This window comes from Lagopus muta, chromosome 11 (genome assembly GCF_023343835.1).
Source record: "Lagopus muta isolate bLagMut1 chromosome 11, bLagMut1 primary, whole genome shotgun sequence".
NCBI classification, from domain to species: domain Eukaryota; kingdom Metazoa; phylum Chordata; class Aves; order Galliformes; family Phasianidae; genus Lagopus; species Lagopus muta.
In genome coordinates, this window is record NC_064443.1 from 10,498,457 (window position 1) to 10,742,249 (window position 243,793).

The 243,793-nt window shown below is 42.6% G+C and overlaps 9 protein-coding genes and 1 long non-coding RNA gene across 16 annotated transcripts; 4 read left to right on the forward strand and 6 right to left on the reverse strand.

Annotated features, from left to right (window-relative positions):
* Positions 1-65,636: 65,636 nt before the first annotated feature.
* Positions 65,637-79,180, reverse strand: KLF15 (KLF transcription factor 15). 3 transcript variants are annotated; one of them, XM_048956946.1, is made up of 4 exons: positions 78,948-79,180; positions 77,531-77,543; positions 71,568-72,675; positions 65,637-66,521 (listed from the first exon to the last, which is right to left on the reverse strand). In XM_048956946.1, the coding sequence occupies exons 1-4, from the start codon at positions 79,092-79,094 to the stop codon at positions 66,353-66,355; spliced, it is 1,437 nt and encodes a 478-aa protein (XP_048812903.1). In that variant the 5' UTR covers positions 79,095-79,180; the 3' UTR covers positions 65,637-66,352. The 3 variants fall into 3 exon arrangements, with proteins under 3 accessions (XP_048812903.1, XP_048812902.1, XP_048812901.1); XM_048956945.1 differs by lacking the exons at positions 77,531-77,543; positions 78,948-79,180 and adding an exon at positions 76,285-76,324; XM_048956944.1 differs by lacking the exons at positions 77,531-77,543; positions 78,948-79,180 and adding an exon at positions 73,706-75,760.
* Positions 79,181-92,366: 13,186 nt separating this feature from the next.
* LOC125698533 (uncharacterized) lies at positions 92,367-104,762 on the reverse strand. The gene is made up of 4 exons (XR_007379218.1): positions 104,025-104,762; positions 97,939-98,060; positions 93,413-93,888; positions 92,367-93,318 (listed from the first exon to the last, which is right to left on the reverse strand). It is a non-coding gene; the product is annotated as an uncharacterized LOC125698533 (long non-coding RNA).
* On the forward strand, positions 97,149-108,837 carry CFAP100 (cilia and flagella associated protein 100). 2 transcript variants are annotated; one of them, XM_048956941.1, is made up of 15 exons: positions 97,149-97,669; positions 97,865-97,948; positions 98,727-98,833; positions 99,839-100,031; positions 100,661-100,728; positions 101,328-101,491; positions 102,124-102,204; positions 102,403-102,563; positions 102,640-102,784; positions 103,458-103,506; positions 104,654-104,805; positions 105,623-105,755; positions 105,977-106,179; positions 107,242-107,335; positions 107,548-108,837. In XM_048956941.1, the coding sequence occupies exons 1-15, from the start codon at positions 97,594-97,596 to the stop codon at positions 107,659-107,661; spliced, it is 1,824 nt and encodes a 607-aa protein (XP_048812898.1). In that variant the 5' UTR covers positions 97,149-97,593; the 3' UTR covers positions 107,662-108,837. The 2 variants fall into 2 exon arrangements, with proteins under 2 accessions (XP_048812898.1, XP_048812900.1); XM_048956943.1 differs by having other exon boundaries at positions 102,706-102,784.
* Positions 108,212-119,517, reverse strand: ZXDC (ZXD family zinc finger C). Its single transcript, XM_048956937.1, has 10 exons — positions 118,416-119,517; positions 117,658-117,810; positions 116,863-116,941; positions 116,611-116,741; positions 115,889-116,059; positions 114,889-115,574; positions 114,010-114,094; positions 112,129-112,301; positions 110,982-111,083; positions 108,212-110,376 (listed from the first exon to the last, which is right to left on the reverse strand). The coding sequence occupies exons 1-10, from the start codon at positions 119,515-119,517 to the stop codon at positions 110,290-110,292; spliced, it is 2,769 nt and encodes a 922-aa protein (XP_048812894.1). The 3' UTR covers positions 108,212-110,289.
* Positions 119,518-120,374: 857 nt separating this feature from the next.
* Positions 120,375-156,014, reverse strand: UROC1 (urocanate hydratase 1). Of its 3 annotated transcripts, none has more exons than XM_048956938.1 (21): positions 155,948-156,014; positions 155,717-155,847; positions 150,391-150,521; positions 147,425-147,518; positions 146,948-147,007; positions 144,859-144,987; positions 144,453-144,514; positions 143,340-143,406; positions 142,684-142,827; positions 139,949-140,037; positions 139,424-139,486; positions 138,562-138,741; positions 138,137-138,234; positions 137,905-137,977; positions 136,845-136,966; positions 132,881-132,951; positions 131,867-131,965; positions 130,187-130,286; positions 127,833-127,914; positions 123,247-123,346; positions 120,375-122,223 (listed from the first exon to the last, which is right to left on the reverse strand). In XM_048956938.1, exons 2-21 carry the CDS (start codon positions 155,840-155,842, stop codon positions 122,083-122,085), a joined length of 2,031 nt encoding a protein of 676 aa, XP_048812895.1. In that variant the 5' UTR covers positions 155,843-155,847; positions 155,948-156,014; the 3' UTR covers positions 120,375-122,082. The 3 variants fall into 3 exon arrangements, with proteins under 3 accessions (XP_048812895.1, XP_048812896.1, XP_048812897.1); XM_048956939.1 differs by having other exon boundaries at positions 155,717-155,844; positions 155,948-156,006; XM_048956940.1 differs by having other exon boundaries at positions 122,106-123,132; positions 155,717-156,005.
* Positions 156,015-158,399: 2,385 nt separating this feature from the next.
* On the forward strand, positions 158,400-211,834 carry LOC125698660 (netrin-4-like). The gene is made up of 10 exons (XM_048957316.1): positions 158,400-159,541; positions 165,358-165,899; positions 177,200-177,463; positions 189,268-189,394; positions 189,757-189,945; positions 197,208-197,421; positions 198,225-198,361; positions 199,385-199,453; positions 200,533-200,703; positions 202,227-211,834. The coding sequence occupies exons 1-10, from the start codon at positions 159,475-159,477 to the stop codon at positions 202,361-202,363; spliced, it is 1,917 nt and encodes a 638-aa protein (XP_048813273.1). The 5' UTR covers positions 158,400-159,474; the 3' UTR covers positions 202,364-211,834.
* On the reverse strand, positions 211,409-218,079 carry CHCHD4 (coiled-coil-helix-coiled-coil-helix domain containing 4). Its single transcript, XM_048957319.1, has 3 exons — positions 217,939-218,079; positions 215,951-216,049; positions 211,409-212,538 (listed from the first exon to the last, which is right to left on the reverse strand). Exons 1-3 carry the CDS (start codon positions 217,958-217,960, stop codon positions 212,246-212,248), a joined length of 414 nt encoding a protein of 137 aa, XP_048813276.1. The 5' UTR covers positions 217,961-218,079; the 3' UTR covers positions 211,409-212,245.
* A 48-nt stretch (positions 218,080-218,127) lies between these two features.
* TMEM43 (transmembrane protein 43) lies at positions 218,128-229,251 on the forward strand. Of its 2 annotated transcripts, none has more exons than XM_048957318.1 (13): positions 218,128-218,325; positions 219,063-219,212; positions 219,824-219,958; positions 220,081-220,175; positions 220,294-220,343; positions 222,015-222,084; positions 223,701-223,771; positions 223,930-224,051; positions 224,647-224,721; positions 224,801-224,902; positions 226,378-226,495; positions 227,418-227,627; positions 227,955-229,251. In XM_048957318.1, the coding sequence occupies exons 2-12, from the start codon at positions 219,156-219,158 to the stop codon at positions 227,618-227,620; spliced, it is 1,098 nt and encodes a 365-aa protein (XP_048813275.1). In that variant the 5' UTR covers positions 218,128-218,325; positions 219,063-219,155; the 3' UTR covers positions 227,621-227,627; positions 227,955-229,251. The 2 variants fall into 2 exon arrangements, with proteins under 2 accessions (XP_048813275.1, XP_048813274.1); XM_048957317.1 differs by having other exon boundaries at positions 218,286-218,418.
* A 1,082-nt stretch (positions 229,252-230,333) lies between these two features.
* Positions 230,334-240,999, reverse strand: XPC (XPC complex subunit, DNA damage recognition and repair factor). The gene is made up of 16 exons (XM_048957604.1): positions 240,842-240,999; positions 240,454-240,640; positions 239,626-239,750; positions 239,214-239,337; positions 239,029-239,113; positions 238,377-238,534; positions 238,053-238,173; positions 236,799-236,888; positions 235,426-236,361; positions 234,793-234,953; positions 234,464-234,545; positions 233,930-234,064; positions 233,294-233,463; positions 232,873-232,966; positions 232,260-232,349; positions 230,334-231,640 (listed from the first exon to the last, which is right to left on the reverse strand). The coding sequence occupies exons 1-16, from the start codon at positions 240,954-240,956 to the stop codon at positions 231,434-231,436; spliced, it is 2,880 nt and encodes a 959-aa protein (XP_048813561.1). The 5' UTR covers positions 240,957-240,999; the 3' UTR covers positions 230,334-231,433.
* LSM3 (LSM3 homolog, U6 small nuclear RNA and mRNA degradation associated) lies at positions 240,959-243,159 on the forward strand. Its single transcript, XM_048957605.1, has 4 exons — positions 240,959-241,061; positions 241,320-241,430; positions 242,355-242,450; positions 242,774-243,159. Exons 1-4 carry the CDS (start codon positions 241,041-241,043, stop codon positions 242,852-242,854), a joined length of 309 nt encoding a protein of 102 aa, XP_048813562.1. The 5' UTR covers positions 240,959-241,040; the 3' UTR covers positions 242,855-243,159.
* Positions 243,160-243,793: the final 634 nt, after the last annotated feature.

The window sequence follows — 243,793 nt, forward strand, 5'->3', positions numbered from 1 at the left end:
ATGCAGAGCCAAGAGGCCACACTGGGTGGAGTGCTAAGTATACAAACCCAACCTGTAGCTGAATGCCTTGCCTGACCTGCAGGATGCTCCCAGACCCATCTCCAGGTCTGTGCAGAAGGGCCTCCATCAACGGTTGAGCAAGGAGTGAAGCAGCGTGCTTGGCAGTGCTGGGCTGCCTGGGCAGGCACCAACCTCTGCATGCAGCAATGAAATGAGAGCTGCTTTCAACCAGCAGCGTGGTTACCTCAGCATACTTGGCGTGAGAAGGAAATGAAGCTGAAGGCATTTGGTGGTTTTGGAGAAACATATAAAGCCTTATTTCATCAAATATCATCCTTTTTTTTTTCTTTTTTTTTTTTTCTTTTTCCTTTTTAGGATGTTATGACTGGAATGTACGGATTCCATGAGCTTGTTTTCTTTCTGCTCTCTGTTCCCTTGGACTTTCTCCCTCAGCTGCCTTTTCCATCAGAGGACTTTGCAGTACATCTTTCTTTGTGCACTCTGTTTTCTAGGTGAGTAAACATATCCTCTAGCATCCTGCTTAGCAGAGATGTATGCTGCCTCCAACATTCACTGTTATACATATTTTAAACAGTTCAACGTACTTATCTTCTAAATTCATGCTGCGCTCACTTCCTGCTCAGTGCACTGACATGCTTGCAGAGATCAGCTTATCTTAGAGTCATAGAATCATTATTTTGTGAAATGCATCCTGGAGTCATAGAATCATTGAGGTTGGAAAAGACCCCAGTCACCCAGTCCAACCATCCACCCTCCACCAATATTGCCTGCTGACCACATCCCTCAGTGCCACATCTACACGGTTCTTAACACCTTTGGGGACAAACTCCAGCACTCCCTGTGCAGCCTTTGCCAATGCCTGACCACTCTTTTGGAGAAGAAATTTATCCTAATCTCCCCTGGCTCAACTCAAGGCCATTCTCTTTTGTCCTATTGCTGTTACCTGAGAGAAGAGGCCAACAACACCTCACCATAACCTCCTTTCAGGTAACCGTATGGACATGAAAAAAATGAAGTTTAAGTTCAGTGAAGATAAGGCACTTGGCCAGAGTCAGAGGTTCTATCCCTTCCACTTCATTTCAGCACAGAAAGCAGAAATAAGAGGAACACTAATAAATAAACTGGACACCCTAGCTGCTTTGCTACGTGTGTTCCCTGCTCATTTGCTTTATACTGCTTTGGCTCACTGCTCTGTCATGTGAGCAGTATTGAAGAAAGCCAGATCCTTTTTACTTGAAAACTGATGATGCATGTACCCGAGTGTTGATCCAACTGTCTTTATGGCTCAAGAGTAAAATATTTATCTTTTATCTCCCCTCAAGCTTCTTGATATTAATAGGATAGGTCTACACAAAACCATGGCATTTATAAATGCTTCACTCCAGCTTCCTTTTCTGAAGCTGCCATGCAGCTTGAATACAATTCCAATTCCAGGCCAAGTGTTTCCACATCCAAGCATCCCACCCTCTTCTTACATTTATACCACTTGCCCTGCTTATTCTAAGTTTCTTCTGGCTAGTTTCCCAGAATATCCTTTGCCTCTGGCAAGATAATTGCACAAGACTAATATTTTGTCACCACAGACCTTAGCTACAGTATATGCTGCTGTCAATACACCTGGGGGACAGAAGTGCTGTTTCCTGAAGAGCCAATTCTCTTTCATATTCCAGAAACCACGTGGTTTTAAACAATTGCACCAAGTTTGGGGTTTGAGTTTGTTTGGTGGAGGTTTCTTTTGTGTGTGTGTGTGTGTTTATTTTTCGGTTGTTCTTGCTGCTGTTTTAAACCTCATTCAAGTTTCATTTACCACATGAATAATCTTTTAGGAGATTTGGATACTTTCCCACTTTTCACTTTATTTAGTTCAACACCTAGCTTTCTGCTGAAGAGAAGGACAAACGGAAAATTTTACACTGGTGTCTTAAAGTATTTGATCCACTGACACTATGCTAGCAGAGAATAAGTATTACCAGCCAAAATGCCAGCTGACAACACAGCAGAGACTGAAATTTCAGGTCAATGACCATTCAGGGTGCTAGGAAAAACTTCTTCCTAAAACCATAGGGGATGCTGACAGACAACATCTGAGAGCAAAGAATTCCAGCCCTTCTTGGAAGCAATACATTGCCATCAGCTACCACCTCTCTGCAAGCAGCTTTTGAGTCCCACCAGGATATTATCTTTTACTTTTTGTTAAGGGCAGACTCTTTTTTATTGCCTTTATTTGTTCAGGGTGGTTCTCACAGCCAGCAAGAATCCAAGAGGGGTTGTAGTGTGATCTTAGGAGAGGAAATGTAGGTGTAATTGCAAGGACAACAAACAAGCACAGTAAAACCTCCCTGTCCCAAGCACTACTCTATGGAATAGTCCTAGAAATCCAGTGAGTGGAGAGGCATTGGCACAGGCTGCCCAGGGAGCTGATTGAGTCACCGTCCCTGGAGGTGTTCAAGAACTGTGGAGATGTGGCACTGGAGGATGTGGTTCAGTGGGCAATATTGGTGGTTGGTGGATAGTTGGACTAGATGATCTTAGAGGTCATTTCCAACCTTATAGATTCTAAGATTCTATTCAGGCTTTACCTGAGTTGATACTCAAGACTATGCATTTCACCTGGATTCCTCTGTTGCCAGTGGGAGCTGAGGGCCAATGTGTAACAGCAAGAGAACAAACCCACAGAGATTAACACAACAGTGCTCCATACGTAATCAGCTTAGGACCAGTATCAAAGATGGGAAACTAGAGACTTCTACTTTGCCTTCTGCCCTTCTAAACATGCACGACCTCAGGAATCACACTGGGTAAGGGGATCTCATGCTCCACTATGAAGTTTAGCAATAGTAATCTTGCAGGCTTTAACTCAGCCTTCTATCCTGAGCATCATTCTATACTAGTGTTATATCCTACCTTCAGCCTTATAAAACCTTCCTCCACCAGGCTAAAACCTGAAAGTTCACCTTCCACAGAAGACAGGCTGTTGGTGTAGTGTTCCTAGTTCTCACCAGAGCCAGGTCACTAACTGCTCTCTACGTCCCTCATCCTGTTATCACAGAAAACAGACCAAGTTAATTCTCTGCCACACACAGGTGCACGCACTGGCATTTAAAAGGAAGCACTTCACATTAACAGCAGAGTTAATTGCAGTGGAAAAAAGTGCTTCGGTTCAGCAGAAATCCTGAATTTTGAAAAAGCAAAGAGGAACTTATTATCCAACCAAAAGATTAAACAAAGCACAGTGATTGCCACACTGCTCAGCAGCTGATCAAACGTGATTGAACTCTGTCCAGGAGGATATTGATTATAACCACTTGTTATTCACTTTGATGAAATTAAAGAGGTTGAATTCTCAATCAAAATTGTCCTGCTGTCACAGAACTGGGCTGCACACATCCTGAGCCGGTGGTTCTTTTTGCCCCCCATATTAGCTCTTCTCACATAGTTCATGGCTGAATCTCCGCTGCTAAGCTTTAACAAGAGCTGAATGAAAAAGGCAGTTCTTCAAATACACATTCAGGAAAATGTTAAGAAACCAATAAAATATCCAGTAAGTCAGAAGCATGAGTTTTGTGGTGTGTCAGAACAGTGCATTATATTTGGAGCTTGGGAAGGGAAAATCTAAAGCAATTCCACCGATTGGTAGAATCCCAAAGTTTTGTGCTCATACCCAAATCCAGAACAGCAAATTACACTACAGAGTCCAGAGAGGGAAAAAAATCGAGTCAAAACAGCTCTCACACAAAACCCAACAACCCTTATTCCTGTTTTACTCATCCGCATGTGCAAAAGAGCTGAGGAGACTATTTCAACAATCTGTGTAATTTTATCTTTCCTGTGTTCTTCTACTTCGGATAGTATGTGTCATCTCTGTTTGCACAACAGCCAAGTGCCTGATCCTGCTTTCTCTGCCAGCCCTACAGATCGTAAATCAGGCAGTGCAGTTCATAAATCATGTGCCACTGAACCAAACTGAAACACCCAGGCAGATGGCACTCGGTAAGAGCTGAAGGACTTCCATGGGGCTGAGGCATGATGTGCAGGGATAGGCACAGGTTTCTGCAACAGCATCCCCTGGTAGGGTTTCTGCAAACACTGGCTGAGACCCAGCCCACTCCTTTTGGACCATTTCAAGCCCGTATGTATTCCCATGTCATATATATCAGCAATAAAAATGACTTTTCCACTGTATCCCTGTAATCTACTTTGTAATCACTATGAGTGAGGGGAAATGTTCAGATTTCTGTAGAATATTCAGTAATCTGTAACTAACAGCTTTATGTTTTCAGTGACATGAAGGTCTCTTTCAGTTTTCTTCCAAGCCCATATTTGCATGAAGGCAACTAGTTAGCAGGCTGCCTGGTTCTACTCAGCAAGGCACTGCAGATACCTTCTCCCAAAGCTGTAAGCCCTCAGTGTACCACTGCTGCTCCTAGCAACCAGCCCGCAGGGCTGCTCATAAGCACTTCTCAATCCAGGCAAAAACGAGCCGAATCAACCTAAGCAACAGGTCTTTACAACCCCTTCCCTTTCCCTCTGCCATTTTTGCAATGCACTTGGGAGCACCTGCACAGACGTGCCTCAGCTGAGAGGAACCGTGCAATGTGCAGCCACAAAACCCACAAACAGGGCTATCAGAAATGGGACCCAGCTCCCAGCCCTTGTCCCAGCGCTTTGCAGCAATACATCTCTGGATGTGGGTGGGGTGGGGAACATGCTTTGGGGAAGAGCAAGCTTAGAGTGACTCAGTGTTGTTTTTGGCTGTCTGTTTTTAGAGACACGGGGAGGAGAAGCTTATAAACATCCCCAGTAAGCTGAGAAAATTTTCATCGTAGGTCTTTCTCAGAGTTTGACTTCTATTGTCCTGTGTAGCGCTGAAATACACGGAAGAAGGTCTTGCAGACAAGGTCATAAACTATGCTGGGTAGTAGGAGAATGATAAAAAGTTGGAGATATGGGCACAAAGCCATGTGGAATGATGGGCTTTACCAACGGGCTGCACCATTTCCATCTATGTTCAGTGCTGTTCATGTACATGTCCCCTTCTACCCGTGCACCCATACAATGATCTCAAGAGAGTCATGCAATTATTGTGACATATCATTGTAGTAACTACCACCAGCACAGCCACTTTGCCTCCTCCAGATCCTGACACAAGCTACACACTGAGATTGTGCAGTAAGGGAAGATGCAAGTCCTGAGCTGTGCTCAGATGTGCATGCTCTCACCATGCTGCCAGGAACAGAGCCCATGTGCCCCAAAACTTCTAATGCCCTGCTCAAACTGCTATCAGCATCAGGAAGAAAGCTTAAAACTACACACTATAAGGTAGAACATGCCAAATTCCCAGCTGGTGGACTCCCGCTGAAACCTGGGGAGTTAAGCAATAGCACACCAGGCCCACAACTGAATATAAATGATAGTTCTGTAAATAAAGGCATAATTTTGTTCCCAGTAATCCTTAGTATTAGCAGTGAGTCAGAAAATTATATTTACTTGTGATTCCTTCCAGCCCTTTCCGTCCCCCCCCCCCAAGCTCAGAAGAGTTTGGATCCGTGGGCTTGGTTCAGTTCTGCATTTAGATTAGAAAAGTGTTAATGTTATCTCAAAGGCTGCCAACAGAGGTAATGCTGCAGTGCATACATGGTCTTGAAAAGGTTAATCTCCAGTGGAAAGGGAATTAGGCTGAGGCAAAGGAATGACTCTACTAGGAAAAGAAGTTCTGCTTCAGCTGTCATACAGGGTTATATATATGAGCATGCTTGCAGTTAATCAGTATTTTATTTTGGGTTTGAAATGTTTGGGCCTCTGCAGATTTTATTTATTGATTGCTTTTTAAGGTTTATTATTTCTTTCAAAGGCTGAATCAAGCTCCCCTGTGCCCCCATCTGTAAGTCACACAGGGGACTCATTAGGAACTACGATGGTTTCCATTACTGGCAACGCAGACCTCCCCTCTGCTGAGACAGCTTCACAACACGGAGCTGGTTGCCTTGGGATGTATGGGCACGGTGTGCTTCATCAAGGAGATTTCAGAACCTACACTCAGAGGACTGAAGCCCTCCTGGACACTCAAGGGTGAGAATAAGCCCCAAGAACTACTTCTGATTTAACCCCATAACTAAAAAGCCAGGCAACTGGAATCTATCTGGAACTCAGCTGGTCCTATATGTACCTCAAGGTGACCAGCTGTGAAGGAAATCCTCAGCACATTCCCACTATAGCATAATGAGCAGCTGCCATCCTCCAGCCTTTGTGGCAGCTCCAGGAAACCCCACACAACCTGAAGATCTCTCTGAGCTCCCTCAGAGCACAGTACTCTGCTACATGATGTCTGACAGACACGAAAGGAGGTTGTGGTGAGGTAGGGGTTGGCATTTTTTCCCAGGTAGTCAGGGACAGAACGAGAGGTGATGGCTTTAAGTTGCACCAGAGAAGGTTCAGGTTGGGTATTAGGAAAAATGCCTTCTCAGAAAGAGCGGTGAGGCACTGGCACAGGCTGCACAGGAAGTGGTGGGGTCACTGTTTCTGGAGGTGCTCAAGAAAAGGGCAGATGTGACAGCTGGAAGGTGAAGCAGGCGTTCCCTGATGTTTTGATGGGTTTGCCCCAGGCACTACAAGACCTGATGTCCAGCTCAGAGTCTAGCTCTGAGCCCATGATCCTCCTTCAACTTTGGTGGGAATTTTAGAAGCCAGAAGAAACCGTTGTTTTTTCCTTTCCCAAACCCCAGCGTGTTGGATACAGTGATCTGCAGACATCTGTGACAAGCTGCTGAACAATTACACAATATCGGGGCTTTCCCCACCTTACATACAGGGACAACATCGATACCACATGAAGCCACTGAACCGAGGTCATTCATTTCCCAGCAGCAAATTGAACTCAGCTGAGGATGATCTTCTTGTGGACTCAGAATAAATAAAAAGCAGAGTGGAAAGTAAAGCAGAGCCTACAGGTTATAGTTTCTAAAGCACAGTTAGGACCCTTCTAATTCTACAAACCATCTTAAAATACCGCTTTTCTATTTTCTTATCTCCCTATGAGCAGTATCAGGTACCATCATATTTTCATGTATGTAACAAAACAACAAAAAAAGCCAGATCAACTGTTTTCTAGATGCCTATATATCAGGATAATCCCCACAATATAAAGGATAGAGAGAAGGATGGATTGGAAGAACTTGCTTCGTGGATCAGATCAGTGTGGGCTACAGCAGTAGAACATGGTTGTTAATGGAAGGGAGTGGAAAAATGGGTGTAAACTCCACCTGTGATCCACTATTGCACTCAGGTGCAAGTTTTGCTTCAAAGTAATGAGTAATACAGAATGAAACGTGCAGTGCATACAGTTATTTTGGGTAGGTACCATATGACCAGTTGCCTCCAGTATGGTGTAAACACTTCTGGATGTACATAAAATATAGGTTTTTTTTCCTCTTTGCCTTGTTTTTCTGAATTTTTATTATCTGCTTGCTAGTAAAAAGAACACTATGTAGTAGCAACTGTACAGTGCTTTCCCACAACAGTACTCTGAAAATGACACACTTGTAAACAGCTCCATCAAGTAGGGAACAGTAATGCAATCTGGCAGAAAGAATCACAGAAGCCAAGTTACACAGAGAAATTATTGTTAAAATTACATTAATCAAAACCAGTTAGGAAAAGATGAGAGGAAGACTCTGGCAGAACATGTCTGGGATGTTACCAATTAAACTTGTTGTTCTTCCTAAAAGGCAATAGCATTCTTTTTAATTAGCCTCTGTCATTTTAATTCTAACAATAACCCACGGCATGATTAGTATTTGAGCTACTTGAAAACTGAAAGCCTGCACCCCATTTCTTTTAAAGATTACTCAGTGAACAACTGGTGTGGGTGGCTAGAGACAAGTGAACAGTCTATCTGGCCACTTCTAAAGCTGAGCTATAGCACAAGATCTATTCATTTAAAAACAACAATAAAACACCACACAAAATTCACATATTGAATAGTCATCCCAGGGATAGACTAAAGCTGAAGCTGTCTGTAGCATAAATCACCTAGCTAGGAATCAGAAATTAGCAGAAAGATGTTTCTTCCTAAGCTGACGTTTATTTGTGAAGCAAGACATTGGCAGAGAGCTCTGCACAAAGTGTGGCATTACAGGGGCTCACACTGGGAAGGTGCACACAGATGCAGCTCTTATTCCTGGTGATGCCATTGGCACTGAAGAAGTTAACGCCTGCAGGCTGCAATGCTAATCCTTTGGCATTACTACACTTTGCAACAGGAACACTTGGCTGAAATGAGATTAAACATCTTAATGGTGTTAATGAAAATCTGACCTATAAAAACTGCTTAAGAACAGAAACACTGCATTTTTCAAGTTCTCTGGGCTGAAACACTCAGAGTCTCCCCTTTGCTTGAGCAATGCAGGCTCCAAATGGGAAGTACATGACTTCAGACCTTTCAAAAAACCTGTGATTCTAACAGAGAAGGTTCATAAAGTTCCACTTTGTCTCACTCAGCGTGTACCAGATTCCCGTCTCAGCATCCTCATCCATCAAGGAGGTATCACTCTGTTTGTACTCTGTGATGTGAGCATTGGAAGAGAACTGGGAAAGATGACAGTTTGATAAGAGTTGCACTATAAGTCATGTGAAATCCCCATTCATATCTGCTCAGACCTGCTCTAGAAACACACTAAAACAATTATACATTAAGTTTGTGAAATATGCTTGTTCTTGTTGATAATTCCTTTTATACCCTCACTCTGGCCTACATTCTATGCCAAGATATCTTAGCAGGAAAAAAAAAAATCCTGCAGTGTTTTTGAATTTCTTCTTTACTATGGAAATAAGTCATTACTGAAAAGCTCCCTGGCCTTTTCAGTTCTTTTCCTGTTCTTTCTCTTAGAAAATGTGGTTCTCTTAAACCCATGAAAAGCAGCTGCACAATGCAAACCTTCATGGTGGTAGCTTTCTGCCCAAATAAATGAATTAGCCCTTCCCACCTGGCCACTCTTAATTCCCTTCTGCTGTTACAGAACAGCAAGACACAAAACAAGAACACAAGTAAGGAAGCAGAGACCACTTTTTCCTGGACAAAATACATCCCCTCCCTCCTTCTGGAAAGATGCCTCCTCCCTGCACTCCCAACACAATGTACAAGATAGAAGTAAACAAGCACTGTGAGGTATAATGAAGCACATCAGAGGATTGCTGATGATTGCTGATCAGAGAGAAGGATTTAACAGTTCTACAGATGATCAGAAAACATCCGCAGTGACACTAAGCAGGATATGAGAGAATTCAGGTTCCAGGATGAAAGCCAAACGTTAACCACCAGGAATTCAGAAGGAAATTTCTCTAGGTAACAACACTATGTAATTGTTTAATAGGATTTAGCATCTTGCTCTGAAGCATCTGGTAAAGTTTAGCGCTGGATGGAGTACCTGGCTGACCAGTTTGTTTTATAAAGGTGGGAATATACTCTTTAGCCCTACAAAGTAGCAGCAAGTTACAAGGAGCTCAGCCTACACCAACCACACTTTACAGTGCTGCATATTCTAGTGCCGTGCTGTTTCCATTACACTTCAATAGGTATTTTAAAAGTGTCCCAGCTCTTCTACAGAATACAGTTTTAAAATAGCCCAGCACAAGACCTGTGGTATGCTGGCAAGCACTACGTGTTGGCAGCCAGTCTAAGATCAGGGCTGGCAAAAATAGGGCACCTGTTGTCAGTGTTCTACCAAACACGATCCCTTTAATATCAGGAATGTTTGGAATGGTTTCATAAAACATCAAATTAGCATCCCAGACCACCAGCAACTCGATTAAATTTTCAAAGTGTCACCAATTGGCTAACTTTGAGCACACATGAGAAATCGAGATCGTCTTGATAGGCACTCTTGTTTCACCCGTAACTTGAAATATTTACTTGCAAAAAAAGGTATGTGCCAAATAGAGTATTTGCAAGATACCCACACAATGCAAACAAGTATTTCTAGTGAAAGCCCCAGTGAATGAAAGGTAATCACTAGAAATATATGCTGAAGAAGTTCAGAAGAACGCTAAAAAAAAGGCACATCAGAGATTGAAGACAGAGCCCCAAAGCTCCTGTTACTAATCTGGGCACTCGTGAGCAAACAACAGGAGTGGAATAGCCAGAATTCCATCAGCTAGCATTGCCCTTTCGTGCTCTCCTAGAGTGTTGGGTTTTTTTTGGAAAGAAGCACTGTGGCTGTCTGTACGAGTCAGCATGGTGGTAGCTCAACAACAATTTCCAGATAAAGCCGTAGAAAATGCATCCGTGAGATGCTCTGGAGAACAGACGCACTTGGCAGAACCACTTTGCATCAGCTACTGAAGCAAGAGAGCATTTAAAGAAACAGCCAGAGCAGGAATACCCTGGGTACCACACTTTCCATTCCAAGGATTGCCACAGGCAGCAGTTTGCTATTTATGAGGATATATAGGGATGCCATCCGATGCCAGCATCCAAAGATCTTGCCTCTTCCTGTATGCATATTGCCACAAATCCACCTAAGGCACTGCTTCTAGAAAGATCCTAGAAGAACAAAACAGCTGTGATTCAACTAAACACATCACTGTTGATGTCTATGCTCTGCCAATTAGGTACATTGCCCAAGATTGCCAACAATTCTTTCTACCATTAGTTAGGATATGAGTTTTCTCCATAGAACTCTGGTTCCTACAGGAGCTCACTCCAAGGCTCAGCTCAGACTGAAGAAGCACCGAGGTACTCCTGAAAATTAAACTCATTAATAAGGAATCTCTCTCATAATGCAAGCGGGGTTGTTTTTTTTTTTTTGCTTGTTTGCTTGTTTGTTTTTTGTTGTTGTTTGAAAATGCATAGAAAAAGTAACAGCAGAAAGAACAGTCCTCAAGGATGGTCACATTACGTGATAGAATCAGCTCTGATCCCTCTGTCTCTGGATGTGGCTGGTAAAACGTAATGCCATCAGCCTGAGCTGGAACCCAGTCATGACTTCACTCATCTCCACGTTTGTGTTGGCACAGTCAAAGCTAAAATCAGTGCTTTGGAAAGTGCTCAAGAGGAAACACTGTGCAGGAGGGTAAGGCACATCCGTAACAACAACAGAAACAGACAGGCATCCAGCACAAAATGAAAACAAAAGGAAATTACTTTCTCATGCTTTTCTTTTTTCTCCTTTGTAGTTATTATTTTAGTAGCACCTTAGCTCTGACACAGATTAAGGTTTCGTTTTGTTTAGCACAGTAGAGACATGAGGGTAAAAATCCAGGCTATAGCATCAAATTAAATACAATTTCGTTACTCACACAATAGGATTTCTCCCAGAGCAAGAGGCCATCCCTGCCCATTTTTAATCTAAGTAAGCAAGACAAGTAAAAGGCTGAATAGAAGAGACAGCAGTAGGGGATGAAGTTCAAAAGTCATGGAGAGGCAGAACTCCAAGTATTGCTTCATGTGTTACAGTCCATCATGACAACAGCAAATTCTGCTAGGCTACATGATATCAGCTGTAGGTAACACAGAAAAAAAAATAAAATCTTTCCCTTCTTAAGCTAGTACTTTATTTCCAAGAAAAATGGCAGAAACAATGTTATCAATCCAGGAATAAAATTATTACAACCCATCTAAGATGGTGATAGTAGTACTGAAGGATGGAAGACATCAGCACTTTGGGAACTTGCCAGCTCCCTAGATGAAATCTGAGGTCCAAGCAATTCTAGGAGCAGCTACCAGAAAAACTTACAGTATTCCAGCTCTGCCCTTGGAAAGCTGCCTGTAAGAGCCAGATCAACCTCTACCAAGCTGCAGGAATTAGTATTTGACAATGATGGTGAGCAGCCTCCAGTATTACAGTGCTGTCTCATCACAAATCAACAGTTTCCTATAAAGTAAACCAGACCATTTCACCTGCATTTCACCTGCATGCTTTTACTCATACCCTTGCAAGCACAGATACTGGCTGGACCATAAAGTTTTGAGACAGGGAAGAGCTCTCTGTATGTGCACTCCATCATACACTAGTAAGAAGAAAATCTTAACACTGCACAAATTTTTTAAGTCAAGGTCCATCAAGCACATGTACAGTCTCAGCTGCTGGTGCTAAAACATACATTACAACTATAATCAAATTGACATACACAACAAATTTAAATCAATTAGAAATCAATTACTCTTGTTTTGTTTTGCTTTGTTTTTAGTTTGGCTTTAATTAGGTTCAGTGTTATTTGTCTGTGAGGCATTTGTTTTGTTGGAAGCTTCCACTGATTCCTAATAAATATGCTTTAACCATTTCCATGTCCAATCAGCAGCAGCTCTGCATGGAAAACTCACTGATTAAACACAGCCCATAGCCTGAGCTATGTACTGCACCTTCTCTCTTCTCTTCCAGATGGTGGGACCTTTTTTGACTTAAATGGCTGAGATAGAGTAACAACTGCCCCACCAGAACAGGTCCATTCCAGGGCAACTGCAGTCAGAGCTTGTTACCAGTCCTGCAGGTTATGTAAATACCCAAAATAAATAATAGGTCTGCAGCAAACAGACAAACAATGTCTCTGTCCTCTGACACCATAGATGAAGCTCGAGCACAACTGAAGCAGGAGTGACATAGAATGATGGCTAACATGAAACGAACACAAACTACATGTGTCCTGATACCCTCAAGTCAATGTAGAATAGGCTCAATTCCAGCATATTCCCATATACAGCACTAGCTATCTACATCTCTATTAATATCTGTAGTGGGAACCCTCACTGCAGCCACCTGCCCCTAGAAGGCTATGGCAGGATTCTCCAACCCACAGTGCTGCACAGACAGAAAGAAACAGTTATGTGCCAATATCAGGGACAAATGCTCAAGCAAGAGTAACTCAGACTTTCAGCCCCAAGTCCCCAGACTGCTTGGGAAGATGAAAAGCCCTGCAGATATATCTCATTTTCTAACTTTCCTTACAGCTCATTATTCCAACAAAGCCAACTGTAGGGCTTGCCATTTAGAAGAAAACATCATATGAAAGTAAATAGATTACAATAAGGAAACTGAGGACTCGGCTGAGGATAAACTCTTGAGCTTATCAAATAACTGTGGAATTTATGTGTAAAAAGGTTGGGGACACCTCTTTCACCGCTTTTATGCTAACTCAAGAGCAAATTCTTGGGGCCCTGGTTTCTCCAATTTCTCTGGATTCAAGATAAATCTGATGAGATGCACAGTTGATTTATCCTGAAATGAATCCTGTTCTGGGTTGCATTTCTTTCTTTGTAGTGTTCTTAAGAGTTTCCAGTAAAGCATATGCTCCATTTCATAACAATTACAGCATGATAGTAACATACATGTAACAGCAAATGAAAATTCTGAAGATGACCTCTAGGATGCTAAGATACACTCTAAGAAAGATGCTTGCTAAAAGGCTCAGACAGCAAATCTTTGATGCCCATAAACTAGAAAGCACATGGTAAATGTAGCAAGTAAATGGTAAATGATGGTCCATGACACTTATCTTCATCTTCTGGCAATCTTCACATAGGCCTGGAGAACAGAATACTTCTAGAAACCCACTTGGTTTCAAACCAAAAATTGTACATAAAGTCTTTCTTCCACTGCTTTTGTTTCCCATGCCCTCACACTTCTGCTGCCACGTTTCCCACACAGTGCAGACCCAGATGACCCAACTCCTAACCATCTCCTTCAGTCAAACCTACTGCCTCATTCTACCAAAGCTGACCACACTGCCATTTGCTTTGCAGTCCAACTTCAGAATATCCAAGTCTTCCTTCCTACATATTAACTGCTGCATCTTAATGTCATTTCTCTTCTATGATTTTGGAAGTTCAGTCTTGCCCTTTTTCCATCATGAAGAAGTGTTAACTAGATCAGCTCAACTATTTAATCTCCTTTCCTCCATCAGCCACATCTGTTACCCTTCTGTTGGATTAATGCCATTTTTTCAATTGACTCTGCCTGCATCTCCTCCTCTCCCCCTTGGCTGAATCCTTTCATTAGCATCTCAGCCTCCAGTCCATACTTTTCAAGTCTTCAACTCTGCCCTCCAATTTTTGTATCCCTTTCATCTCTAAGTTTATGGTGTATAGAAAAAGGAAATGGTTTACAATATGCATACAGGATGTGCAACGTTTCCTTCCTCTGAGCAAAGTTCGCTGGTATTCTTATATTGTAAGCTCTTTAGGAAAAGAGGCAGATACCTCTGCATTTGCTGTGGTCAGTAACAGCTCATTTTCATCATCTTCTTTGACTGACAAAGTAGTGCATCAACATTATTATCCCTTCCATGAAAAGGATATGTCACCAGGGTAATCTCTCTAAAATCCTAGATTTACTTTTGCAAAGCCCAATCTCTTTTTGCTGAGTATCTTGAATAAGGAATTCAAGGACACTCGATACCTCTCACAAGAAGTATCATGGCTGTTGTTGGGTTTTTTTGCTTATTTTTTTTTAATCCCACACTGGTTTTACACTTAATCATGCGCACCTATGTTAGTGGTATTTGCTAGTATAAACAGCGGTAAAGAATATTAGAAGTATAAGGTCCAACTTTCTTCTCACATAGGGGACTGTTCTTTAGTAATAAGAACCGTGGGCAGAAGAGCCTCCTGCAGTCATACCATCAACTCACTCAGTTTTTACTTTTTTTTGATAGGTCACACCTACCCAGAGTGCTGATCAAACTGAGGAATTGTTTGGGAGAGTGCTAGGTGACCAACAGCATGCTAGGAACAATACCAGTAACGCCATGGTGCAGGTGACTGAGCTTCCATCTCTGAGAACATTTCTAAGATGCTTTAGCATTGGTGCGGGCTTAAAGATGTAAAGGATTTTTCTCCTGCTACCTTCATTAAGTACAGTACTCATGCAAAATAACAGAGATAACACACATTCTGGACTGACAGCTTGGCACCGCTCTTATGAATGTGCACGCGTGTATAATAAAACCTATATACAGGACATTATAAATTCTGTACCTTATAAAGTGTGCGCTTGCAGCCTGGAAGGCCAACAGTATTTTGGGCTGCATCAGAAGAGGGATGGTCAGCAGGGAGAGAGAGGGGATTGTCCCTTTCTACTCTGCCCTTGTGAGGCCCTATCTGGAGTATTGCATCCAGGCCTGGGACCCCCAAAACAGGAAAGATGTGGAGATTTTGGAGAGGGTCCAGAGAAGGGCCATGAAGATGATCAGAGGTCTGGAGCACCTCTCATATGAAGACAGGCTGAGGGAGCTGGGTTTGTTCAGTCTGGAGAAGAAAAGGCTGAGGGGAGATCTCATTATGGCCTTCCAATATTTAAAGGGAGATTATAAACAGGAGGGAAATCAACTTTTTATGTGGGTAGATAGTGACAGGAAAAAAGGTAATAATTTTGAGCTAAAGGAGGGTAGGTGTCAGAGGGAAGTTTTTCACTGAGAGGGTGGAGAGGTGATGGAATGGATTGCCCAGAGAAGCTATGGGTGCTCCATCCCTGGAGCTATTCAAGGCCAGGTTGGATGGGGCCCTGGGCAGCCTGGTCCAGTGACTGACTGAGTGGTTGGCAACCCTTCCTGCAGCAGTAGGGTTGGAACTGGATGATCCTTGAGGTCCCTTCCAACCCAAGCCATTCCATTATTCTAAAATCACATTAAGAACTGCAGACTCATTCACTGCATTTGATGAGTTTTCAGGTAAGTACTGCACTTGGATGACAACAGTTCTAAAGAGGAGAACTAAAAGCTGTACATGTCCAGGAAGATTAAAGCTATTATACATTCAGAAGCATACACTGCCCAGTGATGTGTTAATCCATGGTCTATAATAAGGCAGCTACTGGCAGTTCAGGAAAGGCTTTAACAGCTTGCATGGGTCTCAGCTGATAGGAACACATTGATGTTAGAGCCAGCTTTTTGCAGTTCTCACTAAAGATAATATCTATTCAGATACAGAGTGTGTAGAGAGCCTTGGAACGCCTCACCTGCTACACCAGGCAGGCAGTAGCTGAACACACATACTTTTAAAATACTCTCAAACTATGCATTTATGATTTAGGACAGGACTCCAGCAAACCTTTGCACTTAACTTATTCGCCTCACCACCATCCCCGAACCATTAATACCAACAGGGAGATACCAAAGGACAGAAGTACACAGTTTGCCTTCAGTCAGGCTGGTGCAAATCTGGAGCAACTCAGCTGAGGCCAGCGTAACTGACATAAGAATTTGGCCCAGACTCAACAGATGGAGCCAAATTACCACACTTTCCCTACATGCCTGCATATTAAAAAAGCATGTTTTTGGTTTTGTTGTTTTGATGGTTTTTTAATTCTTGAGTGCACATTTCAGCCAGTCTGAAAGTACATTCTGTAATTGTGACAAAAATGCCAACTGACGTAAAGAAGTTCCACAGATTTAATAATATTTTGCTTGGAAAGGGGTGCAGAAACGCATGCATTTTCAGTGAGCTTCGACTCTGAGCTGTAGGAAACACCTTTCTGAGAAAGAAGGGAACTTTTCTCCTGCGTAGAAAGCTTCCAAAAGATCTCAGCAATAAAAACTACTTTTTTAAACTTGGACACATCCAGTAGTGCCCAGATGAAGACAATTAAACCAAGATGGACAAATGGAAAGCACACAGAAAAGACGTGAAGATTTTGGGGACATTATATATAGCGAAAACTTCTCTTCCTGCCATTTCTTTTTCAATTGTTAACCAATAAATACTTTGCTATGTCCTGCCTCTTGATTGTGAAAGCTCTGGCTGAAATGAAGTTATCTTTCTGCCTCTTTGATCTTCTTTCAAGAGCAAAATTGAAGAACTTGCCAACTTCTGCCCCTACATGCACTCTGCTAATCAGAGTGTCTATTAATGAATATGTGCTATAACAAACCTGGGCACAGCTCTGGATCCACATGAAGAAAGAGGAAGAAGCCACACTCACACAGCTGTGGGCGTACGGAATGGAGTCCAAAACACAGCTGTGGAAGGGGAAGGATGATAATCCTCATAAAACAGCATTGCTCACTGTGGTACAGCATCACACTCAGATTTTGACTGTACTTTCAAGTGCCATGACAGATCTATAACAGACAGACATTCTAGACTCATACAGCAGTAACAAGAATCAGAATCCAGCTCTCAGAGCCAGCACACAATTCCTCAGCAGCAACAGCATCATTCCATTTTCCTCTCCAAGAACCAGAGGTCATCTATTTCATTTTCTCACGTGGCATAGCAAGTTCTGCAGAGGGTGACTGGGTCCTACAGGAATGTCAGCTGAGGAAGCATTCTGGGAAACGCTCATAAGAACCACATTTAAAGCCAGTCTCTCTCTCCTGCTTTACTCCTTGCATTTTTCCTATTACCTCAAGGTTTCAATCTCCTTAAGTGTATGGGATTTACTCTCCAGAAAACAATCATCTCCCCTCTATGCCTCTGTTCCTGCAGAAGGCATGAACTGCTCTTCCACTCCTCTTCACCTTCTTCTATCCATTTAAAGAGCTGTGGCTGCAACATCAGCACTGTCAGCTTCTACATTCACTTTAAGGCTGCTCCTCACTGCCAGATGTTGCCAAAGTGGCTGTAGAATTAATGAAGTCTGGGCGTAATGAAGCCTATTTACGCTGTCTCATTTAGCACAGCTCATGTTTGGGGGAATTTATTAGGCACTTAACTGCATGGAAGAGGAAAATATTTGTTGTAGTTTCAATGGCTCTGTATGGTTCTCTGACTCAGTGGCCTCTGAAAGCACACAAATATTTTCCAATAAACAAAGAACTGGATTCAAACTATTGCCCATTGAAAGCGAAAGACTGAACACAGATTCCATTTTTTTCAAGAACTAGAAAGCGTTCAACTTTTTTTTTTCCTGTGATGTGACTTTGTCTTCAATTTCAAGGCGTACAGAGGGCAACTAGATCGTTAGCAGTCAGCCTAATGCTATGAGCTCAGAAGTACAACAGCACACAGTCATCATTTTGCTATCACACCCATTTCAGAGAGGACTGAACCAGAGATTTCTTGTATATCAGCATCTTCCAACCTGAATGCAGGCACAGATTTATTGCCACGCAATTATCCTTTGTAGGTCAAATTTATACAAACATGCTAGCACATGAACAGGACCCAATGAGCTCTCAGTAGCATGGAACAAGTGGATATCATAAAACCAAGCAGGAACAGAATTGAGTCATTGTGCCAGATTAGTGAATACACAAAATTCAGTGGAGTCAAAGCAATTGAGAACAACCTCTCTCACAGTGATTAAAGCTCCTCGTCTCTTCAGTAATGACCACAGAAGTTTACTCATCAATTGCTATCACATTCAGATTTCAAGCTGATCAAAAGCTTTTTAGCTCTTTGTCAGCTGGACTAATTTCTATTTTATAAGTAACTTCCTACTTTCCTTGCTTTGGAAGTTATTCACATTTCCTTCTAACTATGGAACGGCCACACCACAAGCCAACAATGTCAAACCTACTTACAGGCTGGCATGCTGAACTGCATGAAGAATACTCCAAAAGTAACGCCTCATAGCTTATTGCACTGGTCATGATGTCAGAGGTGGATGTTGGTGGTATGGCAGCAGAGGCTGAAACCTGCCAACATTCCAGTACATTTTGTTGCCATGAGACAGATGGCAGCAGAGGGGCAGTTCAACAAAGTGATAACTGACATGGAAGTGCAGATGAAGCAAAGGGCTGGAAATGAATTTCTCCATGCAGAAAAAATGGCACCCACTGACATTCATTGACACTTGCTGAACATTTATGGAGACCAAACAGTGGGTGTGAGCACAGTGAGGCAGTGAGTGGTATGTTTCAGCAGTGATAACAGTGACAGTGGTCACCTCCACTGGTGCAGATTGTTACAAACGTGTCACGCAGGCTCTTGTTCATCGCTGGTGAAAATGCATGGGTAATGGCACTGACTGTATTGAAATAGTGTTTTGTTCAATCAAATAGTGTTACTGTGCTTTTTGTATCTGTTGGAGTAATAATGGAAATAAATAGGATGAGTTACTTTCAGAACAACCTACATCAATGTTTTCTCAACAGATAAACAAAATTCTTGGATTCGAACTGGTATACACAGGTACTCATGCTGGGATGTACCCTCTCCTACACCTCCTGCATTTTATATGTGTATCCCTCTCCGTATGCCTTAGCATTTTCATTCAGTACCACTGAAAAGACACAGGTCTGACTCAGAGTCAGACTCCACTGACATATTCAGTAGAATTACTCAGACCTCAAAGTGGGGGTCTGTTTAACAACCGTTTACTTATTTTGGGAAGTATTTCAATAAGAATCACATGCTGATACGCAAACAGAGTAAGAAGTCAGAAGCATTAATGCTCTCAACCAAACGGACAGTCTGTATTTCCAGTAGATCACAGTATGAAGAGATCACAGTCTGATACACAGAACTCTGGAAAATGGATACACTAGAAAATGATTTGACCTCGGGCAAAGATAGGAAAATTTATTTAAAAAGGAAAACCCATCAGAATACTCTTCCTTTCAATAGCTACAGTCATGCAATATTGCTCTCTAACCAGTATTTATTTTATTATGGCTTACACAATATTTAGCAAGCCATATATAAACACAGGCACTGGTGTCTGTTGGACAGACACCGATGTCTCCTAGGAATGGATTTCTATATTTGTGTGCTCTTAATACCACGTGGCATCTGTCCAAACTGGGAAGTGGGAAGGGTGTGCACATTTCTGCATCCCTAAGAATGGTGAAAAATCTTCTATATGTTAAAAGTTTCCTTCCTAAACTATTTAAAACACTTGGTTCCATTTGTATTTTTTCTGGTTTGTTTTGGTTGCGTTTCTGAAAAAATAGTTCCAGTATCTCATTGCAACCTTTTTTATCCCATAATTAAGGCAAGCTGCCTCTTTTTCTATTCCCAAATGCCTCCGATGAGAAACAGGGTCTCTGAATCAACTTGTGTGAAAGTGTTGCTCACTGTGAACGACAAAGAAAATTCAACACAAACCAAGCTTCTAAATCCAGAAAAAAAAAAAAAAAAAAAGTCTTCTTTTTTAAATTATTATTATTTTTTAATAGAAGAACTTTTCCTCCCCTCCACTGGAAAATTTCAAAACTTATTGCAGCAATATCATAACTGTGATTGGAGAGAGATCCTATTTCTCTGGAAATACTTTTCTTGAGGGAGAGAATGTTTAGAATCAAATCAGAAATTATATTTAGAATGAAAACAATGAAATTTTACAGCACAACTTCCAACTCACTTCCATTTAAAATAGAAAAGGCAACTTCCCTTTGTATAGTAGTATTTTCTATTTTAAATATTGCTTAAGAAAACAAAATCAGCTTCCCACTAAGTGAAAATACAGAAAAACACAACAAATCTGCCCTGTCTGATGAGGGATACAGTTGCCCCTGCTCAGATCTTCTCTAAGCTCATTTTCTCCCCAACGCTGCCCATTTATCAGGCAGCACCTATACCAGGGAATAGCCCCATGGTGCTGTATGGATACACACCTCAGTACAGTAGTCTTATTTCCATCTGCTTCAAACCTACATCCATCCAAAGAGCACCGTCTGCTGTTCACACCATTTTCTCCAAGGGATGCTACTGCCAGTGATACTTAAAGCTGTCCTTGGGCTGCTGTATTATTCTTAAGCCTGTCCCTGAACTTTACAGTTTGTAAAGCATATAACTAATTTATTACACAAAGTTTGTCAATATAAGAGTTTTCACATCGTCCTCAGCAGTGTATCAGCATTAAGCATTGCACACAAGCATGACAGAAGACTGGTGTGTGAAGCTTGCTGGCAAAACCCAATTGTTTTGCATATTGCTTTCTGATTTTAGAGGACTGACACCATAAGTAGGATTCACTCATTTCTTCTTTCTTCCTGTCCAGACACTACAACAAATTGGGATCTTTACATCACAGACTATGAATCACATAAAGCTGTGCTGCATTCTGGAACGTCCTTGATCTCATATGGGCGCAGATGAAACACTTGAATCATACTGTAAAATGGAAAAAATCTGCCTTTGCAGTATTGCAAATCTCATGATTTCATCTTAGAGCCTGTGATCAGTTCTCAGCCTCGTGATTACCAGAAAGTTCCAGCTTCCACTTTGAAGAGTCAGAATCTTGTTTCCATAGTGAACATAATCCTATCGTACCCTCAAATCCCCAGTGGTTCAAAAGCTGAGCCTCAGGATGCAACATTTAAACATTTTATGGGAAAAAGACTTCTTTTTAATGTACCTTAAAATTGAATTCCTTTTTTACTGTCTTCCCTCCTCTATGGAAAGTATATCTCCCCCAGAAAACACTGATCTGAGAAAACATATTTTGAAATACTGAAAGCACTTCTGTTTTCCAAAAGCAAATTCAGATTCTTTTCTTTTTCCTCCACAGTTCTTCATTCGTCAGCATTCTGGCAATCACAGACAGCGATATTTAGAAACTGCTTAAAATACTTACACATCTTAACCACTGTTCTCTACAGGAGAAGAAGAAAAAGCTGTAGTGATTGTAGCAAAACTGAAAATGTAACTCATTGTCACAAAAATTACATTTTGAAGGAAGCCTGAGTATGAATATCATAGTACCTAGAAGCTGTAGCTTTTAGAAAAGAAGTTCTTCCTTTATTTAAAAAGCAGTCTGCAGATTAAAAAGACAAACTGGCACATCAAGCAGCATTTCCTTCAAACTCAAATCTTCATTGCAAACTATGCCTACTGTTGTCAGAATGGACTTAGTTTGGTTCAAGCACATTTATCCCTGTGCACTTTACTGGCAAGGAATGGTAGGAGCAGTCTTGAATCACACAATGGCTTTGGGTTGGAAGGGACCTCAAAGATCATGTAGTTCCAACCCAATGACAAATTCCTTTGTTTCTGCTGCTTTTAGAGCATCAGACGGACTTGGAAATTTTCATTTATGCCTGTGGTTTTGAAGTTCCAGTGTTCTCCCACTGTCTGCTATCTGTGGTTTTGAAGTTCCAGCATTCTCCCAGACATTCATAAAGAATAAAAAAACAACCCATTTGGAGCCATTGCAGGAGATCCATCCCTCTATTTACCCTGACACCATCCTTTCTCCCAGAGTTCAGCAAGAGATCAGAGCCTCAGAGTTATCTGGTATTTCAAACTGTTACTGTTTGAAGCTTAAGTGGCAGAAAGAATAACATTCATTCTTCTTTCCCTTCTAAGAAAGGACACTGACAGGATTGAAAAACTTCCATCAGCTGCTTCCAGTCTTAAGTCCATCCCATAAAGTAATTAAGATTCAGTTTAGTAAATGAAGCTGTACACAGAGATACTAATGGTTTTCTTGAACCCTAGTAAGAATGAACTCATTTTTAACTGTATTGTACTAAATTAGATGGAGAGGGAAGAACAAAAAAAAGAAGCAAAAAAAAAAAAAAGGAAAAATAATGAGTTCTGAACAGGCCCAGATAAAGCTGGAATTCCAAGCCTGATGAAAATACATACACAAAGCAAATCAGATATTAGACATTGGCAACAAGTAGCTTCCAAGCTCTCTCTGTGGATGACTCAGGCAAATGTTGTACAAAACTGTCAGATTTATAGTGCACAGATCAGTTGAAAGGCTTTATGCTTACAATAATAGCCTGCATGCGTGTATGCCATGACATTCTTTCTAAAGTGCTTTTGCAAGCCTCCCCCATGCAGAGTGTCTTCTTCTACCTTTAAAGCAATAAAGAGCAGACCATTAACACAGAACAGAAATTCTACATGGCAAATTTTACAAGAGAGCAAAGAACACTCCAACCAGCTGAGAACATGGAGGGGAATGAAAATGGCTGTACACAAATTACAGTCTGGCCAGGACTCTGGGATTAGAGACAAGGAGAGATCTTCAGTCCTTTGACTCCTTATATGCTGATCTCATCACTGCAATTCCTCCCATGATGGCCTCAAGATATTATACTAAAGAAAAAGCAATAATGAATTCATAGCCAAAATGCATGCTTATTTCAAAACTCTTAATATTGCCTTTACATAAACAGTTCCTGTAGAGATAACTGGAAATTCCAGTGTTACAACCAGGAAGGAAATGCCCTTATTGGACTCTCCAACCCAGCACCATTTGACATCCTCAAAAAGTTTTCCTCACCTTTTGCTCAGGGAATAACTATTTTTTATGACATCCTATAATGAGTGGAAAGTCAAGCAAACAACAATTTTGATGTGGTCAAAATAAGTCATTTCAACTCCTTGAACACAAGCACACAAGTCAACAAAGTCTGCTTTAGCAGTGACCTACAGGTGGCAAGCAGGCCCCTTGGACATGAGGAAGAGGAGAAAAGTAAAGGAGCATTCAGAAGAGCCTTATCATCATCTTAAAATTAGCCCAGGCTCTCTGACGATATGCAGATGTTGTGAAAGGTGAGGAGGCAAACAGCTTCCATACTCCAAACAATTATATGGTCATTTTCTTATTTTCTCTTGCTCAGGAAGAAATGCAGCTGTCTGGAATCCTAATGGTTTTGTTTGCTTTTGCATCACATAATTAAACTCTTAAGTTTCTGTCTCTCTTTGTGTTGGATGCAATGACTGGGGCAGCAAGCAAGGCTGGTGGGACTAAAACTCATCCATCTCCATCTTTAGAACTACTATGAGGTGCAACGCAGGAGCAGAGACTACTCCAGTTTTACAGGCTATGCTGAACAACCACAAGTCACCCACTGTCTGGGCCTTTCTCCTATCATCAGCAAGCCTTCCTCCAGCTTCAGTATTGCTGGACCTCAAAGTGGAAGCTTTCAACCTTCAGAAGAATTAATAGAGAGAAGAGATTCTCGTTTCACACATCTCCAAAGCTCTCATCTTCCAAAAGAACTGAACCTGTTGTGTTCCTGGAAAGAGGGGAGGGGTGAGCTGAGAAACCCAAAGAGGTAGTGAAATTCTGATAATTCCCTCCTTGAAACAGCCACACCAGGCACTCAAAATCTACAAGACAACAGATGTGTAGGACCCCACATCCTATATCAAGGGTTATTTATCAGAAAACAACTGCCAAACCTTTGCTACTGCCACTCCCCTGTTTTTTATTCCCCTTTACCAACCTCTGCACCCATTGATCATTCCATCTCTTCCCTTCAAGCTGGAGCCAAGTGTACCATCTGCCAGCCTGAGCATGCACGTGGCAAAAGCAGACGATGCAGCAGTTACTCTATTTTTCCATTTCAAACATGTTCTGCTGCTGTTATTAAACTATACCCAAGCTTCCCCCTCTTGGGGCTCTGCACATGCCAGATATTTTTTTTGTTGTCGTTGGTTAGGTTTTTTTCCTTAGGATGGGGGAAAATAAAATCTTGCTCAGACTGCAATTTAACTACTACAAAGGTTATGGACAATTTGTCAATACCAAAGCAAATGAGGTCTGTCTTTCTAAACCTCTTACTTAGCATTAGTTTCCTCATAGTCTGACTATTGGTGGATCAAGACAGAAATAAAGAGTTTAACTTCTTAATTTTAAAGGGGCAAGAAGTATTTCTTATCACTCTGCACTTTCCTCTCTCTCCTTTCCCCTTCTTTTTTAGCCTAGCCTGAATCATCCTTCCTTTCTCTGTCCCCATTCCCTCTTATAGCTACTCACGTGTAAAGCAGATTTCTCCCAAATACTTTCTGTTAATCCAACGGCTCAGCAAGGACTAACCCCATCACTTCCTGCCTAACGATAAATAACTGCCATGGTATAAAAATTGGGCAGGGAAGAAAGGGATGCTCGAGGTCAGTAACATCTACCATTGTGGTACCAAGTTGGTAGGGAAGCACGCCTAAATAAACATCTTTACCACCAAAATGATAGATCTGACATTTGTACCCCCTGAAGAACACCAAAACAGCTCCATGTGGTGTGTAGTTCATAAGTGCAGTGTGGATCTTCACTATTTAGCTCTTACAACATTTTCTTTAATTAACCATTATTGTTCTATTTTCCACTCTCGCTAAGGCATCCAACCAGCTACCGTTGCCTAACCAATGATGATATTTAAAGTTGACAAAGGATAAGCTGATGATTTTGCTATGTCAGACTAGACGTGGCCATTTGAAGATCTTGGACTCAAATTCTCTCCTATCCCCCTAGTTCTCCAAATACACCACAAAATACTACAAAATGCAGCAGCTTCCCAGAGAAATCAGGTGACTTCTGTCTATGTGAAAAGGTTGTGAGCCTTCACTGCTCATGAAAGGGGGCAAGTAAGTCTCAAGCCCATGGCAACACTATTTTAACATTCATTACCACCCTACACCTTTGAGATCTCTCATTTTAGAGCTACCTCAAGCATAGGAAGCGAGAGAGAAGGCAAAAGTTCAGTGGGACAGCTTCCTTCCTCTGCCTCTCAGCCTCCTGCATCCAAAAACACAGCACTGGGAACACAGTGTTGGAAGAGGGGGAAAAAAAAAAGGGGGGGGTCAAACCACGTCCAGTTTTAAAACAGAAAGATTTTAGAAAATGTCCAAGACTTTGAGACTTTGGAAAAGTTCATTCTTAGATCCCAGCTTTGTAATCTGGTCTTAGATATGCATCTAATTTAATCAGTCCATCTCACCTGTTGGGAAATTCTAACAACCTCAAGGAGTTAACTGCCAGGAACCTCTTTTTCTTGATATATGTGCTTCACTTTCCATTGCTCAATTTACTTCTCTAATTCCTCCAAGTTACAGCCTTGTTCTTGGCTGCTCCTTGAGCAATCCTCTTCTTCTATGTGGATACTAATGCCTTCCAGAGAGTCTGTAAACAGCTATTAAACATTTCACCATCTCCCTGATCAGATTAAAGCAGGTTTCTAGCATTGTTTGTTTTTCACCTGCTAAGGAGAAAGGTGGGACAGAAGGCATCAAGGCTCTATGGGAAAAGAGAAGTACAAATTTATTCAAGACATGGGAATAGGGAGTAATGAACGTGGCAGGAAGACTGGATTTATGGCAGTGATACTCCTTGTGAGCAACTCTGCCTCAGTGGTTTCTTGAATTAGAAGCAAGAAAGGTTATTTGTTATCTTTATCAAACTATAGGCCAAAAATCAAAGAAAGAACATGAGATGGGCACCAAACGTTACAGTACACAAGCTATTGCTACAAGAAATTACAGAGGATTTTGCATCTGTGAAGTACTTTGCATACAGCAGTTGAGTAAAGCAAGCCCTACTTCTCAGCAGCTACAAAGGCTCCACACACCACAAGAAGCTGAGCTTCATTGGCCATAATACAGATTCATGAATGGAGCAGCCTTTTGACCCAGCTGAGCACTTTTCCCCTTCTCTTCTTTGAACTGTGCTAGGCAAGGTAACCTCAGGAAGTTGCATATGCAACGTAAAATCATCTGCTTCCTCCCTTAATATGCTCCCACATCAGTTTTGTCTTCAGTTTCCCTTCTCACATACTGACACATACTCCTCACTTTGATTACCAAGAAATTCAAAGGAGCACAGCAACAAGCCCTCATGACAGCTGCAAACGGATCACAATTACCAGGCAGGAACAAGGAGCTAAACAGTTTGACCTTAACAGTATTTGACTCAGAAGAGAGACAAAACTCTGAGGCAGGCTCCCAAAGCAGCAGGTTAAGCAAACACCGGGTGTGATTTCTCAGCTGTTTGTTACATGGCATTGATTGAATTCATTTGCCTGACAAAAGCCACTTTATATACAATAGTAATCAAGCAAGGTCACAGTGACATCTGGTTGCTCCTGCAGCCACTCTGCTCACAGTGCTATGCACAGCAGCTTTGGGCTCAGGCACGCTGATAATCAGCTGAGCTATTCTAAGCCACAGGGCTTCACAAAGAAGTAGAATCTGGCTTCAGACTTAAAATACACCTGCAGCTGACCAAACACAAGGCTCAGAGGCAAGGAGCACTGCTGGAGCCTGCTTATTAATGGGAACTGGGGCACGCAGACACAAGGGACATTAGGGTTAAGGTAGCTGACACCTCAGCCAAAGCATGCATAACTAGCCCCTTCCTGCTCAGGTATGCAATTTCATTCTGCTGCTGGTGATTGCTGCATTAAAAACTTAAGAACAGGGCTTTATGCAGATGAACAAATGTTTTAATTACTTCTAAGCTCATCTGTACTATACTTTCTCCTGTCAGACTTTACCACCTTCTGGTTGCTTATTAACATCTCCATTTAATTCTAAAGATTTAAAGTTTTGACCTTTGTGTCATAAGCAGAGGCACTTTCCTACTGTGTTGACATAAAGCTGTTCTTTCAGCATGTTTTCCCATAGCTGCCCATCTCAGAAGTGGCAGAACCTCAACAGAAGGCTCTGGGCGTACCAACAGCCAACAGGAGATCAACAGGAGAATTGTGAGATCCTGCTTGGAAAAGCGATGTTTATGTAGGAGAATGGCAGCTGCTAATCACAGCCATTAGCACTGAAAACTATCAGCACAAGTCCATGTGCAGTGGAACAACATGTTCAAGTACAACGCATCCTACAATAGCAATCAAGGCCCAATCTGACCCAGTTCCCAGAAGTTGTACCTTCTTAAGCCCTATGAACTTCAGTGCAATTACTTACACAGACATGTGTATCCACAGGCAAGTCCTGATTCAGTAACCTCTATAATAAGACTGAAGTTATGGTATGCATATAGTCAGCAACATTCAGGATGACTCAGGTTGCTCTAAATATATGGTACCATTTTGTCTTAGAGCTTGACAAGTTTTTAAACAACACAGATACAAAGCAGCACATGATGAGGTTGTTCCTATTGCTCTGCTAGGTATTGCTAAACGGGAGTGTTAAGTAATCTACTGTGTAGCACATATAGCACACTACTCCATAGTACACAGTGTTCCACCCTTATTCCAACAATTGCTTGGTATGTAGTTTCTGATACAGTGCACAGGCAGTGACTGTATCTTGCACATTTCACGTTTTAAGTCAATGCATAATCAATGACAGATGCTACTAAGTAAGTTACCAGCCCACGATCTATCTCAAGCAATACCAATTTTGAAATGGTCAAAGAAGCTTCTGGTGTTCAACACTCAAATGGCCACTACAGAAACATCCCTCTGTCATTTGACTTCTTTATATATGGGCAGATCTGACACAACAGAGATACAGAGGGGAGATGCAAGGAAAGCTGTGCCATGGCCACTCAGTTGAGTTGTGCTAATTTATACCAGCAATGATTCGGTCATATAATTGGGCACATGAAGCATTGTTCAGGTTTTAACTCTTCCCAGATTACAAATTCCATTTCACTGCTAAAGTCTTTTTGCCATCAAGGAGATTGCAGTTTCAACTTTAAGAAGCAGAGAGGAAGGGACAGGGAGAGGATGGATGGGCCATAACTCTATTTCAGCTGCCATTTCCCATCTTTGAAAACATATCATATCTCATTCTGACTGATTTCTCGTAGAAAAGATAAATCAGCATTCCTGTACTTCAGACACACCAAAGCTTTACTATTGTGACCATTTCACATTCATTAGAGTCTGAAGCATCCTTCTCTACCCAAAGACAGTGAGTGCAACAACTAAAGAGAGCTCAGATGGATTTATATGAAAACAGACCATCTGAGAGAATTATACTTCCTGATGCAAGTTCAACATAAACTGGTCTGCTTGCCCAAGGTATGCAATATAGGATACTTTACACTTGCCACCAAAGTACTACTTTCTGGAACTGCCTTTGTTGCTGAGGACAGCCTCACTCTTTGAGCCTGATTCTTTTCACCCCCACCCTTCCTAAGGGCTTTCCTAGCCTAGTTCACATCAGTAATCAGATTTACACAGAGGCCCTATAAAGCACCCCTTTAGCACAACCCAGAAAGAATAAGCTGTGGGAGAGGAGCAGGCATTCCTTAGACTAGCTTTGTTGATCAAAAACACATTCCTTCAAAACTTCTCAGGTGAGTCCAACAGCAATAGCCTAGCAAGCTCAGAAGTCCTAGCTCCCACCCAGAACAATGCAATTCTTCCAATTTCCAAGCTGTATGTGGTCAGTTTATCTCTCAAAGTAGCTGAACAACATACCCTCGACACACACCTTCATGTGAAAATTGCTCCTACATTGAACCCATCTCACAGGCTTCATTACTGAAAACGTGCCTGGACATTGAAGCATTGCAGAGCAAGTAGCAATAAAAGGGTTGCACCTAACAGATTCAGGTCCAATTCAGTTAGCAAATCTCTGTGGACACACTGGAAATAGCATAGATAACAGCCAAGGTAACAATGTTTTGGGAAGGTCTTGCTGTACTTTGCAACAGTAGCGGGAAATTTCCCCATTTTATTTGGGAGGTACTGTTCTGGGAGATACTCCTCCACCTGTAGATCTGCACACAAAAATTCAGGTGACAGATACACCATCTCCACTGGTGCACACTGCAGCACGCTGCTATCACCTTTCTGATCTGAGATAAGCTTTCTTGGACTATCCTTGCCACGATATTGCTGTCTCATGCTGTACACAGTCCAAGTAAATTAATACAGCTATCTGATGAGTCTTACCAGTGCCATGTCCAGGAGAAATCAGGAAAAAAATCTCATCTCAGGTTGTACAAGGGGGACAGAAGAAGGACAGCTCTCTCCTTTCCTTAAAGAGATCACTACCACACTTAATCATCTGCTGTCTATGGGCAACAGCCCTTAGAGATACGCAGACAAAGGGCAGGGGCATTATTTCCTCTCAACAACTGAATAACAGAAAAATGAATTATCAGAAGGGAGGACTACAAATATTTGTCCAGGCACAAACTGCTTTGTTTGCCTGAGAGGGAAGGTGTTCATGTGAAGAACAGCCTCTCCTGTACAGGCATCCTGAGACACAACATACTCACAAGGGCATCCGAGTCCATGTGGAGTGTGAGCACAGGCAGCTCTGCCTCCAGTGAGATGAGCTGAACGCTTCTCAGTGCTCCTTTCTGCTCAGAAGTTGGCATTCTCAGGCTTGCAGTAAATGACCCACTGCCAGCCAGTTGTCTTGCCATTGTCCCCATTAAATTAAGCATGCTTTATTTCTCACTCAATTTACCTCATATTTACATGTCACTAGGAAACAGAAGTGGGCTGTTTAGAATTACTCCTCTATCATTTGAAGGCTTGTGGTTGGACATAACATCCTCCAAGGAAAACAGATCCAAAGGTGATGCCTCCTACAAGAACTCACTTCAATTTAGCAACACTGGCTGGGCTTCACATTGGCATCTTTTGCAGTTCTGCACAGGGTTCCCTGGCCCCCTCCTACAACAGCTCCCAGCTGAAGAACAACACCATACGCTTTCATTGCCAAAATCTTGCACAATGTACTTGCAAGTCTTGAAGGCAGACTCCACTGCTTGTTCTGGGCTGCTGGAGAGGAAGGGAAAGTGAATGTGCCCATTTTAGTTTCAGACTATTTAAAACGTATGATGACAGACGCTCTGCAGTGGGAAGGGCTCTCTGGCAGCTTCCATGGCAGAAGTACACACAGACACACACGCACACAGTGCAAGAGATGGAGAATAGAGCTCAGACCCTGCCAAATCCCAAATAATGGCAACACCACAGTGGGCTGGGAATTAGCAGTCTCCTACCTTCCTCTGAAATCCAAGATGACACCATTTGTCCAGTATTAACAGAAACAAGCAACAAACAAAGCCAGTCATACAGCAAACAGTTATGTCATACCCTATCAAACAAGTGTCACACTCCAGCATGCCACTGCATTAAAAAGGATTTCTCACAGCTTGGGGATACTGTGTGTTTAAGCCTATAATCACCTCCCTACCCATTAGTCAGCACAGAGAGTTCAGCTATCAGTCTGCACAGTGCAAGGTTGAAGATCAGATCAAGCACCACTGGAAACAAGCATTTCTGGAATAGGCTTAAACCTCCACCTTAGCACAGGCTGGATCTGTCTGCAGATGCACAGCTGGCCCTTAGCAATGGCTCTGGGAAGAGTTGATGAGCAACAGTCACAATGCCCATAGTTAACAAAGGTGATAATTGTCACACTTAGAATTGTGGTATTGAAATATTCAGCCATTTGTAAATTGGAAAGAATCAAAAGGAAAGAATTGTAAGACATAAGAGAGATAATGATCTTGTCATATCAGAAACAGATCCCATCTCTTGCCAAGAGTGACCAACAAAACCAGTAAAACACTTCTATTCTCCTTCCTTTTCTTCCTTGAAAATGATTCCCAAATGGATACAGCAAAATGAGTGAATTTAAAGAACAAAGAGTTAAATGTGATGGTACCTTAGCTTCTGTTCTCCCAGACCTCAATTTCACATACACATATGCCTATGCTTAATTTTAGCACAGAAACATGCCGGGTTTTGTAGCTCAACTTATGGAATCTAGGGTAAAGACACTCCCACCTGCAGAATGGGACCACACTGCAGCATGGGCTGGGCAGTATTTCACTCTGCAAAATGGAAGTTGGTGGGAAAATGTCACACAGTTTGAGTGAAAACTGCAGGGGAAATCCTGTTAGTGAAGGGCAGCTGCCACAGTGGATGGATGTGCAAGACCAGGGGCCAAATTTTGATTACTTCATACTCTATTCATTGTTGAAAGTCATCAGGATGCAAACAAATATTCAGCAGGGGTCAAGGATCTAATGTTTCCTTCACATGAATCACTACAATGGGGGACTCACCACATGCAAGCGAGTCTCAGTAAAGATGTTTTGGTGAGAAGGACCTTTAAAAAGCATGGGTAAGTCAGATGACTGCAATGTCATAGTCTACACAGCCTTTTGAAATGCATCAGCCTCATCAGATGCAGTGCCTCCTGTTGCAATATGTCAAGCTTCATTAGTAGGCTGGCTGGGGGAGTCACTGAATTGGTATTTTGTCTGATTGCTGCCGTCCCAGACAGCACAATTTACACAGCTGGATTTGTTGCAGATTCATCACAACTTGAGTTTCATATCACAGACCACTATCTATGAAACATTCTAGACAGCGTCACAATTTGAGTTGTACTTCTGGTCTTCTGAAGACCTGCCATAACATGTCAACAGATGGTCAATTCGTCATTTAGAGAGCCTTGTTTTTTTCCCATTGGTCAGATTTAGGAAATTGGCCCATCCCAGGTACTTGCTTATTTCACTCGCTATCCCATACAGAAGAGAGCAAAAAGACATCTCACGCTTTTTACTCCACTTTGAAATTAATTTTTAGACACGTGACAAGATCTTTCCATCTCAAACAAATGAGCACATGGAGCAGTATAAAAAGTGATAGTCTTTGAGATCTAAGACTTTCCATGAAACTCCCAGAGAAAGGACTGAATAGAACAGGAGCAGGCCTAGATCTGAAGTACTGGGTCACTTTTAAAAGAGTGGGTCAGTATGTCTTCTTGTGTCTTCTGCTTTCACTCCTTTAAAAAACAAAAACAACAACAACAAAAAAAAAAAACGTCCAGACATTGAAAAGAAAATGAAGGAATTAAATCTGTATTTTTCGTGTGTTGTTCCTGCCTTTTTTTTTTTTTTTACTATATCAATTTTTTGCTCAGAAAGTCAAACGCAGAAGTGTTCGAGTTTCAATCTTCCTTCTTGAGTTACAATTTTACTATTATTATTTCTACATACACACACACTCCCCATAACTCAGTAGTTCCTTGCATTCCCAAAAAAGCCCTGCTCCTGAGGATAAGAGTAAGATTATGCAGACAGCATTAAAATATAACCTGGTCAAAGTGTGAAACTGCAAGGCCAGGAAAACAAGACTCATGTACTGCCTATAGACAAGGCTACACATATGCCTACACATTCTAGGTCTTAACATCTCACACACCATTTTCACATCAGCTGTTGCTGTGGACATGAGATCTAAAAAACTGCAGAGGCCATTAGATGCCTAATTACCCATGATTAATTCAAATGGAGCCTTCCCATTCACAGGAGCACTCCCTGCTTCTGAGCTGCAATGTTCTCAATTGTGTCTCAACATGCTCAATGAAGTATGATGAAAGAAGACAAGAAACTTATCCTGGAGGAAGACAACAGGCTACTAGTGTTTTAATAAACATAAACTTAGTTCTGCGTGAATACAGCCTCCCATTACCTGTGCCAAACCAAAAGCGTTCACTACATGCCTTCAGGACATTCATTTAGTGCTCTTAGACCCTACATCAATGCACCAAACATTTAACTTTTTAACTTTTATTTGCCCCTCTCACAGACCCATCTGCTGTTCTTAGAGTGAGACCCCAGCTTCAACAAAATTCACACTAAGTAAGATCTGTTCTGGCAGGTTTGCAGCTACATCTGCTGTTCCTTGCATAAGCCTTTCATGTTTTAGCAGTGGTAAGTCCTGCACTTGGCCCATTCTCATCTGTGCACTGCGGCAGACAAAAGTTAAGTAGGTTTCCCTACATAGACTCTACCTTCAGATCACATACAGATGGAACTATTTGTCATACCTACTCTTTTTTCTTCTAGGGGGAGAACATGGATGCAGGCTAAAGATTCTTCAAAACCAAATGTTATTCCAGACAATTCACTTCTACGGTATCCAAAATTGTGCACTTACAGTGCCTTACATCTTTTAGATGGAAATGAACATACAGATGAGAAGCCTGGAGCGGGGGAAAACACACACACACACACCAGTCTCCATTAAAGTTCTCAAACTGAGACATCCCAAATCATCAGTTCCAACCAGAAGTCATGCCCAGAATCCTTGATGACACCTCAAGCCTTTCAGTGACTTCATGTGTGGTCTTAGCTACTCCCCGCCTCAGTCTCCCCAATTGCATAATCAATGCTTCAAATTTCCAGATAAGTAGTGACAAATAGGAAACTAAGATGGGTAAAGCAAATGCTGACAAAACAAAGCAACCAGACATTACAGAAATGCATGCCAGGAGCTCCACATACAGAGGGCCCAGTCAGTTCTCTAGACAGTGAAGCACTTGCTCCTCCTCATACACCATGACCAGTTTTTCATCACTATGCAGATCAGTAACAAGAGGCCAGGAGAGCCCCAGCTGCTTCTCCAACTCTCCCTTGTATTCCTGGACTATGAGTGCAAAGGAAACCTTTTTAAAAAAAAAACAGGAATGAAGCTGAATAAATGCACAGTATAAGCCTGTTTTGTGAGCCAAACCAAAGAAGTTGTATTTTCAGGACTGTGAGTTTTCCTGACACACCACAACTGTCATCCAGTTTCTTGAAAAGGACCACATAATTGATAGAAGATTTTGACCTACTTGATTTCCCAGGAAGAATCTTTGGTATTCGTCTTCTTGGTATTCATAATTAAGACTAAGAGTTAATTTCTCTCACGCATCACTTCTTTACAGTACCAAATCACTGCCCTATGGTGATACAGTTTATTCCATTACCTCCACTGTTCCCAGATTCTCCTCAAAGCTGATGAAGTCACTTGTCTTGTAACTTGATAGTTAAGACTCACTGATACCATGTGCACAGGCTCCCAACTGGTTGCCAGATGGCAAGCAAACCACATGATTTCTATTAACTTTATTGAATGGAACCTGGGAGTTGCAGAGCCCCATATCTCACAGCCAGTCCTCAGCCAAGTCCATTCCTTTCTATGAAGATCCAGATTTCATTCAGACAACGAGACACTCTTCTAGCCAAATAGCACCTTAGCCCTCACTTAAAGTAAATCCAAGTATCTGTATGAATGATGAGACAAACTAAACTACATGAAGCTCTGAACTACAGCAACTAAGCAGGCACTTGGAGATGAACTCGCCTATGACAAATTCAAGACACCTGCACTGAAATCATATTTATACATCAGTACTGTCTTCCATGAAAAGCACTTTGAAGACTGTAATGATTTTAGTTTCACAGTTACAGCTGTGGAACTTGTGTGAGCTATAATTGCTCACACAACTTTGCAGATTAAGAGCCCTGAGGCACAGGTTTGTTAAGCAACCCAAATCTATCGTAAAGCTTGGAACAAAAACAACTCTCTGCTTTATAATGTTAAGCTGCAACTATAATAACAATTTTCCTTTATATTAACACCTCCTCTGCCCAGTGTCATCAAGACTAATGCAATAAAAATTGCACTAACATAACTGGAATGGAAATTAATTGGTAGTTTTTGATAGGATTGTTTTCTTTGCAAGGTGATACTGCTTTGTTAGTGTCCCGCTGACGCGTGCAGAACTGGCAATAGCCTCGTGCCCTTGCACTGAGACTGAAAGACCCTCTTTTCCAGCTGAACTTTGAATGAAATGCATTGATTTTCTGACCAGGAGCGACCTTCATGACCAGGGACCTTAAGCAGTTGGCATAAGGGTTCACCCTAGAATTGGCGATTTTGACAGGAAAGCTCTGTTAGATGTTACACCATAACTTTGTTTGAAGGGTGTGGAGAAAATGCTGTCCAACCTGTTAACTGAGTAAAAGGTTCTTTGAACTGTAGTTACCTGCCAGCACAGAGTTCAGTTGGGCAATCTTAATTGTTTGCATTTGATTATACATATAAAGAAAACGTGAAGCTGCGTCACTTCGAACGAAGGTATTTTCAAAAAGACATGGACAAAGAGCTCAGGAACACAGTGTAAGAACACCTCAAAATCTCTGCCAGGAGAAAACAGGTAAGAGAGACCACAGGAAAACCCTTTATATTCACTGAGCTGGTTGTTCACCCATTCATACTGTTACCATCATCTTCTACAGTGCACAAAGAAGGAAAGTCTTGAATGGGCAAAATACAAAATCTGTATCCTCATGCTATCATTCATCCTCACAGCATCTTTTGAGAGACCAAATGTTCACATTACATTTGGACCAGATCTGGACCCATATATGTATGTGCAAAGACACACAGCAATGTACAGTTACTAGCTATTTCTGTGGGACTGGTAGTAGCATAAAACACACAAAAGAACACAAAGCATTCTAGTTATGCAACATACGTGCATTCCGTGCTCTCTATAGCCAGGTATTTATTATGTGGGGGTCTTAGTAACAGAAAGACTACCAGAGCTACAGGAAAGCAGATAGTTTGGTTCAAAGATAAAACACTGATTGCAAAAAACATTGTGATGACTAAGGAAGGGAAGACAGAAAGAGAAGAAGATATTCAGTGTCAAGGAGCCCAATCCATATCCTGATTCTTGGCATCAGACCTTTTGACACTACCCACATTTACATGGAACAGTTCCGGGGTGGTGGGAGAGAAAACAAATGTTGTTCTGCAGGCTATATGCCAGAGTATTCATTGAGCTGCAGATGATTTATAGTGTACCAAAGACACTGAGATCAGTGCTTGGATCACAGAGGCTATTTTTCAATGGCAAGACATAGATCCATACAGCACAGAGGAATGAGGGGCTATCCTCCATCAGAGGCACTCATGGGACATCAGGTTTCTGATGCCAGGGAAAAAGCTTCCTGTTTGCTGCCTCCTGGCTCTGCCCCAGGAGCTGCAGTGAGTTGTGTGCATCATTAGTGTTTCAGCATCTTTGTTTGCTTACAAAGCAGATGTTTGACAGGCACAGAGATAATTCCTTCAAGAACTCCAGCAGTTGTGGCCAGCATTCAGATAAGAGGCCCTATATTTCTACAGCCACCAAGCCAAGGCCTTATGCAACTTGGTTAAATTGCCCTTTGAGACTCTGCCTTGCCAGCTCGAGTAAGTGGCAGACGCTTCTCTATGGGAGAAGAAAATCACTCCTTTGTTAGATGCTAATTTACTTTTCCTTTGGGCTTAAATTTTGAAACACTCAGTTTTTCCTGTTGCATTGTTTTTGGGAGGTTTTCATAATGTGGAGTCTTCACGCATCTCAGCGTGGGCTGCTTCTGCCCCTGCCAGCCTTCCACGTTTTGGCATGGAGGCGGGCTGACTCTGACTCTGTGGGAGCACTGAGCTTTCGAGGCCCTTGGTGTTGAGAGGCCATTTTCACAACCCTGTTCCTCCTCCTCTCTGCATGACAGATTTTGCTCTGTCAGGGCACAGCCTACAGCTGACATGTGGAATTTAAAGGATTCCTTTTCTGGAACTAAAGTATCACTATATGACCATTCATTATGGAAGAGAGAAGAGAAACCAGGCTGAACTCAGCAGAGTCCTTGAATATCCTTCAACAAGAAGATGAACAATCCCAAGATATTTTTGCAAACATAAGAGGAAATGTGAGAAGATACAGAATCATAGACTGGCTTGGCAGGGACCTTAAAGATCACCTAGTTCCAACCCTCCAGCTGTGGGCAGGGTTGCCAACCACTAAAACAAGCATTTGGTCAGGCTGTTCAGACCTCCATTCAACCTGGCCTTGAACATCTCCAGGAATAGGTGGGCGTCCCCAATTTCTCTGGGCAGTAACATAATACAAAGGTACTCACACTGTGTAGATGTAAGCCATTTACAGCAGTCTAACATTGGCCTGGTATTGTCACTTACTCACTTAAAAAGAAGATCCAGCATCAAGCATTAGTACTTTGATCCCACCATCACTGGGTGCTGTTGATTGGGCTACTGCTGGCTGAGGTATTTTTATGCTATATCTATATATCTATGGTGTCATCACAGCCTCCTGGTTCACTGATATCCAGACTCGGTACACCCAGTTCAGAATTTAAACACACACCCTGTTTACTCCTGCTCGCTGCAGTCAACAGAAAGTTTACCTGGCATATTTACATGTGCTTTTGGTTTTCAGATCCTAGATCACATGCAGAGGACATGGCACAGTTGACAGCAAAGACAGAACTCATTTAGTAATCTTTAAACTAGGGAAAAAAAAACACAGGTGGAAGAAAGCCTTCCCATATTCCAAGTCTGAGAACAAAACTTAGCTCCATCAGTCCAGACAGGAATTTCCTCAGGGTTGATTACTGAGTGAGTGCTCATCACAAAGGCAGATCTGGGAAACAGAACAAACGCGGGGTGAAGTTCAGAACAAATCACACAGTTGTGCTTTTCAAAGCAGGAGTCATAAAAAGCCAAAGTAACTACTAACATTTCACCCTCCTGTTGGAACTCCCTTGAAGACGCTTCACTGAAGACACGTGCAAGGTTCTGATGCCTTTATTCATGCACCTTGCTATGTGTGACCTCTTTTAATTTTATGGTTTAATGCAGCGTGCTGAGTACAAAGGGATCAGACTTTTGCCCAAAGCAATGCCTTGTCAGTCATTTTAAAATTGTTTTTTATTCATGAAAATGTTGAGCCAGAAATTACTACTACTTTCTCTTGTCATTAGTCTTCATATTCAGAGTGCATTGTATTATTTATATTACATTATTTTGTGCACTAGAAGACATGAAGGACTTTGACATGCTCTCACACCTGCTCTTTCAGATTCTGTTGCAGGATTTCCTTAGCTCCTCAGCCCTTGCTGCACGAGGTTGCAATCCCACCCACAATGACAATTCCACAGTGAGTAAAATGTAATGACTATCATAATGTGGCATTTTCCTATTGTTTTTTATGGTAAAAACACTCACAAGGATCCTCCTAGCTGTAGCTGTCAATAAGAAGGATTGCAACCTCGTGCAGTTCAGTTAAACGATGATTCCACTCAGGAACAGTGTCCCTGCATCAGTAGTATGCGTGTCATGATTCTGCAGAAGCTCTACATTTAAAAGAATTGAAACTGTCTCAGATGTTTTTATGGCGATTTCAAAGTAATGGAAAATGAAATTAGATCAGATGGGATTGGATTAGATTAGATTTTGTTGTTGCTGTTGTTCTAGACTATATTCCAGGGGATTTCTGAGTGCTTGAAATCCCACCATGAATCCATGTTGTCAAGTGAAAAACACTGGAGTAGAATTTCCAAGAGTTTTTCTGCTGTTTTCCTCAAATCCCTGGTTCATGTTGATTGTTCCCCTTCAGTCCCTTCCTCCGAATTAGCTTAAAGGACTTGGGAAGGTCCTGCTGAGCTCATTGAGGTAGGGACTGCCTGTACTTTACAAAGACCTTGGCTTCTCAGATCTGCCATAAATCAACCATCATCATTGAAAAATCAATATATTCTCCTGACGCTAACTCATGGCCAGCTGTTGAAACATGCAGTAATTACAAGAGATGCTTCAGTAGTTTGCGGTGGGAATCAGAACTAATTAAACATTGCACTTTCATGTTTCAGTTGCTAGCTCACAGCTGATGGATTAGCTGAAGAGGGGATTTCAGAGAGCAGGTAAAATGCTGGGCAAGGGGAACTGAATCCTTTCATTTATATATGGCACAGAGCAGGCAAAACCATAGCTTTCCAAGAAGGTGAGGAGGAATGCATTGAAACACCAGTAGATCTGGGAGCTGACTGCCAAATTTCTTTGCTCCAGTGTTGGTCATTAATCAAGTATTTCCATTCCAGGTGGATCTCACTCCATGGTTTCTAGTTTACAGATGTTCTGATGTTCTTCAAAATGGTTCATTTCTTCCCTTCCTCCTCTTTTTTCTTTGCTCAGCCTGGTCATAATTTTGAGACAAACTGTATTAGTGAAGGGCAGAACTTGGACTGCAATGCCAGAATTTTGCATTTGCAATATTTCTGCAAGCAGATTTCTTTGTTTCAGCCCTCACATCAGACATCTAGCTGATATATATAGAAATGACTTTCCATGGACCCAACTAAAATGAAGCTGAGGGTCCAGTGAGAGAATTATTGCTTGCAAATGAATGCAATATTCAGAGTTGCAACATAGGAGAGAGTGGATTTTTGCTTTTTTTTTTTCTCCTTGTCGCCTTTGGAAATTTCACAACCTTCATTTAGCCAGACTGAGTCTGAGCTGAGGATCTTGCAACATTGGTTTATCAGTGCCACTGAAAAACAAATCCATATCACGTCATGACTTTCATTGATCCAGCAGGTTGGTTCCAAGCTGATAGCAGCACAGACGAGATCTCAGGGAAAAAAAAGAATCAAGCCTTGTTGATTCAAACCAACCCAGAATTGCAGCCTGGCAGCCTCCTGGTCAGCAAACAGACTGCATGGCCGAAGACTTGATTCAGTGCAAACTACATAGTACAATGAAGGAGGCATCTTCTGTGATAGGGCTTCTCAGAACTTTGTTTCAGCCTCTACTCAGAGCAACCAGGAGTCCAGGGTGAGAAAACTGCAGGTTGGGAAGAACTAGAAAAATGCTACATACTACAGAATGCTACTACATACATTTAAAACAAACACACATATATCTCACAGTGAACCTCACAGTCCTATGACCACGACTGGTTGCTGCAGAACATAATGGAGGCCAAAGGCATGTATTCAAACAGCGGATCAGTCTACGGCTGATGTATGGAAGTAACCTAACAATCCCAAGGAATGTGAGGCTTAGAAGGCCCCTGTTTTGCTCCTGACTTTAGCTGGAAGAACAGGCTGTATCTGCAATACACCACTACTGGCCACAATCAGCAAAAAGAGCTAAGGAACATTTGTTGATGCTTTTCTCCCCTGCAACTCTGCCAGTGACCCTTGCAATACTGATGCAGACAGAATAATGGTACTTAGTGCGGGTGGCCTGTGTAGATGTGTGAGCTGGTTACACAACTAGAGGACGCCTGGGGAATGGTTTAAACCCCTGACCTGCTGCAACTCTCCAGATTTGTGCAGTAATTGTTATTGGGTTGGTCCTGCCTGGGGCTGAGAGTTTGAGTTTGGATCTAACAAAGAGCTTAACCAAGTAATGCTCTTTGCAGAATTCTTGCTAAAACTGCAGTGTGCTAGTACATTCTCTTGGAATTACATCTTCTACACTTACTTCCATCATATCCATCATCATCCATGGTGAACAAGGCATGTCAGTATTGGATTTCAGCTTTCTAATCCAGCACCAGCAGCACTGTGTGCCAACAGCCATGACTACAGCATCTGAGAAAGTAGGGGTCATGAGGTCAAGGTGACCCCATCACAAGGAGAGATGCCAGGCTCCTGGGACCTGGGGTGCTGCTGACCTGCTGTATCTTTGGAAGCTGTAGCATAGAGTCAAGGACACAGACCCTTCCCAACCAGATAACCACACACAGTCAAGGTACACCAGTTCCGCTCTTGCACGAGAACTTTAGAAACACTCTCATTGATGCTGTTGGCATATGACATCCGGGAGCTGTTGTTTTTGTAGGGAACAACTGACATCCCAGGAGGTGGAATCCTGCTTTTGTGTGAAATGCCCCCTGTGAATAAACCATTTGAGAAGGGGAAAATGTAAGGACTAAAACTTTGCTATCAAGCATTAGATTTTCCTTTAAAGCTGGGCTTAACAGGAAGATGAAGGGTTAGGGTATTCACATCAGCTTTATCTCCTCCATCCTATCTTCTTGACAGCCCTAGTGAGACCATGAGGACTGACTTTTCCTAGAACCTCTTCCGCTTTTCCTGGAAACAAGTCTTCAGTCACATGATTGTGTTTTGCTTCTCTTCAGGAATTCCAGATCCTGAATAAGGCAGACTGTAAACAAGGAAACCTGATACCTCAAGGACAGAAAGAGGGAGAGAACAAGATGTCCATAGACATACTGGAGTGTGTTCAAGCATTGCAAATGTGCTCTGTGGTTTGTTTATAAATGTGTGTGTGTAAACCTAGAGACATGCACATATATACGCTCTTACAGAGTACATACTGTGATTTTTTATCCTGCATCACCAAACACTGCTTAGAGAGAGCCAGTGCAAATGAGACTTTCCAGGACAGGCTCTGCTCTTTCAGCCCAGTTCTGACCACAGCTCTCTCTTTGTGTCTGCAGCCCTGTGTTTTCAAACACAGTTTTTCCCTGGAACAGGGCAGGGATTGCAAGGGGTGCAAGCAGGTACGTGTGGACCCACAAGCTGCCATGCAACACCAGCCTCTCTTGGCTGATTGGTTATTAGAACCCTGTCTGGCTTTTAAGGAACGCAGCCAGTATTGTGGCTGGGATGGATGCTGAAGAGCAAAGGGAGGGTTTTTGGTACAAATGAGCAGTATGGTTAGTAGAAAAAATAGGACAGATTCCTCAAAAGGCAGAAATTTCGGAAATCAAGGGTAGCAACTGGATTGGTACACCACACCTCTGAGACCCTTCCCAAAAAGGGAGGAAAATAACCATGGGGGAGCCTGAACCTTTGCACCACAGCATGCTTTCTCCTCTGAATCAGATGCAGTTTGGATTTCTACATCAAATATTCACATACTCCCCAAAGAACTCCTTCATCCTAAGGCATTCTGAGGCTCAATGTTAAACATTTACCTCTTATCACAAAACTAGCCTCAAACCTAATAGAGCTGGAACCCAACCATAAGGGGGTCAACAATAACCTTTTTTCCCTCCACTTATTGCAGAATACTTCTAGACAGTTGGAGACAAACCTCGCTATCAAATCCTCCCCAAGTGAGTAAATTTGTTGCTGTATGCAAACTGCTGATCAGGGAGCCCTGTTTGCTTGATTTTTTATTTTATTTTTTTTTTACAGGCACAACCCTCAGTGGTACTGGAGGAGGAACATGCAAAATCATAGCAAGCAAGCCATTAATTACGGACTTATAAAAACTCTATTGAAGTTACTGGAAGGATTCCCATTGATACATTACATTTTGGGTAAGACTTAAAATACAGCAACTAAACTAAAAAGAGCATTAAAAACCTCTTCTCTCTCTTGCAGGATTTTTGCCGATAATGGTATTTTTCCCCGTGTGTCCAATACCAGAGGAATCAATGACCAAAACCTCTGTGTGGTCACTGCAGCATTGGTGATTGGTTTGGGCTGCTGAGTATTGTCTCACTGTCTTCCTCCTGACTCTGTGGTGTCCCCAGAGCCTTTAGATACCAACACAGCTGTGATTTTTACAACATGGTACAGTGACTTATGTGTGGTACAATCCCACAGAGTAATGAAAGTGTTTAACTGCAGATTCTGCCATATCCCACCAAACTGAGTTGAGCTTTACCAGTCAACATGAACAACAGCCTCATAGCTGAACAATTTCTCATAACAAAATTGTTTTTTTGCACCATATGCAGCCACTGCCCAGAGCCACTCACAGAACCATTCTTTGGTCCTCTCTTGTTACACACTGGTTTAGCCCAGAAAGCACCAAGACCACATAGTGGAGCAGCTGAAGCATTGAAGCTGTTGGACAGAAAAAAAAAACGATGGATCTCCAGGACTATGGCATTGTAGCTTCTCGGTTAGAGAGCTGCTGATGACTCATTTTGTTCCAGCCCTGAGCTAAACACCTGCCAAGTCATTTCTCTGTGTCAGTGTTTCTGTAAAGCAGAACCAATTATTGTTAGATGTCACTGATACTATTGGTACCTAGCCCAAGACATCTAATAAAGTACTGGAAAATTCATGAGCAAATACACATGGAATTGCAACATGATGTTAATATTCATCTCATAACTAAGCATTCAGCTCCCCTGCTAAATCAGTGGGGCTATGACGTTTCTGCTATCCCCTCCTGCTTGAGTACAGCTACACAAACAGATAATAGCAAGTTTCCATCTCATAACCATATGCCTGTGTGCAGCTCCCATCCTTCAATAAATGTCAGTGGCTTCCTTGGCCATGAAAACAGGGGAAGCTGCTTTCCAGCCTTTGTGGTTCCAAGGTGGGCAGCTGGGCTCAGTCCAACTTGTTCAGGCAGCCATTGCCTGGAGCTGCTACAAGACTCTTCTGAGCCCACATCTTCATCTTTCAATCCTCGGGAGATAGTTCTAATGAGCTGAAACATCTCTGAGGAAGATTAGAAAAACAGCCAGTGGTGGTATCATGTGCCAACCAGCAAAAATTTTCCTGACAGTCCACCAGTGTGTGGATGCCTGATGGCTTTATATCCCTTCTGATATTTCCTCTTCTATCACATAACTGTGATTTCTCGTTAGTCATACTGTAGCACTTCCAGCACCTTATTTAATATTTCTTCATGAAAACACCATTTAAACAAAGATTAGCCTATTTAAAAATTGCTTCCCTCTGTGCCATATTTATTTACTGCTCTATTCTTTCTTTGGGGTAGTCATGCCAGGTAGCTTTTGTTGAGGAATATACTGCTTGCATATTCCTATTATGGTTCAACAAAGCCCCAAAGAGACCAGCAAAAATGAAAATAAAGCTCATTATATGACACTGAAATAAGCTTTTCTGCAGGAAAAAAGCATTGTCCGACAGCACAGCATGCCATATGCTGTCAGACAGCACTTTTCCATATCATAATCTTCGCGCCTCTTTAGAAAACATCCTGCTTGCTCGCACGAAAAATAAAGCACAAATTCCCTAGGTCACACAAGAAGGAAGCATAATGTCTCAGTAAGAATCACTTCATGAATCATTAAAAAGAAAAAAAAAAATGCAGGTATAAAGCAATTGGGAGGGGTAGAATATTCCTGCTGCATCTACAGCTGCTGTACAGAGGCAAATTGTTCCCACTCAGGTTGGTGCGTGTGCCCATTTCTTGGCTAAACAGTCGTGCATACACCAGGGATGTTTGCAAGCATAAGCTAACTTCTGTTACTGTTGCAAACATATTTGCAAGTAAAAGTATGCAGTTTCAGAAATCTGACCTGATGTCTTTCTCTGTAGAAGTGGCCAACAGAATGGGCTGTACGTGCAGCACAGATATCATTTGGATCACTGCTCAATGCCCACAGGGCCAGGGTTAGTAAAGCAAAAGGGAACAGAGCACCAAAACACTGTGATAACTCTGCGTGCATCAGAGACCATTTTATTGGCTTCTGTGAAAGACCTTTCTATCATCTCATTGCTCAATATTCAAAGCAACACTTGATACTGCTTACTCAGAGATCTACAGTTCAAACCAGAAAAAAATATATAGACTGACAGAAAAGGCAGTGTTAGGAAAGTCACAGCAAGAGCTGCAACAAGAAAGCATCTAGCCAAGGAAAAATGTCAGTGATGCTACCAGATAAAGGTTGGTCTGGAGTCCGTAATAAATTCAGGCTTTGCATGGCAAGTGTGTAAGTCTGGGAGGAATTAATTTGAAATGGGCTACTTGTTATTCTCATCACACAGGTAGGAATGAGGGCTAATGGCTTGCCCAAGGCCATGTGGCAGAGGAGTAACCAAATGTGGAGCCTTGACTTTCCTCTATATGATACCTTTTCATGCCAAACCTGATTCCATCTATCTACTGACTCAAAGAGGGTCTCAGCTACCCACCCTATGGATATATACATTCAAATGCAGAAGAAGCCGTGGCCTACCTGGTAGCCTGTATATCTTCTCTAAAGAACAGAGAGAGAAAAGTAATAATTAAAGACATTGAATAAAGAAACACAGATTGTAGAGGCTTAACCCTGCTCATGTTGTCACTGGCAGCCAAAGTCCCATTGGCCCCAGTGGGGCGGTAAGCCTGGCTGTGCCTTGGCACTTGGTGATCTGTGCCTAAAAGAGTAGCAAACTCTTCTGGCAAGATATAGCTGCCATCTCTTCAAAATAACAGCAGGGAGATGCCCAGAGATGCTCATATTCTCCCCTGGATGCAGGATAAGAAACTCCAACAAAGCCAATGAACGACAGTTGAGCTGGTAGCTCCCCAGGACACATACTCGCTCCAAAACCAGACTGAGTTGTACCAGAGTATGAATGGAGTTTGCCATAGAAAAAGCTTTTCTCCTAGCAGCTTCCCAGGGCTGTCCAACAGGAATACCTGAAGCATAGGCTGCTAAAGATCCCCTCGCCTCTCACAGGCTCATGATCAAGTTGTAATTGCTCAGCTATTGCATCTGTTTGCGTAATTAATACCAGCTGTTGCTGTGTTAGCTTCCATCCAAGTGCAAATACATATTTTTTTTTTTTACTGTTAAAGTAAAGAACAGTTTTGTGGCCTCTGCCCTAACTGGACCCTGAGAAGTAGCATTTCTGTTTTAATTCCTTCCAAGTTCACACAAAAATGTAACCCTCAAGAAAAGTCAGTTCCTATCCATCCCTATTATCCAGTATATGAGCCGAGGAGTTTCCCACTTGCATGGATTTATTGCCTAGTAATTATAGTTCATGAAACCCATTCACTGGAAAGCGTGTCTTGGATACTCCGACTCTTCCTGGCAAACCAAATGCTTAACATCATGAGGGGTATAAAAATACCAGCAAGCATGTTTGAGTCACTTTTAACATAACAGATTAGTTTGCAGGGTCTAGCAGTGCTTCTAACATAAATCACACTTTAGAGATGGGAAAATACTCTAAATTATCTAGTTCAACTGTGTTTTGCAAGAATCTATTCTCTGCTGCCTTCATCTAAACCTAATTTGAGAAATATCTCTATGCATGAGATTTCCACCACTCTCCTTTGGGATTATACAACAGCTTGACAGAAATCACTGTTAGGAAATACATCTTGACATTTAAGTCTTCAGTTTCCATCACTCAGTTTAAGCCTTTTACTCCTAATTCTCAAACCTGAGTTATATAAATTGAGTGTCCCATTCCCTCTCCTTCTTCAGTGTTCACCACTTCTCCAGATATTTGCAGAGGGCTCAAATGTCATTGTTCCCCATTCCTCCCAGCCAGATCCCTGGCTGATACAGAGGACACCTTCTCAGCTCCAGCTCACTCTGTGTCAGAGATTACCCTATAGTCCTTAGACACAGGTTTCATAGCAGCGTAGAATCACCAAGGTTGGAAAAGACCTAAAAGATCATCCAGTCCAACCGAGGAAAGAAGGGTGAGGACTGCTAAGGACAGGTCATTGGCCAAGGCAAACAGGCCCTATTGCACAAGGGAGCCATTTCCAGTATGTCAAAGTATTTCATGTTCAATAGGTGCTTTCCTTGCTCTGATAGTGCTTCAGTCACCTCTCCCTTAGCTGAATAAATCCTTGGACCAAAAAACTGGAGCAGCCAAGTGAGACGTTCAGAGTTAAAGGCTCTCGCTATTTACTACTTATTTTTCCTTCTCACAGAAGCACTTGGTACATTGCGGCCTTGTTGCTGAGTGAGTAGAGGCAGGGTGTATGGGGCATGTAAAGTACATATTACCCGTTCTGGTCAGGACTTGGCAGGAGGCTCTTAGCAACAGCAGCTTAACGCACAGTTGGGCACCCTGACTTCCTCCTCCCAACACCATGCTTCATCTGGGACTTGAGACACATGAGCTCTTGGTCCTTACAAGGACACCAAAGGTGGAGCAGTGACCCTGGCTGAAGTAGTGGCAAAATTTCCACAGACTCCTCTGAGGCCAAGATTTCACTTTAAATGACTGTTCCTCAAAGGCACTGAAGGATTAAAACCGTGCCACATGAGTGCACTGGTTAAAATGAAAGACTTGCTAAGCAGATACAGGGTCCAAAAAGAGTTACAGAAGGTCAAGTTTCCAGTTCAGTGAACCCTGTCAGCTGTCCCAGGGCAGCGCTTTGCTCAGGAGGAATGGACCTGTTGTCAGCACACACTCGTGAGAATTAAAGGCTGAGATTTCCAACACTCGTGGTCTTGAAGGCATAAAACCTATTTGCTTTTCTGCTGGTTGAGAATTGGAAAGGGAAAATCATTCGTCTCCTGTTGAGCCTCTCTGAATGTTAGGAATTAGGTACTTGCACACTCGCACCAAACTAGAACATAATGTCTGATTTGACTACTGTGCCTACTTTCACTGTGCAGAAATGTCACCAAAGGGATGAAAATGGATATTATGAAAAAGTTCTCGAGGAGAGCATTTGGGCACTGGCACAGGCTGCCCAGGGAGGTGGTGAAGTTGGGCTACATGATCTTATAGATCTTTTGTAATCTTGATGACTCCATGAAATTCTGGGTTGAAGCATAGCCAGAGGAGTACTTCAGTCCTCCCTACAGACTTCTGTTCCTGAACTGGTTACCTTCTTAGCCCCCAAGACACACCTCTCCAAGGAGATAAAGAGCCAGCTTCCCAACCCTAGAGCTTACAAAAGAGCCCAGGTGAGGTCCTACATAAATTTCCTTGCTGACAACACACTGCAGAGCTGGCCCCACCAAACAACATGGGCACGTGTCAAACACCTCCCATTCTGAACAAAAGGACCAAGGAGCATTTCCTTGTTCAAAATACCACACATCATCACATTGTGCTTACCCACAACACCATAGGTCAAAGATTTGCAAGCTTTCTGACAAATCCTGGCCCCAGCAACACGCGGCCCTGCTGAGAGAGCTGCGTGAAGATTTACACTCCATCCTGTCATTTCTGCAAGATATTTCATCAGTCACCAGGCTGTTCTGCAACATACTGAATTGTGTAAACTCAAAGAAAGTGAAGGCAAAGAGCAACTTTGGCAATCCTGCAGGACAGCGAAGGTGGCGAAGGCTGGGAATGGTCCTGCCGCTCGGTCATGTTACAGGTGGTGATTAGATATTTGCAGAAAGTTTTGCAGGTGTTTGCAATCCTGAGACAAGGGCTCTGAAAGGAGATATGCGTGAGCTCTTTTATTGCAGTAAGCTGGTTGACCAAATGCAGTAAGTGGAGTAAGGTTTCATAACTGTGTTTTCACCCTTTGCTGGAGCTGATACCGTGAGATAAAACTGCAGTTTATAACATCTTTATCAAAAAAGCGGTAATCAGCACTAATGGTAATCAACGTTCCTCTGCAAAACAACAGCCAAAGTAGGGAGCTGAACCTAAGGGAATGGATTTAATCAGCTTCATTGACATTTGGCCTGATTGCTATAACTGGAACTTGGTCTCCTATCTTGTTTAAAGTCTAGGCAACTCACTGCCAGTAATCCCTCAAACTGACAATGGGAGCTAGTCTTCACTTCAGGTCAGAGAGGAGAAACAACCCCACATCACATATTCTTGTGTTTCTATACAGCTTTCTCCTGCTCCAAATCATGCTGCAAGAGCCCATCTTCCTCAGGCAGTCAAAAAGAGGTTTATGATCTTGGGACACATCTGACTTGTTTCCACATTAAATGAAGATAGCTCCAATTAAAGGTGCTGAAGTAGCGGAGACTGAAGTCCTGTATTGATCTCCCAAACAGTCAACTGCAACACAATGTGCCCCAACCCTGACCCATATGGCCAGTTGCTCTCCTGAGCCCTGGGCCTCTCCATTGAGAGAGTCAGCCCAGAGAACAGGTAATATCACTGGCCAGACAGGGAACATTTGTCTACTGGGTATGTGCATTTACTCCATCATGAGATAGCCATGTTTAACGCTATTAAACATCTCTGAAGTTTTTTTTAAGGCCCAAAACCTGACATTACATCCTCCAGCAAAAATCAGCATGGTAGGTGCTTCCTTATGGAAGGGTAGCAATACTGGGGTCTGTCTACGGCAGTTAGCATAGCAGCATCTTGCCCACGCCAGGGATGCTGGAGAGCACAACACCAGTTTGCTGACAACATGCAATAATGCAATTGGTCCACAGAAAAACTTACTCTCAATAAAGATTAGACCAAGTAAAAGCTGACTCAAAAGGTCTGTGGTAGGATACAAAGTCTTTCTTCCCCTTAGATAACTGTTGCTAATTACATAGGGTGTTTGTTTGTTTGGTGAGGGTTTTTTGATGTTGTTGCAGAGGCACAGTCATTCAGATGTTTCTCAGGTAAAATGAGCTCCGCTCTTGCCACTCAAGGCTCCAGGCTATGAAATCCCAACAGCAGGCCTCCTACTTGACATCTCAGCTTCAGGGACAAAGCCTGGGATGAAGACCTGCTTTCTAAGGTGATTCTTCCCTGCTGAGATGCAACCCATCTTTCTGTTATCTTCCCAACATCAAAGTGGTAAAAGGTATTTTAAGGCAGTCTCGTAGATAAGATGCTTGTGATGAGGGCTTGCAGTCAAAGGCAGATAAATAAAAAACATAAGAAAAGGAAAGGAGAAGAAATATGAAAGCAACTGGAAAGCACTGACTGGGACCCTTCAGGCTGCTCCAGCAGAGCTGTGCTGGAGACCAACAGATAATTCCAAGGCTTTGGCTCTGGCAGCTTTTGCCAACAGCATCCTATAACATAATAATCACACACCTCTGGAAGGGCTGCTAGAGACATTTGGATTCCCTGGTGGCTAATTATAGATTTTAAAGCTGTGGAGGGAGCGGGTGTTTCCCCTATTGGAAAAAAAAAGGTATATTTATACAACTCCACACCCGTTTGCTTTCTAATGCAACGCACATAGGGAATCTCATACATCAACTACAAAGTGCCTATTGTTCTATGTCAGCAGATAAATAAGTCACCCTCTGAAGACTTGGAAGCTTTGCTCTCGGTTCAGGATTATTGTTCCATTTGATGCATGAAGTTGGCAGTTCTTCTTTCCTCTTCTTCCCAAGCGAATTGGATCACTCCAAAACTTGAGTAACATCCAGGCTAATAGCTCACCAGAAGTGTGTGTGTGTGTGTGTGTGTGTGTGTGTGTGTGTGTGTGTGTGTACACAAGCCTGTGGAAGAAGTTAGGCTGAGAGGTGATTTCATCTGTCTTTTATTGTCATTTGTTTTTAATTATATACTTAAGCGATGATGTTGCAACTGTTGCCTCTTGAACTTCTTCCAGACGTATTTAAAACCTATGATGCTCTATCAGCCAAAAGTTTCAAGGCAGGAAGAAAGGTCTGTATTTCTGGTTTATAATTTGGTTTGCTTTTGTTGTTGTTTTTAAAATCAGAGTGGCTTGGTATCAACACGTCTGACCACAACACTATTATGCAGTCAGTGCTGTCCTTCACAGCAGACTGTTGTTGCTTGACTGTCACAGAAAGGAAAGGAAGATGTGCTACAATTTAGGTTCAGAAAGCTCATTTCATCAAAGCAGAAGTCCAAATCCTTTCCAATAGCCTCATTCCTACTTTTCCTTAGTGCAGGAAAAAAAAAAAAAGGTCAATACAGACCTCTGTCAAGAGAGCAAATTCCTAATGTGATTATGCTTTTTTCCTGGTATTGTTAATAGTAATTAAAATTCTCTCAAAGAGGAATGTTTTTCATTGACTTCAGCAGGCTTTGGATGAGAAACAGTCTGGAGGTTGCTGAAAAAAATGCTATTTTTGACAGAAAATGCAGAAACAGAAAATCACTGCAACAGAGCCTGGGAATAGCTTTCACACCAACAGCTCAGTTCCATCAGGTCCAGGGCGTACTTTTCAGAACCAAAGCAGGGAGCAAAAGCATAAAGTAGCAAAGAACAGATGGCCAGGTCACCCACCCCAAAACAGCAGGCTGATTCAGGCAGCCTTGGGTCAGACTGTTGGTTGAAGCACGAGGAAGAGAGACTTTTTACACAGCCTGAAAGTGATAGGGGAAGGGTTTTGACTAAAAGAAGGGAGATTGAGGTTAGATGTTAGGGAGAAACTGTGGTGAGGCACTGGCACAAAGAAGATGTGGGTGCCCCATCCCTGGAGACATTCAAGACCAGGTTGGATGGATTCCGGCAGCCTCATTTGGTGGGTGCTCACCCCCACCTGCCCACAGCAGGGAGTTGGAGCTCAGTGATCTTAAACAACACCTCCAGCCAAAGACATTCAATGATAGAGAGAGGTCTCAGCTTCCCCAGAAGAATGCACGTCACTGAAGATTTAGCTAGGTGCAGAAGGCTGCTTCTGCTCTCCAGTTTAAGAGCTTATCTTCACACAGAGCAGGACTTTTTTTTAAGGCTTCAAATGTTCTTTGGGATAGGAAAAAAAGCATTTCCTGCCAGCTGTATTGTAATCAGATTGTAAAGACTTATGTTTAAAAACAATTGTGAAATAACTCAAACAAGATGCCCTCAAGGCTCTCTACTAAAGACAACAACAGCTTTGCCATCAGTTTTGACGAGCACTCAGCTATGCATCTGTAGCCCTACATTTAATTAAATGTCTACAATCTTTCTAAGAGAAAGCACCCTTCCTACAAAAAAAGAAAAAGAGGTGTGCTGCTCTTGCTCCCATCCTGGAACTTTGCATATATCAGACATGGAGATTCAATTGCCCAGACATAGCAGTATGAAAGAATAATTGTTCTTGAAAATTAGGAGAGGAACTCAAACCACAGTGAGAAGATTAACATTCAGAGAAAGCAAGAGGTTGCTGCTGCTGCAAAAACAGCCAGCCAAAAATTCATCTGGCATTAACTGGCACAGCTGCAGTGCATTCAACAAGGCAATATTGATTTACACCAGCTGAAAAGCCATCCCAGAACTTGTTTGTAAAATAGGACTAGCATTTAGGGTAAATTTCAAATGCTTTAAATGTGGAAGTGGTACAAGAAGAAAAGACCTTCTAGCCAGAAGTTGTATTTGAAAGGCACAGAAAAGCAGCAGCTGAGATTTGCCATGGTGCTGCATGCAAGCACATGCTGAAAGGAGGGCACAGATGAATGTTGCCCTTCCAAAAGTCAGCTTACGTCGTACCTCAGACAGCCGCTGCACACAGCAGATTGACAAGGGCATGAACATTCACGTGCCAGAATTACACTGTGTACAGTGATAACTCCACAAGGAGAACAAACGAGTCTGTTTGCTTTCTTAAAACAACATCCCTGAATGCCTTATAGTGCATGTCAGAGAAGGGCACAAAATTTAAGGGCCTTTTTTTCCTGAACAGTGCATAAAAGCTGGTGAATTGGGAGGGGGTTGCGCAAGGATTGCATTAAACCCTACAGTACATTTCCAAGCCTTGTTTGTCTGAACAATTGACTCTGAGCACAGACACTTATCAATAGAAGCCTAAACAAATTTCAGAACAAGCTTTATTTTATTTTTCGCTGACTTGAACATCAAGGTGTTCCAGGATTGCAGTTGCTGTAGCAACAGGAAGGAGCTCATTAAATGATCAACCTGAAGGCCAAAGCTATCAGAGTTGAAATGGACGAAGGTTAATATTTAACCTAAATCTTCTTATTTGTTTAAAAACATGCAGCTCACTTTCAATTAGCAGTTGCCTTGTGGAGCTACTTCAGAAACAGCTATGGAGCTGTGAGGCCATAGAAATTTTCATACATATCCCAAATAACATCCAGTCCTGAGCTGTGCAGGCTTTGATGGCTGTAACCTACCAGAAATCATACAACATATGTAGGCAGAGAGCTATTTCTACTGATCTGCTATGTCTGACAATCATTTGATATGCATGCCGTCATTCTTAAAGATTGCCACAAACTAACAGCACCACACATTATTTTAAGGGCTCATGAGAATGTGTGATCCCTTTTCAGCCTCCTTAGATTCTGTCCTTCAGACAACCGTTCTGGGATGAGTTACACTTTGCCTTGGGCCCAGCAAGCAGAACCAAATGGAAATAGATTGCTGCGGCAAAATGAAGTGACCCATCCCCTGCTATTGCTTAACCACGTCTAGCCTCCCTCAGTGAAGTTTCACATGTCTGGCAGGCTACTCTTTCCACAGCTTTCAATATTAACTACTATTTTTCATCAATGAAATGGCATCTGCTAACAGCCAGGAGGGACCTCATAGCTTTATGCTTGCCTTCCAGTTGAACAAGGACACTTCAGGGAAGGCTGCATCTGAGAAACATTGCTTGGTCAGCTTCTGCTTTAGGAACAAAGCAACACATCTCCTTCAGTATGCAACTGCTAAAGGACTTCAGCAGACCATTACTTTCAGCAATTTCCTGTAGCTCAGATCTGCCCAGACTATACCTACCCCAGCTGAATCTAGCTTTCAGTGAAAATGCTAAGGAACAAAGCCTCTCCCTACTTTTGTCTCCAAAACTTGTCTCAAAAAAGGGTCCTGCCTGTTTTGAAGATACTTCCATGGCTGCAGTTTCATTCGGGGACATCTCATTGCAGATGGTAGCCACTAACAAAACATTTGGATGCAACAAGAAACTGCACAGATAGTCATTTGCCAACTCTGCCCTGTCAAAGACAAAGGCAAGAAATTTCTGTAGGAGCAACTGGGGATGGCAATTTCATTTTGCAGGGTGTCTCCAGACCATTTAAGGTCTTTCAAATAATCATTAAGTTTGGAAAGATCATCTAGTCCACCTGTCCACCCATCACCAATACTGCCCACTAAACTATGTCTTTAAGTACCACATCTATACATCTTGAACACCTCCAGGGACAGTGACTCCACCATTTCCCTAGGCAGCCTGTTCCAATGCTTTACCTCCCTTTTGGAAAATAAATGTCTCCTTACATCCAACCTGAACCTCCCCTGCACAACTTGAGGCCATTCCCTCTCATCCTACTCTTAAAAACATGGGGAAAAAAAAGTGACAGCTCACTGTTATTTGTAATCTGATCAAACATCATTTTGTGATTCTGATTGGGCATCAGCAGAACCTAGATAGCTGGAGTGACCTGTGTGTTCCATCAGCCATGCACTTCACCAAACCATTTCCCTTTCTAATACTTCTCCTTCCTATGAATATGAAACCCAGAGGCAAAACCACACCAGTAATTTAAACATTCGGGTTATTGGTCAGGAAAATTGCCCTGTAAAATAAAGCTGTGAATCATGATTATGTTGTCCAATAGTTTCATAAAAACAATTTTTGAGATTGCTGATGGCATGGGGGAGCACAAAGTTCTAAAAAGACATTACAGGAGCCAGGCCCAAGTTACAGTTCTGCCAGTAAATGACTAGAAAGAGTTCACGTGGGTTACCTCAACACTGATGCTGAAAAAGGACCACTCAGCAAAGCAGAACAGAGGTGTCTGCAAGGGTGAGGATCAGAACTCAGACTGAACCATCTGAGGAGGAACCTTCCAAGTGGTAAACCCCAGAAACAAGCAAACAGTAAAATAACCACAAACAAAGAAACTGCCCAAGATCAGCTTTGCTATTGCACTGTCTCCTGGATTCTTTCTGAAGCCAATCTCCAAGTGGGAAGAGCACTTGGACTTCACACAGACAGTGTTGAGAAAGGCTGGGAAGGATGCCTGCAGGTCTCTTACCCCCCAGATGCCCTCCCCCCTGTAATCTAGCTGTGCTCTGCAGACCTGCAGCTGTCAGAGCTGACTCTCCCAGTGCTCAGTAATCTGAGGCTCTGCAGGCAAGTGCTCGTTGCCTTCCTAAAGCAACACTTGCTCAGCAAACACAAATATGTTTACTGTGGAAACTTTGTACTTGCCTTACTGCCCACGCTCTTTGCCAGGTGTTTTTATACCCACAGGAGACAGAGCCATGTTCTAATATAGAAATATAGATTTGCACATGTTTATTAATAAACAGGTGGGCAAATCTATTTGCTCACTGCCTTATTTGAGTGATTTATTCAGTTATTTTTAGACCTCTTCGATCAAAGCAGCAGCATCAGGCACTGGCTATTGTAATATAACGAGGCTACAGCCACAAGTTATCTTTTATTCTCTGGAACAAAACAAGTAGATATAAGGGCGCCAGTCAAGCCCATATTTCTCTCACCACTTTTAAACCAGTGTCTTCCATGATATTGCCCTGAACTGCTAAAGATAAAACAACAGGAAAATGGTGGCCTCTCTACTAAGGGCTGCAGTATGGAATCATGTATTCACACTCCAGTAGCACAAAATACGCAACTCTAAACAATGTATATATATTTTTTCTACAGATTATATACATTTCCACACACAAATATACATGTACTAAAATAAGATAAAGGACACAGCCCCCAGTATTGCTCCCTTCTCCACATATAGGAAGCGTGCAGGCATTAGACACCAGTACAAATCAGCCCTGCTTTGCTGAGATCAGTATTAAGAAGGGTTCTCTACAAAAATCACCTTAACACCCACTTAGATTGTTCACAAGGGAAAAAAAGCAATAAAGATCAAGAGCAAAACATCCTCTCAAGGGTGCAGTACTACCCAAGATCACGAGGACATCACAGCAGGGGACCTGAAGAAGCGTTATCAGACAAGATGGGACACAAAAAGCTCCTCAACTCTCACGGGTCAAGGCCTCCCAAAGAAATTTCACTTATCAAGCCATTTTTGCACTCCTTTTGCCTGCTGCACAAGGCCTCCCCAAGTTGGCTACTCTGGGTTTTGTACCCCCTCGGGGTGCAAGCCCAGCTGAACAGGCATTTTCACTGTTCCTAGCATCCTCCTGCTACCCCCTGTTGCAATAAGCAGAGTTAATTGTCTGCCTCAGCCAAACAAGCAAGCATAAGTGCCAGTAAAACAAAACATTGCATACATCCCTCATCTGGAAGTTATTTTTGTTTGTATTTATGTTCCCAAATGTTGCCAGGGTGATGCCTGGGCTCAGGCCCACATGTGGAAAAATCTGGACTATGCCCTGTACTAGGAAGCTCTGCAGCTCAGAGGCTGAATTGTGCTTGCTCTTCCTCACCTCCCCAAAAAACAGCTTATGTACTTAGCCTTACACCTCAGAGCACAGCCTCTTTTATCCTGAGAAGAGGAAAATAAAAATAAACAGTTGAGCTTTATTTTCCCAGTGCAACAGGAGGAGCAGGAAGAAGCCCTTCCTTCTGTGCCAGGAGAGGAGATGGGAGCACGTGCCCATCACGCTTTTGCACAGCATGGACCTGGCCACCTGAACCCATCTCACATCCCCCTGAGCAAGGCCAAACTCAGCCAGGGCCCTGACACCTCAGTTTAGGGGGCTTCCTCCTAGCAAAGCACAGTTCAAAACCACATTGGCTCAAACACAAGTAAACCACATCCACCAGCCAGCCTCAAGCCCCTTCCACCACAATAGGATCCCTCTTTCCCCCCATATGAGCTGAAAACCTCAAGATCTTACCTGCTGAAGGCTCATTTCCCAAAGCATCTCTGTCCACACCAGCATCTCTCCCACTGCCACCTTCTTCTCTTGAGTGCTCCTTAGAAGGGTCTATGCTAAACCATGTCCTTTTGCACAGCCCCAAGCCATGCACGTTTCCCCCACATTTCAAACCTCCTCCCCTCATTTGGGCTTGGAAACACCCTCAGCTGAGCTCTCTAATTAGCCCCAGCCCCTGCAGACAATCCTAGTTCCCACCTGCGCCCAGCTCAAGGTTTTCAGCCCCGCATGGGAAGGCTGCCTGAGGGCAAACCAGGGTTGAAGCCATGGCTTTAAACAATTCAGTTTTTGGTCATCGTTAGCAGAGCTGGGACTTCACTTTTCTGCATTTTGCTCTGCATTTTGGCTCAGGTGCACTCAGAGCCTGATTGGGACAAGCTCCAAATCCATGTGCCATTTATCAGCCTGGCAGACACAGGCTCTCAGATTGAACACAAGGCAGGACATGAGATCTGCAAATCATGTTTCCACCTCTGTCATAAAATCATAGAATGTCTTGGGACCATAAACATCTTCTAGCTCCGACCCACTGCCCTCAAGCCCATTCAAAAAATTAGGAGAGAAAGAGCCACTGCATTGTCTAAACAGGACTTCTGGACTAGAGAAAGCAAACTACACTAGGGGTTATAATTTAGAAATGACTGAGAATATGAGATAGGAAATTGAAACACCTTTTCTCTGAAGACTTTCTCCTTTCCCTCATGATGGTGGCTGTCACTTAGCCACGCTGATCAGAAATATCATGATGTTGATGGCTCCACTTGGAGGCCCTGAAGGCTTCAGTTGAGTCTTTGCATCTCTTCAGTTTTGCATTTATCTTGGAGTAAAAAAAAATGGCATTGTCATAAAAACAGTATTTATGAGGTTGCTGAAAAGTGAAGGAAAAGTCAATTAAAGGATAACAAAGCCAGACAGTTCTCATGTAAATTCCCATTTGATATTTTTTTTAATATTATAAAGAAATGACAAAATCTGATCCTCATTTGACAGAAGAGTTTTGACTGGTGACAGACCTTGACCAGGCAGGAGGAAGGAGGCATGGACAACAGAGAAAGTGGCTTATGGAACCCACCACTGCCTGTTCCAACCTTTGTGCCCAGGGCTTCTCCATTAACGTGGGCACAGATATGCCTCCCCATAAGGGATCCTCAAGGACGAAGTCTGACAGAAGTGCAAATACACTGCTATGACGCAGAGACCCTATTTGTGAGAGTCTCTGGGGGTTACAGATACCAATGTACTCACTGTGAACAAGGCAAGTAGAAACCTCTTTCTCAACACATCCCTCTAGCTTGTGACTAGATATTTGTTGATCTAATTAACTGCCTTGAAAGTATTAATTAGAATTCATCACAACAAATAGTGGAGTTTATTTATTCCAACACAAACTATCTTGCAGAAGTTGAAGAAAAGATGAGAATAAACAGCAGAGATTAAATTGGACTAGATCTTCTGTATCAACCTTCAAAACGAGCACTCTTATGCAATCTGAAATGTTTGTGTTAATAGATAACAGCTAGAGAGATAGCTCACATATGGTGCACCAGCAATCAGTCGTTTTCTTTAAAACAGATGTGTTTAAGAAGATTCCTGATAAGCAGAAAATATCAAAGTCAAGGAAGGAAAGGCTGCAGGCAGATGAATAGAAAGATCCAGCAAGGTGCAAGTTAGATTTTAGCACAAGGAAACCCCTGAGGGTGCTAATCAGCTTCCTTTTGATCACACCATAAGGGTAAAGTCTTAAACAGTGTCAAAGTGCTTTATGGAGTGACAAAATCAGTAATAAAAAGAAATCAAACTGAATTTCTCCTTGCCAATTACTGTTGAGACAAATGGCCCCCACAGAAAAACACAAACCCGTCTGCAGAGGCCACTGAGGGCCATTGGAAGGACTCAAAAAGCCACAGGCAGATAGAGCCAAGCTGTCCCCTCCTGCTCCCCGGGGTCCTGCAGAAGCTGCAACCACAGCCCGCCTGCTCAGCACCACTCCTGCTAGAGCAGCAAAATGAATGCGTTTGTCATCCCTTGTGCTTGACCTCATGGTTTTCCACAGTGCAGATATTAGACTTACACATCTCAAAATCACATCACATGATTAAGCTGTGACTGAAGCCTAGGTCTGTAGAATGAACTGGTTGCTGTACATTTCTGCTGCAAGATCCCTGAGAAATATTAGCCAAATCATTTAAAATCCATTTTCTGCCTTTGCACAATGAAGGTGACAACTGCTCTTCAGGGGCCTTGAAAGTCTGAATTCCTCACTGGGAAGCATGTTCTCCTCCTCAGCTGGAAAATGCTAGTGAAGTGCCAAATATTGTTATTAATTTAGCACAGCTAATTTGTTCCACGGAGATCAGCGTGCAACTGCTGGAGCAAAGTGAAGGAAGTGGTTCCAGCTCTCTGCATTGACCGTCCTCCAGCTACACCAGGGATCTGTGGCATGGTATCAGGTAACTTGCATGAAGTCATCAGCACCAATTCTAATTTGCAAACCATTCCCTGAGGCATGACACAGATTGATTCACATTAAACTTTCATGGATGCCTCTGATCTCATGCACAAGGCTGGATTATCTACAAGGCTCTGCCAGCAATGCTGACCGTGGGGCAAGCGCTCAGGCAGCTGTGCAGTGCTTGAGATGGGCTGTTGTGAGCTTTGGTGCCAAAGAAAACCCATGCTCCCTTGAAGAGAAATGTGTTACCAATGTGTGTTTATTTATCAGATCTCAGAATACACTGTGAGGAGATTAAAGGTCCCCATGGCAGGTAAATGAACACCCTCCAGTTGTGCCATTAATTTCTAGAGAGTGAGAGGAAGAGTATGCCAGCAAACTTGTTGGCTGTAAATCACTAACTGGCTTTTCTGGAGAAGACAGATCTCTTCTTGCCCCACATTCCCCTTCTAGCCAAAAGTGGTCCTCCTCAGCAGCCCCTGCCCCTTCTAGAAGAGGTGAGGATCTGCCTTTCCCTTATCAGAGGCTGTTCCCCCATCCCTCAGGCTGCGAGGTCCCACTGACAGCAATGGACTCACTGCATCAGCCCTATCCTGGGATGCTCACATCCCCTCTCAGCCCCATGGTGTCACGCTCATACCCCGGCTCTTCTCTCCGAGTCCACGTGCGGACACGCTGCTGCCCTCAACACATTACAGCCCGGGTGTTTTTCCAGCCGCTCTGACATAACAAAATTTCCAAGCCCTTTGCCCTCCCCAATGCATTATCTGCCACCAGGGACAGTTGGTCTGAATGAAGCAAGCCCCAGCCAGCTCTCTAAGGTCCAGGACGTGCTGTCCATGGAAAAACAACACAGCAGAGAAACAAAAAGTGAGAGACTACCTGGCTGCTGTTTATAGGCTTCTCAGAAAAAGTCAGCAGTCAACAGCCAAACTTGAACATGCACGTCACTCCTTCGCTTATGGAAGGCGAGCGTGCTGAATGCCTGGCCTCCTTTCAGCCCAGCAGCCCCATCTCTGCATTTGAAACTGTAACACGGGAATAAGGAGCAGAGCTCAAGTTGGTGCCTGCTGGAGTCAATTGGAGATGCAGGTGCCAGAGGCTTTTTTAGATACAGAACAGTGATTCTTTGTACCTTTTTTTTAGTGTGGGTTGTTGGACTCCACCCTCACTCACACAAAACAATTTCTGGATGGGTATTTCTACTAAGGATCTGAGAGTGCCTCCTAATTAGCGAGTTTTCCAGTACTCGCGTCATATGGATAAATAACTTTTCTGCCTCAGGAAGTGCTAAGACTCACTCAAGGCCTCTCCAGTAATCAGCTACAGAGTCAGGAAAGGTGACGTTGTAGCAGGAAGGATGCAGAGGACCAGCAATGAGTTATCCCAGCCCTATTTCTCCATCTGTCTGTTGCAACCCTATAATGTGCTTTAGTTTCTGTTTCCATTCCTCCCTCCACTCCTTTCCAGGAAACTATAGGCCACTTTCCCCTTGATTTTCTCTGTCTGTCAGCTCATGAGCACAAGAAGAGTCACACGACATGCAGTGGTGCAAGCAGGGTGAGAGCTGGCTTCCCCAGCAGTTCCTTGTCTCTCCTGTGTTTCACTCCTATTTTACCTAACAATTTGGCTCACAGAGATGTGAACGCTGCCCTCCGCCCCTGCTGGCCAGAGCCCTGCTGGATGTTGTTCTGCGCTGCAGGATGCTTGGATAGCAAGCTGGGGCTCAGCGAGACGCTGGCTAAGGCATGCACACTCCATAGCGCAGGACAGGGGAGCTGATGAAAGCTCTCTGCAGCAGAGTCTCCAAGGGCGAAGGGTTTCATCCAGCCTTAGCTATGCAGGAGACAGAGCACTATCAACGCTTTGAGTCAGTCTGACCCCAAACCATCGAAAAAGTGGTGCTTGGGTAGAGAATGTGGTGAGAGCTGGAAAGGTGCTCCAGCTGTGGCTGGAGGAAGACCTGCAGAGTTGGCAGAGTGATCAAAGCTCAGCCCTGTGAAATGCTGTGCAACTGGGTAGCTACAAACCCAGCAGTATAGGAATATCAGACCAGAAAAGCCACCAAGTACCATCTCTGTAGCTGCATGAAAACACACGCAGTGTAAGCCAGAATATTCTTCACAACATCTATTTAGATTGGATTGGATTTAGATCTAGAGATTTAGAAATCTGGTGATTTAGATTGAATATAAGGAAGAAGTTTGTTTTTTTTTTTTTAAAGGACAGTGAGGCACTGGCACAGGCTGCCCAGAGAGGTGGTGGTGCCCCGTCCCTGCAGGCAGCCAAGGTCAGGCTGGACGGGCTCTGAGCTCCTGATGGAGCTGTGGCTGCCCCTGTTCATTGCAGGGGGGTTGGAGCAGATGGCCTTTAACGTCCCTTCCAACTCAAACAATTTTGATTCTATTTCTATTTTTCACACATTGCACAGCAGAGCAAGCTGGAATAAAACTAAGACCTATGGGATAAGGGACTGAGAGCCACAAAAGCACTGATGTCCCAGAAGGAACAAGCAAGGGAAGCCAAGGAACTGCTGGGATTGCAGTCTCTGCCGTAGCTGGAAATTCTTCCTTGAGTAAGCCATGCCAGTCACTGCCCTTGGTTTGCACTGAAATCAGTGGGAGCTGAGCATAGCTCATTCTTTAAAAGCAATGTCTCTGAATGACAAGAAAGCACAGCGTGGCAATTGCTGAACTGAATGAATAATGGGTTCCATAGGTGCTGTCAGAAGGGGAGAAGGAAGATCCCAGCTGTCTCCAAACAACTTTCTCTACACACTGGCAGATCCTTGGTATTTCTCCCAGATGGGGAGTGCAGGTCCAAGCCAAGTGCCCATGGTACAGCATACCCAGGCTTACATAATCCTAGGGGCCCAGGGTAATAATTAACACTGGCTCATTGCCATTGACTTTACGCTTGAGTCACCTGGCTGTTTGGATCAAACGTACAGGAGCCATTTAGACAACGAGAAGGCTCCCAGTAAGAGGATTTAGGTAAAAACAACCCCACGGGAGGTTTTGGAGCAGGGGCTGTTGCAGACATTTCATGTTACCAGAGGAGAGGGACACTTTTTAGGCAGATTTGCCTGGGTCAGTCCCAAGCGCAGCACACTGGCGAGCAAGCTCTCACTCTTGCTACTTCCCTCTCCTTGGCACCTTTTCTAAAAGTGGACATTATCAATGCAGCCTGATTTTATCTCATGCCCCGTCTTTACCTTTCTTTGCTTATCTGATGTCTCACTTACGTGTCCTATCACTCTTAGCCTTCTGTAACCTGCTGTGTGCTACTGATATTTGGTCTGTGCCACTGTCTGGGGCAAAGGAGATTTGGGATGTCTTGGTTCTGTTCCCATTTCCCTCTGCTTTGCTTCATGGTCTCAGACATATCACTTCACTGCCCTCCGTTTAGCCAAAGGCCAAAGAAATCAGGTCACCTTACAGAAAGGCCACTTTACTCTCATTCCTTACACTTCTTACCTTCAGTGTGACCTTCTCAGACGATGGCTGCTCATAACACCGTTCCTCCACTGCTAGCTCTGAGTCTATAAACAGCCAAAAATTGCCAGTAAAAGCATTCAGAATTACACAGAGCACCCACAAGTGTTAGGAACTGCCCTTCAGTCACTGCATAAAAGCTATAACTCTGCACGTGCCCATTCATGCCTCCAGTTACAGATGCCTTAAGTCAGTGAGACTTAGCCATATGCATAATGGTGCCATGCTGTGCTTTACCATTCGGAGTTGCAAAAGCAAAGACATAACAAACCTTTCTATAGTTGTGGCACCAATGCACTCTAAATATTTATTTATCTTCAGGTGTGTAGGCAGTAATCAAGCTTAAAGCAATGCCATTTTTTTCATGAGTCAGCAAAACCCACAGCTAGGCCCAGGCAGGCCAGTAACTCCAAGTAAACTTCGTCTTTTTTGAAATTTTAGTATTTTTTTTGTGACAAACCTCTGAAAACATCATTAACTTTCATGCAGAACTAACTCTCACAGAAAAAACACCCTTCTCTTCTGAGCAAAATGTTGAAAATTTTGCTTAAATTTTCCTACAGGTAAGCCTTTAAAACTAGGGAAAGAAAATCAACAAACCACCACAAACTATACTCAGAAATTGTACTTACAACAGAAGAGGGAAAAAAAAAAAAGAAGAAAGAAAGAAAAAGGAAGTGTTTCATGGACAGTATTCCAGGCTAAAACATAGCTTAGATCTTAAGATTTCTACACTGCTGTGCTCCAGCAGTGGGCATTTTGCGCTACTCCACTTATGCTCTAAGCATTGCCTCTTGCAGAGAACAACTTCTGCCCCAAAGGCCTTGCAGGGTGAGTTGCCCAACATTACAGCAATATCAGAACTCCAGAGGAGATGGGGAGGAGACTGGTTAAAAGAAAGCAACTGTTTTAATGCATTCTGTTGGTAGGGTGAGAACAGAAGGGAATTGGTGATCCTCTTGGCACAGGTTTGCTAATTAAAGCAAGTAAGCAGTTAGAACACTTAAAACAGCTCTCCTTAGAAGTCTCGTCTTCAGGCTACATCTCAGGAGGTAAAAACACAATAGAGTGACCAGAGCTTGCTTTGCCACATCCCTCAGTCCTCTTGCTGGGCTCCTAGGGGTGCTCCAGGAGAAATAATCAAGATCTGGAGATCCCTGGCAGATCAGCTGGCGTCTTGGAGGCTGTACTTCAGGGAGACACTTTCATCCTCAAATGCCCGTCAGTCTAAGAGTAAGCCTTGCTGGGAGATCTGGACCTGCTGCACTATTGCTCCCATGGATACTCAGATAACTTTACTGATTTCTTCTTCAAGTGAAGACTGAACACAGTACAAAGATGTCCCAGCTTGCAAACCACAAGAATCTCAATGTTGTGCCCATGTTGTTCTGCACAGGAAGCAATGGTTGTTGCAGGACAGGGCATCTTCTCCTCAGTCTGAGGCATGCTCCATACTGCAGGTCCCAACACCACTCTTCCAGACGTAGGATTCGCAGCAAAGCCAACCAAAGCGCCCTGGCACCTTTGCTGTGCCGAGCTGCTCTTTCACAATCCAATCCTGTGACTGCTGGTCTTACTGCATGCTCCTTCCATCTAAGGATTATTCATAAATCAAGTCTCACAGTGTCACCGTGATGCATTCAGTGTCACCATTTTACAAGAAAGGGAACTGAGGCACATGGCAATAGAGGCCTTTGCCCTGGGTCACACAGTGAGTCACCATCCCAGCCTCAAACAGACTGAAGCCCTCCTCCTTGACGCTAGCCACTAGAGCTTGAATTTCCTCAAAACCTCAAAACCTGCTTGCTCTAATTTATTAACCGCAGTCTGGCTGCAGCTGCAGACCTGCTCCACAGCCAGCAGAAACCATAGACGGCATTTGGGTCCCAGCGCTGCCAGGCGAGGTGTGAGGGCTCCAGCGAGACAGCTTGTGCCTCCCAGGAACTTCGGGATGAGAAAAACTGAAGGCAACTCGAGGTGCGCTCCACCACCTCTCTGTTACCAGCACCTGAAAGGCTACATCCAGGTGAATCAAAATTTCCAGCACTAACATCTTGATTACGGAGCTGGTGACAAAGGAAATGCATGAATAATCATTTCAAAAAGGGATTTAAAATTTCCATTTTCATTTTATTGTCAAAGTATTTTTTATGAAGAACAAAAGAAAATATACAGAATTGTAACTTATGTACACTGGCTTTATAGGTATTTTTGTTTCCAATTTACACAAATTTTGATATGTTATTAAAAGATATTTTATATAGATATGCATCTATGTACAGTTTTATTTACATACATTCATAGGATGTGATATAAACCAGTCAATAGATGATAGTTCATTTATATTAATTTCTAGAGGACAAAAGGAATGCATTCGCCTTTGCTAGACCTGCTGTTCCTGCAGTGCGGGCTCCCGCTCTGCCTGGCGCTAGGATCGCAGCTTTCTATTTCCCATTTTGCCAACAAAAAGACAAACAGATGCCGTCTGCGAATGGAAAGGAAATGCAACATCCATTAAAAAATTGCTCCTAATTACTGAATTCTATTTTCTTCTATAGCTTCTTACAATTGCCAGAGTTCAAAAGGAAAAATGAAACAAGAAGAAACACAATCAGTTGCCTGCTACAATCTGATCATTTGCTTAAATTCCCTTCTTAGCCAACTACCATACAAACTGATTTCTTTTGGCTGTTCTCACCCATTCACCCACCCCAGCTGTGTGGAGCTCTGACATGGCTGTTGGTAAGGAAAAGTTCAGCGCTGAAGCTCACCCTGGGACAGAAGATCTCCTTGTGTTTGCTCACCTGGTTGGCACCCAGTTCGGGTACTGGGGAAATGGAGCCTCAGCCCCAGCCAGTGAGGCATCAGGCTGAGTGGGCAGTGAGTTCTCAATGCTCGGCAGGTGCAGAGCACAGTCGTTTGCAAGCAGCCTCCTGCTGCCTTACATATTAGACAACAGCTCTTCTGCTAAAGGCAGTGGATGCTTCAAGGCGAAGGAAAGCAGTTTCCTTCGATTTGTGGGCATCCTTTCACCCTCAATGGTAGCACAGGACAGGAAAAACATGAGCATGGGATGCAGTGAGTCACACCAAAAGGCCTCTGCGCCAAACCATTTCATCCAGCCTGAGCTTTGGGTTTGTTTGGGGTACATCATAGCTTAAATATATATATATATATATATGTATGTATGTATGTATATACATAAATATTTATATATAGCCCTAACCAAGGAAAAGGTAAATGCAAGCTGGAGAAATGAGAGCGGTGCAGAGGCACGTTCCAGTACTCGCATGTCTCGCCTCCCCCTCTCCCTGACTCCCACTGTTCCTCCTCCTATGGCCGGCCCCTACAAATCCTTGGCTTGGGCGACCCAAAAACAAAGGAGTTGTTTTCATTTCAAAAGGAATTTGCTGTTTCCAAACTGGACAAATAGAGCAGCTTAATAAAAACTCACAATGAATGGCCTGTACATGAGCAAAGCCCTCAGGAATGCCAGGGCTATAATTAACTAGCAGCAAGCAACTCTTACATTTTCCTGTGCAGCAGAAAACAGCTAAAAATAAAACACTGTAATTTCCAAAAGAAGCAGCAGCAAAGGAGGGAAAGATAGAGAGAAAGGAAAAAAAGCATCCTTAAAAAAAAAAAAAAAAAAAAAAAGGAGACAAAAAAAAAAAGGAAGAAACATCCCCCTCCCCTGACCCCAAAATATCTTCATTCTCAAATCATCTTTACAGGACACGGGATACTCGGACACGGTGGTATCAAGTAACAGCATTGACTGTTCTGTGAAGACAAATAAATTATCACTAGAAATGTAGTGAGCAAAGTGCTGTCATCGGCTGCTGTGGGACGGCTGCGGGAGGGGAGGTGGGAGCAGTCAGTTCACGGAGCGCACGGAGCGGCTGCTTCGCGGGAACCGATGCACCTTGACGTGTTTGGACAAGTGGTCGCTTCGAGCAAATTTCTTCTCGCAGACGGGACACTGGTAGGGTTTCACCCCTGAGTGAGAGCGCCGATGCCGAGACAGCTCATCTGACCTGGAGAACCTGCAAGAGAGGAGAAGGCTTTTGAGACAAGTGAAGAAATTCTCTTATGGCTTCAAAACATCCCCTGGGGTCACTGGGAGATTCTTCTTGTGGAAAAGCCGAAATAAGCAAATTGAAAGGGACAGGACACACAACAGAACCACTCTGGTCCCAACCAGTGGCCAGCAGCAGCGATGGAAACACACAATTAACCCACATAAACTCTGAACTTGGTGCAATGCATGGAGGCAATATTTGTTTGTAGAACACTTGCACAAAGCCCAGTAATAAGGGTAAATAATATGGGTACAGCTCAACTGAGACAGCTCTGCTCCTTATCCCCCTGCGAGTCCCCTTCAAAGACAGTCCCTCAGTCTCTCTCTTGGAAATCCAAGCACAGATCCTTCTCAGGCGGTGGGAAGAACCAGCATCTCTCAGGAGAGCTCTGCTCCAAACTCCATCACCAGCATCACAGCAGATGCATGCTGAGATGGGCCCCAGATAATAGCCACAGTTACACAGAAGCTATGCAGTTTATCAGATCCAGCCAAAAATTGGCCTTTGTACATGCTCCTGCTGGCTAAACAAAGAAGACTTAGTATGTCAGTACCAGAGATGGTCAGTGTTATTGCAGTTGAAATCCAGGTGGGCCCCAATGACCGTTAGCATCGATACTTCAGGAGCAAACTGAAGTCAAGATGGAGACTCTAATTCCCAAATTTACCTCCCAGAGTCATTTTAATTTTAGATGTTTCCCAATTTTCATCTGAACAGAAACATCCCCAATCAGCCATTGTGAATCCCACATTAGGCATTAATGAACTCAACTCAGCCAATCCTTTGGTCTCAGCAGCTGGCTCTTCGTCCAGTCTGGACATGACTGGGAACCATAGGGTTAATTAACAATGTCACACTAAAACAGCCTTGTCCAAATGGGTACAAAAAATTTGCTGCTTGACAAAGGGCAATTAAGTGTTTTGTTGCCAGAACAGTAACAAAGAGCAGTACAGAAAGCGAGCTTGCAAGAAATGGTATCAGCTGTCTATTTACAATAAATAAATGAAGTCATGGGCACTAATGGAATAAATGGGGGAAAGAACATGTAGAAAAAATGTGCCCTTCTGAAGCAAAATATCACATCATCAAGCGGGTGGGTACACTGTTTTTATGAAAGGGGAAAAACATGACTGCTGGGCTCCTATGAATAAGTCCTTCATGCAAAGAAAATAAGTTTCCACATAAAGGTTTTAATTAGCAGAGATCTCCTGCCATGAGCTGCAGAATGAGGTGCGGGCACTGGGAAAGGTTCCTTCCATTCCCACAGCACTTCAGACTAGCGCTGCTGCTCAGAGAGAGCCATGTGAATGAAGATATTCCCCTAAGTGAGGCATAGAAAGGATGCATCCATCCAGGGGTTTTTCTGTGGGAAAATCCTTCACCTATTCTCTTGCTTTCTTTGCCTTGCCCTTGCTTTGATGTCCTCAAAGAGTCACAGGCGCCAAGAAGAGCAGCAGGCAGATGCTCTAATGGAGCCACCAATTCATTTCTTGCTGTCTCTGTGGGACTCGGCTAGGCAAGGAAGGGACCAGTTGCCCATGGTGGCAAGCACATCCAGGAAAAGAGGGAGCAGAGGGAGGAAATCTCCTTTGCATAGAGCTGTCCTCTTATATACCAACTTATCACCCTGAGGAGGAGTGAAACCAGATGTGACTGTGCTGCCTTGTCCCATGTCCTTGGCTGTTAAGGTCACCATCTGCAACACACACAGCTAATCCTGACAAAAGCTTCACAAGCACATTTCAGTGGGAAATGCATGGATAGTGAGGGCGAAATAGGTGCACAGAGGGAACAAGCGGCTCTGCTCCAACCCAGGGAGCTCAGATGAGTTCATCCGATAAAAATACTCGCTGCTTCATAACGATGTCCTTAGCTGAAAAGGCAGGAATGTTGCAATACTGTTCTCCAGCAGTCATGGAAAGATCAACTTACGGAGCCCACAGAAATAAACGTCAAGCTGTCAGTGCGTTGACGAAAAAACAACGCAAAGGTTAGGACAAGGAAGCCGGGAGATCTGGTGGCCTGGCTCCACAGCGACACGATATTTGCAGTACATTCTGGCACTGAAACCATCCCCAAAGATGCTGCACACAATCCCTGATGGAAAGCCAAATTCAAATGAAAACAAGGCACCCCCAAGGAAGACCTCAACTAGCCCAGCTTACTGCTTTTTGCAGGATTCCTCCTTTGAAAGAAAGGTAGAGGGAACTGGGCAATCCCACAGAAACTGGAAGTCTCCTTCATCCCTCTCTCTGCTGGTTACCTGTAACCACATCTCCCTTGGAGACCAATCTTGGAGCTCTGCTATGCATGGGACTTCCAGCCATGCAAGGACCCATGGCACACAGGACATCAAGGTCAGTAGATTCAGTGGGAACTCCATGGTCCCAGCCATGGCCACCAGCCCCAGGGCTGCCACTGGTTGTGCCTCTGCCCTCTGGTGCAGAGTAGGCCCTGGATGCATCCTGAGCTGCTCCCAGCCCCTAAATCCTCACAAACAGGATGTCTCATGCAGAGTGGGTTGTGGGAAATGCTTCCAGATGAAGGATGTGCAGGACATTTGAACAGTATTGCCTAATCCCACAGCTTTTCATGCTGCAGCCTAGGGGAAGGACAGCAAGAGCTCTCCAGCTCCTGACATGGCAGAGCTGCTGGGCCATCCCGGCATGCTGATGGAGCCACCTCAGGAACAGAGAACCAGAGGCTGCCAAAGGCACAGGACATGGATCAGCACATGAGTACAGAGGAGTATGGAGCACGGTGGGTCACCTCACCACCTCCTCCACTCGGCCAAGCACACCCAGTGCCAAGATTCAGCCTCCTCGTTGGCTTTCCCACTGTCTCAGGGGCTGAGGAAGGGTCTGCAGTGCACACAGCCCTACCCTGGTGTACGCAGCTTCCTCACAGCAGCATCGCCCAGCGAGCAGGGTGAGATTCAGTCCCCCCCATGTAGCAACACTTTGTTGCATTTTTGAAATGACCATCTTCAGTGAGCTCACATCTCAAGTGTCTTCAGTGAAGAATAAATACACAAGCACAAGAATGTGGGGAAAGGGGGAGGAAGCAGAGCCCAGCAGTGCTTTAGTGTTTAAATTCATTCAAGATGATCTAAAACCGGGGGAGGACAGAGGATTTGGATGCTTTGACGTAAGTCATGTGGGACACTGACTGCACTTCTGGAAAAGGCAACAATTCTGTTCTGATGGAAGGGGCTGAGTAATTCAGCACTCAGCAGGGTCTGACATGGGAGCAGGGTGCACGGAGCCCTTCTGGGCTGCTCACCTGGAAGTATGCAAGTACGGCCACTGGCCTCAGGGTCCCTAACAACACATCCCATGCCTTTAACCCCTGCAGCAGCCGGCTGCAGTGCTCAGCCTCCACCCATCCTTGCCCTACATGCTTCCCCGCAGCTCTGCAGCCTGGAAAATGCCTTCTCTATAGAAAAACAGAGCAGGTCACTCAGAGGCAACACTTCACACTCCTGATCCTGAGCCACAGAAGTCACAGGAAGCACTGCTGTAAATCTCAGCATGGACCAGATCCAAACCTCACGTGCTACATGCATTTGCCATAGAAATGGGATTTTTGTACAGGGAAAGCCAACACAAGACCCAGGGGCAGGATGAGTATCGCTGTCTGCAGTATGCACACTCACAACAAAATAAATGCGTGACAGGCCAGGGGCAAAGTGCCTGTGCCTGGTGGGACCAGTGGGCTGAACAACACGATGTTGCTTTCAGCACATCCTGAGCAGCCGCTGAGCCCTCCGCTGTGCCACACCACTCACATGCACGGAAAGAAAATCCCCACCCATCTGCAGAGCCACACAAATTGAAATATGTATATAATAAACAAAGAAATGAATTTAATCGAATCATCTAGGAGGCAAACTTCAAATTTGGGCCAGTTTGGGAACAGAGGATTCTGCCACATTCTGACCTTTTCCCTCCATCCAATTCTGCCATCTCTAACTGCTGCCTTGTCTCACAAAATTGCATTTTTACTCACTGTTTCTCCTGTTACTTTTTACCTTGTCTGTTGCCCACAGTCACCACCTATTTCTTCACTAGCCATTGCTCACTGGAGCTCTGAAGGATATTCTTTGGAAGAAATCTGGTTTAAGTTAATACAAGGGAGTTAAGGCTATGTTTTGCTCCCATCATCAGTCGGGGTGCTTTTAATTAACACTTGCCAGCAGGCAGACTGTTAGCACAGCTAATTGGAAGGAGAGACAGAGGCCTCCATCAAAGTCTCTGGTAAGAAATTCAACTTTTCTTCTTTAATTTTTTCAACTAGCATTAAAAAAAAATAAAAAATTAGAGATTGCCTCTACAAAACACTTTGCTCAATCAAACCTGCAATCTTCCATTCAATTCCATCTTAGCCTTCTGGGGATGCTGTTACATCTGACAGTTTTTTGCAACTTTGAGCAGCACCCACGCGTTTTTCTCAATCAGTGCAGAGAATAAAACCCAGAGAGCCTGGAGTGCCACTGCCAGCACTTGCAGAAGGCGTGGGATGGAGCATGTTTTCTACAAAACTGCACAGAATGCTGCTTTTCTTAACCATACTCACTTAGTACAGCTCTTCACCAACCATGTTTAGCCCTGTGCAGCCCTGATTCACACCATGATTCTGCCCTAAAGCACCCTGCTCATTTGGTACCAGCTGAGCATCTGCAGCTGCCGTGTTGCAACCAGGCTATCATGAGTGCAAGGTACTGCCTGCAGTTACAAGCTTAATCTGACCATTTTAGTACAAAATACAGTTATAATAGGCTTTTTCTTTTCTTTTTTTAAAAAAGACGCTCATCCAACTGGTGGCAGCAGGTGATGTTCTGCCATTTAATATATCAAGTCCATTGGATTACCCAACAGGAAGAAAAGATCTTAATTCTCAAGCAAACAGAGCCAGCTTTGGGAACAGAAATTGTTCATAAATGAGAGTGCAAACCTATTTGTTCAGCAAGTTAGAGGGGGGGATGAGACACTGCTGTGCCCTGATACTAACCTCCATCCGCAACCTGGCCACGTGCAAGCAAAAGGCTTTTCTCCCGTATGCCTCCTCAGGTGGGCTTTCAAATGGCTGCTTTTCGTGTACATCTTGGTACAACCAGGGAAAGAACATTTGTGCATTTTAATGAGTTCTGCTGCAGGGTTCTTTTGAAATTTCTGACCCATGATGATTCCCGTCTGACCCTGGATCATGCCTCCTGGCCCAATTGGCTTGGCAGCGATGGGGACGGGAGCAATGCGGACAAATTTAGAGGGCAAGTTCAAATTGGACGACTGAACTATCTGGGGCACAAGGGCAAACGTCTGTCCTTGGATGTTGACTAGGAGCTGTGCAATTTTAATGTTCTCCTGTGCTGGTCCTTGGGAGCTAGGGCTCGTGGTGGACTCCTGTTTGATCTGTACAGGCTGAATTTGGAGCATAACCGGTATGCCATTCTCCAGGGACACTCCTCCATTTGAAGCTTGGCCACCTTCCGTCGAGCTGTTCAACTGTTCATTTTTACTCTCTTTTAAAGTAGCACTGGGTAACATATGGTCTTTTTGCTGTAGCGAAGCAACAGAAACTTGGCTGCAAGCTCTCAAGTCCTTGGTCTCACTTTTAGGTCTTTCTTTGAGCTCCAGCTCCATGTTTTCTTCCAGAAATTCCTCAATTTCCTCAAGCGTGGGCTGAAATGGTCCAGAGTCTTCCATATCCACAGCGAATTCAGGCAACCTAAAATACTCCTCTTTCACTATGGGCTGAAGTCTCCTTTTGTCCCACCATGACACAGCGGTGTTCCCCAAAGATGCCTGGGACAGCAAGTAGTCTAAGATGCTGTCCTGACTCTCCGCACTGGATGTGCTTCCATAGCTGGAGCTGAGAACCTGGGATTCCGGGCTGGAACAAGAACAAAAGCTGGACGAGTCGCTGTCATCTTCTGACAGAGGAGAGGGCAGCATTTGGTAGGACCTCACCCCTGCTGTCATGTCCCTAAAGTATCCCAGAGAAGACCTTGTAGATGAAAAGGATTCATCAGTAGGCACCAGGTGATCCACCATTCCTGGGCGAGCTCTTACAGGTATCCCAGCAGCATATACCACGCAGCGAAGGTTCAGGTGAGAGCCTGGGTGCAAGGAAACAAACCACCAGCAGTCAGAAGTCAGTTTAATTATTCACCTCCATGAACTAAACCTCACAAAGCCCTCCAGCTTGCAGGAAAGTCCAAAGCACGCAGCCTCACCATGCACATGCTGCTGCACGCTTTGCTACGTCTGTGCCACCCCTAAAGGACTGCCAGGGCTGAACCGTTCTGCAGGATTGCACCACGTATTTACAAAAGAATTCTTTCAGAAATCATTTCACAACTGCATGTGCTTCAGATTTACAGCTCCCTTCCAGAATATTACTGCCAAAAGGAAATAAATTATGGGCTCTCACCTAGCAGTGAAGCCAAGAGCCAAAGAAGGGAAGGGGAGAAGAAAAGAAAAAAAAAATTATTGAAATTTTTACCACCCCAAAAAAACAGAAAAACAAACAAACAAAAAAAGAATTTTATTGCTGGGGTCCATAAAATGCAAATCCTTCCCTCATCTTGTAGCTTTCCATCAACGTTATTTTTAACTTCCTCCTTTCCACAAATACAGGCTAATCAGCGTAATGCAGGGATCAATCTGTCAGGAGCCAAAAATATTTACTGTGCTTCAGCATTCACTAGGCGGATTTTCCCCTCCAGATGTAATGAATCAGTGTGCCAACGTCATCATCACCTGCACTGCCCTTAACAAGGTTGGCACAGCGCTGAGCTAATTACCGTGGCCAGCTGCCGGCTACCCGCACCCCATCCTTCACATCCCATCCCTTCGGGTACGGAGATCCTGGTAACCCAACCCTTGTGCTGGGTGCTGAACTGGGACGGCTGGAGTGGTCCCAGTTCCCCCTGCAGAAGTGGGATCCTATGGGACTGCACTGAGCCCCAACCCCGTGGCACCCACACAGGCAGCACCGCAGCGTGCCGACAGATGGGCACGTCCCACAGTCTCCCAGTCAAGCTAAACAAAAGGTTATTGGGAAGCAGGGAAGGCAGAAGGGGTATCTGTGGGTCTGTTGTCTTTTTTTCTTTCCTGCTTCCCAGGGAAAAGAAAGAAGTTTCTTACGGGCTGGAGCCTGTGCCCCTCGCAGTGACCGCGTCCCCCCGCACGGAGCGCACAGTGGCCCTCAGTCATCGGCTGAAGGTGACTGATTGAAAGCAGAGCCCTACGTGTGCATAATAAAACAACTCTTTCTGGGGAAGGCATGCGGCAGGCAGAGATAGAAGTCATTTGATCAGCCTATGAGGGCTGCATGTGTGAATTAGGAGGCATGTGACCAGCGTGAAGGAAATGCCACTCAGGCTTGTTACACGCTGTCATTTTCCACAGGCTCTGCCGCTGCATTTTGGACGCTTTGCCATGAATAGTCAATAGCTCCGTGCAGGGACAAGAGCCTTCCTGCTGCTACTGAAGCCCCAGCTCCAAGATTTGCCCATCTTTGCCTCCTCTGGGGAAAAATGAAAAGCCGTATGTGTGCTCGGCAGCGAACGTGGCACACAGCACCCTCAGAGACCTCCATCCCACTGACAGCATCTATTCATATTTTGCAGGAAATAGGGGGGAAAAAAAGCCTCATTTCTTAAAGACACAGCTTCCTCCTCCATCCACACAGGGAGGCTGAAAGAGCTTAGAAGCGAGACCGCGTGTTCCCCTGGTTTGTGCAGCTCCAAACGCTCACATGTGCTGAGCGCGAGGAAGTTCACACAGAGGTTAGCGGCTCAGCCTATAACCATATCCTATAGTAAAAGTGAAGAGCCAGAAGAGCTGAAATTTGACACATGGCTCAAAGAACCAACAACAAACTGAACACTGCTGGAGGAACTCTCCGCCCGGACTGCAGCAGAGCGGTGCTGAGAGCACACTGTGTTTTTTCTAAGAAACGCTGGCGCGCTCTGAGCAGCTGGCAAGGTTTCCTTTTGCAAAAGGAAAAAGCTCAGGTTTTCTTTAAATGCCTGCAAGAGGCAGGAAGCCACGTATCAGCACAGCCCTAAACACGGGGAATAGAACTAAACCCTGGTGTGAATGAGGGCTGAAAAGAAGGAATGCCAACGGGAGCAATGAGCAGCAGAGCTGGCAGGGGACAGTCTGTGTGCGCAGTGCCACCTGCGTCTCATGAGGACGGGGACTGTCAGGATGAACACATCATGCACAGCACACACCGGGGCTGCGTTCCACTCTCCCAAAGCTCATGCAGCAGCCAAGCGGATTTTGGGGAATGCCTGGAATGCAGGATCGAGCCCAAGCTATATTTTATCCTAAAGGCCAAGCCAACAACCGAAGGCTTTCATCCCTGCTTCGTCCGAAGGCTCAGCCAAAATCAGGAGCTTCAAAAACAAAAACAAAACGCCAGGGCTACGCGAGCGATGAGAACGAATGATGGTGTTTACATAAAGCACCTCCATCCCTGACAGCAATGTGAGCACAGGCAGCTCAGCACGGGGCAGCAGCTGCTCAACTATGCAGCACCACAGCCGCCTTCGGAGAGGTCCAAAGTGATAGGATGGCCCCCGTGCCAAAAACATGCTGTTCTGCTGAGATGTGTCCATCTAACCACCGGCTTAAAGAGCAAAATAATAATAAAGGGAGTGAGAGGGTACATTCTGTCTCACAATGACACCAAATGTTAAGCCCTGGGAATTTGCTGAGAGCTGGGGACTGTTTCCCAGTTTGTCACTTCTGGACTGTCAGCCCAGCACTGCCGATAACACAGCGCTACGTGGGCTCAGATACACTGACACTCATCTGCTATGTGTGTTGCTGCAGCTCTTTCAAGTTTAGGACTGATCCCTGCAGGATTTACCCTTGCTCCATAGGTTATAAATCAGTGCAGGCTGCCTCCTGCCACAAAGTGAGCAGTGAATTTCTAAGATATTAAAATGGAAGTCAAAGGAAAATAATAATAATAATAAAAATTATATATATATATATATATATATGGAAGTGAATAAAATAATAATCAAAATGAGAAGCCAAGAGCCAGAGAGCCCATCTGCTGCCAGCCCTGCTGCAAGGTGGCTGCACAGCTCATCGGACACTAGGGCACAACAGCACTATTTAGGGGCCTCCCTGCCTTTTTCCAACCCCACTGCTTTTGGGAAACCTCAAAACCCTCCCCAAGTCCCTATTTTCTTTCGAACACCCCTTTCACATCCAAACTTTGGCTTCCACACAAGGCAGCTGGCAGTGCCCCCCCCCCCCCCCCCCCACACACACATACCAAGTCCCCAAAACAACACATGCTAACATGGGGGGGCCAGGGGGGCACAACTCACACTCCAACACCAGCACATCCACATCTCCACCACTGCAAAGCATGTGGTTCATTGTTTTTTTAGTGGGTTATTGGTTATGCTTGTGTCTGGGTGTTTTTTTCTTTCTTTTTTTTCTTTTTTTTTGGGGGGGGGGGGGGGGTGGGTGGGAAGAGCGGGGGAAGAGGAGAGGGGTTGTTCAGTTGTTTATTTATTAGTTTTCCCTATTTTTAATATATTATTTTTCCTCTCTCCCCCTCCTCAAGCTGTTTTTTCCCACCGCTGGAAAATGTGACCTTCCCGGACAGGCAGCCCCTCGCAGCCCCCCCCCCCCCCCGCCCCACGGCGGTACCGGGGGTTCCTCTGCCGGACCGCGCACCCCTCGCACGCCCTTACCTGAACTTCTCCGCCAGCCGGCCTTCGGGGATTGCGGGGGGGGGGGATGGGGGGAAGATGGGGGGGCGGGGGGGAGAGAGGAGAGACGGGAGAAAACGCCGAGAATTCAAAACCAGCGTTGAAAACGCCAAACGCGATACCACAACGATTAACGAACAAACAAATAAATAAATAAATAGATTTCAAACCCGGAGAATCGAAAAACGGCCAAAAAATAAAATAAAATAAAATAAAATAATAAAAAAAAATAATAAAAAAAAAAAAATCAACCACCTAACCGCCAAACTGGTGGGAAAAAAAAATAAAAAATAAAAACCAAAAAACAAAAAAAAACAAAAAAAACCCGCACAACTAAACCGAGGAACGAAGAAGACAGAAGACCCCCCCCTCCGGTCCCAACAGCGCGGCGGGACGCGGAGCGGAGCGGGCGCAGCTCCCCCGGGAGGCGGCGCGCGGTGCGGCGCGGCCCCGCGGCGTAGTACTATAAACCCTCCGGCACGGCGCCGGCGGCCGCGGGGGGGCCGGGGAGAGGCTCGACCGCGTCCGCAGCCCCCATTGGCCCCGCAGCTCCGGGGGCCGGCCCATGTTCAGCCTCAATGGGAGCCGCGCATCGCACGGCCCGGCCCCCGGGGCAGGCGGTTCGCGGCCACGTGCGGATCACCGCGGGTGTGCGAGTCCCGAGCTTTCAAGGCTCGGGGGTGTGCAGGACCCCGGTTCTTCTCCTGCCCGTGGGAAATCGCTGCTGGCTTCTCCCCTGGCATTATTATGGTCGGTTTAATGTACGCATATAAAGAACTAGTTTTATATGTGCACAGTATTGTTTGTGTATCTGTATACACATATATATGCACAAAGATATATATACAACACATATGTATATATATACACACATATGTGCAAACATATGTATATATACACACACATATATGCAAACATATCGTCATACATATGTATATACAATATGTATGTATATATATACATATATATACACACAATACTGCGTATGTGCATTGTCTACACACATGTATGTATATACACTAGTTATATATATATATATGTGCGTGGATATAAAATCATAGAACGGCATAAAGATCATCCAATTCACACAGCATCACACAGAATCATAGAATCACCAAGGATAGAAAAGATCTCCAAGATCATCCGGTCCAACCATCCATCACCAGTGTCACCCACTAAACCACATCCCTCAGTACAACATCTAAATGTTTCTTTACACCTCCACCACCTCCCTGTGCAGCCTGTACCAGCACCTGACCACTTTTTCAGAGGAGGAAATTTTCCTAATATCCAACCTGAACCTCCCCAGGAGCAGCTTAAGGCCATTACCTTGTTTTATCACTATTATCAGGGAGCAGAGGCCGACTCCTGCCTTGCTACAACCTCCTTTCAGTAAAGAGCAATGAGATTTCCCCTGAGCCTCCTCCACACTGAACCATCCCAGCTCCCTCAGCCGCTCCCCATCAGACTTGTGCTCCAGACCCCTCACTGCCCCGTTGCCCTTCCCTGAATACATTCCAGGACCTCGATGTCCTTCTTGTACTGAGTGAACCCCTCAGTAGTCAACTGAACATAGTACTCAATCCCAATCCCTCTGCAATGGACACACTATTTATATATGTTATATACACATTTCTAAGTTACATGTCGTACATATGTGGGCTCAAACACGCCACCATTCATTCACTGTGTCTGTTGCTGCAGCTCTTGCTTGTTTAGGACCAATCTCTTCAGGGTTTTCTCCTGTTCAGTGGAAGATTTTAAATCAGTTCATCGGTGGTTTTTCAAGTTCCGTTTACATGTTTCCACCCCTGGAAAGGCCCAGGCCACGCTACCAGAAGACAGCCTCATGGCAGCAAACCTGTACAACTTTCTGAGATCCCCATTAGGAAAAAATAGGATATTAGGAACAATTTCTTCTCTGAAGGAGTTGAGATGCACTGGCAGAGGCTGCCCAGGGAGGTGGTGGAGTCACTGTCCCTGTAGGTGTTGAAGAAATGTGGAGATGTGGCACTGAGGGATGTGGTTATGGGCATGGTGGGGGCGGGTTGGGGTTGGACTTGGACATCTTAGAGGTCTTTTCCAGCCTTAACAGTTCTATGATTCTGCTGCTCCAGGACTATGGGCTTCGGAGATGGCTCGGCAGTGCCCAGGCAGCCCCCATGGCTGCAAACCTGGGGAGCAACAGAAGCTGGGCTGGGTGGGGGAAGGAAGCCCTGGGGGGTCACAGAAATGGTTTGTAAGGGGTACTGAGGGATGGGAGGGCTTTGTGCCTTCTCTTCCCCCCAGGGAAGTGAAGTTTAGCTTGATGCAATGCAAAGGCATTAGATTGAGAAATTCTGATACAGCTAAAATCCCAGACCCTTAAGATTGAGCTTATTGGAATGAGAACTGCTTGCTTGTTCAGACAGGGAATTACCTTAGAATGTTTAGTACCATGGAAACAAACAAAATTTACAACCTTCATTTTACTATTATGACCTAAATATGCATTGGGACACATTAGAGGTCTAAATTTTGGACAACTTCTTTAGATTTAAGTTCCAGTAAATTCCAGCTTTCTACTTCAGAAGAGAGAGGAAAATCACATATTTACTCACGTGCAAGTAAAACAGTGCACGCCCCAGTTCTGCTTTTCAAGCTGCTTTCACTTCACGAGGCCAAATCCTTTCCGTTTCCCCACCAGCACCACCATGCAGGGCTGGCTGCATTCTGTTGTTACACAAAAGCTGAAGTGTGCAGAGGGCTCTGGCAGACCCAGATGCGTGCAGCTGCTGAGATGAGATGTCCATCTGCCTTTCCTTGTGCCAGTGTACAGCTGCACGCAGAGGCAGTGGAGGGACCCGTGGCTTTACCTGCTATGGACGAGTCACTTTGAGGGATGGGTTGAAACCTGTTAAACCAGGTAACAAACTGGTGAGGCTGAGCCCAACTGTGCTGGTTCATAGGATGAGTAACTTCAGCCACAGTGCAGAGCCCTGCAGAGCACTGTATCCATTTAATACTAGGCAATAGCAATCACTAGGAAGCAAAATGCAATGGAAATGAGCACACATGTAATTAGGGGTTCTGTAGTTCTCCAAGATTTTCCTGGGGAAAAAAAAATATGCAAGTAGGCAACACACAGAGAAAATGAGTCCCCAGCATCCGGGATGAGCCTCTGACTTGAGCTTGCTTGTGCACTGTGTGACACGTTCTGGATGCATCAACATTCTTACACGTGTGCAGGTGCCCTCTGCCACACGCATGGGATTTGCTGTGCTGGGAAACTCCAGGAAAGTCCTTGCGCATCTGTGTGGTGCCTATGGGACCTCTGGGTGTTCAGCAGTCTTGCAGATGTTCCTGCTCTGACCAGGCTACTGGGCAGCAGGACATCCTGGACAAACATCCAAAGTCCGCTTTTTCTGCCCAGGCATAAATTCTAGACAGACAAAGGACACGCTGAAACCAAACAAATACAATATACGACAGCATGAGTTCTGAGGTTTAATTTCAGCATAAAGAATTTCACTCCTGTGCAAACTCACTACAGTGCAACAGAAAATATTGAGAAAAAATGCTCAAGTTGGTGTTGCTTGGAGCCCAGCTCTGAGGTCATCCTTTGTGGAGGATGTCCACAGCTTCATCCTCTACAGCACCTTTTCTGAGCTGAGATTTTATCTGAGGAGTTTTCTTTCCCAGGATGATCACACTGAGGTTGTCGTGTGGCCTCAACCCACAGCCATGGTTCTGGGGTCCATAGATGCACTTTTGGGTGTAAACCAAAGTTGAGATTTACATGTGACAATGGCAATGCCATGCACCTCTCAAGCTGTGAACTGATCTTCTGATCAATTCCTTGAAGCCCCATGACAGTGAAAGCAATTGGCACATAGCTGAGCTTTGCTCTTGGTGTCGGAATCCCTGTGAGGTTTTGCTTAACAGCAGAAGAAATGCACATATCTCCATCAATACAATGACTTCTGGTCACTTCTGACTGCCAACTCCTGGTGCAATGACTGCTGGCCTGGGGCAGGCTGTCAGGTCAGGGTTAGAGAGATCCATGCTGCTGTCACCAATGGCTTTGGATCAGCTTTCTTCTGCTCAATGGCTTCATTTGGTACTGCAGCAAAACTGAGCCCTGCTCCACGCTGTAAGATGCATTTGTCCTCTCGCCATCTCACACCTTTTGTGCATTAAGACACTTCCTTCCCTGTTCATCTCTTCACCAAGAGTCCTTTTAAAATCTGTTTACCTCTGTCCTTTGATCCTGCCTGGGGATTTTCCATTTTCTCTTTGCCACCTTTCAGGAGGGAATTTCGGTCAAACTGGTTCTCCTGCTCAGACAGCCTCTGTGGCATTCCTCTGCCCAACAAATGCAGGGCCGAGGTGAGGTTAAGGGACTTTTCATTGTCCTTTGTCTCATAGCTGTGTACTAAAGATCCACTCGGGAAAGGCAAACACAGCTCAGCATTGGAGCCTTTTAACATTTTCCTGGAGACAATAATAGCACAGCATTATCAAGTCAAAAAGAAACTGCAGGCTGATGTTGATCCCAAGCTGTTATGCACAAAACTGATAAAGGTGGGAGAAGGAATGTCTGCCCACACATTGCCTTCCCATCTGTGGCTGTCCCAAGGCTCATTTTTCCTGCCTCAAGTTTTCCCATCTTCTGTAAGTTGCTCAGTATTGTGTTACAAATGACTTCCCGTTTCTGAGTAGGGTGGAAGGAAAGGAAGATTTGAAGATGGGCAAAAGGAGAGATTGTGCCGCACAGGTAAGCACTGTGCTGCCTTAGAGGTCACCTGCTGTAGTTCTGCACCAGCAAACCGTTAGTAATGAGGCAAGCACACTTGGCAGAACAAGGGTTAGTCGGGCTGCATTGATTGCTTGCACACTTCTATGTACAGATTGACGTTGCTCTTTTCCAATGAGAGAAACAAAAATAATCAGGAGAAAAAAAATTGAGGACTTCAATCCGTCAACAGATGGATCTCACTTAATGCCACAACACAGTGCCTGAACCCCACTGTCCTGCATCTTTCAGCCTCATTGCAGGGAGCAAGGGGAGCACCCAAGCCTGTCAAAGTGCAGTAGCACTGTGAGCACTTTAACACAGCAGTCCTTGACATTCACAGATAAGGACTGCAAGTTCTTTTGGTACTACAGAAATATTGACACAAAGAATATGTTTATCCCTGACTGTGGTTCTGCAGGACAAGGTGGAAACGGCAACAGCAATCTCAGGGCTTAATTTCTTTGGCCTTGCAAGGGCATCTCTGCTGCAGAGACAGCAATTCATTGATTCCTCTTTTCCTTTAACTAGTTTGGAAATTATGTTTTCTTTTTAAGTCAGAATTATAGGTCTAGAGGGAGATAAGATAGAAGAAACTCATTCTAGGCTTTTTTTTTTTTTTTTAATGTTAATGCTCTTTGGAATATTAAAGACAGTGGGGAGCTGAGCAGAGTTTCTGATTTTCTCTCAAACTTTCTGTTCATTAAGATACTGAGAGAGAACATTAGCTGACTTCTGGCTGTTATTTTCCCAGGCTATGTTTAACTAGGTCCACTTCCAAACTTGGCTTTCTATGCAGACCTGCATTTCAATATATGGTCAAACACACCTAAGAGATGTGCTACACCCACTGATATGCTGAATGGACCAGGTAATCAGACCACCTCCTGCAGCTCCTAGAGGTTCCAGAGCAAGCAGAACAGCCCAGTTCAAGCTGTCCCTCCTGAAGATGGCTCAAGAACAGGCAGGTCTGTCAATGTGACAAAATCCACTGATTCACTTTGAGATTCAGCACCTACCTCTACTGCGTTTAAAAAACCAAAATAGACTGGAGGACATACAGGAAGATCTGGGCCATGAGTAATCCTGGCTGTGGTTCAGGAGCAGATCTGCAATAAGCTGTATTCCCCTGCCCTCTCCTGGAAGGAATACGCAGAGCTGGGTGTGTTTGTGCAGGATCCTTGTGCTAGAGACTCTGGGCAGCAGATTGAGGTGGTGAGAGAAGATGGTCATTTTGAAGACGGTGTTTAGAAAAATGAAAAACGATGGCTGTGTTGTATCCATCATGTGTTGCCAACACCGAGTCTGCCAGAAATTGGCACATCTCTCAAAAGAATGTGAATGTTCTCAAGGAAGAGCTGCCCTGCCTGTCTGTTTGCATTGAATTGGGAAACCAAGAAGATGACCCAACCAGCAGAATCCAGAGCCTCTCCCTCACCTTAAATAGTAAACACAAAGCCTGCACAAAAACACTGGTAACCTTCGCTCAGGTCACAGCAGTGACAGGTCAGAAATGCGACACTGACAGGGGACAAGCGCAAAAAGGCACATGAGAGCCCATCACTCGGCCAAGAACATGGTGAGAGCCCAGCAAGGAGATTCTTCTTTGTCCCAAACACCAAACATCCAAAGCAACACTAGTCTTGTTTTAGGAAGAGGACTGGTTAGGAAATTGCTGCTGTTAAGATAATAAGGGGAGCAGTGAACCACAAAAGACGAGTGTGGTCAGCCTGTAAGTAAGACTATAGTTCAATAGTTGCAGTGTAGGATTATGAAACAGGAGCTCTGGAAGGACAGAACCAACCTCGTGTGCACTATTTAACCTCAAAAATTTTCTCACACTTTGAGTTTTCTTTGTCCTTATGCTTCACCATGTCCTTGTAAGCCCAGCAACATGGCAGGCAAAACTCCTCCACCGTGTCATGGAATCATGCACACACTGGAAAAGACCAGTAAGATTACTATGCCCAAATGTCAACCCATCCCCACCATACAACTAGCCACATTCCTCAGTGCCACATCTTTAAGTTGCTTGAACACCTCCAGGGACAGCGACTCCACCACTTCCCTGGGCAGCCTGTTACCATGCTTTCTGCAAGAAAGTTTTCCTAATTCCCAAACTGAACCTCCCCTTGGTGCAACTTAAGCCCATCATCAAGAGCTGAGTCCCCTCCATGTTGCTGAGGTGCTGCTCAACACAGGAGAAAGTGACACCATGCTCTGCAGAGAGACCATGAGTGAGTAATTGTGGGTAGGGGGGGCTTCATCTTTCAAACCTTGGCAGTTCTCTCTTTTTTTTCATGTTGGGGAATCACTGAAGACCATGTCAGACATCACATAGTGCCCCAATAAGCTCCACAAGTGGGTTCTTTTCCCACAAAGCCTGTTTGCTGGGTTTGCAGTATGTTCAGGACATTTATCTGCCCTCCCCCCCCCCACCATCTTATCAAAGAGATGAAATCAACGAAGCAGTTCCAGCTGCCTTGAGAGACATCTCCTATTTCCTGCTTCAGCACAGGGGTTAAGAACAACGTTTCTGTTCATCACAGAAATAAACATTAAATGAATGTTGAGTTATATCCCTCTTGTGACTAATGTTCTAGCTTGTTTTCTAACATTAATTCTTCATATACTTTTTTTTTTCCCTCTTACATTTGTCCAGACTCCTGTGTTCCTGGGGGAATAATTACCCACTCAGCAGTTACTCTGAAGTCCAATTGTAATAGTTGGCAAACCTCCATTCTTCCATGCAAGCTTTCAAAATAATACTTTAGCTTATTTCAAATAGCACCACTCTCTGGAACTTCTTCCCAATTTACTTTGCCTTGGATTGATATTCATTTCACTGCTTGTTGAGAGCTGACCGCTTTGCTTGTCACAAGGCAGATATTCTCAGCAGAACAATTACAAACAAACAAAAAACAGAACAGAGGGAAGGCGTGTTTAAAAATGATCCATTGTGATGTAATGGTCTATTTCCTCATCTAATGAATCCTTACTAGGAATGTAAGCAATGAAGAAAACACTGATTCAAACCTGGATTATAATTCACCAAAATACAGATGTGATCATAGGAAGTATTTTCATTCACACCAACCTTGGAGTTGTCAGAAAGTTTGGGTAAATTTGGTCATGTGTTCTGTGACCTAAAAATGTGCATTTTCTTATTCTGTAGGGACTTGGGGACAAAACATTCACTGTACTGGCATAATAAGAAATAACTGAGAGCTGAATTCAGATCACTGGTATATACTTTTTCCTATAAACACTGCTTGGGAGGAAACCGCGTCCTTTCCCAACTGTGCTACTATTTAATTTATGTCTACATGACCAGAAGCAACCCACCTCATCTCCTTTCTCTTCGTTTTTTCCATCTGTTCCCTGAGGATAATAGTCTTGGCACCGTATGATACTGAACAAACTGATGTTCAAAAACTGCATTTAGGTTGTCTGGTGAAGGAAATATAGCAAAAAGTTGATGACAAAGCCTTGTCTTCAGGACACTTGAGCTGTTCCAATGTCATGGGGAGTGTGGCAGATCCTGGAAGGAGAACCTGGAATCAATGAATGGGAGAGAAGAGCACATCATATTTAACTATTTCACTCTTCCTTAACTCTACTTAATGACATGCTAACTCAGTTTTTTCCTAAAATAAAGAGAGATCGCTCTAAACCTTTGAACATCACCCAGTGTTTGACCAAGTGTCTGGATTTTATTTTTCTTTTGGCCTAAGCCTGTATTTAATTGTGAGCATTTCATGAACCAGTGGATGCAGTAGGGCTCGTCTGGATAGCACGACAGCTCCTCTCACTCAACAAGCATCACCTCCATTTTTACAGTTCAGCATTGATCATGGTAACTTGTCAGGCTTAGCTAAACTTCACTACTGTAATTCCCTTTTGCAAGCAAATTCCTATCTTGATATCACAGCCTAAGGTAAATATAGACAAGTTTCTGCTCTGCAAAGTATCACGGTGCCAGCCTACTCACAACTTTGCTAGGGTGACCAGTCAAGAACACTGACTTCGCTTTTACTCCAGAAATAAGAGAGTTATCACTGATCTGAGAGGATGGAAAAAAGGCTGGTTCTAAGACATCATTTTTCTCTTTTAGCGTGCAAAGTCAATTATAATCACAAGTGTATGTTGTTTGCAACAACCAGCACTAACCAGGAATTTCACTGCTTGGCACAGAAGAGGATGAAGAAATCAATTGCAAACTCTGTGTCTTTATCAAAATCGATCCTGTAATTAAATATTTACCTTCAAGACTTGTCCAGCACAAAATTACTTTTTTTTTTTTAAAGGATGATATCCTTCCCTCTGCTCTACATGCTAAAATCAATGTACGTGGATTATTTAAACCCTACCAAATTTTACTCTCTTTTTCTTTTTATACAGTTTTAAATCTTCCAGTGTCTTCACTTCATGAACTCTCATAAATGCTTCTGCTAACATTTCAGGTCACCTCTCCGTTACTTTCCCATTCCCCTTGCTGCTTTTGCCCCATGCCCAGCTTCTGCTGAACAGCACTAATTCTGCTGTAGGAGGGGACACTGCACTGCCACAGTCACACTGGAAATCCTGTTGGACTTTAAACTTGGAAAACTCAAGCATTTCCAAAATCTTGGGAGCCGTTCTTAATCTGTCAGCATCTTTTTGGGAACGATCTAAGAACTGCCTGGGCATTCATAGGAAAACTGAAATTGTCAGACGTTCTTTCCTTCCTCCTGACCTATGTGCAGAGTTGTCAAGATGGACTGTTGCTTGGGCCAGCACACAGCCAAACAGTTGAATTAGAAGCGTCATCTCAACAACTTAAGGTTGGAATCAGCCCATTTCAACCCAGGCCTGGCAGATGTGCACTGTCAGCAATGCTGTACCAGGTCTGGTAAAGGGCTGGTGAGACATAAGCAGTGCCAAGTCACAGCAGATCCCCTCCTACAGAGCAGCTCCACGTGTTTCACAACTTGCCTGTCCTGCTGTAGCCCCTGGGGTGCTGTGGGTTGATGGGAGGTCTGTAACACCTGCTCAGGTGCACATTCAGGTCTTACCCCTCCTCACAGCACCCTGCTGCAAACAGCTGTATATGCGCCACCCTGATTTCACCGTGGTTGAATGCCAGTTGAGGCTGCTGCTTTATCTGTCTGCCTTCAGCAGAGCTCAACAGCAAGTGTTCACAGCAGCTGCTAGTAGATAACGTGTTCACGTTCTTTCCATCACTGCCACAGGGATGAGTACCATGCTTTACTGGCACTCTCTGTGGTGCTTGCTGTTGCAGGTCCATGGCATCTGCTTGTGCTAGCCTGAGCTCCAGGCAAGGGAAAGACTGCACATCTGCTGGAGTTTTATCCCAGCCATAGGTTGAAACACAAGGGTACTCCTTTTTAAAGCAAATTCCATTTGCTTCCAGTCTGGAACTGCAATTCTGTGCAGGGAAGGGCCAGGTGTGCAAGTTGATATCCAGTGTGCAAAGGTGGAAGCAGTGTGGCCTCCAGAAAAGCTGCAGCAACAGCCCAGTGCCAGACTGAGGTACAGTATTGCAGCCTTTGACGTCATTCCAGCACAATCAGACTCCGGCGTCTGTTGGATAGGACATTGCACACAGTCCCCCCTCCCTGAGAACTCATTGTGCAACACTGAAACAGATTTCACTGAGGAATCAAGCCCAGCTCTGCCCTGCAGAGAATTGGCTCAGCACTGCCAGGATCAGGCCTTAACTGCACAGAAATAGATTAGATCGGTGTCAGGCTGCTCAGAAAGCTGTCTGATTATTTGTCTTCAGGCAAAAACATTTTAAAATATAGAGGGGACACCAGCATGCAGCAGCAAAATGATGGATGCAAGAGCTGTGTGCCCTCCCAAGCTGAGCTGTTTGCATGAGGCAGAAGGAGAAGATTTGAACGCCACTTCAATTTGTTGCTAGGACAGTGCTCACTGCAATTGGGCTTGGGCAAAAAAAGTAAAAGTTACCAAAATCTGGGAGGCATATAGGATAGAATCATGAAATCATAAAGGTTGAAGAAGACCACTAAGACCATCCAGTCCAACCATCAAACCATCACCATCAATATAGCCCACCAGACTGTGTCCCTCAGTGCCACATCTCCGTGGTTACTGAGCACCTCCAGGGACGGTGACTCCACTGCTCCTGGGCAGCCTGTGCCAATGCATCACACACTTTCTGAGAAGAATTTCTTCCTAATATCCAACCTAAACCTCCCCTGGTGCAACTTAAGGCCACCTCTGCGTATTGCTGTTACCCTGAAGCAGAGGCTAATTGCCACCTCACCATAACCCCTTTCAAGAGCTGTAGAGAGCAGTAAGGTCTCCACTAAGACTCCTATTCCCCAGACTGAACCATCCCAGTTCCCTCGGCCACTCATGTCATCAGTCAGAATAAGTGCTTGGAGATGTTTATGTCTTTTCTGGGATAAAGGAATCAAGGGATGTTGACGGGGAAGCCAAAAGACGACGATATTTTGTGGCAGGGGGTGGGAGAAATCAGAGCATAAGGTGCAAAAGGCACAGGAAGAACTTGACACAGGCAGGAGCAAAAAAGGCCTTAGGGCTCCCAGGCAGCTCCATTGGAACAAATGGCTCAATGTTGGACTGGAGCATGGGCTGCCACCTCCAAGGAGAAGGCTGAGGGCTGGCAGTTCCATCCAGCCAAGAGAAATGAGCAGCAAAGGGGCCTCTGGCCTGGAGGATGGAGCAGCAGCAGGGCAGGCTGTGCAGCACGGGTGAGGCACAGTGCTGGAAGTGGGGATGGAGAGGTGTCCCAGCCCTCAAAGCTCAGTGAGTGAGACAAGTCCTCATAAAAACATGAGCCAGCAGGAAAGTTTCAGCAACCCAAAAGAAGAGGTGCGGGAAAGAATAAAAATGCTGAGAAGTCACCTCAAGCAGAGGCTCCTGAGCCACGTTGGAAGGCGGCCACCGCATGGGACAGGGCCAGGCAGGGAACTTGGCACTTCTCAGCCCTCTCTGGAGCCCGCTGAGACAGTAGACAAAAAGTTTTGTCAGCTCAATTACTGCAGCCTCCTCCTCCCTCTTCCCCACCTTCAAGAGGAAGATGTGCCAGGAGCTTCTCTGGCTGGCTACAGGGCCACGTGCCTGCAGAGAAGCCATGTGGGCTGCTCCAAGGGGCCACAGTGAGCAACTGCATGCTGATGGAGCTGCAGGATTCACCTCTGAAAAGAGAATGCACTGTGACCCACAATGCGCAAAGTCCCAGATCTAACACAGCATATGGGGCATGGAAGGTAGATCAGTCAAACTGCTGCAGTTCTCACTGGGCTGATCCCAAACAACTTGAGACCTTCACTTAAGAACTGGGCTCTGTTCCTCCTGCTGCAACAACACATGGATATATTGCAGTGGTGAAACTGCTTGCTTCACACTTTACCATTGCCAAAGACAGAAGATGATTTACAAGATGCTAGGAAAAGCATCAAGAAAATAAACAAGAGACTTCAACTAGCCCTTGAGAATGGCTTAGCCATAGCTCAGGCTCAGTAAGCACTGAAAAGTCTACATGAAACTAAATATGAGGATAACAGAAATCTAAGCATTCTTACAAGAGCATTTCCCACAGCCAGCACTGATCCGAGCAGCTTTAACAAGCTTCATTAAATTAAATTTGGGAAGCTTGCAAAGGGGGTACTGGCCAGAGGGGCTGGATCTGAAGGACAGGCACCAGCTGGCTTTCACTGCAGGGTACAGCCTTGGGATCAGCAAACTTCAGTCTGTGTAACACGTGGCAGGCCACTGCAGAGCATGCAGCACAGCAAGCACTTGCAGGCTCTTCTCCATGCCTGGATAGTGTCCTGCTGTGTTCCTATAATTTGAATGTTAGCTGCTGTATCAAGATGTTTCCCAGTGAGACAGAGGCTGCCAGCCTGAGCCTGAACCAAAGCTGCTCCAAAAAGTCGTGATTTACTTTGGACACGCTGCTGCTGGCAGGGGGAAAAGTGATGGGAAAGCAGAGAGCTCACCGAGCTGCTCCTCTGGCACCAGCTGAGCAGAGCCAACATTTCACAACCCCTGGGGAGATGGATGGGAAGGGAAACCATTTCAGTGGGCACCAGAATGCAATCAAGCCTCTTCAGCAACAGAAACGACTGTCATCCCTGTGCCGTGCCTCAGCCTTCCAGTGTTGCAAAATCCCTCCTCATGTTATATGCAGGCAGTAGGGTTTCTAATTTAGAAGCTGCGCTGGAACAAGAACAGAAGAGGCATTCAGGGGTGAGGGTTTCATCTGGCACAAATATGCAGTCACCAGCGAGATTGCTGCTGTACCTGAAAGCAGCTCCCATCAGAAGCTCTGAGCACCACTGCTCCCATTCCCTCAATGACAAGTCCACCCTCTATCTCTGGTGTGGCCATTTAGATGTAGCAGCTGCTAGGTTGAACTCAAGGAGAGATCACAAAACCTGTGGAGGAGCAGCCCTCAGCCCAAAGGCAGCAATGCTGGTGCTTGCTCCAGGCAGCCCAGCTGTGCTTAGCACACGGTGCTGATAAGGAGAGATGCTGGTGCAATGTGGGAAGTAAGGAAGTGGTAAGGAGGAAAACATCAATTAACCTTATCTCCTCACCACTAAAATCAGATAGCAGCATGGGAGCCAGTTACTAAGCCCTCAGTAGTCAACAAGACACCTCCAGAAGGAGGATGGGCAGAGAGCTCAATGCAATGAGAACCGAGTCAGACAGAGCCACTTTCCTACGGCACGACCTCAGGAGACATCTGTCTGCATCTGAGCTGAGGAAAAAAGGGTTTTCCTGCAAACCAAAGGGACCCACGGGGAGCAGGTGTCATTCAGCAATGACAGCATTCACACCTAGGAAGAGAGAACAGCCAAAAAAAAAAAAAAATGAAGTTACATTAGAATTAGTGTTGGCAGCACTGCTATGAGAGAATGCTCAGAGAAGGGAGAGAGGTTTTAGGTCCTGTCTGTAAAGGCTCTGGGGACAAGCACCATTTAGAGTGTGACCAGTTCTGTGTCTTGTTGCCTGGGACTTTTGCCCCATCTTGGCAAAGAAAGAGGGTGACAGCTCAGGAGGACCCATCCCCTCAGCTGTGGGCTCTGAGAACAAGAGCTTGAACAAAGTGAGCCCCTGTCTGCACCCAGCACTGGAACAGGAAGGTCAGGAGCAGTGGCAGAGCCTCGTTACTCAGATGACGCTTTTCCTTTGTCTCTTGGGAAGGAATTGTAGACAAGGACAAGACCAAAGAACTGCCAATCTGTAACAGAGCAGCTTCCAGCAGAGGCCAAGTTTGGATGCATTGGAGGAAAATCTTCGATAGCATCCCAGTTCCAGGAAGAGTGCAATACGTTGAGTGTTTGCTCATGTTGGGATAGCTGCAGAACCACAGCAGGGCAGACAGGCTATTTATAAGTGTATCAGATGTCAGCTAAGCTCTCTGCACTTTCTGCGGAGCACACAAGCCTAATGAGAAAGGACACAGACAGAGAGGAGCAAATGTGCACAAGTTAAAGAGGTGTCCATTAATACAATACATATCAGGAAGAACAGCAGCTGGCCCCATGCCCAGCACTGCTTACAAGGCCTCTCCAAGCCAAGGAAGATCACTTTACTACCGGCACCGTGAGAAAAAAAGGCTGAGAATGCTCAGTTTGATGGCTGTGCATTATTAGATGGAGAACTGTTTGCCCCTGAAAAAAGAAGGATCCAAACCTATTCATAGATATTTCATTATGCCCTAAGTATGTGGTGTGTAACAAAACAAGAGGCCTGCTAAAGAGTTACTTACCTCTCTCCAAACCTACTACAGGAGAGCTAAAATAGATCTAAGCACAGTCAAAATATAGTTGTTCCAATTAATGTTCCAGCTAGCATCTGCTCTTTTTAATTAGTTGAAGTCTGGTTTCGTCTGGAGACAGAATTGCTGAGCAGAAGCACGCTGGCTTCTTTTCTGCTTAGCCTGCTCTTCTGATCTCTCCTGGTCTTTGGAAACTTTTTCCCCACTTCACAGAGGCTAGAGCCTCTTGTGCACTCAGTGCTCACAGGTTCTCCATACATTTCATTGCAATCAGCTTCAAATCTGTTTCCAGTAGAAGGAAAACTGAGTTTTTGCAGATGGCCTCCCTACCACGCACACACATCTCTGTGTTTGTGCATTGTTTTGTTTACTGACGACTCAGTTTTCCTCTGCATGCAGGCATTTTTGTTGAGCAGATGCAAGTGGAAAGAGAAGGGCTCCCCAGAACCTGTTAACCTTCCTGTTTTGCTCGAAGCTTGCTGATCCTTCACCTCACCCTTTGTAACGCAACCTTTGAGGATCTGCATGTTTCAGTTGCACACAGATGAATAATTTACAAGCCACGGCTGTTGGAACAAACAAACTCCTGCTCTGCCCTTCTGCTCTGTCCAAGCCCTCGATGGCTCGTCTTAAATTTCCTTCACTTTGCTAAAACCTCCAGGACTTCAGCAGCATTCAGAAACCTTTTAAGGAGAAACTGGCGAGGGAATTGCAGAGTGGCATTGCAGAGCAGCAAACAGCACCCACAGCAAGTATTCCTTTTATCTCTGAGCAGGGCATTGACCTGTTGTACAAACTCCGGGTAGGAAAGCCACTGGCAAAGCAACCTCAGATGTAATATTTACCCAAGAGGAGACATTTCAGTGGAAAACAAACTACAGGATCTGCTGACATCCTGGTGGAGAAAACAGTGGGCATTCACTCAGGTGCAGTCAATGGGATAGGAACAGGATGTGGAAACTTTCTAGCATTTCCAAGTACAAGGCTGCCCTTGCATGAGTTTTCACTATCCATGCACAGCTACAAGAAGCCCCATGTGTGGTATCAGTGCTTCTCTGAGCCCCACAGCTCCACACTTGGAGCAGAGATGCAAACTGAGGGTCCTGCAAGAAAACAGCCAGGCTGGCACCAAACATTTACAAACCACATCGCCAGTACCCAGCGATGCCTCATTCTCTGGCAAGAAAAGGTAGATCCTATGAGCTACCCTGGGGATATGAGCCACAGTTTTGGACCACAGATAATAGCTCCTGTCAGAGCTTCTCTGGAGCAACAGACAGGATTGAAACAGCTCTGGAGCAAAGTGAATAGCAGGGTTGTTTTTATCTTTAATCCTTTCCACATGAGCAGAAATGGTTTGGAGCCATAAAGCATGTGCTCTCTTTTGCAGCTCTTAGAAATTAGCCTGACCCATGACTTTAGGAATCCTTCTTGTTCTGACCCACATGCCCCTCCGAAGGAACTATGTGTGCAGGGTGCATGGGATCACCAGTTCCACCACCACAAACAGCAGCTTCACCATCTCCCTGAGCACAGACTGGCACTGACAGAAGCAATCCCACCATCCCATGCGTCTCTTCCTCAGCCCATCATGGTGAGCAAAATAAAAGGATCTTTTCCTCGGGCAGGGTATTTTTCAGCTGGATGGGTTCCCATGCAGTCACAGCAGCTGTAGTTTTGCCACAAAGCAAGCGCCAGGAAAACGGCTGGAATGGTGCCTTAAGAGCTTAATGTAAAATCACGGAGTTGCAACCTCGTGTTCCTGGGTCAATTGTCCCTGCAAATAGCAAGAATTTATAGCCTTGGTTAGGCAAGTCTCTTTGGCTTCAGCTCACTGTGACTCTCTTTACAGTGGGCCAAATGCAAACTCCTAGGCCCCAAATGTACTTAGCTTTGAGGGAAAGCTGGAACTATTTTTCGATTTGGGATTAGGGCTAAACAGTTCTTCAGAACTGGCCTTGAAATTGTAACAATATCGTTTACTTATATCATTACCAAAGCAAGGCAGTGGGGCCATTCAGGGGCCCAAGCTCAGCCTCCTAGACCTTACCTTCTGCAATTTGGAGAACATCTGAAATCTGCATCCTCAGAGGTTTTCAAATCAGCTGGGAAAGGCCTCGTGCAGCCTGAGTTAGCCCTGCTTGGAGCAGGAGGTTGGACCTGGAATCAGGAGCTAGCAGAGCCTCACACAAACATGGCTGGAGATGGCTGAACCACAAAGCAACACCATTTGGGAAGGACCACTGAAGGCCTTTTGGTCTTCATGTTGGGTGAGGTAGCCCAGGAAGACACTGGGAGTAAGGACCAGTGGCAGGATGACCTGAATAAGTCCTGCTCCACCAGCCTGTTTGCCAAGAGGAGAGCTGAGCTGGCAGCTCTTCTTGCAGAGCCGTCTCTGGGGGTATTCCTCCTTCAAGAGCCAGAGGCTTTTCTTGGTGCTCCTCGTGGCTGGAAAACTCACCTATAACACAAAAGGATGGGAAATGGGGGTCACTGAGCCCTGCAGTACAAGATTGCTGCCAACCTGTAGCTGGCCTCTAGCTAAAAAAATTTACCTTGAGATAAAATCCCTCCTTGAAGAAAGCTTCAGATGAAGGGAAAGCAGCAGTGCTGTTGGCAGACCACAGTCAGACAGAGCTGGCCACCTCCAGTAGAGCACTTACACTGTATGTGCTATGGATCTCAATCCCTTCCTTCTGCCTTGAGTGCTACCCTGGAAACTGGCTCTGATTTGCCTTTCTTCCTCTTGGGATGCGCTGGGTTCTGCAGATGCATTGTTCAGCAGGAAAAGAAAAACAAAAGCTCCAGAGAAAGAAAATAACCACCAATCCATGTGGTGTTTCTGTGCCACTTGCTGTTAGTTAGGTTGTTCCCTTTGTGTGGTGTGTATCAGGGCACACTTTGAAGAAATCCAAGTGGAAAAACTTAAACAAATGAGTCTCCTTGAGAAGACTTCAGGCAATGGGGAGATGGCTGCTCAGTGACCTGTGCAGTATCCTAGGTACACAGGGAGTTTCCTGTAAAGATAAGACTACAAAGGAATATTTATTTACCGAGATACTTCTTTAGCTTTCATCTCTGGCAGCGTTTCTCAATCAGCCGTTTCAAAATGTTTTGCCAACACTAATTAACCCTCACAGCACCTCTGGGGTAGGGATCAGCATCCCCATGTCAGAAAAGGAGCAGAGAAGGCAAGCAACTCCCTCCAAGGAAGAAATAAATGGAGCAAAGAAATAAACATATCACAGAATCATTAAGGTTGGAAAAGATCTCTAAGATCATCAAGTCCAAACATATACCTATCACCAATATTGCTCACTAAGCCATATCCGCACCTATACGGTTCTCAAACAACTCCAGAGACTGCAACTCCACCACCTCCAACCACACCTTCATCTGGAGACAAGAATATCCTGCAGACCCAAGTCTATGCCATAACAAAACCCTCCCCTAAAGGCCCCCAGGTCTGCAGACATCATCCTGCTGGAAACACAAGAGGCAATCCTCAACTCTTTTCATGCAAACAGCTTGTCTTCCCCAGATCTACATCAGGGAAGCACAGACCAGGCATTTAATAAGGCCCAAAATGCGGTGCCCTGAAGCTAAACTGCACAACCAGAAATCCCTAACGAGCTACAGCACCAGTCAGCTGCACAGCCTACGCCACCAAGCAGCCTTTCCCATGATGTGCACATGATATTTATTCCATTCATTAACCAAGTTAATGGTGGCTAAGAATAGACCCCAGATGTCCTTCTGGCCTTAAAAACTTCTTTGCCCTCAAGGAAACACAAAAGCCTAAGTGGCTCATGGCACGTGCGGGATATGAGCCACCAACACCATTTCCACATTTCCAAATATTCCCAAAACACTTTTCTGATTTTAAATAATCACTGTTCCAGTTTTGGGAAATCAGAGTTTAGCACAAAACAGAGCAATGGATATGTAGATATCTGCATGATGTAGGGATTAGGCCAGACAGAGCTGTAGCTGTTCCAATGCCTTCGTTCTCTATGTTATCTGTTTCTGTGATAGCTACTACTGCAAATTTGTAATCCTGTAATAAACTGGTATTTGTGAACAAAGGGCATTTGATATTGCACCTTCAGAAAAGTGTATTTTAAGTACAATTTACTCCTAAATTATTTTTTTGATAATGGAAATTATTCTACAGCCTTATTTTTGATACATACTCCCAGTACATCTGGGAAATTTCCTAAAATATATCCAAAAAATCCTATGGTTTTTGTATCAGTGCTAAGAATCAAAGTACTCATGTACTGAATAAAGATTATTATTTTTTTTTTTTCCTCTGTAAGCATTTCCCTTCTGTTGCCTAAGTCCAATCTCTTGATAATCAGCAATCACGGAAAAGAATTAAAACAATCAAATGGGATTTTGCACTTACAGAAAAGTGTGCTATTTATTGCATGACTTATTCAGATGGAAAAAGCTGTTTGGAAACCTATCTGTAAATAAAGGAAACTGCTATTTTGGAAAGCCAGAATTATTTTAATAGAGAGTCTAAAGAAGAATGTGATCCATTTGGAATTGATTTGGTCTTCTCAGAAGCAGGAAAGAGAAAATACAGAAACTGAAAATCGTTTCCTCCGTAATTCGCTTTCCTCAATTGATAGTTTATCAAGTCATATAGAACCATAAAATCACTTAGGTTGGAAAAGGCCACTAAGGCCATCCAATTCAACCCCAGCCATCCGCACCGTGCCCACTGACCACATCCCTCAGTGCCACATCTCTACACCCCCAGGGATGGTGACTCCACCACTCCCTGGGCAGCCTGTGCAGTGACTAAAAACTGCAGTCACTTCCACTGTCAGGACTCCAGCTCCCAGTTCCACATCCCAGTGCTTTATTGTGGAGATGGGGTTAAGCACCTGAGCCCCTTTTCTACCTGAGAACTTAGGGATGCATAGCAGTACCTGTGTCATGATGCTTCTCACTGCAGCTGGACCCTGTGAGCCTTTTCTCTGCTGCACCAGGCCAGGAACACTTGTCCCAAACACAGGGAGCCCAGCTACAAGAGTCACCCAGCAGCAGGAGCCCAGGTTTCTATGGCAGCACAAACAGAATATCAACAGCACAGTGCCAGCCGTATCCATGCCTCTGTCCCTGTCCAACCACGGCTGTGAGGAGCGTGGAGTCCATGGGGTGAGAAGCCAAAAAATAATGGGGGGAGGGCACCTACATCATTTTCTTCTGTTGTCAGCATCGGATGTAATGCTGTACTCAGACAAGAGGAGGCAGTGGGTGTCTCATGGGAGATCTCAGGTGTTAGCAGTCTCTGCCTCCGTGTGTGAGCTGGGGGTGTCCAGGGGGATACGGCACAGCAGTGAGATAGTGCCCCACAGATCCCAACCTGGACTCACTTCCCTTCTCTGCGAGTTCCAGCACTGTGTATTATTTGAGTGTACAAAACATGAGCTTGTTGTGTACTCTGGGAAGATGGTGGATGAATCTTATTCTGTCATTTTTAGAATTGTTTGCATGTTTATTTGGTTATTCTGTGGGGTTTTTTTTGTTTTTTGTTTTTTTCCTGCTGCACAGCAGCTTGATGAAATGGAAAAATCACTGAATAACTGTTTCTATAGATTAAAACCCTGAATGCTTTATCTGATTCACGTCCTGCTGGACACTGATGTGTAGCTACTGAAGCGTAAAAGTGTAAGAGGCAGTGAGATATATATGCCAAATGATTCCAGCAACAAAGCAGTTTCTATTTGCATTATAGAGTGTAATAATTGTAATTAGCACAACCAGTGCTTCTGCAGCTTTTGGAATTGTTTCCAAAGTGCTGTGCAAACAATTTATTAGAAAAATCAACAATCTCAGACCAAGAACGTTTATAAGTTGATCTTAGAAATGGCTCTGTATCCTTTGCTAAAGGTAATATAAAGTGCTTTTTATTTCAGGGAGCTTCACTGACAGCTTATTTCCCACCTGCCAGTATCCTCTGCCTAGTCCTGCTTTCCAGTCCTATTCCTTGCGGCAGAAATTGGAACAACCCCGTGGAACAATAAGGTTTTTATGGGAAGGCTTTTGGGTTACAGAAGTCAAGGTGTGCTCTAAGAGGGCCAAACACTCAGATGTTTGCTACAATCACCCCACATATTTTACAAAGTGTATTCACCAAATACTGCTTTTGGAAAGGATTTTGTAGTGGGTACTTGAAGACCAGAAAAGGAGAGAGAAAACATTGGGGTGCATTACAAACTGCTTTAGTTCTACCTCAGACTGCGTCTCATCAGTGCTGAAAGTCTGACACCTGAAGAATAAGACACTAATTGGGCAGCTGCAGAAACACAGCCAATAGGAAACACATCGCACCAAGGACATACAGGGAAATTAGGCCAGATGAGTTTAGCTCAAAATACATAAAAACTGGAGGCTGTTCACAGCAAATAACGATGCTTTAAAATAGCCTTAAAACTAGCTCAAGCGGAAGAGGATATTTTCTGCCGTGCTTACGGTTGTATGGATCAGGAATACAGCAGCAGAATTACATCAACTGAACCAGTACCAGGACTCTGCCTTTTTTGATTCAAGGATAACTGTAACAATGATCTATCTGTTCTCTGTGAGTGAGATCATTACAATTATGCCTTTTCCCCTAGGACCTGCAGCAAAGACTACAAAGGAGACTGGTTTCAGAGAAACTAAAAACTAACTTTCATCACTGCGCCAGCCTAAAATTAAACGTGACCAAATTTCCTACAGCATGTCTGTGCTGTCCAGCAATCATTCAGCCTTATCACAAGAAACCCACAGCACTTACAGTACTGGAACAACTTCTGGTAAGAGCTTCAGGGAATAAAACTGTTGCTTGCGAACCAGCAACGTGCAGATGAAAGCGTGGGTTTGGATCAGAACTGGAACTCGGTGGTTAAGATCCAGAAAGCCCCGAGGTCCATTGCTGCTGTAAAACCTCACTGCATCAGTCTCCAGCAGGTCTCAGTTGATTAATTTGTTTATGCTTTTCTTTGGGCCAGAATCAAGGATGCCACCTGTATATGAAGAGTCAGTCTGTGAGAGTCTCTCTTCTAAACCTGGAATGGAAACCTACCTTGTGTCAGGTAAGGTCACGATGCTCCAGCAGCTTTCTGTTCTTTGGTCAGAGAGGTCTGTGTTCATAGTCTTCCGCCCATGATCAGATAAGACAGGCTCCCAAAAGCTTCAGTAAGTGTTCTGCCCGAGGAAAACAGTGAACAAAGACTTCAGTAAATGAGGTTAGGGTATGGGAAGACAGAATGCAAAGGAACGCAGCTCTTGGCTCTGCAGAAGGGCAAGGAATGAATCTTCCCCCTGATAGATCTCCTTGTACAGCCAAGGTCTGAGGTCCTTACTCCCTTTTTTCTTGATCACTCAGATACTAATTTGAGCTTGAGCATCTATCAAAGATGATTTTATATCCCACCGTGAAATCATGAAGCCAAGTATCTCCTTGCACAGGAGTAAACAGTGCCCTGCTCTCCAGAATCAGGCCTGGCTAAAGCGTTCCTATTTTACAGATAAACTAATTGTCTTCAGGCTTTGACAACAAAGGGCTTAAGCTTACATTAACAGTTATGACTTATATCTTAAACTCGCCTCATTGCCTCTCCAGAGAGGACTACATGCCTGCCAGTAACAAGAAATGGAAGAGACCCAGGTGGCACTTAGTATATTGAGGTTTCTAATCTTGGATTGAGTTTGTTAAATGCTAATATTAAATGTTAAAGCAAGCAGGCAACTGCCACCAACCAGAAGCCAACTCAAGAGACATGTTGCCACGATGCAGCAGATCCAAGTCCCTTTGCACTGGGTTCTGACATCCTGCCTTGTATCTTCTACATCCTTGTCCATTTCTTGCAGAATTCCCAGAAGAGGATAAAGAATCCATTTACAAAAATCCATTTACAGTTCCTCCAGATATTGATATTTTTGCAATAAGGAACAAGGAAAGAAAAAAGGCAAAGGAGGTATGTATGTTCTTTACACCCATGTGTTACTCAAGAGGCCCACTGGGGCAGGCAACTAACCAACATAAAACCAGACCATGCATAAGGAAAACAATACCTGCTAAATTCAGCTCAGATTCCCCTTTATCAGCTACAAATTCACTGAGATCCATGATGTGAGATTAACCTTACACAGAGCAGTGTGAGCACAGACCTGCTAGTTGCTATTGCACAACCTATGCACTATCATTTTGCTTCCATACCCAAAGGTAGGTTTGCCACTTTCTCCTGTTCCTGGAGAAGATGCCTGCTAGTGCTGCTAGTGTTGATTATCTGCAGAAAATTTTGGTGCAAGGTCTCTCTCCTTCCAGTTCAACAGCCCTAGGAAGAAGGAGAACATGGGCTTCATGCCTTAAGTTTCTCTCCATAAAACAATGAATTACAACCCAACAGAGCTGGGTCTCTGGAATGTCTCTTTCTTTCTTATTTCCACTGAGAATTTTCTCTAGGGCACATGATCCAGCAGCACTGGGAAATCACAGAGAGGTTATGATGTCTCAGAAAGGCCTAAGCATTGATGCAGCTGCAGAAACCAAGCAGTGATGTGAAAGCAAGAGGTCTTTGTTACTAAATCACAAAGGGAAGCCTCCCAACAAGCTTATGCAAGCCTCCTCAGCTGACTGATAATTTGATTTTAGCTTGGGTTCAAGGTCACTAAGTATGAGGAAGGGCACCAAGGATGTCTGCTGAGCAATGCCCTCAGCCTCACCTGCGCCTAATCTGTACAGAGGGCAACGAATTACAGACCTCAGCCCATGTGAAAGCACTGAGTACGAACAACATTTCACCTTCCAGAAAGCTTTGGAGTGGGTTTCAAGAGCTTCTCTTAACCCAGACTTAGGCATTTACATCAGCAGGTTATTAGTAGCTGCAAATTTCTAGACTGTGAATGAACACTTGATGTCACTAAAAACCACAGCAGACAAAACAGATTATCAGTTTGTCCACATAACTGACTTCCTATAGGAACGTGAAAAGATGAAGACCATGAAAATTCATGAGAAAATGACTTACTCTGCTAAAAACAAGGCAAAGGAAAAAGGGTTTAGGAAAGCTTTGCAAAAGGAAGAGGAAGAAGAAAACAGAAAACAGGCAACAGATGAAGAGAGACTGAAAGCTCTTCAGGAGTGTCTTTCATGGAAGATAGCCATTAAAAAAGGTAGGAAGTGGTTCCTGTCTTCGTAGCAGTGCTGTTCAGCTGGAGAGCAGCCTAAATCAAAAATGAAAAAGGGGATGGGACTGGCAGTTAGCTCTAGCTGACCTTGGTGAGCTCCTGTAGGCACGGTAGTTACCTGCTTCACCTTGATAGCCTGTGTGTGGCTGGGCCGTGTCCATCTCATGCCTTTACATTTGCAGCCTGGGTTCCAGCATCCCCTGTGGCTTCCACAATAGCTGTGAGCCCTGGGAGGCAGCACAGAAATCAGCTGAGAGCTTGCAGGACCTCGTGTTGTGAGGACATTTTTACTAAGCTGACCTGGAGCTGGATTTTGGTGGACATGAACCTGTCGTTTTCTGCCTCTGACAGAGGAGAAGCTTTGCCATTAATGTCTAGAGAACCAAATTTGATCTTTGTAAGGACAAGATTCTCCCCTCAATTCTACTTGTTTTTACAGAGTCCATTTGAAACTGATCAAAACCAGTGTCAAAACGGTATTAAAATAATCAGTCTTGCTAGCTCCAATGCCAACCACATCCATCCAACCAGCTTATAGCTGCTACCATATTCACTGTTCTTTGCATGACCATATTTCTCCCTGTCGTCTGATGAATTTTTTGTCCTCATTTCAGATTATCCACTAGAAAAAGAAACTTTCCGTGACTACATAAATGACAGAAGAGAGATATTTTTACTTGAGGTACTTGGTTTTCTTTAAGAATGTTACTCTCTGCTCATTTAATTGTCCTTCATTGTTGCCTAGGGTTTTTGTTTGTTTTCAAGAGACCCATTGCCTAGAGGTTACATCAGCAGGGCATATATCAGATCTCATTAACTTGATTGTCCAAGCCACGTGTTAAAGACACTTATAGTCTATAGACCATCAGTCCACTAAGAAATGAAATAGGACATTCACATCACCCAGTGGCTGCCATCCAATTATTTCCCCCTTAATTTGCAGAATACACACATATACTGACCTTCTGGCTTTTGCTCTACTCATATAATTTATCCCTGAGAGCCATTATGAAATCAAAATAACGTTGGAATATCCCCATTATTCATCTCTATTGTTGTGCTATAACACTGCTGGATCATCTTTGTCGCTGCTTATTTGTTGTGTTACTTCTGAAATATCTCTGGTCTCTCTGTGCCTAGTTTGCACCAAGACATGTCTTGTTTTGAGTCATTACCTTCTGCCAACAACTGTAAGGCAAGAAGGTGACCAAGAGCAAAGCCAAACCAACACACCTTCAGTATCAACCAATGTGACCACGTTATCTTTTGGGTTCATTTCAGTATGCCATAGCAGTGAAGAGAGAAGAGATTCAAAAGTTGGAGAACATAGCAAAGAAAGAGGAAAGAAAACTGGAAAAGGCTGAAAACAACCTGGAGAAGGATATTGCCGTGTTTGATGAGTTCCTGAAGGAGAACCATAAAAGCTCCATTCAAGCCCTGAAAATGTAATGGAAGTTGAGGGAACCATCCATGCAACTCTTTTGCATTGGATAAAGGAGGCTTTTCGCTTGACATTTCCCAGAGGGTTTTGGATAGTATCCAACCTCAGATTCCCTGCATCTGGGTTTTCCCAGAGTTACAGTCCTGGTAGTTTTTTCTCTCCACACATTCAATGAAAGAGAAGAAGGAACCAGTAGCTGGGGAATCCCCTCATTAATGAAGCCTTCAATTTGTCTGCAGTAGAGAATCCACTATTGTTCCCACTACTTCTCACAATACTCAAATACACAATACAAACAGGCAGACTCTTCTCCCTAACCCCTCACAGCAGGAACAGTCCCTGAAGCAAAGCAAGCCAGGCACTTCGGCCCATTACGTAAAGGCAGAGCAGAAACTGATGCTTAGCAGCAGCCAAATTAGGAACACTCTGATCTGGAAGTGCCGCTGGCCCCCACGCTCCCTTTGCCAAGGCAGGGCCTTCAGGCAGGAAACAAATGTCACTGATGGTATGTCCTCACCTACAACAGAGGTTTCTAGGGTTCCTCCCCATCTTTTTATCCATGTTACATGCAACTCAGCTCACTACCTCTTTATTGCTAAACTGTTTTGTGGCTCATTTTGCTGTATTTTTCTCTAGTGCTGAAAAAGAATCTGCAGTGAAAGCAAAGAAAATAGTAGAGATCCACGCAATTAGTTCCCAAATAATGAGCCTCCAAAGGTAAGAATCACACACTATCCCTGCCTAGCCTTTACCAGCCCCTGCAACACAGAGAGGTTCACATTTATCTCCGTGTGCACGAGGATATGAGCTCCCTGTCCCTTCTCTAGGTGTAGTTGAGTGTCAGGGGTTAAAAACAACTCACTCAAACAGGGGCTTTCCTCCCTGCTAACAAACTGCCCACTTTTCCCACCCCAGTGATATAACCAGATTTGAGAATTCTCTGCGAGAGTACAAGATGTACAGAGACTTCCTCTATCAGCTATCTCCAAAAGAATGGCAGGAGGAATATGAAAAAAAGCGTGAAAAGAAGTTGAAAACAGCATCCAAAGCTGACAGAGGAAGTGCCTCGGAGAAGGGTAAGTGCCATGGCAGAACTGCCCACACCTTTATAGCGCAGCCTCGTGCTCCAACTGTCCATCTCCTCGTGTCCAGACCAGGGTCTGACCATTGGGATGAGTATAAGTGGTATAGATGTGCCAATTTCTCTGCCGTCTGCAGAAAGTTTGAACACAAGTTTATCATCTGGGACCAGACCATGGCTCAGAAGCCTCCTGAAACCTCTCACAACAGAAAATCCGTAAGTACCTGACAAAAAAACAGCAAAAAAAACCAAACCAACCTCAATAATCTTAAATAATAGAGAGCACTCAACTGACTGGGAGTTTGGAACAGTGGAAACCTTCTCCTCAAAGTAGAACCTGGGCACCATCCTGGAGAAAAACTTCTCTGTGCCCTGTTTGTGGCTGAGTTTCTGGTTCGCGCTGTTGGCCACAGCCAGCTGTTTGGTCATCAGTGGAGGACCAAGGACAAAGTAGACACTGCATTTGCCATCTTCTTTCAGTAACAGGCCCCAGGCAGTAAGAAGGATCCGTACCATAGACAGGGTCGCGCCTTACACAAAACCACTGCCATTATTGGGCTGCCGCCACATGGCAGCAGCAATGTGGACACAGGTGGGCCTGGCACTATGAAGACACAAATTGAGGTTTTCACCCCTCCTGTGGGCCAAGGTTACAGCTCCTACTGACCCCTCAGCAGCCCACAGGCAAGAGGAGCCATACTTGTGAATGCTCCAGGGACTGTTCAGCAGCAAACAGCCAACACGGGAAGCTGCCAGCTACCTGCAGCTGGAGCCAGAGGCTGCTTGTAGGTGTCAGCATTGGCTGCTTGCCTCACTCATGGTATATTAACAAGGTCTCTTTTGAGTTGTCATTTCTCTGAGGGCCTGATAACACAAAATGCTTTTTCAGAAATTCATCGGAGGATCAAGAGGCTGAAGCCTGCTCGGATGAAGATGAGGTCAGAAGCCTAACACTGAAATATTTAACTTTGTCCTGTGTCACGTATTGACATTACTGATTTCCGTTACCTTCTAACCATTTTTTGTGGGGTTGAGGTCTTACCATTGCCAATAACTATATGTTTATATATGTATGAATATTCATGGTTTTGCAAGCCATATTTTAAATATTTTGGCTTAGCTTTTCTCCTCTCTTTTCCAAAATCCTACCATCATTTCAAAGCTCCCCACCCTGCAACAAGATATGATCACAGTAGGAGGCGTTGAGGTTAATGAAGTTTTCACTATATCCAAAAGGGAAGATTTCTCACTCAAATGTTTGCAACACTTTTTGCTCCCCAAAATGCAACCTGAAATGAGCCTTACCACCTGCTTTTCTTGAGTTCACCACATTGGCTGTTGAGGACAAATCTCACTGCCCTTGTCTGTAAGGAGGCAAAGCTTCAGAAAAAGGCTTTGCCCTGGAGGTTACAGGAGTGAAAAAAATAAAATAAATCAGCAGGTGCAAAACACTCACCTTTCAGCACCCACAGCCACTGCCATAAGAAACCAGTGAGCCATTCTGCTGCATGACAGAACTTCTTTAAACTAGGCCAGGGTCTGCTCAGTAATATCCCCTAAGTAAGCACATTTAATTGGGGTCACATAGCAGTGTTTGGGGGCCGTGCCTGACTGTCCTGCTGGGGGAAAGCCACAAATAACTCCAGTAAGCAAAGGCACCAGAGGGCATTTCCCTCGTTCCTCTCACCCAGATTTATATTTTCATCTGGAACAGAGAGAAAAGGGTCACAAAAACATTTTATTTTGATATTGAACGGTTTCTACGTTCCAAAAACCATGGAAACATCTCTTTCTGAGAGTGAGCTACAAATTACATGTTATTTAGGCAACATTTCTGTAGAAAAATACTTTTTTCAATACTGACCAATGCTGTTAAATAACATATGCAAGCTTTAGGGCACCTTCTTCAAATCAAAGCAGCAGAACAAGGATGAGCTGAGGACAAAGCCTCCAGGTTTACATAGTTATGTTTACATGGGCAGAGAAAGAACAGCTGGGATCAGCACAGGCCCTTACCTTGCTTATAGCCTTACTGCAACACTACACAAGCAGTTATTTATAAATATCACACATTTTCTGTTCCAGGAGCCTGAGCTGTATTTTACTGACCCCCAACAACTGCTGTCTATTTTAACGGAAATGGAGGAACAGAATTTCTCCTACCTCTGTAATTTCCAGGAGACAGAGAAAGAAATGAATGAGTTTCAACACATCTTCATCGACACACAAAAAAGGAAGTGAGTGTGACCCTGTGGTGAGTGGTGGGAGGGGGGTCCCTAAGCCCCAACTTTCAAACAGTCCTTTGTGTTGGAAGGGTCCCTTAAAGGCCATCTGTTCCAACTCCCCTGCAATGAACAGGGACACCCACAGCTTCATCAGGTGCTCAGTGCCCATCCAGCCTGACCTCGGCTGTCTGCAGGGATGGGGCACCACCACCTCTCTGGGCAGCCTGTGCCAGTGCCTCACCACATTTATTGTAAAGAATTTCTTCCCTATCAGATGCAGTGTACTCACACCTTGGTGCACAGCCCTGAAGGCACGGGCTGGGGAGCTGATGCATGTAGCATTGGGGGCTGTAAGCCAGGAAGGATGGTGTAATTCTTCTAAAGGAAGATCAAAGGCAGAAACAAGGCTCATCCTGAGAGATCCAGACCAGTGCCTGTTTTGACTCAAACCCTTCCTAGAGGAAGGCATCAGACCCAAGTGTGATTGCAGATGGCAGGTAGACACACCTATTCTCATTTGAAGTACCTCTCATTTGAAGTGAGTGCTTTTAAATGGAATCTACTTCTCACGCTGACTCATCACAAAACCTACAGCATTACTTAGCTGTGCTCTTCCTCCCCCCTCCCCCCCCCCCCCCCCCCCCCCCAATAACTGCTATCCCGGGAAAACCCAATCTGCTCTCCGAGCCGAGGTGCAAGTCGCCCAGAAATGGAGTGTAGTGATGCTTCCACCTACCGGCAGCAGCGGGGACAGCCTGGGTGGAAGCAGCAGAGGAACCAGATGTTTTGAGAATAATTTTCCAAACAGCTCCTCTCTCTTCTGGCCCAGGGATCGTGAGAGAACGCAGCAGAAAGAAGTTTTGCTCACCTTGAAATCCACTGTCACCAAATTGGAAGAGAGAGCAGCAGACCTGAAGCTCAGAGTTGAAGACTTTTCCTCAGAACGTGAAGCTGATGTCCAGGTACACCCCAAGGTGGAGGTAAAGTGGGACAGCACAGCCATGAGCTGCTCCTCCAGCCATAGCCATCCATCCCAGGCACTGCTAAGCAAACTGAGAAGCAAGCAATCAAGTTCTAAGAGAAAGCATTCTGGTTTCCTTCTCTATTCTTTTAGAGGGATATAGTGGTTCTAACCAGGCAGGATCCAACTGGTGCATCTCACTGTATCTCCTCTTTTCTCTAGGATAAAATGCTTGCAAGCTTGAGAAAAAAAGTGCGGGAGATCTATGGTCAGTGCATTGGAGAAAGCAGGGAAGGCATGGAGACAGTGGAGATGCTGGCAGCAATAGAAAAAAAGCTCATTGAGTTACTGGACAACCTGGAAAGAATTCCACCTGCAAAGATAGCAGAGATTGAAAAAGCCAAGAAAAAAGAACAGAGAATGAGGTAAGACAAGAACTCCTAGAACTGAGGCCTCTATTTTTAACTACTGACAATCAAAATCAAAGCCCCTGAAATAGCCGAATTTGTCAGATCAACCTAGGAAACATTAACAGTAATCTGAAACCCCGGGGGGACCCACATCCCAATTTAGCCCTCTGATAATTTCACACTCCCAGTGCTTGCAGCTCGATCAGCAAGCAGCAGCCCAGAGCTGCATTAGGAGAGGCCAGGAAAGTGCCTGTATTGAACTGATTGAACAAAAAATGACTCCTCTGTTTAAGAATATAGGGCACCTGTAAGCAATGCCAGCTTTCAAATGTTTCTTCTACAAATCTCTGCAGTTTAAATTGTGCTTCTTAATTAAAACAGGAGTCAATTAACACAACAAATTTATGTTCCTAGACATTGCCATTGGCTCTGTTACACAAATGGAAGTTCCCATGCAAACAGCAAAGACATAACTGAGGAGCTGACTGTATCTGGCCATCCCTGGGTAAATCAGATTCATTGAAGCAAAGTAGTTTGAGAATTTAAAGGCAAAGTGACATTTTCCTTGTACTTCTTTCTCTGAGTCTTTCTTTGCCTTTATGGTAGAAAGGATGTGACACTTCCTCCCTATGTTCTGTGAATGATTTTGTACTCTTCACTTACAAAAGAAATGTGGCCCTGGAGACACCCAAGGTCAGGCTGGACAGGCTCTAAGCACCTGATGGAGCTGTGGATGTCCCTGTTCATTGCAAGGAGTTGGACTAATGGCCTTTAAAGGTCCCTTCCAATTAAAATGATTCTGTGATTTGATGAAGCAAGACACACTTTTTCTGCTCTGGGGATGGAACAGAAGAATCCGTGAAGGAATCTGACCAAACCTTGGCTCCGGCCTGCCTCCGGAAATCAAAACAAAAGAGTAACAAAACAAAAACCTTCAAAGAGCATTTAAAACCCAGCATCATCTATATCCAAATCCCTGCATTCCAGTGGTCTTACACTGTTAGAAAAGGAATGGGTCAAAAGCATATTTGTATATCTGTGCACATTCCAACCTCCTTTTTTTGCTCCCTTCAAAAGGCTGAGAGAGGAAAAGGAACAACAGCAGAAGCAGCTGCAGGAGGAGAAACTGCAACGGGCCCTGGAGAGAGCACAGGCAATCATACAGAAAAAGGTAAGTGCAGTGATCCATAGGAACACACCTCATCTCTGCAGCCCACCTCAGGGAAGACGAGGCACCCAAACCCAGCCATTAAATGGGGGAGGAACTCAACCCTGCCAGGAAAACAGCTAGCAAGGAGCACGATCCCAGCAGCAAGAGAACCCTACAGCACACGTGGTTCATGGTGCTGTTTTAACAAACATGTGCTGCCTCTTTCTCTGCAGACTGGCAGAAGGCTGATGTTCCGTTCCAGCCCACCTGCCAGGAAGGAAAAGAAAAAGCACAACCAAGAACAAAGGGATAAAGACAAAGAAGAAATACTGTACTATTTCACTTGACAGCACAGCTTTTACTACTTAACATAGGGTTGATAGCACTCTAGAAAAAGGTTTCTGTAGCTCCAGCCTGAGCTTAAGCTATTTGCAGTGTGAGAACATCATGAACTTCACGAAACCCCTCCTACCTCTGCAAGACCCAAAGGAAAGGAGCGTCAGGCAACCACTCATTGTTTTTCTTAACTACGGAAATAAAATAAATGCTCTTAATTTGCTCCTTTGGCTCCTGCTAGCAATGCTTTTCTCATTCAGTTGTTGATGCAAATAGCTCTATCCCTAAAAACCTGACCAACGTCCTGGGTAACAATTTTGCCATGGCCCAACTAAGCCAAGCACTTACCATTTATCATAACCACAGATCAGGTGAACAGCTATAAAATGAAGTCTCTGCCTTAATCTGAAGGATGGATTGGTGGACTCCACTCTGCTACTGTGAAGATACAAACAAAGGAGGAAAAAACCAAACAAGCCAAACAGAAACAAAGCCGTTGACCATTAACTTTATGTCAGGTGCAACCATATAAAGAACAATACCCAGTGACAAGCTGACCATAAAAAAAAAAGCTTTATTAACCCTTTTGCACCAGTAGTTCTTCAGGCATCCATTGCCAGCAATGGACTTCAAGCCAAGTGATCCATTTGTCGGCCCCAAGAGGTTAGCACTTTACATTCATTTACAAAGCTGAGTGAGGTACATTTTCAGAAGTAGAAAGATTAAGTTGCAAGTCCCATAAAAAGATGGAGTGTTCCTTGGCCACTGTATTAGATTAAGAACTGGTATGGTCCTTGAGAACAGAATAACACAGGCGTTGGCAGCTTGAGGAGTCTCAACTTTTAGAGATGGAGCACGGTGAGCACTGAGCAACAATCACTTGTCCCTTCAGCATGATTCCTCCTCAACCTTCCTACCTTTCAGGAGAGGATTCTATGTTGTGGTCACAGCCATCAAGTAAATGATCTCCCCTACCAGCAAGTTTGGTTTGGAAACCCCACCTGAGAGGGTAACAAGAATCCCTGGGCATAAGCTGTAAACTCAGGATGAAAGGAACAGAGACACCTCAGTGCTCAGATACTTAAACAAAAGATAGAAAAATAAAACTGGTTCAACCAGAGGATAAAATACTGTCCAGGAACTGGGATCTGAAGTTGGATGTAACCTGCATACTTTTTTTTTTTTTTCCCATTAAGTCATCAACCAAAAAAAGCATTCTTCTGGACACATACATAGTTCAAAAAGGCACAGGAAGTAAAAGCTTTTCTGAATGACCTCATGTGAATTCAACATCAGTATAACCGTCAAATAAATATGTGCAAGATTAGAAAGATCACAATATTTTTCTGCATGACATACCTTATTCTGTAAAAAAACAGACACATATGTGCACACACACCTCATTGAGAATAAAAAAAACCATTACATCACCGTTCTATCAAATTCCTATACGTCATTTTATAGGCATTTAGTACACCACCATGAGAAACCTTTAAATTACTACCTCAAAATGTAACCAAAGGCTGATTTTAATTTCCCCCCTATACAATTCTATACTTACTTAGGTGTTTGCAGTCCAGATAAGTTCAGTATGTACAACCTCTTCCACTGCCCTCCAGTAGAAATAGCAGTTTATCAGTGAGGCAGGTCTTACTAACAGCTCTTTTTCCCCTCCCATGAAATTCTAACTGCATATTCTGTAAACCAGCCGAAAACCCCACATGCATGTGATACTCTGGGATATCAGTAAAGAACAAGTGTTGACAGAGTTAAAAAATAATAATAATAAAATATATAAAAAATAAGAAGGTAGTGGCCAGTTTACAAGCAACCTGGCAGCAGTTCGTAGATGAGACATAATCAAGGTGCTTAATTTATGTGACTGTCAAAATCCCTCCCAAAAAAGGGAACACAAAGATAAAAACCAACCTCTCTCGACACTTGGAGTCTCAGCTCATCACTTACAGTGAGTACAATTCTATTGCGTTTCTCTTTCAAGTTTTGCTGGAAGAATTCAGCAGATTATTTGGGATGAGGGAACAAGGAAAGGGAGAAACTCAACATGAGCTACAAACTCATTCACAGCTAAGTTAATATGTAGAATCTAGCTTGCTAAAACAAAAACTTTAGAACATTTCATTTTCATGGTGTAGGGCATCAGCTTTGTTACATGTGACACTTGATTCCAGTTTTCTGCCAAAACACGGGGGCCAGAACAATCTGTGTGCACGTGTGTGCATGTAAAATATCTGTAAATTTTAGGAAAGTTTGAGCTGTCATAGGCAGGATTATTAATTTCTGTTAGCTGCAGAATACTTGCTTTCCTCTGAAAACAGTAAATATTACCTCAGTTTGAAGTTTAATCGAGTACTTCTCCCTGAAACAACACTGTACAGCAGCCTGCGCTGGGCTGCGACCGCTAGGCAGCTGGGTTATACTACACAGGCACATCAAGTAGGATTTACACTTGTTAAGAAAACCTTTCAGCTGTAACTGCCTTTAGCAAATTGCAAAAAGCACAACCATAATCCAGTACTCCTAGTTTTCCTATTTTCTTCAGAAGAAGACCCACAGAGTTATCTTATTTTGTCCAGACACGATTGCTCAATTGGCTTTCAAGTAACTGTCCTTAATAATGGTCATTCCAGATCCTGTAAGTTTATTGTGCTTCCAGTGAACTGAGAGTTATCAGAACCTGCATCGTCTTCAGCAGAATTGTGTGGTTCCTGTTGAAGCAAAAAACAAAAACAAAAACAGCAGAGAAGTTCAGCACTTTCACCTCTTAATGCTTATCAGTAAGAACATCCTGACATTAACCCAAGATCAGAGAAATGCTCTGGATTGCTTGAATTGTTCCAAAGCTTTCCTACTCTGGTGACCCACTCAGACACCACTTCTCTGTTTTTTTTCATCTAACTGCCATTCCCATGTAGACAACTCTCTGACATTTAGGATCAAGATTTTGTTGTCTCACTTCCCATCCTTCCTGCAGACCATTACACACATATCAGTTCTGATACTCAATCATGACCTGTGCAGTATCTACAGGATAGATAAGGATAATAAGGACGGGACGCTCCAATAATAAATGAGTAACATTTTGTTATTCATTACCCACTAACAGAGGTACAAAAACAACCACCTGTGACGTGTCAAAGGTTGGTAACACACACAAGATAACCCTTGCAGTACACTTCTCTACTTCCTGCAATTGAATCTGAACTCCTCATAGTAAACAAGGCGTTTCCATTACGCAGAACATCGGTGTTTAGAATGAACTATTCACTTTTCAAGCAAGGCCATAAAACCCAATGGCTCTGATATGCTGTACCTGAAGTATGTGAACAGGTAAATCCACCGTAAGCTGAGAATGTGATGAGGAGGACTGAGAGCTCAGCTGAAAGGGCAAATCTCCCTCTCCTGAGGGATCATCCTGTGAAGGCAGAAATGTGATGCTGTTAGAAGGCTCCGAAGCATCTCAGAACAATAAATTCCACTCAGCCCCAGAGTCTTAAAAAATTGATAAAGCCACTGCACTGTACAAGGCCTACATCCACAAAGATAAGAGAAATCCTAACTACCACTTAAATTCAAACCTTATTCAGTACACAACCTATTGTCCCTATTATAATCAACTTGGAAAATTGTCAAGATCTAAAAGGGAAGGAATGGTTCACCCTCCATCATATTTAAGGCTCAGACATAAGCTACAAGTTTCACCGTGCTACATGAAGCTGCTACTTAACAGAAAAGTTGCATTTACACCCATCAGAAAGAGACAAAGCATTCCCCCCATTGCTTCTTATGTATCAAATCTTGTTAGGAATAAAGCAGAAAGAACCTATCATCTCTCTGGATACTACACAGATATGCACCAGGCTAAAAGTGTACTGTTCAAAATACTCCACTAATCAGTCCACACAGATTATTAGGTGCTTTTAGACAGAGAAATCTTAATTTTTATTTCAGCTGTTAAGAAGAAAATCAGTTTCAGCTGAAACTTCATTTTGTGGGAATCTTCATATCATCCTTATTAACTTTGTATATGGGAGAGATGGAGCAATGTAAGACATTCAGTGAAAAGAGGGAACAAGAATAGAGCACACACATTCTCAGCAAGGACTGGAAGAAAAAGTTGCGCTCAGGAAGATGAACAGAATGCTCCCCCCTGCAGTTACAGTGCCCACTGTATGGTCCAGGCTGGACTGAAAATATTAGCACTAACAAAATAAAAATATCTATTTCCACAGCCCATTGGTTCTAGTCCCAGCAGTTGCATGATTGAATCAGCTGTTTTCAGGCTTTTCCAGACCTCTCTAAAGCCACTTTACTTATAAACTTCCCATGAGTGTGGGCAAGTGCCCCAATGAACACTGAAGACCTACGATTTCCATCTCGAGGAGTACACGTTTAGATTCTTCTACAAATGCTCCAGTTAGAATAATAAGGTAAAGATGTTTCCTCTCCTCAGTTCTCACCTGAAGAAGCTGAATTTGCACATACTGTGCTCCCGTTGCAGGGTCCCTTATCGTCAGCCCTCCATTCGGCAGAACAACGCTGCCACCCAGCCGACCACCAGGAGCGGACGATGAGAAATTGGTGGGGCTTACTTTACCACCCTTGCTTTTCCTCTGACCAGAGCCAGTTGTCCCTTAAAAAATAAAAAAGTTTAATATTTAGGTGGTCAGAAGCAATTTGCCAACGTTTCTTGCTCGTGTTTTTCAATTCTATGCAGTCAGTTTACCCTGCACCACCAATCATACGACACAGGAAATGCATGGAACAGTACAGTGTAATTAAGCACCATCTGACAGCAAAAAGGCCACAGCAATCAGTCACTGAACTCCACGTGCTCACTGAGCAGTTATTTTACATGAATGGCATAGAACCACACCACAAACCACTAAGCTTAGGGCTCTCCCCTCTGGTAGCACAGAAATGCTGACACGTTTGCACAGCTACAGAAAGGAATCGGGAAGTGAAACTGCATCTTCCATTTTTTATTTTTCTGTTTATTTCCTGAAAAGTTATGTACATCATTTTTTTCAAATCATAAAAATAATAATAATAAATCATAGTGAAGCTCATCTACTTCCAGAAATATGAAGGACAGGCTGAAACAGCTTTACACAGCTAGCTGAAAGCCACCAAGGTAATAAAAAACCAACTTAATGGATAAAACCCTGTCATCTGTTTGTCTGATTTTTAATCTAAGTAAATAAAAATAATGGATAACTTCATTTTAAAAACAAACTTCACTCTACGGTGCTTATGTAGCCTAGCTGAACTAATGAGAAATACAAGACTTGTGATCACTGTGAGAATCACATCATGGCATTAAGGCAACAGCAGCTGGTGAAGGCTGACTACCAGCAGACTAGAGTGAGAAAGGAAATAGGGATGTTTTGAGACCACTTTAGAAACAGGTGCAGATTTAGTACAATCATCTGTGTAAACAAATGTCCCAACACTGGGCACATGCATGCATTTTATGATACAAGCACACTTAGAACTAAGCTTCATAAAGCAGCTCTGTATCTGCATGACGTCTCACTGAACCAGACAACATGAACAGGTACAGATTATATAATGAACAGTGTGTCACGATGCTCAATGCAGAACTAGTCACTTCACTTACCTTAACACCTTCCCTTTTACAGATACAAGAGGCAGTGAGAACTAAACCATATATAAAACAGAACAGATTTCCCATCACAGCACCAAGGGGCAGATTTAATTCAGACACCTGAGATTGTCTCCCAGCACAGTGAGCCACCAATCACATCCCATCTGACAAATCCACATCGGACAGCTTTTACTTTTTAAGAGAAAGGCAACACATCTGAAATGGTGACCTAAAATATCACCCTGCTCTCTTCAAAGCTTCTGTGTAACGGAAAGTTTTGAGTATTTCTAGATAACTGAAGAAATAAATACAAAATAATTCCTTAATGCTGCATAGACATTGTTACTATGCAAAAAAAGAAGCAAAGCAAATCCTGCTGATCTCTTCATTATCTATACAGAAGAGAACTCACAAGGTACAATCAAAAGCATGAACAACGGAAAGTAAAAAAATCTTCTTCTTTTGGTTGCTTTAATAACAAAAATCAAAAGCAGATGAAGGGACAGAGGGATATTACCTTTATAACAACCACGGAACAGAAGGCGAAGATTTCTTTGCAAGCTTACTGTGGAACTGGTGTTCTACACTTAACAGATGGCACACCGTGTGCATAATTATTTTAACTACCAATAAATGGGTATGGTACTTAAAAGTGTACTCAGATACCTGTTCCTATTTCACTGCCAAACCCTTTTATAATTGTTTTAGCACATATAACGCAATGTCTTCTCACCTGTGCTGCTCCCATTCCCTTTTTGTTTTCTTTTCTTGGCCAGCTGAATGGCTCTGTAGTCTGTTCTCGCAGACCCACTGCTCTCCTAAGTTTAAAAGAAAAAAGAGAAAAAAAAAAAAAAAAAGAAAAAAGGAAAAAAGCCAAGAAATGCAAATATTTTGAATGCAAGAAAAAGCCAAGACAATGAAACCATACTGATGAGTTACCAGTAGTGGTTATCTTATATTGCAAATACTGAGCTCTGTATTCCCAAACTCTTCTGATTAGTTTCCATGAGTTCCCTGTATTTAATATCTGGAGTTCAACACAAAAGGAAATTATCTTCATAATTATAAGCATTCATATTTTAATAGGGTAAACACGGCAATAGAAGGAACACTTCATGCTGCAAACAAACAGGCCTCCAACAACATGATAAAGCAAAGAGGGAAGAGTATTTGAAACAGCTACGGGAATGAAGGCTGAGGAGAAAACGTTTCAGTTTCTCTCCCAATGCAAAATCTTTCCCTGTATGTAAGTAACGTGAGATACCACATCTTCTTGGCCTTGGGTTTTCTTGCAAATCCCATTTCATCCTCAGATAAATGGATGGTTGCTTTCTAAAACCCCTACTCTAAAAAGCCTTCATTTCACTCTCCCCACCACAATTCCAATTTTTCTTAATCTTACTTCCAAATTTTCTCATCACCACACTGCAGCTACTTCTGACAACACACTGATCAATGTCACTTTCTACAACCTTCATCAAAAAGCAGCCAAAGCACATCACCTGCAGAAACCAAAAGAAAAGCCTGCCTGGAAGGTGTGAGTAGCAGTGGATATCCCCAAATTCAGGGTGTCTCAGTCATCTAAGGGTAAATGAATATAGCTACTGCGTACCAAAAACGAGCTGCCAGTCATTGTGCTAAGATCCATTTCTTTCTGAGCGCTGTAGCTTCCTGGAGGGTTGGAGAAAACAAACTGAGTCACTACTTTGCTGCCCTCTTGCTGACCAACAACATCCGAGCTGGGAAGCAAATTCCGTTCCATTTTAGTTGGTGTCAGTAACTCAGGCACATTGGTACCACCAAGGCTGCTAGAAGGAGTCAAAGTGGCTGTGTCAATTGTTAAATTATTGCTGGATGTCAAACCGTGCACATCCTGACTGGGATTCCTCACTGACAACGATGCCAGCGAACCCAAGGCTTCAGCGTTGACAGTCTGTACATCATCCAAATTTAAAGTGCTTTGCTGTAGAACGGTTGTCCCAGTTCCCAGCAAGAGAGAACTGTCCAGGCTCTGCGGCATATCGCTGCTGGCCACCAGTATCAAGGGATCCACTGCCTGGCTTAAAGAACTGCTACTGACAGGCAGGTTTCCTCCAAGAGTTGAGCCTACGGAGGCAACATCTATGGTGACGATTCCAGAGTTCACTAGCGCCATGTCTGTTGAGATTCCCGAATTGTTGCTGGACACGTTGGAGAATAGGGAAACGAGGTCTATGTTGCTGAGGTCACTGTGTCCTGGACTGGTGAGCTCACTGCTGGGTGTGAGGGAGCTGGTTGCTTCGAGCTGCGTCAGGAGATCTGCAATGGAATACAGTTTGGACATTTTTAATTGCTGGGACAAAGAAAGAAGGAAAGAGTTTGACTCACCATGAGAAGGAGTTGTGAAAATTTAAAAGAAATCCAGTAGAGCATTACCCGTTCTTGGGGAACCCAATGACTGTAAAACATGCATCAGCCCACTAAAAATTCAACTTTTTGGGGAGGGTTTGGTTATAAATCAGAGCTTTCATCAGACACTGAGAATGAAAGAATATGAATGATCAGAGGAAGAAGCTTTTAGAGACGTTGAGTTGGTCTGCGGCACCTCACACAGTTTGAAACAAATCCCCTACCTGGGCTGAAGTTGTGTTGTTTGACCATATGCGTCTTCATACTGTGCTTGGAAGTGAACAATTTATTACAGCTGGACACAGGGCAGCGAGTCTTTAAAGAGTCCACATCCTGAAGATGTTTTTTGGAATGAATGTACAGACTACTCCGTGCTGAGAATTTTGCACAACAGCCTGCAAGAAGATACAGATGGCTTTAAGGATTCAGCTCGTTTCAGCCTGACGTTCAGGCTTAGTGTCTCTACAAAACAAATCACAGCAGTGCTGCAGAACTCTCTGTTGGTCTGTAGCATCTGGACAAACATTCAGAGGACTCAGAAGAAAGCCAAATATACGACCTTTCGTTTTACATCAAGGACATCTCAGTGGATAGGACAGCTCAGCAAGCCACAAGAAGAAATGCTAAGTCACTCAATATATTCCTTCCCTGCCGTGGCATTTTAAGTGAAAATGCTTGGTGACAACTGCTGGTAAAACCATTAAAAGGAGAAACAACCACCAAGAAGAGCTGTTTTACTTTGTGAAGATGAATACTCCAGATCATACCCAACCTTCTACATTCCTGGAATCCAACTGAAGTGATGGACCTTCAGTTTTATCTCTTCTGATTGTTAGAATTCTCCCTCTGATCCTGTAACTAGCTTGTGTTTGGGGAAAAGCACACAGCTTTCCTCTGTTTACACAGCACACACCAGTTACCAGTTAATGCAAGAGCTGAGCAGTACCTTCTACTGGGCACTCAAATGGCTTTGTACCGAGGTGGGTTATGCTGTGGCCTTTCAGGTGTTCTGCTCTTGTGAAGGACTTCCCACAGCCTTCTACCGGGCAAGTGAACCTCCTGTCATCTTCATGTTTCCTACAAACAAACAGAATCACCATCAACAAGACCACATCCACTGCTTGACTACTGGAAGGAAAAACAAAACCTAACAAACAGAGAGGGAATTAAAATAAACAGCACAATCTGAAAATGCTACCTCTTGTGTCGCAACAGCTTGGACATGCTGGTGAAAGACCAGCCACAGCCTTCGAAGTCGCAGATAAAAGGCCTCTCACCTTAAGCAAAGAAAGGTCACATTAACAATACGACATCACACACTGGTATTTGATTAAGAAATCCCCACTGCTGCTTAAATTCAGTTATTTCAAGACTACAAGACTCAACCACCACCTCGGGTAAATCACATACAAGCAGTGATGCCCTCTCCCCTCCTCTACCGTCATCACTTTCTTTATCTCAAGGCCACTGCACATCTCCATATGCATCACGGAGCACAGATCGTTATTAGCACATCCAATCAAAAACCTGCGGTCTCAGTTTTGTGCTCTTTGCATTCAATACAGCCCATTCTACCTTTCCTTGTCTGTATTCCAAAACCTGACCTTTCTCAGTGCTCTCCCCATTTTCCCCCAGATACTTCCCCAGTACTCCACAACTACCTTGAATGTGCTCAGATAATCAGTGACAACACTATTCAGAATGTATGACTGGAAGCTCTTTTCCTGCTTTCATGACCCACAGCTCTATGCTGATTATTACAATACGAAGAGCTTAGTTGCATTACTTCTATGACCCTTCACTTAATCAAAATGACACTTCTTAAACTGTAGAACCACAAAACCAGGAAAGCCAAGGACAGCAACAAGCACACGACAGCCCACACCATCCCTCCCACCTCTGTGCCCTGCAGCCCTTCCAACACACCAAATCCCACTGTTCACAGCCCATCCTCTATATGCCTTCCCCAGGCACATGCTGCCCTTGTGAGTACCTGTGTGGCTCCTCATGTGGATTTTCAGCCGACATGCTTTGTCATATTGCTTGTTACAGCCTGGGAACGAGCAGGAGAACTGTTCCTGCTCCCTGAAGTGGGCCCGATTGTGGGAGAACAGGGCGCTCACTGTGATAAACGTCCTTTCACAGCCTAGGGAGAGACAGGAAACAAACATGCACCAGGTTGGTATGCAAGTGAGCCAGTTAGGATGCTTTCCTACAATCGTTAAGGTCAGAAAAGCTCTCTAAGATTGATTCTAATTGTCAACCCACAACCACCATGCCAACAACCACATGCCTCAGTGCCACATCTCCACGGCTCCCAAACACCTCCAGGGACAGTGACTCCACCACTCCCTGGACAGCAGTGCCAGTGCCTCATCACTCTGAGAAGAAAGTTTTCCTAATAGCCCTCAATATTATATCCAGACCCAGAAGAGACAAACAGGGGTTACAGTTACTCGGCCAAAGCAGGCAACCTAAGCCTGTGTAAGGTGCACAACCCAAGGCTGGCGCTTCCACTGCTGGTGTTCCACCACCCCGGCACAGCAGCACCCCCCGATCCCAAACCTCCCCCTTGTTAACGAGGGTGTCAAGGAGAGAGGCGTTCCCGGAGGCTCCAAAAGGAGAGGAAAAAGAAGCGGCAAGGAAGCAAAACGAGCACAGCTGGGACCCCGGGCTAACCCGAGGGCGGCCCTACGGGGACGGACGGGAAAGGCACGGAGCCCCGCGAGCCCGGCTCCGGGTGCGGCTTACCGGGGAAGTCGCAGCGGTAGGGCCGCTCGGGCTCCAGGTGGCTGCGGCGGCGGTGGGCGGCGAGGCGGGCGGCGCTGGGGAAACGCTGCCCGCACGCCTCGCATTTGTGCGCCGCCTCCTGCTCGTGGGCGCGGCTGTGGGCCCGCAGGTTGTAGACGGTGGTGAAGCGCTTGGAGCAGCCGGGCGCGGCGCAGGCGAAGGGCCGCAGTTTGTCGTGCGAGTGCAGGTGCCGCCGCAGCTTGTAGGCCGTGGCGAAGGACCAGGCGCAGCCCGGCACCGGGCAGCCGAACGGCCGCGCCGCCCCCCCAGCCGCCGCCCCGCGGCCGTCCTCCCCTCCGCCTCCGTGCGCCGTCAGGCGGTGCAGCCGCAGCTGCTGCTTGCGGGGAAAGGCCTCCCCGCAGCGCGGCTCGGGGCAGGGGAAGGCTGGCGGGGAGCGCGGCCGCGGGACCCCCGGCGGGGGCTCGGCGGAGGCGGCGGGCGGAGGCGGCGGAGCCGAGGGCGGCGCGGCGCTCGCGGCCTGCTCGGCCTGCTCGGCGCCGGGCCCCAACGTCAGCACGCCGTTCTCGATGCGCACCAACAGGCTCTGGTTGTTGATGGTGATGGTCCCCGAGAAGGAGCCGTCCTCCGCGCCGCCGTCCCCGTCGCCGTCGCGGGGCGGCGGGGGAGGAGGAGGCGGAGGAGGCGGCGGCGGCGGCGCGGAGCCGGGGCCTTCCTCGGGCGGCTCCGCGGGCGGAGGGCCGGGCCGGGCGCGCCCCGCTTCCCCGCCGCCCGAGCCGGGCTCGGCGCTGCCGCGCACCACGTTGAGGACGAGCAGCAGCCCGTCGCTGTCGGGCGCGGGGCCCGCCGGCGGAGCGCTGGGGCCGGGAGCCGAACCGGCGCCGGGCTCCGGCTTCTCCTCCACCAGCAGCACCGGGAAGCTCACGTAGAGGCCCGACGCGGCGCTGCTGGCGGCAGAGGAGGAGGCGGCGGCGCAGGCCGCCGGGTCCCAGTCGGGCGGAGGCGGAGGGCGGCCCGGGGCGGCGGGCGGCGCGGCGGGGCCGCCATGTTGGGCGCCGGGCCGGGCCCGGGCCGCCTCCGCGGCGGGCAGCCCCTGCGTTTCCATCTTGGGGGTCCCTGTAGCAGCGGCTGAAACCGGAGCCGGGGGGCGGGGCCTGGCGCGGTCGGCGGGGAAACGCGGAACGGCAGACCGGAGCGGAGCGGGAGGCGCCGGGGAAACCCGGAAAGCGGAGGCACGGAGCGGGGCTCCGGCGGAAGGGGGCCGCTCGGGCCGGGGGATGCGGTGTGGAGAGGGCTTGAGGGGAGCGGAGCTCCTGCTGGGAGCGGGTGGCGCTGCTTGTGCATCAGGGAGCCTCAGAGCCGGACAGCGCGGGGGGCGAGGGACCGCAGAGGGAAATGAGGTGTGAAGGAGGAAGGGAAGGAGGAAAGAGGGACGGGGAAAGTGTGATGGTAGGAAAGGAGCTCTGAAATCATACTCTGATAGTGGCGTTGGTTGCAATCAGGCAATCGAAAGCCCTACACATCTAGCTAAAGAAAGGCAGCTGAGTGCTTGGTTGTTTTATTTTTCATTCTACTTTTCATTCTCATTTTCAGCTCTATTCCGGCTCTCCAGTCTTAAGCAGAAGGAAGAACCAAGCCATCCTTGTGGTGGGAATCAGACTCCGGCGGCTGTGAGCCCTTCGAGCAGTCCCAGCAGATGGTGCTGTGATCCTTCCAGAGGGCAAATTATTTCCCCAGAGCTATTCTGCATCGAATTTCGGACCACAAGCAAGGCGAGCTGCTGTCCAGCCGCAGGTGGCTGCGGGGTGCTGATGCTTCCTGCAGTACAACTGTGTGCACACAACTCCCCCCTGCAGCTGCAGAGCTGTCTGAGCAGCCTCAGCCTCCCCTGAAATCCCCCTGAGCTGTCACAGGGCCTGGGTCAGCCCTGCTTGTGGCTGCTGCCCGTGCTCCTGGTCTCACTGCAGAGGTGCGTGCACTGCACTCTTCCTTCACTTCCTTCCTTTTTGTAGGAGAAAAATGGCCTTAAGTTGTGCCAGGGGAGGTTCAGGTTGGACGTTAGGGAAACTTTCTCAGAATGAGTGGTGAGGCACTGGCACAGGCTGCACAGGGAGTGGGGAGTCACCATCCCTGGAGGCGGTTCACGAGCTGTGGAGATGTGGCACAGAGGGATGTGGTTATGGGCACGGTGGAAGTGGGTTAGGGTTGGACTTGGGAATCATAATTGTCTTTCCAACCTTAATGAATCTATGAAAATAAAGGCCAGCCTAGGCCTTTAGTGCTCAACCCAGAGGTGCATCCCTGATGGAAGGATGTCAAATCAACCTGCGGCAAGCTTCAAACCTCACTACAGAAATTAATCTCCTCTGTTATCTACTATCTGGTCTGATACAGTGACTGCAGATGTGTGTTTTGAAGGAGACTGCTGTGCCTGTAATGAGTTTTTCCAGCACTGAGGTCATCTGCCTAGAAATGACATCAGCGTCCCCACAGAGTGAGGCAGAACAATTGTCCATTCATAGACCCAGTTTCTCTGCAAACTGCAGAAAAACAAGGACACTCAGAAGAGCTCAAGTAGTTTTTGCCCTGGCCAGGCCTATGGCTTCTGCCTGCTGGAAATCACAAGCTGCTTCATCCCAGCAGGGAGTGACAGGTTACTGTTAGCACAGTGCTAAATAACACAAAGGTGAAGAATCCATAATAATATTTCTTCAACATTTTCTGTGGTAGATTTTTCAACTCACAATTAAGATGACTATAGAGCAGCTCCATAGTACGTTCTTGTACTTCCACACAGACATTGTATTTTCTGGATGTTCCCTATGACAAACAGTGCCCCAGTTCTTTTGGGCTATAACTAGAGAGGTTGTATGAGGTAGAGCTACCAAGATACCACCCCAGTGTGATTATTAATAGGTAATGCCTAACATATGTTAAAGAAAGGCTGTCAAATCTGGCTGGCAACTGCTCACGTCTCAGTGCTGTAACTTGTCAATGCGTGCTTTTTTCCACAGTGTAAAGCAATTCTGGTGAACTGCAAAATGCACTTCACAGAAGGTTTGGTTGCAAGCAGATGCCAGCGTCTCACTGCTCATCTGGAGATGTACGCTTTATGTGAACAAAGTAAATAACTGACTACTGAAATTTAAAGGAAAAAAAACAACACCCAGCACACCAGGTGTACTGTTTAACTAGCACCAGAAGCAGTGTGTGGGTGCAGCAAGCACACACTTGTTAAGTACCAAAATGCCACACGGTTTTAAAGTTATTTGGTTTCTTGAGACCCCATAGTTCAAATAGTGCAGCTCCTCACTCCCCACGTGCAGCAGCCAGCACAGGTCACCATGAGTAAGCTCCCTGCCTATCGCAGAATGCATCAGTGAGGTACTGTTAACACCATACTATGGGAAGTTGAAGTGCAAAATAAGACATTTCTCTTGGTTGCATATGGACAGCTAGATGATTATTCTTTAGTTTTATTTCAAGGAAAGGAACTGAAATTTTGTCCCTTACAAGGAGAAATTTCCTATTGCAAATACTCCCCCAAACGTGCTCTTTTAATGGGTTAAAAGGAAAAAAATCTCATGCGGCAGAGACAATTGCAAGGCTTTTATCATTTGCACATTTTATCACACGTTTCTGCCAGGATAACATTGCAGTTGGAATACCACTAACATTTGAGGGCTTGTTCTAAGATGTTCTCATCCACCACTTTTTGAGGAAGAGTCACCTTCAGTGCAGCACTGTCTTTCATTGCTTGGCAGATGGTTTCATACGCGTAGCCATTACCTGACCAGCAGCGCCTCGCGACCTGTCAGACCAGAAAATCAATGTAGCATTTGGATGGACTTGATGCATTTTCATGCAGAATTACATTGCTGGACTGATTACAGTGGTAGAGCCAGGTTTATAAACTTCACAGAATTCCCTCTACAAAACACTCCATACTCCATCCCAGTTCTGTACAAACAGTTGCTTTAGATAACAGTATGATTTTTACAACTGATGCTTTTTAGTTGAATAAATATTTAAAAGGGCAAATTTTACCCAGTGCATTTTCAAAATACGAAATCAAGAGGCCAAATTCTCTGCCAGCATACAAGAGAAGCTCCACAGACAGGGAACTATAAGCCCTTCTGCATTTTGACCTGTGTGCAAGAAAAGTTTGCCAGATGAAGAAAAACACCGGAAACATAAGGAAGGAGTGCTTCCAAGGAAGCAAGCGCTTCCTTGTGTTCAGTGCCTTACAGTTCTCTGCATTATGAATCACGTGTCAGTATCTGAAAGATTCAGACACAGAAGTGTTTGAGCAAAAAAATCCCTCAGTTCCAACTTAGCAAAATATTTAAGTATTTGATTAACATAAGGCTTGTAAGAAGTTCTCAGGATCATAACAACTAGAAACGACCTCTCAAGTCAACAAGTCAATTTCCCTGCCACTCACCTGTGATTATTCCTGGCAGTATATTTCAAGAGTGCACGACAGTTTCTTTTTAGTCTTTTATATAATGGGGTAATGTTCCCAGATTGTCCTTTTTAAATACTTACGTGAAGGAGCAGGGCTTTTGCTTGCAATAAATCAGAGCAACAAGAGATTTATTGGGTTTTTAAAAGGCTGTCTGTGATACACAGTGCTTGCTAAGGGTGTGTCTTCATTAATCTACAAATTGATATCATTGTTCTCCTTCTTCCTCAGTAGTTTAGTAAAGATATTTCAGATCTGAGACAGGGAATACGTTCAAATTATTCCTCCTCCTTTAAAGACACTTAGATCTAGAAGTTAGAAGTTAGTATGGTGTAGTGAAGGTAGTGTAGTATAATGAATTTTGCTTACCCCATTGGAAACATCCCAGCTGAGCATCATCTTAGCTCGCACTTCAGCCTCCATGGACCCATCCAAAACCAGGCCAAATCCCCCATTGATCACTTCACCCCTAAAAAAAAAAAAAAATAAAAAAAATAAAAAAAAAACAAACAGAAATGTAAGAATTCAAATCAAAGGAATGCAAATCAATCCCCCACAAAACATTGTGGATTTGTTCAGCTGCCCTGGAGGAAGAAGGATGAGAATACTGTAGAAATGGTGCTGAATAAGGCATTGGCAGTGACCTTTCATACAAAAAATACTCCTGGTGGACTAAAGAGTTACTTATCTCAGTAGTTTGAAGGTTAAGCTCTTTGTGTTTTCTATGCCAGAGCTTGCCATGTCCATAGGACTGTGAGGACTGTGTGCTTACTGAAGCAGACAGATGGATCTGTTTATATTCTCTTGGGACAAACATGAGCGTTTCATTAAAAAAGTGTTAAGCACCACTTCATGCTCATCTGCCTTGATCATTTCAAAAGCATTTATTTCTGTATGAGATACATAGATGTGTAGAAACTGCAGTGCCAACACTTCGGGAAGCAGATTTATTGGTAGAAGAAATATACTACAAACTAACAGACAATATTTGTGGGACAAATAGCAGTCTGGTTTTATAAGGACAGGGGAAATACATCTTGTCTCACTTCAAAATCTGGTCCGCTCAAGTTCCTGTTTGGTTGCATATGGTAAATTCAGTTGGAAAATCATTGGTTGCTGTAAATCTGTAAGAGACTTCTTGCATTATAACTCAGCATCAGCAGTGTATGAGATGGGGCATATCCTACCTACAACAACATGTGGCAGGAGAGACTAAAAGAGGTTCTGGAGGCAGGGTCTCACCCTCTGCATTTTGTACTTAATATAACGAATACATCCACAAAATTTACAAGTGACATCAGATATACCTATGAGTCAGACAGAATTAGGTTTCCTCTAATCCAGACAAGAATAATTTCTTACTGTCTGTTTTCCAGCACTAACTGGAACTCCTGAGGAAATGGGAAAATGATGCTGCACTGGAGCCTCACAGACTTGAGATCTGCTTCCTGAACCCAGCACTCATGTCTTCCCCTTGTCACTGCAATGCAATGTATTTACGTGATGCTCATTCCCTTTCACTCGTTATATGCACTGCCTGTGTGATAAGTAGGACCTCACCACATAGCTGAGCAAAGAACTCTCAGCTCCAGCTCTCACAGTCACTGTACCTTTACTGCAATTCCTTCCACTTTATTAGATATACTACTATTACAAACATTTTCTGTTCAAAAGCACAGTTTCCTTGAAACTGACAATTCTCATAGCAGAATGTCAGCAGATGAATTTTCTTCTTCAGCAAGAAAATTTCAGTCATGTTTTCAGCTGAGGTGTTTGAATACTGTAAACTCTGACACAAAATGATTCTTTTTGATCAACACTCAACAGTAACACAAACAGCTCTTATTGTGAGAAATCTTTAAATCTGCTCTTCGTCTCATTTGGGGATGAAAACAAGCATCCAAACATTTGCACTTCCTGCCATTTCTGCTTTTAGAATCGGCATGGCATCACAGTGCAATCGGGATCACAGTACACTCACACCTCAGGGCAGCCCACTGACAGTATCTGACAGCAAGAGGCCTCCAGAGTGATGCTTTATAAAGATTTGCCACATTGGCAGCTGATTTTCTTTCAGTGGCAGAGATCCCTTCTGTGCACAGCATCCCAAAGAGCATCCTTTGAAGCTCAGGCATGAGCAGCGAGTGTCTGATCTCAGTTGCACTCCATAAATTTACAGTCTCTCCATCAATTTCCATGGAGTTACTCCAATGTAAATCAGAATCACTCATCAGAATCTGTCCTACTGTCTAAAAGTCACTCAAATTGAATGCCACCATTTGTTAGAATGGATTCTCTAGCAAAACCTCTCACTTTTAAAGGGGAGTTCTCTGCCTTCATTAGCATTGGGTCATATTTTCAGGTAATTAGAGAAACATGTGGCATTTTGACCTAAGTTGCCTCCTATAATTTCCAGATGTCTCCTTCCAAGGTGATCAAAGAAAACAAGGCCTCCCTCACAAACAAGATGTCACACCGTCAACAGAGCAATTCAATTCTTAAATTACTTCTGCCTTCTTGTACTACAGGTTACTCAGACCCTGCGCTATTCATACTGCAAATAAAACAGGCAGCAAGAAATGAATAACATTCACTTGCAATAATCACAGTCAAGACTATGCTAATCTTAAGTCTCTCAAACAGCACATGATGCAGATTCCAGCTAAATGAATATTAATCCTGGCTTTCCTCCCTCCTCCCCCCCCCCTTTGCCCCACAAGGCTACAGCACAGAATTTCTGGTCTCATACAGAAGAAATAGCAGATCTGTCAGCAGCTCCAGCTAAGCCCAGCTTCTGCAGGGAGGACTGGGAGCTGGACGCAGTGCAATAGCTGTTTCTGATCTTCCAAAAAAGAAGTAGTCCAATGACAACTTGATTTTCTTCTAATTACACACATTTGAATTTGTATATATCCACATACATCTACATCCATATAAGCTTCCACGTGCACTTTCACACCTCCTCATCAACTGACAAAGAGATTTTACCAGGCACACGGAAATTTCTTCGTGGCAAAGTCAGCTGTATCTTTACCTCCCTAGAGGAAGCAAATCAGTCCTAAAATCTAAAAGCATCCATCTTTGCAGCAAAGAAAGTAATTTGTAATGGTTGGGGGATGGTTTTGCTTCTTTTCCCACCTTCAAATTGCTCCTCTTTTTCTCCTTAGAAGGCCAAGGGGCGCAGGTCTAACTGGCCGGGGTGGTACTGGGATTAGTTAACCCAAACAGAACCACCTGTCCTGCATGGCTTTTGGGGCTCCACAGACCGTGGCATGTAATGACACAGCATTGTTAGCATATCTGAGCCTCAGCATGGTGGTTTTCTAAGGCTCGTGCAAAGACAAGCCTTATTTTCAGGCTCCACTTTCTTCACTGAAGCACAGTAATTTAATCACACAGGCTATGACCACTCCAGAGAACAAGGTGAGCAGATACTGTTCCGCAGTGAGAACCCTAAGCAGCCACAGGAACTGGGTAAGAGCATAATCAAGCCCTGCTTTTCTGTGGATATTTTGATTTCAGGGAACAGCCACTCGCTAATTTTCCAGTTCAGTACACAGATGACAGCACTTTTGCTCTGCCTTCAGGGATCACTTCTTTCCAAATAGTATAAGGAGCTAGGAGCCAGGGCAGTCTCACCATGCAGCCAGTCTGCATTGCTCAGAGGGTGAGAAACGTGCAGGAGGGATTGGCTTTGCAGAGGCCAGAGACAGGGAACAAGATCATTCGTATCCTTTGGATTCTGACAGAGCATCATCAGTGCACAGAAAAACATTTGTGGCATAAGCAATTACTTCTTCAGTTCCAGTGATTGTAAACAGCCATCATGAAAATACTCAAAATATTTTGCACAACAGTCACTAGAAACTGCTTTTCTTCACTTGTATTCCAGAAGCAGATGTTTTAAAAGGTTAAATTCAGCTAAAGCCATTCAGAAAGATGTAGTTCATTGCTATCTCAAGTTTGTGACTGAGGTGATCACAGTAAGCAGACATTACAGCATGCATTTTCCATTCGGAAGTTGTGAATAAAGTCCTGATTATTGTGGTTGTTATTACTGACATCAGTAAAGTCACATTTTCACTGCATGTGTATAAGCCCTCAACGTTTTCTTATCCCATTGTTCAGTTTTTCTCTTGCACACCTTCCATTCAGTAGTTATTCCACTGGAAAAAAATCAAAGGAGTACAGGGAAGGGAATGCATCTGAGTTGAAGGGTAACTTTTTTTAGCTCAAGCTCATCTGGACAAGGAATAATTATCATCAAATGTCTCTGAGGATAACATCTGCAATAAGTTCTTTAGTTTGCTGCTGTTGGCACGTTCCAGAACTGGATGAAACAGTGAAGTGAGAGGGATCACTAGAGTATTTTATACAGGGTTGTCTCTCTTCAGCTACATCAAAAAATGAAGACGTGGCTGTGGTCTTTCGTGCTGCCGAGCACACGCAAAGGGAGAAAGAAGACTGAGGGTTTGCTGGTACCTGAGCTGCTTTGCATCAATAACCCCTCACTGCACTTTAGCACATGGGCATTTATATTGGGGTCCTAAGGTCACAGATTTAAATATAGCTTAAGGGGAAACCTAAACATAATCCATCCACTAACACTCTGACTGTGCATGTGTGAAGACAACTTTGCAAGTGGGATCTCTTCAAGAAAACCACAGCAGACTGTCCTTGTTTGGCAAATTAAGTTATCCAAACTGTGCTGTGGCCAATGTCCAAAACACTTTTTCTTGACATATGGAAACGAATTAAAAGAGCCTCATACAGAACTACACTTCACCTTATAACGCATCCTTTCAGCCCTTGCCTCCAAACCTACCCTTCCCATGACCATAGCACCATACTACACCAGTGGTACAGTACACTGCTCCCCTCCTGTCTCTTGCTCCTCCCCCAGCAGCGATAACCGGTTTCATAATCCAGCTTTAGAAATACCAACAGGTTCTCACCAGCCAACTCCACCGCCGTTGTGCAAGGCAACCCAGGTTGCTCCTCTGAATGCATCTCCCACGAAATTTTGTACCGCCATGTCTAGGAAGAGAGGAGAGGTGTTACCATGGCTCAGACGTGCTGCATTTGTTTTCTGTTGGCTGCTCACTTCCTTCCACTGCCATCTCCACTGCAGCAGTGTGATGGCAGCGTTCTCTGGCTATAGAGAATTTTACCCTGAACTGCTGAAATCACAGGGGATGTTTGTTTAAAAAAAAAAAAAAAAAAGTCAAATGCATCATTTCTGCTGATATATTCACTAGAGTTTCATACATTCACTACAGTTTGTACTAAAGCATATACCTCAAAAGAGGTACATATGGAGAACAACAATGTAAAATTTACTGAAGACATTTATCCAGGTTTAATTCAGAAGCAGTTGCTTTTAATAGCAAAAATATGCTAGCACTCAAACTGGTCACACTTGCAAACCCACAGTTAGTATATATTTGATGGAAAAATGAGTTTACTTGAGCACTAATCTATGTTAAACCCTGTCAAAAGCCCATTATGGCATCTTCTCTCTGGCATTATGTCACTTTAATAACCCAATTATCATAATTGCAGTGCTGTCAGGAGGGAATGGGAGATATTCAGTTCTCTTTATTCTTAACACATACGATTTTCTTTCTCAGCCAGCAGATGATAAGAATGGAGGTTGGAAAAGAAGCATGGCAAGTGGGATAACGATGTAATAACGTCGAGCTCCTTGGCTTTGATAAAGGTCACTAACTGTGTAAATGTCTGTGCTGAAATACACTTTGCAGAGCAGCAGTGGCCCACTTTTGACAAGGATCAGATGGAGGTACTTACTGTAGAACAAAATTACACAGGCAGAGACTTAAAAGTTCTATGCCAGAGAAGAGCCATTTCAATGGAAACAACTCAAATGTGGTGTTAAAACAGCAGGAAGGGAAGGAGAGAAGAGAGGGGAAGACCTGAGATGTAAGGTGTTCTTTAATTACCTCTAGAGGCTCACTTGGTTTCAAAGACAAGCAGAATCAGTGGCCATTAGGATTTGGAAAAAGCTCTTGCAGAAGGCAGATAGTTCATGTAATTCAGAAAACTCATAGAAAAACAGATAGCATAGTAAGCAATTGCGTTTAGCAGGCCTTGTTTCTGTTGCCCTCTCCTGAGGGCATTGCCTGGTGTTCTTTATATGGCTGAGCCCTTCGGTGGAGGCATCCGTTTGGATTGTTGTTCTCTGTGCAGCTTGGCAGGAACAAACATTATTTCAGGCCTCTGTCCATCTGGCACATTGCAACCAGCCAACATTCTCAGAAAAATGTTGAAGTGAGACTAATAGGCACTGCTAAAAGCCTCATTTCATCAGGCAGCCCATTTAAGATAGCAGGGAACTTTTCTCCTGAACATTGACCCATAATTTGTTTCTATTATGAATTTCCAGTCCTAATGGCAGTTGTTCAGTATTCCCAGCTACCTCAATCATAAAGTGTCCTTCTACAGCAACTTGCATCCTCCTGCCTTGGGTCATTGAATGATTGTCACTTCATGGCATGTGAAGACACTACTGAGTTAAAATTATTACCATAATTATGGATGGAAGATTGTGACTTAGATAAAGAAACGTTTAGTGCTTCACTCATGTTTCACGTCCATAATCTGGTATCCGTTGGGTTTATTTTTTCTAAAGCACCATTCCTTCATTTCATAAAAGCAGATTCTGGTTAGTTCAGGTCAAGACTGCAGAATTAAAGGCTCATATTGAACAGCAAACATACATTGCTCAGTCACACTGTGAGTGAGAAACAGGGAATGGCATCGAATCCAGAACTCCTGACTTCATTCTTGTGCTTTTACTATCCAAGTACGTTCCTCTATGACCAGAAAAGCTCCTTTCAGAAACTCCCAAGCAATGAATGAACAGAACCATGAGTCTTTATGGTTTAAGAAAAATGCTATTTGAGATCTGATTTTCATTGTGTGTATCCCAAGAAAGCCCTGCCATAACTCTGCTCACATCATTTGTTGGAAAGACAGAGGCGCAAAATTAAAATCAAATACAAAGTGCAGTTCTCTAAGACCAACTGCTCTCCATCTGCATTCAGGTAAATTCGGTACATCTCCACTGAATTTTCAGGACTCTTCTGAGCCCCTCCTATTTAAGTAGCTCCACGTTCATTTCTGTATTACTTGACAGCTACTGTGCCAAGTTCACAAAGTCTGATTAACTGGGATTGAAGGGTTTGAATAAAAACATTTTAAAACATCAAAAATATATATGTGTATCTCTCAATATATAGGTGCATTTCCTTTTTTGCCTGTACAGACAAGTCTCAGGTGCTCTGCTGACCTGCACAGAAGGCTGATCCATCATAAATGTTTGATGTTTCTCTGTAAGGACTGTCAGTCCCACTCACATCGTGGTGATCTCGGCTGAGGACTACTGGAGCCTGCAAAAGCAAAAAAGACAGCAAATGGAGTCCTGCATGAGCTGTCAGTGCTACCATGGGTTATCTTTTGCTGAATTTGCTTCTACTTAAGTCATCAAAAAGCACAGCTTTGTCCCACCTCCTAAATCCCCTGAACCTCTCTCTCCCTCCTATCCATTTATTACAAAAGGAACGCTGACACGCTGTTCATGACAGCCAGCATCATTTCACAAATGAGAACATGAGTTAGTTTTTATGAAAATTACATCCTTAAAAGGGAAAGGAGAAGAGAAGCAGTGTGGCTATTTCAATACCTGAAACCTTTCTCTGCTGAAATTGCAAACACATTTCAGTGCAGAAGAACTCATTCAGAAAACAGTTATTTTTCCAAGCAACCATAAATAAATAGTTATGGGGTTTTTTGTTTTTTGGTGTTTTTTTTTTTTTTTCCATTCTTTTGGAAGGCTTTAAGACTACAAATAAGGCAGCAGGAAGAATTAGTGTTCTCACAAATCAAACAAGACCATTCTTGATCTGGAATTTAACTGGCAGCATAATCTAGATCAGTTTGCAGGGTTTCATTACCCTTCGCCATGCATACGTTTCTATGAGAGTCATTCACTTTCTTGGCATGGTGTGGTCTGGAATTAGTTGGCTCTGTTTTATGCTGGCACTGGATTAGAAAATAACTGAAACTAGATATGAGCACCCAGCTTTCAAGAGGGTGAATGGAGATTTGAAGAAACACAAAAAAGGACAAAATCTGAAGGGCCTGGGATTTTGACCTTGTCAGTCGTAGCTCCAAGGGAGTTCTCTGTCTGGTCAGGTTTACTTTTTAAGATTAGCTTGCAGTGACGTTCATTTTGAATCCTGAGAAGGTCAACAGCTCAACATTTGAAATATTTTAACAAACATTATCTGAGTAACAAAAACACAGACCTTTCCTTGATGGAATCCATTCTAAATTTGACTTGGATTTGTCTCTTTTAAAAGGGTAATTATTGTAGCTCGGATGTAAAAGAGATGAAAATGAAAGAATGGACATGCCTGGATCTGACACTGCTGTATACATACAATCAGGAAACAGCAGGGCACTGATGAAGCCTATTTATGAGCAGAGATCGCAATCTTTCATAGAAGTTTTACCATCCAGAGAAGGAAAGAAACAGGAATTCAAATCAAATCAACAGATGTGAGGTTACTCATTTGAATGTTTCAAACTCAACACAGCAATTCAGCTATTGCAGAAATTCCTTTTTAAAATCACCAAATGTTTGTCCCAATTCATTTTTTCCCCACTTCATGCTACAAAACCACAGCTTATGTCATACCTACAGACGGTCAAATACGAAATAAGGCAGATTCCCAATGTCAAATAAAAGGTAACATATTTTCAGTTTCTAGACTTGCCTGTTTGTTATACAACACCAAACTGATTGCTGACTGAGAGGAGAATGGAACATGCTAACAGAGTACTGCATCCATGTAAATGTCAGGCGTCTCTGCTCTTATTGGTGGAAGCTCTCTCCTTTCCCACCTGCCACGCTGCTATCAGATATAAAACACAATTACCAGACCATATCAAGAGGAAAAAGGCAAACCTTAATCCTTCCTTCAGCAATCGCTCGATTAATAGCTGTGGCTATAGACACACGACCCCTCTGATCGGAATATAAGATTCTAGCTTGAGATCCAACAACCTATAAAATAAGAAAAGCCACAGTGATAAGGTTTTCTGTGCAACCGGCTTATCTTCTGGCCCCAGATAAATGCAGTCAGAGGATTGTCCCCTTCTGTAGGAGAAAATACAGATTATTTGTTCATCAACTTCCAGCTTCCAGAAAATAGAAATTAAGGCCTCTTTGAACAGAGTTTTATCTCTGCTCACACAATCTGCAAGATGTATTCCTGTAATCAGCTGCTACTGTCCAATAATCCCACTTTTTAAATCAAGCCCATTGCTAGACTATCAACAAATGCCTTATCAACAGCTGAGAAGCAGATGTTTGGAACTGGTGATGGGCTGGAAAGAAAGAGAAACGCAAAGGCAAAGAATGGCAGAGAACATCTGTCCTGCACAGCTATGCTCCTCTTCAGCCTTTACTCCACAGACCAGTCTGGCTTCCAGATGAGGAGAGCACGTGTAAGCCCTTCAGTGTTACCAGTTAGCTTTGCAGTGAGAGCCCAGCCTTAAAGAAATACAAAGGATGCCTCATCACCATCCTGCTTCAATACAACACAACACAGTTTACCAGTTTTGGAAAGGGTGATGGGAGCTGCAGGTCCAATGAGGTCAGGGCAAGTGAATGCCAAAAAAGACAATCTGAATGGTGCTGAAAGGCAGTTACAGATAGAGGATGAATACTGCCCTGTTTCACTCCAGATACAAGGCTAGATCTTGTGTATTATTTGAACGTTTCCAGACTGGGGGGGAGGGGAGTGAAGGGAAAGAACCATTTCAGCTCACCCTAAAGCCCTGCTGTGGAGAGATGTTTGAGTTGTCACCTGTATACTACTCATGTTTTCATTCATACCCATACCTACTTTTCATTCCAACACTGTGAACTGTTTGGACCAGGAGCAGTCACTTGTCCTGAGGAAGGATGTGCACTTACCAAGCTGTGCCTCCCAGCTTCCCGAATCCAACGGATGTTGTCATGGTACTGCTGCTTCACAGATGTGCTCACTTGCAAGGGAAAGCAAGAAAGAAATAGGTTTTGAAAATGAATGCAATATGCTCTAAATTAAATTAAATTCATCTGACAGCACTAGCAAGTTATATTCCTGCTTTCTGCTACAAGCACGCATATAGGATGTGCTGCATTGAGTCTTCTTTGCAGCCAACACTGTAATTCATAAAATATATTTTAGAGGAAGGTATGAATGTTGCTCAGGAGGCAGCTGGAATAATAACTCTCATTCAGATCTTTAGCAAACTAAATTAAACTTTGAAATATGGGTTACACATATTGTTTTTTGTTGGTGACCCGGCCTGCTGCCTACTAAATGCCCAAACCCTTTCTGAGCCTTTGTTAAGTTAGAAACTTTAACGAACTCTGTGATATTGGGTGCCATAGTTCAATGTTTTATCAGGTAGTGAATAACTCATTTGACTATCTATCTGAAATTCTCAGAAGCAGCTGGTAATATATACGGAGGATGAGCTACACTAGTGCTGGGATGTGGATTTATAGCACTGCAATAGCTCTATACTGAATTGCCTATGAGAATGTTCTTACTCCAAGGTGACGTTACATCCTACAGACAGAATTATGTTGCCTCATATTACTATGGAGCACAAACTGCACAGAAAAAATATGGCAGATTAGCAACACTGCGTATAAACCCACCCTATACCTTGTTTAGGCATGTATATTATCTGAGGAAAGAGCTGCACGCAACAGCTCAACCACCCTCCAGCTTCTGCCTGTGCCAAGCTAATGTATTTCCTACCACTTCCCATCTCTCACCAGTTTTCAAGTCAAACTACAACATACAAATGACTTACCTGTGAAAGTCAAACTGGAGTAACTGAACACTCCTAATTTGAAGTTGTCCCAGGTAATTGAAAAGTGATTCTATTACACAATATGACTGCAAATACCTATAGTAAAACTAGAACTATTCTGGGCTAAACATGCCATTAGAGGGAAACACTAAATACAGTCATTCTTGCAGAGGCAGTCCTTCCACACAAAGTTTTAACAATCCTAAAAGGACCTGTCAGTGCTTTATGGGTTGGTTCCAAATGAGAGTTTCCAAACACAGCAATGAGGATTAACATGCCAGCTCTTAGATTCACAGGGAGAGAAAGATGAAACACCTGCTTGTTTAGAAAACAGAAAAGTGAAAAGAGTTCCTTTCTGCCACTTTTATAAGCTCTCACAGAAAATACTTGTCACCTTTTATTCCTCGCAGTGCACTGACTTATGGAAAAGATCTGTCTGCTAATCCTACAGAATGTCCCTAGAAGGGAAGGCAGAGGAGCAAACCAGCTGCAGGGAGATACCAACATAACACGTCTGTCTCCCACAGCCTGCTCCAATAAACAGTTACAATCTCTGTCCTAAATTGTGGCGTTGTCCAACTTAGATATCATCTGTTATCCCTGGGGAAGGGAAGAATTCTCCCTTTTATTTGGTCTTCCTTCCTGCAGCTGAGAATCTTAAAGCTTCTTCTAGAAGGAGCTTAACTTTAGCTCCATCTGTCCCATTTGTTTAACTGCTGTCAACTCCCCCATCCCACATCCCAAAAGCAACCTCTTCCTAATCCAGGCAGGCTACTGTGTCAGTGCTGGTATTTCACAGGCATTTCTCTACTTATTTAGGCTCTGCAAGATAGTAAAAGATATTGCACTCAGAGGAATAGCACTCAAATAGATCTCCCTTTTGATCTTAGGAGATTTGTGTAGTTAACAGCTCAGCCTTCAAACTACCATGAAGGCAGAAAATATGAATTAGGCTGCGTCTCTTGCACAAAGGCCAACTTAAGAGCTCAGGTAGCTCAGAAGTGGAAGCAGATAAAACCATGCAGGATATTTGTTTTTTTTTTTTCAGTCTGTGAGGATGAAGCATAACAATTCATCTCCCCAAAAGAAGAATAGTTAACATCAGATTTGAGGCCAGGTCATAAGTTTAGATTTGGAATGCAATAGACGCCAGCTCTTTGGAGTTTTCTTTCAACCATCACAACAGATCCTTTTACAAAATTCAAAGGCAGGTTCAGATTTTAGATGCATATGTATGTGAGAATATCCAGAGCCTAGAATTTGGTCCAAGCCCAGATCCCTCAGGGAGCAAGACAGCAAACGCAACAGTTATGAACACGAATCCATGAATGCCTGCTTACTTTCTGGCCAGATTCTGTTTTCTTCTTCCCACTATCCTGCCAAATGCCGCAGAAAATCCAATAATAGCATTGCCCTTAAGCCTCTTTTCACCTGTTGGGATTTTTGAAGTGCCATTTTTTTTTTCATTTTTTGTATTCTTAAAAGAGTATATGTGCCAAAATACAATTCATTATTTTTTAACGAAAATTCTCTGCTCAGCTCTACATTAACATCTATATAAACATCCATGCACCATTGAACACGTAGTATCTGATTCATTTCCTAGTCTTGCAGTGCAAACCATCCAAATGTGATGTATCTGTTCAGTCTTGAGAACAGATGAATGGCAATTTTAATACAAGACAAACTGCTAGAGATTTCTGAAAACACTGCAGAACTGGATTTCTCCTTTCCTTCAACTAACCCAAGAGATCAGGTTTAAAAACATGAAAACTTCATCATCCACAAAACAGAGCAGACACATTAGGGTCAGAGCATTAGAAACACCTCATAGTCCAGTGCTATTTCTTCAAGATAATAATTAGAGAAAGCTTAAGGAAGCAGGTGGAGCTGACAACCTGGCAGTCAGACACCCTCCACCAATAATTCACCTCTTGCAAAGAAGTATTAAGGCTAACATCCATCCTCATTATAGGAAGACAATAGCAGCATTAGTTCAAATGAGGAATGTATCCAAATGTGGTACATCCTTACAATACTCACCATTCCAGAACAAATAGAAAAACACTTAAAATCTTTTATTTATACTCCAGTGATTTCTTTTGTGAAAGAAGCAGAAAATATTTTAACATGAAAAACAGGAAGAAATAAATTAATTAGATATAAATATGCTCTCCTCCCCATAATAATTTGGATTTGCCAACCATTTATTTCTGATTCCAAGGAGTACAAACCTCCCCTGTGTGGAAACAGAAGAGCAGAGGACTGCAGTGCTGCAGGACAATTACACTTAAAAGTTTGAGTCTGATGTCCAGCTACTGTGAAAGCAGACAAAGAAAGGGAAAGCAGTAGAACTTCACACTGTAATCTTGGAGACTGGGATTCAGCTTGCTAACAGCCTTGTCTCCGTTCCTATTCATAAACTGGGGATAACAGCAATACCTCACTTTCAGTGATATGGAACAGTGCAATTCTTAGATAGCAGAGCAGTAAACACAGTATTTACTCTAGATTCTACTCATTGATGGAACCAATCAGCTGTCATTTTATTAAAAAATAAAAAAAGCTTTGGACCTCAAAATTGTAATCACAAATAAATGACACTGGATGGAGCACCAGGCCCAATGAAACCTGGGTTTCCTGCAACTGATCTGCTTTCTAACCTCTCTAACAAATCTCCAGATTCATATCCCTCGTTCCTCTTTGAGATAGCAGCAAAGCAATTTGACTCCTTTATAAAACACATGGAGACCTGATGAAAGACACTGTTTGCCTTAAAGTTACAAGGTGACAAAGTACAGGAAAATAGCAAAAGAATAGAAACGCTCTCAGCCAAAATTACAATGATAGTTTGGGGATCAATAGCCTCTCCAGATGGTGTTTCTCTATTTTACCTACTGGTTATAATCCTTACAGGAATTTTGGGAACAATGACATCCATCTCCTGCCCACATGTAACAGGCAAGAGAGTGTTCATTATGGTTTCAGCCAAAAGCCATCATGCTGCAAAATTCTGATCAGTTTTCTCTCCAAACCACTCCCAGTAATGAGGGCACGTGATGTTGCCTTACCTCCCTGTCGAATTGAGTCCTCCAGCACAGACATGGCAATTGAGTCAGTGGTAGCAAGGTCCTGTGGGTCACCTGAGGTACAAACCCAGCGGAATGGCCCAAATCCCAGGGAAAAAATGTCCCTGAGAAGAGAACATTCTTCATTAAGAGATGGTTGGAATTCTTTCTTTATTTATCCTGGCTGCTAGCAGTGCTTTTCTTTCATTAGCTAGAGACAGAAGAATTTCAAACATTTTCAATGAACTAATCTAAACAGAAACATCAAGAGCCATTAACTAATTAAACAGCAATGTTTCATATAGTTATTGACTGGAGTATATGAAATACAGTCAGACCACCATTTGGACAGTTCAATCAAACAAGTGCATCATCAATGAATTGCAATTGTTCTTCAGTTTCATAAAGTGTACTTTTACTGTTGCCTGGTCTTTTTCCTCTTAAGCCATGCTAACCCTGAGTGCATCTACACTATCAACAATTCTAGTTCTGAACAAGAACCCAAGTCCAGACATTTGCTGGAAGGAAATGTAAGGAAGAGTTTTGATTTGGCAGTGTTTTAGCTTATTGTTCAGACATCTGGCATCTGTTTACGTATGACTTTTTAATCCTAAAAAGGATAAAGCTTTACACCAAATCATCAAGATTTGTCACATCATGTCTTTCACTACAGAGCATCAGCAGAACACCTCTGTTACTAGAGCTTCATAGTAACCACACATAACACGTCTCCCTGGGTCTAGTTCTTCTTTTTCCCTGTTCAAAGGAAAACATGAGGAGTAGCTCTACTGAAACCAATAGAAAAGACAAGGATGATGCTTCTAGCCTATGGGACATCTTCCTAAGACTCATTGGGCACTACTCCAAAATAGAGAGAAAAAAAAAGAGTAACTGTGACATACCTCCTGTGAGAATAAGTTTACTACTGCTCAGTTACCTCCTTTTCATCTTGTACAGTACATTGCAAGATTTGAACTAAATGGCACCTTCTTAGTACAATACCTCTAGACACCAATAGTCATAAAGCACTTGAGTGCTTCATTGCAGGATCAATCCAACATACCCCATGATGTGCTGAACATAGGAAGGATATCTGAATTCTGTTTTATTGGCTCCTTTTTTCTCAACGTCAGCACCTATAAAAGGAGTTTTTTAAATAAGAGGCAATAAGTGAGAGAATGGGAAGGACTAGAGAGTTTGTACAACATTGTGGCCAACTCTATCCTATCAAAGAATAGGGATAGGAAGACGTAATCCAGATTGTCCTCATTTCCACTTTTCCAGGATCTACTCACCAGCTCTTTGAGCCTCCAAGAGAAAAGCATTGCCATAATCCCAAAAAAACATGCCTTTATCAGTTAGTCTGTTAATAGCAGCCACGTGTCTCCTCAGACTGAAATAAAGAATGAAACAGTTATTCTTGAGATCGATTAAATATCTAGGAGAATATTATCATGAGCTCAGTAAAAGAAAGGGAATGAAGGGAAACAGGTGAAATGTAATAAATGAATAAATAAATAAATTCAGGCAAACCCACGAAAGACTTAAGATAGTTTCAAACCCTGCAGCACTTGTTATCCCCAAATCTTGAACCGAGTCACAGCCATTGCTGTGATACTGCATATCTAACAGAGAGAAGTCATATCTTTCAGTAATCTGCAATCACTTGCAGAGCAACTAAACTTAAAGGCTAAAAACATGCATCACTAAGACATTTTACCTCTCTTGTACCAGAGTTCGGAACTTCCCTGGATTGGTAGACAGGAGCTGCTTTGCTTCCTCAAAGCCAAGCTGGACTGGATAGTATCCCCCATTGAATGGGTTGTGACATGAAGTTTGATCAGACCCCAGATCAGCTAGCAGCTCCCCTGTTGTGTCCAGCTCATATGCAAGCCTCTCCCTGGGGAGGAAGGGAAGATAATTAACAGTGTTTGAACAGAAGCTGTTATTTCATATTCAAGCTCCTCTTTCAGGTGAGATTCCTCTATCAAAACAGCTGTTTATAAACATATGCCTTTGGCAAGCTGTCTTCTTTTAGCAGGCAGGAGGTGGGAAATCATGGTGAACATCTATGCACAACTCTTATACTTCACATCTTCCTGTGCAGGAACACCAGTAGATGAGTCAAATACCAGTTGTATCGGTCAGTCTCAGACCTTGGCCCATAAGGTAAAAGCAAGGTTTAGCACTGGATAAAACCTTCAGAGTGCTAGAATTCATACCCATCATCTGATGTTTTTATTCTACCAATGCCTCAATACTTCTACTCTTCACTGAAGTCAGATGTTTTCTTGCTAACCAGTCAGTGAAAGGTTAGGAGAAAGAGGGTTAGAGGGTCTTCATTTGAAGACAAATATCAGTAATTTCTTTCCCTAGGAAATTCACTGTTTCATAAGGGAAGATAATGCACAAGAAGCAACTGAGAACTGTGACAGAAGATGAAGACACCTATTCTGCCAATGAAGTTTTTCATGAACATCCAGAATCACAAACTCAGCCCTATGCTCAACGCCACTTCCTTTCCAAGTCTGGAAGTAAGTTCCAAAGCAGTAATATACCCATCACCCATATATACTACTTACCACAGGTCTACCACATTCCCATGGTAACCCAAACTGAGGGCAATTTTATTCTTCCTTGCATCTCTAGAACAGATTTTAAAAGACTGGTTTAAAAAAAACAAAACCAAAACACCATGCACTATGCTGCAATACACACACTGCAACCAAAACTAACAGTCTGCATGCAGTCTGCAACACCCAGCTAGGCAACAGAACTTTTGTTCTTTATGCAGTTGTTCATCAGTCATTCCAGAAAGAATGATCAACTCTTGAAGTGTAACACTAGATGTAATGGATATATGCATATTCATGGCACCGTGAAGAAACATTTAACACACAGTATAAATTATATGAAGCATGAGTAACAGCAAGCATTAAGCATTGGTAGTCACTGATACGGCTGGATTCACATTCAAAATCAGACCTGGGATAGGAGATGTCCTTCAACCCCTCTTCTGTGCATACTAAAATGGCACAGAGCAGAGAGATGTAAAGTGAGGAACAGAGTGTAGAGATAAAGTAGCTGAGTAACGTTACAAGCCATACCTAAGGCGAGCAATGCAGTGGTCCAAGTCGTTAGAAATTTCCATGAGCCATCCTTGCTTGTAACGTTTCATAAGCGCTGCTTCATCAACCTAAGACACAAGCAGAGACCTTAAAACTCTCATTTTTCCCATTGAGTCACTTTTACCTTTTATTTATTTTTTAATTGGCCTGGAAAAAATAGCAAATTAGTAATCAGTCCTACATTGGTCTAAACACAACAGAGTAATTGTTCAATTTCTTATTTTCCTCCTCTGATTTTTATTAATACTGTTCTCTATTACTTCAAGCTAGAAACAAGAAAAACAAATGCTTTTGATTCATCACTTCCCAAACATTTACTACAAACAAGAAATTCGTACTAAAACTGTACAAGAGTTAACATACTTAGAAATTTAAAATTATTTTTATTGTTACTTTTCATGATTATACTGAAAAAATGAAAAGCAAGATTTAAATACATATTATTATTATTTTAAATTAACTCAGACATTTCTGCTGTACTGCCCAGGACAAAGCAATGGTCCTGAATTGACCCAGCAATGGTGCTGAAATTGACCCTCACTTTCACTCTTTGAGCTGGTTGAAATTTTCAGCCAAATATGGAAAAGAGAAGAGCTTTTCTTTGTCCCAGCTGGCTGATGCCTCTGTGAAAAATGGAGTGGATCAAAACAAAACTACATCTTCAATTCCTTCTTGCTTTGAACTTCGAATCTCCAAACAAGCTCAACCCCAAATCTTCTGGACTCACTTTCTGTGTGTATGCATCAAGAGACAAGCTGGACAAAAATATAAATGAATACACAAGTTGTGAAAGCTTTGGCACAGATTCCATATTAATGATTCAATGCCCAAACTCACACATCATTAGGACTTTTATAATGAGCTATCAGTGGCACAAAGCAAATGACAAAATTCATTCAAGTCATTTTTCCGTGGTAGACACTGAGTGGTGCGTGCCCAAGAATGCATAACCTGAGTATCCTACAGTATTTCACTAAAGCATTTTTACTTCTCTGTAATCCACCCCATCACTTCCATTCCATTATTTCTCATTAACAAAGTATTTATATGTAAATTAAATAAGTTCTGTATTCAGGAGTTGCTTGAACACCAGGAAACCTTTTCTTCCCCAATTATTCCTAGCATGAGAAACCTTCCATCATTTCCTGCATCAGTAATAAAGACTATCCTTCCCAAACCCCAGATTATGGTAATAGCAGTGTCACTACCAATAGAATTATTCAATAAGAAGTCAGGTGCCATGAGAGACAGCTACTTTGGGAGTTATTTAAATCAGCACAGGGAAAAGAGATTAAATGCTTCACATGAATTACAAGAATTGGGTTCATTTAAAGCTCTGCATAACACAGAAAATCTATTTAAATTCATTACATATTTTATTTCAGATCTCTCTGACAGTCTCAGAAAGACTTTCACAGACTTGCTAGCACACAAGAAAGCCAGCTTCCTTCAAACTGTTTTCAAATATACAATTAGAAAAACAACAAACAACCTCAGTTTTAAAATTTGCACGACCCTGATGAGCCAATATCACCTCCAGGGTAACCCTGGAGAGCTGAGTGCAGCTCAGAGGCCATCATCTGGCCCTCCACACTGTTATTTCATAAAATACAATCTGCTTCATGTCAAACAGAAGAGGCAAAAGACCTGCACCATTAATCCCTTCTGTCTGAACTTCGGAAGCCCTGGCTGACAAAATGACATCTCTTGCACAATTCATCAGTGCTATTTGCATAAATAGTTCCTTAAATAAATAATATGTACATATATATAGCTATCCACATGTGCTCCTGAGACTCATTTCCGACAAGGATCATCTCACAGAAGATAAAAACCAGGCGATATTCAGTCTCCTGAACAAAATCATCTGCAGCCATGGAGATGAAAAGGACAAAAGACTGCTGTGAATAGCATTCACTAGAATCTCTCCTTTTGTATTCTAGCATTTGAAAGATCACGATGACACAGTAGAAGTCTGAATAAGAATTTATTCAATAAGAATGCTTTCAATGATAAATTAAATAAATTTATTTCATCTTCAGGGAGCACGTGATGAAGCCTCAAATACATGTAAAACTCATGTTTTGCTAACAACAAAAAATGAACAAAGAACTCACACTTCTGCATGATCACTGCAGAACAGCTGAAATCCTATCATTTCATGGCTTCAGTAAGGCTTCAGCTGGCCAGAGCAGGACAGATCTACTGCATGCCACATGTACAGTCCAGCCCATCTTGTTTTGAATTTTAATTATCATTATTATGGGCCAGATTGCAATATTCTTACCCTTCTGATTGCAGCAAGTGACATGCCTGCAGCAGAGACTCACCGGCTAATTCTCTTTATAAAGCAATTTGGTTGAGAAGGTTGCACTCCCACTACAGTTTGTCCTAACTGGAGTTTGATTCTCCAAATCTTTCTTCCTCTAGCTCAAGCACTGAGCATGGCTCATTGAACAGAATCATTCTGCATTATCAGCGAAGCAACCCTAAATAGTAATCATTCATATATTCACAATATTTGCTTGCTTGTTGGGTTACAAGGGTGGAATAGCAGTGAGAAATCTCAGCATGAAAAGCAGCATCTCAGCTTGGTAGGCAGCATCTCTTGAGTTTGGCCAGGTAGTGTTATTAAAGGGGTCTGTCTGATCAGAAGAAAGAACTCTAATTCAGCCCATGAAGAAAAGACTGAAAGAAAGGAGCACCACTCTTACCTCTGCAATAATCCCCACACACCCAGCAATGACTGCAGCCTTCGCTTGAGCCCCACTCATCCCTCCAAGACCAGAAGTAACAAACACCTTTCCAGACAGGTCTTCTGCCTTCAAATAGCGACGACCTGCATTCAGCACCGTGAGCTACACACAACATAATATAGCAATTACCAGGAGTTATTTCACCCAGTGTCCCTGAAATCTATTAAAAAAAAAAGAAAAAAGCTGCATTTTCCCAATTATCTTCCTTAGATACCTGGAACAAGTAGCTGTTTGCAAGCAGGATTGTTAAAGGTACTCTTAGGCACTGGTTTTCTATATCCAAATGATGTGTTCCTTTTGCAAAGGCAGTTTGAAACTGTGGAATTGGCTTCAGAGGTCCCTAGGACCATGAAATGGCGTTAATCTTTTAAAAAGGAGCCACGTTACAAAGGTGATGTTACAAAGGTGTTGGTTTCAACCATCTGTACTGATACCAGTTTCTGCCACTGCCAAATAGAATAATGAGCGGTTCACAATACAGAGACTTATCAAGATGGCTGCTAAGGAAGACAAGCCTGCTAGATACCTGCACATAACATCCTCCCACAGTGCTTCACTGCACCCCAGTCACCAGCCACACTTACCAACTAATCAAGCTTTCCCCGGTTTCTTACCACAGTTCCATGGACTATTCCCTGGGGCCCGATGTAGCAGTAGCTCCCTGCAGTCATCTGACCATACCTAGCAAGATCAAAGAACATGATGACTCCATATGTTACTCAGGCAGAATGAAGGCTGTATACATCAACATATATTTCTAGTACAACAAAAAAAGAAAGACTCCTCAACCTAACAAACACACAAAAACAAATCTCTTGTACTTCTAGTTGTTGTTAATTTATACTATCACAATCCCAACTTAATAGACCTTCATTAACAGTGCTTTCAACATGTTTTCAGAGGATCATTTAGCTCTTTAAACTACTGAGTTTAAAGATGTATAGACTGGGAAAAAAAAAACCAGCCATAAATGTTGGTTTGGCATTTAGCACGGGGACTAAGACACAAACAGATTCCTTTTCACCTTCAGGCACTTTTGTACCATTGGTTTTCAGTGCCAATTCTCCTTCTAAGACACATAGTCATTTTGAAAGTTATAACCCCAAATGTGGCCTCAATTCATTACTATGAAATCCCCAGATACATGGTAAGGGACACTTTATTTGAGTGCTTTTATTTCTTACCAATCTGTACACATTCAGCTCTCCCATAGTTCTAATTGATTCTCTTCATGGCAAACAGCAAATAGCCATCCTGTGCTCATCAGATAGATGAACAGTAAAAAAGCAGGCAAATAATCATTAAAAAAGAAAAAAGAAAACCTTACAGCATTCTACTTCAAAGCTTTCTCTTGATGTAAAGAGAAACAAACACTTCATCACTTATGGTTTTTGCAGATTGCAAAACAACCACTGCAAAGTGTAACCAGCCAGCGCTGTACGTAGGCTATGATTGTGGCTTCAGGCTGTAATTCAGCCAAGTCTTATAAATAAACCTAATTCTAATTCCTAGCAGACCTCAATTACATCCTTCTATGTGTGGCTGAATGTAACTCAAGCTCCTAAGTAATTGCACTTAAGTGTGCATTAATGTGTTGCAGCATCAGGACTTTAAGCAGCACAGTTGAAGTCCATCCGCATTAGATATTTTAAACAGCAGCTGCTTGATATTTGAATTAAATTTTAGATAAATATTTGATAAATTTTAATAGCAAGGTGTCTTCTTACATTGTTACTCCCAAAGCAAACAGCTTCTCATAATCATCTCTACTAGAATAGTTGGGAATAACCTAAGAAAAGAATAAAAAGAAAACCCAAATAAGCAAATTACAGATTTAAGAAAATCTTTTTCACTATCTAAATTCTCTATAGCTGAACTGTTTTGAACAGCTCAGGCTCATTCAGAATGAAGTCCTCTGATAAGGAGAGGATCTTACTTCTCTCACTGCAGATCAGCTCACCTGAGATGACAGAAACTGTACTGCAATAAAAGCTGCAGAATTTAGACCTGGGATTCTTCTGTGAGCTATCATTAGTTCAGGTAGTATCAATTACATTTTAATTCAGTAGACATATGAAAGCTAAATAGAAGAGGAAGAAAAAAAGCAAAAGTAAACAAGATGCTAACACTTACCATGCCATTAGTAATGACTAATCGCGGAGCATAGCGATGGCTGGGAAAGAGTCCCAGAGGATGCCCACTGTACATTACCAATGTTTGCTCTTCGGTCATCTCTGACAAATATTGCATTGCCAACCAGAACTGAAAAGGAAAGCAAGGAAAGTGAGGGAATCTGTTTCCATCATGCATTTATATTTCTTCATGAAGCTGCTAAACGGAGTACGAAGGCAGCTGTAGAGATAACGAGGTGTATTCATATATGAAATAACAGCCAGAGCTCTCAACACATTCTTGCTTTTAATAAAGTCCATTAAGAGACATCACTCAGCAGGAAACATAAATCAATGAGGTCTGAATAAGTTCCAGAATAATTTCTCCAATATAAACCCCAGAAATGCTTTGCTAGCTTTTCAATGCGTCATTTTGAAAGCCATTCCAATTTTGAGATTGACCATTTGGATCTGGCACTTTTCTGGCAATGTATCCAAAATCAAACTGCAAAATTTTCCCAATAAAAGAGATGAAATACTCATGTATATTTTTGATCCTGGCCTGATACGGATAATTCAGTCTCTTCTGGCGCTTGTCATCTTTTCAACAGATGTATGCATTTCAATTTTTCCTCACACCAAACATACACCAAGCAAACAGCTTTCACTATGGACAACACTCCTTGAAATACCAAGGAATAAATAAATGCATCTCCAATCCATCTTCATAAATCAATAGTTACTCTTGGTTTATGCCACAAAGTACAACTATCTAAACTGCTATAGGTTTAACTCACATCCATCACTGTCTATTACAAAGACCATTCATTATATTTCATGGGCCTAGAGTATATGACAGCCAGGTCTAAGAAGAGCTTTTCCATGGGACGCTGGAATTCAACAGTAGCTTGAAATAGAGTTTCTGCAGTTACACTGAAAAATGGATCTGCTGATCAGAGAGACAGTAACATCAACAACAGGCCTGCAAGCTTGAGGACAAGTTGGTAAGTGGAAATTTACCTCTGGTTGTTTTGTTTGTTTGTTTTTCTTCAAAAATTATTCAGGACAAAGCACAGGCCTGGGTGGATGACATAAACCAAACCCAGCCTTTTCACTGGGAATTTTGCAAGGACAAATTTTCAAAAAGCATGCTGTTTTTAAGCCACAGAGAACAAAATGTTCTATCACAACTGAATCATTCATGTGATCGCTACTCCAAATAAGCAAGACCAGAAAGGTTTTGTTTGTTCTGCTGTGAAACAACTGCAGGTCAAAGCTCTAACTTGGATGGAAACAAGAGAAAAAAACTTCTGTCTTTGGCAGAGCCTCTCCTTCACCTTGCAGCCTAGCATCTGCCTGAGGGATGTCACCCCAGTCAGGCCCACAGTATGAATTGCCAGCACTGGTGTCTTGAGAGATGCTGTAAAACTTTCATGCAATGCATTAAATGACATAACAGACATTTATGAATTAATGCACAGAACAAAGAAACGGTGTGCACTTTTAGATTGACAGTCTTAACTTAAACATCCCAGCTCAGATTTTAGATAGGATGTCACCCACTTGCCATTGCCATCAGAAGAGCAGAGTTAATCCTGAAAATAAAAAGCACCGTCACTTGCCCAGCTAGCATGTGAACAATTTCAGCTCACTTGATTTCATTGGAAGAACTCAGGGCTGCACTTCATTACAGCCTCATTTTTTCATTCCTCTGTGTATTGTGAAAAATGTTGCAAAAGTACCAGAAATAAACAAAAGATACACTTTTTGGTTTCCTAAAATTTATTTTGCATATAAATTATTGTGCAAAGTACAAACACATACACACACACACCAGAGAAAGACAAAGAGCTTTCTACATCATCTTATGCTGCTTGACATTTTTTGAAACACAGTCTTTCTATTGGATTGTCTGTGCTCTCTTTACTAAATAAAGCTCTTCCCATCTGCACAGCTCATAACTGAGCATTCCTCTATCCAGACAGGATGTTTTGGAGTATTTAGAGACAATGACTGCCAAGAATTATTGCAAACTCTGCCTAAGCAGAACGTGCCTGGGGGAGCGTACAATGGGTTTCATGACAGAAGCTGCAAAAGCAGCAGCGTCCTACCTGAGCCCAGTTGCTGAAGACCTGCCCATTTCCTCCATAAGTGACAAGCTCCTGTGGAAACTGAGAAGGATAATTTAATAATAATAAGGCAAGCATGTTTCTGAAGTATTTCTCTGCGTCTCCAACACTAGCTGCTCAACACGTGCTGTAGGAGCAGTGTACTCAGAGCTGTGCTTTCTCACAGCAACCAAGCTCCTGTGTATTGTGGGAGCTGGAGTGAGCCTTGCTAGCACTGCAAGAGTCCTCAGAAACTAAGTTAGGACCAAAACCCACCGTGCAGAATGAAGAACTACGCACTGCAATAAGCGATAGATATTAGCAAAAAAGACCCAAAACTCAGAAATCAAAACACGACCACAGGAAAAGTTGTAGAATCACCCAAATTCTTCAATTTGTGTGCGAGCACTTACAGGAAGTAACTTGCAGATTTGCTTCTGCTTCATGACTCCGACTTCCTTTATTGTCACTGCAGCTTACCTGAGCCACCGAGGGATCCAGATTATTCATGATCATCAGCATGATGGCAGCAGCTGATTTGGTCTTGCAAGGATAGGCTTCTATGGGGTACGCTCTGAAATGGCATTCACCACACTTTAGGACGCATATAAGAGAAACAACAAAACATCTGACAGAAGTATCCCCGCACATCAACACGTTCCTTTGAGTTATTATCTTTTATTGAAGAGGAGGGAAAAAGGAAAAAGGAGAAAGTGCAGATCTAATACAGCCTGTACCTTAAGAGGCACATCAGGTTTCAACTTCAATCAGAACTAAGCAAAGAAAAAAGAACGCATTCAGCTTGTCACTTCTGAATCAGGTAGTCAGAATGGGTTATAAATATGGCAGCTGTGAGAGCTCATTGCTTTTCTACATGGATTGTTTGGGCATGCTTAAACCCAATTGTTAGGCCAAGGAAAACAGCATCATGGAAGTTGCTTTTGGGCTCTTCAGCCCTTGCAAATTTCTCATAGAGATCTCATCTAAAAAGGAAAAAACCCAGCTCCAAATTCAGTTCTAAAGAAATCCCCAGAACTTACCTAGCTATGGGAAACGTGAGTCTTTTTACTGAATAAGTTGTATTTCAGTGACAAATTTGAGAGGTTGGGAATAGGAAACCCTACAAGGACTTGAATCACTAATGTGATTCAGTACCAACTTCTGCAGTTGCCTTACATATATTCTCCTCCATAATCTATTTGCTTTATCAAGTTGCCCTAAAACTTCTAGTCTTAGCTCTATATTATGTATGTGGATGTACATATATGCACATATGTGTGTGCCTATATATGTTTTCTCTTCAGGCATGAGATGGTTCCTTTCCTGTGCTTGTATAAGTCTGAGTACAGTTGTACCAAGGCTGCTGAAATGTAACACCAAGATTTATAATCAAGAGTCCCACTCTTTCTTTCTCTGTAAGCAACAAAACCATCATAGATGCTGAAAATTCCTGAAGGCAGGTAGGAACATTTGACATGTTGTAATGCTATAACGAAGTGGAAAGTAAAGCAATAATAGTGGGGTTAGCACAATCCTAGGCTGCAGCAAATGAGGACAAGCCCAAACACAACAGCCATGGATGCAGAAACAAAGGAAGAAAATCTGCTTACCTTTGGAAGGCCTCCAGTAAGCAGGGATCTTCAATAAGATACCCTTGCCTCCATTGCCAACTCTTAAACGAGGTCTGGGAAGGGCTGGATCCTGGTTCCACCCCTTCCAGCCACGCAGAGGCATTGCATTGCACTGCACTGCATGCACCTGAGCCCCACTGGGTTGGCCCTGCCTTCCCACCAGGTGCTCAATCGGTGCTTCAAGCTGTGACTTTAACATTTCTGCTACACGTGTTCTTTAAACAATCTTCCTTTTACTGGACCATAGATCTTCAGTGGCTAGATGCTTTCTTTATGCAAGGAAGACAATTACACTAAAGAAATTATGCTAACGAGTGCAAATGGCAAAGATAAATTCCATAGATTTAGCAAATGGGTTCTTCCCACGATCATATGTGCTTTATCCCAGCTATTTACATCAGGATACTGAAACAAATGCTTTGCACTCACTGCCAAAATAGGAGAGAAAGCCTTTGAGTTTTTAAAAATATATTTTTAAATTATTATTAATTTTTTTTTGCTTTTCTAAGTTTGAGGTGATAAAACAGGAGGAATTATACTATTTCATCAAGAGGAGTCATTCCCCCATAAGATTGCTCAGAATTTAAGAAGCCCAATGTTCAGGAATGGACTGAGAGTGTTTATATGGGGAGAAGGGTGTTGTGGGGAACAGAACCAAATGGGACTGTGCTCCCTGGGATAAGCAGAACAAAAACAAATACTACTAGACTAGACTAAGGCAACAAAAGATACATCTTAATCTGAGACTGTAAGAATCTACTGGAAAAGGAGAGCTGTAAAATCATCACAAACTACAAAGAAAATATTTGAGGCTGTCAAGAATCACTGATGCCAGTGATGGAAATGAGCTGGTGGACTGTCTTATTCAAGCTGAGAGCAGAAGGTGTCCTCATTTGTATTCAGGACTACTGTCCTCTGCAGTCCAGCTCTGCAGTATCTTTCAGATTCTCTTACTGTCATCCCTTTAGCTGATTTCTGCAAGAGATGACCCCAGACTGTGGGCAGCACAAAAACATGGATGTCTGTGGAAATTAAAGTGCTTTCTTGTTGCTTGCTTATTCAGATTTCTGTATAGACATTAACCAGGCCCCTGCTGGATGCAAAAAGGAATCAATCAGTCTAAAAAAAGAAGCTAGCCCCTGGCAGCCCTTTACAAAAGTGTTCTGCTTCACAAACATTAGCCTCCTTAGATCTGTAATGAAGTGATGCTTCGAGATCAACAGGCACTGCCTATTACAAGACAGGGTCAGATACAGGTTCCAAGCATGGAAAAAATGTGCTGCTTCTCTTTCAAGCCCAGGAAGTCTTCTCTGAGACTGACAAATAATCAGTCACTCACAGCAGATCCCAAAGTCATCCACTCAACTGATCTTACTTCTTGGTTCATGACAACTAGCATCATCTCAAGCCTAATGCAGGCTTCCTGTCCAGGTTGCAATCAGATTTTTGAACAGTGACTGGTCCCTGGAAACTCTAAGATTTGCTTTGGGGTAGAGCACATGGCATCTCAGTGTAATGCCATCTCAACTGGCATTACCAAACACATGATCTCATTCAGTCCCTTCCCTGTGTTAAGTGGTGCTGAGCTTCCCAGCATCAAGACTGCAGCAGCCCTGCCAGCACCTAACCAGAAGGGTGCAGTCTGTTTCCCTGCTAGTCCATGAGGCTCTCATGAAGACAGAAAATAGGATGAAAGCTGAAGGATGAAGAATGCAGCTTTACAGAAGACACACATTAGCAATCAGTGGAAACCATACCTCTCCTGTCTAAAGACAGACAGGACATCCAATTGAGCATGAACCCTTCACTTCTTACCTCATCTCAATATCTGGGAAGAACCTGTACATGTAGATATGGCCATACAGCCTGAGTTCTTCAGCAAATTCCAGCACCAGCTTCTTTTGTATGTCAGGTGGGAAATAACGTAGGGCATTGCGCAAAGCGAGCTGTCAGGGGAAAAAAAAAAGACACAGTAACCAAGCTAAAAGAGAAATGGAGGCAAGTGGGTGGCCCTGAACTTTAGACTCAGCTGGAAACCTATGCCAGCTGTCACAAGGATGGTTTAATTTAAAAGGCCACGCCAGGGGAGCTACCCATCTCCATCCTTCCTTGTAGATTCAGTGGACGTACACATGCAACCCACCTCTTCCCACTCACCTCAAATCTGCATGGAAAGCTCTTGGAGATTTGATACGTAATGCACAAACCTACAGACGTCTGACAGGGATGAATCCTCTCTTGCAGTGCTACAGGGCACTGAACTACCAAGAAAAGCACTGTTCAGAAACCCTTATTGTGAGATCCTGAACTCCCAGAGGCTCCAAAGACCTTACTGTACCTTCAATTCAAACAAGAGACCTTAGCCCTGAATTATGTGACTTACAGAGGAAGATGTTCTTGGGTGAAGTTTCGTTATACATGCAGCATACTAATGTATTGTATAGTATGATGGCATACATTATTTTATTGAAGTCACAAACATCACTTCTAAATTAGCTACAGTGATTAGTAGACAGTGAATTAAATTCTGCAGATGACAGTAAGTGGCTCATCCTTCCCATTACCTTCAAAGATATTATCCACTGTTAAAGTTCTACATTGCAAAGTACCGTGTGTCCTTTCAGATGAACGAAAACATAAATAAATCACTCTTTTTAGTAACAGTCTCTTAAGTCACGTCTCCGTATTCTGTTCCATTTGATTAAAACCATAATGATAACAAATATTCTGTAATCTTTAAAATGCCAATTTCATGTGAAGATGCTAAAAACTCTTATAAATTCCTTGATATATGACAATACTATGGAAGTGACTCTTAGTCAAAGAGATTCATACATTTCATCTCTTCATTGGGCTGATTTTTATGGGCTGTGGATAAGACAGCCCTTAAAAGGGGGCTGAGGATGGGATCAAATTTGCTACCAAATTTGACAGCAGCCTACACTATGACCAGGGAAGCCCAGTTTGAGAGGGCTGAGGATGAAACCTGCTGTTGTCAGTTCCAACCTATTTGTGCGACCTGGTGTAGGGAACCTGCTTTGGCAGGGGGGTTGGACTCAATGAACTCTGAAGGTCCCTTCCAACCCCTGTGATTCTGTGATTCTGTGAAATATTCAGTGCAAGAAGTGAAGGGGCAGCCTGCAGCACAGTGAACAGGTATCCAGAACAAAGGCACATAGAACCATCCAGTCTGGGTATTTCACACTGATTGCTCTTCTGGGAGGAAAAAACACCCTGATAAGAATTCCTGAAAAGGGCTACAAAGTCTTTTGTTCAGCTCAGTGACTGTACTCTGATTCTTAGGGCTAGAGTTGTACAGCCCCTTCACCATTTGAGCTTGTTGGTCTCACACACCTTTCAGCCAACGTAGCACAGTATCTCAGAATCTAAAAACAATCCATACTAAAAGATGTTCTTGTTGGCATATTTGCTGCCAAACAGGCAAACAGACCCTTTCACTTCAGCTACGCAATCCTTGCAAATGAGCTTTGCCATTCCACCCAGAAAATGACAAGGAGTAAGACCTGTTTAAAAGACAAGCAAATGCAAATTCCCTTTTGATCTACTGCCTTATTCTTCTCCAGCTAGGTAAGTAGACATTTCTCAAAACTTCATTAAACACAAAAATCCCAGCTATATCCATGCAGTGACAAAATACAAGGGGACTTCAAAAGTCAGTACCTCAGAGGCAGCCTTCACAGAGGTTTCTAGCTCTAAGAAATTCCTGAAGTGAGAATAAAATCAGTTATATCTCTTGTAATAACAAAAAGGAAAGCAGTGATACACTGAAAAGGGAAAAAAGGTGCTTCTACATTTGGCCTTTTGGCTATAGAGAAGTATCAGGATGAAAGTGTTTTGCTTCCATTCTGGCAAGGCTCACCTAGTCTCTGATCAGTATATCTGTTATTTGAGTTATAATGAAACTGAAGGAAAAATAGCTTTTTTTTTTTTTTGCTCTAAAAACACAAGCAGGCAAAATCTGCCTGGATTTTCAAATAAATACACTTAGACCGAGCCCCTGTCCTATTAGTGTTCCATGTTAGCACAGACCTGAATTTTGATGATGCAAACATTAATGAAACATGAACTTCAATGTTACATGAGGGGTGAGAAGGGCTCCTGGGTTGCTCAGACAATAGAGAGCTGATCTTATAAAAGAGGACTAAGACTGTGCCTTGTTTAGCTTAACAGAACAAAGGTGACATTTGATTGCTGTCTTACTGCAGGATAAGTGTCAAAGTAGGAAGCAGCTTCAGGGAAAAGCTGGAGAGAGGAATAAATGGCTGTAAATTAGCCATGAAGAAATGTAGCCTTGAAATTAGAAGAATTTAAATAACAGATTCTGAAGCAGCCTCTCAATAGCAGCACTGGGTCTCTTAAAATTGCTTAGATGGAGCCTGACTGCTTCATGAAAAGGCAGTTGGCATATGCATCAAGGAGAATTTTGCATATTCATTATTGAGTCAAACTGAATAACCTGAGAAAGGCACTTAAGGAGCAAATTCAAACAGACTGATCATCAAGCTTTCGAGGAAAAGTAACACTTGGCCATTATTCCTTAAGTTTCATTAAAGCACCATATGAAACGCTACTGTGATCTTTAAGATTAATTGTACTCATAGCTGACATGTTCCCCTCTGATATTAGACTGTGGGCATTTCACCTGTAGGTGTTCCTGTTTGTAGCTTCCTCAGCCAGCAGTCTGATTGGCACCTATCTGCTCAACACCTCTAAAAAATCAGCTCATCGTGGTGATGTCCAAGCTTGGGGTGAGGCCAGGAAAGCAAGTTAGGATCAGGTGATGATTACCAGGATGAGATATGGCTCAGAGTTCACCAGGCAAGCCAATAAAGGCAAGACAGGCCCAAGGCCAAGTCATCCTACAGGCTGGGGCCCATGGATAAGGATTTTTCTGATTCTTTGCAACACTGAGAAGTGTGCATTCTTCCCAGGTTGCTTTAACAGAATGCCAGTGAGTACCAAGTGAGTACCAAATGCCAGTGAGTACCAAGTTCAATGTTCTGCAAAGGACGCACCACTCATAATATTTAAGGGCTGTTTTCCTTGCAGTGTATTTACATAAAGATACAGAGGCTGAGAAACAGAAAACTGGGATTTCCTGAGCCATAGAGGGAAAGGGAGAAGTGGCTGCTATAGGCCTCAGGCAAAGAATGCAGAAGAAAGACGACTCAGGAAACATAAACAAAAATCAGTTCTGAGAAATGGCTTGATTTATCCAAAGAGATTAAAGTTGATATGGTAGGAAGCATCGTATATCTCTTCGGCAAGCCCCAAAACATGCAGAAATGTATAAATCTTGCTTAAAGGATTTCTATTGTAGCCAAAAAAGGAAGCCTAAGAAAGTAAAAAAAGAGCAGTGCTAAGCATTATTATTGTGAAAAAGGGTAAAATTGGAGTGAAGGCATGTGGACACAGGGACAGATCCCTAGTCTGAGGAAATTAGCAGAGCATTACTAACTTCGCTTCTGTCAAAGCTTTCATGAGCGCCTCGATTAGAAAATGAACACAGTGTTATGAGTAAAGACAAGCCTCGCAATGTGCTCAGTGTTACATACTGCCAACAAGATCTGGAAGCCTGTCTCAAGACTTTAAAACCACCTTGCAGACAGACAACCTGTCCTAAGCACAAAACACTTCTTAAAAAGGAGATTCAGCCTCTCAGATATAAAATAAATACCAGCTGAGCCTCTAACCCTGTTAAGAGTTGAAGGTGGAGGATTAAGAGTAAAGTAAATCAGAAAGGAAGCTTTTAAATTTTTAACAGGCTAATAAAAAACTGAGCCAGCATGACCTTTTATCACATGTGGTAGATAAGAAGGAGAGCTGAGGGAAGGATGTAAGATAGTAGGCTGGGACCAGAAAAGCAGCCTACCACTGTCTCGTTGCAATGCTTTGGGGGCATTCAATCCCAATTTCCATACAAGCAGTGAGGGCTTTGTCATTACCAGCGTTTCTTCAGGTAGACAGTAAGGTCTGGCATTGCTCTGAGAGAAATACCATCTCCTTATGCTGCAGTATACTCCTCATGGGGCAAAATAATTGAGCAAAGGCAGGGAACAAAATGGGGATGTTTGGCAATCTGTTGCCATGCAGTGAAGTTCACTCCCGGTTCCTTTATCTTCACATCCACCTTCACAGCCCCTTTCTGCATGCTCACGAGCCACACTTCCATCTGCCTGAGCTGTCCCAGGCACAGACTGAAATGCCTCCACCACGAATGCTCCTGACATTGGAGTAAATCCTCTCCGGATATCTCACAGCTGTTCCTCTCCCTACCCGGAGAATGGGCTCTCCTCTGCTTCTGGAAATGGGCTTCAAAACAATTTCAGCGCTAATGCCAGGGGGAACTGCCACGAAGGCAAGAAAGCTGCACGCAGCTCAGTGTGGGTGAGGAACTTCTGTGTTCTGACCAGAAAATCACACTGTCAGCTATGACACGTGATGAAGCACAGGCTTTCAAGCTAAGGAACCCACCCTCATCCTCTCTTCAACACAGTCCCTAAGGATCTCTACCCACCAACCATTATTTTCTGCTGCAGATATATTTTTTAAATCTCTAACATGAAATACTGCAATGATTGCTTTAGTGTGTACATAAACTATTTAAACAAAAAGAGACTGGAAAAGAATTACACAACGTAAGACAAATAATTAACTCAATTCCTTATAAACTTGTCTCAATTCCAGGATGTTTCAGACCACTGGTTCAAATAAATCATCTCTGGGTCATTATGCAAACACGTAGATAAGTAACTTGTACCAAGATGTCAATTCGCCACGTTTCATGTTTACTGTATTTGTGGGGTTAGCATAAATACACAGTGTTTTTGCAACAGCCTTCATAAATTCATAAAAAACAATTCTGGACTGACAGCACTGAAGTTAAGGCCTCTTCAGGCATTTTAAGTCATACAAGCTGTTGTGCAGCAGATCTTCATATCAATCAACTCAGGGAGAAAGACAGAAAGAAAAAGAGCAGATTTTCCAGTATTTTGTCCCATTGCTGAAGTTATAACAGAAAGGAAATACATTTGCCCACACTCAGAAAAGCATTTGATGCCGCTCCCCATTGCATTTAGCTGAAAGGAAGAGAAGTGAGCCTCGTGAAACCCCACATTACCTTTTTCTCCTGAGCAGTGAGATTAGGGGTTCTCACAGGTGCATGGGGTATTCCTTTCCTCCGACCTCTGTTTTCAGGCAAAGGGTTTAGAGGAAGGCCACGACAGATTTCCTTCAGGCTAATCATGGCTGCTAACGAAATACAGGAGGAAAGGAGAGGCAAGGTGGAGAGGCGTGAGGAGAGGAGAACAAGGGCTGCAGGCAAGCAAGATGCACAGCAATTGAGATGTACCCTGCTCTGGGGTATCTACAGATGACAGCCCGTCCTCTGGCTTTGGAAATGCTTGTGGAGCACAGAGGGCCAGCAGTGCAGGCGACACACCTACCCCATCTGTGCCGTGCCATTGGCTCTTCTGTCCTCCCCCAAATGAATGATTCACAGCTTTGCAGTTTCTTCTCTGGGTGCTTTGCAGCAGGAGCTGCACTGAGCCATGAGAGCAGTCGGTCACTTTCCCAATCATCCAGTTCCCACAGGGAGCCGTGCCCAAACCTTGCCCAACACCACAGAGATTGTGCTTCCACATTTCTATAGCTGAGATACCAACTACAACTGACCTCATTCATGCCAGTGTCCACACACACGAAGATGGACAATCTCTGTTTGAGCACCCTGAGTCTAGGCTGTTCTCAGATGCGGTCCAGGTGTCCATCCCCTGGACAACAGCAGATGTCAAGGATAACACTAACATTTCCCCCTTAGATGTTAGCTCCTTTTAGCCCACAGGCATGCCTGGATTTCAGTAGTATTAAGCTGTTGTACTGGTTTTCTCAAGACAGGCAATAATAGGGAAGAGGAATGAAAGCTTTCAGTTTTAAAGCACTTTTATAGGCCACAGTCAACAAGAGCTGGACAGCCTTACGGTGCTGCCATCCAGACATCAGAAGTAAATGAATATGCTTCACTTTGACTTCCCACTTAAAGAGCACTGTGAACTTTGCTCCCTGTTTTCAGCTGCTGTATAAATTACACAGGAGCTTCTTGACCTTTATTATTACATCCATGGAACTACAATCATGGCCAGGGAATTTTTCTCAAGTGCCATAGCTTAAGTCTGATGAAATTATCTGGGAGAAGCATTTCAGTTAGTAATCATTACATAATCCACCTAAACTGTGGAAAAAAAAAAAAAGCTGTGTTTTCCCACAAAGGCAGCAATTGACAAGCAAAGAGAACAAAGCATGGTTATTAAATGACAGCTCATTAATGTCACGTTGGCTTTTGCTTTAGGACACACTGTGCATCCCCAGCTCCCACTGAAAATGCTGGAGTTGAAAGAACTCTGAACGTCCCAGGGGAGCTGAGCACACAGCAGACTCAAACCTTCTGAAGGATACACTGTCACGTATGGCAGAGAACTGTGCTTTGTGATTATATGTTATTGTAACTGCTTTCAAACAAAAGGCAAAGACAAAAAGGAGGGGGAAATTCTCCTTATCTCAACGTTTTCTATTTGGTTTTCTTATTCAAAAGCATATAAAAATAGGAAGATAAGGGTAAAGTCAGAAAAATCTACTTCAGTACAGAGAGATCTACTTCAATAAATAACCATGCCTTACATAAATCTTTCCTTCTTTTTTCTACGATCCACACTTTGCAATTCTCTCCAAGGTCTGATTCTATGCACACATGGGCAGAAGAATAACCTTGACTATTCCCACTGAGCTTCCCTCTGTGATACCAAGCAGAAGTTGATGTTATTACACTGCCTTACAAGCTGAAGAATCATAGGATCGTGGAATCGTTTGAGATGGAAGGGCCCCTTAAAGGTCATCTAGTCCTTTATGTGGACTAGATGTTGCCATGCAGTGAAGTTCACTCCCCATTCCTTTATCTTCACATCCACCTCCACAGCCCCTTTCTGCATGCTCACATTTCCATCTGTCTGAGCTGCCCCAGGCACAGACTGAAATGCTTCCACCACGAATGCTCCCTTGTGATGAACATCTACAGCTCAATCGGGTGCTGGGAGCCCCATCCAGCCTGACCTTGAATGCCTCCAGGGATGAGGCACCCACCCCAGAAAGAGAGAAGGAAGCTGGAGGAGCTGTGGGAGGGGCTCACTGCCTAATAACATTATTTATAGAGCGGAGCATCAGAACTAGAGTACTTTAACCCCCAGTGTCGGAGGTTTTGCATTGGGAATTACCAACTCCAACAAAATCCAGGGCTGGGATTCAGGGTCAGTGCTACCAGAGGCAGGCAGATGTGCTGGAGGTACCAGGGCAGACACCGCAGAAAATCGCAATTCCCCTCACTGCCTGACTTGTCCCAGCTCATATCTGCGTTGACGGAAAGAAACTCGACGTGAGTGCCCGAGCAATTAAAAACCCTAAAGCCACCTCGCTTGTCCCCACGCCCTTCTGGGTGCCGGGCAGCGCCCGCTGCAGGGCGGCTGTCATGTGCAGGGCGGGCGGGCAGAGGGTGCTGCAGGGACAAGGGACTGCAGGAGCGGCCGGGGCGGGCTGAGAGGCTGCCCCCGCCCCGCACGGACACGCACGGACACACGCACACACACGGACAGCCCGGCTCCTGAAGGAGGAGGAGGAGATGCGGCTGTAGAACAACGCGTGCGTCTGAGCGCAGCGAGGAGCAGCCCAACACCGGCGAGGAGGTGCGGAACCGATCCATTCTCCTCCTCCACCCTAAAAAAAAAAAAAAAAAAAAAAAAAAAAAAAAAAAAAAAAGAAGCACATATAAAGAAAAGGAAGATCACATGTTATTATAATCCCCTCTGCAGCCAGACAGGACCATAGAACTGCCCCGTTAGGAGCTAGAGATGAGCTTTAGAGGCTGAAAGGGAGGCAGAGGGAAAACTTGAACGACTCCCCGGCCCTGGGAGGGAAGGAAGGACCCCGAGCCCCCAGGACTGCCCTCCGGCCCCTTCGCTCCCCTCCCGCCCTGGGCACCACAGCGAGCACGGACGGGGGGGGTCCCGCGATCCCGGAGAGCCGCCCTTGAGATCGGGTTTTCCCCTCAGCCCCTCCGCACGCTTCGCCGTGTGAAGCAAATCCCTGGCAGCCGGGGGAGTAGCGGCTTCCGTGACAGCGGAAATAAACTAAAATAAAGCAAAGCGAAATAAAAAGAGAGAAGAGCCAAAGGAGCACTTGCTTCTCATCATCGCTTAGCGAGAGGAAAAAAAACAACAAACCAACCACCAACAACAAAACAACCAACAACTCACTTTTTCTTATAACCCTCTGCTGCAGGGAGCAAAGGGAAAGAAGGCACCGGGGCAGAGCCGCTAACAAAGCAGGGGTCGGACCCTATCGGCACCCCGACTGACAGCGGGAGGGGTGAGGAGTAGGGGAGGCTCCGGCAAAGCCAGGAGCAGAAATGAAAGTTTCGAAATAGCATTCAAAGAGCCGCAAAAGCCCGGAGCGATCGGAGCTCTTCCTGCGCAGCATCAGCTCCCCATGGTGCATCCCCGGCGCTGCAGCGGGGATGTGAGCGGCCCCGGCCCGCTGCGTGGAGCGGGTGGAAGCACCGAAACTCCCCGTTATTTATTTATTTATTGGAAGCGATGTACGGGTGACACCCAGAAGGCATCTGAGCCCTGAGGGGGAAAAAAAAAAGAAGAAGAAAAGCCTCCCGATCCAAAAGGAAAACAAGAAGAATGAGACAGCAGCCTTGACCCCTACACTGAGGGGAAGGTGAGCAGAAGGAAAGAAAGACAACACAGGAAAGCCATGCAAGCACCAAACCTGTAGATTACTGCAGCTATTTTTGCTTCACTGAAGACAGATATTTTACTGACAGTCATGCAGCGTAAAGGCATCATGCTGATTGTGTTCTTGGAATGTTTTATTTCTGGCCATGGAGAAGCAGGTAAGTCAAATAAATCAATATTGCCATTTGTGAAACAATTTATCCTAAGCTGGGCAAGTAGAAAGGGAATAGAAATCAAATCTGTGAAGCATAGTAATTCTTTTTTATGTCTAAATCATTATTTAGATTGAATTTGGCAAGAAATCTGGGCTAGTGAATGTATACAAGTGTTTCTTACTATCTGCAATATACTGCTGTATAGCTCAGCCTCATCCCAAAGACTTTCAATAGGAAGTACTGTTTCACATATTCTCAAAATAATTTTAAGAAGTATTTTTTTTTTTTTTGTGATGGGAGAAAAATTGAAGAGGTGGATGGATTGAGATATGCTGGATATTTGTTTTGAGGAAAAAACACTGCTTTCCTAGGCAGGACAAGAATAAAATGACAAGATCTTTGGACAGCACCACTGAAGGAATCTGAATTTTTATCTGTAACTTCATTCTGCATTATTAAAAGTCAGAGACACTGAATTACCATTAATCCAAGACAACCCATTCATTCAGGGTACTCCCTGCTTTGATAGTTAACATGCAGTGGATAGGATTAAATGAGCATCAGAGAAAAAAATGAACTAGGACAGAAAGAGAAGCAAGTTGTGTGTGTATATGTGGGTGTACAAATGAGCACATATAGGAATGCTATAGCAGTACTGGCATTTACACAGGGTTCTACAAATAACTGGATTATGGTGGAGACTAATTCCTTAAGGGAAAGAAAGCAAAGCATTGGATTGTTTTCTTCTTCCTATGATTTATCACATCCTTGCAGTTAAAAGGAAAGAACTGTGCAGGTCAGATGAGAAAAAATATAAGCAAGCATTGATAAAACAATATGACCTTGGTGACATCCCAGTGGGATAGTGGTTTGGGAACTCTGTAAGGCAAAGAATCTTGGTGGTTTAAATTCCACCTGTGCACTCAGAGTATTGGGACAGGTACAACACTCCTCGTGGTGATTTTAAAGTGACTGAAGTGTTCAGATGTCGTGCAGGTTCCTGAAAGCCAAAGGCACACCAGGTGACTTCAGCTCAGGCTATGGCATAGTTAGAACCTTTCTGATGACACTGACATCAGGTTTCCATAAGTGCAAGAGTTATTTTTGTAAAAACTGAAAACAACTCATAAATTTATAATCCTGCCAAATCCTCCTGTGACTCACTTGGGAAAAAGTTCAGCTATCACAACATTGCAGGGAATGATCGGAGGGAGGATGTGGTACCTCTGTGCTCTTATGACTTACCCTGGGCATTCATCAGTTTCCCAGGCTGGGACTTTCCCTATAAGATACATATGCTGACACATAGCACAGAAGGGTTACAGAGACATCTTGTAAACTTGCTGATGCTGTTGTAGAAAGCAGCTTGTTATAAACCAAGCTGAACTTGCTCTGCATCCAAGTCACAAACTAAATTGAGTCTCTGAGGAAATGCAGCCCACAGCTGACTACTTGGAAAGTGAGTTTAAGGGGAGTGGATGCATTCTGCATGGAGCTACACACTCTCAGAATAATGGTGTTAGGACACAGATTAATGGCAAAATAATTGGATATCAAAGGTGATGACACTAAGGATTCACAATCACTTTAAATAAATATACACTGTGTGGTCAAAAGGTCGCACAAACCACCAGCTCACAAAAGCACAAGGGCTACCTGTTGGTTTTCAATTCTTTTCTTGATTCTATTTGTTGTTGGTTGGGTTTTTTTGTTTGTTTGTTTTGGTTTTTGTTTTTTTTAAGAAGCATGCTAAAAGTCCTGAGTCAACCTTCAGTCTTAACAGGTCTTCCCAGAGGCATTGTCAGCATTGCTGAGATTAAGGTTGTCTCTGACAGTATTTAGCCCATCTGTGTGAAACAAACGCAGCCTTTCCTGAGCAGACAGGTGTACAGAGAAGTATGTCTTTGATGTATTTCATTGCTCTACGCAGTCAGTTCCCTTTTCAGCACTGTAGTTGGTCCGTCCTGGTCAGAAGTGAAACACATTGCTGGGCAGTTGTGTGAGGAGTGCATGGAGTACAGTATTTATGGGCAGAGCCATATCTGCCTTCTGTGTGCAGAGAAGGCAGGCACAGTTGTCAAGATTGGATCCTGAGATGTTTAAGTACAATGGAAAGGGGTAGTTAGGCTGGAGGAGTCACATAGGCTTGATGCAGGTGGAGGGCTTTACTGACCTCACATGAACTCTGTAGCAACTTGGAAACTCCTGCATGGCAACTTGCCTAACTCACTGCTGGCCTCAGATGAACCAAAGGGTTTTAACAATTCTCTTGTCACCAGCATTGAGAACTGAGCTTAGACTAATAAAAGCTTGAGCAACTCATGTCCCTAGGCTGGTTAGCTTTAGAATACCTTTTAAAAGTTTTTCTTATTAAGAAGCTAACCAGATGCAGAATAAGTGAAATCAAGGTTGGACATGGATGCTGAAAATGCTGCTCCATCAACAGCTTTGCAGAAGGTGCCACATTCTGTTCAGGTCTGTGAAAGTTGCTCTCCTGTCTCACTGTAAGTGACTTGAACACACACAACTCTGACTTCTGCATATGGAAAAGGAATAAAAATCCCACTTCAAATGACTCAGAAAATATTAGGCACCTTTCCAGCCCTGTCATCAGTTTTGACTCAGATGCCATATGACCTTTCTCCTGTTGGATATCCAACAGAGGGTAAAAAAAACCCAACTATCTAAAAAACAACTGAACATGTTTTTAATCAACATCCATAAGGTTACAAGGATCCAAAGTAAGAGACCTGTTTGAAATGATGTCCCCGTCACAGCGCTAGTGTGAGCTTCCTTGAAATGAATGGCTCCTTATTCATCAGATAACACCGTTCTTACAACACATGCCTGGTGCCTCTGGCCTGCCACTCTGCCATAGAGCTCTAAAAGAGTAGAAAGGGACAAACTGATGATATCATTCATGGAGCCAAGCTGCCGGAGGAAAAGCTAATCAACTTCAATAACATGCAGCACCAATACACGATCAAAGTGTTAAGTGTTTAAGAATTACTCAGTGAGCCCTCTTGGGGTAAGTTGCTCATTTTGCCTGGCTGCTGCTTCTTTTCTGCAGCAGCCCCCTTCCCTGTCCAAATTCCAAAATTTCATGTTGTTTCCACAGAATCAGCGAGGGATGGAAAGGCTGCAATATCCTTGTTGCCAAGCAATGTTCTGCCAATTGATTTCTTTAAATGCAAAGCTTTTAATCGACTACAGATTTTGCTGTCCAACATCTCTCCTTCTCTCAAACTCCCTTCTACTAATTTGCATGATACTCTTCTCCCATTTTTCTAATGACATAGCAGTTTGAACAGGAACTGTTTATGGATGTGGCTGCATTAACGGGCAATGCAGATAAGCCTTCTTGTGACTGTTGTTCAGAAATACAACCACATTCTTCCTTCTTTTCCAGACTCAGCTGAAAAAATACAAGACAGATAGTCCATTTATGAGAAATAGAAAAAGTAGCCATTCCTTTTTTGCTTTGTCACGTTGCTGTCTGCAAAGCTTCCCTGATGCAACTTCTTATAGTTACAACTCCAGCATACCATTTACTCTGTGAAAGCATCCGTAGTGTGATACATCAGCAAAGATGGACTTCCTTTTAATTATAGTGATCTATAACCCAATAATGTTTGTAACATGAGTCCACTCTTGGTCAAAACTAAGCAATCTAGACCTCTTGTCCAGACTGTTCCAGAGCTAATGCTTGTTCAAAACACAGCTGTCCCACTAAAATTCTCTGGAGGCAAAGACGATACCTTACCATTGCACTGAACTGAATCATTCACTATCCAATTTCCTTTAAACATAGAAATTGCTTTGTTTTTCTTATTCCCAGTAATTTTTACCAGAGCTTAGACATGAACAAGTCAGACTAGGTCAGGTGGGTTTCTAAGTGCCACTTGCAAAGACTTTCTTGAGACATGCAGTTGCAGGTCATTATATTTTTGCTGACCTGCAAGATGGATTTACCTTTATTTTAGGAACTCTGCATGACTCAGTGACATTTACTTTTCAGAGCAGAAGGATTTGGAGTGTTGATTGTTCTGCAAAAAGAAGAAAGCTCTAAATATACTTTGTGGGAAACCTAAGGCCTTTCTTGTGTAACGAAATACTCAGAGAAATTGCAAGCTACCTTACAAATAACAATCTGTTATCTACCTTACAAATAACAATCTCTACTAGCCTCAGATAGAATAAGTAGTTTACAGTCAGAAAGAAAATACACTGAAATGGTCACCATCAGCCAGGATGATGTGAGGACATGGTGGAGGACCTCTAGTAGTTCTAAGAACCAACTGCTCAGTTGAAGATGAGGAGCAAAGAACAGGACTGATAGAATCAACATTATCTCTTTTCTTACAAGCTGACTTCTGAAAGCCCTTTCCCACGAAAATTCATCTCTGTGCTGGCAGTGGTGTTAGTCTAAAGAGGTCCTTTTAAGTACTGGAAGGCTGCAGTCCTTAATACATGAGATGGTTTCCAGAATAATGTTCATCCCTTACTCTTCTTGCCTGTGCAGAACTGCCACTGAGGAACTGAGAACAGAAGCAATTCAGAAACAACACCGTGCAGGCTGGATGCATTTTGTCACCTTAGACAATCTTCTGGGAAAGAATAAGATCCGCTTCACCCAAATACATTCACAATTTGAGTAATTTTTGTAAGACTGAATTAAAAAGTATTTTCTTTGGCCTAACCAGACTTGAAATTGTATTTTGCCTTAGGAAAAACTAAGTATAAATTGAGTAAGGATTTTAAAATTTCAGCTAGAATCTTGAACTAGTAGCCGACTTTTGAACTGCTCCTACATTAGCCCATGTTTATGGTCATTCTATGTTTCACTGGAAGGGTCATTTCCTGTAGGACATACATTGAGTCACCTGATTTGCAACCTCTTGAATTAGATTTATGACCTTGCAAGGTCAGACTTTAACTCATTCTAGGCAGTTAAGTTGCAGGGAGAGCACCATGTCATTACAGATGCAGTTTTCTCCAGTTTGGTAATAACGTTTTGGGGCCGACCTGCAAATCTGGTGTCACAAAACACAAATATCCAAACAGCATCTCTGCCCTTTCATAATTTAGAAATAAGTAAATGCATACATTGGAAATACCAAAACTTTTCTTGCCAGTATTTGCCAATTTGGCAAATAGAACACATTCACCTATCTCCGTGTCAAAGTGTTTAAACAGGAGACTTTATTTTCAACTCTGCCAAGCATTTGCAGCTTCACCTGATCTCAGTAGGAGTGTGAGAAATTCAGCACCTCTCAAAATTAGGTCAGTAAGACATAACTATAGAGAGAAATGCTTTCTTCACATGTTTGCCCGTGTAAATAGTGTCTGTAATTTTTCTAGGGAGGAATCATCTCTTTTTTAATGTATCTATAATGCAGAGTACAATTCAGTTTTCTTTTCTGATTACAGTGAAAATAAATGTTTTGCATAGAGTCAGTCCTCAGATAAGGAGCTGTACTAGAGTGAGAGTAAGAAAACAAAAGACAGTCTATTAAGTTACATGTTTAACTAATGCAACTGGGTTTTCAGCAGCTATCAAGGACTTCTAAGTGCTTGTGGGTAAAGGCTATTCCCTAAATACCTCCATTTCCAAGTCAGGCACCTAAAAACAAGACCTAGATGTTTGGAGAAACTCCCCCCAAATTTCATGTGATAGGATGAAGTAGCTCTCCTGAGAAGTCCTCTTGGATGTCCATCCCCACACAAGGACTCCAAACCTTTGCACAGTCACCTGTTTTACAGCTTGAGAGCTGTTTGAGAAATTCTGCTTAGTGCTGTTTCTTTTGTCTGTCTCTCAGATCCCGTGAGGCTACGAGCCTTCCGCTGCAGTGGCCGTTCCTGCAACCCTCCGGTGGGAAACCTCGCCACAGGGAGGACACCCAGCACTCTCACCACGTGCGGGCAGAACAGCACAGAGCTATACTGCTCCTACCCAGACCAAAGCATCCTCCATCCAGCCTCCCATGGCTGCGGGCAGCCTCGCTGCACCAAGTGCAATGCCAACCAGCCTGATAACTCCCACCTCCCTGCTGACATGACCGATGATTTCTTTGCAAACCCAATGTCCTGGTGGCAGTCTGCCCAAGGGGTGCACAGGGAAGAAATTAGGCTGGACTTTGAAACAGAGTTCTACCTGACACACGTCATTGCTGTGTTCAAGTCACCTCGCCCAGCTGCGATGGTGTTGGAAAGGTCCCAGGACTATGGGCAGACGTGGAGGCCCTACAAATATTTCTCTGTCAACTGTACTGCGACTTTTGGGCTCCAGGATGACCTCACTGAGGAAGGCTCCATGTGCACTTCCAGATATTCAGATGCAGTACCCTGTACCAGAGGAGAGGTAAGCAACAACTGGGGTTTGGACAAAGCTTAATGTCAAGCAGCTCAAGACTGGTGAAGGTTGGAAAGCATGTGCTCAGAGATACCATGCATGTAAGCTGAGAAAGGTGGGCCCTCCTCAAAAGCTTCATGTTAAGGAAATAAAGGGAAAGAAAAAGAAACAATATCAGTGAAAATACTTAAATTTCTTTTATGAGTGTTGCAGAGGATAGGATTAACATTGCCTATTTTTACAACGCGGCTGACAACAACTGAAGGAAAATTCTACATTAGTAGAACCTAATTTTCTGTTTATCACTTTTAGGGTGGCATGAACAGCACTCTCTAAGCTCTTATCTTCTTTTTTTTTTTTTTTAAATTTTTTTTTCCCATACAAAAGGCCATACAAAATACATATTTCTCCATACATTTAATGCAACCATTCCTGCTAGGGGTATCATCTCACATTGTACCTAGCCATAAACCCCAGAAATAAGATAGGAAGTGGGATTGAGTAGCCAGGCTTCACTACTAAACTGGAGGAAAGGGTCCTCCCTTGGTATGAATGTTCTAATTAAATAAGCAGAGGGCTTTCCTCTAAAATAAGTGTACAATTGTTCTGAAAAATTCCCAAGAAAAACATTACTGATGTTATCAGTGTAATGCTATAACGCAATGAAAAGCACAACAGTAATAAAAGGGTAGGAAAGTCCTAGGCTGTAGCAAGCGAGAAAAAGCCCAAATGCAGTAGTCATAGACACAGAAACAACGGGAAATAATAATAATAATAATAATCTGCTTACCCTTGGGAAAGCCTCAAGTAGACAAGGACATCCAGCAAGATAGCCTTGCCTCCATGGCCAACTCTTAAATGAGGTCTGGGAAGGCCTGGATCCCATTTCTACCCTTCCAGTCACTCAGAGGTATTGCATTGCATCGCATGCACCTGAGCTCCCCTGTGTTGGCCCTGCCTTCCCACTAGGTGCTCAATCTCTTGTTCAGGCCCTGACTTAGCATTTCTTCTACATTCAGATACTTAGTTTAATTACAACCCTTTTAATTCATTATTAATCTCAAAGCAATTTAGATGGGAAGGAAGGTAACTATGATTGGTATCTTTTTTTAGAGGAGATAGAAAAGCACACTCAGAGATTAGAGACATTCCTATAACCTCACCAGAATCTTTTCGCTTCCTTCTCTCTCCCTTAGAGAAGTCACAGTCCTTTTGGTTTTCATGTCTTGAATTGATCGCACAGGTTTGGCATTAATAGCACACTGCAAATTAAGCTCAGGTGTGAGGCAAACAATTCCAATAGTCTTCAGAAGAAAAATTAGTGTACTTATTGAGACAGAAAAAACAACAGTAAGGAGACACTGAGTTAATACTTGTGCAGCAAAGCTGGAAAACATCTCTGTGTATTAGAAATCTGGAGCAAATCATATAACTACTGTCTTGTTCCCAGAGTAGTAATTCTGCTAGTCAGTTATTAGAACACATTTAAGTCAAATACATCCAAATGTCTCCTGTTGAGAGATTACAGTTTGCCACGTCAGTGTAAAATCTACGCAGCTATTAGGATTTTTTACTCTTTTGTGCCTTCGAAATGAAAATCTGGAAGTATTTTCAGGATCTATTTAAAGATTTTCAGCACACATTAAGGGTCCTGCTGTCATTTTACAGATGGTGAAAGACTAGCACAGAAAGGTGAAGTGGTTTGTTGTGGAACGAGACAATTCTGGTGGAAGAAAGAGTAGAATCCAGTGTTTGAGACAAATGGTTTGGCCTTAAACAAAAAACAACTCTTCCTTCTCTATATAGTATCTCCTTGTTGCCCTACACTATGTTGGTTTTCGTGCTTGCTTAACCTTGGGGAATATCATTAAGACCATGTGTTGCTGCTAAAACAAATCCGAGAGTTGGTCGGCAGAAAATTAAATAATAAAACATTCATTCAACACAAGCCTTTGTGATTACAGGTGTCAAAATGATTCTTTCAACTCAGGCAGCAACCACACTGAAATGAATATGTGCACACTTAATCAATCTGTGCTGTAGTGGTAGATGTTAGAAAACAATATTAAGGTAAGAACGTTCATAAATGTACAGGCCATACCCCTGCAGCGTTCCCTAATGCTTTAATGAATTGTTACTGGAATTGAATACCTGCAGAGGTCACTTCCTCCATGGGATGGAGAGTTGGAGTTTCAAAGCAGCACACAGACATCTGGACAGCAACTTAACAGAGGGCAAGACAAATACTGTTTCACAGCAAACAAACCCGAATGGATTCTAAGGCTCTGGATAGACTTTACAGAGTCCTCTTAACCAATCCATGAAATACTGCTATGAGAAAGGTGTAAGAGGACTAGACTTTTCAGATAACCAGTATGATGCAGCAAGTTCTTTTGTGAATGAAAATACAAGAAGCCAGCGTCTAGTTATTTAAAATTATACCTGATCAGATTTGCCTGACACTGCTACTCTTACTACAAGTCTCAAGGGAGCTTTGCCTATGAATCTCAGAACCCCAATTTTGCATCTTATTTTGAAGATCTCACAGGTATCACCAGCACATCCCCTCGAGCACTGACTCTCAACTGAGGTGGACTGAAGCTGAATCCCCACAAGTACTTTATGCGGTGTTCTCTGCTTCTTTTTACTGTTGCTCTGACCTATCCAGCTACTGATGTTGGATGAGCCTTGGAGAACTGAGGAGCTCACATCACAAGCTGACACTTCTGAAATGATCAAAATTGTTTTCAACTGAAATGCTAATTAATGCCCTGAGATAAATGTCAGTTTTCTCTGCTGAGGAAGTCAAAGTCATTTCTACTGCCTAACAGTCAGGTTTTTCTTGGCCACTGTTCTAGTCACTTTCAAAAGAGATGCAAATTCCTTTTTAACAGGGCACAAAAGGAATCAGCAAAGGGGGTAGCTTACTAACACTGAAGTTCAAAACCTATAGGAGACATATCACAGAAAAGACTTCTGGCCAGTTGGCTTCCAGAACTGAGAATGTAGACAGAAGCAGAGAAGGTGGTAGTGTTGCAGTAACTTACATGCATCTATAAATTGAGATGTGTGTCCCTGAATCAGCACTTCAGGATCTTTCAGGATCACTGAGAGAGGCTGGGGGCATAACAGGAAACTTGGCAGAAGAGAAACTTTGAGGAGGTTAGAATGGAAGCAAAATACATTGAGGTGGGTGATGTTTCAATGTCACAAAAAGCCAGAGTGCATCATTAAATTAAGCTGCATTGCCTCCTCTTGTAAATTATCCTTTTATCTTCCACCTTTTGTCAGGGTCATACATCTCCATCTCACATGAGCCATAGCTGAGACAGATGGTATCATGCTTTGGGGAACAAACGCTGTAGAAGTGCAAGGGGATGACTTTGTAATGTCCCTTCTGCAGTTTTCACTTACTCTAACATTTATTATATTCCTTGCTCCTGCACTTTCGCAGCTAGAATCTCAGGTCTTGTGTCTCCCCATTTTAATTCTTCTGGCAAAGTAAAACCTTGGAGTCATAGCAATTTATTCTCTACCAGTTGCCTACAAAACATGTACTTCCTCTGGTCCTTCTCTTCCAATAAAATCTCCATTAGCTGAATTCACAGGATATCTATCTGAGTATTTGTTTCTCAGCCACAATGAAACCCACACTATTAGCTCACTGGTTATGGTGGTCTTACAAACTTCCTGCTCTGCTTCCAGAGATCCAGTTTTCAAACTCAGTTTTGACCAACTATTCCTTCCTCATTCACTGTCGCCATTAGATATTAATAAGGACCCTCTACTTCTCTAGGTTGTTCATCATTGTCCATTAGTCATATTTGCACACACCCTCAACAATGTTATGTGTTTCATAGATCATTTTTATACAGGTAACATAATCACCCAAAGTCATATAATGCTGAAATCTAAAAGTGAATAGTGGGAATGACACCCATTCATTTAAACTTCACCAGTTCAGCTTAGCAGCCCCGCCATTAACTAGGAGAAGTACTAGACATGTAGCTTCCTTAATCATTTGTAATACTATATACAGTATGTTTTGAATTGCAGCAAGGAAAGAAACAAACTACAAAGCATGTTCCAATCTCTGCAAGTATTTTTTTCATTGGTCTTCATCTGCAAGCCACTTGAGCATAATACATTGGTGTCTTGCCACTCTTCTCTAGAAGTCCTTGTTTTTACTGAGTATGCCAAAAACCTGCGTCTCCACAGGCCTTTGCCAGTTCAAATACAATTTTTCATCTTTGTCTCCAAATTGTAGCTGAGTCAGGGCCAGCTCACACTGACAGCTGGCTCCAGCCATCATGTAAAGGGTTCAAATCACACCTTGACAGGTCAAGTTAATTAGGGGTACAGCAGTCAAACTGGTTTTAAAAATCAAGGCCTTCTGTGTGTCCCATTTGCTTATCATAACCCAATAAGCATGGTACGGAGTCTTTATTTCCAAGAAAGCGGTGTGTAGAGGTAGTACAGTGGAGCCTCCAGTTTCTCTGACTAACAGATGAGGTTGAAGCCTAAAACAAACCTTCAGGTCAGCTAAAACAAGTCAAAACTCTGGCCCAAACAAAAGGAGAAATGATCACAACATTGTATGAGTCGTTAGTGTGACTTACAGTTCAAACAGCAGCTGGGGGAAATAGGGACCAAAACGTTTCAACCTGCATCCTGACAGCATGTGCAGTCAAGGATCTGAGAAATTAAGAGCACATTTTTAATAAACTAAAATATCAGGAAATGAAAACAAATGTTCTCTTCCATTGGCGATGATGCATGCGTGAAAGGAAGACATTAGCATGCAAAGCTGGGTATAACATTGACACTGACCTGCTTTTAGCCAGAAAATCCAAAAGAAGTCACTTCTACTATTGGGTCTGGCTAGTGGAGGGTAGTTTTAAATCAAAGGCTGATCCATTTATGTCTGTGTGACAGATGACACCAATGAAGTGTGATATAATAAACCCATTACTGGAATTCACTGGGGGGCTGGAAGAATTGTGTATGGCTGAATTAGGTAACTGGTTTCTATGGCAACATGTTAAATGTGCCTTTTGCAGAAGACCTGTCCATTCTCCGTTTTGTAGCCTGTGGTGACCTCTTTAAGGACAGAAGTCCCCAGCAGTGTCTTTTATCAAAAATGAGTGGACATGCTTTGTAGTTAAAAGACTTTAGTCACTCTTCTAAACACGCTCTGTGAGTGTCAGATGAAGACATGGTGTGATGGGATGCAGTTCTATCTGATTCAAAAGCCACCAAGCTGTTAGAAGCCACAGCCAACCCTATGAAAGGTCTTTGCCTCTGTATGGACATTGTAGATCTCTGCTGCCTTTTTCCATTCACAGAGCCTTTCTGAAAACAGTTACTGTAGAGGGGAACCACCTGCACAAAGACACCAAACCAGGCCAGCACTCTAAGTGGAATGTATGTGATCCTGTTCCAACCACCTACAATTTTTGCTGTCTTTTCTCAGGCTTTTCCTTTACTATATTCATGCCAAACCTTTTGATAAACAAAGAAGGATCCCCCTCCCCTCCCACACATACCTCATTAAGTGGCAACATCAATAATTCAAGAGGTCACCACTAAGGCTTCAGTGACTTCTTGAAGTCTGATCTCATACAGCAGTGGGTCACTAAAAAGAAAGGTGCTCAGTGCCTCATAAGATTGAATTCCTGGTAGCTGAGACATCAGGATAGGGTCCTGCATGGCAGTGAATTGTCTGTCATCAGGGCTGTCCGCTAAGAGTTGCATGATGTTTTTCTGACTTTCAGCCGGAAAAGATTCCAGGAGGGATTAGTCAGTCCTGAAAGTAAGTGCCCGGTTGTTATGACTAGGGCAGCCTGTTCAGCATTTCGTTTAACTTGAACTGTAGAGGAGATGAAAAGCAGAGACAAGTTGAGAGGAAGCAGTTAACACCAGCAGTGTAAACAAACAGATAGCACTGCCAGGCCCTGCTTCCCTGGAGGAAGAATTAAGGGGCTCAAATAGTTGTGTCTGAAGGGAATTTGAACTGACGTGAGACCAGTCCAGGATTCCCATCCGTGCAAGTGAATTCAGGAGGGCACCAAGTGTCCTGCCCTGACCTGGTTTTAATGAGCCATTGCAGAGACATTTGGCACCTTGCAAACCAGTCAGGAGGGCACAACAGCATTCTGTGCATTACTTCTACATTTCCTGACATAATAGGCAGCAGATATCAAACCATTTTTTCTTCTCACTCTGTTTTATAGAAGCTCAGTGAAGTTGTAGCCATGACTTTTTTAAAGTCTCAACTGTGAAAAAAAATGCTTGTCTACATCTACAGATCATAGAAATCCATTGTAACTTTCGAACTCCTGGCTAAGGAGCGCTTACTGTTAGCTCTGTTGTTATTCACGTACCACTGTCATGGTGAGACTACACCTTTACTAGGTCCTTTCATGTGTAAGGTTTCAGCCAAGGCCTAAAGAGGCAGGTGGCTCTACTGAGGAGAAATGGATGCTCTCCCATGAGGATGCTGATTGGTTGACATTGCTTGACACTGGTAGTAACTTGGTGTTGAACTTTCCATGACAGAAGAATGAAATGAGATTTTTGTTCTCAATCTAGGTCTCAATCTAGTAGAGCTGTCTGCATCACAGAACTCCTCATCCCTCTTTGCCATTTCAGAGCAAAAATCTTTTCTCATAATGAAAAAGGACACTGCGTTGTATGTGAGTAAGGAAGTGTTCTCAGATCCTCGTGGAATGTTGTGTAGAGCAGAGATAATGTTGTCCATTCCCTGTACACACTGTAAACTGAAGTTTGTTGTGTCCAGCAGACTAAATTTTGCACTCTGACTACATTTTCTGGCTCGATGAAAGACACTGTTTCTCCCTACAAAACTTGCCATAGACGTAGGGCTATGTATATGTAGATAGCCTGAAGCTACAGGAAACCATTGGTTTGTGGAAAAGAAAAACGTCTGCACATGTCTTCAGCTTTGTCTGTCACTAACCTTGATTGTGCAGTCTTTCCCATCATCGTATTGGCAGCAATGCCTAAATATTAATATTAATGCCACACTGGCTGCATTACTGGAATAACCTCACAGCAAATGTAAATTAGAGGGAGATTGGCCTTTTCTGTTTTGGAAAAGACAGAATGAATTCAAGACACCACTGTACTGAAAGTAGCCAGGTTTACCTATATCAGATACCTTTTAAAAATCACATGCATCATTATTTCTTTAAGAAAGAAATAATATATTCTGTACTGGTTACTAAGTCTTATTCTACAGAAGGACAGAAGAGGCAGATGTGGAAAAGGAAGCTCTTTCCCATGAATCACTGGAATGAGCTTTCTGACAGCTAAGAGAATACCTAGGCTTTCTTTGTGCTTCAGACTATACCAAAACAGGAAAAAAAGACTACTTGTGCAGTGAAGTCTACTGTTCCACAAGATGGAAGAATTTCAGCCAAGAGGCTCCATCAAATAGATCAGAGGATATTTGCCACTGGGTAGGAAAAATTCTGAGACACAATTGTTTACTATTCCTCTATGAGCAAAATCAACTAACATGAAAATCTCTTAATGAAGAGGATTTAGGACTGATGAGAGTTTTTATTGCAGCTTCCTTCTGAGGGGCCTAGTATAAGCACGCAGACATTTCTGACCTCATTAACCTGATTGTGTGCAACATGATCAGCATAGCTTAAGGATGATTTGCAATACCAAATTCTTGTTCTGCACAAGGATCTTCTTTTGTAGGAGGCCATGAATTGGCTCTCCTCTCCATTTATGTCTCATATTCCTTGACCTTAGGCTATAAGCTTGCAAAGGGGAACTTTTGTTGTGTCCACATCTTTTCTGACTAATACTGGCTGGAAGATCAGGTTAAGAAAACAGAATTATCTGTATCAGGAATGGAGAGGCAAAACATGTGGCAAAAAATCAAAAATCTGAGACACTGTCTCTGGAATGAAGATGACCTCTTGACTGGGGATAAAACATCACCCTCTGTGAAGCTGTGCCAACTTGCATGCAACAAAACCAGTGCTTTAACAGTGGCTGTCACTTTTAGCTTTGCACACTTACAGCATTCTCCAAACTTCCTTGCTCTTGGAAAGGTCAGGAGAGGACAGGGTAGTGACCATCTTTTTGAGGCGTAGCTGATTGACTTTTGAAAATGAGAATGACAAATATGCGCTTGATAGCAGATATGCTGATAAGCATGAATGCCCTACTCAGCATTCAGCTCCAGTGTCAGCCCCTGATTATAGGGAAACTCAGGATCTAGGATGTATTTCCACAGAGGGTTGAGCCCATAAAGGCGCATCACACATTTCCATGGAAACTGAAATATTTCCAGGTTGTGCCTAAGTCGTTCAGCCCTTAGCAGACAGTCACCAACATTTTCTTCTGTGCTTATGCTACTTTTATGAAAACTACACACAGATGCTAAGAGAAATGGCTGGGGGGTATTAGAACAGTCTTAGACCAGTCATTAGAACAGCAAAAAAGAAAAAAAAAAAAAGAAAAAAGGAAAAAAAAAAGAATGGAACTTCCATGAAGCTTGATACCACACAGACATTTACTTAAATGAGAAATGGCCTTATGATGAATATCACTGGGAAACTCTTTTCAGAGCTTGCATCTTAATTATTAGTACATATTTCTTTTTCATAATATTGTCTCAATCTTTTTTACTTGAATATAATGGAAGACTGCAAATTTGCAAGATATCTCTGGGAGATGAACAATGCATCCTGTTTTTCTTAAGCTAGGCAAAAGGCATAAGCCAAATGTCCACGTGTCCCTTATAGGCTTCGGAAAGCAAAATAAAATCTGGTGAAATAAACAGAAGAATAAATAACACAGTGGAGAGATGGAGCATCTCTTCCCACAGCTTAAGAGTCTATGGGTTCATTAAGTCTTAGATCTATATCTAATCTGATCTTTCAAACATCTATGTAGAAATGACTGCGACTGCCAAACTCTTGTCTTTGACCTGTTGTTGTTATTTTTAAAATTCTACGTGCATTGAGCATCTAGGTATTCTAAAAGAATTTCACAGATATAAGTTTATTAATCTAAGTTTATTAATTTTATTTCATTGTTATTATTTACTAATTAATCTAAATTTATCAATCTAATTATGAAGAGGGGGAAAATTCAATTTCCAAATTTTATACATATGTAAAACTGTTATTGATACTTATTAAAACTGTGCTGCTTCAATGCAAAATGCAGCTCACCTAAACTGACTCAGATTGGCAAACCAAAACCACTTTAACTCTCTTGACACAAAATATTTTTAAGTAACTCCTCAATATCTTTGGCTGTTTCACATCTAATTTCTTAATGCTGAGTTCAAGAACAACATCTATAACTTCCACTCCCAAAAGATTTCACAAATGTTATGCCACCCAAATCAGATCTTTAACATCTAACAAATCTTTCTTTGGATGAGACAAGGATGAACAAACCCAGCCTCACTGCTGAGCTTATTCCAGACAGAAATATGTCATGAATTAATCATACAAGCAAACTCTTGTACCTCAACTGGAATGGAATACTCATTTTTTCTTAAATAAATGTTGCAATTCCTATGGGACATCTAAGCTATAAATATCCCTACTCACAAATACCACTGATAGTTCTAAGCAAATATCAAAGCAACTCTCCTGAAGAGATGCCACAGACATGGAAGTCAGGTGTGAGAATGGAGCTTATAAAAACTGGTTACAATTGCCTTACCTCTTGTCTCCTCTATTTTATGCCAATTTAAAACAGTTTTGCAAGGACTTTTAGCCAATAATGTCACAGTAGTTAGCTTTTAACCTGCTTTGAGATCTTGGAGCTTAGAAGGTCTGCAGAGCAATTCTATTCAGTTCACTGCTTTTGTCTTGGATGAATTGGCTCACCCGTGCAGTAGGAGGATGTGTGTCTGTACATCACCAGGTGCTCGGGACTGTGAGAAACCATTCCACCTCTATGTGATCCACAAGGGACTCGGAAGAAGGAGAGGGAGGTACATAAAATTACCTTCCCCCAAAAAGACCAGACCATGTGGGATTAGGGGAAAGGACAGAAGAGATTTGGTCTTTGTCCTCTGAATCCATCAATAACAGGAAATGCTGGGCACTGGACAAAACAGACTAGGCCATTTTCTCATGGTTCCATTGACTGGGGGAATGTAGACGTTGGTGTGGAAAGGCCTAGGCTATTTTGTCATGGCTTCTTTGGTCAGGGGAATGTAGGCACCTGCATTGCACAGCCTGGGCAAACTGCCCATGGCTCTATCAAACAAGACACCTCTGATCTCACAAATGTGGGTATCTGTAGCTTTGTAAACAGCTGACAGTACAAGAGGAGGGAATTAAAGGGAAGACCAGAGCTAACCAAACAGAAAATGCTGCAGGGAGGTGGGAAATGTACTGCTGCCTTCACTGCATTACTGACAGGTGTAGCTCTGTGCAGAGCCTGGCAACTGATCCTGTTGATTTAAGGGGATTTATTTCCCCACGTGCCATCAACATCCAACAGAATTCTCTTTCAAGCATGTACCACAAGCTCTTTTCTGGCTCCTATGAACAAAAAGAACATTTTATATGCTACAAGTGTTTAAATTGTTTGGTACACCAACTAAGAAAGAAAGAAACAGAAAAATAAACCCATATTTGGGTTTCCATAAGGAATCCATATGGAAACAAACCTTTCACTCCCATGATGGAGTTAGGCAGAGACTGTCACCACTTATAAGACAGGGCTAAAGAACCCAAAGTTACTACTTGCAGACAGCTGGTAGGCACAAAGCCCCGTGGTCCTGTGAGCTCATTGCAGTGTAGCTATTTCTTCTCTTCCAATGAATAAACTGGCTTGCTTGCTTTGTTTGAAAACTGGTTTCTCTCAATGCCTATTCACCCTAAGCCAACTTGTATTTTCTAGTGCATGGCTGAAGGGATTATGCCAAAAGTGTGGTCACAGTTCTCACTTCTGTCACATATCTCCTTAGCGCCTTAGTTTAACTGACTCTGAAACTCGTGGTAGAGTCATGTGCTTAAAATGTTTCGAAAAATTTGGATGGCATTAATGTTGTATTAATGCCAGTAAGCCTTGGTTTCCTATTTCATGTATGATGGGATGAAAGCAGGTACAGTCACCTGCTGTGGCTGGGCCATTGGTTGGTAACTGTGGTCGTGCTCAGGGATCACTCACAGCCAGACAACTGTTAATGTGGAACTTTCTAAATAGAACTATTACTTTTTCCTGATCATCACCTCAAATGTTTTCTGCATGTGCAGACTCCTACATCTTCTCCTGAGTGTATACCTTCTGTATTTCAGGTGATCTATCGTGCCTTAACTCCATCTAACAAGATTGAAGATCCCTACAGTCCTGAGGCTCAAGATCTCCTGAAACTCACCAACCTTCGCCTCCTTTTGTTAAAAAGGCAGGAATGTCCATGCCGTGGTTTGGGATTGGTAGAGAAACCTCAGAGGTTTGCCCACTATGCTATTTACGACCTGATCATCCGGGGCAGCTGCTTTTGCAATGGGCATGCAGAAGAATGTGAACTTGCCAACAGGACGGGAGAAGTGGAGAATGTGGTGAGTTCATGACATTCACTCATTTAGTAGACTTTAGTATCCTTCAATTTGCTTAAAATTTGTTAGAACCTAAAATAAAAAGAAGCCAAACTTCATAGGAATATTCTTCCATAACAACACAACTGTCCCCTGTTCAGTATTTATATGCATACTTAGATGTTGCTATTTGTTGGTAATTACTGCTGTCTATGTTTTGATTTAGCTGCAAGTATTATATAGTAGGAGTGTAATAACGGTCAAAGGGAAATGATGCTAACCAAATATCCAGGTTTGTCAAAACACATACATCACTGAGAGAGCTCAAGCTACTTTAAACTAGTCAATGATGTCACTGTTCCAGTAGGATATCTGTCTCTGTAATGGGTTTTGAAAGCCAAAATAACCCTCATGTTTTTAGTCCCTGGTGTACCCAATAGACCCAAGAAGTACATCCTCAGCTAATTTCTGTCCCATTTGATGGATGGTTTGGTTTATTTTCTTCTGGAATGTGTATTCATTGTCTTCCTTTCGGGTTTTCTAGGTTCAGATGCAGATATTGAACAGATAATTAGGACTGTATGACTTTCGCAATATTTGCAAAATCATTTCTGAATCTGTTCCATCTGTGGTACAGAGCTAATTTACAGTATTTTAACATTTAGATGTTATCAGATTCTGATAACTACTAATATAGACCCACATAAGACAAAATGTGTGGAGAAAAACTGTTTAAAGATCCTCCACGCTGCAAATTGTTAAATACACACATGGTGAAACCAAGTACATGAATAACAGGCTAAATGAATACAGCTGGTAGAAGAACAAACACTGCCCATCAGAAGAGGAAAACAAAAATATTGTGTGTATTACTGACATAATCATTGTAAACTGTGGCTGGATCTTTTTCTCTTCTGATCACAAGGGAATAGAATCTTCTTGTGCCATCAGTGACTTCATGGGGCAGAAGGTGAAGCAGTTTTGATGAAACGCGTTTCACGAGTGAGTCATGTCTCAGGAGACAAGGGGGTGGATGCATCTCAGTATCCAATACAGGCACAGATATTATCCGTAGATATTATCAAGTCTTTGTCTAATCAGGAATTCAAGGGCAGCAGGAAGTGAGAAAAGCCTTCCAGAGTTTTAACTACCTCTAGAATTCTAGATGAGGACTGGAGAAGACAATGGTAGAAGACCTTGCATTAAGGTATTATCAGGCATACCTAAGCCATTCAGCCATTCACAAGTGAATGCCTGCTGAACTGTTTTTGTTGGTTTTGTTTTGTTTTGTTTTTAATATTGATGAAAGAGATTCAACAACATCCTTCAGTAACTGTTCTCACTTTGACAGTTTGAAAATTCTTTCTCACTGTCTGCCAAAATAAGGTGACTTTTTCTTGTCCCCTTTCCCCCAGTGATCTTAGAAGTTGATTTTCTTTCTGCTGATATGACTGGAAGGTTCATACCATATATTTCCCTGTTTTTTGCTTTTTCGTACTGACCAGAGAGCTGAGGTTGAAAATGAAAATTCTACTTCCCGGGTCACATTAGCTGGGAGTAAAGCTGATCATATTATTTTACTGCTATTTTCTTTCATTTGTACAGAGAAAATCCACTAGAAGGAGGGCATTTAGGTAAGCATATAACTCTGCATCTTATGGTATGATAACATCCTTGCCTATGTGCAGAAGGAAAAGGCCTCTGCTGTTGATTGGAAAACACCAATGATACATTTCATATCAGCCAAACTACTTTATAACAGGAATCTTTCTCGTCTTGTAATTCTCCTTTCTTAGTAGAGACATGGACAGTGCTCTGCTTTCCCATAGTGATTAAAGCAGAACAGAGAAAAGAGATGTTAAAAACAAACACTGACTCATTCTGCTGGCCATATCTAATATTTAACAAATACACGGGCAGAGAAAGTCTCAAGACAGTTTTTTGTATGGATAGCGTGGGTGATATCACAGCATGAAGGCAGAGCAGATTTGTGTTTCCTTGTCTGCTTTCAAGTACATAAATAAAATGCTGGAAAAATACAGACCACAGAAAGGCAGAAGTAATAGCAGTCTCAGTCTCTTAAGATTTCAGAATCTTCACGTGATGTTTGTTCTTTTGTTTTTCTCCTGTAGTTGACAAAAACAAAAACAAGTCCTGTAATTGTTTGCCATGGGATAGGCCCAAAACTTGAGATCATTCTGCATTTAAGTCTTGGGAGATACATAACTGTGCTCATTTGTAAGTCTGCTTTTCTTATCTTGAACAAAATCTCTTCCATTTGTAATAATGGTACCATTGCTATACTAACACTATACGAGCATAAATAATGGAGAAGACTAAAGCACATTTCTTGAGAATTTTAAACCAACACTTTTCAATTCCATTTTGGAGGGAATAGATGATGTATTACTATTAAATGATCTGCCAATCATCAGCTTATTTGTTGATCTGTCGATTCAGACATGACAATCCATTCTCTTCTAGATTTTTGATAGAGGATGCCAAGAAGAAATGCAGCTGTATGACAATTACCATCACAGATGCCATGGTATCATGGAATCTGATGATACAACACAAATGCAAATTGTCAGATTGACCTCCAAACAGGATTTAATTACTTTAGCTTGGAATCTGAAATAGTGTTCTGCATACTCTATTTGCTCATAGGTCATTAGCAAAAACTGAGTAGAGCAAGAATAATGTAGTCTTTCTTCCATAGGATACAATGGAAATGTCCTTTGATCCCTTAGTTGGACAGCAGACGTCCTCTTTTTTGGTAATGAGTTATGCAGCCACCTCAATGCAATCTATCTAGATCTTATTTCCCTTATTTACTACCAAGAATGTCATGTCAGACAGAAGAGAGATTTTGGGAAATGAAGATGGGAACTATAAGCAATAGGCAAGAAACTTCTGGGCAAACATATCTTGAATTTGGAGTTTGTTGCTAGAAACAGTGGTATTTTCTTATCTTCTGTATTCTTTCCTCACACCAAAGACAAGAGACACACAGATGCCATACCCAACTTAAATAGCTTCTTTTGATAGCTAAGGATAGAATTCTGAATTTCACAACCTGTAGTATTCATTTTTTTTCAGGTAGCTCCTTTGTCAGTGCAGGAAATTTTCTATTGACATTGCATTTTGCTGCAGAAACTAGAGAGGTGCATTTTCTTTTAAATGTTGGGCATTAATATGTCCTTATAATGGAAACAACTATTAGGATCTGTCCACCTGAATGCACCGTCTTCCATCATTGGGAAGTACTCCTGTCCCACATACTGCTGTTGCAGGGTATACAAGTATTGCTTTGTAGTGCATGGATTCTTTATTGAATTCCAGCAAAGTCAGGAACAGTTTTCAGGTTTAGAATCTGCTTCGATAATGTATTTTATCTGAGTCCAGGGTTGCTTCCAGAACATGCAATGTTTACAAAGCAGAAAGTGCACACAGACAGAATACTGAATCTAGACCAAATTCCTTTCCATTTGCCAAACATTTCACAATTATCTTTCTGGTGCATGAGAAATAACTATGGACAGAGGAAAGCAAATGTAGTTTAAAATGTTGTCGACAAAAGCTTTAGGATTTTTTACCTTTCGGTACCTTCACTGCCAGGAAATACTTACAAGTTGCCTCAGATGTTTCTTTATCCTATTTATACAGACAAACTAGACTCCTTGTGGGTCTGGTCCTCCACAATGAAGCAAATGGGAAGTTTTCCACTTACTTCAGAGGCAGCAGGATCTGGTCCTAAGTGAGATTCCTTGTTTGGTCTCAAGTAGGTTACATAAGGTAAAACTTGTTTTTCTGCAGAGATTTTCTAGGCAACTTGGCTGTCATACTCTTGCAAATATTATATCCTCTTCAAATATCTTGTGCAGTTCTACTGATAATCCCCCAATGAAGTTTTCACATTATCTGATTCAAGCTTTGCCAGCCTGTGTGATGTCTAGCACAAAGCTGCTTGGAAGTGCACTCACTCTGTTGCAGATGGCAACAGAAAGAGTAGGTTTAATTAAGAAAAAGGTTAGCCTGTGTACACCAGCTATGCCAGTAGTGTAGGGAATGTTTGAAGTAAAACAAAAACAAAAAACTTCTAGATCATGTAGAATAAATTCTAGAAACAGATGCGTAGGCCAACATACATAGATATTTTTAATTAAAACTGAACAAGGTCTTAAAGCTCTGCCCATAATGATCCAAAAGCACAGGATCATATAAATTATGGACTGAAAAGTGGCCATGAGTTATACGAACTTCATGAAAACACAGTGGTCTCACTGACATCTTTGCTACCCACAGTGGATGAAGGCACTTTGAAAGAAACTTTGCTAGAACATGTGGGTGGATGAGAAAGTTTCAGATATTTGTGTTCAGAGATGATCAGGAAGATGATGGGGAGCATCATGGAAAGGTTCTCCTTAATGTTTGCAGATAACTTCAGTGAGTTCCTAATTTCCTAGGGGAAAATAGACCTCAAAGCCATAACTCTAAATGAAAGAAATAGAGTTCTCAATTACTTTAAGAAAGTCAGAAAAGGATATTCAGACTTCTCTTGTAGGTCACATCCAGAAGATCCTATTTTATCACATTCTCACAAAAGCCACTGGGAATATTAACTGAAGAATACTTGAATAAATCTAAACAGGATCTTTCCTATATACCCCATTGTTCTCTTGCTGTTTCATAGAGATTGAAGACTGTCATATTAAAGTAACACTTCTGTTACTGCCAGGAGCTAGCTTATGGCCAACCAAAAACATCAACACCCTTGTCTTTTTGAGTTGTCTGTGAGGGCTATTTCATCTTATGAAAGACAGCTAATTTGGCTTCTTTGGTGTGCCCTGAAAATGAATATGATGGCATACTGCATCTTTACTTCTCTTCTTGAAGATTGGGTGTGTGGGCTCAGTGTGCTTAACTTGATGTCCGTGCAAGTTCTCCATGAGCACTACTAAGAACCTGTGGTTTGCCACCGCAGCATCTGGCCTCCCTACCATCAACGTGAGGTTTTGAGAATGGTTTTGAGAATAACCACAGTTTTGATTATGAGATCCACACAGTGGTTCAGCCAGCAGGAATTCTGCAATTATAAAGTGAACAAGTTTTTTCCTGCACTTTATTACTGTTGTGGAATATCTTTTACCACTGCTAAAGCCGAAATCAGAAAAGCATGCCTATTTAGAAATGGTGTTTGAACTCACGCCTGAGTGCTTTCCTGAATCAGGTCTCAGGGAAGCCCTTCTATGCAAATATGCATATCACTTGTAGCAAGTTATCCCTTATTTCTTGAATAGCAAACACTTTCCTATTTGACACTATTAGCCTTTAAACTCAGCTTTATAAGAAGCAATATCAATGGAGGAGCTATTTAAAAGCACTTTATCACTTAATTGCTCTCATTAGTGTTTTTCTGTTTGTTTTAATCACTGAGTTTATGTTCTCTGCTACTGTTGTCTGTGTGAAAGAACCACGGTAACTCTGATAGTAGAAACATTTGATTGAAAACACTTGTAAATATATCCTAGGGCTGGTAAAATATGCCTTGCAATTCTCTTAACAATCGCTTTTCATGTTAAAGCTTCAAGAATCTGTGTGTGTGTGTGAGAGGAAGAAAAAATTGCTTTACCCAGAGCTATCAGCCACTGCTTTCTGCAAACACTTCTCCATCATTGCAGTACAGCACATTTCTGACGGTCTTTCATTTAAACTCAACACATTGTACATCTTCTAAGTTAAGTTGGACAGCCCACAACGCTAGGAAGTTACTATGATATGACAGCCACAGGCTTCTGTTTGGCCTTACACATTAAGTCTTTGTGAACAGACACCTATGCTGTTTCTGTCCTCAACTCACCCATGTGTTTCCAGAACAAAAGTTTTCAGTCCTTTACCAAGATATTCGAGGCCTTTCAGCCAATGCACTCAACCCCACAGAACCTCCCAGTGACTTAAGCAAATATTTCTAGAGCTGTACCTTGTGAGTACGTGGAGTTTGCATTTAAGTGATTTGGAGACAGGTGCACACAACATACATAGAAAGTTTTCAGAGGATTTTAAAAAAATATCCATATTATTCAGGACAAAAGTTATAAAATCCTACATACATTTCCTTGATTTAGTTTTACTGTGCTGGAAGGGATCTAGGGATTAGTTTTGTGCCCATTAGGGATTTTGAATTAATCTCCTTCAATGCAGAAGTTTTCTGCTAAATCATGGACTTTCTCTCCCTTTTTCTCCCTGTTGTCAGACAGATTCCTCACAAATTTGGCTGGTTTGGTGCTATGTCAGGCCTGCCCTTCCCCCACTCTCCAAACTGCAACCATCTGTAGAGAAGTTGCAGAAAACTATTTTTCTCTTGGCTTCATCTGTTCCATTACTCAACATAATTTCACTTGAATGGGAGCTATGCATGCTGCCAAGTTCACTCAATGCAGAAGTAAAAATTCAAAGAGGAGCTCACAGGCTCATTTTGAGAGTGGTGGAGATTTTTTCATTACACAGCCCTAGAATCACTATGGCTTAACCATCAGAAATCTATCTAAGTTCAGACAGTGATTCAGGTATTCACCTATTACAATATTAAGCCTCATTTCACTTTCTGGTCTCTCCATTCTTAAGACAATCACCAAGATCTAGTGATCTGCTGTAACTCAGGGGTTGCACTTTGGTGTGACAGCTGTTTCCTGTATGCAGTTTGTTGCAGACCAATAATGGAGTTGCTGGCACTGTAGGTAAAAATAAAAGGACAGCTCAGCCCAAAAATGAATAAAAATCAAGCTAGCATTGAGGAAGAACGCAATAAGAAAACAGAGCAAAATGTGGGCGAATAATAGCCAAGCTTGTGTCTAAGGACAGCCAGAGGTGAATCAGGCAGAGGATGGAGCTGTGTCTTGAAACCGTCCCAAGCTGAGGTTATTCTGCTGCATCCCCTCACATCAAGCGTGGATTTTGTACCTCTTCCGGTCTATTTATCCTGTTCCTTTGTTGCTGTTCAGATAGGGGCTTAGTGATGCCAGTCTGAATATTCAGCTAAACACTCACAGATTTTTTTTTTCTTCACCATTACCTGCTTAGTGAATTTGGAACTGTGGCAGTTAGCTCACCCTCTGCTGTGGATCCCAAACCCAGTATGGTCTCAGGTGGCGTCCCAGCTCTCCTTCCCCCTGCCAAGTTCCCTCGGACTTAATTTGCCATAGTGACCAAGTACAAGCCAGAAATTCAGTTCCCTCAGAAAGCACCCATATGTGTACCAGTCTTCAGACACATGCACTTATTAAACCTTTCCCCAGAAACCAAGTGACATAGGAAAATAATGGCTTTTTTCATTCCCGATTAGAGCAGGAATTTGAACTATCAACCTACCCATAGCAAGGACTGTAATCTGGGACTTACTCCCAAGCCACCTATTTTTTTTAAGACTTGAGAACCTGACAAACTCAAAGTATTTTTTTTGGTATTTTTTTGTTTTATTTGGCCTCTTAAAAGCTGCATGTGCTCTCCTCAGGACCTGATAGAGAAAATCTGCACAGATACATCACAGCATCTAGAGATACAATGGAGCCCATTTGAGCTGTGAGATAAACAGAGGGGAAGGATGCACTGTCTTGTATTTAACCATTGAAAATGACCCAGAAAGGACTGTTTTGCTAAAAGCAGGTAAGGGACCAGCCTCTGATGTCATTGCAAACTGCTGTATCCAAAATTGTTCTGGCGACATCACAAAGTGAATACAGAGCCCAAAGACAAACATTTTCTCCGAATCAGCAACAGTTGCTCTGTTCTGGAAGGCTTCCAAATTTAACCTTCATTCATTAGGAAAAAAATAAAATAGACTGAGAATAGTTCAGGAGAAAGAGCAACAACCACAACGTTTACAGAAAGGATAAAAGGTAGAAGAAACTAAGGGGGCAATCAGAAAGCAGGAAGCTTGAGGTATTATTTTAGGCTGAACAGAGTTTAAAAAAAGGATTAGAAAAAAGGTATTACAGAGATGGAACATTTCTACTTATTTCCTCAGCTGAAGAGCAGAATTCAGGTGAAATAATGTTTGTAAACAAAGGTGGCCAGATATAATTTTTAAACCATTGTACAAAAGCAGGATATGGCTCTACACTATTCACAATAAATCAACCAGATGTTATTGAGTTCCATGGAAAAACTGTATGGATGAAATTCATGGCTTTGTGTAGCAGGTTGATCTAAAAGATTGGAACTGATCATTCTGGCATTAAAATCCATGAAGCCATAACCTCTGTGTCATGACTCAAGCTGCTCAGGTGGCAAATGTACAAATCAAAGCCTTTGGCAGCAATACCAGACTGTTGTAACAGCACAACTGTGCTGTGAGTCAGATCAGGGAATTAAACTGGATTAAAAATATTATTGCCAAGGTAAAAGAAAAATAAAACAAAAAAACAACTTTTTAAAAAATATGATTTAGTTCCACAGTCCAGTTTATACATGACTCAGGGCATGATGCAAAAAGTGGTAACCCAGAAAGGAGCAGTAAGGAAAGCAGAATGTTTTAAATTGTGATTGCCCCCAAAGGTTTTATATCATGAAATTGCTGTCTGAAAATACAGCTGCTGTACCAAGACACAAAAGGAGAATTTGCTTTCAAGTGGCTGCTAAATCTAATGATGGTGCCTTGAACATAGTATAACATTTGTGTTCCTTTCCTGGATTGACAATATCCTTAGACAGCCAATATATCAGCAACTTTGAACCCCTGCAAAAACTGATTAGAAAAATGGAGGCTTGATGCAGGCAGGATATTAGGATTCAATGCTACAGTTTTCATTTTTGAAGCTCATCACGTGCATTAGCGACATGAGTAACCTTGGCTGAAAGCATTCTGAAAGCAGGACTACAAGAACACAAACCATTACAGGTTGAGCACACAGTGCTACAGATTGGTTTTATGAAATGCAGTAGTTTGTATGATCACACAGACTGCCTGTCTGTGAGTGCACCTATTTCCCTGATCCATTTGCAGTTTTGGAAGGCGCTGCTCAGCTTCAAGCAAACTGGTCAGACCAACAACTCTTAACAGAATGACACTCTGAGAAATGGGAACCATGCTTGGAGACAACAGGAGTTAGCGTAGTAATGAGGGGAAGCAGATGAAGAGAGGTGTTAGAAAAACAAATTCTGTATTATTTCTCAAGTACTAAATTTTTGCAGCTATGAACACTGCAGAAAAACCCATACAGGCTTAAATATTTTCATATCTAAGGATCAGTAAGCATTGAGTGATGTGGTGTCACATATTGAGTATTAAAGTGAAATATTCGACATGTGAGATGCAGATCTCTTGGATCTTAATCTTTCACCTGCTGTACCAATACATTTACATGTAGTCATGTAAATCCCTGAAATAAACTAATCAGACTTCAGCTTAACGTGAGTTTATTTCTCGGCCTGTCTCTTGCTCCTCCTGAATAGCCCTGATTACCTTGATCGTGATGTGTCTGGGGCTGTCAGTGGACCCTGATGCCAGCTCCCTGCTACCCACACTGTGCTCAGCGAGAGCACAATCTCTGCTATGGTCACCCTGTAGCTCCACATCCCTTCACGTCCTTGCTTTTCTGTGATAATCATCCAATCATCATTAATCGCCTTGGACTTCAACCCTGCTTTCTAGAAGAAATTAAAACATGAGTGTAGTACCCCCTAAATCTGTATTTCTTTGTTCTCTCTACTATGATTTGATCATCTTTGAATTCCAGTGAGATCCTGAGGTCTCGTGTTGTGCACAGAGCACAACCTGCTTTGTGGACTCACCTGAGAGCTGACAGCTTATTTCAGCGGGGAATAACAGTGAGAGACATGCCTGCAGCTGTGGTGTTGAGTCTGATTCTCACATTCTTCTTTCCCTGAGCAGATATCCCATTTCCTATTTATCTGACATTTTCCTACATATCATTCTTGTTCCTTCCTGGACTTCAATCCCTGGCTACCTTTCCTATCTCTTCCTCACTAAAAGAACAAATTGTTTCTCTTGTTTCTTACTGCTGCCTCTTCTATCCTTATTTCACCTCTTGTGTAAGTTTAAGAGGTCTCTTCACAGCTTGATTTCTCTCCCATTAACTAGTCCTTTAGTCATAGCCACTTAGATCCATGAATCACCTTTCTTGTCTGAGAAACAACTCAGCTTTCTACTTGTTTTTCTCTCTTCCTTTGATCCCATTTCTGTATTTTAGTGTCACCTCCTGTTGCACTCTCCTCTTAGCTATTTTCTCTTAAGAATGCAGTCTCCTAGATGATTCTCATTGACTAAACTTTCCTATTTGCTCTGAATAATTGTTCGTGAGTGTTCACACCATCTGTGCTGTGCACTGTAAGCACAGGGTCCTGTGGAATAATGAATATTTGATCATGTCATTCAAGGCTAAAACAAGATTGCATAGTTTAATTCTGCCATTTCCCAGCTGTACAATCTCTATTTCTCTCATGCTTTTTTTTTTTTTTCCTTTTTCATATAGAATAAATGTTTATTTTGTATACCTATTTCTCTCTTTTTAAGTGAACTTACGGTGTATTTCATTACAAAATTTGTCATTTTTTCTTAAATTAAGGGATGATTGGATCTAAAATTGTGGGTCCTAGTCCATTTTGGAATGAGTTGTAAACTTCTGATAGTCCATAGTTCATGGACACTAAAAAATAGTGTCCCCAAATAGTTCTGGGTCAGGCTTACTTTTTCTCCAATCCTGGTCCTTTTTCCTGTTCTGTGGCTTCTGAAAAGGAATCATTGCTGTTAAATCTCTTTCTCCGTGGGGGGGAGGGGGGGAACTAAAAAGCCTGGAGAACCAAACTCAAATGGGGAGAAGCCCAGTATTGTTGCTTATTGGTATTATTGTTTGTTTCTAATTTGTCATCCTATTTAGGGCTTTGAACATGGATGACTTTCCCGGACAAAGGTCTGGAGAGGCATCACATCATGTGCTACAAGCTGTATCCTCCTGAGGTTTACTGGTGTTGAGCCCTGACAGAAATGCATACCCTGAAGTCTGTGCTCAGTCTTCCGTGAGGAAGCAGCCAACCGCTCTGTGCAGCAGCAAATCTGCCAGCTGGCCATAGAGGGGCAATGGCATCAGCTGCAGCCTATTCCCTTTGCTAGCTACATGACATATCTGGTCTGGTAGGATTAAAAACCAGGGCAGCGTGGAGCAAATTGCTGCAGGGAGATGGCTTTGGGGGCAGGGGAGAGCATTCATGCAAGGGTTCTTTTGAACATTTCTGTCTTCATCCCAAGCTACCTGCTACATGGGATGGGGCTGGGGGAGGAGAGCGAAGGGGAAGTCTGACTTTCAGGAAAGACCATGGAGAAGCGTAACTCACATTAATGGTGAGATTAAAGGATTACATTCAATTCACACCGCAGTCAAAATGAAATCTCAGCCTCTGCTTTTTGTGTACTGTGCAGTGGCAGAGCTGTGATGGTGGCTGGTTACAGTGCTATGCATCCTCCACAGTGCACAGAGGGAACAGTCTGATTCTGGATTTTTGTTTGCCACTCCCAGTACAAGTGTCTGCACCTCTTGGAAGTAGCTCAGGATTACAGAACCTTGTGCACCACATTGAGGCCCACATTAAAGACCACTTTAAGGCACGTTTTTACACAGTCCAAAGCTTAACTGGGCCTTTTCATTACTGCTAGTGTGATAACACTACAGGTGAGCTCCAGTCTCTGCTGGTCTCTTAATAGTGCTCCCAGCTGTGGGAGACCAGTGCAGAAATCCCTCTGCCTCCTGAGGCTGTAGGGCATACTCCACCACGTTAATGCCTGTTGCTATCTGAATGTATTCTTACCCCAACAGGTCCATGGGAAGTGTGTGTGCAGACACAATACAGCAGGGGACCACTGTGAGAAATGCGCACCGCTATACAATGATCAGCCTTGGAAGCCAGGAGATGGAAAAACTGGGGCACCAAATGAATGCAAAAGTAAGTGGGAGAGAGCTTAATGATCCAGGGAGTCAGGGTGAGCAATCACTCCACCAGCAGGCAGTCTTCTAGCTGTGACTGCATAAATTGTAGTGTTCTGAGGTTTTTTATGCAACTTATGATCCCATCAGATTGGCTTGTCTTGTAAAGATATGGCAGCTAAACTTCTTGGTTGGGTGTTCTTTGGGTTGGAATTGTGATTTCTTTTTTAAAGAAATATCAAAGATTGCAAGCAAAGAATATGTGCTACATTCAGATATATGTCCTCCATGATTCACAGTAGGGAAATTACACTATTTGAACAGTATCATTTGTTGTGCCTCTTAGATAAGCCTGAAGTACGTTTCTGTGTTTCCCATCAGAGTGTCGCTGTCACAACCATGCTGACAGCTGCCATTTTGATCTGAGTGTTTGGCTGGCATCAGGGAAACACAGTGGTGGAGTCTGTGACAACTGCAAGCATAACACAGAGGGACATCGGTGTCAGAGGTGCAAACCAGGGTATTACAGAGATAGAGGGAAACCCATGTCTTCTGCAGAGGTCTGCAAACGTAAGTGATTCTGTTCCTTCAGTGAAGATAAGTGAATGGTGGAAGCTCGCTAAAAGAATCAACTACTATGGAAGCAATTAGTGGTATTACTATTCTTCGTTTGTTTTTTTATTTCTAGACCATAGTTTTCTGATCAGAAGTCATTTTCCTGATTTTCTGTGTCTAGCCCTCAATGGTATCACAATTTTTATGATAGCTGCTGTAGTTCCCTGGTGCATTACATTCTGATGAAAAGTATATTCTTGTGCTTGCATTTAAAATAATGTGATTCTGTTTTTCATTTGAAGCATGTTTTATTTAACTACTTCTTCTGCATCTCTCTTAAGACAGTGGATGGCGTGCCTATGCGAAAGATATTCTTAAATTCCATTTGACTGTGCAGTACAGTGAGCATCAGTGTATACAATAATGACTGCATCCCTATTGGAACAGATGAATCAGAGCTTTCAGACTTATCTCTGAATTCTAGGTGCTCTGCCCAAATTAATTGCCACATTAACAGTTCAGCAGGATGTGTTAGTAAGTAACTCAGGCACTAACATGAGTCTATAACCTCTGGATCGAGGTAGTTTGCATCCAGCCAGTCTGGAACATAGCCATAATGAGCCCAAATCTCTCTTAGTCTTGATATTTCCTGAGTATCCTGCCAAATTTCACACTTCTTAATCCATCTGGTATTTATTTGGAAATTGCTGTATCCAAGAATACACATAAATTCATTTCTTCTTTGGATAGTCTCCCTTCCCTCCAACTCAGACATCAGTTGCCAACACTGGGAACATCAGCTTCTGTCACTTATACTCATGCATGTTTGGTCTTCATCAAGATTTCTCTTAAGCACTCAGGATACAAACAGTCCTCTCCCTTGAGCCTAATGGCCTGTGACACTGCTTAAAGCATGCACAACACATCCCATATTTCTGCACGTTCGTATTCTTTCCAATGGAGTATCTTTCTACTTAGCTCAGACTTACACACAACCCTTTCTCTTTGATTTCATAATTTCCAACCAACACTGACATAACACTGATCCTAACCCTGGGTTGGGATGAGCTTATCTCATTTACCCCATATGCTGTAGTGTTATGATGGCCTCTCTCCAGTCCTGTTTTTATTCTGAACAGATTTGCTCAGAAGTGAGAATAGAATTTTATGCCAAATTAGTTTTCAGTCTTATAGTATCTGCAAGACTTTGTGTATGAAGTGCTTGTGTTTAATACCAGGGTGATGGTATAGAAACCAGCAACATATGCAATATTACATAACCACTAAAGTCAAGGAGCACAGGAGAAAAGCAGAGAGGAAAAAAACATTTGAATATACAGCTTACCTGTGTGGGAAACCCTAGAATGGTCTGCCTGGGTGAAATCAGACCTTGATTCTACCTCTGCATCTTTTGTGGTCTGGTTACAAGCCTCTCTCAGTGCCTCCTGCCAATACTCTGCATAGCAAAAGAAAAACTGTTCAGATGGATAGGCAGAAATTCACCTTGTTAAAAGAACTTTATTATGATCATGCCAGTCAGCCACAATAGCATTCTTTTCACCTGGGAGGGTGCTTCCACCAGCAGCAGGACCTCAAATGTAATTGTGTGCACTCAAGCCTAGATTGCTGACATCCTGAAATTTAAATGTCTTTTCCAGATTCTGTGTACAGTCAGTGCAGAAGCAGTAGGATGTCTAAGGGATGATTTATTGTGCTTTAACACCAATGTCTATGATAGACAAGGTGAATTGCCCTCTAAAGGGTGTCTATTTATTTTCCCTAACTTTAGAGCCATTCTGGACCATTAACCTGCACTAGAGAGTTTCCATTGGTTGAGATGAATCTAACAGGTTTGATTCAGCATTATTACCAATAAGTAAGTGTGACCTTATCTGTGCATAACTTAAGTCAGTGGGACTCCTTCAGGCAAGTAAAGTCATGCATGAATGCTTGTGATATTCAGGTATAAGGGCATGTAGTTCACTCTAGATAACATTAGTTTTACAGTAGACTGTATGTGCACAATGCTTGTACTTGCATAGAAACAAATGGGGCATCAGTGACAGAAAACATGGAAACATCAGTGTAGACAGGCACAACTGTTTGGGTTAGAACAGACTTAATTTGATAGAGGGGAGATTTTACCTCCAGAGCCACTAACATCAGCTCCTTAAGCCTAGTGCAGCCTTCATGCAATTTGTAACAGAGGCTCTCTTCTCCATCGTTTATGTTGCAAAACCTGCACTGCTATTAAGCATAATCTGGGTGAGCAAATTGTTTAGCTTGTGTGACCCTAAAAACTCTTGTTGCATGGTTTTTTTTTAACCTTGCTAATATGTATGACAATCAGACCAGGTACATTTCCCTCAAACCTTGGCCTACTGATCATAAGCAGAACTGCCAATTCTGAACCATTACATCTGTCAGGATTTACATGTACCACTTCCAAGCCATCATCTCAGTTTGAGAAAACCACACAAAACATTCTAGGCTTACAATAGTCAGTAACTCACATGCTGGGCAAGAGCTGAAAAGCAATAATAAACTGCAAACAGCAGAGTGAATGGATGATTTTTGCCTGGTTCTCAGCTTCTAATTTTGAAGTCAGAGAAGAAAAATCTCCATGGGAGATCAAAACTTGACCCATGTGTACAGTGGATACTGAGCTGGGAAAGGAAATCTGATGAAAAAGCTGAATGAAATGCTGTGCTAATCCCTTTGAGAAAGCACGCTTGAAGAGTGCTCTGCCATCCAGAGCAAAGTCTAGGTTCAGCTGTGACAGCCCCCTCAGGCTCCCAGAAAGTTAACAGGAGGCTGCCCAGGCCCAGAAAGAGTCTTTAAGCATTAGTCATAATAATGAACAGCATTGTCTCTTAATCACTGCTAGGAAAAAAAAAAGTTGTATAACAATTGGATGTCCTGGCACTATCCAAACCACCCTTTGCTGACCCTCCAATGCGAGACTGCAAAGACATTCCCTTGGAGGAAAAAAAAATAATAATAGGTTGAAATTTGACATGTAAGTGTGAATCTGTTATTCCTTTTCATCTGCAGAGATAGCCTGCCTCTGATCCCTTTGCTTCTCTTCTTCCTAGCAGCTGGAGGTGAATGAGAGCCAGGTCATGTACAGGGCCTTGTTTTGACGCTGTTTAGATTTATTAAAAAAAAGGAAAAAGAAAGAATAAGAAAAAGAAAGGCATGAGAAGAGTACCAGAGCAAAGCTCACACCTGCTTGTTATTGGGGGTGACAACACGGGATTAAGTGGTTTGAATATAGATTTGTAGGAGAGCATTGACTCAGAAGCCTAATCGTTTCCTAACCAATGATTAGAAAAGCTGCTGTATCCTTGGCTCTTTCCTGTGGCTTATTTGGAGGCTTAAAGGATCCTTCTGAAATGGCACCTTCTTTTGTACTCCCACTTTGCTTAGCTTAAATAAAATGCAGGCATGTAGACCCATTAGAAAGGCTGTCCAGGAAAACAAGTTTTTTACTCCAAGCACAAGGGTTGAAAATTAAAATGTAGCCAGATGCACATGCACACGCTCTGAAAAGCTCTGCTGCTCTTCCTTTTACTTCTGAGCAGAGGCAGTGAACTTATAATTGTAACATCACAAAGGCCTGATCACATCTTGGTTCAGTCTGTTTTAATCAGCTCTGACCACACACACAGCTGTCTATCTTACTGCCTTCATTTAAGAAGCATCATCGGCTGAGTCAATCCCCACATCTGACATGCTTTAAAAACAGCTCTGATTTGTTTGTATGCACAAAAGATGCACATGCATATATTTCAGATTCAAAAGGTGTTGTTGTCTGTCTTTCATCAGTCTGCCCATAGCTGTTTCTTATGCAATATTAGACAGAAGTTTAAGGGGATATACATCCTGGTTCACTGAGTCACTTGGAGCATTTACTATTTTCCTATAACTGGGGATCATATTTTTGCAACCAATATTACATTTTTACATCTGTGTCTAATAACATGGGGAAGACAGCTGTGCTGAGAGCAGACAGATTTATTGAGGACTGGAGTGGAGATTGCTGCATGAATAATTCATATTTTTTTTTATTCCTTGTCTCCCTCTTTTACAGTATACAACATCCAGTAGGATAACAAAAATCTTAGGGTAGGAGTGAGAGTAAAAGCCAAGAGGATGCTTTGTGATACATTGTGACTGACAGCCACTACTAATACACAGTGAAGTGTTCTGCATTACACTGCTGTCAAGGGGAGACCCATATAACCAGCCATCTCTGAGCCAGAGCTGTCTGCACACCGTCCCCAACATAATTGATGATGCCTTTGACAAACAAGGCTATTGTCATGTTGGCTGGTGTTTTGTTAGACGGGGAGGCAGATAGAGAAAACTAGGGTTTGCCAAGAGGAAAGAAAGAAAAATCAGCAGGGAAAAATTCTTTGTTAAATATTGGGAAATGTAAAAAGATGAGGTTTTGGAAGTTTGCTTTTCTGTTTCTTTCATTGTAAGGTTTATCTGCAAAACTGTGATACTAAGAAGCAGATAAAACCCAGTCATCATCAGCTGCCCCTTCAGCATGTGACATGTGAGCTCTTATTTTGGGAGTTTCCTTAGATGCACAACGATTTTGGCCATAACACTCTGTAAGCCAGACAATGTACACACCCAAGCTGAAATGCTAAATAAACACAGACTGAGTAAAGCATTTGCAAGCCACTTGTATAACTCATCTGAAAGTGTTGTACATTAATTGATTCGGCCTGCTCTCTGATCCACCAGAAGGCTGTCCCTGTTTCTAATTGGGGAACATGTTCATTTGGAACATCAGTTTTCCTGAACTGCAGCCCTGAAATAACTAAAACAAACCAAAAAACCAAAAAAAAAAAAAAAAAAAAAAAAAAAACAACACAAAAACCAAAACCAAAATAAAACAAAAAAAAAAAGTGCATTTCTTCTAGCTCCTTATTAGCTCCTGTCAGTGTTACAGTCACTGTCCTTCAGTACTTTCCCTAAGGGATAAGATGGGTGAAGGTCTCATCTTGAATTGGTTCGTGACAGGTAGGCTAATGATGTTAATGACTTACCCATCTGTCATGTGACCCTAACTGATAAAACCTGAACACTGGAAGATGAGAATCAAAACAGATCCGGAAGTTGCAGAAATATGAGAAAATGTATGTGAACACTCCACAGGTAGATTTTAGATACAGACATACTAGGATGAAATCAGAAATCTGGATTCAGGCCAACACAGATGTTGGCAGCCTCTCACTGCTTGTGGCTCAGACCTGTCTGCATTAATGGAAGCACGTGTTTCTGCTTCTTGTCCCCAAATCTAATACATTTTCAGTGTTGGATGCAAGTTAAGTGTCTCCTTTTTTAGGGTGATGTAGTCAGTCCTACAAAACTCTGTGCAGAAGTAATTCAAAGTTGAGCAGCAACACATCAGAACTTGCCTTTGAAACTGTCAGTGCTAATGAGCACTTCATTGTTACACCTGCTCTCCAGAACTGACAGCAAAATCCCTGGGTTTGCTCCCAAAGTCAAGACTGCTTTGTGGCAAACAGGCGAGCCTGCTGCCATCCGCCAACCAGCTCATTGTGTTGAGTACATTGCCCATGACAGCACGCTTATTTTTTGTCCTTAGGCTATTGTGCTAGTGTCCCTTGAAAACAACTGACTGAGATCTGTCTACAGCAGAGTGTAATAATATTATTAAAAATATTGGCATAAAGAACACAGGGCATGGTGAAAAAAATAACTACATAGTAAGCAGATCATAAGAGAAATGCCTATTAAACAAAACTGCTCACCCTTTTTCTCATATGTTTTTGAAAGGTATTTTTTTCTTGAGCATCAAACTTGAAGTTGCAGATGAAAGTGAATCTGTGCTTGCTACAGTTAAAACTCTTTGTAGTCACGTACTCCCCCCTTGGAAAATGATGTGTGGAATCAGTGTTCATTTGTTCTACTATCTGTGAGCTCATGAAGAAAAGTAGTTTGATTAGTAGCAATGATGGGCAAACATCAAAAGCTTTGGAGATTGTGTTTGGTTCAGATAAGCATCCAGAAGGCTGGCCCCTGATCCAAGCTATCCAAACACCTTGGGTGTCCAGCATTTAACTGAAAAGCTCTATTAAAGCAGGTCTTTGCCACAATATTTTTATTTCCTCCCTTTTACAGATGGATGATGTAGTGATACATTTCCTCTTAAGACACTGCTACAAGGAAAAACCAGGGCAAGCTTCTTTGTTACTATAAAAAAAGAACTGAAATACGAAGGCCTGGGGTTCAGCTCAGTTCTCATTTTAATCAAACATGTTTGAATAGGAAAAATTAGTGGGTTTCTGGCTTGTATTTTACTTACAGAGAGCCATTGGCACAAGGCTCAAACATCTCAGTTAACATATTCCCTGATGAGGAGGAGTCAATTGAGCCTGGCTTTGCACCGCCAGAGATATAAATATGATTTTCTACCTCATTCCCTGATGCTGTCACATTGGGAAAGTACTGGTGGCATGGGACTATGACAATTTGCTGTATTTGAAGGCAGTGTCCCATAGGAGCTGTAAGTATCTGTTTTATTATCAAGTTGTCTTCAGTTGCTCAGGCCAGTGTTAAACTGGCCATAGCATTAGGAAGATCTCTTGTATTTTTATCCTATTGCTATTCAGCTACGTGTAAAATACATCTAATGAGTTTAGAGATCCTCTCTCATTCTGTTTCCTATTCTTTTAACAAGTTTATTTATAATAAATGCCATCAGCTTTTCTATATGTATATAGTACTGCACAGTAAAACATCCCCCAGAACTCACAAGGAAAGAAATCTGTAGATAGTGTAGAAGCAGACACTGAATAAATATTTCAGATTGTCTGAACCACCTGAATAAGCCACATCTAGCTCCAGAGGAAGCACCAGCTTTGTCTAATGGTATTCCTAGGAAAGACTGCAGGCAATAGCTGTCATTTGGGACTGCATCCATGCTAGTGAATCTTTCTGCAAGCCATTTGAAAAATGAACGCACTGCTTCTACTGCTTCAAAACCCTGTATGTTCCAGATTTGTATAGAGGAAAGGATTGACCTAGCTGGATTTATCTTGCTGTGCTTAATGAGTTAAAAAGATAAAAAATACTGCAAGTGTAGGTTACCTGTTCTGACATAATCTACACTGTTCTGACATAAAACCATTGAGCATCAGGAGGAGGGCAGGAATTTAACAGCTTTGCAAAAATGCCACATGATCAGATGAGCCCTGGGCACATAATCTCAGTCACCTTTTACCATATCTCCATAGCTTGCTCCTGCCAGCCAATGGGTTCAGCCAACGCAACGCTCAGCCGGAGCTGGCGATGCCACCCCAAGACGGGATTCTGCTACTGCAAGCCAGGTGTGGCGGGCCCCAACTGCGATAGATGTCTCATGGGCTACTGGGGCTTTGGAGAAAATGGCTGTCGTCCTTGTGACTGTGCCAGAGACTGCGACCAACATACTGGAAGCTGTTTCAATGGGTAAAGAAGCCCTCATTTGAGTTCACTTTGAGATGGGATTCTGTAAAAATGAAATGAAGGTTAAATGAAATATGGCAAAAATGACAGGAAATGGAGGATGCTGGAGGAGGCCAGGGGATGCATATAATTTGAAAAGGTGGTTGTAAGTCATAAAAGGTCTCTTGGATTCCATTTGATGGCTAGCACACTTGTAAATCCATTGTATCCAAGCCAATCTTGAAATGATGACTTTTGCTAATAAGAAGCAACACCACAACCCCATAGGAGTCTGTACAGTATTCCTAACTACATCTGTTTGCCTTGGAAATAAATGAGAGAGTCTGGAGAGCTTGCTTCTCCTCTGTGTCCAAAGTGAGTTTCAAGGTCTTTCTTTTATGTCTACTGGGCAGGTATATGCATCCCAAACATGCTTTAATCTCAGTACAGAAATCCTATGACTTACTGGCTGCAGTTTTACCAGTCCTGTAAGTGTCCTCAGTTCCTACTGACATCAGCAAGTGATCACTAACTTAGAATTACTTGATTCAGAAAAAAGTAACAAAAATAAAGCCCGAACCTATGAACCATCCAACCAGAAAGAAAAAATGACAAGAAGGCCTCAAATGTAGTTATTTAAAAACAAAAATGCTAAGTCAGCACTGGTGAGGTCTAAATAACAGCCTAGATGTTATGGTTTGTCTACAAGAAGTGAAGTTTTGCTCTTACACTTCCAGCCTGAGAGGAGAAAGCTTAACTATTTGGATGCAGCCATAATCTGCTTCTCTGTGTCCTAACCAAGTCTTCTCTTCTTTGTGCCCTTCCAGCTATGACAACGAGCCATTCTTTAACATCCCCATTGGGGGACGAATCCCTGACCTTGTGCAAACACCAACTAATGAGAGCGAAGATGAGTGGAAATGGAATGACCACGAGCAGGGATTTTCTGCTCTGAGACACCCAGGTAGAGCCCAAAGTCTGGGAATATCCAGTAACTTCACTCAGTGCCAGCTCCTTCTTCTTTTCACCCTGACTCAGACTCTGTCTCATCTCTAGCTCTACTCTGTCCTCCTGCTGGCAACATCTCTTGATCTGAGCTGTCACTGGTTATTATACCTATGTTGTTATTTTCCAAACAAGGTTCTGCTATTCAACTTTGGGTTTTGGAAACCAATGAGTCATAAGTAAGATTGTGTGAAAAATATTCTCCAACTGTATTCTTAATTATTGTCATAATGCTTATAAATTTACTCAGCTTCACCTCAATCACTCAATGTGTTGATCAGTGCTTCAAATGCTGTTTGTAAAAAGACTGTGTTAGCCATCACTGAAATGAAGCCACCTCTGGGGTGGAACAAAAGCGATGTTAAGAATAAGGTATCCCTCACTGCACAGCAGCTCAAGACAGAAAGTAAAGAATTATTATACTGTACCAAGATAATGTCATCAAGTAAGCAAGGTTACAGAATGAGGTAGAGCCTTTAATACTTGAAATGCTGTCAGTATTGCTTGCCACAAGTGAAAGTCCATATTTACCAGCATCAATGACTTCAGACCCAGAAGTAATAGCACCAGCTATTGTATACCTCGACTTTCCTGAGAGCAGTATTACGTTAATAACAGTGAGGTTCATCATTTCTTAGCTTATAGGATCAAAAAAAGGATATTATTACTTACTTGATTTAAACCTGGATCTGATTCTAATAAAAAAAATCTTTATTAGTTTCTGTTTATTAACTATATAATAGACACCATGAGGGCCTCATTTTACTTGACAGCACTGTTCAGATCTCAAACTAATTATTATACTACCTAACAAGAAGCAGATTTGCAAATAAGTGAGCTCACGCTCAAGGACTATTCAAGTCCATCCAGATTATGGGAGTTACATACATAAAACTTTATAACTGAATAGCATTTGCTTCTCTTCCCTCCCTCATTTCCTGGCTCTTCTCCAACCTTTTGTATTTTGTGATTCTTCTGCTAGAAAAGTGTGTGTGCAAAGAGAAGGTGCTTGGAAGCGTCACTGACTTCTGTCAAATGAAATACGCTTATGGTAAGTGCCCTCAAGGGATGATACTTTCACAGCGTTCTTTATGCATGTTATTTGCTGTTAGCTGATAGGAGTGAAAAATTACAGAACTGGCAAAATGAGGTTGGATTTCTTCTGTGCTTTTTGTATAGAGACATGTCCAACTTCAGACCAGAGCTGATCAGTGAATAGCTTATTTCACGCCAGGCTCTTTGGTGTCTCCTTTCCACCTTCACTTTTTACAGCAGGAGTGCAAAAACTCTAAGTCTGGAATGACTGACCTCTGCCATTGCTTCTGCAGTCATTATGCAGGCTCAAATGCTTGCTTACCAAGAATGTATTTAATACTGTGATTTATCAACACCTGATTCATGCCATCACATGAAGCAAGAAAGGAAAGCTTCAGCATCCAGAGGTTCAATATGCTTCTGTCATGACACAACAAAGCCTGCTCATGGGACCAAGCTGGATGAGTCTACCCTGCCAAAAAGTTATGGGAGCCTATTAAATTAAAGGAAATCTATCATGGCAACCAGATGTTAGGCCACAGAACAAAAATACTTTTTCTGGTTTGTTGTGCGATCATGGAATTTCAGCCATGTGATACGTCTGACAGGAAACTTCCTGACTTCCTTCCTGTGGAGCAGACTGTCCCTTCCCACTGGACACAAATATAGAAAGGCCAGTGTTAAACCAATTATACCAATTCAAGACGAGTTTTCAAACTGTCAAATACAAGGCACAGAATCAGTGTGCTTCAAATCAGATTATTAGCAGCTGATCTGTTTTTACACCCTTCCTCTGTATACGTACAGTTGTTTTCTGTAATCTCCAAATGTCTGACAGCAGTCCATTAAAGAATAGTTGATAAATACCATGTTGAAAGGATCAGTTACTTCAGCAAAAAAAATATTCAGTTTTCCTTCTCCAAATTTATTTGGAAGGAATCATGACTGAAACACACAAGCACTGGAACACACTTTTGGTACAACTGCAGTGTTTTTCCATGTTCTTCCAAGATGTCAAAATTCTACCTGTTAGCAACATAAAAAAAATCATTTAGAAATTCTGTGCTGGTTCCATCTTGATATGTTTCTTGGCAGTGATAAAAGCAAGAATCCTGTCAGCTCATGACAAAGGGACACATGCAGAAGTTGTTGTGAAAGTGAAGAAGATTCTGAAGTCCGGTAAAGTGAAAATTGCTCGGAGCAACAGAAGCATTTACCCAGAATCCTGGACCAACAGGGGATGTACTTGTCCCATTCTCAATCCTGGTAAGAACAAAATGCTTTTAGCATTTATTCTGTGGGATGAGACTCAGGCTGTTATGGTGCTCTTCAGACTCATCCTCTGCATCTGCAATACTGCAAATCAGGAATAACTCTTCTGAAAAGAAGGAAGTTACACAGTATGAGAGTAATGGAGATAAAATCTAGCTGGAATAATTCACTGTGGTACAGCAGTTCCAGGTAGCGTAAAGCACAGTGAACCCACTTCTTTCTGTTGACTACTACAACAAAAGACAGAAAAAGTAATTCCAGATTTAAACACTTAAGTACAAAACACATTTCCTTGTGGTGGATGTGATAAAAGGCAATAGATGGGACGTTTCTCTATTCACTGGACAGTAGCTAGACTGAAACTACTTTCAACAGCTACTGCATGAGCAGTGCAACTATCCAAGCCAACAGCTTGCTCCCCCGTAAACAGTGGTGACAATTCATTAGGAACATTGGCTACAACTACTGAACACTTCTCATTCATCTCCATCAAAGAGATGGAGTAAAAAGCAGTAAAAAAGCATTTTCTTATCAGATAACAAAGTCATACAAAGAAAAAAAATCAAGTCACCCTGGAGATGTTTCACTTTTTTCACTGCTATACCAGAATACACAGCTGCCATAATCAACAGCCATATCAGCTAAGCTGCACATGGCATGGAGATTAATCTGGCCCTTTAGGCTGCTCACCAGCCAACCCCCCCATGCAGCTCTTCTCAAGCACTTCAGTAGTTGTGTTTTTGTTTCCCTCAGGAACACTAACAATGTGATCTTTCTGTTGCCAAGATTTTCAACTCTGAGTTCCTTCTTGTCTTTACTCCAAAAGTTTCATTCCACAGATGGAACCCGAAGAATTGCTCTTTGGCAGTTAAGTGGGTGGATATAAAAAGGTTGTCTGCCTTCCATCAGGATTTCTGTACTAATCTCAGCTAAGGTCAAACAACCAGGCACAATTTTACAATAACAAGTAAAATTAAACAAACAGAAAGCATGCAAGCAAATATGCAAAACAAGAGATATAAATTCACCTATTCTCTGTGTAGGACTTTAAAACACTCTTCTTCCCTGAACACGTAGGCTGCTGAAAATATAAGCTGAATACAATACCAGTTTCCATGTGTATTGGGATTGAATTCTGCTACTCATGTCTATAAAAGCCAGGAGTAAAGCTACTACAGCACACAGAGTTATGCTAACTTAGAACAAAGGTCAGAGAGATGAGACTCAAAGTTGGTTATCTGTGCATGGTGGTGGTGAGTCTGCAAGTGCTAAGCCCTTCAGAACTAAATCAACCTGTAGTTGTAATTTCTGCATGTAATCATCTCAGCTGTTACTCCAGGAGTGAGCACTGACAACATGCACATGAATGAGTGTGTACACGCAAGACTGCATGTGCACAAACCGGCATTTAAAAACGGCATGAACCTGGCTAAGATGCCACTTATGAAATCCTTAAAAAGTAGAGAGTTTCTGCATTTTTCTTCTACTCAAGTGTTTTTTTCTTTCCTTCAAATTAGGTACCGACTATCTGATAGCAGGCCAGGAGGACTCTAGGAGCAGCAAACTTCTTGTGAACATGAACAGCCTGGTGAAACCCTGGAAAGCACATCTGGGAAAACAAGTGGCAGATATTCTCCGAACAGGGTGCAAGTAACTTCAGCTTCAGAAATTACAGTGATGAACTTTGCCTTTTAGTAACACTGCAGTGAAAGGTGTAGCTAGCTCCTATGTTCCCAGTGAACGTGCTCCTAGCTGAAGTGATGAAGGTGGGCTCACCACCCTTTCTCCTTTCATTTCCGTAGAGAATGCTGGGACATGACTGCTTTCTTTTCCAAAATGCACAGACTTATCACATAGCATCATCCATAGGTTACAGTTTTTAATTTCAGCCTGATTCCGTGTACCCAGAGAATCATTTTACAAGGCAAAACTGAAGGTATGGATGTTTCCACACTTCCAGTCAGAGCCTGATATTAATACATATAAGCTGATTACATAACACATTCATTACTTGGGTGTAGTTTTTTTTTTTACATAAGTGACCACTAACAGGCAGCAATTTCTTTCAGCTTCACAAGTGGCATAATACTAGATAAGTATGTTGAATATAATATCCATCTAAAGCAGCTCAGATATTTTTATTTACCATCAGTGATTATGCCAGTATAACATGCTGCTTTCTAGAAAACAATACAGTCAGATGGCTGAACAGAAACAAACTAACACAGGACTCATTTGGGACAAGGCTCTGTAGATGTACTTTGCTATCATCAGTGCTTAGTGATGAGCTCTGCTGCAGAAAGCTCCTTATTACAAACTTGATTCCAAATCCAGCTCTTGCTCTCATCTTGCTCTTTGCTGTAGTACTCAAAACTGTAACACCAGGCAAAAGTTGCACAGTGGTTACTACCAAAAAGCCTTATGCTAGGAAAGAGCCAAAACGTGATGAACTTTAGCTGCTCCTATGTCGAGTTCATAGTACCACAAAAGCTACAAAAGTAGGAGGTAAATGGGTTGCTTGTATTGCATATTAAATGAGATAGCTATAGTTACTGTGAGAGCAACCTGGTATTCAAACTGTGCTCAAGACCACTGACATTTGATTTGCACTTAGTGCTTTCATTCTGCTTTATTTCTCTTGGTCACTCTTGAGGTTAAAATACTGAACTTCAATCACCTTCTTACTGTACACGAGGATTTTTCTCCTGCCCCACAGAAGTACAGGTGAGGTAACATCTGCACTCTAGGTGGAAATAGTCCTGTCCTGCAAAAGCATTCTTTCTAAACCAATTTTCCCCTACACCACAGTAATGAAGAGGTAGCTATTTTAATCGTTCCCTAACAAAATATTTTGAAGAAATTGTAGTTCTTGATTTCTGCCCCTGAGACAAGGAAATCATGATCAAACGGAGTTCATTTAAACACATCATCTCATTAAGTAAAGCAGAAATGATAATGGATCAGTCTATACTTTCAGGTGGTCACATGTGCTTCTTCTGCATACATCTTATTCCACGCCTCCAATTTGTCTAATGCTCTCAAAAAGAGACACTACCTTAATTTAGCACTCCTGAGTGTTACGTGGGAAAATCCAAAGCTAATGCAAAGGGATGGCTGTTTTAGGCTACAGGTTTATTCTCTTCATCACTGGGAACCTGAAGAATACAGCTTTGTTAATTCTAATTGTACCTGTTTTCCTTTTAACTCTGCATTGGTTGAACAGCAGAAAAACCTTCAGGTCATTTGGAAATGGATGGCAGGCAGGTATTAAAAAAAAACAACACTGCTTTTCTGCTGACAGTGTATAAAGTGTCTCTCTTTCCCCTTCCTTTCTCCCTTGCCATAGATTTTCTTTCCTTCTGTTTGTCTTACAAGCACTTCATTATTTATTTGTTGTTGCTAAAGTGGTATCCAACAATGTGGCATCTCCAACAAGCTATTTAATTAATGCAATAAAAAACTTTTTAAACAGGATATTTGGCTTAATTTGAAATGTCAGCGTATAGAAGTTAGGAGCATAACACTTCCTTTATCATCTTCAGTCTGTCTGAACAAGAAGACTGACTAGCTCTCTTTCAAACAGGAATAAAGACATGCTCATGAATTTCAGTGTTCTCAAAGGGCCTCTCACAATAGGTGAAAATTAGGTGTACGTTTATAGCTAAATTAAGGAACATTCCTTTCAACACAGGTCATTTTACCTGTGAGGCATCTCATTTACCGTGATCGTATTCCATTGTGGTTCATAGTCAGTACTGTATTAAAGCAAACTTCCATGTTTTAATTTTTGTGCCAGATTGGTGATTTTGTGGGGAGCGTGAACAGCTTCACAGTTCCTTTTGGTGAGTGAAAATTATTTAGTAACGTGGTCATTCATGATTATTCCCAGCAGTTGCTAATAGAAACACCATTTGGAACACAAATATTGATACCCTGGTATGTTCTCCTAGTACTGCTGTAATACTGTAATGATTACCTTACTGCAAACACAGCTGTGTGCAAAGACAGCTGTCAAAATGTTGCACACTCAGAAATGAGTGACAACCATACGCACACATTTTAGAGAGGTATAAAGCAAATGAGGTGGTGGGAGAGAGAGGTAACACCAAAAACATTCAACAAATTTATTATCCAAATTTCCCATTCTTTGAATCTCTAATTTATTTGCTGGTGGCTATATAGATAAGTTTCCCTCATTGCCTCTGTTGGTCAGAAACATGCACATTTTGTTCCAATTGCAAGCTCTCATTTACTGGCTTCACATGTACATGAGAAAGTGCAGGATGACTTACAGAAGCTGCTGCATGTCTCTCAGAACAAGCAAACATGGTCATACATAGCGAATTTAAAATAGAGAAGATATCTCTTTCCAAGATGAATTGTTTTGTAGGTCTGCATGCAGTACCAAGTATCTTTCAATCATCTCTGTGATTGTCTCTCTTAGGTGGCACAATAGTATAAATAATACTAATACAGAAAAGAAGATGCATTTGCCTGTACAGAAGTGGCTGTACTGTTTCTTACAGTAGAAAAAAGGACCCTCTTAAAGATACCTTTGTGAACAACCCTACAATGCCCAAATTGATAAAGCGTCTTATGAGCAGTGGCAATCACATACTAAACAATAGCAGCAATGTATCACTTGGAAATCCTGCATAAGGATTAAATAAAAGCATCTGGCCACAAGGAAAGGCTGGAAAGTTGTAAAAAAATGCATAAAAGTGCAGGTAGTCACCTGAAGGAGAAGCACATGCAACTTTCCACACAACAGCAACAAACATGGTATTGTTGCTCAGAGCAGTTCTGTAACAGCTGTGCAGCACATCTGTCCATGAGCAAATGACCATTCTTACAACATGCACCTTTAAAACATGGAAGCAGTTCATTAAAAGGCGAGTGCTGAGCTTTAGTTCCTGTGTGGTAACATACCATCACTAATGCTTCATCTTCTGCTCTTGGCAAATGGTCAAGAAGGAAAATAGCAGAACTTTGTGCAGTGCACTTCTGGAAATAGTTCACTGCTATAAAGAGCAAATTTTCTCTGTAACATTCACCATGACTCATGACTTTTCCATGCTGCTTGATGTAAGTTTTCACTGAGTTGATATAATTTATACAAAGTGCTCTCTGAAGACCCCCAAACCTGGAAGAGTTAGTGTGTTATTTGTTACATGTTGTAGCACATTCTCTTTTGTACTTAAAACATCAATTAAAAATATTCAGACATTTACATTGATGTCTGGTTTGGGATCTGTTTTTAGAATTTTGAACCACACAATCCTCAGACTACATGCACATTAATACTTTTTAAGTTAATAAACCACAATGATTACAGAAATCATCGAGGCTCTTGCTTCAATAATATCAAGCACAGAGTTTCGCAAATGCAGAAAAGCATTTAGCAAATAAGGCAACCGCATTATATGTCTTATACTGAGGATCCTGTGGGAAAAAAAAATGTACATTTTGTATGATGTACAGAATGTACAGAATACAAACAAAACAGGAGCTGTTAATTTATGCTAGTTCAACAATTAATCAAAATTCAACACTGCATGTACCTACACTTAAGATTCCAAAGTGTTTAATTCCCTATCAAAATAAATACATCAGATCTGATAAGGTTTAAAGAGATGCCAAGTTCTTAACTCCTCCTTTGCATGTAGTTAATTTGAGGGTTACAAGGCATGCAAACAGAAATGCATGAGGTGTAGGCAGAAGATGCCTTCTCCATAAATGCTCAGAGTGTAGAAGTCTGAATTGCTGGTTCCCAGGCTTAAAGCCAAACCCAATCTGTCACCAGAGATGTATCTTTGCAACTCTTTGTAACACCTGATCTTACTCTCTGATGCACTTTAACAAGTTCATATCTTAGCTGTGTATTTCTATTGAGACAACTGTACCCTTAAGGCCTAACCTTCATTCCTCACACAGAAATGACATGATGAGTATCATCATCCCGCTTTTGTCTTACAGCTTTGTGATGAGAAATATTATGATATACTGCCTCCAGATGCACAAGTCTGAGTACTGGATTATGTTATCTGTCATGGAAGCACTATACCTGACACAGAGCTGCTACTCAGTGCCAATGCACAGGGACAACGTACAGAACAGACTCTGGTAGCCTGGATTTTCAGAACTGCAGCCTCTGCACCTGAGAAACTGTAAAGCCTAACTTTGAAATTACCAACTCATTCGTAATTTGGCTCTTTATGAGAAAAAAAAAAATAAAAATCACAAGCATTGAAGGTATTTCAATCTTTAAGTGCACTGATAACACCTGTTAACATGGGTACAAACTCCTAATACAGAAACACAATGGGTATAAACAGAATTCTGAACCAGAACAGCATTAGAAATGCAAACTACCAGCTCAAAATCCAACAGACAAATTTGCCATCCTTACTTGTCCCATGCAGTACCAAATGAGAGCGATACCAGCTAGATCCAACTTAGTTCATTTTCAGACTCTGCACTCTGTCCCAAGGAGAAAGAAGTGAGGGACCCATGGGCCAGAATAGAGAACAGAGCCAACACCAGTAAGGACAAAGGTGACTGCCTGCAGGGGGATGAAAAGATAGTGTTATTTGGGAACATATGAGGAGACAACATAGAAAAGGTACAGGGTGGAAGCAGCAACACTCAACAGCAAGAAAAAGCTTAGAAAACACGGTGTAGAAATCAAACATTCCTCTCTCATCCAGCACACTAAGAAAGGTAATGAGCTTATTTAGGGTGGATTCTTTCACCTTCTTAAGACGCATAAGAGACATGTCCTTTTATGAAAAACAAATGAACAGGACCCATCATCAGATCTGGTACAGCAAATCCTACGTGCAATTATCCTTCAAAATCAGTGCGGCATCCCGGTTAATCTGCAATGTGCAATCATTACAAATCTTCCTGTGCTTTGTTTTGGCTATAACAGGGCCTTCATGAATGGGCCGCTCACTGATTCATCAAGTCTAGACTGTAACGTGCTATTTTTACTTTATTTTTAATAAAATACATTTGCTTTTTATCTAGAGATTGCCTTTCCAATCTGACTCTGGCTCCTGACCTATGCTAAAGAACACGGGATCCACTAGAGGAAACATACAAAAAGAAACAAAGGAAAAGTCTAAGGGTTCTTGAGGAAGGAAAAGTTAGCAGCAAGTGGGAGAAAATCAGCTCTACGTGAGGCAGCTGTGGCCATACATTCCACCTCTGGGGGAAACTTGCCACCTCAAGTTTATTTTCTTTCAGTTCCAAAAAACTTTTTGTGTATCAAGGAGCAGCAGAGACTGCGCTCCCCATAACAAGCAGGACAAAAGGTCCATTGTGATTTCAATTAAATTAGCAAATGGCAAAAAATTAAGCAACATTCCAAGCATTTTAGTGTGTTGCATGGGGCTACTTTCGGTGGATATAAATGCATGAAAAGGCCTTTCCAGCCTGAATGCACAGGGTACTCTATAATCATAAGCCCTTGTGCTTCTGGCAGTGATGGGTGCAAAATCCAAGGCAAGCTTTTAGTAATGCTATTAATATGTTAATAGCTGCTGCCTAAAATGCACAGTGTATAAGAGCAGTTACAATCTACATTTAATAATACTTAATTCTTCAGTATTTTAGCAGTCTTTGACCTATTTATTGATCTTCATAGTATCAAGATACACCAGCATTTGAGAGACAAGTTTTCCCTACTTCTTTCATGCTCAGCCGGAGAACTGGAACTCTAGCATCTTGCCCTTACCCTGTACACTCAGAACTGGTCTACAATGAATAACAAGACTTCATAACTTCATGCTTGAGCTATGAATTCAACAGAAAACAAAACACATGGTTTGACATTTAAAATAGTTTAATGTTTGGTAGAGTCTTGCATTAGTGGGAAAGAACAGTAACATCAACTTTATAATCACTGCTGCATTTCTTCACTCTTCATTTACTGGGGGTCTTTTCTCTTGTCAGGAAAAACATCAGCTCCAGAGGGGTTAAGAGCAGTTTAAAAAAACCACAACAGCAGACAGGCTAGTACTGTTCTACAAAATGAACTCATGTCCAGTGAATAGAGCCGATTAAGAATAAATGACAAACTGCTGGTAGCTTCTGTACACTGTCCCACACTAACAGTGTTAGAATTTTAATGAGAGGTAAAACGAGTCTAAGAAGCATATACTACCCTTTTTTCTTCCCTAGGAATAAGAAAGTAGGTTCTACGCATTTAGATAGCAACTTTCCTCAAAGAGATTCATTGACATGTGATCAGATAAGTGTCTTAGATGAACAGGAGACATTGCTGTAAGGCTTAACAAGGACATTCTCAGTAAGAACTGGATAGGATCTAGATCTTGTTTCCACACAGCCCTGCCAGATTGCCAGATGTAACCATCCTTAAAATAAACTGCAAGATATACATCTCCCTCTTGACACCTCTATGTACTGTACTGCTACTGCAAGGAGCAAAGCTAACAAAGGTCACTTTCATATCTGAAACAAAATAAACTGCAAGATATATATCTTCCTCTTGACACCCCTATGTACAGTATTGCTACTACAAGGAGCAAAGCTAACAAAGGTCACTTTCATATCTGAAACAAGGTTATACCTGCAGGAAGGTTACTGAACACAAGTTAAAGTCTGCACTTTGGAATGGAGATAGTATAGCATAGCAAAGTAAAACTCTCATGAACACATTTGTTTTTATATTTTGTTTTAGGATAGAGAGCAACTAACAGGCAGAGAATTAAATAAAGGTTAGTTATACAGAAAGCTTCCCTCCAATGAATCCCTTTTGACATGACACACAGAAGAAGGACACGGTAATGCATGTATAACACCTCTAGAACTCCATGCAAGTGATTTCTCAAAACCATTTAAATTTACTACTCACCCCCAAGATTCAGAAGCTCCCTCATGGTGGAGACAGAACCAATACATCAGTTATATAAAGCTAAGAAATACATTAGAACAAGACAGCATTATATAGCTCCAAACCTTTGTATCCAGACAAAAGGAAAAAAAAAGAAAAAAAACCTTATCTGCTTATTTCACAAGCTTGCCACAAATTGCTAGAGATCATTCTATCATCTTTATGACATGCTAAAATAACCACTGATTGATTTCAGACTTCAAATTGGACTATAGAAGGAAAACCATATCAACAAACAAAGTAATGTTGGGAAACAGAATAGAAACAAGGAGTTACATTAACTGCACAGACCAACGCATTCACTTTATAGGCAAAAAAAAATATATATATATATATGTTATATCTGTATTATATATCTGTATATATCTGTATATATCTGTATAGCAGACAACGTGCAATCATGTAGTCTGGGAATAAAAAAAAAACAAACCAAAAATCCTAAATACAGAGATGGACAGGAAATTTCTATGCAAATTCTGTAATACTTTCAAGGGATATAAAATGGTCAAGAGACAACTTGACCCTAAAACTGCACAATCAAGGCCAGCTGCAGAGTCCTCTTCTTTCCTTATCTTCATGGATATAGCAAAGAAGTAGAAACGTATTTACACATGATCTGCCTAATTCCTAACCTTTTACTGAAGTGCAAGCATTTTATGTTTTGCACACAGCTGCTAGAAGTACTCATTACAGAGGATAAATCTCTTGCTGAGCATAGAGGCAATGTGGGAAAGAAAAGCAAAGCAGAAGAAATAAGACAAACAGTTCTCAGAACAGAGTATCCCTTCTCAAACTGTTCTTGCTTCTTCACAAATAATGCATTGGATTTCCATTTGAACAACCAAAAGCTTGAGTGCATATGACTTTTTTTTTTTTTTTGTATTTGGTGCCCAGTGTTTATCTGATTGCCTAAGATTTCATTTTCATGGTCCAGCTGCCTCTGTGCCAAGGTTTATCACTGCTGCTTTTGTGCCCATTTACTCAGGTTAACTTGGCATTTGTTTTCCTGCACACTGAAGAGTCATGGTGAGAAGCTCTGCCACATTTTGTTTCTTTTAAAGGGCGAGATGCTGAGTGCCTGCCATCCACCCCCTCAGAACCGAGCTGTCAGTCACCTCATGCTCTCTTAGATGTTTTTTTAAAGGATTCATCTGCTGTACCAAAATATAAATGGTTCATACAAATTCTGGAATTCAAAAGAAATTTCCCTCAAACATTCGGAAGCATTCAGAAACAACTTATCCAAGAAAGATACCAGAACATAATAAGGAAGCAATGTTTCTGAGCACTCAGGACTGCCGCCCATCAAGACAGACGAGCATTTAAACATTATTCCATTTACTGGCCCTGCATCTTTTTATACTTTGGTTAAGTTAATGAAGACACTTAGAGGGAATGTGCAGCGAACAAACTGAAGCCACTGGGAAAACTTGTTTTGTAATGTAACTCTCATAGCCCAAGGATTGCAATGAAAGAAAAAACTTGTAGCATTTCCTTATCCACAGGTATTAAACTATAGTGAATGGCTATTAAATTATTTGCATCTCTAAAGTAATTCCCACATGGTTCACTAGCTGTTCAGCTTCTCTATAGCACTACTGACAGTGCTTTACATTTTTTTTTATGTCTTTTTTTGGGTATGGGAAAAAAAGAATGGGAATAGAATAAAACTCAAGCAATTGATCATCACAATAGACAAACCCATTCAGTCTGTTTACAATGAAGTAGAAATCTCAAATACAAATAGCCTTAGTTTAAAAAACAACAAACAACAGCATTCAATGAAGGTAAAAAGTAAATACTTTTTAATATGTACTTAAGTCACAGTATTTGTTTTGAGATCTTTACACCAGGTGACATTTTCACTGCATTCTCAACGTATTTTCTAAGAGCCTGTCTAAATACTGAAGGGGCAGACCTTAACTAAGGGAAAACAAAAACTGTGCTGACAAACATAAAGCTAACGATCAGCATTCTTTCCACTCATTTATATCAATGTTTGTACAAGTATTTTCCAAAATTTAAAAGCCATCATAATAAACAAATGAAATCACACATTTTTTTGTTTTGTTTTCTTTTTGCAGACCTTACCTGATGTCAGTACAATGTAATCATCATCTAATCTTACACATTTTAGGTTTAAGTCATTTTCACATCCTGCATCATCATGGCAAAAAAAAAAATCATTAAGGAAAAACAATCATTTAATGTGATCTCTGTTAGAACAGAAAACATTACAAAAGAACAGCTACTGATCAGAGCATACTGAAATGAAGACGACCTGGTACACTAATGGGATTTTTGTTATCAGCTATCCAGATTTAAAGAGATTATTCAAGACAAAACTCAAGAACTTGATGTGTGAAAACAGCTGATAAAGTATTAACTGTGTCTGGTAACAGGTTACACAGCACATACACACGTTGGTGCTTTTTGCAGTATTTATTTGCAAGACTGTCACACTGAGATTTCTCCTTCCACAATAAATTATTTACTATTATACAGTGTACAGAACAATGGTGAAACATTTCTTGACAACTCAGAAGATAGACATACATACTGCAAAAGTCCGCGTCTCTGAAAACGAGAAATGGAGACAACAGCCTCCTTGCATCTTCATTAGCTAGATCCTTTCTCCTGTTTGGCAACAGAATCTTCCACAGGAGTAGCTCCCAAATCTTTGCTCGACTTCTCCTCTTCATTTTCATCCTCTTGAGGGTAAAGATCTGGGTATTTTTGCATGCATTCCTGCATAGCACGGAATTGGTCCACACAGTCTGATCCCTTTATTTCTTCTGTGCTATAGTGGAAACAAGAAAAGGCTGACTTGAACTGTTCCCCACAGGGACCGCTGGCCATTCCACCCAGACACGGGCAGTTCCAATTGATATCTCCATTGGGCAGTATCAGTCCTGAACAAATAAAAGAGAGAAGTAAAGTTAAGTGCTCCTTTCAATAAATTAATTACATTCAACGAAAGCTGCTAGGAAGTATTAAGAATACCGTAGGAGTTCTGTAGCTTCAGGAGTGCACAACACCTTCCATTTCCTGGACTGTTTACTTCACTCTCTGATCTTTATGATCCATCATTGGACACAAGTTAGAATAGTTCTGTATCTTTGCCTGAATTAAGTCTTTTCCACTTGCCAGGCTCTGTCAGAGAGGCATGCGAGCCTTAAAATTATGTAATGTAAGAACTTAATTCCTGTATTAAGATTAGAATTCTTTTGAATCAAGCTGGATGAATGCTTTTTCATTGTTTTAAATGAACATAAGACATAAGGTTATGGCATACCTACATGATAAATCTATTCTTTTCCAGATATAACCATTCTCTATACTGTACAGTAGAAAAAGATCAGGAGAGGCACGATGGCAGATCATGCCACAAAACTTGAACACTGGAAGTCAAGCATTCTATTAAAGTAGACAGACTTTTCTTGTTTAGCTTCTGTGACTTTATACACAACAAAGTCCCTTCCAATTGTCTCTTAATACAATCCATGAGTCAGAGCTTCTGCAATTCAACATACTCTAGAATGCTTTGCCCATATGTCCTTCCTGCCTGCAGTTTTCTCTCCCATTAGATGTGGCTCTTTCTGTGACGTTGTTTTGATCTGCAGCTCTGCAGCCTGATGCTGTTCAAGTGAGTTTTCAGGGAGCCCTTAAAACATGGCAGTAAGTAACCACATGCTAAGAATAAGCTTATTACAGTATTTAAACACGGAGTTTATTGTTCTGAATCATACAGTTACACAATTTCACTGCAAGGTGTCCCTGATGTAACTAGCTTCCGGCTTTCTATTTCTTCTGTAGTTTAGAAAGGTGATCTAACATGCTATAAATACAGAATGGATAATAAAAAAGAACTATCACCTTCATTCTTCACCATAGCTTTTCAACACCAAGCAAAATACACATGAGGCATGAATTAATAAGTCGTTCAAACAAGGAGGAAGTGCTTCCTTTAATTTTTACTAGCTTATTACCCAGATAAATGGCACAATACACTATAATCATTGCATATGTACAACCAGAGAAAGAACAACTTGGGACAGGGTGTCAAAGAGAGAAAAGAGAGAAACCCCTCTTCACAGGCATCAAAAGAATTGATTTTGAATCTTGATAGCATGTATCTGTATTATGTTAGATCTGAGACAGGCACTCTTTCATCTCAAAATCCTGTGTCAAAAATAGCTGTTTTAGTTCCAGGACCAATACGTACCCACATGCTGTTGCTAGATCAACAGCTTTTGTTAATAGAATACAATACTTTAATTAATCTTTAATCCCCAAAGAAAGACCATGAATGATTATAAGAGGAAAGACAAGCAAACTCGGAATGACCACATGTAACATCAACACAGCTTGCATGTATGCATTTACTTAGCCAAACAGGAGGCTACTTTGTTTAGTCATACACACACCACACAAAGTGACTCAACAGTTCAGTGAATGATAAACTCTCTAAGGCTTTGTATGCTCTCCAGATGTGGTTTCTAGAAGAAAAAAAAAAAAGGTTTTCCTCCTCTATTTTGCAAGCAGTCTCCAGTTTTTCAGAAGAAGCAGGAAAACACAGAAAAGCAACTGTGAACTTAATGATGCCATCTGATCATTAGAGGTCATTAGCTCTTCACTTAACAGACCAATAATGGATTTAAAATCTGACAGGAATTAAAAATTCAGATTTTACTATATTTCTACACACCATACAGATCAGAGTAAATACTTTTCAAGTTATGCCTCCTCAGACACTGCTTTCCACAAACCATTTGCATGTTTCATCTTCCACCCAAGTAAAAGATACCATTTGGATTCTATTGCCTGTAAGTGCCTCCGTGAAATTCTCAACAGCTGAAGCACCACTGCCACAACAAAAACAATGCTAAAGCCCAAAGCAGAGACTGCTTCCATTAAATAGGCAGGTTAGTCACAGCATCACAGTGACACAACTTCTCTGAAAATAGGAGATGGAGGAATTCCTGACAGATATTAAACTGCAGCTTCTAAAAATCTTCCTGAAATAAGACACAGGGACTTGGGAAAGGCTTAGGGGAAAGCAGAGACAGGAAGAACATTTTTTCTCATCTCAGGTTGAAGGTTGTCAGGTTACCTACTTGTCAACCCTACCATACAGTCAAAAAGCCAGTGAAGGTTATTGCAAAGCCTGAATAGGCAGCACACATCCTTTACTACAAGATATTTTTGTCTCTGTAAGTACAACTGAAGCTATGCTTAACGAAACAAAGTTATGAAAACCAAGTTATTTTAATGACATAAATTAGAACTACGTAGTACATCAGCTAACAAAGCATCCCTTTGCACTACACAGCTGCTAAACTGTGCTTAAATACTGCCCTCTGGGGGTCACAGAGCCACTTGCTTCCAGTTTCTAAGAAAATTTCAGCCTCAGCTGATGTGAAAGCAATGAAATCATACAAAATGACAAGGCTAAATGGCATAGAAGTATAAAGAAAATAAGAAAAAAAATCTAAATTCACAGACATTCAGAACATTTTATTAACACAGGCAAAACTTACTTAATCCTGACAGAAAACAAGATATTTCATCACTAGAAATAACCTAAAATGTGCTTTGTGCAACCAAAATATCACCAGTCATCCAGAAATATTCTGATCTCTTTAGTCTCTTGAACTAGTTGATTTGCAGGTTGGATATACTGTGTGAGAACTGTAACTGTCATTTAAAACTTGAAACTTGCCTCTTCTCAAGGCAAGATCCTTACAGCTGAAAGCTGTAATTTGAACTTACCTGTCATGAAATCAAAAGATTACTGATTATTTTACCACTTGTACAGTACAGAATAAGTCATATATATACAATTTACACTAAGTAGGTTACTCAGAGATTATCAAGTTAGGCAACTTGTGCTGCACAGAGGCAGGCAACAAACTCCTAGCAATGACAGTGGCATGTAACTCACCTCAGCCACTTTGAAGATGGCACTTAAGTCATTTGGGATAGTTAAAAAAGACAATCAGAATGGCTCTAAGTATGTTAATACAAGAAAAGACCATTTTTTTCCAAATATTTCACTGATGTACGTGAACAGGCGACTTTGAAAGACTATCCAAAAGAAAAAGAAAACCCATTTGGAAAGTATGCCATTTGTGCTGTCCTAATCTGGAAGTTAAGACTGGGAGGAGTCTGACTCTATACTCACTAAACAGTTTTCTAAGTTTACTGAATAAAGTGTTTATTTGCTGAAACCACTGCCCTACTATCTCAGTCTTTAAAAATGAATTAATATCGTTAGGATACGTGGTGCATCAATCTCTACTTCCATTCTGTTCAACTACTGACCTTGTTCTTCATAAGGGTCATCTGGATCGTCTGCAACCAGTTCAGCACTGCTTGGGGTCTCATGGTCCTCCTTAGTCACGAATATAATTTTGTCTTTTCCTGTCATGTAGGAGACAATAAGCAAAAGATCAGGAAAAGCCGAGACTAAGCAACCTACAGAGAGGCCGACCAGAACACAGTAATGAGATACTCAACACGATGCCCTCATGTTAATATTGAATGAATTGAGCATCTTCGATTACAAGTTGCTGGTTCACAGGGACATGTATATACAGACAAACGAGAAAGTATTCACAGGGAAGGTACTAAAAGTTATAAAAAGACCTGGAAATAAGACCTAGGAGAAAGTCAAAGTATGCTTAAAAAGATCAAGTAGCAGTTTATCTAGGAGAACAGCGAATAAAACTGATCCTGTTGTCTTTGTACCACACTCATGTAACTGTAGGAAGTTATTCTCCATATTCAGTAAGAACTGAACAGAAAACTGAACAGAAACTATCAAATTCTTTCCCTCTTAAGTTCCACTTCTCACAGTAAAGTACTGTAACAGCTGTAAATCACTGTACAGTTCACTGAACAGCGAGGTTAAAAAGCTGTTTTAAAACAATCTCAAACTACTGCTCTCTTAGGAGAACAAACTCGGCTGAAGGGGCTGGACAGAAAAGGACCAAAAGTGAAAGGAAAAACTCTCCTGAGCTACAGAAAGTGTTCGGCAGGATACTCATTAAGATCAGCAGTCTCCATTACAGAGTCACACCATAATTTACAATAATTATGTGAATTAAACACTGAAGGGCACTTTAATGGTCTAGAACAGGCTATGTTGAAAGGTGCTGTGAACATTACCCAGGGCAGAAAAACAGCAGAGCGTACTTCCTGCTCTTGTGCCACTCTTGATTTAACAAAGTAGGTATGAAGGGGGTGGGGGGGAAGGGTTGGCTGGCAACCAGGGCAAAGTTTACCAACAACTCTGTAAGGCTGTAAAAAAACCGCTCAAAGGCAAACACAAGCAGAAAAGTACATCAAGTACATCTAACAGAAACTTTTCTGAATGCACAGCTCAGCATTCATTGACTGGAATGAGCTCCCCAAACACTTCCTCTCAATCTCCAAATTCAGAAAGGCCACTACAATGACAAAGCACGTTACAAATTAGCATCCCATTGTCCTTCAACATGACTTCCACCAGAAAACGTACAGTAATTCCCTCTGCTTTGCATTCATTCACGTCTTCACCACGAGTGAAAAACAGATAAACCTGGATTCTTTCTAAAAGGAAACTTTTTTGTCAGCCGTGTGGCATTCCAGCCAGCTTTAGAGCTGGGATTTCTTACATGAAATGAACTAGAAATGAGTCAAACATCAGCACTGTTAACTGTAACATGACCTATAATCCCATCACTGCAGCTGTACCACAAACTATAACTGCAGTCATTATAACTGCAGCTGCCATTCTACAAAATGCAATAAGGCAACTGACAGACCCGGTAAAGACACAAGATGTTGTTAATGCAAGTTAAAAACATACGGCAAAGAGAACCATAAGTTACCACAGTATATAATCAGCACCCAACGTGCCAAAGTTTGTCCTTTCAAAGCAACACTTAGAAAATTCTTTGCAGCTTGGAACTCCAGATATTTCACCAAAAGGGGGAAAAATACATCCCCCACGTAAGAAAGTGGTCAAAACTCGTTAAGCATCACGACCAATACAGCTCCGTGTAGAAGCAGCCTCACCCTGCCCGCCTCAGCGCTCTCCCTGGCTGGGCACACGGGATCTGCCCGCTGCGGCCGTCAGCCTAACGACTACGGGAGCAGAACGGGACTCAGCCTCGGCCCGGCTGTGCCCCACTCGGTCGCGGCCTCTCCAGCGCGGCCCGCCCCGCAGCTTCCCGCCCGCCGCGGACGCTTCTCCACCCCTGGAGCCGCGCCGCCCCCGCGCCTCAGGGAGAGCCGCCGCGTGACATTGGGAGGACGCCGGCGCGCACCTTCTTGCCTGCAGTAGGACATGACGGAGCCGCCCGCTGCCTTCCCGCTCGGTACGCCCGCAGACCGGCTCCGCCGCCGTCCTGCGTCCTTCCCGCCCGCCCCGCTCCTCCTCCGCCGGCACTGCCGCGGCGCCGCTCAGCTCCACGCCGTGACCTCTGACCTCCGGAAGCACACGCGGTGGCCCGTGACATCCGGAAGCGCACGCCCTGACCTCCTTCGCCAGCTGCCGCGCGGCCTCTCCGAAGCGGGAAAGGAGCAGCCAATCCGGGCAGAGCGCGCCTCGGCGCTGGACTACATCTCCCGGCGTGCCTTGCGCGCACCGCGTGGGAACTACGTGTTCCGGCGTGCACCGCGGTAGCGGCAGAGCGGGGAGAGCTTGCGGAGAGGTGGGTGCCACAGGGGTGTGGCTGCTGGTGAGCGACTGTTGCCGGCGGGCTCTGTGGGCTGCTGAGGGAAAGAAGCTGAAGATGTCGAGGAATGTAAGTTAGAGCGCTGCGTGCGGCGGGCTGCCTGCTCCCGTTGTCCCGTTGCGTGAGGCGGGGTGCTCCGAGCGGCTGTCACGTCTCGCACGGCTCCTGCAGAGCGGCCTCGCCTCCTGCCCTCGTTTGCCGTTACTGCTCGGCTGCCTCCAGAGCTCTGGTGCTCCTCACGCCCTGCGGTGTTGGTTCTCTAACGTAGCAGCGCCCAGGGCGGCAGCGGCGGTTTGTTCTGAGGTCTCTTCTCGTACCCCGAGGTGCAGTGATTGTATGGTGTGCTGGCGCTTGGAAACGAAACGTGTTATTTATAGCTGTGCGGTAGCTGGTCTGGAATTTGGGAGTATTGCTCAGTTAGTCACTGGGTGTGGATACCAAGTAGGGAACGTAGAGACAAGCTGAAGGGTGTGTGAAGGGATGTGCTGAGCTGCTGTTATAGCCGTTGTTTTCCTCTGTTAAGGTTTATTTATTGACTGCATTTCTGATGTCAACATTGTGGTAAAGCATTTAATAAGTGTGGGGAGGTTTAGGTCCAGTGCAAATGGTGCCGTTTAGCAGTGGTTAAGCAGTTTAGCAAAGGTAAAAAGCTTGTTCTGAAACATGCTGTCCCCTTTTATACCAGTGTTACATTTTTGGTTTATCTCCAACAGTTCTCTGATACAGGAAGCAAAAAAGAACATGTCAAAATCACAAGTGAGGCCAAGCCAGGGTTCCTGGAGAGGCTCAGCGAGACTTCTGGAGGCATGCTCATAGGACTCGGGACATTTCTTCTGTCCTTCTACCTTCTTTTTACCAATGAAGTAAGTGAAATACTATCAGTGTTTAAATACAGCTGTAAAATGGTAATGCCAAGGTGACATTCAACTAGTTTTGCATATATAGGGTCACAAAAATGGTTGTGCTGAAGTTTTATTACTTCATCAATAGGAAGAGAGCAGTGTGCCTGGAGAGGCTGAAATCATAGAGCCGGAGATGTTCTTGCTGTGGAACAGCGTGTGATAGAAACGGTGGCAGTGTATGATGAGGATTAAGATCCTAAACCTATGAGCTCCTGGGGAAACAGGCTGTAGTACTATTGAAAGAAGCTGAATGAACCAGCCACGTTCAGTTCTTCTGTCTCTATCTTGAGATAACGTAGAGAACTCATTTTTAGAGCTGTTGGAATTTTGCTAAAGGAATTAATATTCAACGTTGCAAAAGTGAGGGTGTTAATTAATCTCATTGTTACTTTGTTTTGGTTTTGGACTTGGAGGAGGATGGTGAATTGCAAGTGTGCTTTTCAGATTGTGCCTTGAGGATGGACATCTGAGAAGTCCTTGGGGTCTGCAGATCACTTGTCTTCTACCATTTTCACAGAATAATGACATGCCATTGATTCTCCACAACTTGATTTTGCTTTTCTTGACTACAGGGACGAGCTTTGAGGACAGCTAAATCTCTTGATGAGGGACTTTCTCTTGTGATCCCTCTTGACAACATTCACAGCGTGTCTCAACAGAATGAGGGGAGTCTGGTGCACTTAGCTGGCGCTCTGAGCACAGCAAAGGTAAATAAAACTAGCATCTTGGATATGGGAGAATGTCAAGTTTGGAGGGATTGGAGTGTTGAAATGCTCACAGATACCTCACTAATTCCTACTGACTTGTGTTTTCTTTGTATTTCCAATAGCCTTTGTTTGATCCCAGCTATGGGCTGTCCGTCCAGGCTGTCAAGCTGAAGCGCAAAGTGGAAATGTACCAGTGGGTAGAATATGAAGATTCCAGGTGAATGAAACAGATCTTTAAATGTTGTATTAACAGGGTCAATTGAAACAGGTATTCTGCATTGAGCTGGTGTGTGTGTGCGCTATTTGGCTTCTCACTTCACCCTTTTTCTTTGCAGGGAGTATGAAGAAAATGGTGAGATCAAGAAAGAGACAAAGTACTCATATGGTAAGTTGATCAACAGAAAATCCTTTTGTTTTTATGCCTGTAGCTTTGGGCTTTCCTGTGTATCTGTCTTGAATTTGTTGAAAAACATCTATTTTTTTTTGTTGGGAAAGAAAACTATATAAAGAAATAAGCAAAGATTCTGTTTGCTAAGTGAATGGCAGCATGTTGAGAGTTTTAGTGTTCATATAAGCTAATGAAAACCTCCAGCACCTTCTGATGTGTGTTGTGGCATTTGGCAAATGCTTTTTTGGCAGGAGGAGAACTGGAACTTCTAATCTACCTGGTGGTGGAAAAATACTCTGAGTCATCGTATCTCTGGAGCTTATTCTCTGTGCTTCATTTATCCCCAGCTAAAGCCTATGGACATGTATGTGGGTGTGCAGTGATTTCTGGGTGTGATCATAAGAATACTCCAGCTCAGTGAAGCATGAGACCCTGCAGCACAGAGATAACTAAGGAGCAAAGCTAGTGCTATGAGGAACAGCCATTAAAGAAAAAAACAACAACAAAAAAGCTATGCTCTCAGAATTGATGGATTCTGTCCAGTTGAAGTCTTTATATTACCAGGTGTTGTGGATTGGCCTTGACAGGCAGCCAAACAGCACACAGCTGGTAGCTTGTTTCAACTGCAGTGGGACTGGAGGAGACAATAGGAAGAAGAACAAGAGCTTGTCAAGTCAGACAGGGAGATCTCTTACCATCGTGGGCAAGACAAACTTGTTTTGGGGAGGGCTAACATATTGTCAACAAAATTAAATACTTAATTAGTAATTTGGGTAGTAGCAAAGCACAGTTACTCCCACTGTTTCCAGGTTCAGATTCACTTCAGACATATCTACCCTTGTTATCGCTTCAGGTTTCACTCGGTGCCTTAAGTGAGGCAAGGAGCAGTGTAGGGGTGGGTTTACAGTCTCTCTGCTACTCATTACATCTCATGCTTCTTCCCTACTCCAGTGTGGGGAGGCCACAGATGCCAACCCTGCAGCCCTCCCCACAGGTACCAGAATTTTGACACACAAACCTGGTACACTAGAATATCCTTCACGATGATCTCCACTCTAGTGTTTAGCCAAACTCCCTTCCTTCCTCTCCTCTTCTCTATGGAAGCATAGAGCATTGTATTTAGTGCAGAGACTGCTCAAAAAAGGGGACTCTAGTTTTGTAGGAGTTGCAAGAAACCTACTTATACCTATAAGTACTACTTACAAGGAGTGTGCTCTGTAGTGTGGAGAGGCTGCTGTGGCCTGAATCAAAGCAGTGCTATGCGTCTGTGACAGTGGCATGTACAGATATCTTCTGTTTTACTTGACTGCACTGAAATCTGCTAGCTCTGGCAGAAATCCCAGCTTTTCCTTGCTTTCTCCCAAAGTGAGGAGCCAGAAATTGAAGCCTGATCAGGGAAGATGCCAATGGCAAATCTCCCACCATGCAAAGCTGAGTTATAATTTTATTCCTAAAGTTCCTTTTTTTCCTGAGTCCATCCATTTGTTGTTAATATATTAGGAGATCAGATTTAAGTATCATTATAGACTATCCTATCAGGTACCTTGATGTTAAAAAAAAAAAAAGTGTAGTTTGGAACTGATTCATTGATTTAGAGGTGTCATCAGTAACTAAGATCCAAGTGGCAGTTATTGCTCTCTTCTCACCCTTCAATATCATTTTCCTCAGATACTGAATGGAAATCCGAAGTTGTGAACAGCAGGAATTTTGATCGAGAAATAGGACACAAAAATCCTAGGTAATTTACCACCAACACAGTCCCTCTAGATTCTGTCAATGTATCTGATTGATGATGAGAACTCGGTGATAAATCTTCATGACGTAGCGAAGTAAATGGAAACTCTTTGTCTTTTTGCAGTTGGGAGAAATTAGGTGTAGATAGCAGTTCAAAGCTGCCTAATGGAGCCAGAATCCAATATTTCTGATGGAATGCTGCTCATTAGTAATGGCTTACATCAGGTTGCTGTTTTACTGCTGAACCACATAGACTGCATAGGGGAGAACTGAATGGGTTTCTTTTTGACTTTGGCTAGTTCTTCTATTAAAAAGAGAGTGAGAATAGCAAGCATCTTGCAAGCTTGCCATACCACTTGCATGCTGCTCTTCTAAGCTAGCATGTATGAACTCAGGCTTATTTATAGCAATTGCCCACATATAACCAGTTTTTTATTTCTCTCAGCTGCAGCATTTTAATTATGTACACTGTGCCATTTTTAGCTTTAAGTTTAATCTTGCTTGCCATTCTCACAGCACGTGTTTGGTTCCTTAGAGTGCAGGATACCATTTGGCAATAAAACCCAAACAGGACTTAAATGAAACTTAGAACTCCAGCTAACGTCCATAACTTTATTTTGGTACTGTGGGCTCATCTGAATAAACTGCCCATTGTTTGGAAGTTTTACCTTGGGAAGAAAAATAAAGACCTGTATTTTTGGTTATAAATCCCGAGTGACAAAGACCTGTTAAGATGAGAGGGAACTCAAAAAGGATGCACAGATGGCAAACCTTGTCTCTCTTCTCCAAACACATTTTTTTGCTAATGAACTTTTTCTCCAAGCATTCTCCAGTAAATCCAAATTTACACTTGAATGTAGGGAGTATTTTTTATTAGTACTATTGCAATATATCATTAAAAAGTGCCACATCTAAGAACAGTTCCACTAATTATAGTGGTACAAACCTAAGAGTCTTAACTGTGGTGGATCCTTGCCTGAAACAGAGCTGTGAATGCAGACGTGCTCTGCTTTAGAACTCATACATAGCATTAATGAGACTATTTTAAGTGTGTGCTGCACATGTTCCTTCTGCCCATCCATCTTATCTGTTTATGTGATTTAGACAATTTTGAAAATAAAATCTGTTATTTACTGCCAAGGGCAATCCAGTAGGACTGCTTATGAAAATGAAGTCAAGTCTAATGAAAGGGATCCAGAATTGGGAATTTAGGTACTTGGCCACAATGCAGAGGCATCCTTATTTGGATAAGGTTTGTGATCTAGATTTCTTTAGCAGATAAGTTAAATATTGCAAGTACTCATCTGGGAATGTGATTAATTCATTGTCACTCAAAAAACATAGGGTCAGTGCAGAAAAAGCTAGTGAATTCCTATGGTGTGAATAGAAAGTTGGTCAGGGTGATGAGATGGTCATATCTTGACCTAATTTATTTTAATGGTTCCAACCCTATAAAGTCAGGATGCAATTTCTCAAGGATTTGTTCTCACATCCATTTAGTTCTTTGAGCTTAATCCTGCTGTTTGACACAGCACCTTTTATGTGCTTTGTATTAAATACTGTGAAGCAGTAGTTTGATGATAATTACAGAGCTAATCAGGAGCTCTTTCTGCTCCCCAGTGCGATGGCTGTGGAGTCCTTTACTGCCGTTTCTCCTAATGTCCAGGTTGGCAGCTTTGTCCTTTCCAAAGGTAAGAATTGCTTTGTGCTGACTTTGCGTTGTTTGTTCCAATAGCTGCAAACTTCACTTATTTCTACAACGGTGATTGTTACAAGTGATAATCAGGAAGCCAGCCTACAAACTGGCTGTTAAACACCAGACCTGAGCTTGGTTCTTTGTTCTGCTTAGGTCTTGTGGATAAGATTGATGACTTCAAGCAGCTCAGCTTGGCACACCTTGAGGATCCACATGCTGATGTTACCCGGGGAGGAGATTATTTTTACCACAGTGAGAACCCCAGGCGTCCAGAAGTAAGATGAGAAAGATAAAACCAAAGCAGCAATTACTATTGTGTGAAAAAAGAGTGCTGGGGTATGTCCCATTTCTTTTTAAACATTAAAGAATTTGGAGTGCAGAGCATCGCCAGGACAGAACCATTAGTATGAGTCTCTCTCTTGCAGGAAGCTTCTCATCCTGCTTGCACCTTCATTTTCTGTTTTTGTTTCTTTTTTTGTTTGCCATGCTTTTAGATGGAACAACATTGGATGATGTTGGGAGGTGGTTTCTACTTCTGCCTTACTGAGGACAAAGTTTGTTCCCAGTTAGTGCCCTTCTTTGCCAACAAATGAAATTGCAAGGGATGAACATAGGATCTATTTGATGTTAATGTGTTCCTGCACCTAAATCAGAGAGGGTATTGCAAAGAAACATTTCAGCTGTCTTGTTTTAGGTATCAATTAGGCCCCCAGAAAATACAGCCTGGCAATCCTAATGGTATCCTCTGGCTTGTCATGAGCGCTCAAGAAAAGTGATGATACAAAGAGTGTTCCCATTAAGCTTTCTTTCCTGTGATTCTCCTTTGTAAATAAAACTCTCTGTTGATTTCCAATATTATCCTTACTTTAGGTGGGAGACCTTCGTGTCTCATTCTTCTACGCCGGTCTAAGTGGACATGACCCCCACCTGGGCTCTCCTGATAAGGTAGATCTTCAGCTCCTTGTGTTATCCATGCTGTGTCCCCAACTCAGTAACCAGTAACATTCTTTGCCTTTCTTCCAAGGTGACTGTGATTGCTCGGCAGAAAGGTGATCAACTCGTTCCATATCACACCAAGTCTGGAGATGTTCTCCAGATGCTCTACTCTGGGGATCTCTCTGTCGAGGTAAGATATCACACTCCATCACTAAAAGGTTGAAATTGCAGATGGTAGTGAAGAAGCAGCAGTGAAATAAGCTTTAATTCTCCTTTGGGCCTATTACAGAAGAGGAGATGTAAACTTTGGCTTTTGTCTGTGCTGTATCAAGGTCAAAGCATTATAGCCTGTGTTTTCCTTCCCAGTTTCTGCATGTTTTTGTGTTGGCTGTAAATGCTGTACTTCACCTGTTAGCACTATATAATTTGACTATAGTTACTTCTGTTCTTTTTTCCCTTTTTAGAAGTAGCTATGGCTAAAGTAATTGTATAAAAAAAAAAAGTCAGCTTGTGTTTCTGCTATTGAACATCATTTGCTCTAAGAACTGTTTCTGTGTCTTCTCCTTTTGGTTAGATTTGATTTTTGGTAGCTTCCTTCTTGCCCACAAACACACACATGCTTTTGAAAAGGTCATAAACAAGAACAGTAAAAATCAGGCTTTAATTAAAAAAATCATAGGGGATGTATCCACTCTTCAGCCTCTCTTAACAGGGAGTTTAGGCTTGTTTGAAATGTTTATTGCTACTCTGACTGAGAAAGAACCTTCAGGCAGTTCATAATGCTCCAATAAATCCTGCATGCTCAGGCAATTTGGTGATTCATTGACTCCTTCTAGTAGGTTGATTTCCTTTAATGATTGCTTTGTGCACTGCTGTAGAAGTCCCAGATGTCAGGAATGTACAGGATCTGCCAAAAGCAGACAAAAAGGCTTTATTTTTTTTCCAGAGTTGAAAGGGAGCAGCAGTAGAATCAGCTCTCTGCTGTGAGCTCTGAACCTTCATTAATTACAATTTCATTTCATTGGAAATGAACTAAAAATGAATAAATTATAGAGTCCTTAGGAATACAAATTGTCAGTCAGTCATTTCTGTATCTTTGTCATCTTAGTCATTTTAGCTTAGTCAACTTCTGTATCTTTTTTTCGAGTGCTTTATTATTTCTTGGCCACCTGCATGTGTATTTTTTATATAGGAAGAGGGGCATTCTTGCAAATAGGTGCTTTAAGTTGGTGAAATATACACAAACCTTTTTATCTTCACTTTCCTGCACGCTGCTTGTTTTTTACATGCACCTTTCCTTCAGCCATCAGTGGATCTTGCTGCCTTTTCTGTCTTGCTGCAAACGTAACAAAATCAGGTGTTTCTTTCATGTTACTGCTGTCTTATTTCCCACAATAATGAGCACTGAAACTCTATGCTTTCTGCTGTGATTACAGAGAGTGCCTGAGGGTGTCTATCATAATATAGATAAATGCAGGTTTCCTTTGTGCTGCACTTTGAAATCTCGTGTAGTGTGCTTGGATATTGATGTAAAAAAGCCCCTGAGGAATGAGCTGCATTGTATCTTCTACTGTTGGCTCTGACTTGCTTTCATAATATACTGGAAAGAGATGGATCTCAAGAGAACTTAAGTATCATTACGTGCACCCTGTTACTTGCTTTCAGGAGGTGTTTCAGAAGGAGCATGAGAGTAACACCATGAAGACCTGGGCCCTCCGTGCAGCAGGCTGGCTGACAATGTTTGTAGGCATCAGCCTGATGACCCGGATTGTTTACACTTTGGGTAGGTTGGTGACAGAAAGCTAAAATGATTTAGAAATAGGATCATAATCTGTAGTGTCCTATGTTGCTCACGTGTGAAATGAATTTCTTTGGAGGCCAGGAGGAATCTTGTTTCTCTGATCTTTGGTTGGATTCAGTCTGAAAGTTACTATAAAAACTGTAGATAAACAGCAGCTCAGCACCGTATGGCTGCTTTGTGAAGATAAATGACCTCTTACCTCTCTGCCAGTCTCAGAAGCTCCCAGCCCTGTGCTGCCTGAAATTAGAAGCCAGAGCACAAGTTGAGCTGCTTCTTCCAAGTCTTGCTCTAGCTTCTGCAGTCCACCCACTGTCTACACACATATACAAGTGGTCTCCCCTCAGCAGGTCTTAATTAGTGGTTACATAATAACTTGTCTTTGTATTCAGCGGTACTGTGAGCGCTGCAGAGAAAGTTGTGGTTTTTCTCTTTGATTTAGAGGAATGCTGGAATAAAAGCTTACAGAAAAGTAGGATGATGCCTCAAACTTTGAACATCAAAGCTATCATTTTTCTTTAGTATTCTGTGCACTGTTTTTTATTGTTATCTGCATACAGGAAAATGCAAGATCTATTATTGCCAGAAATTGCTTTTAGCCTGCAAATCTTCATTGCCATCAATTTGTTCCATAGCTGCAAGACTAATAGTCTGTGTTGCCTCATAAGCCTTAATAAGACTTCAGACTTAATTTTGCATGAATTCCTGTCTAAAGAGATGAGGATGCTCTTGTCTTAAATGTTCAGGTGTTACTTATTTATCAAATGCCTTGAGGATGCTCTCCTGAAATGCCTTATGCAGTGCCCTACTTGAGTTTGATTGCAATAGTTGGTGCGAATCCTTGGCATAAGCAAGGAGTCCTTGCAAATGACAGTCAACTGTTTTCTTCCTTTAATTCTTTCTGCAGTGGACTGGTTTCCTGTTGTTCGAGATCTGGTTAACATCGGATTGAAAGCTTTTGCCTTCTGTGTGGCCAGCTCACTCTCACTTCTGACTATCTCCATTGGCTGGCTCTTCTATCGCCCTGTCTGGGCTCTGCTGATTGGGTTGCTCTCTGTAGTTCCAATTGTGGTCGCAAGATCCCGGATTCCACCAAAGAAGCATCAGTGAGAAAGAGGTACCTGGGTTCTGCACTGTATCCTGCTTAGAAGCTTTTTAAGTGCATTTGTGTTCTGGTTACATTGCTTACAGTACATCGTGGTTCAGCAGTGTGAGCCCAGATTTGGAGAGGGGTTTGAGTGTGGCTGTTGATAAATGTGTCATCTGAGAAAAAGATTACTATGGAATGCTACCAGTAGGAATTCAGTGACACTGACTTCAGGAAAAAATAACAAAAAAATTGGGGAGCATCTGTATTCATTATAAGTCAGTGTAAAAGTACCATTTATCTTTCATCTGTTACTAATTCACTCTGATTTGAGAACTGGCAAATTCTCATTGGCAGGTGGGGCACCTTGTGTATTGTGGACAAAGTGCCAGCTTCATCGCATGGACTGGTGTGAAATCCTTGGGAAATACATGTGTGTACCTGCCTCTGACAGTCCTTCCTTCTGCTACTTTTTCTCACTTGTACAATCATGTATACTGTGTTGGCAGTGTTTGAAAGTGCATTGTTAAAGGAAAAACAACTTTTGACACAATACTTCAGTAACGTGGATTCATTTGAGCTGGGGATTTTGAAAGTAACTTGGAATCTCCAGTGGCCAGGTTAGCTCTGAGGCAGGGAAGATAGGTCAGAGAGCAGAGACTTTTCTCAGTTTTTAAAGAGGTCTGAAGCTGTTCTTGGGTAAGCACCCGAAATGGTGGAGTTCTGTAGAAACACTGAATTGCTCTTATTTAAGGAGATACTCAGAGGTCACTTGCCTTTAATTTTAAAAATAAAACCTGCTGCCTTGACGTACAATTGATTAACTTCTATCGTTGAATACATATTCTTTAAAATACTTGGTTTTGCTGTATGTAGTTTGTCTTTTTGAATTTTGCTTGCCAAGAACAATGAAAATATTCCATGAAATTAAATAATGAACACATTTCTGCCTGATTAGTTTTTGTAGACATAGTAGCTTGAATTTTGAGCTTTATATCATGTTAATACAGCTTCCTGTTGTGTTGCAATGGCTCAAGCTTACAGGTTTCTGCTGTAAATAGTTCTTGAGTTGAGGCGATCTTGTTGTGTTTTGAAGTCTCTCTAGATAGCTCATTTGGCTTCCAGGTGTGCCCTACCAACATGTTTTTCCTTCTGTAAGTACACATAATTCAGTACAAAAATGTCTTCAGTGAATACATTTTTTTGAAGGAGAATTACGACTGTATTCCCCATACCAAAGGAAATTTGCTTCTATGTATGTTCAAGTTAATGTTTCCTAAAAATGTTACTACATGGGAGGTCAGGTTTATAAATCATAAACATTTTGAGATGTAGTAATTTATGTTTAACTTCAATTTCCTTTAGTTCTTATCATTCTTGTGGTCTTGTGTTTTCAATTTCACCCTTTCTGCTGGTGAAAGCAGCAGCAGTGAGTGAAAGGCAGGGCACGAAGCTGACCTGTGTTAGTGACCCAGGCAGTCTCTATCTGCTGCTCTTTCTCAATGCACTCCACTGGAGAGAAAAGCAGAAGTTTTGAACAGCTGTTCTACCAATGATGCAGGAAACTAATCAGCATTGCCATATTGGAGATGGTGCAATTTTCTACAGAAGTGCTGAGCTTTTTGTATATTTAATAAAATACCATTTTCAGAAAGTTGGTCTGTAGGTTTCTTTTTCATTACCTTTAAGCACTGCGTATTTCATGTCTAGGAACAGCAGCCAAGTGCGTGGAGGATTAGTTTGTAACTCTGGATGAACACGTTTTCCACTGTTGGTGGAGGCAAATGTGCAGATGGGTTTTGTGTAACCTGTAACCTGACAGCTGTCATCTGGTCCATATGCTTGATGATAAGACTGATTCCAGCCTACCAGTGGTGTTTTTACTCCTCTTCTTTGCTCTTAAGAAATAGCTTCCTTGCCTCCATGGGATCATCTGAGAAGTATGGTCATTTGACCTGACTGGAATCAACTTTTTTAAGAGAGAGTGGAGGCTTACTTATGCATTCAGCAGTTTAGAACATTTTCATCTTACATGCTCATCTGCACACAGAAACATGCAAGACTGAAGAACTTAACGTTTCCCAGGGTAGGTATCCAGGTGGAGCCAAAGCCCTTTCACTGCACGTACACAAATATTTCTATCGAAACAACTGAAGCAGTATCTTCCTTACCTGCTTAGCACAATCTGACAGAATGTGTATCTGCCTGTCAATAACTGTTCCCTTCTGCTCTGCTCTCCCCTAAACTGTATCTACTCATCTTTTGCATGCTTGGTTTGAGAGAGCTGTCTGAACTCATAACTTCGTGCATTTAAGTACGGTCAGGAAGTGCTGAGTCACTGTAGTACAGCTGCTACCAGCTCCCTTTTGAAGCAAATGAAACATTACTGATGCCAGCTGGACTTGGATCCTTGCATTCAAAATACTCACAGTGTACCCTGCATAACTGTGCGACCATTGGCACTGAAGGAACTCTGGTCTCTCCCATCCCCTGAAATTTCATCACTTGATGTGAGATTTGTTTTTCCTTGAAGTCTTCTGAGCAATCATGCCTACCCACCAAACCCAGTGTTTTTGTTTTAGAAGTCAGTGGTAAAAACTCAAAAAGATGAGCCTTCACATCAATTCTGCAGTATCCTGGGGCCTGCTTGTGATTTCTAGAAATAGCACTCTTATAGTGCTTAGTTGTATGAGAGAATCCTTACAGGTAAACTGAGCTGCTGCCAGAAGAGAGGAGTGATAGCATTAATTAGTTTATTTGTTCTACAAATGCAGTACAAAAATATGTATTTTTTTAGGGTAGTTAAATGAAAACCATTTTCTTGCATATGTAGCTTTTCTCTGTAACAGCATTCAGCAACAAGTAGACTGGATTCACCTCTATTTTTAAAGAGACAGTGTATACTTTTTTTTTTTTTTAAATACAGCAAAAGACAGAAGAGTATTTCTGCCTGTATAGACTTCACATTCCTCTCCTAACAGTTTTTAATTGTTTAGGTACTGGATAACATTTACAAAAGCTGAGTTTCACTGACTTTCACTTCTGCCAGTAACACTTGGCCCAGATCTACATGTTTGGATCCAGAATAAAACTAAATAGTCTTGATAAAACAAAACTGAAACAAGTGTGTATATTTTTGATTGACTTAAGATGACATATTTAATCTTAAGTTTGCCATGAAGACAGGGCTTCTTCTTTCTAATGCACAAGATACCTGCTGCAGACTGAAAAGCCAAAGTTGAGTTTTCATAAAAGGCACGTGTATTCTTTAGAAAGGAAGTTTTCAGGTTCATCCAAATTTTTATTGCAGGCTGCACACCACGTGAGGTATTCCCCCTCTCTGTGATGCTGAGACTAGAACTCTACTCACTACTGATTTGGATAAGGTCTGATTAAAATACCAAAGAGGATGTAGTGGTCTCTTGACTAGCTTACCACAGACTGTTAAATAGCAGCTGCATACTTCAGTTCTGGGCAATCAGGGGAAAAAAATGGTGAGGAGAAAATTGGGAAGAGGCAGTGCTAATGGAAGTAGTGCCTCAGAATGCATTTGTTACAGTGCTGAGTGATACAGAGGAGCACAAAAAGCCCAGCTGTGTACAGATGGTGATCTTGGAAAGTACAGCTGCACATCTGCTTCTCCTAAGTTCAAGGATTAACAAATGAACTTAATTACCCACAACAGCAAAAGAGATTCTTGGTGCTGAATTTGGTTGATTCCCCGATAGCTCAGAAATGCAAATGAACAGAAGACTAAGTCTTTAACTGGCACAGGATGCTGTTGTTGTGACGGTTCTGTTCTTGCGTTGGGAAAGAGCAAGAAATGCTTGTACTTATTACAGTTTCTCAAAAGGAAACAACTGTGCTGCTTCTTCCTTCTTTTCTCGCTTGCTTTTTCTGGTTGTCTTCTCTTTCTGCTGCTCTGCCTGGCGATTTCGGGGCCAAGAAATTTCCACATCTCCTCCTGCAGTCCCTGAATTTGGGCCTTCTTCATCAGAGGAGAATCCTGCTCCTTTCTCTGTCTCAGGTGCTGATGGCTCAGTCTGGAGAAAAAAAAAAAAGAAAAAAGAACAGGCATGAAAATGGAAAATGATCATTTGTAGCTGCTCCTTTCTAAAAAGGCTCATTTTCTCTCAGTGACATTCCAGAAGTTGAATGCTCTGGTTTGGGCTTCTTGCCCAAAGCAGTGTGTTTCTATTTCTAGATGTCAAGCACTCTTTCAACAACAAGCTACGTATTTTTGATCAGAGATGAATAAAAATAAACTAGCTTTAAAAAGATCATGCTTTTCTAAGTAAGGAAAGGATTAAGAACTAAACTGTCTGATTTCATAAGAAAAGAAAAAAAGTAGCCCACTGACCTTGCTAGCTATATACTTGGCTGGGAGGAAAAGATCCAGGAAGGGAGATATGTCAAAGTAGAAGAGCAATATACAAACCATGATGCTTTGGGCAAACACTGATCTCTTCTTAAGCAATAATTAATCCTTCATGGACATGACTGTGTTGGTTTTCTGGTGTAGGCTTTTTTTAATTGCTAGTCAAACATTAAGAGGAAAGAGGAAACTTCAGAATGTGCTCCTCTGGTAGACAACACACTGGAGATGCTAGAAAAAATTCCCTTGGTACAGAAAGCGAAAGCACTAATGGAGATGCAGAATACCTTGATGGAGTAGCGCTGCTTCAGTCTCTCTCTAATGAGAAGCCCTTTTGTCAGCAACTTCCAGTTTCCCAGAGCTCTCTTCTCACGCTTCTTTTTGTTATCATTGAAAAGAAAAAATACTATTTTAAGTTCCAATGTATCAACACTCGCAGAAGACAGAAGTTTAAAGACTTGAAAATGAAATTGGAAAAAAAAAGAAAGAACCACAACTCAGCAACACACCACCAACGTAAATGTGTCACATTGAAAGATTATAGGCTGGTAGGATTCTTAGGAATACAGTGTATTGGTGACAACATATCTGCTACATACATGAATTACTGTCCCTTTCTGAAGTAAATTACACTGGAGCCTCCTTCAGAAGTTTAACATGTATGCCTTCCTTTTGTTTCTCAGCAGCTATGGAAAGCTATTCCAAAGTACACTCTATTTCAGAGATTGCTGCACACTTGTTTGCATTGCAGTGCTAAAAGAAAACCCCAAATGAAGCATTCGAGGAAATGCAACCTGCCTCTCTCTTCACAGAGCTCTGTCTGTTACATATACAGCCTACCTTTGATTGTTTACAGCTTAAATTAAGCAGTAATAAAGTGCCTGCAAAAATAATTCTCACCTCCTTCTCCTTCTTTTCTATTTCTGCTTGTTCATTCTCCCAGGCAGCAATCAGCACCTCTTTATATTCTTCACAGACAACATAGCCATCAGTACTAGGAAGGAAAACAGAATCCCCTGTCAGCTACTAGAAGAAAAAAGAAAGGGAACAAATGCTTGCTGACCCCACCAAACCAAAAGCTGCTGACAGAACAGGCTATTTGTCTCCTAGGGTGTAAATGTGTAATTTATCACCCATTCCACCTCCCTCCCCCTTGAAGTGCACACCCTATGAGTGTGTAAGGTCACTTCTGTGTGCCAGGGCCATTGACTCTACTACCACAGGTAGCACAACAGAGAAGGACGTGTCATCCATGGCACAGAGTATACAACTTCTGCACAGCATCAACATTCATCACCTTAAATAAAGCACCTTTACATACACTGCGTGTGAGTAGCCACCATGGAAGTCAAATCCAGTGACAGCTTGAGCACAGTCAATGTCCAACTTCCGTGCCAATCTGTTCAGGTTGGGGAGCCTAAGCTGCACACAACCAACAGGTAACATAGAGGGCAGGAACAGATAGACGTTTCCATATTCATTCCGAGGAACCTGGTATTGCAAAATGAAAGAGAAATGATGACACTGCTGCCTTCTGGAGAGAGGCAAAAATCTCTGCTTCAATTCAAGGTCTCTCCCCTCTTTCTGACCTGCTGCATTCTACTCTGGTATTCTATTCGTATTCATACGGCAAGGCACAGGCTAAATTTAACTGTGTGGTTGTCTCCTAATTATGTTCTGTGACCTGGCCTCATTACCGTGGCTGTAATGCTGAGAACAAGCAAAACAAAGATGAAGTTGGAAATTACATTGATTAGAAAGTTGGACTTAGGAATAAAAGGCATCGATGAAATTTTCACCACTCCCTCCTGGCTTTATTTACCTCAGAACTCTTTAAGCCCGAATCCAGCTATTATTGACTGATCTCACCTTTGAAACATGCAATTCCCAAAAAATAAAGCCCACAGCTTCATAAGAAGCAGTTCCTTTAACACCAGCCCTCTGCTTTCCCGGCTACCTTTCCATCCACTGCTATGGGTGGCTGATACTCCTCTGTCTGCCAGCGACCAAACAGCGCCAGGTCCGCTTTGTCCCGGTTTGCAGGCTCTGCAAGGCGTGCCTTCCTCGCCTGGTTGGAATAGCCCTTCACCATCTGTGCAAATACAGTGATCAAACTTGTAACGGCACAGAAACAAGCTGTTAGGGATTTCAGACTTTCCCAGGATAGCAAAGGAGAAGACTCTGGGAAAGAAATGATGCCTACTTCCTGTCTTCAGTACTTATCTCTCATAAATGATATCCCAGCTACTGTGCACTAGGGAGCTAGATTCTCAGTTTAAGTGAAAGTCGTAGGATGCCTTTAAAGAAGATGAAAAGGGTGCAGTTCTACAAGATACCCTTGAGGTAATGGAATCACAACTCAGATACCACATGCAAGCAAGAAACCCACATCTGCTAACAGAAAGAATAAAAAAAGAAACCAACAACAAACAAAGCTAAGCTTGAACTTCAGAGAGCAGATGTTGCACAGGAGGAAGCCAAACCCTCTTACTTTGTAAGGCACTTCTCCAATCCTCACCACTCGAGCCTGCTTAAGCCAAGTGTCCTTGGAGTGGAGCGTGTGTACACAGTCTCTAAAAAGACCAAAAGAAAGCAAAGACAAGCATCAGAGACTTCCAAACTGTTATTCACATGCTAGGAATGGTTAAAAAAAAAAAAAAAGTGCACCTAAATGGTATGCAAATTCTGTCTGAGTAACTAAATGTCTCATGCTGTCTGTGCATGTGGCCTGTGTCTACTGCAATACCACTGTGGTCAACACACAAACTAGCTCTAATTAGTTATAAAGATCACAGACACACACAACTGTGCACCACTCACCTCGAATAAACAGCCTCTCCCCTGCAGTACCCTAGGATAGCAGCTGACTCAGGATAGATGGCCTGATATTTCAAGAGATGCCTCTTCAGTGCATACAGAGGGTGGTTTTTGTACTCTCCAATTGCTGTTGGTAGAGGCTGATCTTGAAGTTTAACCTGAAACTTCAGGAATTAAGCAAAGAGAGAGTTATTTCATAACTACGTTGCACTAGCCTTTTCAGAAATCAAGAATGATCATAGTGTGGATTAATGGAAAAAATATTAGAAAAATAATCAGATGAACTAAGGGACCAAAGAACTCTTGTTGCAAATAGACAGCTAGCTGTGCACCCACTTCTATGTATCTTAAAGAATCTGCACAAGAGTAACACCAGGCTGCACAGAACCACGTCATTAAGTTTCCAACATGGGCTGCCCAGTGCTTTTGCTGTCCAGATTTCTCTAAACAGCCTCCATTTGATTATTACTTTAATCTTATCATTGCATGCTCCCTTTAAAACTTGCTCATTCTGAATATTTCATGTTCAAATACAGCCCTCCTTCCTCATGGAACCATTCCTAACGATTTTTGCATGAATGGAAATCCAGGGACTGGACCTATGCTAGTAAATGTCCCATATAACTTATCATTTACCTCTGTTTCCTCCTTCTTGTCTCTGTCTGCAAAGGGACTTTTATATGGCTGCAGTGTGTCTTCCCACCACTCAGGGTCCACACGTTTCTTCCTTGTCGTGGTCATCCACACTGGGTCGTATCTTTGTGTCACATCCTTGACACTCCCATCATTGTCAAATCCCACAATATAGGAGAGTGGCTTTGTGGCATATGTGAAGCACTGCTGGGGCTGGCCAACAATGCCATGCACACAGTCTACACACACCCACCTGTCCTCACGTTCAAGGAAAACCTCTAGCCACTGGTCTGTGCCAACCACTTTCTGTACCATCTGCTGCCCATCATCCTCATCACTGGAAATTATTTTGTTTCTCTTTCTCTGTGCCTGAGGCAAGGTTGGAGCTGTGCTTTTTGCTGGTCTTGGCTCAGCTCCCAAAGAATTTCTGGATAGCCTTGATTCCGAAGTCTCACTTTTGGGGCTTTTTATAGTCATTGCCTTTGATTTCTGGGCACCTCGTGAGCTTCTCCACTTTTTAGAGACAGTTTCAAAGTCCTCATCGGAGATATCACTTTCCTCTCCTGAAATCTCAAAGTCAGAAACACTGCCCTCATCACTTCCACTCTCTTCTTTGTAACACACTTTGGAGGCCACACGTCTCCGCCGACTGTTCTTGGTTCTGACCGGCACATCTTTTTCCCCTAAACCACTGTCCTCATTTCCAGTTTCCTTCTGTTCCTTATTGCCTGTTGTCAATTTTGACTTGTGTGTCCTTTTGGTCTGAGCACTTTTTGTTTTCTTTGACTCCTCATTGTCTTCTTCACTCCCTGATGATTTCTCATCCCGTTTGGCTTTTTTGCAAGGGCATTTTTTTGCCACAACTTTGGGTGTTGTGCCTGAGCTCTCCTGCCCCTCAGAGGTACTGCTGAGCGACTGCTTCTTGGATGTGCTTTTTTCCTGCAAAGAAAGAGGCTAGGTCACTTTTACCATGCCTAAGAATACAAAAAAAAGAGAAAAAGACTGAGGTCAGCATAAAGTAAATACAGACCAAAGACTGGCCAGAAACACGGTCAATTTATCTTAGGGACTTGAAAACTTCAGGCAAATGACTGAAGGAAGATGTCCCCCAGCAGTATCTGCTGTGAAAAATTTAAAGAAATTTAAAACCACTAAAGCATGAGAAGCCTTTGCTTAAACATACACAACAGGAGGTGGTTTGTTTTTGTTTTAAAAAACAGGAAACCTAAGGATTTGCATCTGCTGCAATACAGACAAAAAACAATGTCATAACAGTGCTTCATACAGTGATTCACCTCAAGTTACAACCAGGAAGCTTTGTTGCTCCTTCTGGGGAGCAACCAATTAGGGAATTTTACACACCAAACAAAAACTACCTTTGCCTTCGTCTCCTTGAGAGGAATGGGCTGTAAGGACAGCACCAGGCGACACAGCAGCTGCAACGCCCTGACAATAATTAAAAATATCTGCAAAAGATAAAATAAACCATGTTCAAACTTTTTTTTTTTTTTAAGGCATATGAAAAAACAACTTGAAACTCTTTCACATCCTGGTTTCTGTCAGAAACCATTTTCGTTCTTGTCTTTTACCCAGTGCTGTAGACACCAACACAGATGTGTAGCCCAGCTACTATAGCATCAAAGCACTGTACTGTCTTCTCTGGCTCTTATTTATGTTCAAACAGTGACAGAGCTCCTGCTGTTAACTCACAGAAGAAGAGCCAAAGCCTAAAGAGGCCCAGTGACTCACCCTGATGGAGCAGGCAGTACGTCACCCAAATCTATCTATCCTCCACCTGCCTCCCATTCTTGAAGCAAATTGGGTAAGATGTCTCTAAATCCACCCTCCCAAAGGTAGCCAAGGCCAACTATATACCATCAACTGAACCCAGAAGAAATACCAGCAATTCAGAGAATGTCATTACAGTCCCAGCTGAGTGGCTAATAGCTTAGAACTGCCAACTGCTTTCCTGCATGGGAGTCAAAAGAAGCTGCCATTAGTGAGTGTCTAAGCAAGGTTTGCTTTGCCTTTACCTCCTACCACAGAAAGTGACATTTTGTATTTACACAACATGCTTGCAAAGACATCACAAGAACCACTTCCTGCTCTGCAGCACAGAAGCTGCAACATCCCACTACATTAGCAACAGGGCACAGCTGCAAGCCACACACCTGCAAAGCAGCAGCTCTTTCAAATGTCCTGTCAATTCCATCTCCTGTTTCTCCTTCCCTTGATTGTTCTACCAAAATAATCCAAGAATTTTCTTACTCAAATTAGTACTACAAGAGAAACCTATAAACTGGTTTTCCTTGACTTATACTACTAAAAGCAATACGAAGAAGCCATAGCATGCTTATAAACAAGTAGTTCTATGCACTATGCAAAGCCATCCATGGAAGATAAACCATGCAGTGGTACCAATAAGAAGTAGAGGCTTCAGTTTTAGTACAGTTCAAGCTGAAGAATTTAATCGCAGAAGGATTCCAGATAAAAATACAAAACAAATTAAAAAACAGGAATCACCTCAGTCACCAACCTGTTTCTTCACACTGATTCCTCAAACACCACTTTGTTCACAATGATCTAGCATCCAAATTCAGCAACCAACCCTGCACTTCCCAGTCACTTACATGAACCAACTCTTCATCATCTCGTGCAGCATAGATGGCAAAGCGCCTCTCCAAGGTCGACTGAAGGGGCTCTCCTTCTTCACTGGAAAGTTCATCATTGACAGTGAAGGTTCCAACAAACCTGAAATGTGAGATACCCATTTATTGTCTACTGTTGTGAACGTACTCCTAAACTTCACAGTTCATCCCTTCCTTCTTTACTAAAAACAGTCTTATGTTTAAAACAAAAAAAAATCAGTGAAGAATTGTAATTACATGTACCCGTGTCCCTGAACCCTGGCTCTATATTCTATGTGATAGTAGGACTAGCAGAGAGTATATTACCATTTCACCAAGTTGGAAATGTAGAGAAGGTCCACTTGGCCTGCAGGAACTTTTGTGAAGTGTATGGGGATGATGGACAGACCAATGGCATGAAGATCTGGCTGGCTGCAGATCCTGTTCCTATAGAAACCATTTGCTAATAAACACAAGAGGTGAACCTGAGAGAAAAAAGTTTCTATAGTGAGTTCACAAGAGATGTTCTTTGCTGGAACTATTGTCCACGGTGATGACCAGGATGCCTCTAATGCTCCTTTTGACAGAGACAGGCAACAATATAACCTCCCGAGGACAAAATTGGTGGGCACAGGACTGACCAGAGTCCCAAGGCAGTAAAGCCTTGCAGTATACCTGTCTGTGTCTCCTGTTCTACATCTGACAGACAGTTTAACCCAAGTAGAACAAGCAGAAGCACACAGCAGAGAAATATACACCCTACTTGAATCTGCTTTCATTTAGAAGTCTACTAATTCAGTGACTGAGGTTTCTAAGTTACAGTTGAGAAGAAGGCCAATGAGCACCTGTCAGGAATACAGCCTTTTTATTTTTTCACTTCCAGCCACGGCCCCAAATTATTTTATTCAAAAACTACTTTCTTTTTCATTAAATATCAGTTCAGAAATTTCAAGCACAGTGTTTTCTTTGTGACCAATACCTTATGTGTGTCCTCACGAACTTCCTTAGTGAAACGTTTAATCATTCTCCGAACATAAGTCTCAAACTCAGCTTTCCTTTTCTCTCTGAAAATAAAATAAAAAAGAAAATAAAAGGATATTATGGTTTCTTGTGTATCTGCCTTCCTAGATTCCTGAGCTGCTCTCTACTGCCTTCCATTTTCACCTTCTCTCTCTTCTCTTCAGTTGTTCTGGGGTTTCAATCTCTATCTCAACAGGGTTGCTTGGCAGCACCGCTGCTGGAAGAACAGCACCTTCTTCTAACTTATCCATGACAGGCTCCTGGAGTTCTGGGAAAAAAACAGAGTATTATTAGATAATACATGAACAGTGAATAATATGGCAACAAATAGTCAAATTCAAAGCACTACCTTTAAGGCAGCAGTTGTATGTTTCTTTCCTGCTTTGGCACTATTCCAAAGTATTGTGAGATAAGAGCTTTTAATACAGATACGCACGTGAAGCATACTCTTAAGTATACAAAGTATACAAAATGAGGAATGGCTCAAAAAGCAAATTAGAAAAGAACCTATTGCATACAAGGATATTTACAACTTAAATAGACATGCAGTTGTTACCCTCCACGTCCTCCCATTCATCTTCACTTTCATCATCATCATCAGTATTGTCTTCATCCATCTCTTTTTTAATTGGAGATTCTCTCTTCAATTTTATCTCCTTCTGAGGGGCCTTCAGTGAGTCACTATTAAAATTACAAAATTAGTTTTAGCAGCAGGAAGTGCAAGGTTTGTTCATTTGAAAATGGAAGAGAAAGAAAACAAAAATGAGGAAATAAATGAAGCATCATCTCTGCATCAGTAACAACAGATGCGAAGGTTTTGAGTATTTGACAACTGAACCATGTGTGTCTGTAAAGTGAGCCATCTTTGCCATGAGTAACTGCAGAATAACTGCTGAGCAACAGTGTTTCAGTGCAAACACAGGTCCTGGTTCTGACAGGTTGTTTGAATGAAAATGACTGAACGTAAAAAAAATGACCCATCTTTCCTAAGAGCTTGTATGAATGAGTTCATTCAATCATTTCTCTTGACTGAGACTTCACAGCATAACACCCAATGATTTGGTTGGCCAGTGAAATGATACTTATCGCTTTTATTCTTCTCGTTAATACATTCCCCATAGAAATACTACCTTACAATTATGACACCGATTTGAAAAGGCTCAGATATTTGCTTCCCATGCAGACTGCCTTCCTGAGGCCAATCCTGCCATCAGTGGGGCAGTACTTCTGTACAGCTGCGTGTCACAGACAAACTAAGCCAGCCTGCCAGCTTAACATAACCCCTTCACATGATCATCTGCAGCAAAGGGCCCCACACAACATCCAACCCACAATGAGCTACAGAGAGCGTGCAATCATCATGTCAAACAACAGGTAAGCTCACCTGCACGTTTGCTCTTTGTGACAAGTCCTTTTATTTTCAGGGCTTTTCTCATTTTCTTTTGCTCGCCGTTTTTGTTTTGAAGGCTTATCTGCTGACTTGGCAACTCCAGCATCACCATCGTCCTTCTTCCCAGCTGCAACTCCGGCTCTGCTCTTCTTTACGCTGGGTTTTTCCTCTACAAAATCACCTGCATCGGAAAGAAAGACGTTTTCTTCGAGGACACGATCTCAGCCCTACGGATACCCGCAGCGATACCTCCGCAGGCTACAGCCTCCAGCCTCGGCCAGGCGGAACGGCGCCGTCCGTCACTGGTGGCTGCCGAGCTCTAGGCTGGTGGGCTGTCTGACACCCCCACCCTAGGCACAGAAGCCGGGCGTCCCGCACTCACCCTCCTCGCGTTCCTCCTCGCGTTCCTCCTCGCGTTCCCGCCGCGCTCCCGCCCCCCCCGGCCGCCTTTTGCCGGGAGGCTCCCGCACGACGGACGATTTGCGCTTCCTCGCCATAGCGGCGAGCAGCCCCGCCCCCCTCGGAGGGGAAGAGGCCGGGCCATAAAGTCTCGCGAGAGAGAGCGGGAAGCGGTTTGAAAGATGGCGGACGAGGTGGATCAGGTGAGCGGATCTGCGCTTCTTTCCGGGCGAGTGGCGCCGCTGCGGCCGGCCCGGTGGCGTGGTGAGGCGGCGGGGGTCTGAGGAGAGGGCGGGCGCCGCGTCTGTGTGCCTTCGTTCTGCCGTGCGGGTTGTCTGCTTCTGTGTGGATGCCGGGATTTGAGGGAGCGTTTCAGAACGCCTGCTCGCAGAATGGGCAGTGAAGGAGTTGGCGGGCCGCTCCTGTGTGAATAACTCCGATTGTTTCGGTTTTGTTTGCAGCAACAAACAACAAATACCGTCGAGGAGCCCCTCGATCTCATCAGGCTCAGTCTGGATGAGCGCATCTACGTGAAGATGAGGAATGACAGAGAGCTCAGAGGCAGGCTGCACGTGAGTACTGATGCCCTGTTATTACAGCCATCTGCTGTGCAGTGCAGTGTGCTCAGCAGCGATGCTTGGTTTGTGCAGTGCTCTGCCAGAGGTTCTGAAGGTGCATTTGTTTTTCCTTGTCATCTTCTAAATTCCAAGTGATTTGTTCCTCTGGTTTTGGCTTCTGTTTCCATGCCTGCGAAATAAGCAGTAATGATGCAGGCATCCTCTTGTAAGGGGCTCTCAGCTCTATTAAGAGGGAAATGTGTTTATCACACAGCTATCTTGTAGGGCAGACCCAGTGACTCTGTGCTCTGTGCTTAACTGGGTTTTCTCCAAACTTCATTTGTTTTGTGTCTCCTTTTGAGAGTGATGTGTCTCCTAGTGGGACAAACTTTTGTGTCATCCTTCTGGACTATGGTACTGTGCTGAGGAAGAGAACCAGTTTCCCATGTGTTAACTGGGCCTCAAATTCATTTGGGAACACAAAGGTGAGGACAGATCTGTGATGCACTGGCATAATTCCTAACTTCCTTTTGTAGGGTGTTTGGAACATGTGCTTAATTAAAATTTTTGTACTGTTGTTTGAGTTACAGCTTTCATAGCTGTAAACAATCAATCCCAGAAAACTGGGCTGATAGCAAAGAACATGTAGTTGGATTAATGGATAATGACAAGAATAAGCTTGTCCACCTCTGAGAGTTTGTGCGTGTGCTCCAGAAGGAGAGTTTCAGTGAATATAAAAGCCTTACTTATGCTGTGGAGTACTGTACTGTCTGTTGGCCTTTGTAGTTGAACTTACAGCTAACTGATATATCACGCTCACACATATGATACATTTTGGCCCAAATCAGATTAAAATAATTTTGTTTGTCTTGTTAAAATTATGGTTTTAATGAGTTTGTGCTTGAATTTTGGAAGAAGTAATAAACTTTGTTCTTACAGGCATATGATCAGCACTTAAATATGATTCTGGGTGATGTGGAAGAAACTGTAACAACAATAGAGATTGATGAAGAAACATATGAAGAGATTTATAAAGTAAGGACTTCAGTGTCTTTATCTCCATAGAAAACCTCTCTTAAGCAAGATTGTCATGTAGTCAAAATAATGTATTGATAACTGCACCTTTTGGGCTAAGATCTAGCAGATGTTTCAGGCAAATTGTTATGAAAGCACAAAGGACATCCAGGTGCTTGTTGATTTTGATATCTTCAGCAGAACAGGAAGTTGCATGTTTGACCTTACTTGTGTTGGAAGATGCTTCTGGTGTCTTGTTAGGATTGAATTTTGTCACGTGCTTAGCAGATGTGTTCTGTATACTGCTCCTTTGTAAATGTAATCTTTTCTTTGCTTCTTCATAGTCTACCAAAAGGAATATTCCGATGCTCTTTGTCAGAGGTGACGGCGTTGTGCTTGTAGCTCCCCCACTGAGGGTTGGCTGAAGCAACCAAGGATTGAACCTTCTTGGAAGGTTTCAGGCTCTTGGACAGTTTGTTTTGATCATGTCTCAAAATTGTGTACACATTTTTATAGAATGTTTTTGCCAGTTCTTTGTGGAAGAGGAATGAGTTTTTCTTGCAGAAAGTACTTGTCAGCTGAAGCAGTGTAAGAACAACCTCATTTGCCCTGAATTACTGTAACTGCTGTAAATGAGCTGTGTGTGACATAAGTAAAAGAACCCTGTATTTTTCAATATTGGGAATAGCAGTGTCTTTTTTTGTTTTAAATAAATTTGGTTTATCTTTCAGATTTGATGTGTTATGTTTTTGTTGAAAAGGCATATAGTGCTAATGCTATATTAAGGTGTGGTAGGTGGCTTCACTTCCTGAGAAAGCAGTGACTGGTGTGTTGCTTTGATTTTTATCCTTACTAAAGCTTTGCAGATTGATGTTTTGGAGGAGGGCAACACTGTCAGTCTATGGTGCACCGATTTATAGCTTTTCTGGTGGTAAAATTCTGTAAACTTATCCTTGTAGGAGGGAAACTGTGTGTGTCCTACTTCAAGTACATAAAGAGAATAGAATTCTTAGAGTGTTCTCAGATACTTCTATTGCAGCTTTGTTAGCAGAGCGATGCTCAGCAACACCATGAGTAGGAAACAAATGGAGTTGCCTATTGTGTGCATTCATTTGCCACCTTCTGTAGCTGGTTTCAGTTCTTGAATGCATTAAATTCTGTAGAATGCCGAAGATGCTTCCTGGTTATCAGGGGTGCACAAAACCCTGCACACTGTTGTTTTTTTTTTTAATATGTAGTTTCTCAGGCCTTCTCTACTTGCAGTTAATTCATGTGGGGGGGAAAAATGACTTCAATGTTTTACCTGTATGGAATGTTTTACAAGTATGTGTGCAAGGCACACTACAGACATAGGTCCACTCAAG

Coding starts and splice junctions, on each gene's coding strand:
- LOC125698660 (XM_048957316.1), top strand. CDS start 159,475: ATGCAGCGTAAAGGCATCATGCTGATTGTGTTCTTGGAATGTTTTATT. Junction 198,362..199,384: donor TTCTGCTCTGAGACACCCAG/GTAGAGCCCAAA, acceptor TTCTTCTGCTAG/AAAAGTGTGTGTGCAAAGAG. Junction 200,704..202,226: donor TTGTCCCATTCTCAATCCTG/GTAAGAACAAAA, acceptor CCTTCAAATTAG/GTACCGACTATCTGATAGCA.
- ZXDC (XM_048956937.1), bottom strand. CDS start 119,517: ATGGAAACGCAGGGGCTGCCCGCCGCGGAGGCGGCCCGGGCCCGGCCC. Junction 117,811..118,415: donor CTACCGCTGCGACTTCCCCG/GTAAGCCGCACC, acceptor GTCTCTCCCTAG/GCTGTGAAAGGACGTTTATC. Junction 115,575..115,888: donor ACAACACAACTTCAGCCCAG/GTAGGGGATTTG, acceptor ATTCCATTGCAG/ATCTCCTGACGCAGCTCGAA.
- CHCHD4 (XM_048957319.1), bottom strand. CDS start 217,960: ATGTCCTACTGCAGGCAAGAAG. Junction 216,050..217,938: donor GTCCTACTGCAGGCAAGAAG/GTGCGCGCCGGC, acceptor CCTACATGACAG/GAAAAGACAAAATTATATTC. Junction 212,539..215,950: donor TGACCCTTATGAAGAACAAG/GTCAGTAGTTGA, acceptor TTATTTGTTCAG/GACTGATACTGCCCAATGGA.
- XPC (XM_048957604.1), bottom strand. CDS start 240,956: ATGGCGAGGAAGCGCAAATCGTCCGTCGTGCGGGAGCCTCCCGGCAAA. Junction 233,464..233,929: donor CCATAGCAGTGGATGGAAAG/GTAGCCGGGAAA, acceptor TTGCAATACCAG/GTTCCTCGGAATGAATATGG. Junction 232,350..232,872: donor TAGAAAAGAAGGAGAAGGAG/GTGAGAATTATT, acceptor GATAACAAAAAG/AAGCGTGAGAAGAGAGCTCT.
- UROC1 (XM_048956938.1), bottom strand. CDS start 155,842: ATGATTAGCCTGAAGGAAATCTGTCGTGGCCTTCCTCTAAACCCTTTG. Junction 131,966..132,880: donor AAGCTGGGAGGCACAGCTTG/GTAAGTGCACAT, acceptor CTTATTTTATAG/GTTGTTGGATCTCAAGCTAG. Junction 127,915..130,186: donor TGGATCAGCCTTCTGTGCAG/GTCAGCAGAGCA, acceptor CTCTCTTCCTAG/ACATGGCGGTACAAAATTTC.
- KLF15 (XM_048956946.1), bottom strand. CDS start 79,094: ATGGACATCTCATCTCAGCAGCTGCACGCATCTGGGTCTGCCAGAGCC. Junction 66,522..71,567: donor TGGCCAGGTTGCGGATGGAG/GTTAGTATCAGG, acceptor CCTCTCTTGCAG/GTTCTCCAGGTCAGATGAGC.
- CFAP100 (XM_048956941.1), top strand. CDS start 97,594: ATGTCTGTGCTGTCCAGCAATCATTCAGCCTTATCACAAGAAACCCAC. Junction 100,032..100,660: donor GAAGATAGCCATTAAAAAAG/GTAGGAAGTGGT, acceptor TCCTCATTTCAG/ATTATCCACTAGAAAAAGAA. Junction 105,756..105,976: donor AACGTGAAGCTGATGTCCAG/GTACACCCCAAG, acceptor TCTTTTCTCTAG/GATAAAATGCTTGCAAGCTT.
- LSM3 (XM_048957605.1), top strand. CDS start 241,041: ATGGCGGACGAGGTGGATCAG. Junction 241,062..241,319: donor TGGCGGACGAGGTGGATCAG/GTGAGCGGATCT, acceptor TTTTGTTTGCAG/CAACAAACAACAAATACCGT. Junction 241,431..242,354: donor AGCTCAGAGGCAGGCTGCAC/GTGAGTACTGAT, acceptor TTGTTCTTACAG/GCATATGATCAGCACTTAAA.
- TMEM43 (XM_048957317.1), top strand. Junction 222,085..223,700: donor ATAGGACACAAAAATCCTAG/GTAATTTACCAC, acceptor TCTGCTCCCCAG/TGCGATGGCTGTGGAGTCCT. Junction 224,903..226,377: donor CTGGGGATCTCTCTGTCGAG/GTAAGATATCAC, acceptor ACTTGCTTTCAG/GAGGTGTTTCAGAAGGAGCA.